Source organism: Gouania willdenowi, chromosome 1, assembly GCF_900634775.1.
Source record: "Gouania willdenowi chromosome 1, fGouWil2.1, whole genome shotgun sequence".
NCBI classification, from domain to species: Eukaryota; Metazoa; Chordata; class Actinopteri; order Blenniiformes; family Gobiesocidae; genus Gouania; species Gouania willdenowi.
The window spans coordinates 11,424,698-11,713,055 of record NC_041044.1 but is presented as its reverse complement, the minus strand read 5'-3'; the positions used below and the strand labels follow the sequence as shown (position 1 = coordinate 11,713,055).

The following is a 288,358-nucleotide window of genomic DNA, read 5'->3' as shown; positions in this document are numbered from 1 at the left end:
ACAAGCTCTTTCAAAATTTTGGGTCCCAAGAAACCCAAGAAATGCTTTAAGGTCCCTTAGAAATCTAAATCATTTTTAGATCAGCACTGCCAAGTATGTCAGAGGAGATGACATCTTTAATATTGTTTCTTTCTTTCTCCCCTGTAGGTCTTGGCCACGGACATGTCAAAGCACATGACTCTGTTGGCTGATCTGAAAACCATGGTTGAGACCAAGAAGGTGACAAGTTCTGGTGTTCTGCTTTTAGATCACTACACAGAACGAATACAGGTAGTTCCTCCTGATTGTATGTAGAATGAGAAGATGTCATATTAAGTGTGTGTGTGTGTGTGTGTGTGTGTATGCAGGTACTGAGGAACATGGTGCACTGTGCTGACCTTAGTAACCCCACCAAGCCTTTACCGCTATACAGACAGTGGACGGAGAGGATCATGGAGGAGTTCTTCAGACAGGGAGACAAAGAGAGGGAGAGAGGGATGGAAATCAGTGCCATGTGTGACAAACACACAGCCTCCGTGGAGAAGAGTCAGGTAACACAACTGAGACACAGTATGGTTGTGGGGACCAACACTAAAGAGATTGGACATGAAAGAGAAACATCTCAGTTTGTCTTTTCACAGGCGTGCAAATTCCGAGGGAAAATATTAAGTAGGATGCTGATGTCATCTTTATAACATTTGCACAGTCATTATACAATCATACCGTACAAGACACAGTAATGACAACAATTATTCTCTAATTCTACCCTTTGCCCATACATCACATCACAAATTTAACATATCCTATAGAGGCCCTCTGTTTTGGAATAGTTTGCCACCTAATAAGATCCATGTCCTCCTACTCACTCTTTAAAAGGCAGTTAAAGAAAACATCTTCTTCATTCGTGAATCCTCCTACATTACACATAATTACTTCATGCCCTCTCTCACTTTATTCAATGCCACCATGATTACAATCCACGTGTAATCTGTATGTTTGTATTCGCATGTGTATGTATATATATTTTAAGTTTGTATTTCTTTTTTGATCTTCAATTACTATTTTGTTCAATATTTCCATTTGTCTTTTGATATGCCTTTTTGTGAACTTTGTTTATACATTAATTTTCCTCATACATCAAATAGTAATTGTGCATTTTGTGTCAATTTTACAAGTGTTTGTCTATTAGTGTTTATTTTAAATTGTTTTGTGTTTATTGAAATGGGTGGAGCTCTTATACAAGCCTTTTTGGCTTCGTTCTTTTCTTGCACCTTAAATATTTTTGTTTTTTTAATGTTTGCTATATAAATAAAAAAATAAAAAAATAATACATTGTTTTAAGTTTAAGCAAGGGTTTTTTTTAATTATGTTTTTCTGCAAAACTAAATTAAAATAAAGAAAACTAAGCTGATCATCCAATTATTGATTGTTTGTGTTTTTATACTCGGTGAATCAGTGCAGCTCCTCAGGTGTGTTGTCATCAATACTGCATTGACTGTATTTTTAAATGACTGCAGGTGGGTTTCATTGACTACATTGTTCACCCTCTGTGGGAGACGTGGGCTGACCTGGTTCACCCGGATGCTCAGGAGCTGCTGGACACACTGGAGGAGAACAGGGAATGGTACCTGAATACCATGCCTCAGTCTCCTTCACCGCCTCCCGATCGACACCTCCAGCACGACCGCTTCCAGTTTGAACTCACCTTGGAGGAAATGGAGTACAGTAACCACAACCACATACAGCTGAGGAACAGCAGTGGGAGGACTGGGAGCAGCAGCCAAAGAAAACAAGAGGAGAAAGAGGACAGGCCCAATGAAAACAACAAGGTGGCTGAGAATGATGATGATGAGAATCACAATGGGAAACACAACGGAATTCAGGACCAGGAGGAAGAAGAGGAGGAGGAAGAAGAAGTGACTAATGCAGCAGAAGGTGAGGAAGAAGAAGGACAGCAAGACAACACTGGGGAAAAGGATGACAGAGAAGATGGTGAGGGTGGAGGAGAACATGCGGAGGAGGTAGAGCACGACATTAGTGAAGAACTAGAAAAAGTAGATAATATGGAGGAGGAAAAGGTAGAAGGAGAAACAGAGGATAATGAGACAGAAATGGAGGAGTTGGTAGAAAAGGAGGAAGATGACACTGATGAAAGAGTGGAAGAGCAGGTGGAGACGAAGGAGAATGTGGAGGAGAGAGAAGAGTTGGAGAAAGATAAGGAAGCAGTACAAGACGAGGAGGAGGAGGAGAGTTAGTCCAGTGACAAAAGTACAAGATCAGTAAGGGCAAACAGGATGTAACGATGAGGTAGGAAGAACAGCTGAATAACAGCTAAACATGCCCCCGTTTCCTGAGTGTGTTACATGAATCTCTCAGATCAAATGAAGGTCTCCAATTCAGGTGTCTTTAAAATTTACAAAAAGACACAAAAGAGAGAAACCCTCTGTGGATGAACGAGCCCATGGCTCTGTGGTGACAAATTAATTTCCTTGTCTGTACATCCATCACTGCCGTAAGGAACAAACTGAGGGATTAAAATGGAAAGGATGAGAATTTGTAGTAAAAACCCTTTGTAGCACCTAAAGAAGAAAAAACAACAACATGCAAATAATAATGTGTGCCTGTTCAGATCAAAACCCAATCATCTTCTCTCAGTTATCGTCAGTCTCGTCGATGAAGAAGGTGGCGTTAAAAACACAGAGACCATAAACTGCCTACAAACAACTTCTTCCATTTGTCAGAAAAGTGAGATAACTTTAAAGTCTGGAAAGTGTCGTCTGTTATCTTCTATTTCTGTCTAGACTTTACTCCTGGGAGAACAGTGTTATCCTTGTCTTGTACTAACCTTCAGGCAACAGTGCTGGATTTCTTAAACTTTCTTAAGTTTAGCTAAGAGGGCTGACCCTTCACCTGTGTCAAAGAAAAAAGAACATCTAGTATTCATCCAACAGTAATGGGTTCCTCTGAAATATGCCACTAGGTCCCACAACCAGCACTGAAGGTTAAGAGGAGGGAGACTCTTCATGAAGAAGCAATGACACTATGGGACCAGGCTAGGGATGAGATGGTCTTCCACAAACACCTTTTTGATTTTTGGTTTATTTCTAATAACAAATGCATTTTTTGGCACTTTATCTAACACCCCTGTTACATATATGTACATATCAAACATGTATTTTAATCTGCTGATGTCATAAATTAAAAATGATCAATGAAGTAAACACATTGCCTTTTATTCTTAAATCAAAATAATTTATTCTACTTTCTTTTCAGTTCAGAAATGGTTTCTCAAAAGCTCACTACTTAAAATGATTCATCGATCACAGCACAATGTTCCCATTAGAACCAGTGGCTCCAGTGCCAGATCTGGTTTATTATTACATCAGCTGTTGACTCAGCGCTTTAAAAAACATGACAAATATATTTCTTTTAATTTCATTTAGGAAACTACTTGTTACTGGGTCTCAAGGAAAGTAATGAATTATAGTTAGTGCCTGCATTTTAAGATTTTTCCAGATTTTGTACTTTCAAAATAAAAGAAATAAAGTTCCTAAACTTACATTGAAAAAAGCTGTCACTATTATATCACTATAACCTGTCCTGGAGTTATTTTATAGTTCAGGATAAGTTCATTTCTTAAAAGTAAAAATTATACAATAATACAATACAAAAATATTATTAAATTACACAGTTTAACACATTTTATTGTCATATGCCAACATATTTCTCTCTTTTTTAATATTTAAAAAGATATTAAGAAATGACTCACGTTTTATTTTCTCAGCATTGTATTAACTTAATAACTAGTACTTTCAGCAAGGGTTGCAGTGGAGCAGAGGTCATCGACATTAATCTAAATATGGCGTAGATGTATCAGATTGTTTTTATTTCCTTACTTTTCATGGTAATACTCCTCAAACTTTAATGTTTCTTGCATCTTCCACTTCTTTGACCCATGAATCAGAATCCTCTGATGATAAAAAAAAAAAATAACCCTACATGTCTTTTCCAACTTTTTAATGAACAGTTGTCACGAGTGAATCCTCACTTGTATCAACACTTTAAACTTCAAATATTTTCAGGGCCACACCACACTGCGTCAATATCCCTCACCCTGAAGTGTGACTCTAAGCAGGAATGATCCTCTCTGTGGCGCTTTAATACGTCATTACTTAATGACAGTGAATTTGGAAAAATGATAAGAAAAGAATGGGAGGACTTTCTATTAACAAACGATTCTCTGGAAATGTCACCGTCCTGACTTTGGGAAACCGGCAAGGCTGTCATCAGAGAGAAGATTATATCAAACGCTTCTTATAAGAAAAAACAGGAACAGATAGCAGAAAAAACGATTGAAGAAAAAAATTAAGAAACTTACAGAAGAATACGCAGCTAACCCACCTGAACTTTTATTCAAAAAACTCCAAAATACAAAAATTAATTTGGATATCATCTTATCTAAAAAAAATTGATTTTATTCTGCAACAATTGCGATCAGGAACTGACCCTGAAGATATTAAAACCTTCCTCAATAACTTAAACCTACCACAGCTCACCATAGATCAGAAAACCACCTTAGACTCACCATTTACCTTACAATAACTACAAAATGCTTTGGATAGCATGTCAACAGGCAAAGCACCAGGTCCAGATGGGTTCCCTGCTGAATTCCTAAAACACTTCTGGTCAATGCTGGCTCCGCTCTTTTTCAGAGTAGTAACAGAGATTAAAAATAAAGGTTATGTAGGAGGTCACATGAATACAGCAAACATTAAATTATTACTTAAACCAGACAAAAACCCCATGTTACCCTCAAGCTACCGTCCCATCTCACTTATTAACACAGACCTAAAAAATATTTTCAAAACACTCACTTCCAGGTTAGAGAAAGTAGTACAGTCAATTATATACCAAGACCAGACAGGATTTATTAAAGATAGACACTCCACAGACAATGTGAGAAGACTGTTTAATTTGATCAACATGGCACAGAACTCTAAAAAGAAAACAATAATCTTGTCACTAGACGCAGAAAAAGCATTCAATAGAGTCAACTGGTCATTCCTCCTTGCTGTCCTTGGCAAATTTGGCTTTGGAGATTCATTCATACAATGGATCTCCACCCTATACTCTAAACCTAAGGCCTCAGTAACCACAAACAAAATAACATCCCAAAGCTTCACACTACAGAGAGGAACCAGACAAGGCTGCCCACTCTCACCCTTGCTTTTTGCAATATTCGTTGAACCTCTCGCAGCAGCTGTACGTCAAAACTCTGTTATTAAAGGAATCCACTCATCCATCTCAGAACACAAAATAAATCTTTATGCGGATGATATATTACTCTACTTGTAAAAACCCCGATCCTTATTAGAAGAATTATTTAAACTAAAAAAAAGCTTCTCTAAACTATCAGACTATTCCATTAACTGGTCAAAATCATCAATCCTCCCTTTAACAAAAAATTCATGGAACCCAGTAGGCCAAAATCGACAATACCCCTCCCCCACAAATACAATTAAATATTTAGGCTTAAATATATCACCAAACTTAAATGAATCTAGGTGCTTTCTCGGGTGTGTATGTGGGGGGCGGTGGCTGCCTCACGGCTTGGTGGCTTGGGAGCGTCTGGGGGGCTGCTCGGCCGGGGGGGGTTGCGGGGGCTCCCTGGCCCCAGCTCTTTCTGCTATTCTGGCTGCGTCCTCGAGTCCGGGGCAGCGCTTGGGTTTACAGTGGCAGTTTCTTGGACATACATTGGTCTACGTTGCACGAGCATGCCTTGGACAGTGGGATAAAACTTGTAGTGGGCTTAACTTTAGACACGTTGATCCCAAATACCGGTTTCAGGTATTGCCATTCACTCCTTCCCTCTGCCCACAGCCACCACCATTATAGTTAAGCCTCACGCCTACAACTTCACATCTCACTCTCACTTTACACCCCACCCTTCCATTTCTCTACCTTGAATCGCTCCTCCCTGCTCTCTTCCCCCTCCACCTCCCCCCCACCCCCTCACCTGGGTGTAACACTGTCCTCTCTTTTTATATTCTCCCGTTAATAAAGTGTCTCTTACCCTTCCTTAGGGAGGGCTGGTGATGGTCACAATTATGCAATAAAATAATGCATTTTATTTAATTGCAATAACAAAAAAAAAAAACAAAAAAACTTCTTGTAGTGTTGACCTTTGACAGCATGTGCAGACAAAAAAAATGAAAAATAAAAATAAGAATCTTCTCACTCGCATCCAGGACAAAATCAATAACATCCCATCATTAAAAAAACTAACCAAGACAATATTCAATATTAGACACAGCACAGAACTCTTTCTCAGCTCCTCAATTCACATTGTGGTCCCCTTGGTGCCCTAGGTGGCTGGGGATGTGGTCGTCGTCCTTGGGCGGGCTGCTGCTGGTGCTGCTTCTATTCCGGGTCCTTATAGCCTGGGGTCCAGTTCCTGCTGGCTCTGGGCCCACCAGCGGGCACCCGCCAACTGTTGGTTTGGCGTGGCTCTGACCATCTGCTGGGCGTGGGCCTTGGCTCCCCAGCTGGGGTCTTGGGCAGGGGGCTCTCTGGGCTTTCTTCTTGGGGGGTTGGGTGCGGGAGTGTGGAGGGTGGTTGTTTGCGGGAGGCCTTGGCTGGGGATCTCGGGGCGTCTGGGGGGCTGCTTGGCCATGGGAAGGTAGCCTGGGGCTCCTTGGCCCTCGCTCTTTCTGCTATCCTGGCTGCATCTTCAGGCCCGAGGCGGCGCCTGGATTTACAGTTGCGGTTTTTGCACATACATTGGTCTAGGATGCACTGGCACGCCTTGGGATGTGGGATAAAACTTGTACTGGGCTTAGGGCTGGGCGATATGGCCTTTTATAAATACCGCGATATTTTTAGGCCATGTCACGATACACGATATATATCTCGATATTTTGCATTACCCTTGAATTAACACTTTGATGCACAAAATCACACCAGTATGATGATTCTATATGTCTACATTAAAACATTCTTGATCATACTGCATTAATATATGCCAATTTTCATGCAAAAAAGGGGATATCACAACTAAGTCAAAGTTGACATAACTGTATTTATTAAACAGTGAGTGGCTCAAACATAAAATTGTCAACAGAAAGTGCACGTTCTGTGCAAAATTGTCACAGAGACATTTCAAAACAAGACATTAGTGCAGGATGCAACTCACATGGCATTTCAAAACACAAAATTAAAGTGCACTTTTTGTACATAATGCCACCACAATATTTTAAAACAAATAGTGCCCTTTTGTGCATGTTGTCATTAAGATGACATTTCAAAAAAAAAAAAAAAAAAAAAAAAAAAAAGTCCGCGAGTTTAACGGTATGGTCATTTTCAACACCGCACAGACTACAAGCTGCGATATATCGAGTATATTCAATATATCGCCCAGCTCAGTCTGGGCTTAACTTTAGACACGCTGATCCCAAAAAGCTGTTTAGATATTACCACTCACTCCTTCCCTCTGTCCACAGCCACCGCCATTATACCAAAGCTTCACACTGGTCACCAGAATGGCTTGATTACACAACACAATAAGCACAATATACACAACTACAACTTCACATCTGACTCTCACTTTAAAATAATCAACTCTTCCCCACCCTTTCCAGCCTTGAGTCTCTCCTACCTGTTTCCATCCCCCTCACCTAGGTGTAACACTGCCCTCTCCTTTTATATCCTCCATATAATGAAAAGTTTCTTACCCTTCCTCAGGGAGAGCTGATGACGGTCACAGTTATGCAATAAAAGAAATTAATTTATTTAATTGCAATTACTAAACATGCATTGCTGTCTTAAAAAGATTGCAGTTCTTGTAGTGTTGATCTTTGAGAGCATGTGCAGAAAAGTAAAAAGAAAAAAAAAAGAAACTTTGGTAACCTTTAATTTTGAAACTACACATCAGAATGTTTTGAAACTTAAAGGGTCACACCATGAGGTTGTGTACTACATCCCTGAAGTGGAATGAGACTGTAATAACAGGGCGTTTTCTTTAAAAATTATTTTTTATTATTTTTTATTTTATTTATTTATTCAGTTTATTTCTGACATGGTTACATTCACTTTTTTTTTTTACATTTAAACTGTAACGAGACTGTAATAACAGGGTGTTTTCTTTAAAAATGAATTCAAAATCATATGTAATAAGTCTCATATTTGAAACTTTGGTGAGCTTTTATTTTGAAACTACACATCAGAATGTTTTGAAACTTATAGGGGTGCACCATGAGGTTTTGTACTACAACCCTGAAGTGGAATGAGACTGTAATAACAGGGCGTTTTCTTTAAAAATGAATTCAAAGTCATATGTAATAAGTCTCATATTTGAAACTTTGGTGAGCTTTTATTTTCAAACTACAGATCAGAATGTTTTGAAACTTATAGGGTCACAAGACAATATCCAATAATATCCAACCCTGAAGTGGAATGAGACCGTAATAACAGGGCGTTTTCTTTAAAAATGAATTCAAAGTCATATGTAATAAGTCTCATTTTTTGAAACTTTGGTGAGCTTTTATTTTGAAACTACAGATCAGAACTTGCTAGAATTATCTTAGCCATTGTGTTCATTTTTATGTTGGACTTTTTATTCACACAGATAAAATGTCATGGCCTCCATCTTCTAAGGCTTCAATGTGATCAGAATTAGGATGGTAAAATAATCAATTATTCAATAATCAATTATTTTACTCCTTAGATGGTAAATTTATAAGTAACTCAGCCATGTCCAAACATTTCCACAATGGGCCGATGTGATTGTAGGTTTTCTTCTCAACCAAGTAGCAGCACATCAGACTTGTTGTGTTCATAGGACGGTGCTTTTATTTTGAAGTCCGCCCTCAGACTGCATTACCGTACTGTCGTCAATAAACAGGCACCGCAAATTGGCTGGTGGCTAGAATGACCGAGGATTTCCGAGTGGAGGCTGGTTTAACCGCAGTCACAGACTGTGGGGGTAGATCCAAGGAGAACCCCTCCTGCGTTTTAGTTTGTGTGTGACGATCTGTCTAGTGTTCTGGTCATATATGCACATACGGAACAAACAGCGTTCCGTTTTGTCTCAGTACGAGACGCACCAAAATACTGCGGTCGATTCCGTATTTTAAGGGACGGGTGTCGACCCCTATCTACGGCATATTAACCATTAAAATGCCAGATGTGATCTTAAAACATAGTTAGTGAAACCTTTAACGGCCAATCAGCAAAACACTTCAAAATCACACATTTTCTGGTGGAAATACAGCGAGTAAATGCGTGATATTGTACCAACCCATGCAATGACATATTTAAGACCCACATTACTTATTTAAAGCAACTGCTCCAGTAACACATGACTGTGGGGACCCTGCTAATAAAAAAACGGTTTTTTTTTTTTTTTTTAGAAAATGTAAGTGAAATTGCTGCAGTTGTTAGCTGGCTCCTGATTGGCTGCTGAGCACAGAAACTGTACTTGAATCTGATTGGCTGAGAGCACATGAAAGGACTTAAAGAACACTGCAGCCACTTCTTTTGACTTTCATTGTTGTAGAACAGAAGCCAAGATGCAGGATCATGAAAATTATCACAAGGCTAGTAGGGTGGTCAATGAGGGAATGATGAATTCAACAATGCAAGACTCACAATGCCCTTCACAAAATCATTACGTTCAGTATCGACGAGTACAGACCCATGAGCAACTGAATGCTTTTAACAGGGAGGCCCCTGCTCATCTACCAAGAACCAATGATGGTTTAGTCTATTACAGCCAGCAACACCAACTGGTGAATGCACAGCCAACGGCACCACAGGAAGTAGGTCAGCAACCGTCAGTGCTTCAATTGTTCCGACGTCCTGACCGACCTGTAATCCTGGCACCAGAAGCTCAAGCTTCACTAGATAATGGAACCCCAAGAATTGTGTATCCAGGCTCTGTGGCCGCCCAACCAGTGGCCGCCCAGCCAGTGGCCGCCCCACCTGTAGCTGCTCTGCCTGTGACCGCCCCACCTGTGGCCGCTCCACCTGTGGCCGCCCAGCCAGTGGCCGCCCAGCCAGTGGCCGCCCCACCTGTAGCTGCTCTGCCTGTGACCGCCCCACCTGTGGCCGCTCCACCTGTGGCCGCCCAACCAGTGGCCGCCCAGCCAGTGGCCGCCCCACCTGTAGCTGCTCTGCCTGTGACCGCCCCACCTGTGGCCGCTCCACCTGTGACCACCCAACCAGTGGCCGCCCCACCTGTGGCCGCTCCGCCTGTGACCTCCCAACCAGTGGACACTCCACCTGAAGCTGGGCAGGCTGACATGATGCAGCATCTCCGTAAACGGAAACGAAAAGAGAAGTGCCACAACTCAACAGAGGATGAATTGGAGAAAAAGAAACGTCGCTTACAGAAAAACAAGGAAGCTTCCCATATGTATCGAAAAAATCAGAAAGTGTTCTTCAAAAACTTGACAGATCGTGTTGCTATACTGGAAAAGGAAAACAATACTATGATGGAGGAGATTCATGCCCTGAAAGCAGTCTTAATGAGCAGGGTTAGGAATCTTAGTGTAAACAATGCGGAGTAATGTAGTAATTAGAAGTGAATTACTTTGTTGGCCACAAATTGTTGGTTATTTTTGCAGCAAAAAGCCTTTGACTGCTGTGTTCGCACTTGAGTCACATTTGAATAAAGGCAAAAAAAAAACTAAAAAAAACTCACACTCTTTGTTTTAATTGTTCATTTTTATGAATTGTCTGATATGTGAGATTCCCTTTTTTTAACATGATTTGGTTATTCATTGTCTCACAAATATGATATCTAGTTTGCAAACAGTTTTTTTTAACAGATGTAGCTTTGTGGATGCCATTTAACCTAAAAAATATAGTATTCCAACACTTACAGCCAGGATCATAATAAAAGGTATTTCACTTCCAAGCCTCTGTCCAACTGTGCTATGAATTAATGGACAATGCCAATAATCCAAGCCAGGCCTTAATTAATGGTGAGTGCCAAAGAGTAATGTTGCATTAATGACAGTATTGGCCAGGGTGCAATCAAACATGATTTGAGAAGCTGTGTAATGTCAGTCTTTGATGAGATTCATAACAAATTTAACATATTTTTCTGTGAACATTTAAATAGTCTTTGAGTTCACATACTTAATCCATCAGTGAGAGACTACATGTCTAGAATTATTTCTTTTAAAAGACTTTGTCTTACCTATGACTTTAGTATTATTTCATATAGTGCGCTTCATGTTGCCGTTAATTCTATTGTTTATCGGTATTATTTAATGAATGTTTAGTCTCTGTCCGTCTTTGCTTGGGTCACTGTGCTTTTACTGAAACAGCTCATTTTTAAGATTGGATGTAAAATAAATCGTCATCAAATAAAACACTCTAAATAGGTCTAAATAGAGTTTGAATATTCGAGGATTCATGTTTTAACAATACTGTAGTAGTGCTGTATACAACCATGAAATGAAAAGATTGCTTTAGCAACTAATACATTTGTGCTCCGCTTTCTGGTTCATGCATGTGTGCTCATGCACAGATGGCTGCTAAAATGGCAAAAAACATTTTTTTTTTTTTTTTTAAACCAAACATGTATCATATCTTTCATGAGACCTACTACGACCCTTAACCACTGGCCCCACCCCTTAACTACACACACAAACCCCTCATAGTCACTATAACCCACTGTTTTGCAAACCTTTGGGGTCGTGATCTCATGTGGGGTCACCTGTAATGCCTAAAAACTGTACCGATTATAATTATATCTTTTTTTCAAATTAACACATCACATCACACAAACAAACAAAAATAATCTAACAATTTAAACTTTCTCAAATATAAATCTAGTAGATTAAAAAATGGAATATAGAAATATTTGAGATGGCACATGTTGTAACTTGGCGCACTAATCCTGGCTACTCTGCATTTGTAACACAGTATGACAAACATGATCAAAAACTAATTCTAGAAGAAAAAAGTCCCTGGAGTTACCAGAAATGTATGATAATGGGGTTACGACCCGAAAAAGGTTGGGAACCACTGCGTTAAACAAAAAAACAACAACATTCATGCAAGGGCATATACCGACATGTGTTCAGTAATGTATGTAGCAAAATACAAGGTAATATTAAAAAGTTTGAAATGTATGTATTTAAAAAGGGACATTGCTTATCAATAAACATTAAAAAAGAAATGTAAAAGTAAAAAGATTGAAGCCTGAGGCACTTCATCTTATGAAAGAGGCAGAAATGTTTTTCTATTGAGATACTTCAAACTATTTACAGGGAGAAACACACATATCAAGCACGTTTATTAAACACAAACTTCATCATAAATACATTAATATTACAGAGTTTAAAATACTCAAACAATACCCCTACGCAACCCATTGAAACTACCTTTGATTTTTTTCAACAATTGTATCATAAAAAACTAAACTAAAAACTAAACAAGAGCACTCAGAGTGCAAACCTCCACCAAGTGCCAAATATTTGATATTGGCAGTTATGTGGATCAGTGCTCCTAATCATGGTCCATGATCATTCACACTTTAAAGGCTTGGAAGAAGTTTGGATCCCAATTAATGACGAGACAGTAGGCCCAAATGTTTGGCATCTCTATTTTAAATGTTTATTTCGCGATGAAAAAGGCAATTCAGATCTGATCCAGATGAAACTCAGTGTGGTAATTGAAGAACCAACCCAACATAATTGAGTCAATTTTTATAAAGATCGATCACTTATGAACTGAGATTTTATTTTTTTCGTTTTTGAAAATGATCCAGAATCGTTATATTGATCCAGATCCTCCAAAATGTATTGGAATCTTCCATGGCACAAGGTCTATATTTAGTTAAAATTTTGAAACAACTTATTAATCACATTTCAGATGAAGCTAATCATTTTAGGTCACAGGATAACATGATCACTAGTCCAACTGCAACAAGTACAAACTTTAAATACACCTTCAATTACACGTTAATGCTTGGTATTGTACCAAAACATATTTAAGGCTCAAATGACTTATTTGCAGCCATGTTGCATTTAATGCACATTTTTCAGGTATTTCTAAAAGCTTGATACTGATGCTCCCAGGCTTGTCTCAGCAGCATGCAAACTATTTGTGAGATCTTGTGATTCCCGTTCAATGATGCTGTCGGTATGCAGCACTTTCAATTTGAGATAACGCTTAACATCTTTGGGGTCAATGTATTTTAAACATTAAAATAAAACATGCTATATTTACAAAATTTCTCCAAAACAGTAACATTTTTCCATTACTTTTCAAGACTGGAAAATCAGTTTTTCAAATTCCATAACTCTTCAAGGAATTTCATGACAGTGTAAACCCTGCACGGAGTAAGATTTTAGAGGCTCAGGAACCAATCAGAGAGGTCCAGTCTGGGAAGCTGTCAATCTGTTTGCTCTCACACAAGAGTTGATCTCCATGTGTCAATGTGAGTTTGTAGCGAAGACGAACTTCACGCTGAATCAAATAAAAAAACAATAATATCAGCAAATCAGTGAGGATCTACAGTACATATTTGGTGTGAAGTTGTGTGGATAGACTTCTAACTCACCCTCTGAGGATTAGCCAGCAGCAGCACCTGTGAGATGGAAGGTGGGGCCAGGAGAGGGTTGTACGCAGGGAGCTGGGATCCTGAGGCTGGCTGAAGTTTTACCAACATGCTCTGAAAGAAGAGGAACATTTTCAAGCATATGTGAATTAATCAGTCTGATACCAGTAGAGGGCAATAGAGATATTTGTAATGGAATTAACTTCAACAGTACTACTGTTACTTAACACACTCACTGCCATTGATGTAAATATATGTAATTTCAAATCCAAACACTCGCTGCCAATGACGTTTATATACGTCATTTGTGTTTTTCAACGGGGGTTACGAGGAGACACTGTGGAGCTCTCTCATGAATATCAGCCTTGTACTATGATGTAGTGACCAACTGGTGCCATGTAGGTGGCAGCAGTGCACCTTTGGATGAGAGATTAGCCATGAGAGCAGAGGTCAGAGGAAAAGAGCTGATCAGGGAGAAACTGAGGGGAGGGAGAGACAGAGGAAGGCCAACATACTGTAAGGGAACCATACAACTGTGACCCAGATAGCAAAATAATAATCGTTTTAGTTAGGCCCCGCCCACACCGAGCACAGATACAGATAATTCATATGATTAACAGATACAGATGCAGATAATGCTGTCCGTCCGTCTTCCATTTTAACAACAAAATACACCAAATTCAAATAATTTGACCAAAATGTCAAGAGTTGGACTAGAATCAATCAATAACACTACCTACTACAGAAATACATTTGTTTTTAGCAGAAAAAAAGTGTTTTTGGGGTGTCCTTACACTTTAACTCATTGGCTGCCAGCCATTTTCAGAACAGAACCCCCCCCTCACTGCTAGCCATTTTAGAGCATTCTTATTTTTAAAGAACCACAGAATATTTTGTACTATGACAATCTAACATCTGAAACCAGATTCTGAAAGAATAGACTCTACTTCACTTTTTTTGGCTCTCTTCGACCTGTAAGCCATTGTGCTTTACGCCGCATTGGGGACTTTTCCTGCTGAAATGCCTGCATTGCATCTTCAATACTGACAGCAATGAATGTGCATCAACTTTTGTCGAGCAGCCAATAGTAATGCTCATGGACCACTTGGTTGGTAAAAAAATCTTCATTGGTCTAAAGAGAGCGTCACGTTCCAGTATTTCTAATGATTCAATACAGAGCCAAGATAAGACAAAGAGATCAAGTGTCCTCTCATAACACTGAATTACAATATCCCGAAAAGTTATTATGAATTTTAAATGAAATTACACACCCAAAAAACTTAAATAATCCACCTTTAAAGTGTCTAAGCAACTTTAGGTAGTGGATGAGAGCATCTGATCTTGGGCTTATTTGAGAGTAATAATTGTGTGTGAATTCCATCGGTCTCTATCACCGTCTGTCCAGCTTTGTGCACCGGTGTCTTGTTAGTCGATGGGCGGTTGACTGGGTGTGTCTTAACTGTTCCAGGAGCAACGCCCAAAATTAAGCCGAGATGAACATCAGCAAAAAATCTACGGGTGTACTTATCCAAATACAAATAATCCAGATTTGTTACTAAATTAGTCGGCTCATATTTTCTAATTTTAAAATATGTTTTTAAACCCAGAAAAGCCATGATCAGTTGTAGTAGTAAGGAAACACAGCAAAGTCCTTTACAGTTTATTTGTAACCAATAGTATGCACAAATTTCCATGTATCCCTCCTAGTAGTGCACTTATGTATTGCTGTGTACACTACTGGGAGGGGTACATGGATATCCATATCAATTCATTGTTAAGACAATAAAATTGATTTCCCAGTCATTTTAGGAGCCTGTTTTAAACAAGGTTTGTGTGCATGATTAAATGTTTTAAACCCAGGCATCCATATTAAACTGTAGTAAAACTCGTCAAAAACCACGAGCACATGTGCGGTGCCCTCTTGCAAACACAATCCTTTTGCTGCACACACACAAACCCAGTAAAGGGACTGTAAACAGAGAATGAGGTAGAAAGGCCAGAGGCAGACAGACAACAAACAAACCTATGACACAAAGAACCCTAAACTGGCCAAATGACAGCCGCTCAACCAAGTACATTATGAGGGGTGAGACTTTAGTTTGTTTCAGTACTTTTAGAAAAAAAAGCTCAGTACCTTACTTTTGGACAATAAGAATATCAATGTGAATATTCAGCAGTACTATTCTATTTCTGTTTTTCACTGATAGAAGAGCCAACCCTGCAGTATGAAGTTATGAACCTAAGTTCCTCACAGTACGACACTTCTGTTCAGTGAACTAATATTTCAGATAAAATAATTGTACATGTGCTCATGTAAAGGTATTTCTGGGTGTTCCCTCTGTAAGTAATGCTTCCAAGGTGTAGCCCTGAATAGATTCCAGCACCCCACAAGCATAATTTGGATGAGATGAATCTGAACAGAGAAAAAGCTCTTTCAATTTCTTGCATCGTTGACATTATTTTCTAACTGAAATTCAGACAGATGGAGAGTTTGTTACCTTTGGGACAGCAACTTGAAACTGAAGGTCTTTGACATGAAAAGCCGACGTGTTGACTACAGACATGACGACCACGGCGATGTTTGGATGACCAGGTGGGCAGTCTCTGGCAAAATGCAGCGAGACGTGAATGCCAGCGTGATTAAATAATGTGATGGGCTCCAGCTGACCTGACAGATGCAGTAAAAGTCAGATGATAAATAACAAGTTCATCAACATGGATGAAATAATGAAGGTAAAATGGTGCTGAAATAAGGACACACTGGATCTGATGGCTTCCACTGGAACAATGACATGTTGAAGTAAATGTGGATGACATGAGCTCTGCTCCAGTTTTACTGAGGACTCGCGCTGGTTACTGCATGGTTTCTCTGACTTTGATGATGTCTCCACGCCGTGCTGGGTTTGAGGCAGAGACCTGACAGAATATCAGTCACAGTAAATTCAGCTTAAGTGCAAATGACAAAAACTAGAGATTGTGATAAGACAAACAAAAAACTCTTTACTATTTCTTTCTTAATCAGATTAAACCATGCCCCGACGATTACTTTGTTTTCAGGTTTGAACAATATACTTTTCTTTGAGCCACACAATTGTTCTTTCAAAAATCATTACTTTGTAGTCCATTTTAATTTCAATCTCTATTAAAAGATCATATACAGTATAATTCTAGAGGGTTAGTCTGCTTATTTTATTGGCAGTGGCTATCTATACTCCACACTTAGTGGTGGTAAACTACTATTGTAGCCACAGCTGCCCTGGGACAGACTGACGGAGGCGAGGCTGCCAAAATGCGCCATCGGCCCCTCCGACCACCACCAAAACTTACTCACGCACGACATTCATACTAGGCAATGTGGATGAAGTGACTTGACCAGGGTCACAATGACAGATACCGCTGAGGTGAACTGCCACCCCACTGTGGCACCTGGAATTCTCAGTGGTCTCCCATCCACCTACTAACCAGGCCCAGACCTGCTTAGCTTCTGAGATCTACATGTTATAAACATAGGTTTATAACCTAAACCTGGCCCTAAACCTAACCAGGGGTTTCCACTGGATACGTCTCCGCTGCGCCACGGCACCGATCCGGTTTTTCACCGCTGTCCGCTGTCTGGTAATTCACACCGGTTGCGTTTTGAGTGCACTGAGGTGCACTCCGGTTGAACGACTGTGACGTCACGAGACAGAGCAGTTCTCACGATATTTATATAATCGCGCGAGAACGCAGTTAAATTTTTTCATTTATTTATTTATTTATTTTATTTATTCAGTTCATTTCCGACATGGTTGCAATCACAGAAATTCACTTTGACATTCAGAGCAAAATCACATCATTTATTTATTTATTTATTTATTTTGTCCTTTTGCATGCCGGAAAGGGCGACGGAAAAAAGCATTTTGCTTATCCAGATCCGTCCCCTGATTTGAACACAGATAATTTTACATCAAACCTCGTTTCTTCCCTAGTCAAACATTCTCATCTTCTTCATACCATAATTTCATGTTTTCATTAACGTCTCTTTTTTTTTAATGTGATGTGTTCTCGTCTGCAGTCATTGTTCCTGTTGTTACTCCTCCTCACTGTCCTTTTTCTCCGCATCTCCTCGAGCTTTCTTTTCCAGTCGTTATTTACGTTCCTCCAACTCTCCAAACGAAAAGTTCTTCTTCTTTCAGAGTACCTTCATATCCTCGGAAAGTCGCCTCAGCATACGATGCATCAGAAAGGCACATGCACATACACATACCCCCATCATTAGCAGGCCAAAGATCATGACCCCTAGCAGATAGATGTCCTCCACATCTTCCACTGTCAGCGGGGAGAGACAGAGCATCTGGCTTCTCCCTCGTGCATCCATGACATATCCACTTGGGTATGTGTCCTGGTTCGTGCTGTAGTAATTGCCTCATCGTGAAGATTTTGTCGATGGTGCTCAATGACCAGTTGATGAGTTCCATGTCGTCGCTGTATAGTTCGATGAAGAGTTGACTTGAGACCTGTATGCGTGTAGAAATATCCTCCGTGTTTTCTCCTTAAATCCTTTCAGATTTACGGATTGTTGTGTCTCTGCGTCAAGGCTATTCCAGAGGTTCATGGCTCTATACACAGTACTATGTTTGCCAACGTTCGATTTGACCTATGTCTGAAGTCGTAGGAATTTTGATTGTATGTGAAACGTTTTTGTATTTGATGTGATAGTTTTTTAGATGAAGCCCTAAATGCGTGTATTTATGTGTTGTAGTGTATTATTTCTTGCAGTTTTAGGTATTTTGCCTTCTCGAATAATTCGTTTGTGTGTGCGTTGTGTGGTGCTTTATGTAAAATTCTTATAGCTTTTTTTTTGTAGTATAAATAGTGGTTCAAGATACGTTTTGTAGTTATTACAAGTTGTAGTTAAATGTATGTGTTATAAACGCAACAATAAACAAATAAACAGGTCAGTGATCCTAACGAAGGAGTACAAGAAGGTTGGACTCTGGATTTGTCATAGACACATTTTTTAGCAACAGCCAACAGAGAAGAGATAAAACTGCACCAGTAAAACATGAACATGAAGTTGCATGAAGAAATTGGGGATATGGTGCTTTCAAACCGTACGCGACTGAAGTGACTGAAGCATCGCAATTACATTAAAGTCAATGTAAATTACACAATCTCAAGTTATCTCCCCTAAAGCGACGTGACGTGTAATTTGAGCGACGCGGTCGCGCTCGATCTCATCACTCAAAGTTGAAAAATCTGAACTTTTGTGCAACAAATCCCTCGTCCTTCACTGTCTGGAGGGCGGAGGCTGCAGCCCCTTCCTGTTCCCTCCCGATTCAGTGCAAACGGCTGCTGCGGAGGCTGCACGGCTTCCTCAATTTATCGGGCAAAATTAAAGTAGTTAACTTCTTGAAAACCACAGTAACTACTGATCATAACACATTCTGAGTGAACTCATCCTTTAATATATCCGTAAGTAGATCAATTAAACACACGCGCACACACATGCAGACACAGACACACAGTTCCCTGATGATTGCGTCACCGGAGCGATGAAGTGATGGAGTGACCAAAAAGTGAATAAATACACTCCTCTACATCAAATGGTTTATTTGATGACAGAGATAAATGAGCCCTGCGAATACAAAAGTGCAGCTAAGCAGAAGCTTATAACTCTTATATAAAGCTAAAGTATATACAAGAACATAGAGAACAAATATAAATGAGCAAACTCACATGAAATAAGTGGAACAGCTCACAAACACATCTTAGCAGGAGGGAAGCAGGAGAAAACATTGATGCCTCCTGACTAACTCAGACACCAACAAAGCACAGGCCTACAGTGGCCTCTAGTGGTCAGTGGTAAACCCTGCAAAAAGCACTGCTACGTACAAACGACACATCGGGGGCGATGGAAGCTACTGCAGTGCTGCGGTCGCGTTCTGTGTGAAGGCACCTTAAGATGCTACATACTTATACTTTGGTAAACGTACCAATAGCACCGGGGTTGTCTGTACGGCAACCGTATGAATAGACACTTTCTATTTTATTTTAACTTCTTTAACTTCCAGCAGCTGAGCTGAGCAGCAGCAGCAAAGAGCAGAGCTGAGTACACAGAGGAAAATACTAAAGAGGAAGAAGTTATTCTGAAAAAGGGACATGTTACTGTCATTTAACACGTGATTCCTCCTCTGAGGTAATTATCTACTCCCTTTTTCTTTGCTTGCACTGTCTTAGCACAGCAGAATATAGCAACCTTCTCCAAAAGATTACTCAACTGGAAACTAAAATGCAAACATAAAGGTAAATGGACACTGTGGACATGGGAATGAAACGACTGTACCGTCGTTTCAAAGCAGCCGGTAGGATAAAGCTAACTCGCTAACAGCCAGAGCAGACAAAGTTATCAGAGGACCTTCCTCGGCAACACCAGCAGGAGTCCTGTGGCCCATTAATTAGATTAATCAGTACAAATGTCACAAGTCCCATCTGTGGGATTGATTTACAGATTGATTAAGAGTGCCTGACTTGTTTTGTTGTGCTTGGTTTACAGAAAAAAAGGGTATGAATATAGAAAATTTCATCTATCTTTTTCATCAGGTGTAAGCTAACCGGCTGTGTGTTAAAAGACTGTTTTTTGAGTGAAGTTTTATTTTAATTATTGTTAGTTAACAAATATCTTAAACAACCTCAAGTTAAATTTAAAATCTGACCAAAAAATACATTAATTGTACAATTTATTATCCAATTAGTCGATTAATGGTTCAATAATCAATGACTAGATTATCAAAATAGTTGTGGGGTTCCTCAGGGCTCTGTTCTTGGACTTCTTCAGTTCGGCCTTTATATGGTTCCTTTAGGTCAAATTCTACAGAGCTGTAAGGTTGATTATCAGAGCTATGCAGATGACACACAACTATATTTATCACTGAACCTAGATGACTATGGTCCCATAGAGGTGTTGTGTGACTGCTTAGAAAAGGTATACTGCTAAATGAGTGAAAACTTCCTCCCTTAAAGTTCTGCAGCTGGTGTATAAATCTGTGAATGGGTTTGATCCAAAATCCATCAGTGAGATCAGTGAGGTTTGAACCAAGCACATCTCTCAGATCTATGGACACAGGTTAGACAGTGGAGCCCAGAGTTCTCAGCAAACATGGTGATGCTGCTTTTAGTTGTTATGCTGCAAAATTTTTAAATCCAAGTTAACGGCTCTCTTTTCCTCTACTTGACTGAGAGGGAGGTTTTTGATAATTTTGTTACTGAATTAATGTTTTTACTGTTGATTTTAAACCCTGTTAAATGTCTTAATGTTCTAAGGACATCTCCATCAAGGATAGCAAAATATCTAAAAAGTTCAAAACAGATTTATTTAAAATTTCAAAAGGAATATCACTGTTTTACTATAATTACGTTCTTTTTTATTTAATTATTCTATGATTATTGTTATTGCTTGTATTATATTTTATTATTTTAACAACCAAACATTTATTTTGGTCTTATTTGATGTTTTCTAAATGTATTTTTTTTTTTCTTTGTGCAATATAAATTAAAGTTTGATTAGTTAGCTGCTTGTCATGTTTAATTAAACCAATGTAGTTGAGGCTGGTTTAATCAAACATGACAAGCAGCAAACCAATCAAACTTTAATTTACATTGCACTTTTCAAACAAATCAAATAAAATTCAAAGTAGAAGTGACAAAATATAGGATGTTAAAAAAAAAAATGGATTTAGAAAACCTCATATAGGACCAAAATAAATGTTGGGTAGTTAAAATAATCAAATATAATACAAGCAATATCAATAATCATAGAATAATTAAATATTAGTTAAAAAAAAAAAACGTATATATATAGTAAAACAGTGATATGATAATAAAAAATAGAATATACGCATGTAATGATTATCAACAGTAAAATGTTGATAAAACAAAATAGGAATAAAAAAGAATAATGTCTAAGTTATGTAACAGTAGATTACATGAAGGCCTGAATAAATACATGGGTTCAAAATATAGATTTTTTTTTTCAGCTCTTATTGAACTTTCCACTGTGATGACCTCTGTACCTCTGATTGGCTCTGACCGTTTTTCAAGTGACGTTTAAAGTGACCAATCAGAAAGGAGGGACCGGCTATGCAATGCCCGCCCCCAAAGTGCCAAAACTCAACATCATTGCGTGCGGAGAGATCACAGAAGTAACAGCGAAAGCACAGACTGAGACGGCGCACGCACGCGCAGAAAGGCACCGCACGCGCCCGCAGAAAGTGGTCTAACTGTGCGCAATGACAGTTTTTATGCACTTGGGCTTTTGGCGCTAAATTGACGCCATAAATGTTTTCCTTTGCACTTTTCAAACATGTAAAGCACATTATATTGGGTTATGTATGAAATGTGCCTTGCCTTGCCTTAAAAGTCATTGTCTAGCGTAGAGGTGGAATCTCTGGGTACCTCACGATACGCGATACAAAGCTCACGATAACGATGATCTCACGATATGACAATACTGCGATTATCGATATATTGGTCAAAAATCAATCTACGATAATCTATGACATAACAAGAAAAAAAAAGATTAAGTGAAAAAATACAATTTTTATTTTATATCTCTGAAAGACAATAAATTGAAAAAGTGTCCAATGAACAGTGACACTATTTTAGTGTAACATTTCTGTAAATAAGTGTAAATAAGTATCTCCAATAGTGCTTTCTGTAAACAAAAAATAGGGTCTTTCTTACCAGTGACACCATTATAGTGCAATATTCCAGTAAACAAAATATTGGTTCCTTCAACAAACAGTGACAAAAATTTCTGTGAAGACCTCCCTGCACATTTTAGTGAAAAAGCAGAAAAGGTTTTGAAAATCATAAAATAAATTTTAAATCACCCCCCCCAAAAAATAAATAATAATTTAAATAAATTAAAAAATTGATACTTAGCGGGAGCAAATCAATAATCGATCGTGCGAAAAAATATCGCCGTATCAATATATCGTCACAGTCCTAGCTAGGAGAAGAAAAAAATGGCTTGTTCATGAAAGACAGTGGCTGCCATTTATGCCCCAAGTCGTAGACAGGTGTGACAAAATCTGTGACCAGAGGAAATGGTGGCTTATTTACACGTTGACTATAACCACCGGCTTTGCCACAATTTTGTCAGATCACAGATTTGTTGGTGACCCCACAACACCAGTCTACAACTTTTAGCATTCAGGTGGTATTGACAATCCCGTTCCACCTCACCAAGTTATTCCTTAATCTATAGAGCTTATTTTTTTTACTGGTGGCTTAAATGTGACATTATGAGCTGTTTTCATTAGGAAGTCCAAGATCTCTAAGCAACATTTTTCAGCTAATCTGATATATTACCTAATCATTTTAAAGGTTTGCTGCTATTGATCCCTTTGCAGTTAGGTTGTTGTAGATGCTGTTTGCATGCCAACAAGCTTGATTCTATTCCCCTGTGACAATTGATGGGATTAAAGGGTTGTCACAATATTGTTAACAGCAAAGTGTAGGTGCCAAAAAAACAAGGTTGCACTACTACCCCTAAAACCGAGACACCACAAATGCTAAAACATTAAAAGGTGAATCAGGATTAAAATGGTTTTCTGTTATTTTCCCTTTTCTTCCAAATAACAATCTCACCCAAAGTTTGTTCCATTGCATGAGGTGCTGCTGTCCTTACATCCACGTGCTCTCAGCAAAGGGCCTTTCCCTCTGATCTGCTCAGTCATCGTAAACTGAAGGTCCTTGTTGAGCTTAAAGTAAAATACTATCTGTTAAACAATCTTCCATGTAAAATTGTTAGCCTCAATTTTTAAGTCTCACCTGCACCAGTTCCTCATAATAGGTCTTTGGAGTCTCTTGATTCTGTTTAGGAATGGACTCTGTAAGGACCACACATCCCATTTTTACATTATAAAAAAGTCATTTCTTTTACAAAAATAAACTAAAAAATTGTAGAGTTGCACCTGATCTGTCTGACCCCAGGTCAGTCTGAGGGAGAATGGGACTTTCCACATGAGAGAAGAACACAGGAGAAGAAGAATCAAAGACTGGCAAAGAATCAGCTTTCTTATGAGTCCCTGGAGAGTCCAGTGCAGACAGGTCGATGATGTGGTAGCTTTTAATCCCTCTGGAGCTTGTGGAAGCTGCACAGACAAAATAACTAGTCTAAACACATAGCAGGGTCGGACACGAGGTCAGACAATGAGCTCACAGAGGTCTGAACACAACCAGGTAAACAAAATGATCCCTACTGGTGTTTTTACTGGAGTTTTCCTGTGCGTTACTGACTCTTCCTCCATTATTCTGACCCCTCAACATTTGCTCTTTGTATGTGTTAACAACCAGAGTCAGCTCGTCGTTGGCTGCCAGGATCTGTGCCAGAGCAATGTCATCGTCCATTGTGTCGCTTGCTAGTCGGAACAAACTGGGCCGCAAACGGTCACAGCGTTCGTAGAGGGCCTGAGGGGAAACAGTAGGCTTGGATTTTAATCACAGACATAAACTTTAGTTAAACACAACTGTGAATCGTACAACGTATACATACATGTAGTAAAGACCAGTTGGATTCAATGCAATCACAAGGTCAATTGATTGATGTAATTCAAAAGTAGTAGAGAAGATACATATGTAACAAAAATGGCCTAAAATGACATCCAGCAGAAAGTATGACATTTTGGAAAAAGTGGTCTTTTTGCATGCTAAACTTTACTGATCAGCTGTCACTTACAATTTACACTTGAGTTCAATGACCCATGGCACTAAAATTACGTACACAAGGGTATTTTGAAATGCCGAGTTCTTAAATGTAATAAATACAAATGTCTGAAATGGTATAGTAAATTCTAATATGGTTGCCAAGATTAACATCAATGCTGTTTTTATTACTTAAACACATCAAGCCATCCATTTTCTGACCCCTTTTTTCAGGGTCATGGGGGGTCACTGGTGCCCATCTCCAGCTCTCATTGCGCATTAGGCGAGGTACACCCTGGATAGGGCACCAGTCCATCTCAGGATGCAACACATTGACAGACAAACACTCACAAATTCATTGCTAATGGCAATTTAGAGACTCCAATGAACCTAACAGTCATGTTTTTGGATGGTGGGATGTTAGTAGGGATGTAACGATTCACTCAACTCCCGATACGATTCGATTCACGATACTGGGCTCACGATACGATTCTCTCACGATTTATTTTACAAAATGGGACTGCAGAAAAATGATGACTGAAAAATATTCCTTTATTTTTTGGGGGAAAAAAACTATAAAAAACTATACTGTTTTCCTTTTATTTTTCATTGTCAAAAGAATCTGGTTAAAAAAACTACAGCGATTTCATTTTCACAGTATCGATGTACCTATGAATCGATTTTTAACTGCCTTACGATTAATCGTTACATCCCTAGATGTTAGTCTTGGAATCAGGAGGTCCCAAGTTCAAACCCTGTTTAAGTTGCTCTTTCAGTTATTCTGGTGCAGGGGTCTGCAACCTGTGGCTCAGGAGCCTCATGTGGCTCTTTGACTCTTTTGCAATGGCTCCCTATAGCTTTAAAGAAAATATTGAAAGAAAGAGTTATTTTTTACATAGGCTATTAATGATTAATGACAAATACAATAATGATATGACGATTTGTTAACCTAAAAATAAATAACTGTGCAATGACTTGGCCAGCTTTCTACTTCACCTCCTGCAACATCTACAGACCATGACCTTTCCTGCACCTGTGGCTAACCTTAAGTTTTAAATCCCTGGTAAGATAACTAAACCAACAAAAACACTATTCTGGAAGTAAATAGAGATTTTAATTGTGTGGGGACAGATTCATTTAACCGCCAATGTGCAGGTTAAATATGCATGTTTTATGTGTGGCAAGAAATTAGCAGATAGCATGTGTTGACCACATGATTATGCGTTATAAAACTTCAAGTTACTTTTTGTAGCCTTTCAAATACATTAACTAAAGAGATGCGTAAGAATTTGAAGATGCAAGATATTGTTTTATTGTTATTTCTTGGTTCCTTGTAGAGTAAAGGTTGCAGAACCCTGTTCTATTTGTTGTATTTGGTTTCTAGTCTAGGTTCTTGTGCTTGTATTCTTAGTCTGTTCAGATATTCCTTGTCTGTGATTCCAGGATTCTGCTTGTGTCAAAACACCCTTTCTTGTAAGTATGCATGTGCTATGCAGTGTTGGGCATTTTACTTTAAAAAAGTAATTAGCTACCATTACAAATTACTTCTCCAAAAAAGGAATTGAGTTAGTAACTCAGTTACTAAGCTGTAAAAGTAAATAGTTACTCTGTAATGTAATTATGAAGTTATTTCTACATTTTGTACTATTGTGTCAAACAGTGTGAATTTCGTTGACTAAATATTTTCGTCACGAATAAATTTTTGTGGACTGTGACAACAATCAAATCAGAAGACGGGAGAGATGTAGCCTGGAATCTATCCTAATCTCCGTATTATTCATACAGACGATTAGTCTGGAAGCGCTCAGGCCATTTGAATTCTGGTGGCTGAGCGGGGCGGGACAAACTTGTGCAGAGAAACCAATCAAACAATGAGCTAATCTGACAACAATAGCGCAAAAAGCGTAGTCGTTTTCCCCTAAACAAAACCAGCAGACGAAAACAGCATATAATACGATAAAGACTTAGGGTTTTAAAGCCTCTTCTTGTTACGGTTTCAACAATATATCCAAGTCTTTTAAAACAAAGTAGAGCACAGCTGCAAAGGTCTTCTCCGTGTCGGCCGCCATGTTTGTTTTGATACTACTTTGCGCAGGGGATGTGATATTTTTTCCTGTTTGGCTCTCATTGGCTCGACCAACACTGCGTGAGCAGAAACTCTGCCCACCCAACTTTTAAGCCAATCATCACCACCACTGTTCTCCCATGCACTCTCCACTGTCCTGCTGCTGCTGCCTGCAGGATGAAAACAGCTGAGATGGGCCTGACACCGTGGCACTTCATTAAACCGAGTAACGATAATGGCGTTGTAACGATGGGGAGAGTAATTAATTAAATTACTCCATTACCGAAAAGGTAGTGCCGTTAGTAGCACCGTTATACAATGTTATTCCCAACACTGGTGATATGGCTCCATCCTGTTTTCACTTAGATGTGTTTCATCTCCTGATTGTCCTCCCTAAAAATAGTGTTTTGATAGAGAGAAGCTGTTGCATCATTGTTTTTGTGATGTCTCCAACCCTTTTGGCGTGAGTCCTGTTCCTGTTGCTTGTAGTTTTGTAGTTTTGTGACAAAGTGGATGAAGGGATTCACACCATTGTCAGTTATTGTCATACAGTATATTATTTTGTATTTTTATTAATTTAGCTGTAACTTACTTTTGCTTTTATAACATTTGCAAACACTTACTATCCCTGGTTTGTTTGTGTCAGCATTTAGTTATAGTTTACATCAAAGCATAGTAATTCAAAGCAACACACAGTTTATTTAAACATCTTTATTTAGTCTTTGTTTATTAACTATTCGTTTGTTTTTTCATGTATAACCAAATGTGTTTGTGTTTATTGAGCAGGATCATCATTCCCTGCATGGTCTGAGTTGGTGATGTCACCAGAGACATCTCTGGGCCATACCAACTGGGGGGATTTTTCTTATTTGATTGTTATTTTCTTTGGTAACTTGTAAGGATTATTTATCAAGTATATTGACATCATTTCTTTATTTAAGTCATTTAGTTGTGTAAATGATTTAATGTAAATTTCAGAGTTTGGTTCCTTGTTTTGTAATTAAAGGAAGTGTGTGTTTGTCCCTTGAATTAAGTGATCCACCAACAAGTGCAGCTACTCATCTAATGAGTCATGCTTTAAAAGCCAGGAGAGTTTGGATGAGGGAGAAGGGGAGGCCATGCTGCTACAAACATGTGCCGGCCAAGGAGAGATGATTGTGCTTTGACATGTCAGTTTGGAGAACACGTGTTGCTTTTAAAGAAACACTGTAAATAAAAGCACTAAAAAGGCAAAGAGGACTTCTGATGTTGTTTCCCTATCACCGTCCTTGACACTTTGGCTGGACTATTCTACAAGTTTATTCTTTTTTATTCCTTGTTTTTTTGTCTGTTAATAAATTGACTCCAGCCTAACCTCCTCTCTCTGCAACTGGGTCCTACAGCACTTAACCTCCAAAGGACAAAGTTTATCCATTAAAAGTTATTCCAACAGCTCAGTTTGTCTCCATCAGTCCAGTGTATCTTTCTGGTATTCAAAAATTCAATACCAAAGTGAAAACCACATTCATGAACCTTGTTACCAACCTTGACGTCACTGGTGGCTTGGAATGAGGTTCCCATTTTAGTGTTCTGGTCCAGGAGCTGTTTGAGCTGTGTGGTGCTACTCTCCACCTCCTTCAGGGTGGACTCCCGCTTTGATATTTTCTCAGCCTTTTCTTCCTCCTAAGTAACACACACAGCAAGTTCTAGTGATGCCGTTATTTCTGTGGGGTCACATTTTGAGTATAATGATTCTAAAAGCATCAAGCTCACCTCTTTCATTGTGCTTTTAATGAGCCTGTTGGCCAATTCAAGGTCTTCAGGACGAGTGCTTTTTATTAATCTGCCTAAAAGCTGATGACAAACTTAGGTGAGTGGCAGCAGAAGCAATCAGATACAAGCAAGCCACCAGAATCCGTGTAACCTTCGTTTTTTGGTTATTACGTTTTAAAACCAAATCAAAATAACAAATAAACGGTGTGGTTATGTTTTACTGACTTAAAACCAAAACAGAAATATCAAAAACCAGACAAGCAGCTTTTTTTCTGTTTTAAAATTCAATCTTGTTCTGTTTGTGTAATATTTGGATATTTAAGAGAACCTATGGATGAGAGCTTCATGTTTTAATCTCACCACACAGCCGAAAAGACAAGGGGTGGGGACTTTTACTACTGGACAAAAAAGAGCAAAGCATAAGTCACATTACTAATGAACTGGTGAACTGAAATATTATTAATACATAAATAAATCAAAACAAAAAAATGGATGTTACAAAAAACACACGGTACGGTATGTGATTAAAGGAACCAGAGGTGGTGTAATGAATCTACTGGTGCTCCTTGTTTCTTATGATCAATTTCCATGTGTGTTGATGGCTGTCGTTAGTGGCTCACATTATTCTAACGTGCAAAATAAATATTTTTACTGCCCTCACAAAAGCTGTGTAATTGTTTTTGCAAAAGTGTCAAATCATTCTAACATCTATTGTTCCTCACACCAGCCTCAGAGTCGATAGTTAGTCACCAGGTTATCGAGATACTATTTGGACCATAACGCAAAACAAAACATTAACGTGACCTGCTTTTTACGAGCTAAAACATCCACAGACTGCATGAAAACATTAGCAGGACCAGAAAACTGCTGAAATAAATCCTAAAAACAAAAGTCCTAATGTAGGAGAAGACATGGTCCAGGACCTTTGGAGGAAAACGAGGTGCAGCGGACATCAATTCTCGTATAATTTCCCCTTAAATATCCAAATATCGCACAAACAGAACAAGATTTTTTATTTTTTTTTAAAAAAGAAAAAGGCTGCTCATCTGGTTTTTTATATTTCTGTTTTGGTTTTTAAGTCAGTAAAACTAAATAACCACACCATTTATTTGTTATTTTGATTTGGTTTTAAAACTGAATAACCAAAGAACGAAGGGTACACGGATTCACCACACAGACGAACCTTTGATTTCTCCTCCTGGTTGAAAACTGACTCAGCATTTTTCTGGGTTGGAGGTGCCATTACGAGAGTGTCTGATGGGGGAAGAGTTTTCTTCAAAATACCTCAAATGAAAAACAAAAAAAATGGAGTATGTTTACTTTAAAATGAAACTGAGATATTTATTGTTACCATAGTTGTTCATGAATCACAACTCAGTTGATGTTCTTTTCAAGACAAACAAATTACTTTAGCTACCTAAAGAAGTTCAAAGATAAAACATCTCAGCAGAAAAACTGGTTTAATTTATGACTCCTCTGGTCCAAACCTTGTTTCTTAAGCATGCTGTAGGCCTCATGTATCTTGGGCTCATCTTTGAGCCACAGTGTCCAGCCGTAGAGGACCTCAATCACTCGGTCTTTCACTGTCTGTGCAGTCACGGCACCAAAGTACTGCACAGAGACATATACAGTCAGAATTTATGCAAAAACATTTTGGGTTTTACAATTTGAATGGAATAAGAGTGAAAAGATGGTAAGAGAAAAACACAGCCATTGCCCTCTGGCTAACAGTGTAGCATTTCAACAGATTATCAACAAACTGTAAAAACAAAATAGTTTGTGGCATCAAAAAATGATGATTAAATGCTGTTTTTTAAAAAAAAATTATTTCTAAGATACTTAATTTACAAAAAATATTTTTCATGTATAAATAATGGTACATGAACATAAAGGTACCTACCAATACCCATAGACCGTAAATTCACTACTAGATTTATTTATCAGATCAGAATGAATCAGAATGAGTACAAAGAGAGGTTTGTCCAAACTTTCATAGAATAACTGATTAAAACTCTACAGTTATCAGAAGCTTTTACCAAAACCCGATCACTGATATTGTTTAGCGTCTAGATAAATAGCACAGCAGAGCGATCCATCCCGCTAAAAGAGTCTGAACCAGCAACCTACTCATTTCTTCCTCAGGCCAAAATGAATATCAAACTCAAATGAGTGTTGAAAACAATTCCAATTATTACACAAACCAAATAAATTCAATCACGTATTTTTATATTAACTGTTTTCAGTCATCTCATTTTACACTTTAATAGATAAAAAGTACTGTGTATTGCTTTGCAGATGACAAATGTATTTCATTTCTTTAAAGTTGTTTTAAAAAAATGAAAAACATTGTTGGTATTGTAATTGTTTTGCAGGTTTTTTAATATTATCTTTTTACCAACTTAAACTAACATACAAATGCATTGAATGATTGCATTGATCAGTAAATTAGTCCTTGATGATGGCAATAGACAAACCATGAATAATAAATAAACCGATTGATAATATTTCCATAAACAGTTCCTAAACAGCCAATATGTTTCAATCTACAAACATCTTGCATACATGCAGTACCTTTGGCGTGAGGAGTTTGATGAGCTCATTGAGAAATCGAAACTTAGCAACTTCGCAGTGGAACCTCTTTCCACAGTTATTCATACATGCCTCAAGAACCTAGAAAACACCAAGAAACAACAGACATAATGAAGAAACAATGAAGCTCTCCTGCAAGTGCAGGAAGGGATTGCCCCCACACATTTGTGGTTAAACACTGTGAGATGTCACATGACGTAAAGCACAGAGCCCCGTGACAAGCTTCTCCAGTTTACACCGCAGACCTAAACAGTTACTGACACTCTTCATGTGGCAATATTTAGTCACAGAGTTTTAACTTAAATGGCCTTTGATAAGCTGAGACAAAGCGTTTTGTTTTCCACAGAATTGATTGTATAAATAAATGCAGAGCATGAAGCATCAACCACACACTTAATCCAAAAGAAGCATTTAGAAAAAAAGCCTATTTCCTGCTACAGTCACAGTTTGGGTGCGTTCACACTGGCAAATTCTAGAGCATTTTAATTGCTCCAGGATTTGTTTGCCTGGAACACGCAAACCAAGTCTATAGCAGATCAGGCTAGAATTCTAGAGTAAAGTAAAAAACCAAACAAACCACAAAACGTTAGAAACGGCTCAAATGCAGATTGAAAGCAGCAAATAGTAGCTGGTACGTGTGGATGTTTAGGGAAACTCACCAGAATACCCAGGTTTTTATCATGTTTAGGACAGATGCTGCATACGTTTTCCCTGAGCGCTGCCTGTAGGGACAAGGGGCTGTGACGTGCTGAGGAAAAGCAAGTGAGGCAGTCACAGACTTTCAACCTGTTCTTTTTACTTCTGAATATCATATCTGCTGCCACACTATGGGCCCTATCCTCTATTCTAGACTTAAGCATTTTTTTACGTGCCTGCAGTTACGCGCCTCTCCGGTCCAGGTCCCATTTTTTTTTTCCCCACTTTGTCTGTACATGCTGTCAAAGGTCAACACTACACGACGTAGATCTTTTTAATATAGCAATGCATGTTTTGTACTGCAATTAAATAAATTAATTTATTTTATTGCATAATGTGACCATCACAGCCCTCCCTAAAGAAGGGTAAGAAACACTTTATTAAAGGGAGGATGTCAAAAGAGAGGGCAGTGTTACACCTTGTTGAGGGGGGAGGGAAAAGCGAAGTGGGAGTCAAGGTAGGAAAAATGGGAAGCGTTACATCTAGGTGAGAGGGACGTTAACAGGGAAGAGGGAGTCAGGGAAGGAAATGCAGGGGTTGCAGAAGAGTTGACTGTTTTAAAGTGAGAGTGAGATGTGACGTTATAGTTGTCTGGTGACAAGTGTGGAGAAAATGAAGCTGGTGACACAACACCCAGATTAATGATAATGATGGTGGCCGTGAACATGGGGAAGGAGTGAGTGGTTATACCTAAAATTGGTATTTGAGATCAACGTGTCTAAGATTAAGCCCAGTACGAGCTTATCCCACAGCCCAAGGCATGCCAATGCATCCATGACCAATGTTTGTGCAAGAACTTCTCCTGCAAACTCAAGCGCCCGGGCCCGAAGATGCAGCCAGGCTGACAGAAACAACGGGAGCCAAGGAGCCCCAGGCCACCCGCCCACGACCGAGTAGCCCCCCCAGACACCCCGGAGATCCCAGGGCGAGAGGCAGCCACCGCCCCCACACACATACTTGAGAAAGCCCCAAGGAGCCGAGGACCCAGCGCACACCGCCACCAACCCCAACCCTAAGGACCCCTGCCATAAATATAATTGAAATCTGTGAAAATGATAAAGCGCACCTTTAATTTGAAACGCCTTCTTTGATAAACAATATAACAGGTTGATTTAATCAGATTACTGCATAGTGAAGATCGGACACATTTTTCTATCAGAGCCACAGTTAAATTCTCTTTTTTCCCCTCATATTAAAGCCAGATTAACGTTTGTTTGTGTGGAAAACCTGATTGTATTAACTTCTTACATTCCTGCATTCAGAAATGATCAGCACGCATTAGTCGTCATCATCATTATCTGTTATCAATGTTTCACTTGTTACTCTTGTAGTGGATCAAACTGTAGCTTTACGTTGTAAACACTGATAAAATAGTTGGACATCAGTCTGACGTTTGTCAGAGTTTCATTGTAACAAGCAGCAGCTGACACGCACACTGCGGCACACAGCTGATCAGCTCCGCGGTGCTGCACCCACCATCCTCCCAGGACGGGGAGTGGACAACTCAGGTAAAATATAATTAAATGTAACACATTTTGTCCCGTCTAGAACTGGTAAATGTGAACATATTAGAAATGCAGATCATCAATCCTTTGGCGTACGCGTTACCCCACCCACCCCCGTGACAGTGTTACTTTGGATAGATTCTTTGTGGGAGTGTTTTCTGCAATATTATGAGTGCGTCCAGTTTAAATTGTAACTAAGTACAAATTTCTAGTGCAATATAATGTTTCACCTTATCTGCACTTATTCCAGGTTCAGAAGAAGAAGAGGAAAAGAACTTAAGCATGTGTAAGGCCAGATTTGAATGGGAACGCCCACATTTCAGGGCCGCTCCACCCAGAGTGTATAACTGGGATCAAGGCACGTAGTGACTGACTTAAGTACAGGGGGAGAAAAGCATGCAACCAAAAACAGTGCCGCTGTGCCGCTTTTCTGACTTACACACATGAGAAAATACAACCCTATATGATCGAAGTTGTAGTGTATTAAGCAGCTCTGTAGCTGATGTTTCCAAAGGATCAAAAGGAGCGCTGCGTCAAAACAAACTGAGTCAAATCAAAATGATAGAATTTTCAGCTGTTCTTTGCCCATTTGGCTGGAGTCATTCACAGAGCTAGTGAACCAATAAAGAATGAGTCGTTAATACATTTTTTAATCATCATTTATTCATTTGTCAGAGGCCAGCCTTTGAATAACCTACTCAGAATCCATTTCTGTATCTTTGTGGCTCTAATCAAAACACATCACCTGATTTACCAAGCAGCGCCCGAGCCTGTGCCAAATGACAGGAAGTAAGAGTGAACTTGACTCAAACACGATCTTTGCCAAGATCTTCAGCTCTAGTATAGCATAATCTGGTATACACGGTTTGCAAAATGAAACTAGTGCACATCTCCTCGTCCTCATTTATACATTTTTGGACAGTGGTAGACAGGAACAAAGTACATTTACTTAAGTACTGTAATAAATTAATGTAGACGAGTGATAATAATTCAGTTGCTGGTTATTGGTTTTCTTGGCGAAAAAACCTAAAACACTTCCCTTCTGCTTCTCGACAACATTTTCTTTGCTCCCTCTCTCCCACCTGAATATGTCCTTGCTGCTGCTTTATTTTGTCTGGTCTTGTGAATCTAGTAGGAACCTCTCTTTGCATCTCTATCCAAATCTGGAATAATGGAATTAATCAGTTGGTCTCTCAATGCAATCAACCAAATTTTTTCAACAAAAAGAACGGGTTGTGGTGAGCCCGTCTGTCCAAGCAGTATGTTTGCGGCTGGATATGCGCTCGACCCTTGGAACAAGTGGCGAGTGTGTGTCTGTCGATTCTTTCCATGGAAGACATCTACATGATTGAATTATGGTAGCAGGCATGCTGCTGATTGGAGCTGGCAGCATTCTGAGCTATCGCAAAGTCCGTATTACGTCGGCAGCTATTTTGGGAAGTTTGCCAATCATTTCTGAAGGATAGAGCAGGGCTCTCAACACTCAGACTTTTGAAATGAATGATCTCAAAAGCAAGCAGGAGGCTGCTTCAGAACGTTTACACAAAATTTAATCAACCTTGGAGAAGTCGAATGCTCGGCTCGCTAGTCAAAAGGCAACCTTATTGAATCACTACTGGGAAGCTGCAAAGCCAGCTGTCAACACAAGAGTCAGGTTGCAGACCTGCACTGTCATGACAGACCTGCACTGAGATGTCCCCTCCACTGTCGTGACCCGTTTCGCTGTGAGTAATGGAATGGTAGGTGGCGGTATACACCTAAAAGCTGTTTGCAACCCGCCATAAAACGAAAGAAAAAGAAGATAAACAAAAGGAGCGGAAGTGGGTTTTTTTGTGGTTTTTGCGTCAATGTAGAGAGTGGAGACGTACCTACTTTTCGTCATTATTGAAACAACAGAAACAGTCTTTATTCATTAGAATGTTGCATCTCTATATTGCCCTGTAATGTTATATTCATTGGAAAGACATAACTTTTGGAACTTTGGGTATTTCTTAGCATTGTTATCGTAGTTAGGCTTGGTGGCTAGCGCTAACTGGGCTAACTTTAGAATTAGCCATGGATGTTTATGTGTGTGAAAAGGTAAAAACAATAATTAGTCAATACTATTTATTATTGGTTTTTCTCATCTGAGTTTATGACTTCATTATATTCCACAGTGAAAGACCGTATTTGTGGCTGACTTTTATGTTGTTCCGAAATGGCGGTTTCCAACAACATGTGACCCGCTCTTAAGTTTACCTGTAAGAATGTCACACCTTACTGGCTTCAAAGTAAATCATGTCCTTGATAATATGAATCACTTTTCACTTTCAGTGTTTAAAAACAAAAAAAAAGTATGTTGTGTTGGTAATTTTCTTGTCTTCAGACACAGATAGTCTTCTGATGTTTGTGATCTCTTGTTACCACGTGCTTGACTTTGTCTCCAGTCTTCCTCAGAAGTTGTAGGTTTGAATACTGGAGACACAGCCACGCACAACGAAAATGAAGATAAATAAATGTACATATCCTAAAAACAATACCTAATCAACGTAAGACATGTTTTTACTTGGGTCATTTAGTTTGAAACTTTCCCTTCAGAATGATGTCCACATGAGAGATGCCATCGTTATTCCCACTTGGAAACCAGGACATTTCCTGTTATCTATAAGAAGAATCATGGCAAAAAACTCCATGCAAATTTATTTCTATGAAGTAGCATTTAACAAAATGAACATGCTACTTATCACATTTCACAGGACTCTATAATTAATCATTTCCAATTGTGTTGTCTTTAGCTCTTTCGCTGTCAAATTTCACAACTACTTATCACATTCAAAAAAGAAAATAGTGTTTTAAATTATATTGTGTTCTAAGCTTGTCATATTGTCAGGACGTCTCAAACAAGATGAAATTCAATTAAATTCAATTCAACTATTTGTATAGCGCAATTTACAACAAAGTCATCTCAATGCGCTTATCAAAATATAAAATTCGTTAGGTTATGTAATGATTCAGTCCTGTTTATGCGGACTGTAAATCATAACCAGCTACATCAGAATTTGAATCTCTTCCCGTTTATTGAACCAGAAAAAGCGACCGTTTACAGACGAGCCCATGTTCACTCTAGCGATCAGATTATATTATGATTCAGTCCAGATTTCTGCAATTGTAGGTTTTGATGCCGACACAGAGCGATATAATCTTTTTTGACTCACAATGTGCACATGCACGATGTGGAATTGGAGATCAGGAAATGAGAGAACTTTTAAGTTTTTTTTTTTAAAGCAAAACACATCTCTTTTGATTTTTAGACCTGCTCATGTTCCAAGACAGTTCTGACGTCTTGCTGAAAGGGTACAATTGATATACCAGATCATGTTCACATCTGTGTTGTAGCAATTTATGGTGCTGAAAAAAGGGTATCTGCACCCCGTCCACACAGGCGTGTGGTTGCAAGGTCCTGTTCAACGGTGCTTGCAGCTTTAATTTTGATTGAATTGATTTTCCTCCATCAACTGTAAAACACTGACCCTGCTGTTATTGTCTTTTGTTCCCTCAAAAATCAGGTAGTGGGCATGTCTATGTGTGAGCAGAACAAAGTTCTCTGTTCCCATGATGTTTGTAGCCAGCTTTACTTACAGTAAGAGCCTGCAGAGCCTCTCTCTCCTGTGAGGACTGGATTTTATTTGCAAGGAGACGAAGGGCAACCTGAGGCCTGGAACCAGAGAATAATGCTTGAAATCAAAATACAGGTGCTGGTCATATAATTAGAATATCATGAAAAATGCTATTTATTTCAGTAATTCTAAAATTATCTCAGAAAATTAGAATATTGTGGAGAGGTTCAATATTGAAGACACCTGGTCCCCACTCTAACTCAAAACACCTGCAAAGGCCTTTAAATGGTCTCTCAGTATACTTCTGTATGCTACACAATCATGGGGAAGACTGCTGACCTGAGAGTTGTCCAAAACACAACCATTGACACCTTGCACAAGGAGGGCAAGACACAAAAGGTCATCGCTAGAGCTCTGTGTCCAAGCACATCAATAGAGAGATAAAGGGAAGTAAAAAGTGTGATAGAAAAATGTGCACCAGCAACAGGGATAACCATGACCTGGAGAGGATTGTGAAACAAAACCCATTCAAAAATGTAAAGAAGATTCACAAAGAGTGGACAACAGCTGGTGTCAGTGCTCCACTCACGAACAAGAGACAGCGTCAGAAATGTCTCGTCTGGGCTAAAGACAAAAAGGACTGGACTGCTGCTGAGTGGTCCATAGTTATGTTCTCTGATGAAAGTACATTTTGCATGTCCTTTGGAAATCAAGGCCCCAGAGTCTGGAGGAAGAGAGGAGAAGCAGAGAATCCATGTTGCTTGAGGTCCAGTGTAAAGTTTCCACAGTCAGTGATGGTGTGGGGTGCCATGTCATGTGCTGGTGTTGGGCCACTGTATTTCCTTAGGTCCAAGGTCAACGCAGCCGTCTACCAGGAAGTTTTAGAGCACTTCATGCTTCCTGCTGCTGACCAACTTTATGGAGATGCAAATCTCATTTTCCAACAGGACTTGGCACCTGCACACAGTGCCAAAGCTACCAGTACCTGGTTTAAGGACCACGGTATCCCTGTTCTTGATTGGTCAGCAAACTCACCAGACCTTAACCCCATTGAAAACCCATGGGGTATTGTGAGGAGGAAGATATGAGACACCAGACCCAACAATGCAGAAGAGCTGAAGGCCACTATCAGAGCAATCTGGGCTCTCATAACACCTGAGCAGTGCCACAGACTGATGGACTCCATGCCACACCGCATTGCTGCAGTAATTCAGGCAAAAGGAGCCCCAACTAAGTATTGAGTGCTCATACTTTTCATGTTCATACTTTTCAGTTGTCCCACATTTCTAGAAATCATTTTCTTTCTATTGGTCTTCACTGTAATAATCTAATTTTCTGAGATACTGAATTTGGGAATTTCATTAGTTGTCAGTTATAATCATCAAAATTAAAATAAATAACCATTTGAAATACATAAGTCTGTGTGTAATGAATGAATATAATAGACAAGTTTCACTTTTTGAATGGAATTACTGAAATAAATCAACTTTTCCATTATATTCTAATTATATGACCAGCACCTGTACGTGTAGGAGCCTACCCAACTCTAAAAAACACCCTAAAATTGGCTTTAAAATAAAACTTTAACATTAGCTAAAGAGTTGGAACAGTCCTGAAATTACATGAACACTTTATTATGTAACTGACTAACTGATGGCAACAGAAGGTGGAGCAACTCTTTTTCAACACTGAGGTTGCACTAAAGTCTATTTCAATGGCACAAATCATTGCATTCATTGCAAAACATAACAACTCTGGAGGAGGAGAAGGAGACTGCGTACTGCTTTTTGTAAATCTAGATTGAATTGATGACAGGCCACATTCTGCTTCCTACCCATCACTTTCTTCATTGACAAGCTGATAGAAGCTCCTGATGTTGTCACATCTGTCCTCCTGATTGTCTGGATCTGTGGCCTGATCTGAAAAAATAAAATAAAAAAACAGACAAATAAGGAGCATCTTCAAAGACAGCTTTCTTGTCATTGTAGGAATAAAAATAATAAAAAATATATACATTTATAAGGTGCCTTTATTAGCATAGATTAAACATAATAAATCCAAAAAACACTGATGACTGAAATACATCAATGGACAGAAATGGTTCCTCTTCAATAGACAAACAAGATACATTTGGTAGAAATGTATGTGCTAACAATATTTTCAGTTTTCAGTTCATGTGATCTTTTCAGAGATATATAGTGTATGTAACAGCATTAGAAATTAGGAAAAATAAACTCAAAAATTCTAAATGTATCTTGAAAAGTGTCACTTTGAAAAGGAGCAAGCTGGTTGGAAAATGGGTTGGTGGAAGGATTACAATTAACATATAACAGATTTGTTTAAAAAAAAAAAAAAAAAAAACCTGTCTAAACTGAAATTGTAATTGAATAGTCCTCCTGTTTTCTTCCTACTGCAGAGGTAGATTTGATTTTTATACATGTACTTTCAAATAGTTAAGTGTTAATATGCTCATTCATTTGACTATATGTATGGGGCACCGATTGTAAAGTTGCACATTTAGCAACAATGCTAAAATAAATAGTACCTTTTTGCAACATTTAGTAACAAACAAACATTTTTTACATTACTTTTTACCAGATTTATGGCAATACTTGTGAAATTTGTGATATTTTTGTCTCGCAAAAATATGTCAATGTTAAATGTAAATCTTAAATCTAAATGTTAAATATTGAATGTAAATAAACATGTTAAATGTAAAGCTAAGTGTAAAATCTAAATGTCACATCTGAAACTAAATATTTACTGTAGTTAATATGCAAATTCACCAGAATGAGGTTTTATTTTAGTACTACTGGTGACTTTGAACATTAGCTAAATATTTAGTTTCACCTGTGACATTTAGATTTAACATTATATTTTTGTGAGAAATGAAATATCACAAATTTCAGAAATATTGTTGTAAATCTGGTTTAAAAAAAGGAAAGATGATTCATAGATTTAATCATGACATTTAGTAACAAACAAAAACATTTTTACGTTACTTTTGACCAGATTTACAGCAATACTTTGTGATTTTTTTCTCGCAAAAATGTCAATGTTAAATGTAAATTTTAAATCTAAATGTTAAATATTTAATCTAAATATACATGTTAAATGTAAAATCTAAATGTCACATCTGAAACTAAATATTTACTGTAGTTAATATGCAAATTCACCAGAATGAGTTTTTATTTTAGTACTACTGGTGAATTTGCACATTAGCTAAATATCTAATTTCACCTGTGACATTTAGATTTAGATTCAACATTGACATTATATTTTTACGAGAAATAAAATATCACAAATTTCAGAAATCTTGTTGTAAATCTGGTTTTTAAAAAAGGAAAGATGATTCATAGATTTAAAACATGACATTTAGTAACAAACAAAAACATTTTTATGTTACTTTTGACCAGATTTACAGCAATACATGTGAAATTTGTGATTTTTTTCCCCCGCAAAAATATGTCAATGTTAAATCTAAATGTTAAATGTAAATCTTAAATGTTAAATGTAAATCTTAAATCTTAACATTAAATCTAAATGTCACGGGTGAAACTAAATATTTACTGTAGCTAATATGCAAATTCACCAGAATTAGTTTTTATTTTAGTACTACTGGTGAATTTGCACATTAGCTAAATATTTAGTTTCACCTGTGATATTTAGATTTAACATTGACATTATATTTTTACGAGAAATGAAATATCACACATTTCAGAAATATTGTTGTAAATCTGGTTTTTGAAAAAAGGAAAAATGCTTCATAAATTTAAATCGATTTTGCCAGTTTCAATGGCCCGACATCGATTTACACAATCTTCTGAAATCATTCATTTAAAACTATTTTTACCGTGTGTAATGCAGTGGGATCCATTCTTAATGTAGACATTAATATTTTTAAAACCAAGTTGGAGTGACTTTGTAATGTTCAGCATTAGTCACAGTGACTGAAAAATAATGAACTGAATGTAAAATAAAACAGAATCACCAGCTCTATTACCTGAAGGATGAATTAGTCTATGAACTTGGTCCGCAAGTCACAAGTTTCCCACCCTGACCTAAAAACTAACTAAACTGAACAGATTATTTTACCTAGTTATAGAAAACTCAGATGAAACAACAAGCGAACCCGTCCGTGCTCAATAAAGTGTAGTCATGTGCTGACTAAAGATAGCGCTGAGCAGCAACACGTCTGTGTGTAAAGTTTACACTGTAAACTGCTCAAACTAACACGTTACTTACTGAGTAAAGACTCAAACGGAGGAGAGCTGTCAGCGCTGGCCATGGAGGCGCAGACGGTCTTCCACTGGGTTCTTTCTGCGTGTGAGAGCCAGTGAAGGAGAAGTCAAACCACTGCCTGGTGTTAAAGCTGACATGTGACACGAACACATTCCTGACACACTAACCAAGTTACGCTATACACCCCCGGAGCTTCGCACGTGCCTCTCCTGTTCAAAACTGTTTGAACAAAATCTAAATTGTTAACCATTAAGAATAATTCTATTTTAAATATCAAACTCAATACTCATTAAACAACTAATATGCATATATCTAATAAATCAAATAAGCAGACACAATAGACCCCTAAATGATAAATAATAAATCAATAATTGTTGAACATAATTTGTATTGCTTTAAATCAGCAGTAAATGTCATCTTTAACTAACTACAATAAATTGACCGTTTGATTTTTAAGTGTAAAATATCTTCTAATTACAAGAGATATTAACTTTTGAAATCTATGCTTTGACCTACATAAGTTGTGTGTCTTCATCTTTGATGAGCCAATGTTTGACCCTGACAATCACAAATGTCATACGTCATAACAAAAGAAGACATGTCCCAGCCAAGGGATGACACACATTAGATAACACAGAATAAAAATGCTGAAAGAACTACGTTCAGGGCCAAGGAGTGAGCGGACCCTGAGGGCCACAGCTGTGTATTAGATGAGTGCTTGTTATATCCTATTGACTTGATTTATTTCTGTTCATCAGTAATAAATTGACTGATTGGTTCAGCAAAACCTTTAACTACGTCTCTCTGTATACAATCTCAGATACTGAATATGAGAGTTACTGTATCTCAAAACTTTTAACATTGCAACCTTACTTGAGTAAAAGTAAAAAAGTATATGCTGTTAAATGTACTTAAGTAAAAAATATTTTATATTTTAAGAACTTGCAGAAGACTGGTACATGGAAATAAGTTAAATCTGTTAACTTTTAACACCTGGAGATTTTAGCACTCATAATAAATACAATTTCTAAATAAAATGTCAAGAAAAATTGCAAATGCTCAATTAAACCAAAGCAGCTTTGAGTTTAACTTTTTAAAAATTTGAAAATGTTGAACCATAAAACTAAGGGATTTGCCTAACAGAAAAAACTACCAAAATTTTGCATTTTTTTTTACATCATGATGTCATCTTCATAGGTCCTAAATGTAACAAGGTCATTTTTAAAATGTAATAAGTAAAAAGTAGATATTTGTTTAAAAAAGCAAGGAGTAAAAGTAAAAAGTCACCAAAAAAAAGCACAGTACAGATACTAGAAAAAAAACATTTAGTCACTTGTCACTTGTGCTTGTGTTACGTTACTTCACAATAATTATTGACAACTTTTAATATTGCCATTTTAAATAGTCAACAACTCAACCGCTGCACAAAATTACAAAGAACAATGTATTGCTATTGGTTTGTCTTACATTTAATGATTCTACTCATGATTAAATGGATCATGGGGCAAAATGCGTAGTGGATGACTTATCTTCATTTCTGGACCATTCACAATGAATACAATATGTTTTTTTACTATTCTGAAGATATGATTATGGACACAACTTTTGTGTGCTAGTAGATATAAGACAATGATAAAGTCATAGAAACAGCAAATGCTTTTAAAAAATATATGGTCTTGCATGTTGTTCATCCAAATATAAGTAATTATATGTCAATATAACATGTGATGAAGTTAATCTGTTAATTACAAATGTACAGCCTATATGCTTTGATTTGATTAATATTCATTCAAAACCATCAAGTTCTCAGGAATGTACAGGACATGAAATATTTTGTGCGTGTAAAATCATCACACCAAATCAAACATGTCTTCTAAAGTTGTACACAATTGTAATTTCTTAATCCGGTGCAATCACCTTTTAAATGAAACAGGATTTTTGCTCTAACATAGTTTGTCAACAGTTATGCTGCTATTACTACGTTGAAAAATCAGTTTCACTTGTGCAAAAAGTGACTGTTTCAGTTCTCCATCATTTATTGGTGTTTTTTTTAATACAACACAAATCATTAAAAAAGAGAACACACTCAAGTCGTCAGCTGACTTTAAACTGAGAAAAATGCACAATCAACACTTTAAACGTCTGAATGTGGCTTGTCCGTCACTACATGTAAGGTCCAACGTGTCCTTCTCAGTGCACAGGTCTGGAAGGAACCGCATTCATTAGGTTTTGATCAGCTGTTGATTCTGAAATCTGCAGAAGTTTCTGGAGCCGCCGGCTGGTCTCTGCACGTCCCAGAGAGACCATCATCTCAGCGACACTGGGACCTTGCTGCACGTCAGAAGGGAACAGAAGATTAGAGGTCATGAAGTAACACTGCAAACAAATACTGAGAAACGCAATCAGAAACAACTTCCACCTTAAGTATTCCTGTCCCTAGCTGTGAGCAGCTTTACTTTGTCACTGTGGGAACTTTAAAACCATTACACACTATCAGCAGTTTTAAAGAGTTTGAGTCATGCTATCGTCATTTTATGACAGTGTAATACATGTAACTCAAAGAGCGGTTAAAATAAAGCAGTTTTAGTAGTGATGAAATGAAAGTAAGCACTTGAGATGAAGTCAAGGTTGTTTTGAATCATTTGCTCAAAGCTGAGCAGTGATGAAAAGCTAACAGTGGTATTTGTTGACTGAGTCAACACTGGATATGTTGACGTTAGACATCAGTTAGTCTGGCTGTCGGATTTCTTCCACTGCTGTGATTGTTTTTGGTCACATGGGAAAACATTCCTGTGAGAACGATTGTAAATACATATTCTTACGGACATGTTAGGGGAGGAATCACTCAAGACTTATTAAAAGCAAGTCCTCTTGACTTTTTTTAAAGTTTCATTTTTGAGCCATTAAGTGGCTTTGAGTTTCTGCTATCAGGGATACTGTGAGTGAGTGATCGTCCTTTCACTTATAAATATTTGTGTAAATGTAGTATCACACACTGGTTCTGTGATTGTAGGTCTTTACCAACTTAAGTCCAACTGTCAAATACATAACAGCACACAACTTTTTAAAATCAAACTTGTTTGTTAAGGCCTCTGCATCACTAATAATGCACTGTATTTTTGAGCAATTTTTCCCATTTGCACCACACAGTGAACGCTATACTTTTGACTTTATTTGGGCATGAGAAAAATGTATTTCGCAAAAACTGATTTTTGAAAAACAAACAAATTCAGGAATCAACCCATTGAGTGCCATTCAAGACGTGAATTGTGACGTGAATATAGAAGTTAATTGTGTTTTTCTCCTGGGGTTGCTAGGAGACAGTGTAAGAAGCTCTCCGGTGAATATCTAACTTGTATTATGATGTAGTGACAAACTGTTGACATATAGGTGGCAGCAGCTCACCTTTGGATGAAAGATCACCCGTGATAGGCAGAGCTCAGAGGGAGAGGAAAATAGTTTACAAGACAGAAAATGGCGCTACGAGAGTTGATGCTGAAGTTCCCACCAGCTCACAGCAGCTCACACTCGACCAGAGCATGTGTGGAACCTAAGTGGACTATTGAGAGTGTCGTGATGGTGAGAGAAAAACGATCAAAAAAAATGGGGCAAGCGCTGACACTCGGCATGTCTGGAATGAGGAGGAAGTTGCGTGTGTGGTGAATGACGGGGGGAGAGACAGCCAAAATACAGTAAGAAAACCATTAAACTCTGACCCAGATAGCAAAATAATAATAATTTTGCCAATAAAAGCCCAGTCTCAGTGTTGTTTTTGTAGTTTTATAGAAGGAAACCAATGTTGAGGTGTCCCTAATACAAAAGAAAAAATTGCTTCAAAGTCACTAATAGGTTTTTTCAGAAAAAGCCGTTTTTCTCAGCTTTTTGTCACAAACTGGCGATTTGTGTGAAACTTGCCTCTATTCAACTGCCGATTACAGAAGAACAAAACAAGCTATAAACAAAACATTTTCTGATGAAATTATAGACTTTAATCCTCCTCTCAGAATTCAGATTGTCATAGTATTATAAATATTTTGTGGGTCTTTAAAAATTTGTCAAAACGCTCTAAAACAAAATTTTGAAAATGGCTTAAATGAGTTAAGGACTTTTTTTTAAACATAAAATATAACAAAAATGAAAGTTGAATTATGCCCAATCTACTTGCAATCCAAATGGATACTATTGCAGAAAGTTAAAGGAATGTGACAACATGACTGTATTAGTCTCAGTCTATAGAGTGACAACCCACATGTGTTAAGTTTGTAATTCACTCTTTCTGACCTTAACCCTTGACCACTAGGCAACAACTTGGGCCACTTTAAAACCGTGTTTTTGCTTTTACTGCTTTTCTAATGTTACATCTTCATTAGCATGGGTAAAAAAGTACTGGAATGAGGACTCCCTTTATGGAAGAAATTGTCTTGAAATAGATTACATCATAACAGCTGCCTTAACACGTGTGACATACATTTTTTGTATGATTAAAGGAACAAAAGCATTTTTTTTTTGGAAAGGATGTCAGTAATGTTTCACACGCTGGTTTCATAAAGGAAGCTTGTCTTCAGTCTGTGCATACTAATCATATGATGTCTGTTGGTTACCTGCAGACCGCTGAGAGCCAGACGCAGCAGCTTCATTACTTCTCTATATTTGGTGCTCTTTGCCTGCTTAGCCACAGTCTTCATATTCTTATTGAGTTGTTCTACAGACAGCTCCTCTCCTTGCTTCTCTATTAACCTAAAATCACAGACAGATATGGTCACAGTGTTGCCAAAAAGCTGTGAATGCAGAGAGGATTAAAATGCCAATTACTGACCAACCTCAGAACTAAAAGTGCAATGTGTGGCCCCTCTGTTGTTAGAGCTGCCACCTGCTGGCTGGAGAAGGAGGGACACACCCACAGGTAGGCATAAACAGGACTTATGAGCTCATTCAGAGAACAGATGTGACCCTGTAACAAGGAGAAGTGGACAGTTTCAGTATGACTAGCCAGACAGGAGAACGCTATCGGAAATAATAGAACGCTATCAGAAATAATCCCTCAAAAACCACAACAGGTTAATTGATGCAGACAGTGAGTAAAAGTATGAAACTAAAACCGTCAAATCTCCCCAAATTTCCGCGAATAACCCAAAGTCACATGATATAAATATTTGAGCGTACGTGCCAGCATTGTCGTCTGTCATTTTAACTGACAGGGTTATAAAAATCCCCTGATTATCTTTCTTCCTAGCCCGCACAGCCTTGAATTGTGTGCTGCTTGTGCTTACAAGTGTATCAAGTGTAGTGCTGTCAAGAGATTAAAAAAATGTGATTAGTTAATAATGCTCTGTAATTAATTAATTAATCTCTTTTTCAATCCTACCTAAAAAATTGCTGAAAAACAAAGTGGCTTTATGAAGTCATTTATTGTTTGTAACAGACTTGTAGACATTTCCATTCCTCTGTATGTGAGACTAGTCCCAAGGGCTGCTGACATCTTTAGTTTAGATCATCAAGGGGAAATATTGATGTCCTTTACTCAATCTCTAAATAATAGAAAATACAAATGAAATAAAACATCAGGTCCATATGTAGTGTTATGAAGTTAGCAAATCAAAAACGGTAAGAACACTTTTCTGAGCAACACAATTAATGAACACTAAACTTGTTTGTTTTTTTAGTGACTTAGTTCATTTGTCAGTCATGAACTTTGGCTCTGAACTTTGTCGTTGTCTTGTCCAGTTTTGGCAACACGGCATGCTCTCAGCATGTTGCAGTTAGCACTGTCCGAGTGTCCGCACTAGCTGTTCATGCTAGGCAGCTACATGTTTAGCATTGTGGTGGTATCGGAGGCTTTGGTATTCTACAAACCCATTCTTGCACCATTTGCATACAATTGGGCTTTTGTTTTTTACCCGGTGAGTTTCTAAGCCAAAATGAACGCAATCGAAGCTGAGAAGCTTGGCAGTTTCCCATCTCGTTATTGTAGTCTGTGCATCAGTATTATGAGTATACTGGGAACTCTTGAAATGAGAAAGGTTCTGCACTCTTTGTAGTGCTAAAAAAACAAAACAAAAAAAAACGATGAACTCATTGACTGCCAAAAACGTCAATTGTGTTTTTCGGCTGGGGTTGCTAGAAGACAGAGTGACAAAGCTCTCCAGTGAATATCTAACTTGTATCATGATGTAGTGACCAACTGGTGACATGAAGGTGGCAGCAGTGCACCTTTGGATGAGAGATCACCTGTGATGGGCAGAGCTCAGAGGGAGAGGAAAAGAGTTTACAAGACAGAAAATGGCGCTACGAGAGTTGATGCTGAAGTTCCCAGCAGCTCACACTCAACCAGAGCATGTGTGGAACCTAAGTGGACTATTGAGAGTGTGGCAATGGTGAGAGAAAACGATCAAAAAACAGAGCAAGCGATGACACTCGGCATGTCCGGGAGGAGGAGGAAGTTGTGTGTGGGGAGAAAGACGGGGGAGAGACTTGGAGGAATGCCAAAATACAGTAAAAAAACCATTCAACTCTGACAAAGATAGAAAATTAATAATAATTTTGCCATCAAAAGCCCAGCCTCAGTGTTGTTTTATAGATAGAAACCAATGTTGAGGTGTCCCTAAAGCAAAAAAAAAAAATGCTTCAAAGTCACTAATAGGTTTTTTCAGAAAAAGACGTTTTTCTCAGCTTTTTGTCACACAACAAAAAAAGTTAGAAAGAAAATAGTGTAATCTTTCAGAATCTGGTTTTAGATTTCAGATTGTCATAGTACAAAATATTCTGTCTTAAAAAAAAAAAATCTGTGAAAATCATCTAAAACGCCTGGCAATAAGGGGTTGGCTACTCTGAAAATGGCTGGCAGTGAATGAGTTAACAGCGTTAATTTTTTTAGTGCGTTACTTTTTCCTGTAGTCAATTAACGCGTTAAAGTGACAGCACTAATTAAGTGTGATTACTACAGGGACTATTGTCACGGACAGACTTTGACTGAATTTTCTGTCACTGTTTTTAAAAAAATGGTCAACGACTGAAAATAATCAGTTAACACAACCCCTGATATGATAAGAATGATACCAATAATGACAGAGTCATATCAGCTCGGGTGACGCCTGGGTTAACAAGGTCTGTGGTTTTAAGGAATCAGGGCAACCAAACACGACAGAGAAGCATGATGTTACTGTTTCAAAAGAATTAGGGTTTGATGATGAAAAAAAATCACAGCTGAAAATGGGAAAAATGGCTGTTAACAGCAAAGATTTGGTCAAATTGTCTTACCTTACGTAGATGTAAGATGCGTTTGATATAGTCTTCCTGGAGAACATCGCTGTCCTGCATCAGTTCTGTGTAGGTCTGCTGGATTTTAGCCTGAAGGTCTTCAATCAGCTGACGACACTGTTCTTTTTTGTCAATTCGCTGCTGCAGGTGGATTCTGACACAAGAAGAAGGTGGTCATGTAAAAATCAGTGATGTCAAAGATAACTTTGTGCAGCCAACACTGCCAGTTTTGACAAATATGTCAGAGATGTGCAGTCAGGGCAGGCAGAGCCTCACCTCTCACCCATTAAAGAAAAAACAAATAATGATCAAATAAATTAAATGGACCATTTCTCCACAGATCCATTTATTTTGATTTATCCACTGATACATTCATTGTTCATTATATTTGTTAAAAATGGCTACATTTTTGCATTTTCCATTCAAATATGGAACTGTACGTCACAGAAAGGTGCAGAGCCTCATTTTGGATTTCACAATCACTCACAACAGTGCTGCTCACTATGAAATCAGCCTGAATTGCTTAAAAAAGTTTTAATGTATTATACACCATGACTTTACATTTTTCTAGATGATACATATATTATGTGTGTGTAATGTGTTTAGTCTTGCTGATTGTTTATAAAACAGTAAAAACTGCTCTTCAGCCCAAAAATTATTTTGTTACTGTGATTTTTGTGGAAATTAAACCAATCCAACTGTGAATAAGGTAAACAGATGTGTTTATATATTTAAAAGAGAAACCAAAGCTTTCTGAACATGTGAATCATAATCAAACAATGTGGTTAAAAAGGTACAGAGTTAAGAGCAATTACTAAGAGATACAATGACATCTGCTGGCCAAACTGCAGCATAGCATTTAGCAAACAGAGAAGTGTCAAAAATCTGCGAAGGCAATACTATCATTAGCTATGTTTATCTATGAAGTGTTAGATGGTCAAATACTTAAAAAAATAAATAAAATAAGTTAATTTAGGCAGTGGTGGCTGGCCAAATGGTAGCTTGTAACTGGAGAGTCACCAATTCAAATCCACTGTGGGTTCAATACTTAAAGGGGCAGTAAAAATAACCTTTAAACCTAAAAGCTTCCAGGATTGTCTTGAAAATGAGGTTATTCTCAATGAAGCTCTCCAGGATAAAAATAAATTTGATTGTCCCGAGTAAATTACAATAATTAACAATATGGGCACTCTTTTGAAAGAGTGGTAGAATTACCAAGATCATTGATATTGTGCTAATGTGCACCAGGGAGACCTTGCAGCACATCCTCAGCTGCTGTTTGAAAGCCTTGAGCGAGGGACCCTAATGCCTGTGTCACAACCAAGTTCTGAGTGCAATAGCGAACACAATCAGCAGTGGGATTAGCCACTAGAAGTACCTCCGCCATGTGAAAAACAGCATCACTTCCATCTGGGCTGAGGAAGCTGCCAAGACCTCCTCCTCAGGCCTGTTAACAACAGCACACGACTGGGAGGCGAGAGTTGACCTGAAGAAGGCAACTGAAATTCCCAGAAGCTGTTTCCACTACAGCTTTGTGGCCAGACATGCTACTCATCTCAGAACTGATTGTTCTCCAGGAACTAACATCCCCAGAGAGGACCACATTGATGAGACCAAGGAGAACAAGAGGGGGAGTACCATAGCAACAGGTGAGCCCAAAGAGGTGGAATGCAGAGGGTTTGAAGGGCAACCTTTGTGCAAAGCTTACAACATGTTGGGCATCACAGGGACCAGTAAGCAAAGGGCCATCAAGGATGTCATTGAGGCAGCAGAATATGCATCATGGTAGCTGAGGATTAGGCGAAGGGGAACCGTGGCTAATATAGCGCAACATGGACACCAGTTTGGATCTGATCACACCCAAGCTGGGTCACCTGGGTGAGCGTGTCGCTCACTAGTTGATGTGATGCAGACAAAGATGAGACCCAAATTACAGCAAAGACTTAATTTAATCCGAGAGAGAGAAAACCTTGTGGCTCACCTGTTGAACTCGGCTAGTTTTTCCAGGTCCAACAGAGCAGAGTGAGTCGTGATCTTTGTAGGATTAAACTCAGAAATCAGTTCATCAATCCTCCGGCCTATTCGATTTGCTATTGGAAAACACAAACACAAAAAGTTAAAACAATCAAAAGCAGGGGTGGGTGAGCGCTGCGTGGGGTCCCGTGTTCAACATGCCACTGCAAGGTGCTCCTCAGGTGCTATTGGAACGTTGACAAAAAAGTCGTTCGAAGAAGGGAATCAGTGACATGCCTCTCCAGTATGTCAAAAGAACAATACAAAATTGCAGCAGCCAAAAATGAAGATCCGAGGCACTCTTGAGGTGTAAAATCATTATTTCAACTCACAGAGCCTTCGTCCTGATAGTTGGCCGCTGCTGCTACTTTGTATTGTTTCTTTAACACAGTGGAGAGGCAGGCCACTGATTCATTTCCTTAAACTAATGAAGTTTTACAAACCCTCTCTTCCTCCTATTTATTTTAATCCACCTCTGCCACTCACCGTTGAATCCTGAGCCACAGTTTGTTGTGATGTCCAATAGAGCCTCTGGCAGGACGCCATCCTTCTTGAACCTCTGAATGAAAAGGTCTCCCTGCCTTTTAGACAGTTTGCTGCCATCTTTGTTCATCAAGAGAGGGAGGTGTCCAAAGGTAGGAGGCTGCCATCCCAGAGCTCGGTACATGAGGAGATGTTTGGAGGTGGAGATAAGCCACTCTGACCCACGCAGCACATGGCTAATTCTCATGTAACGGTCATCCACGATGTTAGCGAGGTGGTATGTGGGAAAACCATCTGCTTTCATTACCACTGGGTCCCCCTCCACCTAAGACAAAAGACCAGAGGTACAAAAAACAAAGGAATGAAAAAAAAAGTTTTTTAAGTTTAAGTTGAACTAATTTAGAGATGTATAGTTATTGTATCTATTAAATTAAAAATGTACTTATACAGCCCTTACCTGAGCCACCTCATGCCAATTCCATCCAAAGACCAGATCCTGAAAAGGCTCTGCATCCTCCTCCAGACGAAACCTAATCACATGTGACACTCCCTGAGCCAACCTCTCCTGGACCTGATCCAATCGCAGGTGACGGCACCTGTTGTCGTACCTAGAAAACACAAACAAGCAGTCAGTGTCCAAATACAAAGAACAAATTGGATGTTCTCCGATTCCCAGAAACTGGGTGAAATCCGGTAGTGCATTCATGAGTTGTCACCTAGGAGTCTGCCCGGACCTCAAGGCCTCCTTTTTGAGCAGCTCAAGTCTCTGAGAGCTGCAGAAACAGTAATAAGCGTGACCACTGGAGACAAGCTGCTGAGCTGTCTGACTGTACAGGTCTAATCTCTGAGACTGCAGGTAAGGACCAAGTGGGCCTCCTCGACGAGGGCTCTCATCTGGAGGAATACCTGCAGGAGAAAGTTGTTTCAGCCTCAGCGCACAGAAAATGGTGATCAGTTACAATGGTTTGTAAAAGTTTACTCCTTTGGATTCATTCTTTTTCAGAAAACAAGCTTAGGTGTTTTCTAATTACCGAGCCAGTGGCAATTTTTATGTATTACAATTAGTTTTACACGTTCAGGATTTTTAGGCCGATCACCCATCCGTGAGTTTAAAAAAAATTATCACCAATCCGATCATATGATTTCAGGTTGTTTTTTTTTTAATTTTTTGAGTAATGACCAAATTCCTTTGGTACTAACTGAAACAGATTCACGGAAAATCAAACGGTACCATGTTACGGGACCTCCGCTTTTAAAAATACGATGCAGACCGAGCACTTGCAGGTGTAAATGTGAGCTAAACCATTTAATTTAGTCCCTGAACAGCAAACTGTGTAGACTACTAGAAAGTTGGAGATTAAAGAGTAACTAAACCCCAAACCCACTGTTTTCTACTGAATACATGTAATTGGGTATTAAGTGGTGTTGTTAATTGATCTTTGTCCCACTTTTTAGTAAAAGTATTTTAATTTTGCGTATTTAGTTGTAAAATGTCAGAGTTACTGGCCACTACGGGGTGAACGACTGAATGCCGGCTATTACAAATGAATTTTGCTATTGGCTGAAAGAGATGCTGTGGATTGCCCTGCGTCATCAACTTTCCCTGTTGGCCCAGCTCCTCCTATAAAAGCTGAAAGGAGGAAGGAGGGTTTCTGTAAGGCTGTGTGTGAGTGTCACGTCATGATTGAATGTGCCTGTGGTATTAGTTACACATCTCAGCTTATGAACTTCCTGTGTATGTTTACAGACACATCATTGTGTGGATTACCACCTGTCTTTGCTCACAGCGCTAAGGGCTTCCTGAGTGGGCGTGTCTTACTGCTACAACAGTAACGCCTATAATCAAGGCATTTTGCAAATTTCCCTCCTAGTGGCAGGTCAGCAGAAAGCAGGGTTTATTTACTCTTTAAGCTGCAGAGGCAGACACACTGAAACTATGTGAAGCCTCCATCAACATAAACGGAGCAAGGACATATTTCCTGACTGTTGCATCGCAAAACCTGCTGTTGCTTATAGTCCGTATTCACAGATACACAGCAGAGGTGAGGCGCACACACACGCATGCTTCTGTGTCCACCGCCCTGAAACAGAGAGAAGTGTCGGGTATGAAAGCTCCGCTCTAGGACTCTCACTTTTAAAGTTGTGGTATCATGTTTTTCAAACTATGACTTTACGTTATACACAGTGTTAAACATCAGTCTGTAACAAGCAGCCCACCTCGGGTGCACACAGCTGATCAGCTCCGCGATGCAGCACACACCGTCCTCCCAGGAAAAGGAGTGGACGGCACAGGTAAAATATTATTAAATGTAACACATTTTGTCCCGTCTACAACTGTTAAATGTCAACATATTAGAAATGCTGATGGTCAATCCTTTGGCCTGCTTGTGTGAAAGAAACAAGATAATATATATCATATCAAAAGCTTAGGTGTATGTGGTGGATGTGAGTGGGTGTAAGCCCATTACCCACCACTTTAGACTTATCTGGCTGCAAATATGTCCAGCTACAGACCTTTACATGAATACACTTTCACCTACAAATCCACTCTTGTGCCGTTTCCATCAAACCTGTCTTGCAGGCTGACATGTCAGCAACACGTCACACAGACTGTAACATCACAACTTGTGCTCCCAGGCTTTCATTTCCTTCAGTGCTCTGTACTCAAGCAAAGCAACTTCTTATATATGGCTCCTTCATATGGAAGAATTGATGTCTACCATGATTCAATTTAAAATGGATTAACAGAAATGCTTTTTCATTTTCAGAATATAGCTGCATTTTTTTTAATTAAAATAAAATGAATAAATAGTCCAAACTGCATTTTAATTTTCATCAAGGTTGCTTTCTTTAGTTGTGTCACAAAATGAGCAGTGTTGAAGAAAATTAAAATGCAATTCTGATTACTTTTTATCAATTTGATTTATGAGTCAAATAACGCAGCTACAACCTTTCTACTAATGCACTTAAATTTTCAAATTTTCCCATTTCAAATTGAATTTTGGTACCCATTTGCTGGGCCATCTTTTGAAAATTAAAACTTAAATGTAATTTCCTTTACAATTTTAATGAAGTTACAAAATGAGCAACCTTGAAGAAGAAAATGAAAAAGCAGTTTGGATTATTTATTATTAATTTTATTTAGGAGTTTCAAAATGCAGCTATATTCTGAAAATGAAAAATAATTTCTGTTAATCCATTTTAATTATGGTACACATATGCTTCCATACCTTCAGCTCAGAACACACTGGAGCAGCAATGTTGTTGATTAAACCTTTTATTATGTTTGCAGTACACATTAATAATTGTATAAATGACATGTCTTTCTTGAAAATGGCAATAAACTTTCAAAGGGTTAACCTGGCACTCATGATTTAATAAAGGTAAAACTAAAAGATTTTTTTTTTTTTTTTTAAAGTTACTGAGAAAACAAGGCAATATGTGTCCTACCAGCCCACTCCAGCATGTCCTCGATGGACTCTGCAGCTCCTGGCACCAGTCTGCTCTGATCCGTGTCTTCTATTCGAAGGACAAACACTCCTCCATACTTCTTTGCAAAAATATAATTGTACAGAGCCGTGCGGAGACCTCCAAGGTGTAAAAATCCTTAAAAACGAAGGCAAAACATTAGGCTGCAGATCGAGGCTTAAATTGGAAGAACTGTTAAAAAAAACAAAACACAAAATGAAACATTTTTCTTTGCATCCAAAACATACCCAAAAGTCTAGAATGCAAAGATCACTGAAAATTGAATTACTAAAAAGGTACATTTATGAATTATTTTAGCTAATTAACACTGGTTCAGGTGTTCTCACTAAGTATACACAACTGCTTTATATTTGTTTTTTTTACAGCACATGTGCTTGTTAAAAAAACATTTTAAAAAACATTGCTTTTATCTAGATTATAAAGTAAGGTTACAAACAGTCACATGTGCATTTCCCTTGACTGACACGTCCTACCAATATAATAAACAATCATAACAGAGAGAGAGGTCGCTTTCAAGTAACAGCATAACAAATAAAACTTACACCAAAATAAACACCCAAAAGTAGATTGGATAATCATGTGCATTTTATATGCCACACATGGCCTGTTGTATAAAACACAGAAAAAATACACCATTTTATATTAGTTCATTGGATTATGGCAGAAAAAGCCAAAGACTCAGGACATCATACTGAGAGCAAAACCAGCCCCTTAGGAAAACAGTTGGGAGACGCCTCTCAGTGAGGATATTGAAGACACAGTACGTTAGGTCATTGATTATAAGGACAATGTTGAACTCACCTAAATTATGTATGTAGACTAATGCAGTGGATTTTTGGTAACACTTTACTTGAAGTTTTATACATAAGGCTGATATTACGCTGTCATTAGCATGAATAAGGTGACATGAAGACTGTCGTTAAGCTGTCATTAAGTGTTGTTAGCTAAATTATGACACATTTGGAGCTATGTTGGCATTTTTTGGGTTAGGTGGAGGGATCTAGTGGGGTTAGGTAATGTTAGGGTTCGGAGTTCGGGATAAGGGTTAGGGTAACGAACGACACTTAATGACAGCCTTCATGACATCTTATAGTGGGTTTTCACCTATGTCACGTTCTGGACAGTAATCCAGATGTGCAGCCATATTGGAGGCACTCGGAAGTAAACACTGTGAAGGATAAATGTCCAAAACCACAGAAAATCTCCTCAAAATGCGTTATAGATGCAAAGGCATACAGGGAAGGACTTGGTCCACAGGAAAGGGCACGATATTTGGAAAAGTTAGGGTTTATTGGTGGTGCAGATCTATACAAGCAGGCTTCCACATCTTGGATCAATGACGACCCGGAGAGTCTTCCGTGTATTGCATATCCTGATATCGTGGACTAGCGATCAATCAATCAATCAATCAATCTTTATTTGTATAGCGCCAAATCATAACCAATGGTATCTCAAGGCACTTTACAGTAGAGCAGTCTTAAGGACGGACTCTTCATTTTATGGATACAGACATATGCATATATACGTATATACACATACATATGTATCCCACACCCAACATGAATTCATCATGGCGGCAAGGAAAACCTTCTGTTAAGCAGCAGGAACCTTGTGTGGATCCCATTCCTATGATGAACAGCCATCCACGTTATGCTGTGTTGGGTGTGTGCAGAGCGATGTAGCGATGTCTTTTTCATTTCCGATATGATATTGCTGCCTTGCGTATCGGCCGATAACGATATTGATCCGATATCAGCATGAATCACACTTTTTTTTCCCCTCTCTTTCATTTCTTTCATAAAAAAAATTATAATTACTTATTTTATAGTGTGGAATGTTAGAAAAGGCTTGATCAAGTGATGTTACTCAAACAGAGAACAAAAGTCAGTAGCTATGAGAAAAACTGACCCATATTAATCAATTGGTTACATACAGTTTAACCTTCAACATAATATCTATAGTATTCTACAATTAAATAAAATAAATAAAAAACGTACTGGAAAAATAAATTAAAAAAAAAAAAAAAAAAAAAAAAAAACGAAAAATCCGGAAACTTTAATCCAATATTAGTTTTCAGGCTAATACCGGGCTGATATCTGATATTGGATCAGGACACCCCTATCGTCAACTACCTGGTTTTAACCTTAACCCAATCTGGGTCATCCTTTTGATAATGGTCAGACCTTTTACATGGAATACAATGAGACATACAGCACATTTTAGCTCTACATTTGAACTGTGTTGCTATTGTAGCAGGCCATTAAACGTTATATTAAGTCAATAATGCCACATGCAGTAGCTTGATATGAATTATATTATTATCATCACACTAGAAAATGAGTTCAGAGCTGCTGCTATCAACAATTCACTTACCTGACAAAAAAAATGGGTCAAACAAATTTGGATGTTGTCCAGATTTTTCCTCATAGATCCTGGTTTAGCTTAGCTAGCCACAAGCACCTCCTTTCCTCTGATAACTTTTGACATTGTTTTCCATGATTTGTTATAACTTTTGGCCATCTATAAAACTCCAAATGTTTTTTACGGTCTGACCGATTGGTACAGCCAAAAACACAGCAATAATTCACCAGTCTATCCGTCCGCAGCGCCCCTCATTGGCCAGTTTTGGTGATGTGATAGGTGCACTACATGACTTAAAGTTCTGTCAATTTTATTTTAGCTCATATTTATTTTTAGCTACCCCATTAACCCTTTTATTTTAGCTCTAACCCGAACCCAGGAAATAGTAAAAAATCTTAATTTTTTAACGTATATGTATTTTTAAAGGTGGAATTTGCCGTGTTAAATACGTTAAAATGAAAAAATACATATGATAAAAGTGGGATTCAAACCCACAATAGCGGAAGGAAGGATCCTTGAGTGCGGCGCCTTACACCACATGGCCTCAGCGACGCTTATGTATTAAAAGTCCGGAAAACGTATGTTTCTGTATTAATAGGCCCGGGGCTATTGATACATTTCTGTATCAATAGACACTTCGTTCCCCATTTCCTTTCGTTCAACATTCGGGATCAGCTTTGTTTACCTGCTGAGTACCTCCAATATGGCGACTTCCGGTTTGATGATACGCTTCTATTCATGCTAATGACAGATGTCATGTCATAATAATGACAGCATAATGTCATCCTTTATGTATACAACTTTAACTTATTTTTAATGCAAACAAAAGTAATAACAGGAACAGATTTGTGTTTACTTCTTTGATCAAACTAATCCGATCAAAGCTAGTTAAATGACCCAAATATTAGTAAAATAAGTTGTTCACAAGAACTCAATCAGTGCCTCAGACTTTTTTCAAATTACTTCATAATATGTGTTTAACCTGACTGCTTTGTCTCCATGTAGCTTCTGGAACATATCAAAATAAAATACGTTTTCGGTGTGTAGGTGGCAGGAGATGCTGATGTAAACAGGTGTGTAAACAGATGTGGCCCTTACCTGTGGGACTGGGGGCAAACCTGACCCTCACCTCCACGTGCCCCGTAGAGCAGCTCCTATCAGCAACACTCCGTCTGAGACACGGAAACATCCTCCCAAACACTGGCCAGCGACTATAACAGAGCTCTGACCACAGCCACATGACGACCAGGTGTCTCAAACAAGATGGGGACCGAGTCAACAGGTGATAACACCGCGACTTTGCCACTTGCGTTAACAGTTGACAATGATTGTTTCTTTAATTGCATTTACACAATGTATCTACTGTCGTATTTCTAATAATAGTTTGTACGATGTATCCATGTCGAATCGCGAGCTAACATAAATCACGGGGGCTAACAACTTACTATTTCTGGGTATTGGTGCGCGTACACGGTCTCTAGTGCTGTTATGCACTGCTAGGTCACAAACTATTTTAAACACATTCAGGCAGTCAACACAAGTCACAGTTACTAGGCCAAAAAGACACAAGTAGAGCGTTAAGGTCTTTCCCAGCGATGCAGCCAGTCATGACTTAAAAGTATCACCATTTGAAGTATTACACCTACGATATTCAAACCACTGACTGCAGCGGCATTATGTTGAGCTCTGCCAAGGAGACTGAATATGTATATCCTTTAAAGATGGTTTATTTGATAGACACACGGCAGCGCAAAAAAAAAAATAATAAAAGTGAAAAGAAAGCTTCACCACAAGGGTGACATGCTAGTCTAGTTAACCCTGAGGTTTCTTCCTCGTTGAAAACAACTAATGTAGAAACAACACTACTGCCCCTTAGCGGTGCTTCTCTCATGGTTCTAATTCTTCTTCTCTTAAGTTTATTGGTGGTTAACACTCCCAAATCGGTGCATTACCGCCATCCACTGGAGGCAAAAGTTAGCCGGTGTCACGCGGTCTGAGTTTACCTTGTGCTGAGATCGATAATGAGCATGCGCACTACCGGAAAATGAATTTATGTTACTTCCGCTTAGCTTTTTTCTACTTCCGTCGTGCTGAGATTACTAATTTCAAAGCTAAGGTTCAAAGCTAATGGTATTTGAGGAGTGCTGAATGGCTTCTTTTCTTGGGGAAAAATGTACAACTGTTCAATACACGAGGCAGGAGAAAGGTGTTTTATAATGTATTCTATGCAGTTTTTATTATTATTACATGTATTGAGTTTGTATTAAAAAAATCGTTTTATAATTTACTCAATGCAGTTTTTTTTTTATTTATCATTATTACTTGTATTCTGTTTGGATAAAAAAATAAAGCACATGTTGGAAAAAAAAACATGTTTGTAAATAAAACTCCATACAAAAAGAAATAATGTATTTAAAAAAAAAACATGATTATAATATACATTGCAGTAAATAACAGTTAACCTAATGTAACTAAATTTTTTGAAATCATTATAATTCAGCATGGGTACATCGCAGTTCGTTGCAGTCACGTACTGAGCTTTTAAGGGAGAAACTCAGACCGTGACATCGGGAGTCAGGACCACCATAGACTTCTTTAATAATAATAATAATAATAATAATAATAATAATAATATTATATTAAATTGTATACATGAGGAACACAACCTCTGGGTCTGAGCTCAATTGGTTTAAAATTATTTAAAATGTACCATCTTTGTGTTATTATATATAACACATATTTATTTTAACTTATTTTATTTGCATTATTTCTTATACTTTCCTACAAATGAAAAATGTTTATATAATAATAATTTAATATTGATGTTTAAATTTTAATTATTTATTTGATAACATTTTAATTTGGTGGGGCGTTAATCTGGCTTTTAATTTCACGGGAAGCTGCAGGCCTTTACCTCTTTTATTGAGTCCTGGACCTGTTTTTTTGAAAAGTTTTTTTTTAGCTTTGTTCTGTTACTTACGTGCACGCGCGCGATAAAAAGCCATCATCAATGGATCAAAGAATACTCAAACTGCCATGACAACCAAACGGAAGATAGTGATTTATTCACCCTGATGGGTGAAATAAGCCGTTGTTTGAGGAATATGAGCCTGTTCTAAAGGTGCGTTCAGTCTTCAGTGACTATAGTGGCTTAAATCACCCGTAATTAGTCACACTTTTTGGTCACTTCATCACTTTATTGCTTCAGTGACGTGACAAGCGGTGAATAATATGAATAAAATGTGTCTGAGGAGACGTGTCAGCAGCATATGATGGCTACATAGAGAGTCCTCCTGTTACACTGGATATAAAGACAGTGGCTGCTGCTTCAAATCACATCATTTATATTGATTTTTATTGTAATATTGTCGCCAGAGTCATCTCAACGTCCTAAAAAATGTCATTAAAGAAAAACTGAAGCAGGACACGAACCCACGACCCATCGTTTTCAAGAGCAGCGTCACACTTCACTGTACCATCATACCTTCAAAGATGTAAGATCTACTGATTTAACTGTATAACAATATAAAACAACAATCAAGCCTTAAAAGTTGATTTAAATGATCATCTCCTCCTTTATATTATCCACAGGTTTTTATCCAGAGAACTTTACTACAGACGTCAGTAGATGTTTTAATGCAGATCAACCTCTCAGTGACTTTCACTTAATGATCTACATCTACAATGTTATAAAGAAAATTACCGTCATCACAAAAAAAAAACAAAAAAAAAAACAACGTAAAGCAACACAACATTAGTAATGATGTGAACACATCTGTGGTGTGTGATGTTACTAATGTGTTTCAGAGAAAAGTGTTAAAGTTTATTAAAGTGTTCAGAAACGGTGTTCAGGTGGGCGGAGCCAGGTAGAAACCCAGGGTTTCTTTGATAAAACCTGCCAGCGACCAGGTTCAGTTCACGGACAATGTTGCCATGGTAACATACTCAGAGAAGAACATACCTCGTTTTTTGGAATGGGATACTCAGAGTTTCCCTCATTTGAGCCTGAACATACTCAGAGTTTGAACATAACACGCTTTATGGAATACCCCTCAGATCCCTCCACCTAACCCAAAAAAAAAGCCAACATAGCTCCAAAGGCGTCATAATTTACCTAACGACACTTAATGACAGCCTTCATGACACCTTATTCATGCTAATGACCGATAATAATAGTGTCAGCCTTATTTATAAAACTTCAAATAAAGTTTGAACTCTTTATCTTATATTTATGATTTATTATTATTATTATTATTATTATTATTATTATTATTATTATTATTATTATTATTATTAATACATATGTAATACATTTATACAATTCTATTTAGTTCCTTATTGTTAAAGTAATAAAAAGCATGGTTATTTTCTAATTGCCCTAACATTAGGGCCCGAGCCCCACACTTTGGTAGTGACTACTTCAGGTCCTAATTACTGGTAAGCAGTTAATAGTCATAGCTGACAGTGAAAAATCCATTAATTGAATGATAATAATAAATAATACAGATTTATTGAACCAGCCGAGAGTACCAACTTATCCTTTTTAAAGTTGCTTGTCACATTCTTCTTAATTTTTCTTAACAAATCTTTTTAAATGTTTTTTTTTTTAACTGAGAAGGTACAAACTGTTCTATAATCCAAGATGCTTTTTGTGTTGTAATTTTCCCTTCAGTCAACAGTCATCATCTTTACTTCCTGATACACTCTGACACAGATGTGTTATTCAACAGGAATCCTCCTTTTGTCTTCTAGTGTTCCTCTATCTGTTCCACCTAGTTACCGTCCATACTTTGGTAGGTTAGTAACCAAACCCATTTCTTTATTAGTTTATTTATAATTTTTGTCCAGATAGCTCACAGCCTCTTGTGAGAGGAGAGCTGCTCCATCAAAAATTTTTAATAAACAAAGCTTTGAGGCAGAAAATAAAACAATCATTTTCTGTGATTGAGGTATTCCAGGAATCAATGCAACAGCGGCCTGCTGGTGTCTATCTCCAGCTCTCAACAGGCACTAGATTATGGGGTGCCAAGTGTAAAAATTTAGTATAAAAGTTGTAGCTAACACATTTTCATTATTTATCTCACTTTTCTCATATTTAGCACATTTTCCTACATTTAACAAAACATTTAACCACATATATAGAGGTAAAAAAGCATTCAATCTAAATATCTAAATCTAAATGGTATATGTTATATCTAAATGTTAAATCTATATTTAATCTAAATCTAAATGTTATACATCATATCTAAATATTAAATCTAAATCTAAATGTTAAATCTAAATCTAAATGTTTAAATCTAAATGTTAAATCTAAATCTAAATATTAAATCTAAATCTAAATGTTAATTGTTTAATCTAAATCTAAATGTTGAACCTAAATGTTTCGCACATACGCAAATTGACCCCGTCCCTTGTAACCGCAACCAATACACAAGCAGAGACACACACAGCCACTCCCACACACCTCTCCACTGATACCTGCCTGGGTGATATGTATGGCTGGTTCTCTCCCGGCGGTGGAGATCGAGCACGTGGTCATGGCAGGTGGACGAGCTGCCCTTCACAGTACACTCTCAACACAACAGTGCAACACAGTTATTAAAATGTACTATAATGCTGTATTTTGTCAGTGTTTGTTAATTTGGTAAACCTAATGAAATGTGATTGTTAAGTTTGTGAAGTGTTTTAGCTAGCCACTTTAACAAGTAGCAGATATTAGCATTAAAGGTATGGGTTAGTAATTATTTATTCAGCAATAGCAACTATTAAAACAATTGACTTGACTGAATGAATGTTAAATGTATAAAGTAAGAGCAACACTGAGCAACATTTTTTAAAGTTAAATAAAGAATAATAATAAAGATATAGATATAGATATACAAAAATAAATTTATTTAAATAAAAACAATTAAATTTAAAGAAATCCTATCTACAGGATGACAATAATATAAATTTGACATTGCTTACAAAATGGAAATGGAAAAATAGCATAAGGAATTCTTACCACTAGAGTTAAAAATAACTATATTTTTGGTTGTTGATTTTTTTTCAGAAGCTGAAGGTATTTGTCCTTTTCATGCTTGTTTCCTAAAGAAACAATCTAAAAAAAAGCAGACTGCACAATAACTTGACAAAAACAAAGCATTTAATTGATTGGGAAACCTGCTGACATAGCGAACTGTCGTCAGTGTTCCCCTTAAAGGGTCAGTTGAGGTGTATTCAGGTGATAACTGATACTGGGGTCATTATTAATGTAGTTTTTGTATCCATCTTATTTGTAAATGTTTACCTTTGTATTCATTCTTTGGATTTATAGTTAAAACTTTATCATTCCTTTTTTTTCAGTAAACATTTATTGTTCCAAACAGATTGAAACATATTTTTTGTTTAGACATTGAGCTTAGCAAGTTACAGGTAACCATTATTTAGCTTTGTTTAGCAAAGCAATTCATGAATATTATGTAAAATTAATATATGTTTAAAATTGTATAAGGTTTAAACAAATGTGAGTTAAAGGGCAATTATATTCACAAACAGAAATGAGATCTGAGCTTTCAGATTTCACTGTCATTGTTATGAGAATTTTCTAGATGTAATTTACTTTTTCATGGCTTCATATTCAGCCTGAGACGTCCAAACCAGTTTAACTTGATATGTTTTGTGCACACGTTCAAGATTTTGTGCGGGTGTGCACGAGCTTACGGAGAATACCAAAAGTCTTTCCAAGGTTAAAATCTGTTAGTAAGACACAAATGACGACTTTGTAACTTTTCCTAGAACTAGAAAGCAACTCGACAACACTCACTATTATAGTGATTTAAGGATTTACATTTGTATTATGTGCATGAACATGTACATAATGAAAAAAAGTCACCAAGTTTTCCGTTAAGCCCTTAAAGAATAGAGTCAAAGAATAATAGTATAAAAGAAGAATATTATATGAAAATATAAAATGAAAAACACAGAAATATAAATATATTATATACAAGAATAATACAAATTCAAAATAATATAATAATATCCAAAAAAATAGAACCTCAGCAGCAGCAGTATGAAAGAGAATTGCGTCCCACAATGTGCATGTGGGATGGGGATGGGGGGTTGTATGGCTAAAGACCTCCACCAGAGATAATTACATTGTGTAAGGTGACCATCCAAAAAAGTACTCATAAAGGCTAAAAAAACAAACAAACCTGAAATTAGAGGTGAATAAAGTTTATCACTTTCATTCTCAATAAAATGATCTGTCTTTGAAAAACATTTTTTTTTTTTTTTTTTTAATCAAATATGCCTTTGAATGTCTCAACCTTGGAAACGTTAATAATACTGCCTTCTAGGAATTTAATAATAAAAAATATAGATTACTATAGATTACAGAACAATAAATAATGTTCAACATATATACACATTAATGAATAACTGACAGTGAGCAGCACCTCCTTCATCCCATGCTGGCTCTTTGTGGTTTCTCCCTCTGTTACCAGAGACCTCGAGGATGGTGGAAAACTGTGGAGGGTCATCTCATAGTTTTCTAATAAACTGAATTTGTTCTAGTCATCTGGTGGGACGTGTCCAGTGTTCAAGTACTTGAAGAAGAATGAATAAAATAAACATTTTATAGTTTTCAGCACATCCCCAGGTGTGTGTAGCTTCACTGAACAACCTGGAAGCCCCTCCTTCAGGCATGGATAGTAAGCTAAAGCTACACCTCCTCCTTTTAGCTTGGCATAAAACAAAAAGCACTTCTTATTTTAACTCTGAACTGGCTCTTTGTTCCTCTCTTCCATATCATATAATGAACTCCCACACAAACTTATGAGTCAATTCTCTCTGGAGCTTTTGAAGCTCTGTCTGATTGAGTGACTTTATGGCTCTCAGATCTGTTACTCCTAAAAATACCTCTATCAGTCTAAACTAACTATGACCTTGGTGTGTTGGCAGATCGTAAGACAGTTCTTGGAGCTTCCCCTGTGGTGATCCACACTTTTTGTCCTGATAACAATTCTTTTCCTTTTCATGAGAAGGTCTCCTAGAAGGTACAGACCTGCTGCATGTATTGTGCAACATCAGGGCTCAGTTGGCGTTTCCATGGCCATGCAGTTAAACCGTAGTGTGCTACAACTCTGCAAGATTCATCTGTTTGCTGTGCATTTTTGATCTCCTCTAACCACTGTCTGTAATGAAAGTGAAGACACCCCAGCCTCCACAAACAGTGCTGTAATGAGATTCTTCCCCTGGACATGTACAATAGATGTACCTCAGCAGCCTCAGACGCAATTTTATTTATTTATTTTTTTATTTATTTATTCAGTTTATTTCCGACATGGTTACATTCCTTTTTTTTTTTTTCTTTTTTGTACATGCCGAAAAAGGAGACGAGAGAAGCAGTTTGCAATCAAGACTCTGGGTGGTAGATCATCTAAACCTCTGGTGCTCAGCAGTGGGACCAGTGGCTTATGGTTCGTCAGCATAAAGCATATGTAAAGTGCAGACCGAGCAGGTAAGAGGTTAGTTTTTTACATGCTCATGTCACTGCTAATGCTTCTTTCTCAATTTGAGCACTTCTCTGGTACTGTGAGACCTCTCGAGATGATATGAATACAATTAATCTTGATTCATATTATGTAGTGTGCATGTGCCCACTTGTAATCACAGAAAGCACACTAAAGGACTTGATACAATGTTCTAAAAACTTCACCATACAACAAGCATTAATTTATACATAAAACATACAAAGTAAACACTAGCTAGAGAAAATAAGAATGGAAATAATTCAACCAGAACTTAGCTCAACTTTCTTCCCTAAATGTTTCTCCTCCAATGGCTTCGTTGTTGTCAAATCTGTCTCTGAACCCCCATGGAGGTTTGATTATTTGGGAGGATCTTCCTGCTGATCTTTTTCATTGAAATCCATCATTATTTGGTCTCTTTTGTACCACTTGCTCTCTTCCTCTCAGCCCGTTGTACAAAGCTCTCGTCAAATAAAGCATTTATTTTATTGGATTCTAGCACATACGTGAATCAAATTTCACTGCATTCTGGCTGTAAAGTGCATCACCTGCACTTTTAGAAACTTCTGATAGGGAATTTACTGGCAGAGTTACAATAATAAAACCCACGTTCAGGTTTGTGCTCATGTTTTTTTTACCAGAAGGAATTGCTATCTCTATGTAGCAGAACCAATGAGGGTAACCCTTATTTTGGTGTCCTTGTGTGATTATTGTAGGATGACCATTGAAGAGGAAAAATATTTCCTTGACAGGCTTTTAAACACTGAGCATAAACTGTCCAAGCTTCATTTAGCATTAATTTGAACAATTGCTCATGAAGCAGATACTGTATATGTAACCATGCTACTTCAGGCAGACAAACACACATAGATGATGAACTGCAGTGTGAAACACACCAGAGAGAGAAAAGCTGGTAAGTTCTGCCCCTTGGTGCAGCACGTAGAAGTCAGCCATAATTGCTTGTGTCATCATGATAAGACAACACACCCCCTGCACCGGCACACCTGTGACTCTGGTGTCATGAGACAGAAGGTGTTGAGCAGCAGCACCTAAAGGAGCGCAAACATAAGCCGGTGAGTGATAAAGCTTTGATTTTATCATTAGCCTTAATTATTAATGATCAGTGATGAACTGTAAATAAACTCAGAGACATATTTGAACTTGTGATAGTTCACTGTTGAGAACAAATATCCGGTAGCTCTTTCTGAACAAGGAAATACTTACACAAGTTTCATGCTTTACTACGTAGTAGCAAAAGAGAATCAGGACAGGGAAAATAAACGTTTATATTTGAAAGATTCTAGAAACAAGTGTTTTTAAGGTGTTTCAAGGTTAATTCTCAGTCCCTGGTCATTCAAAATTGGACTTTCACCCTACAGTATAAGGCAAGAACCTTTCAGAAAAAATATTTGATTTGTGCAAACAATGCATGTCTGTAAATTAGTCAACAATGAAAACATCAGTAATTAGGATGTAGTTTTTAATTTACTTTAATGACTGAATAGGTATTGTACTTTTGAAACAAGGTATATGGTGTAATTTATTTCACTAATTAATAAATGAAATTATTCCTTCATTGAAATGAAATGTCCAACTTCACTGTTTATTTTACTATTTTACTTGTATGCATTTCTCACAAAAACATTTTTAAACTTAAGACATTTTTATAGACATTTTGAGCTGCTGTTTTTCTTGATTTTCAGGCTGAATTTGTGTGAGTAGTTTTGGTGCGACACATATAAAAAGAGAAAAACATGTGTTCAGATCTCACTGAACTCTGTCATTCTTTGCAAAGTTTAACTGTCAAATGAATAAAATAAGTGTTTTTGTTGTTTGCCGAAGAAAATATTTCTCAAGAGCTTCATAGCGTTTGATAGAATCAGTGACAAAGAGGTTTGACAGTGTTTGCGTTCTTTTCTGCCACAGTCAATGTGAGATTGATTGATCTTATTCCTAATCAAACACCTAAACTTTAACCAAGGCTCTGATCTAACACAAAGCCCACATGTTAAGTATAAGTATAAATGTAATGTGTGAAATTGCCAGGGTGTCTGGTGTTGTTTGGAAAAGTCATTTGGATAAATAAAATATAACATGTTAATATAAATAACATGTAAATACTGCATTCAATGTGTTGGTTCAAACATGTATGAGAAGTCATTTAAAAATAAATAAAATAGAATAGCTATATAGACAAATATTCCCATCTCCTCCATGGAGTGCATTTTAGGCTATTTTTATGGTGGTTTTCTTTGTGTCATTTGATACACTTTTCATCTGTGGCCCTATTCATCACAAACATAATAATGTGTTCTTTCTCTTTATGAAACATTGATATGGACCAGCACACTTGTTGTTTTTGCTCCTGGAGGGTTTGTATAGATTTATTAGATGGGTTTCTTCATGTGGTCGGCTCAATAAACATACTTTTATTTGCTTCTTGCAAATGGACGAATGAGGTAATTACACACACCTGTGAAAAAGCTGAGCAGTAAGTTGCCTATCGAATTTCTTATGGCAGTTTAAATTTCAGGTGATGCTTAGTGTGTACCGTACTTACCCAATCTCAAAAATTACAACTCATCAAGCATTAAAATAATAATGTGTGTTTAATTTAACGAATCACTTCAATAATAAACTAGTCCAGAGTCAATACACTAAAGGTTTCTAGCTTTTTAGCTTAAGCTTGGCTCAGTTTAAAATAATTACTTTAAACCTTATTTATTGTACATGTTTGGTACACGCTTGTATAAAATGTTTTCTCTGATGACATCTTACACCATCTTTGAGCCTACTTATAGGTGTTGTCTTTGTGTGTGATTGTTTGTAGATGAGTAGTATAGTATTTCAGCATTCTTTCTACCAATGCTTCTTTTGTCTTATTACCTTTGTCCTGGAAAGTTAGAGATCGGTATAGAAAAAAAAAGATTGCCGCACCCTGATTCCTGTCTACCACAAACCCTGAGGGACAAAGACAACAATAGCAAAAACGGTTCTTTCTTAAAGCTTTGTTGTGTAATATGTAAGCATCCAGGTAAACATGTTTCAAGGCACCTAAAAAACAACTTGTGATGTGGATAAGGTGAGTTAATAGATAAATGTGTTAAAAATGAATGTATGCTACATCATGGAGTGAGATGGTGAATAGAGACTATGTCACATGCTCTCTCTTATTGCCTCCTCAGTGAATTAAAAAAAAACCCTATACCATCTCATGAGACTGATCACATCATGAGATCCCGCTGCCTTTTCCTACTGATTTACCTTCTGGGAAACTCGTTTGGTAAGAGGAAGAAATGTGTTTAATGTATCCAGTACACAAGCAACATCTCTCATATGTATTTCTCTGTTTGAAAAGTACAGCGGTCATGTAGCCTATACAGTGTATTCATATGGTCTGCTGTAGATTTCACTTTTATTTAATTTAGGATACACTGATAAGTACAGCATTGCTCAGCAGCCAGTGGAGCCAAACATTATTTAACCTTTTTAATGATCATAAACAAAACCTCTTTGTTCAATAGTCAAACATCGACCTGTAAACACTCAAACTAGTTGTGTGAACCAAATAAAGAGATTTTTTTTTTTACTGGCTGTGAATCAAGTTATACACATACCATCACCAAAGGAACCTACAAACCTGATTTGATGTCCATCAGATAAAGCAAACATATTCATATAAGCAGTATAGGTTAGTCAGTGTTTGCACTAATACTAATACCATATCAACCAGACTAGAAGCCATTCAAATGTATGAATATACCAATAGCAGGCTTTAATACACTAAGACAGGGTTAAAAAAAAAAAAAAAACAACTTAACTTTTCTCATCTGAAACCTAATCTCTGACCAAAAAGTGCAGTGTTTGCTAAAAAACAAGCCATTCAAAATACTTCCACTACATGTGACCTGTAAATAAACCTGCCACTGAATGGTGCATCTTGCAATCACACTGATTAATTTAAATTCATCAATAGTTTTGCTGTATTAATAAAAGCTTGCAATTAATTCCAGCTAATTCTCACTAATCAGCATCTGTTATCATTATAAACAAATGCTTAGTCAAGTTGTTTCAACCACTTCTACTAAAACTGATGCAATTCTGTGATGTCATGACAGTGGCTCCTCAGTCATCCATATTGTGAACATCAGACCCCTCATTCACAAATGATGAGGGGTGTGTTTGTCATGTAAGACTAATGTCCTTTATAGTCAGCGTCCTGTGTCCTAGTGTGGAATGAAAGGTGTAAATATGATTAATCCACAATTAAATGTTTTTTAATATGTAAATAAATGCAATACATTATATATATAAAATGTGGTTAAAGTTTAAAGAGACAGGAGAATGAACTAGACAAAGTGTAGAAGAAGGTAAAGCTACATCTGTATAATGAAGTTTTTCAATTTTTTGGTAATTTTACCATAATTTGCTAAATTTGTCAAACCTTTAAATTTCTTACAAATGATGCCATTTTACTTTACAATAATGAAATGTTGCCATTGATACATACATAAGACTACAAGTGTTGAAAACAATCATAACAATAGTGTTCTTTATCAGAGAAAAGTTGGTTAAAAACTATTATAAAATGAATGGCTAGCGATATTTATCATTTGATAAAAGGTATTTCATTTTATTTTGCTGAGATCTCAGGCTTAACAGTCATTTTTGTTCTACTTTCAACAGGAGGATCAAGCGCTCAGAGGTAAGAATAATTTGTCTCAGAGAAAACCAACATTGCAGTTTGTAACTGAACAATAAAGCACAAAGTAATTCATTCGGAAAGACTACAGTACATACTGTTCTAAAAGAACTGAACATTTGTTGTTGTCTTTTATCTCTAATGTTTATCCGGGCGTCTGATGGAAACCTTTAGAAATACATCATGCACGACGAACGAAGCATGTGGTCAGGTATGTGAAGCTGTCACATGTCGCATCGCTCTTGTCTTTATTTTTATGTAATATATTACTATTGATTAGACAACATCATCTGATCCCCTTTGAAATGAAGGGTTTAAAGGTTACATTACATCCGCATTTTTCCTGTTTGCTTGAGGGCAGGTTCTCTGATTGTGTACTAAACAAATGATTGGCCAAACTGTGAAGGGAGCGGCTTTTTGTTGATTCAATGTGTTTGATCAAATTAATATCATATATCTGACTAACAGGCAAGCATATCAAGCTAAAAACACGCTGTTTAATATTACGGTAAACCGACTTATTGACAGTCACAGATAATTTTAGATAATAATTTGAGACTGGGCTGACACTTTAGCCATATTGAATAAATGTATTAGATTACATTCCAATTAGAAGACAACAAGGGAGTAAGCCGGGACACTACTCTGTTCAGTTTCTTATTCAATTGACAATAAGAATGTAGATCACTGATCAGATCACTGATGTGCTGTGTTGTTAGATTCCACCAAAATAAGTTTGTCATGCATTAATGCAGGTGTTCATCTTGGATTGTTTTTTTTGACAGGTCACAATTGTAATGTCATTTTTGTATTGTACAATAAAGTGAAATGTGCATTTCAAAAATCCCACACCTAACTTTTGGGTGAGCATTTACACCAGGGAGTTGGCAAGGAAGGAAGATTATTTCACAACTTGGTACTTTGAGTTACAGATGAAAAAGCTTTTCACACGTACTCTTTTTAATTAATATACAGAGGTATTCTGAAGTTACATTAAAAAATGTAGGTTTAGATTTTATATTAGTAGTTGTCATGGTTCAACCCTGAATAGGGAAAGCAGTGATAGAGAACACATTATTATTCAAAGGATCAAATTCTCTTAAAACTAGGGTTCCCTGGCAAATAATCTAACCACAATATGTTGTGTAAATTAATTTCTAATGTCCTTTTGTTTTTCATTCCAAGATGGCAGAGCCGACACACAGTTTCCTACAGTGTGTTGGACTGCCTTCGACAGACACAGGAACAGACCATTTGCGGAGGTTGAAAGAAATTCTTGAAGCAACAATGGACATCTACACCTTCATGGTACGGCTCCTCACCCACCACTGGGAATGTTGTCACACATTCACGCCCGACCAGTTTGTACTGTAAAAATATTTTATGTGTTATGTCATGGGTGCAAACCCTGTATTATTAAATTGCACGTCAACTCTTTTTTTTTCTTTTTTTTTACAGCGATCCAGCTTAAATGGTGTGCCACTAATGAGCCTCCAAGGAGAGCTGCTGTTAAACCCAACAGTGGACCCTCTCCGGAACGAGGCCCTCGTCCAAATGTGGATGGAGGTCAAAATGAAGCCACTATTGAAATCTGTAACAAAAAACTTTCTCTCCTGCCTCAGCACCAAAAATTTTAGCTGCTCCACCTACCAGACAATGTATGTACCCGTCAATGTTCAGGTTTTTTCTCATGCTGTCTTTGTTGCATACACTTTTCAGGCCATTTTGTCTTTTTTTACAGGGTGAAGGAACTCAGCCACCATTATTCAGAAATGAGTCCAGTCAGACAAAAGTGGATCTACACATTCTTTATGTACCCTTTCCTTTCTGGAGACAGGGTTTCCGGTAATGGAATCACAGTCATGTATCTTTCCTGTTATGCCTATAATCCAGAAATGGGCGATTTTGTGATAGATCCGAGGGCCACATTATGAACAATCATGTCAGAATTTTGAATAATGACCAATCTGAGAATGAATGCAAGAAACAAACAACAAAGGGTTTTCACTTTATTTTTAAGTGACAGAACTAGACTATGACTAGAAAAAAAAAAAACATGAAATACAATGTAAACTAATTCAAAATATGTTGGTATTTTTGTCAACTATAAAACATGAGGTGAAACTTTAAAAAATGAATATATTTATATCTTAGTCGACTATATCTGTAACATATTTAGTTGACTAAAATCATAATGTCATTTGGGTGACTAAAAAAGACTATAACTGAAATACTACAAATGACTAACTTTAGACTAAACATAAGTAGAATTTTAGAGAAAAGACTAAAACTAAATCAAAATTTGCTTTCAAAATAAACACTGGTATTTATGTTGTCATTATGTATATTTCTTATGGTTTTGTTTTTGTTTTGTAATTTGTGCCTTTTGGTTTGGGGCTGCAAAAAATTTGGCCAAGGGCCAGATGTAGCCAGCCCCCAGGAGGCCAGTTACCCATGGGCCTGTACTATGAAGCTGGATAAACATATCATAGCTATCGCTCTGTTAGCAGGCTAAACCTAACCAAACCTGTACCGAGCTGGTTATCATTCCTTTAAGCCCTGGGTTTTCAATGTGGATCAGTGCGCGCTCATATGAAAATGTAATTTGACAGTTTGATAAACATACCACTTGTTTTTTATATTTGTACTTGAATTACAATTAGATAGCATTTACTTGTTTCATACCTTTTTGTACTTGTAAAGGAAAAATGTGTAATTACTGATATTGCGATATATCCCAATGTATATTATATTGTTTAGTATCGGGATATATTGGGATATATCATGTCATGACATGCAAATCGTAATCATATCGTAACATCAGATTCATGGCAATGCTCACCCCTACTACAGTATATACAGTACATCAAGTCCAGAACTTTTATCGGTCTGCTTACTGGTGCATAACCTTGAGCTCACATACAATGGTCCACACGATCCACGCACATACCAGGATCTTCTAAATATGGGCAGGCCATTTTCCAAGAGAAGTGATTTGTCAGGAGGTGATTGTACGCCCTGATTTCTCATCCAGGTTAGAACCTCTACTGGAGCTTGTTAGGTGCTTACCAAAAGTTACCATGGAGATATATCCAGCTAAGAAATTATTCGCCGTCATAGTACAAGACACACAGGCTTAATCACTGAAATTAGGGCGATAAGAGGAAATCAAGCTTTGTAACATGGGGTTTATGTCTGATTTATTATTGATTTAGTTTTTTAATGGTGGCAGTATCTAGGAGCTTGAGTACAAACTAATATATTTCTAAACATTATATAGAATAATCATAAAAATATATATACATCAAATACAAATCGAAAATAAAAACAGCTAAAAACACCAAAAAAATGTAAAAGGTAAAATTTTAGTATACTGTATATGTTAGGATATGATAACAAATGGATTATCTCAAGTATCATGATTTGTAAGTACAGGTCTCACCCCCTCTTCAGTGTTTTGATAGTAATCTGTGCCACTTTCTCACCAGCTTTATTAGCCCCCCCTTATCGACAGCATGTTTGGTTTGTAAAGACTTGAGATGACTGTTATGGAAGCTTTTCATTGTGGCAACAGTCAACATGTGACATCAGGGTGTCACTTGGTTAGGTTTCGAAATAAAACACGTTGCTCAGGTTTGAGAAAATGGTCAGATAAAGCCTTTCAAAAATTACCATATCAAAGACAATATAAAAGTTTTTTTTTCACATTCACATTTACCGTTTGGTCCTTTTCTCAAGGACCTAACGGTAAAAATTACAAAAAGGTTTCAGTAACTTTATTTAAGCGTGTTTTAAGATTTTACATGTAAGGGCTGGTCTCTTGTATTACAGACATATTTCCATACCGCAATATTGTACAAACTGCACATAATCTCTCAGATCCACCAAAGGTTGAGCCCAGCTCAACATTATTTCAGCTAAAATAGTCATGCCATCCTTCATTAGCAAACACTAATATAACATTCACTGACTATCACCTTAAATGTGTGTTTGTTTTTAGGTTGTATGAACTCAAGTGAGAGCAGCGAGGAGTGGCTATTAAAGAATTTTGGTGCCTTTAGGGTCTTGGCACGAATGACAGATTTTTCAACCCTCAACATGGTCTTTAGCAGGGTAATTTCTGCAACCTAAACAGTAAATGCAAAAAAAAACCTCTATATTTGTGAAAGCTGACACGTCCATATCCATTCCTCCCTTACAGTTGGAGGTTCTTCACTTATTGTCTGCAGCGCAAAAGGCAGAGCTGCTAATAACGCCTGGGGTCCAACTTTTAGACAACACTACAATAGAAGTGCTCTTCCATAGCATAGTGACAGGAAGTCCTGGTCATCCTCCAACAAGCCCTACTTGGAGCAACAACTGGACGAGTCCTGGACACCCAACAAGTTTTCCCACCTTTTCTCCACATCCCACATATGACGCATACCGGCCGTCTCTTCAGAACAGCGTAAGAGATATTCCATTCACAGAGGAGCAGCAGCACAGTGTTACAGAGATTCAAATGGTTCTAAATAAAATTTTGTGTTTATTTCCAAGGTTGTAAATGGATTCATGACAGCGCTCAAACCCATCAGCAGCTTTGTTCATGATTTCATATCCCTGACAAAAGTCGTGAGTTTTCTTTCATTCTGTATCTTGTGATGTTGACATCTGTGACTTCCACTCCTAATCTATAATCTTTTATATCGTATATCAGAGAGGTGTTTCTGAAATGAAGAGCACCACTTTGACACAGTTCCTGCTCAACTGGACTCTGGCTGAACTGGCAGACTCATACAGACCCAGAAACACAGCTTTAGTCCCTGAGATGCCCGAGTTTGATGTGACGAACATGGAGGACTGGTACCAACACGTGGTGATGCCTGTATTGAAGAGGTTCTTGCCACATAAAGACCCAATGCATCCGAACATCACTTTTGCTTTCCAACAGCTTTTGTAAGTAACATTCAGATGTTAGCATCAATTGCAAAAAATAAAGGTATTTAGTAAAAAAATGATGATCAGCAAAAAAAGAAGAAAAAAAGCACTTAATAAAACAAAGGTTCATCTAATGGGGATCGATCATGGGCTTTATGGTTAGCATTAGAGCTGAATATCATTAACCGAACCCATCCCGCCGGGGTCAGTCTCTGCTCAATGATGTAGTGTACAGGACGTACCGCCCTTGCCAGCCAATTTACAGCTCATGTTTCAAAAGCAGTACCCTATCCCATATTATCATTGATAAATCAATTATAAGCCTTTTTAAAAAAAAAACTGGGGGATGGAAAATTATTGTTGTTTTTCACAAAAATCTTTGAAATATTTTGGTCTGTGTATAATCCCGTTCAGTATGAATGATGAAAATACAAACTATTATATCTTTTGTTCTGTCTTTAATAAAAGCTTGCTACATTTGCATTTATACCATATTTCTAGGGACTGAGTCATCGTTAGTAATATGTTTACCCTCTCCTCATTCAAGAAGCTCTTGAATTCGATTAAAAAAAATCTCAATCTCAGGATTCTTTTCTTTTGGCAGATTTGTTACCATTAGTCAATATAGTGACAAAGAAGGTCTGGCATTGGGGACACTCACCAAATCAAGGAAAACTCACAATTAGTTTTTAATGGAAATACGTTGTAGTTTTAAACTTGGATAGTATAACATTTGATGGTTTTAAACACTTCAAAAGATAATATTTTAATGGTAAACCAAAAAAATTATCAGGTGGTAATTTTGAAAAGACAATTGATTCCCTTTTAAAATCAATAAACTGCCTTTGATTAAAACCAAAGTGCATTACTGCGATGTATAGGCTACAACATAAGAAATTTGCTTTTTGCTGATCATCATACTCTAAATAAACAAAAAAAATAAGAAAATAATCAGTGTCCTGAGCAGCAGTTTTATCAGCAAAATCAAAAGAGAAAACATTTCAATGAAGAAACGTTCCTACCATTTACTGTTAGATGTGGTATTCTGGGCAGTATTCTTCTATTCTTCTACATAAATATATCCATTTAGAAGAAGAACTACTGATGTAAATCCCCATGTAACAATAGGTTGTTCTGTAGAAGGAATGGTGCTGCTTTGCCACTCCTGCTCAGGTATGTCATTCTTTTCCTCTTCTATATTGTGTGCAGCTTTTTGGATCAAGACAATGAAACCACTGTAATCCTGGATGTCTGCAGCCTCACTCTTGATGGAAACCCTTGTGGGGTGAGCCCCCCCCCCCCCCCCCCCCACATCACCACCACCACACTATTATTGAATGCCTCCTATGCTACACACTGTTCCTTTACATAATAAATCATCTTAATAATAGCTGTATGTGTATGTTTCACCAGCTGACTGATGTAGTGGAAAATGTAGCCCATGTTTTGCGCTGCGCTGCTCAAACCGACCTAAAGTTGACAGAACAGACGCTCATGAGGCTGGTTATAGAGCTGACCAAACGCCTGAACGTACTGATCAGAGAGTTGTCCAAAATGGTTGGTATTTAAAGAAAGCTGTCATGACCAACCATCATAGATTTACTCATCGTCATCCTTACCTACCGTAGGACCTCAAAGAGGTGGCTGACGAGCTGCAGCAGATCTTTACTCAGGCTGAACCTCCGTCTCTGACAACGGAACACCTGGAGGACCCTGACTTCATCCTCAAATGGTTTGAGGTCAAGCTGATGCCCCTCCTGCCTGCTGTGCCTCCACAACTCCTCTCCTGCCTTAGCACCAAGAACTTCTCCTGCCCTGTTTACCAAACTATGTAAGTGGACTGAGATTCAGGTCAATATTTTTACACAAATGTACAAAGTTAGTATCCTACTCCTCCTGTGTCTAGTGTGAGAGCACTCAGCACTCATATGGGCAAGGCAAAAGATAATCCAGTATACAGTCAAATAATCTTCGAGAACTTCATCTTCCCTTTCCTACTGCATCACAACACCTCAGGTAAGAAACTCCATTGATAAATAATACAATTTTTTTTTAATCTATTTATTTATTTGTTGGTTTCTTTGTTTATCTCAAACAAAAACACATCTGGCAACAAATGTAAAAGAACAGTGCAAGTTTTAAAAGAGACTGAAGGAACCAAAGCTTATCATGTTCTCACACCCCCACCCCCACTTGCTTCTTTACATCTTCATAAAGGGGGCTGGATCCTTATGCACAACATAATCCCTAAATGTTTAAACCTTTAAAATACTGCTTTTGAATCATATAAACTCAACAAAATCCTCTCCAAATTAAGTACAAATAAGGACTAATTTTTTTATAGCTATCCAGGAGTAATTGTTTGTACCAAATGAATGCACATTTCTGTGTCTCCATGTACATTATTTCAAAGTCTAACTTTACACAAAGAGATACATATACCTTTCAGAGTTGAATGGATGGCCAGTTGCTGAAATCTATTATTCCCTCTTAAATTGTATGTGTCCTCTCTGAACATGAACATCCTGTTGAAAGTTATTTAATAACACATTTTTAGTTGCCTCAACCAGAATTTAACCGAACTTGAAAGTACCAGATTTTAAGAACAAAGAATTAGTATGACGAAGGCAGTAGAGCTCACACAGCAGTGATGACAGACAATTGTTGCATATTCATATATTGATTATAGACAAAGCAGAGAGTGACAAAACAATGCGCTCATCTGTTGACATTTCCAATTGCGGATTTGTAGGAAGTTAATAGTTACTTAATAAAAGCAAACAAATGGGTCCGATCCACACTCTAATGCTCATATCTTATCAAGTAAACCTGGTTTAACTTTTTCACAGATTTAAATGTCATTTAGTGTTAGGAAAACATCATGGCAAAGTCTGTCTCATTTGTAAATGAATCACATTAACCCGCCTTCATTCACATTTTTTCTGTCTGTCGGAAATTCATGGAACAGGGAGTTTTCCTGAAACCTAAAAGATAAAACACACTTTTAGTTTGAAAGGCCTTATCCATTGAAGGAGAACGTTATAGGTGTTTTTAATAGACCACATTTTTCTGTCCGAGCCACAGTGAAAATCACTTTCTTTCTCTTTCCCATACTATCAACAACACATTTACATTTGTTTTTGTGGAAAGCCTGCTTTTATTAAAAACTAGGAACTTCCTACATTTCCGCATTAGGAAATGCCACATTTGGAAATTTTTTAGACGAGAGATGTTTACATAAAGTGAAATGGGTCCACTGGCTTAATAAGCTGTTTTAGATTTCAAACATTCAATGCTTTATGGCACTCAAGTGACTGAGCCCGACCTGAAGCAGAGCTATTGTGTTTTTTATGCCTTTACTTTTATAATCTGCAAACAGTCAAATGCTTTTGCTCCTGCTACTGTGTCTTCATTGGTTTCATTGTAATAAGTAAACTGTTCCTTTACAGAAGGCTTTAGCTATTTACTGTCTTACTGTTAATTTGAGCATGCCTAACTCAAGGGCTGCAGATCAAAAGTGGCCCGTTAATATAATTTCATGTAACTGGATTAACGTAGAAAAAATAGATATGGATCATCATACAAGTATTTTTATTTTCATAAGCCCTATTTGCACTGTATTAGGTTTACCTAGAGACCACATGTAAAAAATAAATGGCCCCCCAACGTCTGCTTTTTATGTGGCGCATTCGCACGAGATAACCGAAGTCTGAGATTTTTTTGAAATTTACGGACATCTGAAAACGTGAAACAGTGTGAGAGTTGATGTTAAAACAACTTTGCAGAGTTTTGACCACAGCTCGGTGCTGTGTTACTGCTAGTGCTAGCAAGCTGTATTAAACAGAAGGCTACAAACACAGTGCAAAACAGGACCATCTACCATTTGCTCCTTCTCTTTTTGTACGGGCCGATAAGGTTTTGTTGGCCCAGGACCCAAGGTTTTCTAAACACTCCAACGCAGCCTCCATTCTTCACCAAAAGTAAATAAACATGTGTTCCGGTGTCACTGTCTGTGTTTACTTCATACTGAGATCGATTATGAACATATATGCGCATGTGTACTACCGGAAAATTCATTTGCTAAAAAAAAAAACAATTATTCAGTTTTATTTATTTTTGTTTTTAAACACATGTTTTATTAGTTTATTGGATTAGGCTAGGGTTAGGGTTGAATGCGTGCATATATGCTCATAATCAATCTCAGTACGAGGTGAATTCAGACCGTGACACCTGAAACAAAACAATGCGTAATGACGAATCAGATCCCGCCCATTTCTGTCCAAATCACAGAGAGGCCTATTCGCATTAGATTAGTATTATCACAGAGACCTCGGAGTTCAGCATAATATAGTAGGTAATTTGTGGGGGAATTTTTACTTTACAAATTACTGACATGGCCGATTTGCATGGGATTAACGTCACAGACATTCTCCACAATTATTACAAATCGTACAGTATGTGGTCCCTAGGTAGAACTAATCCCGTGCGAATAGGGCTATAATAATAAATGACCTTCAAGAAAAGGAGTTTGGCACTGAATATTTGAGAGATAGTTTGAGACTGTGTTTTATATTCTTCAGGTTTTGTCCTTTTGCTGTACAAAAAGCGTGTTTTTTGTTTTAGGGTGATCATTTTTCTGCTTTTAGTTCACATATGCATTTTGGATTTGAATTATTACAGATCCCCAGTGTGTAGTAGGAAACAACAGTAGACAATGGCTGGAAGACAACTTTGCTTACTTTTCAAAGTTTGCTTTCATCACTGACTTTTACAAACTATATCCACAATTCTCTGGGGTGAGTAAGGATAGCACAGGAGACATTATCAATATCTACCTTCAATGCAGACTGCAGATAGTAAAACAATAAGGTTAATGGGTTTTTTTTTGTATTTTTTCATCTCCTGTACAGGTTGAGGTCATCCCAGTCTTGTCCCCAAAACAGCTAGCAGAGCTGATACTGCTGCCTCTTCCTACACCACCAAAGAAAGAGGAGGTCATTGATGCCGTGTTTCAGTATTTAGTTGGGACTATGGGACCCAACTATTTCACTGAGGTCCTCGAGATCATGGTGCAACTTGCTAAAGAGGTAATGGCTTTTGTTTGGGACACAAGTGTTTGTCAAATGTAACCAATTTTTATCATGTACTGTGTTTTATTCTCTCCCTCAGGTCCATCCCACCTGTAACGTCTTCAAACATATGTGAGTGCTGTTAGATAGTATTGTGTTTTTTACAACAAGGAAGCTATCCTTCACAGGAAGTGTTGATGCGAAGCAACCAACACCTGCCTTGAAACAGGGGAAATCTATGAACTTTCTTCCCATTTGTGTTCCCATAATGACATTAGTAATGTGAATTCTAAAAAGAAAAAGGCATGAGTGAATTATCAACACCTGTCATGACTTTTGCACTCTCATCCTGACCATACGATACATTTTTAGCTATTTTACCAACACCAAGCATCAGAAAATGGAAACCCATTAATGTGTGTTGCTGGAACATTTTAGTTTGAATGATCACACTGTGTTCTTGCCTTTTGAGGGCGTAAACATCCAACCTGTTGGAAGAAGCAGATATTTCCTTTACCTATTCATTGGTAGTCAGATTATAATATCTTATAGAACAAATAGCTTGTCATGGGGTGTGAGTATTTGGAGGGCTCTTACTAAGAATAAATTCATGACACCAAAAACCATCTAGCCAAGACAAATTGAAGAGAAAAATAAACAGTCCAAAATACGGAGCAAACCACCTTGAACAAACTAAATGTATGTATTATTAACACAGACTGAGTGGGGAATGGTAACAATGGACATCAAATCAACATCCACTGGTCACACTTTATTTGAAGTTTTATAAATAAGGCTGACAATACGCTGTCATTAGCATGAATAAGGTGTCATTAAGGCTGTCATTAAGGGTCATTTGCTAAATTATGACACCTTTCGCTAAATTATGACACACTTGGAACTATGTTGGCATTTTTTGGGTTTGCTGGAAGGATCGAATGGGGTTAGGGGTTAGGGAAACGGAGTGTTAGGGTTAGGGTAACAAACGACACTTAATGACAGCCTTCATGACACCTTATTCATATTAATAATAGGTGTCATGTCATATTAATGACAGCGTAATGTCAGCCTCATGTATAAAACTTCACACTAAAGTCTTACCTCCCACTCAGTGCTCACACACACCTTAAGTAGTGGGGAAGGAAATTAGTTGATGAAAAACACCTGAGTGGGAACATTATGTGAAGGAAGGACTACGAGAACTCTCACACAAACATACTGAGAAGAAAGGGAGTGAATACATAGACAGGAAACAATTACCAACAAAGACAATATTGAGAACTGAGAATTACCAGAACACGTGACTAACCATAAACTAAACAATTTCTCTAACAGGAATGACAGCAATAAAATTAAAAACTGGAGCCCCACTGCGTTTTGGGAAAAGGAAAGAAACTGCACCACAATTCAACTAAATGTGTTGATGGGGGAACACTTTAACCGAACAGATTGAGAAAAAAACAACCACCAACACCAGATCATTATCTGGTCAAGGGATTTATTTACATTTTAATAGTTTTTTATAGCGAGTTGTAAACTTGCACAATATACTACAATATAGTATAAAACAATTAAAATAAAATGGTAAATATATATGTAGAGAGCTTGATAGAGACAATTGGACTAGACTCAAATAAACTCACTAATATGTATTTTGAACAAGGACATCTAGAAAAAAATTGAGATTACAGATTGTGGAAAAAATATGTCCTGATATGTAAGTGTCCTATGGGGGTCACACCACTGTTTGATTGTGGCCTGGGTTTTCTATGAACACACAATGGATTTCTCTGGGTTCTATGGTACGTTTCTCAGCGCTTTCTGGAAAATTTGATGGATGGATTGAAGCAGATGGCTTTGAAATCTGCTTTTTAAATATTTTGCTGATGAAACAGCTTTCTGAATTCTTTGCACTTACTTTCTCTGCATTTTGTCTTCTTTGTGCGGCAGCTTTACGAGACTATATCATGCTGCACCAAAGGTGCCTCCAGACACAGAACCACTCATATGGACTACAATAGATGACCTGATGAGCATTGCACCTGAAGGTTAGTTCCTGTCTACAGCTACACTACTTTTTGCGTTTTGGTCTTGACCACTAATATGAATTCCTATTCTCTGAAATGAATTGTAACAGGCGTATGTCATCTATAAATGAAAGCTATTGATTTAAGTCTTTGTTTCTTTTAACAGACTGTCTGCCTGATAACTTAACGGTAAGTTGTCTTAAGCATACTCGATATACAGTGCTTAATTTGTATATCATCAGGTCTCGGTTTTTCCGGCAGTAAGAGAGACAAAAATGTTGTGGAATAAATTTTTTTAAAGCGCCTTTTGCTAACTAAATGCGCCAATAATATCATGTGAACACAAACAACTAATTGACCTAAATGTTTAATAAAAGAATCAGCGTTAAAGAAGCATGGACAATTGCCTATTACGGAGCATATCCGTCTCTCTCTGTGTGACAGCTGACAAATCTGCCATGCCAATTTGGCCATTTTCATTACAAAGGTCACCAAACTTTCAGAACACAAAAACCCACAAATACTAAATATTTATAAACTTTTAACACCCGGTGCGTTAACAACAAATGCGACTGAAGCGACTAGATTACTTTCAAAATCAATGTAAATGACGCGCTCTCAAGCAACGCAACTTGCGTGATTTGATAGTTGAAAAATGTGAACTTTTCAAGCTACTTAAGGCGACAACTCCACCGGCCTTCACTGTCTGAAGAGCCAAGGCAGCAGCCCCTCCCACCCGCTACAGTGAGACGGCTGCAGCAGGAGTGCTGTACACTTCCTCAACTTACTGGGGCAAAATTAGATTAGCCAGATAAGAAGTGATCAGCTCTCTCGATGCAACAGCTCTCTGAGTGCTCTTCTTCGCTCAGTTTTTACATTCAATTTTGAGTGTACAATGAAATTTTCAGTGATTTCAACTCAATAAAAGACGCAGCTGTTCAATTATAATACTTCAACATGTAATCAAAACACCTAAAAGCAAATGAGGTGCTGAAAAAAAAAGAAAAATGAGGTGCTGGATGCAATCAAATAAGTGCCGGTCAAATTCTGGGAGATCTCGCTCCGACAGTATTCAGCCCAAATTAAGCTCTGTCTATTTATAACGTGCAGTGGCAAGCCCTTTTTACTCAAGGCGGAAAAGCATGCAAAGAATAAAGGACCATTATTCCCGTACAGACTGCCTTACTATGACAAAACCTTCCTGGCCGAAGTTTACAGAAAAATGAACACAAGCTTCCCCTTTTTCTTTCAAGCTGACTCAGTAAGAATACTAATTAAAGGCTCATCTATATCCTATTCACCTACATGCTTTTTAGTCACGTGTCAAAACAAAACAGGCTGCTTTATGTAAAAGAGATGTGAGAGCATGAGTCAGTAAGTGATCATTGTTGCCATTGTGACTAACAAACACATATCATATGTAGTAGTATTATTTTAAGCAACTAAACTTTTTTTTTAATTTTTCCTTCAAGATGTTTCACATCTGGAGGCGAGGCTTGGTGTTTCCATTTTATTGGAATTTGTATTAATTGGTTTCTTGTATAGTTTTGGTTTTATGAAGTAACCTGTTTGATTTCCAATTCTGTCCCTCGCAGTGTCCAGTGATCCAAATCAATGGTAAGAACCTCTTATTGTTTGTTAGAGTAAGGCTCATTTTAATTGTTATTGATGTTTGTTTTTAGATTTACAGCTATCTTAAATGACTATTTGGTTATTTGCAGGCTCTAACATCTGCCAAAAAGACAAGCAGGTATCATATTTTTATTTAATACTATATTCAAAATTGTTCAAAATATAATGCTTATTATTTACATGTATTTATTTGTACCCAGCGTGGACCTAGAGTACCATGTAAACACATATTTGCAAAGCTCCTGCAATTACACTTTGGAAAAGTATGCATGTGCACAGGTGAGAGTGATCTTCAGAAAAATACATAAGAAGCTACTGTAGACATTTAAGTGACTCAATCTCAAACACCAACAGTTGGAGAAATTCACAGCCAGTCAGCTAGCATCTGCCCTGATGTGTGACCTACCTGGAAACAGCAGTCGTTCAAAAGTGCTTTGGAAGATGCTGCTCACCACACATTCTGACATTTTGAACCCGGCTCTGGACAACCTTGCTGACATGGTTTGTGACTTCAAAAATCACTAAAGAATGAGCATTTAATATTAATATTATTATTATTCATACAGATTGTTGACATTTGACACTAATTGGCATTTTGTTTTAATCTGAAGTCCATGACAGCAGTGGCACCATCAGCAACAGACATTTTGGACGTGATTGGTGAAATGAGAGTGTCGATGCTTACTGATGAGCAGCTGATGAACAGCAGTGTGATACAACTGTGGTTTTCCAGCAGACTGAGAAGCTTCCTGCCCTTTGCATCAGGAAGGTTTCTGCACTGTTTGAGCAACAGGAACATCAGCTGTCAGTCATACCAGCAAATGTAGGCCTATATCTACTCACCATGTCACACACTTTAACTACTTGGTTTAAATGTCTCTACTCAGCAGCTTGTCTTATCATTTACTATCATATACAGTTGAACATTAATGCTGTTGTTTTAAGTTCTCAGATGGTAATGTGGTAAAGCTAAATTGGCATTAAAAAATGTCCCCGTGTCAGACTTACGGTAATAATGGGATCATTAACAGGTGAATTGCATTGATGCATTGATGACAAGAGCCATTGGCTAGACAGTCATTAAGTCTATAGTAGTCAGTATCCATCAAAACTGCAATGGAAAATAATGAATCAGCAAAAGGTTTCTGGTTAGCCAAAACTTATTAGCATCATTGTCAAAGCTCTTTAAAATACTGCTTCTGCTTGCATGGTGTATACCTTACACCTTGAGATACATACACTAGACTAGTGTCACTGACATTGACATTGTTACTAAGAGGTATTGTATTTTATTTTTTTTCTAAATTAATGTTTTCCATTTTTATAAGGGGAAGTTTAAAATCATCCTCTGTAGCAGTCCTGAAATTTGTTTTGTCTACATTTGAATGTTTTGTCTAAATACTTAAGATAAATGTCATGGGATACGTGGGATTGGAAAAATGGTAAAATAACTGATCTGCTAACTGCACTTTACATGAAATGTTTTTGTCTTTTACCAATTTCAAAATTTGTGTTATGTCAAAGTTTAAGCTCCCATATTGGGTGACATTTATCTAATTTATCCAAACTACAAAGCTCAAAGGTGTTTAAATGAGAAGTAAATGAGAGTTTTGTTTACATGTACTATATTTCAGCTTTTGTTTCCTGTTTTTTGTCAGACTGCATGTATTTGTCCAGAATTTTGAAAACATAACATTACAACAGCAGCAATTGGTGTTAAAGAACTTCATCCTTCGCTTCCTGCTCCAGCAGCCTTCAGGTAAGAAACCGTCTTCGTATTTATGAATAGGACAAAAATATGAAAAATTATACTTTCTTGAAGATATCTTCTTACATCCCAATCCAGGCTGTGTGTTTGCCACTAACAGCAGTGCACTGTGGCTAAAGAACAACTTTGGTCCATTTTCAATGTTTTTGAGCATTGAACAGTTGCTTCATATCAACCCAAACTTTGACCCAGTGAGTTTTATTTGACAATGATGACAGTATTTAAAAGCACTAAGCTGTAAATTATCTCCGCATTCCAAACATTGCATTTGTTTGTTTCTCCTGTTTAGTTGGAAGTCCTACAAACCCTGACTCCCAAGCAGATTGCAGAGCTGCTGGTGTTAAACCTTCCACAAAAAGATCACGTCATCAACAGGCTTTTTAATCATTTATTTAAACCTGATCAACAGAAGAATTTACCAGAGTTTCTTTCCCACCTAATCATGCTCATCCCACAGGCAAGAAACTCTAAAAATTGTCCACTTTATAATGATTTATCTTTTTGTCTCTTTAATAAAGTAATATTTATTATTTTCTTTTTTCTCTCTCAAAGGCCAACCTTTCCTGCTCTTCATACAAAACTCTGTGAGTTTGGATTTTCTTAAGTTTCCAACGTTTTAAATACCTGCCAATGTTCTAAATGCTATAATATTTTACATACATTATATATTTATTGAAATGTGGTTCATTTGTCCAGGTTTACCAGACTGGACATGGCATTGGCTGCAGTTTCAGGGGACATAGCTTCAGCCATCACGCAGTACAAGATGGATTTATCCATGTATATACCATCAGGTGAGAGAACCAGTTAATGCAGTAACTGGTGGCATGCTGTAGATGTTTTGAAAAATACAACTAGCCTTTACAGCAAAAATGATTACATTGGTGAGCAAGTTAAAGAGTTAGAATTAAGTTCCTGCCTAATTTCACACCTTTTCATTGCAACTATCTAACAATGACAAGCAGTTAGACTTTGAGCCATTGACTTTTAGTGAGTTTAGGATAGGATTTACCAACAAATGTAGTCGATTTACCATTTGATTGATTTTATATTGAAAAAAAAAATTACAGTGAATGTTATTACCTTTATTAGGAGTCAGACAGCCAAAACTGCAAGGAAACTATTGTTATTCTGCATGTTGTTCTTCTTCGAAGGAAATCATTCTTCTCATGCACAATCACCATATTTTGTACAAAGATCCAGAAGTCTCTTCCCAAATTGCTTCAGCTGCAAAAACCTAAAATCTCTTGCCACATTTTTTGTTAAATTAAAAAAAAAATTGCCACAGTGCATGCTAACAATTAGTCAATGCAAAAATTGCTGGATCCATTAAAGCATTGTTAAAAACAAATATTCCCAACATCTCTCTTCTGTCTAGATGCAATATGTGTATTTCTTTGGATTTTTGTCTTAAAAACAAATTATTTTTTCTTTTCTTTTTTTTTTTTTTTTTTTTACAGCTGCTCGAAATCTGCCTTTATTTGTTAACAGCAGCTGTCTTGTTTTGCCTAAAATTTCCTGGCCATGACCATTGCTGCGCAGCAACTATAATTTATACTTGGATAGGATGACCAGACATCCCGATTTACGTCCCATGTCCCGGTCGATTTCCCCCAAACCATTTATTGGTCCCGTTTTTTCACATGTTCAGTCTCGGTTGTCCTGTTTATTAGCAAATGGACGTCTGTTGCCGTTGACAGAAAAGACCCTGAAAGCAGCAGCGCATTTCGCTTAAAAACGTGATCTCTGTGGACTGTGATCGGTCAATCACAACAGTTGCCATAGTAGTGCTTGCAATATAAACCAATTAAAGAGCTCAAAAGTCTTCCATGCGTTTAACAACTCGATGTTAATTGGTCGATGGCATTGACAATATTATTAATTTGCTTCCTCTCATGCTTTCTCATTCAACATGCCAAAAAAAACAAGTTTGTTTGATTATTTAAAACCATTTTATATTAACTTAAAATGTTGCTTTTTTTTTTTTTTTTTTACTATTTTTGTGACCTTTATTCATTACAAATAAAAGCACATGTAAATAGTTTCTTCTTTGGTTAGATTACTCGTTCCGGTTTGGATTTTAAAAATCTGGTCACCTTATACTTGCGCCAATTATTCTGGAAGAAAATGTTTGTTATCGTCTGGTTAAAGTCTTCTTCGGTTTCTTCTTAACGTCTCTCAGCCTGTGTTTCATCTTTGACATATAATCTTCCATTTTAAAGTCAGTTAATAAAAAACGAGTGATCGCTTCCCTTGACTTCCTCTGCACTGCTGCATACCGTAGAAAGCAGTATATTTGGGCTCACAAGCCCCGCCCATGAGGCTACAGCTGTATTTGCCTCAATGCATTTTTGCTGCAGTTTTATGATTGATCATTGATACTAGCCATACACATCACACATACTGTACATATACACATCATCTAATTCAGTTGATCTATATTATGTAAAAGCTGTATAACATTAAACATAACACTAGCAACACAATCTATTATCCCTGAAAGCAGCAATTTGAATGCGATTGCGCAATCACGAGACGAGGCTATATGATTATTATTTGCTTCACAGCCCATCTCGTCTCTGTATTTGAACTAGAATTGCAGAATTTCAGTACTTTTTTATCACAGGTATACAGAAGAACTCAAAAGCAACACAGGAAGGAGTAGACAGATACTGAAATATCTAAATAAGATTGAATAAACGGGCCCCGCACAAAACCAGGAAGACAACTGAAATATTCCCCACTCGGATTTGTTATTTAATAAAGAACTCAGATTCCACACTTAATAATCAAAAACAGGAACTCTCAATTCCCCACTTTAATAATCAAACTCAGGAACTCTCAAAAATATATTAATTTGATTTGACCATGAGTACCTTATGTTTTAAGTTGTAAAACTTTTTTCTTTTTTTTTTTTTTTTTTTTTTTTTTTTTTTTTTTTGAAGAAAAATAGAACATTTTACATACAATTATTTATTTTTTTTTATATACAAAATTCTTCTTTTTTTTTTTTTAAACGACATACAAGGACAAGACATACATATACAAACTTGAACCCCCACATCCTTACCCTAACATTCCCCGAGCACACCTCTTAAAGGGAAAAAAAAAAAAAAAAACTAGATTGAATATAATAATAAAAAAAAAAAAAATGACAGAATATTTAAAACAGGTTCTCAGTCAACATCAAGATGGCATTCTGTACTTTGATATATGAAAAGAAAGGATTCCAAGTTTTTCCAAAGGACTTCTCAGATCCAGAGAGGGTCAGCCTGATTTTTTCCAATTTAAGGAAGTAGAGCAACCTCTTTAATCCAATATACACTTGTAGGTGGAGCTGACGATTTCCACATCAGAAGAATCGCCCTCCTCGCCAAAAGGATGAGAATGCTACCAGGTCCTTTTGGTTAGAGGAAAGGCAAAGTGCAGGTGGCACACACCAAAAAGAGCAGTTAAAGCATTGGAACTATAATTTCCCAGTGACCCTGGATAACACATCAAAAATTTCAGACCAGTACGTACTCAGAGAGGGGCAGTGCCAGAATGTATGTATATAATCAGCTGGAGCATGTTTGCACCTTCACAAAGAAGAAGAAACTGTATTAGATATTTTGGGACAGCCTCACTTTTAAAACTTTTTTCTTAAACTTTTGTCTGTCATGGGACCATAACATCATCTAATTTCTATATTTCTTTTTTTCATTTTAGGTTGCATCATATACAGCGGAGAGGTAAATATTATGCATAACTGTGAATGTAGATTTCTTATTTCAAAATGATCAGATCTTGTAGTCTTGTAATCTAATTTCTTTCTTTGTGTTTTATCTCTTCAGTGTAACATCACCATGATCATGGTACGTTAACTCGGCCAATATTTAGAGCAATCAAAAATGTGTTGTTACGCTCTAATTTGTGTACATCTTTGTTGTGTTTTTCTACAGAAAACAGATATTTGTGTTGGAGTGAACAGGTGAGACACATGCACTAAATGACCACCTACTTCAACCTTTGTATTATATTAGAACGAAACAGACATTCTTTGTTTGTGAAACACAGTACGGAGTTTCAGCTCAACCTCGACAGCAACACAATGAGTGACGTTTCTGCGACTTCACAGTGGAGGAATATGCATGTGCTTCAGTTAGGTCGCGTAAACCTCTAAAAGAATGAGACTTTGTTTTTTTGTGGAATTGTCAACACTAACTTGCTTTCTCTTTTTCCACAGCTGACATATCTATCAGCAGAAGATCTGGCAGCTGTGCTTAAGTGTAATCGCTCGTCTGACCCCAGCAGCTCCAGACCGGTTTGGAAGCTTTTCCTCTTCTAAAGCTTCTCCTGTGCTGGACCAAGCTCTGGATCATCTGTCTAATATGGTATCAGTACAAAAACACTTTCTAGATTGTTAATGATGACAAGAAGGCAAAAATAGAATAAAGTAGTAGTTTTGTTAACACTTTACTTATATACATAAGTAAATACATAAGGCTGAGATTTTGCTGTCATTATTATGACATGTCACCTGTCATTAGCATGAATAAGGTGTAATGAAGGCAATCATTAAGTGTCATTTGTTACCCTAACCCCAACCCCTAACCTTAAAGGCATAGACGACGATTTTCCCAAAGTTTAGAAAAGAAATGCACATGCGCAGCACTCTACCTGCTCAGAGGAAACAGCTGTGTTTACAAGTTGGAGTCTGCATTGGTCATACTAGCTTACCTTCCAAAAGAAGATATGCACTTTTCCCACTATGTCAGACTCGCCACCAGTAAGTGAAAATCCTTTTTCAAAGGACCTGGTGCGTACAAATTTTGGTATAATTTGGTCAAAAATGCATAACCATCTTTAACCATTTGTAAATTCAAGTGTTCTGAGTGGACAGTGAATCTCTTCTCCTTCTACTGGCTCTGTAAATGAAGTTTAAAAATCCAGGATTGTGACGCTGAATGTCAGCCAATCAGAGATCTTTCTGCAAACACGTGTGCTCCATGAGCTGTTTGGGCATTACTATTGGCTGCTTGAGTGAAGTCAGGTACTTTCACATACAATCGGTAGTAAAGTGTAATCAGAATTAGAATCAGAAGTACTTTCTTTATCCCAGGGGGAAATTACTTGCATTACAGAGGCTCAAGAAATATTACAAATAAAAAGAGTAATCACCAAACAAAGAAGGAGAAAGAAAAAACTTACATGATTAAGTAAAAGACTGTTAATTAAATAAGGATTAATACAAGTGCACACATACAATGACGGACGTTCCAGCAGAAGTCTCCATCATTGTGTAGACACAACAGTTACACAGCAAAGCAAGAGGAAAAAGGCAGACCGATGTGAACTTAAGAGAAGCATATTTAGGGTGAAGTAATTTTACAGTCTGGATGCAGAGTGGTGGTTGTCAGTCTGCCCTGAGCGGCAGGCAGGTGAGATCACATCTGCCTGTGTGAGCTTGTGGCGGGGACGAGCTGACTACAGCAACCGCTGTTCTGGGCAGTAACTGCAGAGTGATACGTCCATTCATGTCAGAGTTTCCAAAACACCAGAAAAATCTCCAATAACACAAGATAAAGTCCATACATTAGTCACTAGCCTCCATTGAGAAAAAATTAGCTAACAGCGTTCACAAAAGATACCGGTAAGGGAGGCTAAGTTTCGGTTTTGGTTTCAAAACGGAGCGGAGAGAGGATTCTACATACTGCAGCTTTATTTACAGCCTTCATGACCGTATTCATGCTAATGATAGATAATGACAGTGTGATGTCAGCCTTATGTATAAAATTTCAAGTAAAGTGTTACTGTAGCTTTTAGAACAGCACAGAAAACAGACTTGTTTTTATTTATCTGTTTATTTGTATATATCTGTGTTGTAGACACTCAATCCCAGCAATCCTGCCCTTTCTGTGATTCTGGACTCTATACGAGAAATCCGTTTGGACAACCTTGGCCACGCCCACCTCAACAATCCTACGATTATTCAGTTGTGGTTCACCGCCTGAAACCACTCCTGCCGGCTGTTTCCACCACTTCCTTTCATGCCTCACCTCTAGGGGATTAAGCTGCAGTACCTTCCAGCACATGTAGGCACAGACAGGTTTTGTGTAAACAGCTGTTTTAGCTTAAGACCTAACTTTTCATTAATAAAGTAACCCTCTCAATTCATTTTTTTTCAGTGTCCAGTCTTTGAGTGGCGTTCAGCCTCATATGACTCTCACTCAGCAGATGTCTGTTTACACACACTTCATTAAGGCTTTCCTGACGAGGAATGACACAACAGGTAGGCCTTGTATGGGTGCAAATAACCTGTTTGAGGATAAACAATGCGGGATATTTAATGGAGTCAACAAACTGAGCTGTGGTCATTTTGTCAGTCACCAAGATATGGTTTCAAACGAGTTAGCTAGTGACTATGCTGGCATGCTTTATTTATGGAACATTAGCAAGTATACAATCTCCAATAACTATAAAGATGAAAAGAGTAAAGTAGGTTTCTGTTTGTATCTAATGGGTATAACTACCTTTATTATCTACTGATTTATTTAATACATTATTTGATACAATTTAAAGTTAACACCAATTGCATCTATGTAATGCTCCTATACCTCCCCGTTCTGATCATAGCATCTCTCATTATAACCACACAACGCACACACGCACACACACCACAGACACATGCGCACACGCACACACACACACACAGACACTTACTCATACCAGCAACTTTAGTGACTGTCCCTAAATACATTATTTAAGCTTTAGAGAAATTGTGAAACAAAGTACGAAACAAAACAGTGCACTCACAGATACATACATCTCAGGTTTCATTACTTAAATGTGATGAATAGTGTCATTAACACCATGCAAGATATATATCAGTGATAACATAATGAAATGCTGGCACACTCACTCAAAGCATTTGATAAACACTGAGCTATCATTGGTTCATCTTTAGAACTTTGCTTGGACTCCTGATATTGTTTGATAGCATCAATGTAATACATTTTACATTAAATGTTGGTGTGTTAGACCCTTCTTGCAGCTTACACAATAACCACAGTGGGCAATGGCTGCAGCTGAATCTCGGAAGGTTTCCGGCCTCCTGTCCTTCCACAACATTCAGATGCTCTACTCAAACTTCTCAGCTGTGCGTTTGATTTTTCATTGTCTCCATATTTTCACATCATTTATTAACTTGTTTTCTGTTTAGGTGTTTGCATCTGTACCTTAATTGATTCTGTAGTGATTCTCATGTTTGTGTGCAGTTGGAAGCCTTGCCACAGCTGACTGTCAGACAGCTCGCTGAGGTGTCAGCCACACCAGGCCTACTCATGTCTTCTGAACAGGCTACCATGGTGATGAATCATGTTCCCAGCAAACAGCTGCCACTTTCTTTGATGATTTCTCCTCCTGCAATCATGGTAAAGCAAAGAAAACACATCAAACTCAATCATACACATGCCAGAGCAGAAATGCCTAAAAATATAAACCAAATAAAATTTGCAAACACTCAATACTCAGCACCATTTATCAACTCAGGAAGCCAGTCACTTATTTCTGTATATTGCTTGACAATGATTAATTTTTAAAAACTGATTAATGAATTGCATTGTTACTTGCAACAGCAAAACCAAATGTAAAAATCTATATTGTCAAATTATATATAAAATGTGCTGCATTACAAGTAAAAAGTGCAATAACTTTTGTTTTGGTGCTGATGAAAATATACAATATATATTTTCCTTAACCACATTAAAAACTATGATTTAAAAAATTAGAATAAAGCCAGTTATTTAGTATTGTCGAATAAAAATACTTCAAAAGATGTTTATCTAAGTACCTTATAGTTAATTTCCCCAAAACTACAGATGATCGGTCTTGACAGAAAATCCCAAGTCCGGGCCAGCCCGAGTCCGGGACAAGACCGAGTCGAATGCCTCCGAGACGAGATTAAGACCTTTAAAATTTGGTCTCGAGACAAGACCGGTCTCGACTACTCCACTAGTAGACGCTGACTTCATGCCTCGCTCTGAGAGGGTGATCACCATACCAATTTCTTTTCTATCCACAACTCTTGTATTGTTTTCAGCAAAAACTGCACATTACAGTAAAACACATGGCTATTGTGTTAAGCGGCTATTGTGATTGTGAGTCTGACAAATGCTGCTGCACGGTATGTGTGTTTATCACATCAGCAGGCGGAGTCCGTCATCTGTTTCAAACACTCACCAGTGCTACGTCGCTTTTTTGTTCTTCTCACTTCACAAACACGTTAGATCATGTAAAGGTGATACGGGCAATATAACGGGAGCTAAAAGTGGAACTGATTGTGGAGCGCTCACACCTGCACTTTCGGATTATCTATTTACTGGATAATCTATATATATTATCTGTGGATAAGTGACCAGTGGTTAAGGAAGCAGGCTTGTAATCGTAGGCTCAATGGTTCTTACCTCTCTGGTCCATCACTGTGGGATGTTGATCAGTCCCTTATATTAACCCCAACTGCTCCCTTGGTGCTACAGCGTGGCTGCCCACTGCTCCTCAGGGAGGGGTTAAATGCAGAGAACACATTTCATGCATGTAGCTTTACATAATACATGACAATTAAGTATAATGGGTTTTTTTTGTTTTACCTGTGAGGTAGTTTGAGAGGGAGGAACTCACGATCTTATAGAGTAGGAGCAGCCAGGATTGTCAGGAGGAGGAGTTTCCCCTTATGACGTAATATTGGGGGAAAAATCAAACTTGCCTGTTTGGAGTTGAATTTTTACAAAATGTGGAATAGCAAGGGAGGGAGGAAAGATAACTTTTTAAACTTTGGCCCTTTGAATGAGGCTACAGGAATGTATATCACTGTAGCAAAAACCATTATAAAGTTATTTTTCATAATACTGCCCTTAAAGTTGTTTGCGATACATTTTTGGCCTTTGTTTTGGACCTAAAACCTAAAGCTATAGCATTGGTTTATCAAATCCACTTTAGTGTTTCTCTTGGATTTACAGCTTTGTGGAGGTGGGTGGTCACTTAATTGTATGTATGTTGGTGGCTGAGTGCTATCAGAATAGAATGGAAAACCTTCCACAATAATTAAGTGCACTTTTAATCTAGCACACACAAATAACTTTTTCCACTTCTTTTTTTATCCACAGGGTCAGAACAAATTGTTCCCGTCTGAGGTTGAGGTCAGCCATTTTACAGGTGGTGTTTGATCGGGAAACCTCTCCGATCCCTCGGTGAGCGATTCAATTGTGATGATTTGGCTCCACAACCGGCTGTACCGGCTTTGCTGGTCAAGCCTGTCACCACAACATGTGGCGCCATTTTTCAACATCCTGAGAACACGGAGCTGCGAAGTTGAGCAGATGGGGTAAGCACACATCTGATCCAATCTGATTTCACCAATACGATACACAAGTAAACCAGTGTTTGTAATTTATTTACTGAGCAAAGTGTTTGTTACAGTGTGGAGAGTCTGAATCAGACTTCATCAACACTCCATAAGGACACACAAAACAAATCCATGACCACATCATACAGAGTCTAAAGGGTAAGTATAACATAGCAACGTCTGCTTGTTCTCTTCTCATTCAGGTCAGTTAACATCTGTCCTTAAATTAGATCCAACACCTCTTCACTGCTACAATAGCACCACAGTTTCTACACCTTGTTCTGAACTCCTTCTTGGGGTTCCAAGTCCGAATCTGACCAGCTTCCTGTCGCTTATGCCTCATAACAGAACACATCTGGTGGGTTCAGCTGATGGTTTTAAGTAAGCAATGCAAGCTAAAAGAACAACCAGAATGACCATTTTTCTTTTTGTTTTTGAAGTTGGTGAACTCCATGCCTCCGTCACATCTTGGGGAATATCTAGTTTGCCTGATGTTGTGGACAGTAATAATGGGCTTTGTTGGCTCCTTCGCAACTACAACCCAGATCGCAACATTCTTAGGCACTGTATGTTGCAAACCAGGCACCCTTAAATAGTAACACACTGTGGTGATACAGTACCGTTATCTTCTATCACACTTTGTCCACAGGAGCAAGTCGTGCGATCATTGAGACAGCAAGTACTACTTTGCCTATGGGCCGATTCTCATCACAATAACCAGCAGGCCAGAGGTTGATGCTTTATTTAGTGGTTTAGAAAATTACATGCCCTACCCCTGACCATGGAACTGATCAGTCCGAACTTCACACACAATGCCTCTTGCATCGCCTTTCAAAAGCTGTACGTTTAGTTCTCAGCATTATCAAGAAAGGCTACTTTGAAGATCTGTAGTTTTATATCATGATGCATTCTTTATTAATGTTTTGCCTCAGCATATCAGTTCTTGGTGAGCATAACTACACTGCAACTGACTTTGGAAGGCAGGATGTCTTCATTAGTATCAAGGATTACCTCACTTCAGGTAAATCCTCACAGGAAGTCATCGGAAAAAACCTTTTTTGAACAATTTGTTTTGAAAGACGCGTTGACATAGGAAGTAAAAGATTAAGCCTTATATTGTTGTTTTTTGTAGAAACAATTCCAAGATGCTACAATGAAGCAACCCAGAGCTAAAACTCCACTGCATGGTTTGCAGAGTACATTGGCCCATTCATAGCCTGTCCTCACAATAGAGGATCTTCATTCATTTGGATCTGAAGAGGTACTGATTAAAACTACTGTCCAAGAATGCAGAAGACAAAATCCAGAACTGCTTTTCTCCTCCGTCCGCAGGTCATCCAAGCTGTTCACTGTGGATCCACTGAATATTGCTCTGCTCAATCACTCTGTCTTACCTATAAACCTCACCAACTACTATACCCAGCTCGTCTATCAACAGGATATAAACTTCAATCCCCTTCTGTGATTAGCAAATGGGCAGCACATGTGTCCCACTGCACACACTTAGTTGTATCAGTTAATGACTGACTCCACTCTGTCTGCAGTCTTCCTCTTTTGTGCCGATGTGTGGCTCCCGGCCGTGCATTTGTTCAGCTGACAGCAGAGGAAAGCAGGATCGTTCAGTTCAACCTAACAAATATCTGTACAAATCTGGACCCACAGGTAGGTAACAGGTTTAAACATACACAGGCACTGTGATTCAGGCACTGCATACTACATTTTCTCACCTTCACACATTACCCCTTTAAGTTCCTACAGTTTGTACATAGCCACACATAAGATTTATACTTTCAGGCTTTGACGTCACTGGAAGATCAATATCAACTCTTATAAACTTCAAATAAATCAGAGGAATATCGTTTCCATGTTCACTCATCATATTTGTTCTCTATTCTTAGGTGGCCATCATAATGCAGCTTCCACTAAACTTCGACTTTCTTTAATTCTTTGTATCTACTTGTTGTTTTTTGTAGTTTGGGAACCAGTGAATTGGTGAAATAGTGAGGTTGTCATCACTCCCAAAAAAATTCCTAATAACAGAAAAGGTTTCGGACAAAGTTTGAGGAAGATTATTTTGTAGATCTTTGAATTCTTAACACTCTGGCTTAAGTATTTGACACTAATCCTGTATATTAGATATTTTCCTTCTATTTTTCCTTCAACTTATGCAATGCATAGTTTAATAGTAATAACATGATCCTGTTTTTTGTTAATCAAAGTGGATTTAAAATCCAATGAACTAACCAGCCACGGCATGAAACATTTTAATCAGGTGTAAAACAACATACCAGACCCACTGACTCTGAAATAATCAGCCATAGATTATTTTGTTGGATTCTATTGAAAATTAAGGAAAATATGTTTTGTTATTGAAGAAGATGCTACAGGGTTGACATGTGTCAGAAACTCAAGAATGATTAAATATTCAGGCCGAAGGGTCATTTTCTTGTGTCTAATTTTAATAATGTTTGGGGGATCTCCTGAAACATTGGCACAGTACACTTGACTGGTCTTCACTACACTTTCCTTCCACTGGTAGGTGTCTGTTGCCTTGGCTGGTAACCTTGGGGATAACATTACCTCTACTGACATTAACGCTCTTGGCTCCAAAGTGACCAGCCTGTCCATCAACCAGCTTAAGTCTTTGAGTCCAATGCTGATCATGACTCACCTCAGTACTTTTAGTACCATATGCGATTGGAGACACAGTCAGGCCAGAATCATCATCCAGGCTATGTCTTCTTCAGGAGTGATGCAGGTTTGTCTTTTACACTGATGGTATTCTTGAAAATTTTTTTTGATAAAAATATGTTTTTTCCTTTTTCATGATTGTGTGAATACTTCTCTCTCTTACTGCCCAATTAGATGAATGCAACATCATTACTGAGGCTAAACTGTCTCCTCAAGGGCTTTCCCTCCCAACTCCTCCTTGACATAAATGGCTCCGAGCTCATAACTGCCTCCAAAGACTCTTCACTCCTGCAGAACTTGTTGACTGCTCCACATCTATTCAGGAAAGATTTGTTTCTCAGGTATGAATGCATAAGGTAAAAAAAAAATCCCCAAAATTTGAAGAGATTGTAAGGAAGGGTGCAATAGTCAATAACAATTTAAAATTGTAGTAAGCATACAAGCTTGTGATAGCTCAAAAGAGATATATATACTACCAAATGATTCTTCTTCTTCTTCTTCTTCTTCTTTCTTCTCTTCTTCTTCTTCTTCTTCTTCTCTTCTCTTCTTCTTCTTCTTCTTCTTCGTCTTCTTCTCTTCTCTCTTCTGCTTCTTCTTCTTCTTCTTCTCTTCTTCTTCTTCGTCTTCTTCTTCTTCTTTCTTCTTCTTCTTCTTTCTTCTCTTCTGCGTCTCTTCTTCTTCCATAATAAATCAATTTGTAAATCATATGTATATTATGAGGGATACTAGCAAATAGAAACAACATGACAACAAAACAAGCATTTTGAAAAATGTTCTCGATTCTTGATCGTAGTGGGCTTGCTGTAGGTAACACTGACACAAACCAGATGGTTAAACTGTGGTTGTAAAAAATGTTTTTCAATAGGTTTTTGGCCATTTGAGGTCTGTTTTAATCGAATAGATTTTTTGCTCCAGAGGTTGAATTATCCATTAACTTTCATGGCACATATGTTTGTTAAGAGTTATGGAAGAAGCCAGAAAGACCGACCAATCTAAATGAATGTGCTAATGCCACATCATGTTTTTCACAGATTATATCTCACAACACAACAATGAAGTCATCCTACAGAACGTTCCAGATGATCTGGCCCCTTTTATCCATCGACCTGCTGCTGGTGGGCTTCTCAAACAAAAAAAACAGTCATCAAAGTACTCAACAGAAAGAAATGGAAGCGGCAGCAGGTGGGAGAATAACAGTTGACAAACATACAAAGTATAAACACTTGTGTATATTTTAATCTCAATTTAGTTTATATTTTCTTACAGGCCATGATATTCTTTAGTGTATTGCTAATGAAAATTCGACCTCAGAGCTTGGAGGTGCAACAAGTATGTGTCAATAAAGATGAAAAAAGGTTACTTTGGTGCAGAACTTTGTAAGTGATACAGCCCATCTGTGTGCAGTTTGTCATCTTCTGTTCTACAAGGGTTTCACCTAGCATTGGAGTGAGGTCCATTCAAAAGATCAGATTAAGAGCCTGGTCAAAGCCTGTCGCAGAAAAGGCAATAACAGAGTCAAATTGGTAGAGACCCAGGTAAGAAGAAAGAAGGACTGAGTAATATTTATTAGGGGTGGGATAAATAGTCTATGGTAGGGCTGCTCGATTCTAGAAAAAAAAATTATCACGATTACTTTAGTCATAATTGAAATCCTGATTATTCAAACGATTATTTGTCAACTAAAAAGTTATTTATTTTTTGTACAAAAAAACACAAAATATATTCTTTAAACATAAATAAAATCCTTTAAACACTAAAATCAAGTATGTTCACTTTTGCATAAAACAAAATACTTCTTGTACGTGATGTGTCTTTGCGCTAGGTCTTCATCAACAAACCCAAAGTGTTCCCATAGAAGAGAATTTGACTTGCCACTTGTTTACCAAGAGTTTTTGCTGCATTTCTCCTGCCATGTTTCAAGACCACTAGCAACAACTTTCCTTGTGTTGGCCTGCAGGCTAGCTTTGGCTTTGAGAGGGGCGGGGCGGAGGGGAGGAGCTTGCATGTTGCATAGTATGTCCAAAATAGTGGATTTATTTTATTTAGCGAATAAAACATATGTTAATATGTAAATATATATATAATTTTTTTTAATATTAGTTTTATTTTTGATTAATTTAATTTCTGTAATCGCTGCGTGTAATAATCAAAATCGTAATCGAATTTCAATGAATTGAGAAGCCCTAGTCTATGGTGTAGACCAGGGTTGGGGCCAATTACATTTTTCAGTTACAATTGTTTTCAATTACCCATGTTCAATTATGATTACAGTGACCAGCATTTTTCCGATTACAATGAAATTACAATTATTTTTTATCCTCAGAAAGTAAATTACAATTACATTTTCAATTACTAAAGTAATTTACAATTAAATTATGATTATGACAGCAACACTTTTTTCCAATTGCAGTTACAATTATAATTACGCCATAAATGTAATTAGTAATCAATTATGCAATTACAATTATAATTGACCCCAACCCTGGTGTAGACTGTGTTTTTTTTTCTTTAAGGATGTCATTATGATGACCATATATTAGCTGTGTGGTTCTACAGTTAGACTGGCATGAGTTGTCAGTCTGGCGGTGGCACTTGAAAAGTTTCTGCACTTTAAAAAGGAAAAGAGTTATTATGTTATTGTTTTTTTTATTACTTCTGTTTGAAAATTGAAAAAGTCATACAAAGTCAAATGCATTTTAATTTTAATAAACATGATAATAATGAAGAATAAATAAACAAATTTATTTTTTTCCTCTCCAAAATATCACTTTGTATCAAATTTGTGATTTCAATTTCTAGTATTGTATCAAAAACTCAATATATTGCCCCACCCCTAATAATGGATGGTAATAATAGAGAATACTTTTTACTTTGCTGTTACAAATATGCCCAGGGAATAGTATAGTAAATTCAGAATGAAAAAAAACAATAATAATAGGGTTTGTGCATCATCACAGATATAAATTAAACCTTAAGCGTTACTGGACTGTAAGTGGTTAGTTTTTCTGTCATCGTAGTTGGTTACAGGAAGTTCCAAAGTGACATCATAGTAATTGGAATGTTGAAATAAAAACATTTGCTGAAATACAATGATTGTGTTCACACACAAAAAGTCAGGTGCAGAATTGCATGTTTAGAAATGTTGCTGCAAATACAGTATTAAAACACATTATCAACTGTTAATAAAGACAGTATTGTGTCTTCCATGATCATTGTTGACTTTTACTATTATCCATCCATCGACTATTGCCTTAAATGCATTTTCTGATCAGGTTTGGTGCTGGATCCTATTTCTGTTGACAAAACACATATAGGCCTTCCATGATAGGCCTGAGATTCCTGTTAAATCTAGAAATTTTAATCTATTGTCTTTAATATGCAATAGGTCTGGTGTCTTACATCTTCCTTAAAGGTCCCATGTCATGCTATTTTTCACACCATCTCCATTTGTTCTAAGAACCCCAAAAACTAGTCTTTGAAGTTTTTGTGTCCTAAACTCGCCTGTTTTCCAGAGTTTTAGCCTCTGAAAAGTCACTTTCTGAGCAACTCTACACAAACCGGCTGATTTTGCGGCCTACTTATGCATAGTCATGAGTGGGGCGTGTCTATAGACGGGACACTGACTTCCTCCTACATACATAGCACTGTGCAAAGGATGCTGAAATGCTCACCTTTATGGGCGTGTCTGTTTACATGTCAATCACGGAAGAGAGCTTCTTTGGAGGTGCGGCTTCTCCAGCTCAATGCCGCATCAAATTTGTCATCAAAGTGGGAACGCGTCATCAAATTGGAGCAAATAACCCTCTAACTACGATTGAGGGAATCAATGAAAAAACACTTTGGGCATGTGTAATGAAGCCCTAATAGCACTTTTATGATGTTAGAGCACAGAAAAGTTGATTTAGCATAACATGGGGCCCTTTAAGCTTTACAACGTAGCTTTAAATATTAGTTTTTCTCAATAATGAATTGTGAATCAAATTTTGCAAATATGAATTATGAGTGTAATTGGAATACACAGCTTTCTGTCTTCAATAAAGTCACTCAACATTTTAAGACTGAGTCTGACCTGATGAGCCCTTTGGATCCCCACTGAAGACAAAATGCAGTACTCTCTATCTATTTCTCCCAACAGCTGACCTGCATGTACAACCACATCAAAGGAGACTCTGATGTCATCAACTTTGAACTCTATCCGCCAGATTTGCTGCTGTATTATGAGTAAGTAGTGTCCCCTTGTTTTAAAAGTTGTCATTTATTTTGAGACCAACGTGTTATTGTTTCTGTATCTTCCTGCAGTTACTCACTGGTGCTACAGGCCAGCTGCAGGTCTTATTTTGAACAGTTGGGAGATGCAGACTTCTCTCTCTTCTCCCAAACCCTCAGCTACAAAAGGGCTGCTCTGATTCAAAACGCCATAGTTTGCCTGGTGAGTCCTTACACCATCAATGACCAGTTTCTGAAGGTCCATGCTTAAAGACATTGAACTAATCCAAATTGGCTTTTTCTGAAAACTAAACTTATGTGATCTAACCAGTTGTAATTTTGTTGACTAAAAGTTTTCATCATAGTTTCTGTTGACTAGTGACAATAACTAGACTTTGACTAATTAGAAGAAGAAAAAAATACAATACAAATATTAATATCATATTAGGTTGATGAAGGGTAAATTAATCTTTAAAAAGACATAAACTCATATGCTGTATATTTTATTCAAATATGTCTGTAACAGATTTTGTCTAGTAAAAACTTAATGTCATTTAGTTGACTAAAACTAGACTCTACTGAAACAGTCCTGATGACTACATTTGACTAAATCTAAGTTGCATTTTAGTCAAAACTATGACAATGACTATGACTAAAACTAACTCAAAATTTGATGTCAAAATTTACAGTGGATTTGTTAGATCATCTCATGTCAACAATCTATTGATTGTTTAAAACAATACTCACCTAACCACAACTTAGTCAATTACCCTTCCAACGTCAAGCCCTCTCCAAGGGCTTGACGTTGGAAGGGTTCAGTTCAGAATGGAAGAAGCCTCTTGGGTAAAACATGAGATGACACACACATTAAACCATTCCTTGCACCACACAGGAATGGGTTTTTGAAAAGTTACAGGAACGGCTGGAACTACATAATAGCACTTTAACATGTGCAACCCCAAGCTGTTGTCACAGCGATCACATTAACAGGGTTGAAAACACTTTGTTGGGAAGAACCGTTCTTTCAATCTCCAACATTACTAAAAAACTTTGAACTGTCTTCACTCCTATAACCAGTGCTTAATTTGTAAATCATCAGGTCCTGGAGCAAACACTGAGTGTTGTTCCAGTGTAGTGAAAAATAATCGTACGCATGAAAGGCTCCTACAGGCGCATGCACACTAATAGCGTAGTAAATATTTACACGTATACGTACAATATTTTGCTACCTTAAATTTTCCTACTATGATAAACAATAATTCTAACCCTAACCCGAACCCTAAAAATTAAAGGAAAGATTCTTACCTTTTTTCAACATGACGGACGCGCATGCGCAGTTTGCCAGGTGCGCATGCCCATTGTCTACCATAGGAAACTTTCACAGTATGGTTATTCTACACTAAACCGGCACTAAGAATTAGACAAAAATGTAACAGAATAAATTTTTTAAAGCACCTTTTGTTAACTAAATGGGCCAATAATATCACATGAACACAAACAACCAATCAGCATTAAAGAAGCACAAACAATCGCCCGTTACAGAGCTTCCGTCTTTCACTCTCTGAGTGACAGCTGTCAAAATCTGCCGTGTTTCAGCAACAAAGACATCGCAAGATCAGCGCTAATTTAGCCACAAAGGTCACTAAACTTTCAGAACACAAAAACCCACAAATACAAATATTTGCAAACTTTTACAAAGCAGTTGTTTTAACAAAAGGCCATAACTCATCTAATGAATTAGCAGCAGAGCAGAAAATGAAAATAAATGCGTGCTTACTTTTATTTGTCAAAATAATGGAGAACTTTGTATCCTCGCAACTTTTTAACATATTTAACAGACGAGGCCTGCCTTGTCTTTCATAAGCCTCCTCTTGTCCACTGGATAGGTGCATGACAGGTGCTATTAGTTGCTAAACTAACTGCTACTGTGCTGCTACTGCTGCTGCTTTCCTTCCTGATTTCCACAGAAACAACCTTTACCTCAGGCTTATCTTCACTTATTAGCCATTTTTAGCCATTTTCTACCGTCTTCAGCGCTCACAGAAAAACTATTTTTGCGCAAAATCACCCTCGTAGCATGTGGGTGTGGCTTGACCTCTACTCTAAGGGCCAAATTCACTAAAGGTTTAGGGGTATTAAAACGTGTGCAAACGTCACTCCATGCGCTAATAAGGGGTGCAAACTCCAGGATATCAGGACTGCGCGTGTTCAAAGCGTCACTCTGTGCCCACAATCCATTTAGCACGTTTCCCTCTGATTAATATGTAATATAGGCGGCTCTCACAAGTGGAGCAAAAAAATAGGAGGGGGAAATGCAAAAAAATTAATGCAGTGGGCGCAATGCAATTCATCAAATCAGCAACTGTTTGCAAAAATATTACGACTTACATGCAGGTGCAAACACACACAGAGATCAAAACTGCACTGAATGGTGATACAAAACACACCGGAGATGGAAAAAATGCTCCAGTTAACCTTTTTAGTATCAGAAAATATTTAAAATAAAACAAAAGTCAATATTTACGCCAGTGAAAGAAAATGCAGAGTAAAGTGTGTGTGTGAGGGAAAGAAACAGCTCAACATGAGGCTGCCTGTGTGGAGTCCGGTGTGTCATGCTGCAGTGCAGAGGATTCTTTGCGTAGAGCTTAATGGATATCGCTCCGGACACACCATTTCAATGAGCTCCTGTGTCTTCCTCTCCATGTTTTGACCGTCAAAATCTCGTGTCGCGTTGATGGCAGGAGCGTCAGGCCAGAATCAGCTCAGCTGCTGCATAATTTATGCAGCGATGGAACAATGTTTACATATGAGAGTGTGCGTGAGAAGGTTGCTGATCGACTGGTTGACAGACTGTGTCGCTGCATTAACACAGATCAATAGGACGGTTTTTGTCCGAATCTGCATGTTTTCCATGGACTGATAAGAACAATGTTACAATAACTGACAGAACAGCCACATTAAGTTAAGGGGAAAAATATATTTAGGTTTAAAAATTCTTGGTTTTTATTTGTTTATTTTGTTTTCTATATTATTACATGTTTGTGCAGCAGACAGAGAAGTCCACCCACCTCCAATTGAACTTCTTCAAATGTCATTTAGTGCTTCTGTGCATACACCTCTCCACAATGAACAAGCAAAATGTTCATTTAAATAGGGCGGTCTCAACCATGTCTACACCAATTTGCATCTCAATCTTAGTGAATTCCTCACAGCAGTTGAGGAAACAACGCCATCAAAGGATTTAGGGACACACCTGGTTTACCACCCTCTATTTCTGATCTTGGAGAAAATGCTTTTTGGTTTTTAGATCCTGCATTTTGCTAATAACTAATTTTTTTGGGTGTTTTGTCTGTCGCTCGAACGTTTGCATATCACGGCATAACTGAGTATGAGAACGAACAGAAGATCACACAAAAATGAACACACAACAAAGTCCAACTTTGAAAAAGAAAGTGCCTATTTCTACAGTTGCCGTACGGACAACCACCAGTGCTATTGGTACGGTTACCGAAGTACAAGTATGTAGGGGTTAGGTTTAGGATTATTGTTTATGGGACTCGTTGACTCCCCCTGAATAGTCCTCGGACCATTCAGTTTGGAATAGGGAATCAAAGGCAGGGCACGGGCCAACGCATGTCACTCAAGTTTCACCACACCGTGGTTAAGGTTAGGTTATAACCCAATATTGCAACAATTTTTAGGGTTAGGGTTAGATTTACAGTTAGATTTAATCTTAGTCACATGACCTAAACTGGTCAATGACTGACCAATCACGTGACCTAAACTGGCCAAATGGGGCGCTGCGTACGGATAGAATGTCGGTATATTGATACAGCAACCGTATGGATAGCCACTGCCTTAAAAAAACAGCCACTGGCCAGACCATGACAATATTCAAAGTTGGCCTAAAACCACTCTGAATTGAACACAACTTTTAAATTATTATTATTATTAGCTAAGGCAATTACTGTATGCCAAAGCCATGTCCAAAATGCATATGCTACACATCTTCTACCTTATTGGTGTTAACAAATGTACTACAATGTTTACAGTGTTCTTTATGTCTATAAACCAATCAATATATCTCTGTGTTTTTTAGGGAATTACAAACACAAGCTTGACAAAGGATAACATCTTAGTTTTGGGAAACATGTGCTGCTTCCTTGATGCTGAATACATCCAAACCTCAGATCCATTCATCCTGGAAGAGCTAAAAACCTGTGAAGATAGCACAAATGATCAGAGAACTGCTGTGGAAAACCTCCTGATGACCGGAGCCACACCATATGGGTGTGTATGCAACACACAAGATTTCACTGTTAAAATAAATAGATTTGTTGTAATAATCAAAGTTTTTGTTTTTTTATTTTGACCAGAATTGTCTCACAATGGATTTCTGGCACTTTGGAGAAGCTGGGGATGTTACCGTTGCATTTCACCTCTGATTTCTATGCTCACATTAACAAAGTGGGTAACAAATGACAGTTGTGTTGTGCTAGCGCCCAACCTTGGGTTAATCATGTTTATCTTTTCTATGAATATAGAGAGAAATGCGCAACTTTGTTAGGTACTTCAAGAAAGTCCTAAAGCGCAATGGAGTGGGCAGAGAAAAGAGAAGGAAATGGATAAAGGAAATAAGAAAGGCCCGAAGACGGAAGTCAAAGCGCTCTGTGGGTCAGTTTTCTGATGTGTTGTTCATGCTGGAAGTATTCTTTTATTCCATGATCCATCCATCCATCCCCTCACTCATTCACACATGCACGCACGCATACATTCATAGTAAAAAATTAAATACTGTATAATCTAACAAATATATTTTTTTAATCTGAATGAAATACAAAACACGTTATAGCTGTAAGTCTTGGTTTTCCCATTTAGGCCCTTGTATTTTCTGTGCCTCAGATGCTCGGTGCGAGGTGGGAGAGATCACATCAGTGACCGTCAGCGATGAAAGCTTTCCCTTTGACTACAGCGACATATCACAGTTTGAATACTGCCTGATGCCAACCTTTGTAAAAGAACACTTGAATTCCATTACTGACAAAGTGGATGAAGATGATTACCTCAAGATTGTTCTCAACAAGTTGAACGAAGTAAGTGAGTTTGGACAGTGCATGCATGTATAGTCTAATATACATCTACAACAAATAAACTTGAGGGGGGGTCATAGACATTTTTTTTAAAATAAGTATAAACAATGTAAAATATGCAACAACAAAACAAAACAGTTAAAACAAGCATTGCTTCTTCTTCTTCTTCCTTCTTGCTTAGTGGCGTGTTGCAACCAACTTGAATAAGTGCATATCGCCACCTACTGTATATGTTTTTCATTACTTTCAACGTCCATGATCAACAAAACTCTTCTTAAATAATTATGTTCTGTAAAGATCCAACAATCATTTCAGTCTAACCTGTTTTTTTACACTGTATGATTATACACAGCTATTTGTATGACATTCAAAGCACCAAAACGCTTAAAACTACATGCTTATCATCCTTTCATCTTTTACAGTACTTTTAAATGATCCATTCTGTTGTCTATCTACAGTTTTAATATAGTATAATACAATGCATTGCAGTCAGTTTCAAACTCTCCCTGTTGCCCATAATATTGCCTAACAAACTAAATGTGATTATCACTTGTTTGCAGGCCTATAGTAACAGCTCCAGCATCCCAGAGAATGAGGTTCAACAATTTGGTCCAATGTCTCGTGTTGCTACCGTTGAAGACATCCGTGCATGGACCATCACAGAGCTTGACACGCTTGAACTTTTGATGGTATCTTCAGATGGGCCATGGAACTTGACTGTGGTAAACAAAGAGTCTCAAACGTGTGATGTGTTTAAGGGAAAATATTATGCCATTGTTAACAAACAGTTTCCCTTGTCAAGGCTGAAGCTGTTGTATTAAAGTATCTGAGTGTGGAAGGAAACAAACTTGGCAGCCTTGAACTCAACATCATCCAGGGAGAGATCCTTTGCTCGCTGGGAACTGATGTTTTGATGAACATCTCATACCAGAGCCTCAGGTGAGAAAACAGGGCTGCACACAAGGTTGGATTGTTGTATTGTGTCATCGGAGATACTATCATCTCCATGTTACATGTAACATGATGATAATGAGATTGTCCCTCCTGCACATCAAATGTAATATTTTGGCCACTAAAAATGAAGTATGTAGCACAGTGATCATTAGCACCTGTAAGTCAGTTAAATTCATCAGCCAGTAAGTGAACTATTAATCCACTGCAGTGATGGTGATCACTTTTTTATCAAAGTGTCTCAAAGAAGGAAAGTTTGTACCATTCCAATCAATTCAAGCTTTTTCACGTAATATACATGACATTGTTTGGATTATTTAGCCTGTGTCTGTACCATCAGTATCATTAATGCATATAGAATATAGAAACATAGACTGACAGACATAACACATTAAATAACACATTAAAGAACTTTGCCTAATTTTATACCTTAAAATACAATGTATGGGGAGGTACCAAGTTCGGCCGGAATGTGATGTAAAGTCGAAGATTCCAATGTAAATTTCTTTGATTTAGCTCTTTCTTTATGTTTTTGTTGTGAATTTCTCATCATGTTCTTTGAAATTTTAGTTATTATGATGAACAACACAATGATATTTGTTGGAGTTACTTTTGATGTGTATGAAGCTGTTAATGTGAGCGTCTATGCACATCAGAGCAGCCACAGATGGCAGTCGGCTTTTATAAACACAAACTATGACGATGATGGTGTTGGTTTTTTTATACAGTTGAAAACTTTGTTTGCCTGTTTTCACATCTCCTTGGACTGTGTCTTCTTTCATCCTGAACCTTCTTAAGATTTTGGCTAAAAAAAGTGTGTTTGTTGTATCTGTTTCAGAGAGATGGATCCTCCAGATGTATCCAGCTGCTCCTTGGAGAAAAAGAAGTTACTCTTTCACATCATCAGACAGGAATCTACCAACACCCGGTCAGCAGCAGCAGTGTCTGCAGATGAGTACCAGCTCACTCAGCCTTATCTAGGTAAGTAACACACACACATAACACACACATATCCATATATATATACACATCGTGGTCCTCATTTAGCCACCTTGCATAAAAACAAGTGCAAATCTGAGTGCACATTGTGTCGAACGACAGGACCAATGTGGGAGTTATGAAAAATTTGTATTTGACCAATCTCACCATACCATTGATCACGTGTTGATAAATGCTGTGGCTGAATTTGATCGTCATTAACATGCTACGCCCTCAAATATTCCAGGTTCAGAGGCCCCGCCCACTGAGGTCTAACAAACATTGCCAAAGAAATAAACGTTTCCAAGATAAAAAAAATTCTATATTCTATAAAAGCATTCTTACAGTTGAGGTGAAGAAAAACAAAGATGTGCTTTTCGGTAGTGTGAAAACTGGAATTTAAGGAGCTCATTTTAAACGCTCTGTGGAAGAGAATAATGGAGGCAGTGAACAGACTTTACGTATTAGAAAGGACTCGGGCTGAGGTTTGAAATAAATTCTCAATAACTAACTTGACCAATGCCTACTGATGGTTTCAATGAAAATCTACTCACCCACAGCCTAAAAATGTATATCACTTCGATTTGATCAAGACAATTCTTTACGTTTTGGTCCAGAAAAAGTGGACAAGTCACACTGGCAAGCACAAGCCCGTGCATTCCCAATCCCACACATGCAAGAAGATGGGAATGATGGCAGGAAATTGCTGCTGTTATATATCTATTTTCTTATTTTTTCACCTTGTCTGCACATGCTGTCAAAGGTCAACACTATATGTTGTGCAATCTTTTCACGACCAGCAATGTTTTATTATTGCAATTAAATATATGAATTCATTTTATTGCATCACCAGAGTTCACTAAGGAAGGGTAAAAGAAACTTTATTAAAGGGGTGTTATAAAAAAAGAAGACAGTGTTACACCTAGGTGAGGGGGAAGGGAACAGGGAAGAGGAAGTCAGGGTAGCACAATGGAAGGGGTGGGGAAGAGTCGACTGTTTTAAGGTGAGAGTGCATTGTTAATGCTTAAATTTGTGAGATTGTGGCACATTAATTTCTCGGACAATGAACGGACATACTCTGATCAATCTGTTAAGGCACACACGTGTTTCTCCTTATCACGTATTCCGACTCCTTTTGGGTTTAGTCTATGGCTCTGACGACCCGGTGAAAAGAACATGCTGCATTCAGTATACATCTCAGTCAGCCTACATCATAAGGTGGACGTTATTTATATTTGATGTAGCCTATATTATCTTACAAGGCCTTTGCCACTTTGTTCTTGCTGAAACTCTCGGCGGCTATTAGTACCCTATGAGTGAATAAATGAATTCATAGCTCTGTGGTACGGAGGGCCTCCAATGCATAGGCTCCATCAGCTGATGGTCAGTCCATCAGATAAAAATCTATATCTTTTCTATAAGATGTCCTCAGGTAAATTGAAAGCAATGCATCTATCCATAAATATTCTTTCTCTGCTCTTCGCTGTCAGATTCTATCCACGCAGCAGCATGTACAGAGAATGACCCGATCATTCCTGGGCAGGTCATTTTGTAAGAGAACTGATTAGTCAGCTAATCATTTAGTCTGAACTTAACTTGCTCCAGACAAGGTTAGCCGTTTAGTCAGTGCTTCATTTGTAAATCATCAGGTCCTGGAAAAAATGCTACGTGTTGTTCCAGCAGTAAAAGAGAGACTAAAATTTAAAGTGCCTTTTGCTAACTAAATGGGTCAATAATGAACACATGAACACAACCAATTAATCTAAATGTTTAAAAGAATGATGAATCAGCGTTAAAGAAGCACAGACAGTCGTCCATTACTGAGTGCATCCGTCTCTCTCTCTGAGTGACAGCTGTCAAATCTGCCATGTTTCAACACCAAGGACAGCACAAAATCACTGCTACACAAAAGTCACTAAACATGACTCCTCTAATCAATCAGCAACACAGCAGAAAATGAAAATAAAACACGTGCTTAATTTTTTATTTGTTAAAACAGCCACACAAAAAAACAGCCAGGGATTTCTTTGTATCCTCGCAACTTTTTTAATATATTTCACAGCCGAGTTTTGTGTTTGATAAGGCAAGAGTAGAAGCTCATCTTGGCTTTGAACTGAGCCTCTTTCCATACTTCCCTGGTTTCAATGTCCAAAGCATCTCCTTCTCTTCTCTCTGTCCCTGACTCATTCTCCTGGATAGTTCTCCTCCTGTGTCCTGTTTGTTGGAGGCAGGTTCTCTAGCATTAGCATTGTTGCTACAGGTGCTGCTACTTGCTACGCTAACTGCTGCTGTGCTGCTGTTGCTCCGCGATTTCCACCGTCTTTACCTCAGGCTTAGCTTCACTTATTGGCTTAAAAAAGCTCTTTGAATCCAACTGCTTTTTTTTTTTTTTTTTTTTTTTTTTTAGCCATTTTCTACCGTCTTCCAAGATGACACACAAACTATTTTTGTGCAAAATCACACTTTATACGTCAGGAAGGGGCGTGGCCTGACTTTACCCTCTATTCCTCACTCGCGCTCAGATTTTACCTTCAATTTTGTGTATACAATGAAATGTCCAGTGATTTTAACTCAATATAAGACGCAGCTGTCCAAATATAATGCTTCAAAATTTAATCAAAACACCTAAAAGCAAATGAGGTGCTGGATCCAATCAAATAAGTGCCAGTCAAAATCTGGGAGGTGCCGGATCTTGTTCCGGCAGAATCCGGAACATATTAAGTTCTGAGTTGAGTATCAGTTACCATGGTGATTTACCCTGGTAAGATATTAACCAATGTCGTAGTACAAAACACAGAGGTTTATGCCTGGAAGAGCCTTCACTGACCAACATACCTTCTCTCCTCCAGGGGGAGCAGACTCTGAATTTGTTCAAAGTTTGGTCCAATCCAATATCAACATGGACATGCCTACTTTTACCAGCCTGGATCAGGAAGTTGTACTGGTAAGTCTTCTAAGTGTGCGTGCATGGATCTGTGCATAGTTTTTGTTATCAACAGTTATTTTAAATGTTACAGCCTGTCCTACTGCTTTGGACGGCTGTGATTTCAACACATTTTAGTTTTTACTTGCATTAGAAAGACAGGCTTTGATTTTGTCTGTTCAAAAGAGATGGACAGCACATCATGTTTAATGCGTCATTGGTTTTCCTCATTTATGTTTTTTTCCCTTTACAGAACCTTAGTGTTAGTAATGTGAAAGATCTGCTTGGTACTAACGTAGCAGAACTGAAGTCCTATGAGAACAACTCGCTGGTGCAGAACTGGACAAGCAGGCAACTACAGTCAGAGCTTAATAGACTGGGAGTGGGGCTGATGGGAGGGAGGGCAGACACCACGGCCTCCTCTAGCTCCCCCAACACAGCAGTCACCGTGACGCCTGGAGCTGCTACAAATGCAACAGGAGTGCCCTCCAACCCAACAAATGCAACAGGAGTGACCCTCAACCCAACAAACGCAACAGGAGTGACCTCCAACCCAACAAATGCAACAGGAGTGCCCTCCAACCCAACAAACGCAACAGGAGTGCCCTCCAACCCAACAAACGCAACAGGAGTGCCCTCCAACCCAACAAATGCAACAGGAGTGACCTCCAACCCAACAAATGCAACAGGAGTGCCCTCCAACCCAACAAACGCAACAGGAGTGCCCTCCAACCCAACAAACGCAACAGGAGTGCCCTCCAACCCAACAAATGCAACAGGAGTGACCTCCAACCCAACAAATGCAACAGGAGTGACCTCCAACCCAACAAACGCAACAGGAGTGACCTCCAAACCAACAAATGCAACAGGAGTGACCTCCAACCCAACAAACGCAACAAATCCATCAAACTCATCAACAGCTGTACCTGGTTCATCTTCTGGCGGCTCCACGGGTGGTTCCAATAATGTAACCACCACCACCACCGCCGCCACCACTATCAAAGGTGAGCACTTAGAGGCTTTGTTTCAATGTTGTCAAAAACCACAACTAAAAGTTAAACTAACAAAACTAACAAACGTTGTGTTGCCCAAGTAATGACAGCAGAAGATCAACATGCACAAAACACAAAGACAGGCTCTCAACCTTGCTTCACTCTCGGAATCTGCATATCAGAGGTTGGGATATATGTGAAATTATTTCAAATGCTTGGCTGACACACTACGATGGGTTAAACTGAACTTAACAAATTCAGTAAGGCTATGAGTACTTTAAATGTATCCATAGACTGCCACTCTATAGGTACGCAGCCCCCCTCATTGGCCAGTTTAGGTCACGTAATAGGTGCACCACGTGCCTTAAAGTTCCGTCATTTGTATTTTAGCTCATATTTATTATTAGCTACCCCGCTAACCCTTTTATTTTAGCCCTAACCCTAACCCTCAAATGTTTATTTTTGTTGGAAATTTATTTTTAAAGGTGGAATTTGCGGTTAAATATGTCAAAATGACAAAAAAAATTTGTCAAATATGGGTTTCGAACCCACGTTAGCGGTGAGTGCAGCGCCTTAGACCACGCGACTATCCTGGCACGGTGGTGACGCAGGCACTATGGTCCCGGGGGCTATGGCTAAGTTTAACGTACCTCCAGACACTTTCTATTATTATACAATAACCAACACCGGATAAGGGCTAACGCTAGAATTTGTGCCCTGTGTGGAATTAAGTAAAACTAAAATCAGCTCGATCTAACTGTTCTGGTATGTAGGATTTCTAAACGATTTGGTTGAAATTGTAAACATGGCCCAACTATGTAAGAAACCATCTTTGTCAAGAGAATAAAATCTTTGACACTGCATACATTAAATTTGTAGTTGAATGAAAGCTTTGTAATTAGATAGAATTGGTTCCAAACATAAATTTAAAGCCTAAATGTATTTACCATTATTTGCAAAACTGGTAGAAGATCATTTGGGTTGTAACTGTGCCATCAAATGTGTGTAGATGAATTAACAAAAGCTAAGTTGTTTTTAAGTTGTTCAAGCCAATTAACTCGATAAAAAACATCAGTCAGGTTAAACTGACCTTGTACATTTACATTTCCAAGCATTAATAATCACATTTTCACACGTGTGAATTAACGAGAAGCAAGTTTATGTATGTCTGCCGGATTTTTTTTTTTTTTTTACAGGATTTCTCTGCTTCTTCTTCACCTATTAGAGCAATGGTTTTCAAAGTGTGTGGCGCACCCCCCCTCATGGGTAATGGAGACATGACGGGTGGGGCGCGACAAACAGGAAGGAATTTTAAATTTCATTCTAATCTTCTAAAATGGCTTTCTTCATTTACAATAATCAGTAACACTAAACAAAACGCCTACACACAAACAAAGTAATAATGAGAAGCTTTAAAAAATGGAGCAGAAATTAAAAGAGCATTAAATTATTAGACTGCAACCAGGAACAAAATGTATCATGGAACTAAAGCGCAAAAATAATCATTTACGTCGGCATGTACTTCATATGGAGCAGAACACAAAACAAATTTCCAATAGCTGACTTTAAAAAACACATTTCCTTTTTTGTTTTCTTGAGCTTTTTGGCACAGATTGCAAACTTTTAATAATTTCCTCTAATTTTGAACTTTTACGTTTGCTTCTTATGCAGATATATTTTTTTAAATTTATTTATGAAATGTGTTACTTGCATTTTGAAACATGATGGTACTTTTTCTCTGTTAGTTCATTTCATGCATGCACAAAATTTCCTTTTTGTTCTGTTAAAGCTTTTTGGCACAGTTGTCAAACAATGTTTCATTATTACCTGCACTTTTAAATGTGTTTTTTAATCAGGTGATTAGTTTAATGTAGTTTTTTTTTTTTTTTTTTTTTTTTTTTTGTGAAACATGATGTTAACTGTTAGTTAAATACATTTGAAAATGTGTTATTTGCCGGGATAATTTGGGGGGCAAAGGGTGCAGGTGGGGCTTGAAAGTTCAAACTGGAGTCTATCCAACAAAGTTTGAGAACCACTGTATTATAGTGATCATAAGCTTGTTGGTTAGAGTCAGGCTGCATATGGTCTGTGGATTTTTCTGATACAAAACATCATTTAGAAAGTTATGACCTGTAAAAATGCTCTGTAGCATTAATTGATTATTGTTTTTTATTGTAGGTCACGCTTCCCGGATCAGATCTGATGCTGGCTTCTCTTTCCTCGTTATGTTGACACTCCTCTACTTCATGTGATATGTGTAAACTGTTCATATCTAACTGGTTTTAGACAGTTCATCCCAAAGAACAGAGAATGAAGAGAAAATGTCTTTATTTAACCCAAATCAAAGAAAATATGTATAACACTGTATAAGAAAATAGTTTATGTGCAATATAAAACACAATAGTTGTAAATATAGTTGGTTATAATATATAATAAATCTCAGGGGCATTATTATATAAGACACTGTATTAGGGATGTCAAACATTATATTACTCTTCTTGGTTTTAGTGATTTGTATTAAAATAAAGTCAAATTTGAAATAGTGAATTGTGTGTCTGATGATACAAAAGATATTCAAAACAATTTTTTTTTTTTAATTTTTCAAAAAAATCCCATTTTTACGTTAACCAAAACACCAGTAAAGATTATATTTCATCTTTACTGTTATTTGCCTTACCCTGAAAATATGGGGCAAAGGAGGAAAAAAAAAACACGTTTGTAATTAATCTCTATTAAATAAATAAAAATGAATATTCACTGTTTGTTTATTTTACTAGTTCAACATTTGATGGATTACTTAATGAAGGGACATGTCTTCAAAGGTTGGTTCATTGGCTACAAGTGAGTGAAGGTCAAAGAAATCACACCAAAACCTTTTGGACTCACAAAGGTAGAGCAAATGTTCCAAGTAGTGATGCACGATGTTACATTTTTGACAATTATCCGATATTTGTATGCTTTGGCTGGATAATTAAAGGTGCCGTCTGCAATTCTCAGATCCCTCTCTCCCCGCTGCTCTCTTGCCCTGCCTCCAAACTTTCCGAAGTCCCTCCCTCAGAGGAGCTAACAAGCTAACGTTAGCCCAACAGCAACATCACAGTAATATAACATGCTCTGTTAAAATCATATTACTGCCATTCTAGCAGCAGCAGCAGCAACACAGTGTCACTTACAGCAGCCACACGGAGAACAAACAAATGCACTACAGAGTTCTAGTGTAACAATTACAAATCAAACATAATGTAAATCAAGCAGCAGTAATGACCTTACAAGCAGAAAATTAACCAATTCCATCTTCTACTCCTCCAGACCATAACCGTAAAAAAGACGGCGCTCCAGCCCCGGGAAAGGGGCGGGGCCTGTGAGCAACAGCTGTCAGATAGCCCATCAACACAATCCTGGCTCTGATTGGTTCTTTTTGCTCGGTTGTGGTGCTTTCTGGCAATCTGCCAAAGGCTGCAGGAGCAGCAGGAGGGACTCAATTAGTCTGTTTTTTTTTCTCACAAACTACTAGTTTGAAATAAAGCTGTCCTTACATAGTGACAGCTTTAGCAATTATGATAAAAATTCACTTTTATGAGAGTTGCAGACTGCACCTTTAAGGGCAATTGGTGCCTTCCAAAACTTTTAAACCAGAGTGGATCAGCAACTTAATCAACAAATCTGCATGAAACAGGACTTTAAAATGTGAGATTAATAAGGATTCCTTTAAAATTTGTGTTTTGAGAGAACAGAGGGGTATTCCATAAAGGAGGGTTAACAAACTCTGAGTCTATCTGTAAACTCTAGGTCAACACACCCCGTGATGGCAAACTCTGGGTATCAGATTCCATTACAGCTGGAATGAAGTGGGTCAATCAACCCTGAGTATGTAAACCTTGGGTTACGTACGTGCACGCGCAATAAAAAGCCATCATCAATGGATCAGAGATTTACTCAAACTGCCACGACAACCACCCGAAAAATAGTGATTTATTCACTGTAATGGTTGAAATAAGCCGGTGTTTGAGGAATATGAGCCTGTTTGTAAAGGTGCGTTCAGTTGTTTTATATTGTTATACAGTTAAATCTGTAAATCACGTGTCTTTGACGGTATGATGGCGCAGTGAGTTGTGACGCTGCTTTTTAAAGCGACAAATCGCGAATTCGCGTCCCTCTTCAGTGTTTTTTTATGACATTTTTTAGGACGTTGAGATGACTCTGGCGACAATATTACATTAAATATCAATATAAATAATGGAATATCAAGCGGCATTTACTGTCTTAATATCCAGTGTAACAGGAGGGCTCTCTATGTAGACATCATATGCTGCTGACACGTCTCCTCAGATACATTTTATTCATATTATTCACCGCTCGTCATGTCACTGAAGCAATAAAGTGATGAAGCGACCAAAAAGTGTGACTAATTACAGGTGATTTAAGCCACTATAGTCACTGAAGACTGAACGCACCTTTAGAACAGGCTCATATTCCTCAAACACCGGCTTATTTCACCCATTACGGTGAATAAATCACTATTTTCCGGGTGGTTGTCATGGCAGCTCGACATCTTCGATCCATTGATGGTGGATTTCCCTTATTGGTTTCCATCTGTGATAAAATGCTGGTATGAGTGGTGAAATCAGTTTGGCTGGACACCATTGGAGGCCAAGGTGTAAAATGCACAGCCTGACGCTGGCGAATGACTAAATTAAAGTCCTTATACAGGTGCTGGTCATATAATTAGATTATCATGAAAAAGTTGATTCAGTTCAGTAATTTCATTCAAAAAGTGAAAATTGTCTATTATAATCATTCATTACACAAAGACTGATAAATTTCAAATGTTTATTTATTTTTATTTTGATGATTATAACTGACAACTGATGAAATTCCCAAATTCAGTATCTCAGAAAATTTGATTATTACAGTGAAGACCAATAGAAAAAATGATTTCTAGAAATGTGGGACAACTGAAAAGTATGAACATGAAAAGTATGAGCACTCAATACTTAGTTGCGGCTCCTTTTGCATGGAGTCCATCAGTCTGTGGCACTGCTCAGGTGTTATGAGAGCCCAGATTGCTCTGATAGTGGCCTTCAGCTCTTCTGCATTGTTGGGTCTGGTGTCTCATATCTTCCTCCTCACAATACCCCATGGGTTTTCAATGGGGTTAAGGTCTTGTGAGTTTGCTGACCAATCAAGAACAGGGATACCGTGGTCCTTAAACCAGGTACTGGTAGCTTTGGCACTGTGTGCAGGTGCCAAGTCCTGTTGGAAAATGAGATCTGCATCTCCATAAAGTTGGTCAGCAGCAGGAAGCATGAAGTGCTCTAAAACTTCCTGGTAGACGGCTGCGTTGACCTTGGACCTAAGGAAACACAGTGGACCAACACCAGAAGGGTATTCCATAAAGGAAGGTTAACAAACTCTGAGTTTATCCATAAACTCTGGGTCAACATACCCCGCGATGGGAAACTCTGGGTATTGGATTCCATTACAGCTGGTATGAAGTGGGTCAATCAACCCTGAGTATGTGAACCTTGGGTTACTTACGTGCACGCGTGCGATAAGAAGCCATCATCAATGGATCAAAGAATACTCAAACTGCCATGACAACCAAACAGAAGATAGTGATTTATTCACCCTGATGGATGAAATAAGCCGTTGTTTGAGGAATATGAGCCTGTTCTAAAGGTGCGTTCAGTCTTCAGTGACAATAGTGGCTTAAATCACCCGTAATTAGTCACACTTTTTGGTCACTTCATCACTTTATTGCTTCAGTGACGTGACAAGCGGTGAATAATATGAATAAAATGTGTCTGAGGAGACGTGTCAGCAGCATATGATGGCTACATAGAGAGTCCTCCTGTTACACTGGATATAAAGACAGTAGATGCTGCTTCATATCACATCATTTATATTGATTCTTAATGTAATATTGTCGCCAGAGTCATCTCAACGTCCTAAAAAATGTCATAAAAAAACACTGGGTTCGCGATGGGTCACGAACCCACAACCCATCGCTTTCAAGAGCAGTGTCACACTTCACTGTACCATCATACCTTCAAAGACATACGATTTACAGATTTAACTGTATAACAATATAAAACAACAATCAAGCCTTAAAAGTTGATTTAAATGATCATCTCCTCCTTTATATTATCCACAGGTTTTTATCCAGAGAACTTTACTACAGATGTCAGTAGATGTTTTAATGCAGATCAACCTCTCAGTGACTTTCACTTAATGATCTACATCTACAATGTTATAAAGAAAATTACCGTCATCACAAAAAAAAAAAAAAAAAGACGTAAAGCAACACAACATTAGTAATGATGTGAACACGTCTGTGGTGTGTGATGTTACTAATGTGTTTCAGAGAAAAGTGTTAAAGTTTATTAAAGTGTTAAGAAATGGCGTTCAGGTGGGCGGAGCCAGGTAGAAACCCAGGGTTTCTTTGATAAAACCTGCCAGCGACCAGGTTTAGTTCACGGACAATGTTGCCATGGAAACATACTCAGAGAAGAACATACCTCGCTTTTTGGAATGGGATACTCAGAGTTTCCCTCATTTGAGCCTGAACATACTCAGAGTTTGATCATAACCTGCTTTATGGAATACCCCTCAGCACATGACATGGCACCCCAAACCATCACTGACTGTAGAAACTTTACACTGGACCTCAAGCAACATGGATTCTCTGCTTCTCCTCTCTTCCTCCAGACTCTGGGGCCTTGATTTCCAAAGGACATGCAAAATGTACTTTCATCAGAGAACATAACTATGGACCACTCAGCAGCAGTCCAGTCCTTTTTGTCTTTATCCCAGACGAGACATTTCTGACGCTGTCTCTTGTTCAAGAGTGGCTTAACACAAGGAATGCGACGCTGAAACCCATGTCTTGCATACGTCTGTGCGTGGTGGTTCTTGAAGCACTAACACCAACTGTTGTCCACTCTTTGTGAATCTTCTCCACATTTTTGAATGGGTTTTGTTTCACAATCCTCTCCAGGTCGTGGTTATCCCTGTTGCTGGTACACTTTCTTCCCATCACCTCTTTAGCAATGGCCTTTTGTGTCTTGCCCTCCTTGTGCAAGGTGGCGATGGTCGTCTTTTGGTCAACTATCAAGTCAGCAGTCTTCCCCATGATTGTGCAGCCTACAGAACTAGACTGAGAGACCATTTAAAGGCCTTTGCAGGGCACCAGGTGTTTTCCATATTGAACCTCTCCACAATATTCTAATTTTCAGAGATACTCAATTTGGGATTATCATTAGTCAGTTCCATCAACATTAAAAGAAATCAACACCTGAAATATGTCAGTCTGTGTGTAATGAATTAATATAATATACAAGTTTCACTTTTTGAATGGAATTACTGAATAAATCAACTTTTTCATGATATTCTAAATATATGGCCAGTACCTGTAATGTCACATTGATCCAATGACAACTTTGAAGAATTAACAGTAGTTAAATTTGAGTAAAGTAATAAACGATGACAAAGATGCACTTAGGGCAGAGGTGGAGGAAGCAGTAAATAAATATCTACATAGGCCTATTTGTGTACTTGTAAAAATGCAGGATCAAAGAAAAAAAAATATTGCAACCAAACGAAAAGGTGTCTCATTCTAATCTAAACCACGAGTTGAAAACCTTTACTAGTCTAGACCAGCAGAGGTAGGAGCATACAGTTATATTTAAACAGCATGTAGAAAAACAATTGGTTCCCCAATAATACATTAATGAAACACAGATCAGCCGTGTGCATGTGTTGGGCTTCTTCGATGTATGCAACAGTGCAATATGTAAAATGCTGTAAAGTTTGTAATAACGTTAAATATTTGGAATGTGGACAAAATGCATTGTACTATGACACGTGCATTGGCTTTCATTGAGGTTCAGACATGTTCAAGCCCAATATACAGGAAACAAGATAAATCATTTTTAATCAGTAAATAAAAAACACCTGGTGCAACATTTCACATGTAAACAATTGCAACATGTCATCTTTAATACCTGAACAGTTACGATGAAAACCGTGACTCCTGTAAAAACAGCTTAGTGTAAATCAACAGTTGAAACACCCCTTCAAAATAAGACAGAACTCTATCTACGGTAAGCAATCGAAAGCTCACCTGGGGTGAATACATCACATCATTAGTTTATTAAAAACAATGAGGCCTCATCAGTGGCTGTTTCAATTCTTACCAAGTCAACTAAAATGGATGGCTTCACATTTTCAGAGTTCTCCTGGAAACTTAACCAAAGCCACCCAATATATCACCCTAAAAAAAAAGTACATAACTTCATTCTGAAAACATCAAATGAATAATAGCATTACTTGGATGAAATCAAAAGACGTGCGATGCCATATCTTATTCTATACATAACTTCAATACAGTTTGCACTATAATCAAATGACCAAGTATGACAGGAAGCATAAAACCAGCTTTACTGGATCATAAATATATATTCTAAATCAGCAGATTAATTAAATTAAATATTGTGTTAGATTTCCAGGAGGTTACTGAAAATATGAAACAGAAATGATTATTTTCCAATCACACACACATTTGTTAGTTCTGAGAGTTTTCATTTAGCTCAGCAGCACGGAGCAGCATACCTTTATTTGTTCTACAACACTTTCAGACTCACTCCATGGTTACGTCTTCAGTGAAAGTATCCTTCAATTAGAAACAGAACGTCAGTGAGGAGGGAAGTAGTGAATGCAACATGTGAGCCCTTTGTTTACTGCTAAAAACATCTTAATTTTTACCCATGTTAGTTTTAACCCACATTAGTTATTCACACTGTCTGCTTTTATTTTGAAGGACATGTCAAATATCTTCAGTGGTTTCAGTGACTGTTTTTCTTCTTTACACTCATCTGAGCACAGAAGTAATTTGTTCTTCAGATCCTGAACCCTTTTCTTTTTTATGCTCTTATTTGAATCAGGTACGCGCTTTTCCCTGATGTTCCTCCTCTTTTTTACTGCTGCATGTCATCCCCTCATTCATCTGTAGCTCAGGAGGTTGCATGGTTCCTTTTCTCCCCCCCTTCCCCCCTCCCAGTGTGCTCCTGCTCTCTGGACCCTGTCCTGTCAGTCAGTGTCCTCAGCAGTTCGTCCAAGGCAGTGTTGTCATTGAGCAGGTTGTGTGAGGCGTCTGCCAGCTCCTGCTGCTTCCTCACTGCTTCTCCAAGCTGCCGGCTCTTCTCCTGATACTGCTCCTCTACAAACTGCATCTCCTCCTGCAGCGCTGACTTTTCTGTCACCGAGCTGTCGCGCCACAGTTGTGCCAGCTGTTGGGAGAGACGCTCGTGTGCACGGTGCAGGGATTTGACTTCCTGTTGGAGGGATAGCACCTCAGTATGTAGGAGAGCACTGTGTGACACAGCAGCTAGTTTGTCTGCATAGCGCAGAGAGTCGGAGTGCTGCAGAATGAAGTGCACGAGGTTCGGTAAAGTGATGGGAAGGGCTTCAGGAAACTTCACACTTAGATGTTTCCTATGTTGAAAAAAATGGACATAAAAGTTAAAAATACTTTAAAGTATCTATCAAACAGAATCCTATATACCATTTACACAAGAACATTTTCTCATTATGGTGCTTAAAAACTGAACTTTTCAAAAACGGGCTCTAAAGATGAAGTTTTTGAAAATGCTTTCGTCTCTGTGTAAACAGGGAAACAACACTGTCACAGGCATGTTCACTGCACTGTTTGTGAGCCTCACTCTGGAATTTAACTATACTTCAGCTTCTAGAAGAGCGGGTTGCAGAGCTGTGTGTGTTGCAGCAGTAAACCGGTACATAGAGTCTGCAGCATCACATGAAGCTGCTCGTCATGTTTACAGTTGTATGCAGAACGAGGGGCTATTAAATAGTTACTAAAGAAACTCGCCTACATGTGTGCGCTGCGTACAGATTTAATTATAGTTGGGCAGTAATGGGTTCAGGCTTAAAGAGATATCGGCTTTATTCTGGTTCAGGCCATATTCTGTCTAACTTTGTAGGTCTGATTTAAACTCTACTCTTACATGTGTTCAGAGGAAATGTCTCTCTGCAGTCGCTTATTTTGGTTCATTGCAAAACTACACCATCTATTGGTCAGACATAAATACTACTGCTTCCAGTGGTCTCATGTAAACAGAGATTTGAAAACATAGGTATGGGAATGCCTAACTTTTTATAAACAAACAGGACCCTAATTTCTTATCCACTTTTCACAGCCAATCAGCTGTTACTGTCTGATACTATTTGTCAACTTTACTGGTGACAACTTAAGTATTGATCTATTCCATTATCCTGTTCAAGAATAAGTGAGTAAAAAATCCATCTTAAACCTATAAATCAGGGATTCCCATTATGGACACAGTGTGACCTTTTAATTTTTGTTTTTATAGCTGTGTATCTTTTTCTTTTTTTTTGCCACATACAACACAAAGACAATTACAAAAAAAATGCCACAGATCCTAGACAGTGTTTACAAATTGTCTACATTATTATAGAGTAAGTGTGTGTGATATTATAATAGACAAATATGTGGGGGAAAGGAAATATATATATATATATACACACACAAGGTTCCCACACTTTTTTCACAATGATTTTTCAAAACTTTTCAAAAATATTTTTACTAAATTCCATGACTTAGTTCTGAACTGCTAAGATCTATTCAAGAACATTAAAGTGCAAAAATAAGTTGGCTTTTCCAGTGTCCTAGTGTAACAGAGCCTGTGAGTGTGCCATGTTTAGTAGTAAAAATATAGCACAGGGAATGCAAGTTGTGTCTATCACTTATCTATCATATAGCATCGTACAATGGCAGAATTGCCTTTAACATCCATTTTGCAATATTGTTTAAATAACAATGTATCAGCTATTGAATGTAACATTAAGCAACAACTAACTTAGTGCTACCATGTTTAATTATAAGATTACAATTTCAATTAGCAGACACTTATATCCAAAGCGATGTACAACACAAGGTGTTACAGTTAAGGGACTTGCTTAATGTCCCATAGTAATAGCGATGGTTGGATTGAAACAACTCCTCCAAAACTCTGCAGCACGGATCATCACACGGACCCCTACCACTCACCATATCACCCCCGTTTTACAACAACTTCACTGGCTTCCCATAAAACTAAGAATCAACTTCAAAATACTCCTCTTTACATTCAAAGCCCTTCATAAACTGGCCCCCCGTACATATATGACCTCCTCCACTTTTCCACACCTGCCTGCAAACTCCGCTCCTTCTCCACCTCTCTGTCCCACCCGCCAAACTCATCACCACGGGGCACAGAGCGACCTCCGTACCATAGACTCCCTGCAACACTTCAGATCCAAACTCAAAACTCACCTGTTCAGACAGTCCTGTAGGGTTGGATATCAGTTAGGTTTTATCCGATACCGGTGCCTACTCGGTATTTTTTAAACGGTTCCGGTGCTTAAACCGGTACTTTTAAAAAAATTAAACCGCATACACGTTGTCAAAATACAATACCCTTTTATTTTCAGGGCCAAATTGAATACAATATTACCTTAAATGATATATATACACGTAACATATGGCAATAATAAACAAATAATATCCAATAAAAATGATATTGTATTAAACTATATAATACTGGAGATCAATATTGTTATCATGATTTTATTTGTCAATAATCATTAATATGCTTTGTAAAAAAAAAAAAAAAACTCTTTCAATATATTTTTTAAAGCTATAGGGAGTCATTGCAAAAGAGTCAAAGAACCACAGGTTGCAGTAAACTCCTTAGCCAATCTGTTGCATTCCTGTGTAAATGCAAAACTGTGCCTTTTAAACCTGGTGTTAAAGCTTAAGTTCAACATTTTGTCTACAAACATGACTTATGAGCTTAACATTAAACAGAAAGACAGCAGACACTGAGTTGAAGTATAGACATGTTGTTGTCACACGTTGAATGGCAACGGTGTTTGCTAGGAAAGGCTGCTGTCATCATCAGTGATGATGTGCACCACACTGGCTGCTGCTGACGTGCTTGGCTCCGGGTCATGCAAGTTATCAAACATGGTGCATTGTTCCAACTCATGTGGTCTTTTATCCTCTCATTATCAGTTACTAGTACAGTGCCCGTCGGAAGTATGTATTCATGTGGGAGCATAAGGGGTATATTTGCAGGTGCAATTTTCCTGGTTAAATTCTATGGGACATGTGCATGACTTCATCATCACTTTTATAATTTTTGGTATGGTGTATTTTTCTGTAACGTATGTTTTTTGGAGTCATGTGTATCATTCTGTTGTCTTTTTGTGCATAAATGTTTGCTGTTTTTTTTTATTTTTTTGTAATGTATGTTTTTTTAGAGTCATGTGTATTTTTGTATAATTATTGTTTTTGTTGCTATTGTAGTGTGATTCAGGAGTAATTTTGTGTATTTTTCTGTAAATGTATGTTTTTTTGAAGTCGAGTACAGTGCCTGTCGGAAGTATGTATTCATATAGTGGGAGCTTAAGAAGAGTTGTCAATTATGGGCATAATAATACAACATACTCTGGGGCATTATAAATGGGTAGATTTGCAGGTGCAAAGTAAAATAGCGTGTACAATTTCCCTGGTTTAATTCTATGAGACATGCGCATGATAAATGTGTTGAGTTTTTTTTAAACTCATTTTTAAATTTTTTTCGTTTGGTGTTTTTTTTCTGTAATGTAATACGATAGTGAAGCACACCTGATCTGTGTGTGTGTGTGTGTGTGTGTGTGTGTGTGTGTGTGTGTGTGTGTGAGAGAGAGAGACTCTTTACCTTGAACACAAATCTCCTCTGTTGGTTCTCTCTCACACACGCGCGCTGCTGAGAAATGTGCAGCTTTCAACACAGCAACCATTGCCGTCAATAACTTCCGGGTGAGGTCTGTCTGGTCTAAATAGCAAACGGTCAAACTAACATGAAAATAAACTTTCGAAATGTCATCACCAAATAAAGAACAGTAAAAAAGTATTTTTCCTCAAAAGAGAAAAGAAAAGTCCACGGGAGCTCGTGCACGCACCGGAAGTGAGCTGTACTGTGAAATAGATATAGATGGTGCGCTAGCGCCCCCTCACACCCCGCGGTCAAAAGTTGAATAGGTTTCATTTCGGGGCCGTCCAGAAGTGAAATAAAATTAAAATAAACATTTTGAAATGACCAAATTACTCCAAAATAACAGATGCACACACACGGGGTATTTGGAACCCGTTGACCGAGTTTCAGGTTGAAATCGCACAGCGTCGGGGAGACACACACACACACACACACACACACACACACACACACACACACACACACACACACACACACACACACACACACACACACACACACACACACACACACACACACACACACACACACACACACACACACACACACACACACACACACACACACACACACACACACACACACACACACTCTCTCTTATAGTATAGAAGATAGATGAGCAACGGGTGTGCTGAATCTGCTGAGTAGCAGCAATTATGTCATGATCAACAACTGGGGGGGTGGCGGGGCACCGAAATGTTTGTTATTATTTGATCCGATTACTACCATTTACTTCGGAACCGGTGCCATATTGGTACAGTGTTTTGGTACCCAACCTAGCAGTCCTACACCACCTGGTCACACACTCACCAACTCACTGTTGGACTCTGTTGTTGCTCCTGTTTTTATGACTCCCTTGCACAGAGTCCTTGGATGTTTTGAAAGGTAGTTTTAAATAAAAATAATAATAATAATAATAATAATAATTATTATTATTATTATTATTACGATTGTATTTAACTCATTCAGTGCCAGCTATTTTCAGATTTTCTACCCCCCTCAGTGCCAGCCATTTTTGAGCAATTTGACTGATTTTAAAGACCCACAGAATATTTTCTACTATGACTATCTGAAATCTGACACCAAAAAGACTGAAGCCTCTACTTTCATCAAAAAAAAAAAAAAAATTGTTTCTGGCTCATTTCATTCTTTTGTAATCAGCCGTTGAATAAAGCAAGTTTTACACAAATCTTCAGTTTCAGAGCAAAAACCTGAGAAAACAGCCTTTTTCTAAAAAACCCCTTAAGTGACTTTAAAGCTATTTTTTTTGCTTTAGTGACAACTAACATCTGAACATTGTTTCCTTATATATATATTAAAAAAAAAAAAAAAACACACAGAACGGACTTTTGATGGCAAAATTATTATTATTTATCTATCTGGGTCAGAGTTGAATGGATTTCTTACTGTATTTTGGCGTTCCTCCAAGTTTCTCTCCCGTCAGTCTGTACACACGCAACTTCCTCTTCCTCCTGAACATACAGAGTGTCACTGCTTTCCCTGTTTTTTTATTGTTTTATCTCACCATAGCCACGCTATCCATGAGCGTGGCTGAGCGACCACACATGCTCTGGTCGAGTGTGCTCTGCTGGGAACGTCAACTCTCGTACATAACGCCATTATCTGTCCTCTCCCTCTTGGCTCTGCTGAGCATGGATGATCTCTCATCCAAAGGTGCGCTGCTAACTCCTACGTGTCACCTATTATTTTGCTATCTGGCTCAAGGCTGGGGGTATTTTGTACCCCCTCCCCCCGACACGCAGCGATGACCCGTTTGGCCCGGTTAATTGAAGGTTTTATCTCAACATCGCAATATTATCAATAATCTACTCATGCCCACACATGTTCTGTGTTAGTATGTGGAGCTGTGAGCTGCTGGATACGTCACAATATCACTTCATAGCACCATAATCTCACTCGTTCCTGTTTCTTCCTCCTTTGCTGGGTAGCATCAGTGGCTAATCTCTCATCTAAAGGTGTACTGCTGCCATCTTCAGGGCACAGTTGGTCACTACATCACCCCACAGCTTAGATATTGATGAGGAACCTCCGCCAGGGTGTTTTCTAGTAATCGCCGTGAAAAAATACATGACGAGTTATCTCATCAATGGTACTGAGTGAGTTAAGCGCAAATCATGGTCCAGTACAAGGTCATGAAACTAATGGGGTACTCAATTAAAACAACAAATGGGAGTAGCCTATCTAAGATGAACTATTGATTTCTCAACATATAACCTACAGTAAAGACTGTTTGGCAGGGTTTCAGGAATAATGGAGTATACCTGAACTTATATATATATATATATATATACTGTGCGCTGTGGGTTGTAGTGTTTCAGATGTGACTTATAGCAAGTCAAAAAATGTCTTTATTAAAAAGTTAACCATTTTCATTCTCAGTTATGCAAAACTTTATTACATTCCTAATTTTGATTATGTATTGTACACTAAAAAATATTCATATGTAAATAAGAAATCTAATCAATGTTTAGAGGCAGATGAGTGTGAAATAAAGGTTACAGTGCTTGTAACAAAGTTACAATCAGAAAATGTAAAAAAAAAAAAAGTTGTTTGGCTGCAAGATCCAGGAGGCAGTGATATAGTGATGTCATTTCCAAAACACACACACAAGACAAAAACAAAACAGGAGATGGGACTGTGGAAAGATACCAGAGTTTCCAGAATAAAAGGTGTTCAGGGTTAGGGTTCATGCAATCCCATGAACGGCCACATGATCGGTTTCTTCACTATGAAAAAAAACCTAAACTAAAATTATTATTATTTTCTAATAAGTGACTTTATTTTTGTTTTGAAACCCAAAAAAGTATTCATTCATCATCAAAACGATGCATCAGCAGACTGTAAATAGATCAATGCTGAGTGTGAGTAATGTATTACCCAGGCTTTACCACCCATAAACAGATAGATGTAAAGGAATATCTGAGTATGTATGGTTGGAATGTTTAAAGGTTTTGTGTACTTTTGAATAAAACAATAAAGTTGTGAGTTTAAAAAACAAAGCTAAAAACATGGTTTACTCACCTGTATCTGGGAAAGAGAAGAATAGAAGGAACTCGATCCACCATGAACTCCCAGGGGAGGTCGTTCCTTGCAACGTTCACCCTGAAGAGATCAAAATATTTCAAATAGAATGACCGAAAAAGCACTAAAATCACAACTACAGCTTTTCCTCCATATAAATCCATCAAGTTAAAGCTGCAGTATGTAAGTTTTTTTTGGCGTCATTTGGTCAAAAATCCACAATTATCGTTGAACATATTGTAATCCAAAGTGTTCTGAGTGGACAGTGAATCTCTTCTCCTTCTGGCCCTGTAAATGTGCTTTTGAAATCCAGAAGCGGGACGCTGGACTTCAGATCTTTCTATCAACAGAGTGATCCATGAGCTGTTTTAGGCGTTACTATTGGCTGTTTTAGCTACTCGTCAAAAGTCGATGAGCATTCATGATCTGAGAGTAGGGAAAGTGCAATAGCAGATGTTCCAGCAGAAGTCTCCATCGCGGCTTTTGGCAAAGCAGCGACACGGCAAAGCAATTCATTTGCAGTGTAAATGTGCGTCTCTGAGCCTCTTACTGTCCTCACAGCAGCGAGTGATATGTGCTTTCATGTCTCTAAAACATCAGAAAACTCTCCAATAACACAAGATAAAGTCCCTACATTTGTTACTAGTCTCTATGGAGAAAAAGTCACAAAGAGTTCCACAGTGTGCGCGTTCACAAGAAGACCAGTAAGTTTCGTTCAGGAGGGGAGGGGGGAGCGTCTCACAATTCTACATACTGCAGCTTTAACACAGGTCTGCTGTAAAGAGGGATTAACACTGTACCTGGCCACAGTGATGCTGCTGTTGGCCTGTAACAATCTTGCCAGCAGGATGATGATGTGGTTAAGAGCAGAGCAGAATCCACACCAATGAGTGTAGTAGAACAGCAGCACATCCTGGAACACACACACCCAAACAAACACTAGATCTACATGTGTTCTTGTGCTCAATGCAAGGACAAGACGAGGCACTTCATTAAACTATCAGGTAAGTGCTGTGAAGAAGTGTGATGCTGTGTGTCTAAGCTCTGGTACGGACTGGTAAAATGTACAGGGTGAAAGATGCTTTGAACTCAGACTAATCTCCAGCATCGAACATCCCCTTCAGTGTTAAAAATACAGAAATGCATAGAACGAGGGAAAAAGTATCAACTTTAGTGTGTTTTTTCAAATTAACAATTGGATTTCACAATTAAAGTTGAGCTTTGTTTAATACACAGCACTGATGTAAATCTACAGTAAGTTCTGTGTGTTTTAAAGACAGTAACTATCGAGTAGCTCCAAACTTAACCAATAACTTAAGCTGTCTTAATGTGGAAGTCAAAGATTAAGAGTTAAGACTAATAGGGAATAGAGACACATTAACAAATGGATACATTTCGATTAATTGGTATAACAACATTTATATTTGTTGTTAGCTGTTGTGTTTTATTCAAATCTTTTGAATAATATAGAGGTGGGATTCAATTAAAAAAAATTAATCTAACTAATTAGAGACTTTGTGATTAATCAATCTCAATGAATCTAAATTAATTGTCTAACAATATTTGACATGAGAAGCAATGTTTTTCATTTTAAATGGATTTTGGTATATGACTGGATTAATGAAAACAATACATGAGCTTAAACAACTAAACTGTGTTTATTATTTTCATCACTGAGTGCTAACATAATGTGCAACATGAATGAAGAATATTATGATTGTATTGTTCACAAAGTACAAACTTAAATTTAAGTAAGCTATTTTCATGGTTTTTAGTAAACTTTCTAAAACAAATGTGTTTTTGTGTATCAAAATAAAAAAAACAGCATTTAGTACAGAACATTCCAGGGATGTGGAAACTGAACAGTGCAAAAATAATTAGAATATCTTAGGCATGAAATAAATAGATGAAGCTGATGAAATAAATTTTAAATTGTCTTTCTTTTTTATTTTAAGTTGTTGACATTTGGCATGCGAAAGCCAATGTTTTGAGTGTAAAATATGCTAATAAAATATATTTCATACATAATGTTCTCATGAAGGTGTACACATTTACAAATTAGTTGTTTTTTTAAGTCATATATATAAAATTACAATAATCGCCTTATACATTAAATATCAGGATATATCGTATCGTATCGTGACCTATGTATCGGGATACGAATTGTATCACCAGATGCCAGGCAATCCACACCCCTATTGACTATGTTTCACTAATGTTACAGTTAAAAACAATTAAAAGATATCTCTGGAATATTTCTGTACAAAAACAACATAAAAGAAACTAACTTAAATGAAAGGATAAGAGGAACTAAAAAGCCAATAAACTTGTCACTGCTCCATCAGACAGAGTGGAGGACCTTCCAGTACAGACAGGAGTGTTTGCCACCTTCTCAATGTCCATTACGCAGGGCCGGAAGGAGGAGGTGGTCAGTTCTGTGATGAGACGCTGAGGTGTGCGCTGATGTACATCTGGTCGCTCAGTCTGTGGTTGTCGTCCCTTCATCTCCTGCTCTCCAACCAGGTGTCTCTGCAAGAGGCTGTATGGAGCACTGAAGTTCCTGATGAAAGTCTCTTTAACGACAATCACAACCAAAGTCATCAGCTGATCCACAGCGCAGCATCACATGCAACGATGCCTGACGCTCAGGAATTAATCACACTTCAGTGCTTAATTACAAATCAAATAATCTGTGCCTTTAATGGATGATATTAAATAAATGAATTAGGTGACTACTCACCACTAGAGCAGAGGGAAAATTGCAAAAAACTACTGAAACTACTTTGCTATGATCGCTGTGCTGCATAAAGCACTGCTTTAAAAGTCGAGTATGGAGACGCAGCAGAATAATGGAATTATAAAGGTTTTGACATGTTGTTTTTTGCACATGTAATGTCACTGTGACATTCCGCCAAAAATGTCAAACTTTGAAAAATTTTATTTAATTTGTTCTCTGGAGAAAGTGATGACGACTTTAGTCACAAAAGAACACAGACGCTTCACTGAAATGATAAAGGGAGTTTTGTCTGCAAAAACTAGGCTGTGCTTTGACCTTTTGTCCTGACACTGTCAACAGAAACATTCTGTTTTAGACCAATTAGCAATTGAATGACTCCAGACTTTAAAAGCTTTAACATTTTGCTGTAGTGATGAACCCATTTCTTTAGACATGCTACTGTAGGTTTGGGCTGCAGGAATACCTGGTTTTCATTGTCCAATCACCCTCATATATATATATATATATATATTTTTTTTTTATTTTATTTTTTTTTTTCACTACCTGATCACATTAGATAATCTACCTGTGAGTCTGATTCCGTTGGTGCAAAACAAATCTTTCTTCATAAAAAAGATTTTCATTATCCATTGTAATGAAGGGTGTCCCAATCAAATATCGAAGGATATCAGCCTGAAAACAAATATCAGATATCGAATTCAAAGTTCCAGATTCTCTGATATTTTTTTTTTTCTTCCCCCAATTAATTTTTTTATTGATTTTATTTAATGGTAGATACTGTAAATATTATGTTGAAGGTTAAATGTATGTAACCAATTGGTTAATAATAAATGGGTCAGTTTTTCTCATACCTACTGTTGCTGACTATTGTTCTCTGTTTGAGGAACATCACTTGATCAAGCCTTTTCTAACATTCCACACTACAAAATAAGTAAATATATATATTTTTTTTTTATTAATGAAAAAAATAAATAAAAAAAAGTATGTATGATTCATGCTGATCGGCCGATACCCAAGGCTGCAATATCGGTTTCATATTGGAGATGAAAAAGTTGTATCGGGACATCCTTAATTGTAATAAATTAATATGTTGTATTTGTTGCTAAACAAATACATTAAGTGCATTTTTGAAAAAGCCTTACACCAAAAAGGAACTGTTTTCCTAAGGAAATAATAAAGGAAGTGAAACAGAGACGTTTTCTTACCGAGAGACTCTTTCAGTGTGTCTGCAGGACTGCGGTGCAGAACGTAATGAGTCTCATCCTTCAGGTTCACAATGGTAACAAAGGAACCGTCACTGCATTCTCCAGATGTGCTGCTGTTTCCCGGTGCTCCAAGCCCCATCGCCAAGGGCCAGTTCAGAGCGGCGTCTAGCACGTAAAACCTGAGAGTCCTGTTGGTGAGACATCTTAGCCCTGTGATGCCATCGTGTTCCTGCTGAGGGTCGGACAATAGAGGGATAAGTGATGAAGGAGGAGATGGAAAACGTTGCCCATCAGATTCCTCTTTGGCTTGGGAATGATTGTGTTGTGGTTCCTTTTCTCTGCAGCAGGCACTGTATTGACCAAACGGGCTGTAGCTGCTCAGAAAGTCGCTACAGCCTACGAAGGGGACCGTTTTTGTGGACAAGGGAGAAGGAAGCTGGTGGAGGCAACAGTGTCTGAGGTGGATGAAGAGCATGTCTCCTTCCTGAGTGCTGAAGGGGAAGGTGCAGTGGATCGGGTCGGCAATGAGGCTACGGCAGATCTCGCACACGTTTTTGTTTGAGTTGGGAAGAACAACTGAGTGGCAGCAGAGGGATGAGGTAACACTGCTGTCCAAGCTGGAATCCTCTTTGTGGCTGCAGGTGTGATAGCTGACAGCAATGTCCGCAACCTGAAATAAAGAAAAACAAAATATGCAGAACTTCAAGGAAGCCCAGTAAGTGGTTTCCTTTTCCCTTTCATGCAGGAATTATGAGAACCAAAAATATTTCCCGGGGTGTTATTATTCCTCTTAGCTGGACACCATGCATTTGAGTTTGTGATAAAGAAACCAAAAAATTATGCACTGCATGAAAACTCCCTTTTAATGCTGCTCATCTGATGAACACTTTTTAAAACAATACTGAAATGTTGAACTTAGCTCTAACCAATGAACTGCAGACTGAGGATATATGATGTGTCTGTAATAATATGGTTGTTTTTAAGCCTAGTCTCTGCCCTCTTTTAGTTATTAGAGGTGCCATGTGAGAACCAGAAACACATCAGCTAGGGGATGTTTTGAGTGATTTACAGATTCTGAAAGTGTGGATTCTAAGCTTTCTTATGGTATGACACAAGTATTCAAGAATATTTGGAGAAGTTATGGACGTTTGAATGTTAGCAATCACCAAACTACTTAACGGAGAAAACAGCCCTGACGCAGAATCAAACTGTGCGTTTGCATTACTTTGTATTAACCCAAATCCCCAGCAATGGTTGTCAATAGCCTTTTTAACCATTTTAATGTGACTCAGCCACAAAAACCTTTGATACGATTATTTAAAGTATGGAGTGCTTTCTTTATAACTTCAACTAGCATATGTAGCAAAAAACAAAAATCCTATTTTGTCAGAAAATGAAAGTTTTGGGCTTTTTCTCCATTTCTCTCATAGTGACTTGTTCCTTGTTTTCTCATGGTACATTTCTTTACAGTCACTCCTTTATTTTGTGTGTGTAGTTCAGCTTCCTAGGTAATGTTTTGTTCACTCTTGTGTTTCTCTGTGCTTCCAGGTATTCCTGTGCGTGTCTCAAATCCTCAGTTTTGTCAGTGAGTTTGGGTTTTGAGTGACAAGGGTTCTTCCTGTTCCACTCGGATGTTTTTCATTCCCAATCAAGCCTCCCTCAGTGACCTCGCTGTTAGGATGAGTTTGCTGCACTGCTTGCTCCTGCAGTTTCCCTCAGAGCACGGATGCGATGCATGTTAATGTGCCAGCACTCAAACTCGAACCACGCCTCCCTGACATGAAGTTTATATAGTGCAGGTGGCACAAAGTGTGGGCTCAGGTGTGTCCTGGCCTCCACCAGTAGCAAACATGCTCCGACTGTGCTATGAGACTCTCCTCTGCACATTTTCCTCATGCCACAAGAGCCGAGCTAACGCTAGCGCCAAGCTAATGTCACAAAATGCATTTTAATACAGTCTTTTCGGAGACAAAAACGGCAAAATGAAATGACTAATGAAAACTTTAGACTTAAATTAAATCACGTAGGCCATATCATCAAGGATCTAAAACGAGCACACAGCGCTAACATATGAAGACGGTGCAACTGCTAATGCTAAAAACAATGACAGGGATGTCTTATCATCACACTTTTTAGTGTTATTTACAGCTTACCGAAGTCTTTCGGCAAATCCTTCTTTATACTGGCGAAGCAGTCATCCTTGAAGTGCTTCACGCACACAAAAATGACCTTACCCACAGATGTGGGTACATTTCCGTAAAAAAACTCAACCAGGCACTTCGAAAAGGTTCTGATGCTGGGAGACGGTGTAATGAAGCGTGTGGGTTACTACATCCAACAACCGAACATTTTGACTAATCCTCTTGTAAGTTTGGCATCCTTGAGCTTGGACTACAAAATAAAAGCGAGAAATAAAAATGGCGGATTGCTCGAAGTGTTGAGCCTGGAGTCGATGTCCTAATTTGGCAGTTCCGCTGCAAATACTGAGACGTTATTGTTCAAAAAACATAATAGAGAATAGAAAAATCGAAACAGATTGAAAAATATGACCAAAACAGAATATAAAGATATCAATGGAGCACCTGAAGAGACTGAACTTTTCTGTACTTCTAAACACTCTAAATATAAAACAAAATGCATGTAAGGGCTAAAAAAGTGGATTTAGCATGATATGTCCCCTTTAATAGTGATGTCACTATTGTGACCACCAAATAAATGCACTTTTTTTGTTCTGACACTACTTTTCATTGTCTTTCCTCCACTGCCCGAGCATAAAATGCCATAGGTCAGCAGCTTGTTGCAAAACCATTCATGAGCTCCTTTGCTCCTTTATGGTACAATGTGGGTGTGTCAAGGGTGGGATATGAAGTGAATTCAACTACGCAACCTTCTAGTTGGGCTGTGATTTATAAAGAGAAAAGTGCGTGAGCCCAGCACGGTTTGATAAATCAGAATATTTTTATTTAGCGCAGCACATTTTCAGATTTTCGGCATATGCACACTTAGTGTAGATGCTGCACAATATCTCTAATAACTGGTTAAAGTACTGCTCGGTAAGCTGGGAATTTATGTACAGAATTCTTGAGAAATTCGGATTCCATAAAACATTTATTAAGGTAATAGGTTTCCTGTATAATAACCCCAATGCCAGGATTAAAATTAATGAACCTCTATCAAAAACCATCAAATTAGAACGGGATACAAGGTTGTGGACTGTCACCACTCCTTTTTGCGCTTTTTATTGAGCCTTTGGTCCAGTGGATCAGACAAAAGTCAGCATTAGGAAAAGGCATAAACAATGATGACCAAAAGGTGGCGCTGTATGCAGATGACGTTTTAGTTTATTTAACTGAACCCACTAAATCTCTTCCAGAACTACTTAAAATAATGCAACAGTTTGGTAATTACTAAAATAAATTTTACAACTTAACTATATCCCACCAAAGGAACTTAAAGATAATATCATTTAAAGTGGGATCAAGGATCAATAAAATATCTAGGGATATTATTGCCAAAAGAATTATCAAAAATTAAAAATATTAACTTTGATCCCCTCTTACATAATCTAAAAAATGACATATCGTGGTGGAACTCAAATCCTTTTATGAGTTTTACTCAAAGAATAGAATCGATCAAAATGAATATCCTCCCTACGATTCTGTTTTTGTTTCAGGCCCTTCCAGTTGAGATTAATGTAAAGCAGTTTGTTGAGTGGGATAGGATTCTCTCAAGGTTGGTTTGGCAAGGAAAGAAACCGAGAGTGTGATATAAGACACTGCAGCTCCTCAAAAAAGAAGGTGAAATGGAAATTCCAAAGCTGAAAGATTATTATTATTATTTGTCCCAAATCAGGTCCTTACTAAATTTGTGTAACCCGCAATATAACACAAGATGGAAGGACATAGAAAACCATTTAATGACTGATCCTCCAATACAGGCCTGTGAGGGAAATAAGGAGACAATCCAAATGACAAGCAAAGTGTCGAATCCATGGGTCAGGTTTCAATTAAAAATTTGGAATGCAATCAAAGTTGAGTATAAATATACATATATACAGTATATATATACATTTTGGATTGTCGAATGGGTAGCACACGATCCAAATTTCAAACCCAATCAGTTAGATGCTAGATTTAAAAATTGGGTAAATAAAGGGATCACAACATTCTACTCACTAACAACAAAATGACAATTAAAAGACTTTTAGAGCCTTAAAAAATGTATTTTACAGGTATCTACAGGTACACAATTACTTTGAAAAATGTAAAACTAAATATCCCTTTGACCTGGAGGATCCAATACTAAAAGAGGTTCTGAGGGCCCATACAGGTGACTTTAATCAAGGTATTGTTTCGCAGGTTTTCAATCAAATAAAACAAAGAGAACTGAGTACGTAAAGGTTAAACGGGAAAAAGAAGGAGCTGGTGAAATAACAACAGAAGAATGGCAGAGTTATTGTGAATCAACATGGAAAAGCACTAACTCGCATATGTGGCGGGAGTTTGCATGGAAATATTTGATGAGATTTTTTATCACACCCAAGTTAAAAACACACCATACAGGGAAAACTGTGAAATGCTGGCATTGTTCAGGGGATCAAGAAGCAAACCATTGCCACATGTTCTGGGAGTGTTCAGTGTTGAAGACATTTTGGGGTGATCTACATAAGATAATGGAAGAAATATTTAACACAAAGCTGCCCAATCACTTTAAAACTTTTTTCTTGGGAAGAGATGATCGCATCCTGGGAAACCAGAATAAACAATTATTTAGATTAATGGTAACAGCAGCAAAGAAAAATATCATGAGGAGATGGACAAACCCTGAACCCCCCACAATGAGTGAATGGATAGACACAGTGAACAAAATACATCAAATGGAAAAAATAACTTATTCAGTTGAAAATGAAAAATACTGAGAATAGGACTGACGGACAAAAAACATAGGTTGTCTCCGTCATTGGGATAGGAAACTGTGAGCCTGCCTGTAGCATCCGAAGGGCAACACCTTAAAAATATCAGAATGTTTCCCTAGAAAAGTGTAGAACTTTGTATATTTGTATTCTAATTTTGTTGTTACTATAGTTTTTTTTTTTTTTTTTTTAAACTTGTTTTGGTTTTATACATCCCTGTTTTGGGGGAAAAAAAAAAAAAAAAAAGGAGTATTGAGATCTTGTTGTATTTAAAATGGATCAATCCTCTTGTGATTGTTTTACAACTAAGATGTACAGCAATGAATATAAATGTGAAATGTATTGTATGTACTCTGAAAATAATAAAAAAATAAATAAAAAATAAAGTACTGCTTAAAAAAATAATACTGAGTAGTAACCGGTATCACAAAAAACTGATACCCAACCCTAAATGCAGCCCAGCCTCACCCACTGACTACAGTGGCACCGAGGTAAATTGAGTTTGAGACCCCTGCTTTACATGATAAACATTAAATGGAAACATCACTCAACATTCCATACACGGTGGTGTCACTGCAGCAGGACTGACTCACCTGTTGTAGTGCAGCACTAGGCTCAGAGTCCAGCGGGTTGTGAGGCAGGAACAGCAGCAGTGCCGGACCTTTGCTCAGCTCCTTCTCCAGAAGGTGGGACTTGGTTCTTGGGGGATGCAGCCATGTGAGGAAGGTCTCATGGTGCTCAAACACCCAGCTACAAATGGCCTCGGATGTGAAGTTACGCTCCCCTTGAGGGAAAATCTAGATGCCAGGAAAAATGACAATCAAAATTAAAAGCTCATTTCACTCCCGATTTGTATTTTTTGCTCCGATAGAATGAAACACCTTACCAAAGATGAGTTCAATCTTCTGTGGAGGTAAATGGTTTTGTCTTCTTTCAGAGGAATAGCGTCTGCTACCTGCCTGTTTGTCACAACACCAAAGCGTACAGCACCTCGAAAATCTGCACCCACAAAGACCAAGATGGGAAATCTAACATAATTCTCCTTGTTACACAAGATAGTCAAATCATCTTAAGGGTTAAACTCCTTCTTACCCCTTTTTAAGGCCTGAAGGGCTGATGACAAGTATGTGATGTATCCAGGTGGCTGAGGAGAAGCGTTAAATTGGAAAAACCCCACAACTCCAGGCTGAAAATATACGAAAAGATAACCAGGAATGCTTTAAGTGGAAAATCTGCTTCCAGAAAATAGTGGTAATACATTCAACATTGAGAAAGAGTGCATACATGAAGCTTACATGATCTAGAAAAGAGTTATACCTCATGATAAGATAGGAACGCTTCAAGGTGAGTTCTTGATGGAAGGTAAGTCAGAGGTGTGATGACTTTAAGGATGAAGCTTTCAACATATGGAGCTACAAAAGGACCGTTGTACTCTATTGGTCCGAACCTGTGGAGAGACCGACACACAAGATACGCTCTCAACAAAAGACCACTTTTAGTTTGAGAAAGAAACAAATCTATCTATTATGTTGCTCATTTCAAGATGGATGTGTCTTAATGAGATTCCCATTTAGGGACAGAGACATTTCATTGGCCTATTAGCAGATTATATGGTTATATATTTAGAGGAATTATTCGACTGCCTTACTTTATTCAGGCCATTATATATTACAAAAACAATAATTAAAGATTGGAATGTGATTAGCTTACCGCAACAAAAAAAACAACTGCATTATTTTCATATCTATGGAAAACTACCAGACAAAACTAGAGATAGATGATATAATGCCCACTGATATTTGCCATAAAATGTAATTAAGGTTGACATCGGGTGCCTCTTCCCTATGGCTTGGTCCTTGTCTCGTCTCCTGGTCGCCTTGGGGGCTGTCCTCGGTGTGTGCGGGCACGGGGCAGGCGCCTTAAATACCGCTTGACTGCGGCCGGTTCGTGGGCTGGGTTGGGTCGGGGTGCTCCCCGGGGGGCTTCGCTCAAGGTCTTGACCGCGGGGGTTCCTGGTCCCGCGGGGGTGCTCTTGGGGACCGGCGGGCTTGGCCGGTCCTGGCGGGGGTCTTCCGGGGAGGGTGGTGCGGGCCGCGCTCCTGCATACCAGTGGGTGCGGCGTGGGGTGGCCCCTGCTTGGGTGGTACCCAAAGTACTGCCTCTGGTGACCTGGGGCGCTCTGGGGGGCTGGGTCCGTGCGAATGGGGGCTGGCGGTGCGGCGTGCAGCGTCCCCTCGTTGCCCAGGGCGGCAGGGGGTGTGGTCGTTGTCCTCGGGCGTGCTGCTCCCGGTGCTGCTTCTATAACGGGTCCTTCTGGCCTGCGGTCCGGTCACTGCTGGCTCTGGGCCCACTGATGGGTGCCCGCCGGCTGCCCATTTGTCGCGGCTCTGGCTGTCTGCTGGGAGTGGGCCTTGGCCCCTCTGCTGGGCTCTTGGGCGGGGGGGCTCTCTGGGCCCTCCCCTCGGGGGTGGGGGTGGTGAGGTAGATGTCGGTGGGGGGCCTTGGGGTTGGGGGCGGTGGCGGAGTGCGCTGGCTCCTTGGCTTCTAGGTGCTTTCTCGGGTGTGTATGTGGGGGGCGGTGGCTGCCTCTCGGCTTGGTGTCTTGGGTGCATCTGGGGGGCTGCTCGGCCGGGGGGGGGGTTGCCTGGGCTCCCTGGTGGCCCCCGCTCTTTCTGCTATTCTGGCTGCGTCCTCGAGTCCGGGGAAGCGCTTGGGTTTACAGTGGCAGTATCTTGCATCGGTCTTCGTTGCACGAGCATGCCTTGGACAGTGGGATAAAACTTGTAGTGGGCTTAACTTTAGACACGTTGATCCCAAATACCGGTTTCAGGTATTACCACTCACTCCTTTCCTCTGCCCACAGCCACCACCATTATAGTTAAGCCTCACGCCTACAACTTCACATCTCACTTTACAGTAATCAACTCCTCTCCACCCTTCTATTTCTCTACCTTGAATCGCTCCTCCCTGCTCTCTTCCCCCTCCACCTCCCCCCATCCCCTCACCTCGGTGTAACACTGCCCTCTCTTTTTATATTCTCCCTTTATCCCTTTAATAAAGTGTTTCTTACCATTCCTGAGGGAGGGCTGGTGATGGTCACAATTATGCAATCAAATAATTAAATTTATTTAATTGCAATTACAAAAAAAAAAAAAAAAAAATGCATTGCTGTCTAAAAAAGATTGCACTTCTTGTAGTGTTGACCTTTGACAGCATGTGCAGACAAAAAAATAAAAAAATATAGCGAAATATCATACCACGAGGTACCTGGCAATAAACAGCCCAAGTTGACATTGATATTTGTTTTTCTGATGATTTTTTTGTATGTATTTATTTATTCTGGGATCCTAAAGTCAAATGAGAATCTAACAACTAGGCAAATTGGCTGCTTTCAGGCTTTGTGTTTGATGATAAATGTTGTAAAAGCCCTTTATTGGGCAAACTTCTATTGTATTGCTTTGCGTTGCAATGCTGTCCTCTGGTCTTCTTGCATGCATTCCAAAATAAATAAATACACTTATTAGCAATGTTGGCTATAATTAGCTTATTCTATGTACAGAAATTTACTTGTGATAGAAAGGCAAGCATGGCACAAGATGCCAAATACACACAAATAAACTGCCAAAAACACACTAGAATAGATTAATTGGTAAAGCAAGTGTAATTATACTAGACACCAAATAAAGCCAAGAGTAACACCTAATTAATAACAGCAAACATAAGACTTTTAGTGGTTCTGTCCAGAATCACTAACCACCGTTAGAAATAAAATCCTTTTGAGGCAGGGCTAAAAAACCACAATCAAACTCAAACATTCCAAACTTACCTGCGGTAAAACAGATGAATGACAGGATACTGGTAGAAGTGGTTCTGCCTCCTGCACTTCCCCTGAATCCACCAGCAGTTTATAGCCACAAACTGCACCTGTGTTGGTGTGTTGAATAGAGAGAGAAAAAAACATGGTCTGAGCAAATAAACCGATTTCCCAAATGTTATCAGGGTAAGGAGCGAGCGTCATGTCAGACTAAAGCCTCCTGTTTACTGAGCAAACAGGACTCAAACACTCGAGTTGGCAAAAATACCCAAACGCCCCTTTAATCCTGTGTGCCAACTAAGTAATGACAGAAACAAAGTGTCTTTTATGCAGTTATGTATAGTTAACTTTTAACTATTATAAACTGATATGAAACAGTAAGAATCACAATGTTCATCTTTTTGTGCTTCATTCTGCAATGTAGGCAACTTTAAAACTTTATAAATTCTTTAATCTGAGACAATTTTATTAAATAGTTTCATTTTTCGTCAGACTTTTTTTGACTGTATCCATTTTCTACATATATAAACCATATAACTATCATATTTACATTTATTCCAACTTGCCGATAAAGTTTTCAGCTTAAGATTTAATAAGCTATTTTAAAAGGAAAAAATATGGAAGTTGTAAAAAAAAAATACAGAACTTGGTGAGGATTCTTACCAATTTTTATTTATGGGCTGTCTCCATATGCAGTGTTGGCAGATGCCTCCAAGCTGCCCAAAAGCTCTGATCAGAATGTATTGTTTTAATGAAACTAATGCATCAATTTGTTCACCTGCACAAGTTGTTGACATTTTTTTTCAATTTCCTTAACAATTTGAAGAAGAGGTGTGACTTTAATACAGTTCACAGCGCAAACATTAACATGCAATAACAAGTCCTGCTTTGTGGTTGTCATATCATATTTACTAGAGAAACAACAGAGTGGGTCTCCACTCGGTGTCTTGTACCTGTTTGGCCAGCTTCATGGCTACCTGTTGCACTTCCTGGCGGGCAGCCAGAGAGTGAGCACACCACGGAGCATAGAAGAAAATTAAAGACACCTCAGCCATGCTCCTGAGACGCTCCACCTGGAGAGAAAATGTTGATGTTAGGAAACTAACTGCTGCACTGCAAATTAACCGTGAATCCAGTGTGATCCTCAAAGCATTGCTGACAAATTGTAATACTTGAAAAACTGGTTTGAGAAATGAAAAAGTTCACAAAATCATTAAATGTAAATTTGGTTGACACAAACAGAACTGTTATGTACTGAAGAGAGTGTAGTAGTGTACATTTATTTTCTACCTTGAAGTGATACTCAACCCATTACATGAATGCACTTTGAATGATAAGTCAACCTATTAGAAGTGGGCATCATGAAAATTTCAGCCAATCAGCATTTGCACATCATGTTCTTGTCACATCAGAATCAAGATGTCTACTCTTCACATTTCTACTTTTATAGAAGCATTCTATGGTGAAAATAGTCAATGATTAAATAGCATTTCAATCATTGCGTTTCAGTGCTTAGTTACATGTCATCCAGTTCCTTGGACGTTAAGACGTTATTCCTAAGAAAAGCAGAACCATTACGGTAGACTAATTTTGATTTTGCACTTACCAGGGGCCTCATTTCTAAAACATTGAGTAAAATCTACACTAAAAGTGAACGTACGTCAAAAAATCTGAAAATGTGCTACAACCTTGCGGAGCTCACCTGCACGCACTTTTCCCTTTATAAATCACAGCCCAGCTAAAAGTTGGCACATGTGAACTTCCTTCATGTGCCGAACTCAATCGTCCCCAAACTACCATAAAATGTCAATACAAAGGAGCTCATGAATGGTTTTTGGATGAAAACGAGCTGCTGACCAATGGGATTATACGATCGGTCGTGGCAGAAGTGACAAGGAAAAGGAATTTCAGAGGAAGAGCTGTGTGTGAGTGATGAAGGCCAGTAATGGTGTAAATTAAAAAAAACAAAATTATTTACAGCAGTGGCCAATGCAGTAAATGGTGTAAAATGTGACAGAGGTGAAAAGAAGCGCTCTGAGATGCCCCATCAGTGTTTCTGCTACAGGACAAACCTGAGCCAACACTGCGTCACACTAGGCATTCAATCATTCTCAATAATATATTGAACCGTTCTGTACGGCATCCACGGTTCAATACTGACTTGTAAACCTGTTTTTACTAGGGATGTAACGATTCACTCAACTCTTGATACGATTCGATTCACGATACAATTCTCTCATGATTTATTTTACAAAATTAGACTGTAGACAAATGACTGAAAAAAATAAATAAATACTGTACTATTTTCCTTTATCTTTCATTGTCAAAAGAATCCCTTAATAAACTACGCAAAACAATGCAATTTAATTAAAAATAAATCCTGAATGAAACAAATAAAGAAATAGTACAAATGAAGAAGAAGCCTATTCATTTAAATTCTGGCTCTACAGTAAACTATGCAAAACTGCATAATAGTTCCTTTTCTTTTTAAAAGTGCAACTGAAAATGTATTTTGTGCCTTAACAATTGGACTTTAAAACAAATTCCATATAAAAGAAATAATATAAATAAACAAACTACGGCTTTCATTCTCTCTCTCTTGTTTCTCCCTTTCCTCTCTGTGCCCCTCTTACCTTGGATTTCACATGTTTACAGTTTACTTACCAGTAAATGCATTCATTTTCACTCTGAGCCTTAATTTGAACATATTTATGTGACCTAATGGCTCACTGTTCACATCTATATCACAGCAGGATTAGATATGAATATGTGGATCTATAACTGATGTTTGAGCACATTAAATGTATGAGATTATTCTTGCTTTAATTCAGCACCTCACCATTGGCACCATTGTTTTCCCACGTTTCTAAAGTGTCTGTGCGCCAGGTTCAGAGTTAGCGCTAGCGATGTCCCGATACAACTTTTTCACTTCCGATACAATACCGATATTGCAGCCTTGATTATTGGCCGATATCGATTCAATGCGATATCAGCACAAATCATACACACTTTTATACTTATTTTGTAGTGTGGAATGTTAGAAAAAGCTCGATCAAGTGATGTTACTCAAACAGAGAACAATTGTCAGCATCAGTAAGTATGAGAAAAACTGACCCATTTATTATTAACCAATTGGTTACATACATTTTAACCTTCAACATATCTACAGTATCCTACAATTGAATAAAAGAAATAAATTAGAACGCTTTTATCGGAGATTTTAGATGCAGTCCAATAAAATCCGATATTCGTTTTCTGGCTGATATCGGACCGATATCCGATAACAATATCAGATCGGGACACCCCTAGTTAGCGCACCAATGCATACATTCTCACACTACATTTATTCTTATTAATCGCAACCTTTGCTTTCAAGCCCTGTTTTTTTATTGGGTAAGCAAGCTTTCTAAATGAGGCCCCAAGTAAAGAGAAATCACACTTTGAAAATGTTGGCCCGAGCAGAATTTGGATGCCACTCTCAGCCATTTTACTCCAGATCCACACATGCCTTCTAACTGAACAAGGAAGACACCTTAAAATGCAAACGTCTATGCAACGATTGGAAGGTTTGACCTCATAAAACTAGTTTAAAATCTGTGAATGGTGCAATGTCCCCACATGCTTGCATTTAAAGTGTTTTTCTTCACACATGCAGCTTCTAAATCACCTCTCATTCCTACTAGTAAAGTTTACATAAATGAGTCTTTCAGTTGAGCTATCTTTGTCATTTGTATGACATTTCTTAAAAACAAAACCTTTTTTTTTTTACATTGCAACCAGTTCAAGCCACATTTTAAAGACTAATGTCTGGGTTTTAGATCACACACCTGGTCCAGCTGACCAAAGTAGAGGTCCACTACCGGGGCCTCAGGGGAGAAGAAGCGCACTGGAGGCCGAGCTGCAGTCACCACATTCTTAGCACAGCTACAGAGAGAAATAACAGTATTCATTTGATCACAAGGCACAAAGTCATCTGTAAACATTTAATTTTTCTTTGATACATATTTGAGGAGTTGCCATGTTTACAATGTGGTAACTTTGTCATAAAAGCTTCCTATTAGTGCCTTAAAGCTGATATCCGGAGTTTCTGAGAAATCTGTTTAGGTATGATTCTTTCGAAATGCGAAAAAATACGTAACTAGTCTTTTACTATGGTCTACTGCTGGTGGTCATTCATATACATTAATGTACAGTATATAAGCCCCTCCTTTGTCCTATAGACCCCTATACAAGTGGAAATGATCGCCAAGTGCGCCCAGCCACTAGGCTTTGACTTGGACTTTGTGTTTTTGAGACTGTCAATCAAAGTGAATGCAGAACTGTGCACAGAAACAAGGCCGTGTGTCACAACAGCAAACAGGTAAATATGATGTTGGCTCTTACCTGACCCATAGACCTATATCAATGCGACCCGATGAGACCTTGTTATGTTCCGCGATGTGCGTGCAGAAAAGTAGAGGCGTGGCTTCTGATATATTGGCAGAGGCAGTGGGAGGAAATTAGGCTGTTTAGGGCGGGACATCGAAACGTTTCTCAGAAACTCCAGATAGCAGCTTTAAGATAATGTGATTGAAGTCTTTACCACTACTTACTAAATGAGGAGGATCTGAATTTATTGTGACTTAGATAGCAAAAGAACCAACTGTAGTAGTGTTGACAAAGTGAGAATAAAAGTATAAGAATGGCATTCAACTTTACCCTGTTATATGTTTGCCAGTTCAATAGCTTATAAGCAATAATGTCATACATCCAGACCATCTGAGAGTCTAGGTTAGCCCATATGTAAAATAGGGAAACGCCAACACACCCAGAGCAATTGAGGTTGGTAGTTTGATTGTTAAATGTGGACATGTGTGTGCTAATGCATGTTTATATTCTTTGTATCCTTGCTTGCTTAATGACTCAGTTATATTTTTTTAAAAGCATTTCATACAAGTATTAAGTACTTGTATGATGTGATGTTTACTGTTGCATAAATAAAAACAAGTATACATATATATATATATATATATATATATATATATATATAGATTTAGGCGATATTGTAATGTTCTATATCGCCAAAATAGAAAACTTGAAATATCTGTTATCACGATTTATTGCCCAGCTCTATCGTGTATGGCGTATTTCTCTGGTCTGAGCCACTATATCTTCTCAGAAATAACGATTTAGTTTGGGATTCCTCACACAACAGCTACACGTCCTATGAACAGATTATATCTTCAGTAGTAGACACCGAAAGAACTTATAAGCTAATTGAGCACATTGATTACATATTCAAACAAATCATCTTTGCGTTGACTAATTAGGTCATAATAATAAATGGGGCACTTAAGCACTGATGTGTTTACCTGCAGGTGAACTTGACAGCTAATACCAGCAGAACTCCAAGAACGATGGCCCCACAAAGTAGCTCCGGTCTCCGGGCCATCAGAAACAGCACCTGCCGGAGAAACTGCCGCGCCCGGCGTAGCATTACAACCCGTCAGCGGCTCCCCGTCCCATTTATACGCTCCGGCTGCTACTCAACGCGTCCATTTGGCTGACGGCGATAGGAGGGGACGGCATGGAAGGACTGGTTTAACTGGTGAGGAAGAGAGCCGAGCCGTTCAAACATTGTCCGACCAACCTTTCTTCCCCACGTAGACTTCTCCACTTCCGCATGCTGTACAACAGGGACCGCCTACAAATTATTATCTGTCTAAAGAGCGGACAATACGTTTATTATTTCGACAACGCCTTAAATACAAATACCATCCACTGTCAATTAATTTATAAAAAAATAATCCATAGGCAGTGATAATCATGGGGATTGTTTTGTTGCAAAAACTTTTTAAAACTGCTTTTGCATTATGTTTGCTTTTTTAACACGGTTCCTAGGTTGTCATAGCGACTGGCAGTTGTTGTAATAACTAAAGTTGGACACTAGAGTCTCGTCCTTCCATCCCAGATTGCTTCAAGCACTTCAGTTGCAAAAACACGCCAATAGTTATAGATAAGGCGCTACAGCAAGCCTCTGAAACTCCAGACTTTTGAAAATTGCTACATATCAACCATGAGTATGTGCTACAGATTTGCAACTTTCAACAAAACGTAGCCCCATAAACCGAAGAATATTTTGTACATATAAACCTATTGCAATATATGAAGTCATCACTTTTTCCTTCAAAAACTGTAAAACTTATTACACCTATCTCCTCCCAAAATTTTTGCTCAATTGACACCAAAGTTGGTGCAGCACACCAGACTGTCATACAAAAATAATCTAGATTTTTGATTTATCAAAAATTGAGCCTACAATGCATCAAAACTTTTCATTTTTAAGTGGTGTTAGAAACAAACGCAAATTCTTTCTAAATACATATTCAATTGTATTTATTTATTTTTTTAAATTACATCATTTTTAAGTCATGGTAGGTAATGTTTGGAAAATATCAGAATTTTATTTAGATAATTATTTTACTGCATTTTGAATTTCACTGTCTTGTGTAAAATTGGGTTTTCTCTGGGCGCTCCGGTTTCCTACCACTGTCCAAAAACATGACTGTTAGGTTGTTAGTCTCTAGATCAGGGGTTCTCAACTGGTCTCATCCTGGGACCCACATTTTGCCAAGGTCATTCAATCGCGACCCACTATTTTTTTTTTAATTTTAGAATTCAATTAACCAAATGTAGTTTTTCAAAAATAGCTGTTGAAAACGCACATAGATCATCTTTTTTTGAAACGTAAATATATATATTTTCCTGTGGAACATGCATTTCACACCATGTCTGTCAAAAGAAAAGTTTCTTTCAAAGTAAAAGACCAGTCAAACATGAGTGAATGGGAGTGAGAGATTGTCTGTCAAATTATCGATATCTCCATGCTGTCTTGATGCTATGTCTTCCAACCGTCTTGCTCCTTTTCAGGGTCTACTGGTGCCTATCTCCAGCTGTCATTGGGCAATAGGAAAGGACAGAACTTAAACAGGGTGCCAGTTAATCGCACGGCAACACACACAGACAGAGAACCACTCAAACCTATGGGCAATCTATTCAATTCAACTTTATTGTATAGCGCAATTTACAACAAAGTCATGTCAATGCGCTTATCAAAATATAAAATTCATAATAAGAAAGAAAAAACCCAACAAGATCCACGTGAACAAGCATTTAGTGTTGCATTCAATGGGAAGAAGCAACTCCCTTTTAACAGGAAGAAATCTCCGGCAGAACCAGGTTCAGAGGTGTCAGCCATCTGCTTCGACTGGTTGGGGTTAGTTGACAGAAGGACCAACAGAACAGGATAGAGAGATAGAACATCAGAGCGTTTCAGACTTGCTGAAATCAGCAAATGCCATCATTAGCTTCACGACACCTGAAACAAAGCAGAGAGAAAAGGGCGAGGAGAAGGCACTGATTGCAAAAAAACAGGATACAGTATTATCAAGTCAGCCTGCCTTGGCCTTGGGCCTCACTCTCAGTGGCTGAGTCAACACTTTCTGTAAAGGTGACAAATCTCTTCCCGTTTATTGGTAAGCTAACAACGACTCCAAGGTCTGGAGCACTAGAGACTCCAATCAACCTAATATTCATGTTTTTGGATGGTATATACATGTACTATATTTATTAGTTAAAATTAAAACTTAATAATAATAATACATAATTTATTTTATCGTTTTTCCTTTTTTTGAGGGGGAATCAAATATTTATAGCTACTTTTTTCATATTTTTGTAAATATTTATTTAGAAACTTCCAATTGTTTTGTAGTAGTGTTATGTTAATCAGAAAGACAGCACACGTTGAAGACATACTGGAAACGTAACAGAACAACAAGATTGGGGAGAAAACAAATCTCAGAGCTGACTTTTATTAGACCTGTCATTCTGAAGTCAGGCTTAACTCGTAACTGGAACTATATATATGTCCAGCTAATATGATGATAAAACGTGGAGAGGCAAAATGACAATGATGAATTTTTTTTTTTAATTTAATTTCATGAGACACCTATGCATTCTAACCTGATCCCATGTCTATGCTACAGTTCACAGAGAAAAGGCAAAGTCTGTAACATCATCAAGGAGGTGCGGATAATCGGTTCTAGTTACATCCAGTGGGGCCAGGAGGCTGCACTAGAGTATTTTGGCGATCATTTGGGACTGAATGCCAATGCGCGCTGGTTCAGAAAAGGGGGGATGAGGTGGGAAGGAGTTCTGCCTCGGTTTTATGATGAGCTTTTCACCAAGGGTTCCCCAGACATCCTCATGGTTCACGATGTAGGGAACAACTTGGGCATAAATGTTGCAAAGAGTCCAGCCTTTACTATAAAAGAGGACTTGACCAAACTGCACAAGAGATTCCCTGCAATGAAGATGATCTTCTCCTCCATTGATGAGCGCCAATGTTGGTAGTAATAATAATAATAATAATAATAATAATAATAATAATACATTTTATTTGTGGGCGCCTTTCAAAAAACCCAAGGACACCTTACAAGCAGAGTTAAAATAGCAACAATAAAAACATAGAATTACAAAGCAGTAAAACATAAAAATTAGAGATTTAAAAAAGAGGTAGGTAACATTTTTACTAAAAACCAATTATAAAAAAAGAAGTTTTGCAGTGTGGTGGATGGAATTCAGAGTGAGTAGGTTTGTTTGAACATGTGGGTTTTGAGACGTGATTTGAAGATGGTCAGAGTGTCAATGTTTCGGATGTCAGGTGGGAGGGAGTTCCAGAGGTGGGGGGCAGAGCAGCTGAAGGCTCTGGACCCCATGGTGATCATGCGGACAGGAGGGATAAGAAGGCTGACAGAGGAAAATGATCTGAGGGTCCGATTGGGTGTGTTTATGTGGAGGAGTTCAGTGAGATACAGAGAAGCGAGATTATGGAGGGCCTTGAAGGTGAGGAGGAGAGTTTTGTAAGCAATGCTGTGTGTGATTGGGAGCCTGTGGAGTTGTTGGAGAACAGGGGTGATGTGGTGGATGAAAGGTGTTCTGGTGATGATCCGGGCTTCAGCATTCTGAACCAGTTGTAGTTTATGTAAGGACTTTTGGGGGAGACCTGACAGAAGGGTTTCAGTAATCAAGATGTGAGGTGACCAGAGAGTGGACCAGGATGGCAGTACTGGATGAGGTCAGGGAGGGACGGAGGCGGTTGATGTTTCGAGATGGAAATATGCAGACCGAGTGATGTTATTGATGTGGGTTTGGAATGACAGAGTGGTACGAGAAGCTGTCCCAAATCATCAGGGACAGAAAGGCCGTTAGTGATTTTGTCAAGAAGACATTGGACTGTTTCAAAGGAGACGTTATTGAACATCCTCTCCTATGGTTCTACAAACACTCACTGTATATTGCAGATGGAGTTTGTTTCTCTGATGAGGGAAACAAAATATTTTTGTCAAGCATCCACTCCACCCTACAGAGCTTTCAAAAAGAATCAACAACACCAATGACCATCTCTGTGGCAAAAAATGCCAATAAGGACATTATCAGGAGCAAAAAGCAGTACAGCACCCGTCTCTGGAAAAAAAAAGCACTATTAGACCAATCAGCTGGCCCTAAGCATGAGGAGGAGGAGGAGGAGGAGGAGGAGGAGGAGGAGGAGAAGGAGTAGGGGTAGGTATAATCTATGGATGTGTACGCGTCAACGCTCGGAGCCCGATTTTTGATTTGGAGCCTCGGGGGGCCCTAAGGGGCCCCCAAAGAAAAAAAACAAAAACAAAAGTCAATTTCTCATTTTAAATATTACAACAGTGCCCAGTACGCCTGATGGTGATTTTGGGCTGGGCCTTTTTTTTTTTTTTTTCTTAAACTATTATATTATTAGTTATGGTATTCATCATACCTATTGGTCCACAAAACTGTTAGATCAGCCCATTAGTCATGATTGAGGGGCCAATGCCCCTCCTCTTGGGCCTTGGCTGTCAATCAATCAATCGTACAGAGAGAGAGAGGAGAAAATGGGGAATCAACCCGGAAGTCGCCATTTTGGAGATAAGCAGCCGGCTTACGTACAGCACACAAACGAGGAAATCACAAATTTTGAGAGGAAATCGTGAACTATTGTCGTGTTTTTGGCTGTACTAATCGGTCAGAGCACTACTTCGTAGACCGCTGAGCGGAGCCTTGTACCAGTAATGTCCACCAGATGAGGAGACATAAGCGGTGTGATTGGAAGCAGGAGCTAAAAGCTAATCCTCAGAGAACACCGCTTCCTTCAATCCTGAGTTCTAATGTCCGCTCCCTGGAGAACAAACTGGACTACCTGAAGCTGGATTTAAATACAAGACGGGAGATGAGGGCGATGGTGTTTGCATATACACCAATAACAACTGGTGCAACAACGGTGAGTTAATATCATGTCACTGCTCTCCTGATGTAGAACTACTGACTATAAAATGCAGACATTGTTCTTCCCTGATCTGTTATAACTTTTGGCAGTCTATAAAACTCCACATGCTTTTCACGATCTGACCGATTAGTACAGCCAAAAACACGGCAATAGTTCACTCCTCTCAAAATTCGGGATTTGCTTGTTTGTGTATTGTATTTATTTTATTTTTTTTCCCAACACACTTTTTCTGGCCTTTTTTTTTTCTTCCGTCCTTGTGGGTTACCGTAGTGTGATGTGAGCCAGCCCCCTTTTTGTTTACATTTGTTTACTCTTTGAGTAGGTTATATGTGCACCACAGGCATGTTTAATGTTTTATTGACAGGGTAGCTGAGAAGAGTGAGCTGTTGAGAAAGTTGCTTTTGTAGCCTGATGAGGTCAAATAAAATGAACAAAACACTCATTATAATATATCAGATAAGATTAGATTAAACTTTACTAAAAAGTACAGTCCAGAGAAAACATTTTGCATCTAACTTGAGTGCAAACAAGTGAAGTGCTCAGAAAATGCTTAAATTAGAATGTGTTAGAATTAGTGCATCTTAATGGATCTTAATGCATAAGACACTAGGTGGAATATATATAAGAATGAGATATTGTATATACAAACAGCTGTTTTCTTCCAGCCTTAACCACTCACTGTCTCTTATAGGTTTCTGTTTCTCATTTTTGGAAGCCTGCCATGGTTTCCATTAAGTAAGTACTGTATAGAATACATGATTCAACTATTTTTCTAGTGAAGATACCAGTACTTTGATTATCTGATCAAGTCCATCAGGTGTCATTCTTTCTCACCTTTCTCTGTCTCCTTTCACTTTTTAAAGGATGCCATGTTTGAGGAAATGTTCTGTGTTGCTGTGCTGAGTGTTGCTTCTGTGGAGGTCTAATGTGACTGCTTATTGATGTGGTGAGTACATAGTCTGTGAAAATATCGCTTAATCTGTTATTTATACGTTTTCTTATTCATCTCATCTTTGTTCCTCTCTGTCCTGTTTTCAGGATCCCATAATACGTGTTCATTGTTTGCTCAGGAGGTTCACTAGACCATGCAGCCTTTTGGGTTCCTCAAAGTAAGTACTGTATAAAACACGTTATTCAACTATTTTTCTAGAGTGAAGGTATCAGTACTGTGGTCATCTGATCAAGTTCATCAGGTGTCATTCTTTCTCACCTTTGTCTGTTTGTCTCCTTTCACTTTTAAAATTTTGTCATGTTTGAGGAAATGTTCTGGAGTGTTGCTGCTATGGAGGTCTAAGGTGACTTTATTGATATTGTGAGTACATAGTCTGTGAAAATATCAATTGATCACAATCTGTTATGTATATATTTTAATATTAATCTCATCTCTGTTCCTCTGTGTCCTATTTTTCAGGATTCCATCATACGTTGTTCATTGTTTGTTCAGGAGGTTCCTCTAAGTAAGTACTGTATAGAGTTGATGATGAAACTATTTTCCTACATTTTCCAGATACCAGTACTGTGATCAAGTGTTCTTCTTTCTCACCTTACTTTCTCTGTCTCCTTTCACTTTTTAAAGGTTGCCATGTTTGAGGAAATATTCTGTGTTGCTGTGCTGATGTGGTGAAAAACTAATCTATGAAAATATCACTAAATCTGTCATATTCATTTTAATATTCATCAATGATCATGTCTCACCTCTTTTCTTTGTCCTAATTTCAGGATCCCATGAAATGTTGTACATTGTTCAGGAGGTTAACTAGACCAAGCAGCTTTTAAATTTCCGCTAAGTATAATAATGGGACTAAGAGGATGGTGTAGGTTTCAGTTTATTTGACAAATACATATACATCAACAAGACAGTACACAAGCATTGTCGCATGAAAGTTTGTTTTACTTCATAGGCTTCATTGTCTGTCCATCAATACCTGGTGGGCCGGTCTCGGCTCAAAATGCCCGGGCCGATTTTTTGTCTCAGTCCAGTATGAATGAATATGATGAGACACTCTTAGCCCTTTTTTTGAAATGGGGTAGGGGGCCCGAGCCCCACTCCACCTGTTCAACGGATGGCATTCTCACAAACTGCTCTTCAGGGCCCGCAGTTCAGAACGCCGAGACCGTCCGCTCCTCGGCCTGCCCTGCCACCTCAACTCGGTCTGTCCGGCTGGCCCGGAAAGCCTTCGGCCTTGGCTGCAGCTGCGCCGGCACAGCCCGCTCAGTGTACCCGGGCTAAGAAGAAGAAGAGGACAGCTTGACCGCTCTCCTCTCCTCCAGTGAAGTAGCTGGATGTTCCCAGTTCCCCAACTCCACCTGTTCTGCTTTCATGCGTGCACCCGGGGTCCCTCCACATCAGTATTCCCGCTACCACAGCCCGGTCCGGTGACGGCCGGGAGAGACAGACATGTTCTACAACTAGTTTGGCTATGGACCTACAGAGGAGGAAAGACACAGCTCAGTAAAGCACACTGTAAGAGCCTTCAAAAGACCAAAATAATAACTCTTAAAAATATATTTATTTATTTTTTTAAATACTCAAGCTCAACTTACCCCACTATCTACTACTCCTAAATGTATTTTGGAGGTTTGACTCTTTCAAATTCATCCAGAAGAGCTTGCCTGTGAGTCTTATTATCAATACGGTAGAGACATTGAATCAGCTCTTCTTCCCCTAATAATAGCAGTACCCTGAAACAAATAACACAACACATTAAAGTCACAAGCAGAATGATTAAAAACCCAAGCATGTCCAGCCAGCTTTCAGGCACCAATATAGCTAATACATTTAAATTGCATTTATCTCTACATGTGAGCTTCAAATAAAATAACATGGCTACCTTCCATTTGCTTTTTTTTGTAGAAAAGTCTTTCTGTAGGGATGAGTCCAGGGCCCCATCTGCTCCAACCGGTAGAGAATCTCCTCTGCAGTCCAGAGAGGCACAGCTTTACAACTCAGCTTTTTCTGCTGGTTACGTTCACAACTGCTCCCATGACACATTAGCATCAGAACCTTGAAAAATGCAACAATTAACTATTAAGTTAAAACTTTTTTTTTTTTAATTATCACTACATCAACTTACAACCACAAACACGAGCACAGTCAGAATTCCAAAGCCGAAGGACCATCCAAATCGGTTCCCATCTGTTGTTTGACGCAAGTTATTACCAAATCTAAAAAAGGGGGGAAAATTCAGAAAGCTCATAAAATGTCCAGAATGCAGTTAGATTGTACTGTTATTTAGGTACCACATGAAAACGAATTGTACTGGAGAAGTACCTTTGAAAGGCGTGCAAGGTGTGGGAAATTTGGCAATTTGACTCAATTTCTGCTTTTCTTCGGTTAATTGCATCACTGAAAAGCTTATCAGTTGCATTTCTGAGTGGAAAAAAAAAATGTTATTATTAAGCAAGAAATGGGTCTAAAAGACTTTTATAAATGAAAGCTGAAAAAGAAAGTAAAACAGAAAGGTGGAAAATCACAACACTGAAAACCTCAGCAGTATGTTGGTCTTAGGAAAGTCCTGCCACTTCTCTCGGCACTCTGGGCATTCTTTCTTCTTTGAGGAATTCCACCATTGTGCCACACAGTGACGACAAAAGCTATGGCCGCAGGAAAGAGTGGTGGGGTCTAGCAGGATGTCGTAACAACAGTGACAAGAAAAATCTGATTCTCTGATGCTTGTTGATTGCTCTGACTGAGCAGGTTCCTGCTTTGGATTCCTCAATATTTGCTGTCTCCCTGAAAAGTGAGAAAAAAAAAAACTGTGAAACAAACAATAATGATATGTTTATTGTAACCTGTATTCATCACCGTAGTGAAATTCACCCATTTTTTGGCAGTGGGATTAGACATTTGAGAATATATTTGAACCACTTTGGTCCACAATATGGAAGCCGGAGGAACCGTCCGCCCTTTAAATGACCCTCACTAACACTAACCCTCATCATTACTGAACAATTTCTCATTCTAATAAAATCATCACTATGCTACAAAAGCCATCATTCTCTATCTACCCTAGCAATTTCTTTCTTAAAACTAATTATGTTTTTTTAAACATACTAAGGGTTTGTGTTTGATACCAATGCAACAGCATGACCATGATGGATAACAACTGTATACTTTATGTATACAATATTCGAGCATACATACCCTTTATTATCCTCAAAACAGAAATCTAACCAGATTTAGCCTTCAAAAGACTATCAAATATGACTGTTTTTGCTTTTTCCCAATGGATAAAAAATTAAAATGCACGTCCCACCATCCATGAAAAATCTACTTAACCTGTCACGTTTCTATAGCTGTACATACTTCCTACAGGCTCTACACTAGTTTTTAAAATGGTGAAATGTGGAAAAGCTTGTTATGAAACATATTTTAATAATTGTTAACTACATGTGTTGAACCGTGCATTGAACTGTAACATGGTTCCCCAGTTTCGCGTTAAATTGGCAATTTCTATAGAATTTTCATGGCAATTACTATTACAAAGTGAATCAGCTGAACTCAATTACAATTTAATTACGATTACGACAGCAACAGATTATTTAAATTACCATTACAATTATAATTACACCATAATTGTAATTAATTATCAATTACAATTATAATTAACCCCAACCCTGCTGTTGGATGCTGCCTCCTGGGCTGTTCTCATAGGTTCACAATAGCGGCTCTTGCACGCACATCGGTGTCGGATACACTGGCTTACAGTGGGCTTTAGGAAAGTTCACAATGGGGCTGGTACAGTAGACACACCCCACAGGACATTCAGCACAACCAAAATAGCTTAGAGCCAGGGATGATCACGATTAACCCATAACCGATAACAAAAAACATTTAAACCGATTAGGTACTTATGTCAATCAACTCATGGGGGCAAGTCAACAAAATCTGTGTATCATTCATTTTTCATTATGTAACAAAAACATAAGAAACGGGGGGAAAAAAAAACACTCATTATTTCATATTTGTTTCCAAAACCAAATATCAAATAATAATGACAAATAATGACACAGTCAGTTAGCTATCGCAACTGACTGTGTCCATTCACTGACGGGAGCATGCTCTGTTGATTCTGAAGGCCTTATGCTATGTTCATACCAGATGTGGCACAAATTTTGTGACGCGTCCTCCCCATATTCACTTCATATGCGCGTCTGAAGCGAATATAAAAGTGTCGCCCACCGGACTCCCTTTCTTTTCACCATCAACTATGGTGGACCCCAGTAAAATCAAGGCTCTTTACCATCTGTGGAAGGTGAAGAGCTGTCAAAACGCTTGAAGCCAGCGCTTGACCCACGGATATCCCGGCAGGATACCAACTATTACTGTCCATCTGGCTCTGGTAAGTTTCATAAGCAACCAAAATTTCATGATTCATCAGACACTTCTCTCAAATACAAAATGAAGATAGATAGATACATCATTAATCCCAAGCGAAATTAAAAACAGAATTAATTAAATTATTGTCCTCTGGAGACACCCATTCTTCGTAAATAGCACTGCAACCTGTTTTGAAAAAGATTTAGATGAGACCAATTTCTAAGAAGATATTCGGAATAATTTGAGATGATAAGAACTCTGTTTTGTATGAAGAATTGTTCCCTGTACCTCCAAGTAACATATTGTCAGTGTTGGGAAAAACACATTACAAAAGTAAAAAGTTACTGTAATACAGGGATGTCCAGAAGCGTGGGCGGTGGGCGTAATTGCCTTCTACTCTTAAACATGTTCATAAATGATTCCTTACTCCTTTAGCACCAAAATAATCTGTAATATTACGTTAATATCTGTAAAAGTCAGGTTTTTCTATTAGCTCTGTTTGCTCGTGCAGTGGTTCCCAAACTGGGGTACGTGTACCCCTAGGGGTAGATGAGCACATTGCAGGGGGTACTTCGACAGATTTAACAAATGATTAAAAACTGTTGGGAAATGTTCATAGTTCCTTTTTAGGCTTTTTTTGAGCAAATTCACCACAAACTACCAGTAATATTGCTCAATAAATTATTATGATTTTTGTAATTTATTTAAACGGAATTATTTTATGCTGTAGAGCAGTGTTTCACAACCTTTTCTGTTTCATTTACCCCCAGATGCCTCTCTTCTGATTAGGAGAACCCCTCCTTCACTCCAATTTAGTAACCTTTCTTGTTTTATTTACATGTTATTAACATGTTGGCCTCTGAAAGCTCCTACAGCTTGAAACCTGTAAGTTTAACGCACACTAATTATCAATTTTGTGCATTACAATTATTGTATATCAAAGAATATGGTTACCTATTTTTAGTAATGTGCATAACATGTTAGTTACAATTTAATAGGATATTAAGGCTGTTTATTGTCAACGGGTGGAAAAGATGTTGGATGAGCATGTACAGTGTCTGAAATAGGCTTAAAAAATGACTCAGCATGTTGGAGATAAATTCATCAATGTTTCCAAGTATCCCCTGCAATGTTTTCAAGTACCTCGAGGGGTACACGTACCCCTGGTTGGGAACCACTGCTGTAGAGGCCATTTTATCACACTTCTGGCGATAGGAGACAATAGTTAGCTACATTTTTACAAAGGAGACCCTATTTATTTACAATTGAAGTAATCACATATAAGTTGCATGATACATTCTTTTTAAATAATTTATACTTTGCACACATTGTTTTGAATTTGTAGATTAAGCCTTGGGAAACCAATGTTTGAGTCACATTTATAGGGGTTTGTGACAGCCCGCTGTTCCACATATAAAAAAGCATACGAAATTATGGAGACAGTACTTATGATATGAAGAGGGAGTACACATGATTTGACAAAAATGCAAAAGGGGTACATAGGACAAAAAAGATTGGGAACCACTGTGCTAGCGCATAGCATCTCTTCTTCACTGCGCAGAATAGCTGCATCCCAACTGAACACTGGGTTACCAGCGCCCTCTGCTGGTAGAAACAAATATCTGGCAGCTCCAACTGAAGGAAAACAATCATTCTCTCTAAACATTTCCCCAATAATACAATAAATCTCAACATTCGCAACATTACTGAATTCAACTAAATTAAATAAACATTATTTTTAAGAGACATTCAACAAAGAAAAGAGTCGCTGGTGAGAATAATTCACAGACCAAATTGGAAAAAAGTAGATTTTGAAGTTTTTTTTAAATTTTTCTTTATGAAATTGAAAAACATTTTTTTTTAAACATTCAATATCAATATCATCATAAATCATGGATTAAAAGTCCTGTGTCCAGGGTTCTGGGTTACGCAAATCACAAATGTAAGGGTATATGTAAGATATATTATGAATATTAATGTGCATTGATGCACTAAATATGTTACCAAAACCAACTACAAGCAAACCACACAAAAATTATGTTAATCATGCAGATATGTTACAGTGCCAGACAGCATTCTACAGAGGACTACTAAGAGACCAAGCACCTACACTACTGGAATACTATAAGTTGGTCCATTTTCAAGGGAAAAAGGTAAACTGATAATGATGCTCAATTCTTTGTCATTATTATCATGGATAACAGATTTCAACTTGTAAATGCATCATGTTTACAACAACTTGGTGTGAAAATACATCATACGAAGAAAAGTGCTACAAAATAGAAGAAAAGCCACATTTACATTAATAGAATGCACCAAAAGCCAACCATATAGCATCATTTTTGTAACATTTCCCAGGAGGTTGCATGACCCCCCTCCCCATAGGTGTTGCGCGTCGGCGGCAACTCACCGCAAGTTTTAGCCTTTTACTTGTTTTATTAAGCCTACAACTATTTTTTTCTTTTCTGGACATCTCGTCGAGACTTTGAGACTTTAATGAATTCCACTGATATTCCAATAAAAAAAGGGGGGAAAAAGTGTCTAGTCGTGCGGTTGTCGTACGAACAACCCCCGGGACTATTGGTACGTTTACCAGGTTAAGGGTTATAGTTAGGGTTAGGTTATAACCCAATATCGACAATATTTAGGGTTTAAGGTTATGTTTACGGTTAGGTTTAGTCTTAGTCGCATGACCTAAACTGGCCAATGACTGGCCTATCACGTGACCTAAACTGGCCAATGAAGGGCGCTGCCGACGGATAGAATTTCAGTATATTGATACGGCAACCGTACAGATAGCCACTGGAAAAAATAAATAAAAATAAACTAAAAAATAGTCAAACTAGTGTTGAAGACACCACCGTAAATTCTACCCCTTTCTGCGGCGTAGAAGAAGAACCTCCGCACCGACTTCCGACCTGCAGAGCGGACTGTTGCAAATCGTAGCGCATGGCCATAGAAACGGACTACACATTTGTAAAGTGGAATTACTCTCACGATTTCAAATTTATACATTCATATCTAATGATACCTGAACATTGAGGCTCTCTTTTGTGTTTTTATTTTAACAGATACATTTTTGTTTGTACATTTTTATTGAAAAGGAAAAGGAAAGTGTTTTTTAGACATTAATCTGTAATGGTATCAATGTAATAGGATTAGTATTTTAAAATGGCTTCACATAACATAAATGTGCGATTAGCTAAAAGTAACTTAAAGTAGTGTAACTCACTTACATTTTGGAGGTGGTAATATTGTAATACAAATATGTTACGTTTTTTTGCCTGTTACTAGTAATATAAAATATATTATAATTTTAGAGTAACTTGCTGAGCAGTGCATTGTGATGCCTGTATTTATTTTATTCTTTACTAGTTAGGTTTTCCCTGACTTTGTTGGTTTTGTTTTGTTTTTGTTTTTTTAATTTTTATCCTTGTTCAATTTATGTTGTTTTACTGATTTGTAAATGCAGGGTTTACCACCGGCCACTAGAGGCCACTGTAGAGGCCTACAGTGCTTCGTTGGTGTCAGGAGGCATCCATGTTTTCTGCTGCTTCCCTCCTGCTAGGACGTGTTAGTGAGCTGTTCCACTTATTTCATGTGAGTTTGCTCAATTATATTTGTTCTCTATGTTCTTGTATATGCTTTAGCTTTATATAAGAGTTATAAGCTCCTGCTTAGCTGCACATTTGTATTTGTAGGTCTCATTCATCTCTGTCATTAAAGAAAATCATTTGACATAGAGGAGTGTGTTTCTTCAGTAAACTATTTCAATTTGTCAATAAAATAGAAAAAAAACCCCACAGGATTATCATTGAATGTGTCAATAAAATTACAATATTATGAAACAAGCATTATTTACTAACTTGATTCGGGAATATCGCTCGAATTAGTCATTAAAGTTTAAAATATTACAAGAAACTCACCTTGGCCACAAACTTTGCTCCTTGAGGAGACCTGCTGGTCAAACTTTACGGGCTGTTGCAAGGATCCATACGTCCTGTTTCTGAGCCGCATGTCTGCTGAAGCTTATCTCCTGCTCCAATTTAGCTTTCAGTGTTTTACGGATATTAGACTTACTATTTTCTGACAGTGTTTCGTGCTGTCACTCGTGTAGATGCTACGTGGCTTTCATCTTTACCCTGAGTTACCATGACTACCTGTCAACAATGAAGTGTTCTACAAAGCTAAATTTCATTACTCAGGCAAATGCTAAGGGGCTAAGGGAAAAGAAAAAAAAGTTATTAAACTACCAAAGCGTTGATATTATTAGCATATTAAACTTGATAGTATTATTAATAATTATTTTAAATCACAATTTAAAAAAAAAAAAAAAAAAAAAGTTTTACTTAGTTTTAATACAGTTTTAATTTATTTCATTGTGGTTTAACGTCATTTTCAGATAACTGTGTATTTTTATTCAAATGTAGAGAGTGGCATCACAGTTTGTGTTTTATACAATTAGGATTACCTTAACAGAGATAGCCGAGGCCTAATTTATTGTATGTGTTATATAGATATACATTAAATAACTTAATCTATAGATAGATAAACATACTATAGACGGATAAATTATTAAGAACAGCAATCATTAATATTCCTAATTTAGTCTAGACCTAAACACCTGCTGTTAAATATATTTTAGAATATTAAAATGAACACGAGTCTAGAGGAAACCTAAGGAACAGCACGTCATTTATTCATGTGAGTTATTTCATACCTCTCATTTTACTTTTCATATAATTTTATTATATATGTATACTTTAGTTTTATTATTATTCTGTCAATCTATTTCATGAATAATAAAAAGCAAATAAAAGCAGATGAGAGTAGTGTGTGCTACATCTTAAATTTGTGCACAGTGCACAATTTTTATTCTATTTATAAATATATATCAATGTTTAATCACATCATTCATATCCTATGACTTGGTTGGTTGATAGAGAGTGGGTTCACGTTATTATTTTTTTCCCTCCAGATGCACTGAGGAAATTTGACGATGTCATTGATGACTTTGCTGGCAGGAAAACCAGCAGAATAAACTTGGAGGCTGGACTGAAGGATGGATTGGGCTTTTTTTTGGCTTATGTTGGTTAATGCTGCTTTATAATGCACCACCAGAAAAGCACAGTACTTTTGCTAAACAGTTTCTTTGTGCGATACCATTGCGAACTGCAATTGTTTAAGTTGATGTGTGTTAATTACTGCAATTTTAGTATTATTATAATGTAAAATCTGGACGTTTTGGATCTTTTCACAAAATGTGAATGTTAATAAAAAAAAAAAATAGGTCAAGTATCAAAATTAAAAAGAATACTTAATGAGCCAAACCATCACTACAACGCACTTTATCTGTCTTTTTTGTAGCAAAGTTACAGTTTGCACTAAAGTCTTCAACCTGCAGCTATTTAAGTTCAATTATTGTTTGTTAGTTTTTTTTTTGTTTTTTTTAATTTAGGCTAAGCTTTTTATATTTATCTTGTTTTTTTTTTTGTGCAATGTCTTACTGTAATAATATTAATAATTTGTATTTTTAACCTGTTAGTATAATGTATATTTAAATTAAATTTTATGTACTTGTTTGTGTTCTTTTATGTGTATGTGACACTGTTAACAACAACAACAAAAAAGTTATTTTGCTTATTGTAAATCATCTTTGTGGGTATAATGATGAATACCACTGTCTAAGTGTTAGAAATTATTCTGATAATAATATTATAACAGTAATGTAAATATCAATTACTTTTTATAAAAAAACACCACATAAGGGGGCGCCAAAAGAAAATCTCGCCTAGGGCACCAAAGAGGTTATTTCTAAATGTGTATCATAAATGTCACATGATGTATATGCCACATTATTATTAGACATACAAGTCTAAAACTTTTATCTGTGGAAGTCTTTGGGCAGTGTTGCTAAAGATGAATAAATTAAAGGCATAGAGGAGGATTTTCCCAAAGTTTAGAAAAGAAACGCCCTCCCCACTTTTTAAAAAAATGCACGTGCAACACTCTACCTGCTCCCAAGAGAGAACGCCTATTAAACGAGTGCGAGAGAGATTGCACGAGCCCAGTTTACCTTGTACACTGTTTACAAGTTGGTGTCAGCATCGCTCATGCAAGCTTACTTAACCCGATGAGAACGGCAAGCTTCAATAAATGGCTGAAACCGTAGCTCACGAGACACATAAACACTTGTAAAGGTGATTCACACCGAACGCGACTGTAGCGACTGCAGTCACTTCAATTGCGTGTGATGAGTCGCTTGAACATAGTGGACTTACTTAATCGCACAACTCTGCCCTCTTTACCAGCCGCCCTGTGTGTGTCTGGGCAAGGATGTTATCGGGTAAATAGAAAGGATTGCATCAATGCTTAAATTGTCTTTCTCTCCTGTCACCTGTCAGAAAATATCCACACAGCGTTGTATGAAGAGACCTGCCCATTCTTGTACCATCCTGTATCAGGTTCACAAATGGTACTTGAAAGGTATGCTTTAGATAAACTGATGGTTTATATTGTATCTCAATCTTAATGTCATTTAGTTTACAAAAACTAGACAATAACTGAAGGACTTCCAGCATGGCCCTCTGTGGCTGCTTCACCCATGCTGCATTTGAAGCCTTGCACCACCACCAGCTCTTCCACTTCTTCCCACCAGGATGCTCCACTGCCTTTCCAGCTCATATCTTCATTACAAACTGAAGCCAGCAAGACTTTCTCTGGTTTGCACATGCTTTGGTTTCCCCTCCTCAAAAAGCATGCAGTAGAGATGTTCATCAGTGTCACAAGCAGAGCTGTAATACTGATATATCGTAATCAAGTAGAAGTACTGTTACTTGTTCGAAATTGTACTCAAGTACAAGTAAGTCATACATTTTGTTAACACTTTACTTGAAGTTGTATTCATTACATAAGGCTGACATTATGCTGTCATTATCTGTCATTTGCTAAATTATGACATTTTTAGCTAAATTATGCACTTTTCGAGCTATCTAGTGGGGTTAGGTAGGGTTAGGGTTAGGTTTGGTTCGGGGTTGGGTAACAAACGACACTTAATGACAGTCTTCATGACACATTATTCCTGCTAATGACAGGTGTTATGTCATAATAATGACAGGTGTTATGTCATAATAATGTCAGCCTTTATGTACAAAATTTCAAGTAAAGTATTACCCACAAAATACTCAAGTACAACTAAATAGTACTTACAGTAAAAGTTACTTTCACACCCCACGTTTATTTTTGGTAATAAATCTTGCCATGGTTCCCTTGCATACAGTAAACATCTCATGTATAAACTTAAGAAGGAAGAGACCAAATCTTGCACAACTGGAACTTAATTTATTTTCCACAAAGGCATCTGTATAAAATAAAAAGGTTTGTCAAAATGTACAATTCTTTTAAAAAATAAACTTGAAAAAATAAATTCAATTCAAAATAAAAAAAATTCTCAGGTCTTAAGTATAGCTAAATTTATGAACTCTAAAGCTGAGAAAATAAACGGTATTCAATGCTGTTTTGGCACCGTGCATTACGTTTAATCTGGTTGGTTGGCTATGATGCGATGCATCTGATTGTTGTCGGTCATTTCATTATTTGTATTTTCACTAAGTCCGTTGATCATTTCAAAACAAAAAATAACAATTTAAATTTTTTTTTCTTTAAACATACTTAATTAAATGTAAATTTACTGATTTAGAAATATACTCAGTACAGGTACCCTCATAAGCAACTGGTCACACTTTATTTGAAGTTGTAAACATAAGGCTGAAATTACGCTGTCATTAGCATACATAAGGTGTAATGAAGGCTGTCGTTCACTAAATTATGACACCTTTGGAGCTATGTTGGCATTTTTGGGGTTAGGTGGAGGGATCTGATGGAATTAGGTGGGGTTAGGGTAAGGAGTTAGGGTTAGGGTAACGATGGGTTAGGGTTACAAACAGCACTTAATGACAGCCTTCATGACACCTTATTCATGTTAATGACAGGTGTCATATAATAATGACACCGTAACGTCAGCCTTATGTATAAAACTTCAAGTATGTATTACCAAGCAACTCAATTACAGTAACGCGAGTACTTGTAATTTGTTACATTGAGCCAAAAAGTAGTAGTTACAATATAAAGTGGTTGAGTGTAGAATTACAGCTCTGTATGTTAGACCTAATTCTAAACAACCTTGGAGAATGTCTTCCCATCAAGATAATTACAAGAATTTGTGGGACAATGAAAATATTAGTGTTATTACAATTTGTAATACCTTTGTCCTGCAAGTGACAATTGAAGAATGGCCTTGCTGAACATTGAGCATGAAAAATAGATACACATTTGTATTTTTGCACTCAAATTACTTTACTACTGCTTTAAAATGTGATCACAATTTCAACTTTTTTCAAAAAAGGTCAAACTTTTTTTTAAACAAATTTTAATGACATTTTGTTGGGATGAGGATCCTGATTGTTTTGTATTCTTCAATTTGAGCTTCAGGTTGTGCAGGAGTGTCAAACTACAGCTGGATATGATTAGAAACAACGGACATCATCTGTGTTGGGATGTCTGGGTCTTTTGAACAGGACAAAGCTATAGTTTACAACAATCACCTGATAACGGACGTTAAGTCTCTGATTTTGACCATCCTCTGTGTTTACCACATCTTGATCCTACTGAGAATATTTGGAAGAAGTTATTTACAAAGAAATATTGGTTCAACACTTGCAACCAATTTAAAAGTGCCCAGGAGGTAAATGCAGCTTGATCACAATTCTCAATAAATTGCCTTTAATTATTTTGTACCAAGGCAATGCATGAAAATGTGTATTACAGTTTTAGTGTGAGGTTTGGTAAACAGTGTGCTTTACCTAATTTGTGTACCAGTGTTTACTTAACTCATCTGTCTTCATTCCTTTTTAGCCTAATTAATGTTTAAAAAAATCAGTAACACTTTCTTATGTTAATATCCATATTGATGTAAAACAAACATTATTATTTTAAAGGCTATTCCCTTACCCTTTACATTCAACCATATAAGTTAATGGAACATTCTGCAAGTTATTGTGGAAGCATGGAGTTGTTGTCTTTGTTGTTAAAAGGTTTCTCGTTCTAACAATATCAACAGAGACAGCTGTATTATGAGATCACTGTTCACTGCTTCCTAGTTTTTATTTATTCATTTATTTTTTAGAAATGTGTACAGTAAGCATTATTTCAAATTATTATTTTTTAATTACACTGAGTGTCAGTATAAGCAGGAGGATAATTTTTTTGACTATAGATTATTGTGACTAGCTTTAAGATAAATTAACACTTTCTTTGGAATTCAAATCAAAGGGCATTCATAAGAATTGAGTAAATGTCATGCTCGTTCTTCAAAACAAAACTTACTCATCCAGGCCTGCACAAACATTGCTGTGTGCACTTTATTATTATATATTTTTTATTTTGTTAAAAAAATAGGTCAATTTAATTATTATTATTATTGTTGTTGTTGCTGTTGTTGTCGTTGTTGCGGTTGTTGTTATTATCAATATTATCAGGTATTATTGTTATTATTATCAATTTTATTTTGGTGGAGATGCCCACCGGAAGTTCACATAAGCTAGCAGCTCAAGTCACAAAGGTGGTCATCATATTGAACCATTTATAACTTAATTGTGAGTTGGTTGGACACGAATGGGAGACGTTATTTAAAACAAGTGGCCGTGAATATGAGGGATAAGTAAATATTTCGCCTGATGGTCGTTGTGAACTTAAGCGGAGCGGCTACTTTTCCTACCTGAGTGATATCGATGCTGAGGTTGGTCCTAATATCTTTTGTGTGTGTGTGGTTTAGCATTAGCTAGCTGGGGTAGCTGCTGTGATTTAGAGCAAAGCTAACACTAGCAGCGGACCAGCTTCATATTGCTCTTCATGAAGACGTAAAGGTGGACTGTTGAGCTAATGCTGCCTGTCATTGGCTGCAGCTTCAGGGGCTAATGGTGCAAGTGAAGGCCATGTCAGAGGCTAGCTAGCTCCGATGTCCAGGCAGAGGTGGAGGTGATGGCTGACAGCGGTGCTGTAGTCCACTGCCTCCACCTCACAGCCGAGCAGTCTCGCGAAGAGGGCGAACGTCTCCACCCTGCAGCAGTATTCTGGTAATCCAATCCAAGCAACGCTTTTTACTTTAGGATCCACTAACAGGTCTTTACCTGTGTCAGCAAGAGACTGGGCTGGATGAAGCTGAATTTGAAACTGGAGCTACATGAACCATGATGTGCATAAAATGAATACTCCTCAATCCACTGTAAGCAACACAGATATTTACTCTGATGTTGCACTGCGAGTTTTACAATCAGTACTGTATTATGCAGCGTGTCCTTCACCAGGTTTAACAGGCCCAGTTGGGTTCACCCTGCTCCCCCTCACAACAAAGCATCTGCTGAGGTGTCCTTGAGCAGGATAGGGGATGCCATCCCTACAGCTAGGTGCTGGTTGTAGGCTGATGTTCTGCCTGAGATCCTTCCAGAATTTTTTTTCTGTTTAAACTTAGAAAATAAACACTCACAATTATGTAAACTCATTCCTGTAGAGCAGTGATTCCCAAACTGGGGTACGTGTGTACACCTCTTAGGAGGTACACAGAAACATGTCAGTTTATTTTTTTTAACATTATGGATTTTTTTGAATTATTATTATTATTATTATTTTTACATGTTAACATACTTTTTTCCTCATCCAACAATAATAATGTGTGAGTCAACTCTTTAAAATACACCAAAAGGTGAAGTTCAAATTCTAAAGCGAGCAAAACATCAGAAATAAATGAATAAAAAAAGCCTAAATTTAAGAATAATGTTGGACGAGACGCAGGAAAGAGTTACACAAGCCTGCAGACACAAATAAATAATGTATAACATGAGCTAACCGGGTACTTTTGAGATAAGAAACAAAGGCTAAAGGGTACATACTTCTGTAGACATTCTGAGAAATGACTGCTGTGAGATGTCATTTTTACATGGGCTTTAGATTTTAAATAAAAGCCTTACTAAATTCAGTTCCAGGCAAAAGTTTCTTTAAAAAAAATAAATAAATAAAATGTATGTGTTTCCAGGTTTTTACCTTCTGATCATCACTTTGTCACAAAGATAATCCAATTAAAGTGCCTTTAATTGATGACATTTTCTCGTCATCAATTTTTAATTTCTATTCAGTATTACGTCTAATACAATGGTTTTTAACCTTGGTCCGATCGAACCCAGGGGTTTGTTGAGTCACTCTCGGGGTCAAGAAACACACACAAAATATTCCATTAAAAACCAGTTGTTTTGAAGATAAATTATGAAAATAATGTTAACTTTTATTTAAAATATTAATTTATAAAAACTAAAAACGTTTGGAACGAAGCAAAAAAAAATCATCCCATGCGTACGTGAGTGATAAGAACTAAGAACCACTGCTCTAAAAAAAAAAAAAACTACTGGAACTGTTTAATTAAGCTCTAGAACTAGGTTTAAATGTGCAAACTGTGCAGAAACTTAGGGCTTTAACAGTGGGGCTAAACTCATGGTGTTCTATGTGTAATGCAGCTATTCTACCCACTGCTCCACCATCCTGCCCCCTTACGAGCTTGGTGCACTGAGCATTTGGAAGATCCTGCTCATGTTCATGCTAAACTAGAGCAAATGCAGGAATTTCTATTCCCATTGTTGCTATGTTACTTTTTCTGTGAGTCAAACGTGCTCTCTGGCAGATTTGATTTCTCTTACTGTGAACCTTGATTGTAGTATGAAAATAATTGAAGTAAAAGTTTTTTTAAAACATACATTTTAATTTTTTTAAAAAACCTGAAAGGGTCACAGATTAGTCAGTTCTCGTAGTGAATGATCCTGAGAGCCCGAGTAAGAAACAAACCTTGTATTTCTAAGTTTTGCACTGACTTGTGATGCTGTGATACAGTTGTGTGCGAAAGTCAGGGCACCCCTTTAAAAACAGCATATTTTATATATTTAAAAAGTTATATTCATATTTACTGTCTCTCTGGTATATGGGAAAAAAAGACAATATTGTCAGGAAACATTAATGCATAGTTACATTTTATTTTATAAATTGAACAAAATTACAAAAATGAAAAACATAATTTTGGCATGTGCAAAAGTTGGGGCACCCTACAGCATCAGTACCTTCAGTACTTAGTAACACCCCCTCTGGCAGATATCACAGCTTGTAAACGCTTCTTATAGCCAATAACAAGTCTCTGGATTCTATTATTTGGGATTTTTCCCCATTCTTCCTTGCAAAAGGCTTCCAGTTCTGCAATATTCCTAGGATGTCTTGCATGCACAGCTCTTTTAAGATCTACCCACAGATTTTCGATAATGTTTAAGTCGGGAGACTGTGAAGGCCATTCCAAAACCTTCAGCTTGCGTTTCTTGAAGTAGTCCATGGTGGATTTGGAGGTATGTTTAGGATCATTATCCTGTTGTAGAAGCCATCCTCTTTTCAGCTTTAGCTTTTTTACAGATGCTGTGATATTTGCCTCCAGAATTTGCTGGTATTTAATTGAATCCATTCATCCCTCCACCCGAGCAATGTTTCCTGTCCCACTGGCTGCAACACAACCCCAAAGCATGATGGATCCACCCCCATATTTAACAGTTGGCAACGTGTTCTTTTCATGAAATGCTGCTCCTTTTTTTCTCCAAACATACCTTTGCTTATTGTGGCCAAAGAGTTCTATTTTAACTTCATCAGTCCACAGCACTTGTTTCCAAAAGTCATCAGGCTTCTGTAGATGTTCTGTTGCATATTTTTGACGTTGTATTTTATGATGAGGTCGTAGATAAGGTTTTTTTCCACAGACTCTTCCATGAAGGTCTTGTTTGTGCAAGTATCGGCGCACAGTGGAAGGGTTCACCACCACTCCTGAGTCTGCTAAATCTTCCTGGAGGTCTTTTGAAGTCAAATGTGGTTTTTGGTTTACCTTTCTGACCAGACTACGAGCTGTTCTCTCCGAGAGTTTCCTTGGTGGTCCAGATCTCTTCTTGACCTCCACAGTTCCCTTCACCTGCCATCTCTTAATTATGCCTCGCACTGTGGAAACTGCAAGCTGAAGGTTTTGGAATGGCCTTCACAGTCTCCCGACTTAAACATTATCGAAAATCTGTGGGTAGATCTTAAAAGAGCTGTGCATGCAAGACGTCTTAGGAATATTGCAGAACTGGAAGCCTTTTGCAAGGAAGAATGGGGAAAAATCCCAAATAATAGAATCCAGAGACTTGTTGTTGGCTATAAGAAGCGTTTACAAGCTGTGATATCTGCCAGAGGGGGTGTTACTAAGTACTGAAGGTACTGATGCTGAAGGGTGCCCCAACTTTTGCACATGCCAAAATTATGTTTTTCATTTTTGTAATTTTGTTCAATTTATAAAATAAAATGTAACTATGCATTAATGTTTCCTGACAATATTGTCTTTTTTTTCCCATATACCAGAGAGACAGTAAATATGAATATAACTTTTTAAATATATAAAATATGCTGTTTTTAAAGGGGTGCCCTGACTTTCGCACACAACTGTATATGCTCCTTTGTTTTCACCCTTTATATTGCATTATTTATTACATTTTATTTCACTACAGTACAATGAATTATGTGTTTGTTTCCTTGCTGTCTGCCATTTATAATCATATCTTTAGTGCTCTGCTCAGTATGGAGATCAGCGTGCACATGCCTCCCTCAGGCTAAACATATCTTTGATTAATTAGAAAATGAATATCTGATGTTCTGAAACCCAAAGTCCAAACTCTGACTTTGTCCACCACAGGATAAGCTTAAACTCTGGCTTATTTTCAGGATATGTTGATGAGCCCTTTCTGGGAAGATGGCCCAGATTGTTGTGGACATTAAAAGCTGCTTAAGTGTTAATTCTACATTTGTGTTTTCCCTTTGGTGATGCGTTGGGTAATACGTTTGATTCTGATAGTAATTTTTCCATATGTAGCTAATTGCTAAAGATTTTTACTTTCTTTTCATGCCTAATTCCTCTGCAGGGTTGGACATTTGAGAGATGGGCTCTGAAAACCCAGAAGACTTCGGACCGCCAGGGATTCTTGCTGAGGATGACCAGCAAGAAATAGGAGGTCTGATAAACTCTGATGGTGAAGAGGTGGATTTATCAGATCTCAGTGAGTAAATACAAATGATGGTTAATCATTGTGACAAAATGTTATCCATCTATTTATTTGTTCGTCCTCCTGGCAAGCTGCTTATCCTGATATAGTTACAGCCAATTCAAAGCACAATTTTGGTTACAACCGCAATAGGTAGTCAGTTCACAGTTGGGCTAATATATAGACATTCAAAGAAATATTCACTCTTAACTCATTCAGTGTCAGCCATTTTCAGAATTTCTACCTCCCTCAGTGCCAGACGTTTTAGAGCTTTTGACACCAGATTCTGAAAGATTAAAGTCTCTACTTTCATCATAAAAAACATGTTTGTAGCTTGTTTAGTTCTTCCGTAATCAGCAGTTGAATAGAGCAAGTTTTACACAAATCGCCAGTTTCAGAGCAAAAAGCTGAGAAAACAGACTTTTTCTAAAAAAAAAATTCTGTCAGCGACTTTGAAGTAATTTTTTTTTTTGCTTTATTGAAAACTATAACATCTGAACATTAGTTTCTTTCTAAAAAAAAATCGCCATGAAAAAACGTAATTGGCGAGTTTTTTTGTCAATGGCACTGAGCGTTTGGATTTAAAATTACGATTTATCTTGTCAATGGCACTGAGTGAGTTAAGTAAGGCTGCACTAATCAAATTTTAAATTGTGATTAAAAATTTTGGCCTCCACGATTAAATTAACCTAATCGTCTGCGATTTTTACGTTTAGAATGCGGCCTCTGATGAATATAAAACTGGAGATTTAGGGGGGGGTTAAGTGGGGTGCTTGTGTTTAACGTGTTGACACGCCCCCATGAGTTGATTGACATAAGTACCTAATTAATTAATAGAATTAATATTGATTAGGTACATTAATTAATTAATGTATTAATCCAGCGGACACTCAAGCCAGAAAATGTTAGCAGGCTGCTGTTTCTTGCTCACAACCTGTATGCTTAAGCCTAATGTTCTTAACTTGTCTTTATATGCTGTAGTTGTTTTCAAGGAGTTGCACTATGTAACAGTGTATTTATATATATTTTTATATTCTAATTTTTAGGGATGCACCGAAATGAAAATGTGTGGCCGACGCCTAATAAAATATAAACGCTTGGCTGTATACCGAATGTCGAATGCGGTTGTTAAATTTTTCACTTGTTTTATTAATAGTAAATAAATAGCCTAGAATCCATTTTTAGACATGTTTTTTTTAAAATAAAGTAAATGTTTATTGAATATTTTGACAGTTTTTTAAATATTCCAGTAGCCTTTGCTTTTCAAATAAAGTACAGCAAAGTTTTTCATTTATATTAGGCCTTCATACAAAACAAAACATGCATTCCAAAAATAACTAAAGTGCATTTAAGTCGATAAACCCACAACTAGAGTTGTCACAATCCCAAAACGAGTAACCACGATAATATACCAGACAAAGTATCACGGTTCCGGGTAATATCGTGATACTGAAGCCTTTCTTAATTATTATTATTTTTATGAACTGCAATATATTTATACAAGTTAGAAATACTTATTTATTAGTTATAATGTTGTTTAGTGCATGATTAGAGTACACAAACAATATAAACAAACAATATAGTATAACCAATAAAAAACAAATAAATTAAGTTAGAATTTATATGGTTGAAATTTTAAAATAATCTTTCAGTTTCCTTTGCACATCAATTTATGTTTAACTAATAGAAATAATCAACTTAGGATAACAAATTTACTGTCTTTTTAAAAAAAAAAAAAAAAAAATACAATATACAATAATGCTTCTTCTTCAACATAATAAACCATAGAGGACAAAATACAATAATAGGAACTGATTCCCTGAGAAAACTTTATTTGTATGCATTTTCTGGCTGACGTCACAGGTGTTTTATGAGATTGGATGTGATCCCTCCTTTGGCTCCTATTGCTTGGTGGCAGCGCCTGCACAGTGGTGTTCCTATTGCTTTACCATCTCTGCCGCCTTTAAAGGTCCCAAATCATGCCATTTTTCACCCATCTCCATTTGTTCTAAGAACCCCAAAAACGTAGTATTTGAGCTTTATTTTCCCAAACTCGCCTGTTTTCCAGAGTTTTAGCCTCTGAAAAGTCACTTTCTGAGCAACTCTACACAAACTGATTTGCGGCATACTTATGCATATTCATGAGTGGGCGTGTCTATAGACGGGACACTGACTTTCATCTCCCCGCACTGTGACGTAAGGCCAGAGGACGGGCCGGAGGCGCAGCATCTCCAGCTCAGTGCCGCGTCAAATTCATCATCAAATTGGAGCGAGGTGTTTGGGCTCGCCCTGCAGTAAGAAAGGAGCAAATCACCCTCTAACTAAAGATTGAGGGAATCAATGAAAAAAAAAAACACTATGGGCATGTGTATGAAGCCCAAATAGCACTTTGATGATGTTTAAACCACAGAAAAGTTGATTTAGCTTAACATGAGGCTTTTAAAGCCAAAATAATTCCAATTTAATGACGCCGCCACGGCAGACTCCCCACTCGGGCCCGGTGGTTCTGCCATGATTAGTGTGTTGTTTCGCGTTTGTGACTGTAAGCTGTGCACGCGTCCGGGCGAGACAGACCTTTAGCTTGTTGTTTGTTTTGAGGCGAATTTCTATCGAAGCGGAGCTGTCTTCATGGATTTAGTTCTTTCCGCCGGCAGAAACACATGAACAGTCAATCAGCTAACAGCGGCGCGCGGACCCAGCATGCAGAAACAGCCTATCATACCTCTGGACTTCACCAGTTGCAGGCAAACAGCCAATCATTCAGCAGCTGTGTAGTTCGGTTGCAGTAGTTGCCATGCTGGTTTGTTTTCAAGTGAGTAGCGGTGAGCAGTGAGCTTAGACAGTGCAGTGAGAAGCCAGGAGGAGAGTAGAGGCGGCGGCTATGTAGCGGAAACTGGCACCAGTAGTATAGTATAGTAATCCACGGTAGTACCGTCGTGTAGGATTGGCTTGCCTGGTCCGCTCTACTTTGTTTTCCTGTATACAATGACCCAAACGAGACCAAATTTCCAGGGAAACGAAAGCTAGAGCGGTTAAAACACTCCAGGATTCGCCAGTGTAAACGCTTATTTGTCTTTGACCCATGATAGTGTGAACACTGAACAAGTGCAAACCCTATTTAGTTCTAAGCAATTTAAGTGCAGTGTTTTTCTGATTAATGAATGATGCTTTCACATCCACAAGGACAAGTGGTAATATTTACATGAGCGTTTTGTAGTAAATAAAACGCTCGATATATGGACTTTTTTCAAGATTGGCCAAACAAAAACAAAAACATTTTCTTTTTTTTTGACCATCACCAGCTCTCCCTAAGGAAGGGTGAGAAACATTTTATTGGGAGAATATGAAAAAAAGGGCAGTGTTACACCTAAGTGAGGGGGAAGGGAACAGGGAGGAGAGACTCAAGGTAGGAAATGGAAAGGGTGGGAAAGAGTTCATTATTTTACAGTGAGAGTGAGATGTGATGTTGTAGTGGTACATGTGAAGCTTAGGTATAATGGTGGTGGCTGTGAACAGAGGGAAGGATTGAGTGGTTAAACCGTTTTAGGTATTTAGTTTAAACCGACTACTTGCACATTGTATATTGTTGTCATGCTTTACTGCTACTGACCCGTCCTGTACTTTTTGTTTTACTTGGTTGTGTACGGGTACATTTAATAATAAATTATGTTAATTCATGTTATTGATAAATTGTTATCAATAAATGTTAAGAGTTCTATTGGTGTATTTAATTGAATTTCTAATATATAAATGTATATGTTGTATATGTATGTATAGTGTTTCAATTGTCTTTCATAATCAATGTGCTTTAAAAACAAAGTATATCAACTTCCAAAATCGGCTTTAGATATCGGCTGAATTTTTTTTTTTTTAATTGGCATCGGCCTTTGAAAATTCTATATTGGTCGACCTCTACTAAAACAAACCTACATTTAGTTGATCATTTTTATTTCTGCTTTGTGTTTTCACAGGAGTGGATGCTGTTTCTGGCCCCTTACTAGCTGGAACTCCCTCAAAGGTGTCGGATAACAATGAGTTTGAAAAGCTAGCATCTTTCCACAGCTGCTCTGTTTGTGGCAAAGACTTTCCTTATGCTTCCAAGCTTCAACGACACCTACGCACACACTCAGGAGAAAGGCCTTTTCCCTGCTCCATGTGTGAGAAAAGGTTTCCAGAGAAGGGGCTTCTTATGATTCATGAGAGGGTTCACACTGGGGAAAAGCCCTTCCCGTGCACTTTTTGTGAGAAGAGGTTTGCCAGTCAGGGGGAGCTGCGGCTACATCGCAGGACGCACACCGGGGAGAGGCCGTATCATTGCTCTATCTGTCTCAAAAGTTTCTCTCGTCACTGGCATTTGAAAACACACTTGGATGCGATGCACTCTGAAGTGGTGGCGGGCTTCATCAGGAAAAAATTCCCTTGTTCGGACTGTGACAAGAGCTGTAATTCAGCAGCTGAACTGAGAGACCATCAGAGGACTCATACCGGTGAAAGACCCTTCCAGTGCTCCTTTTGTGACAAACGCTTTGCCTTGTCTGGTACACTGGTGAGGCACGAGCGTCTCCACACCGGCATCACGCCATACCACTGCTCCGATTGCGGAAAGACGTTCTCACAACAGTGGACCCTGACAACCCACATGCGCACACATACGGGCGAGAAACCGTACAGCTGCACACACTGTGATAAGTCATTTGTAGCTCCTGGAGAGCTTCGAAGGCACATGCGCATTCACACTGGAGAGAAGCCGTACACCTGTGCCAACTGTGGGAAGCACTTTTCATTAGCAGGAACACTGAGAAACCACAAACGATCGTGCACACAGAACGAAAATGATGCATCTACAAAGCTGATGGATGGGCAAAACCAAGCTGCAGGAGGAGAATCATCCCAGCAGAAGGTGTCAAACAACATCAGCTCTGAGGTATGGAATATATGCAAATAAGGCTCCCAACGCAAAACTGGTTTAGGCAGTGAAGTCGCCAACATTATGTTGACCCATCCCGTCATCATCAGGGTTCTCGCCAGCGCTGTCATTATGATCCCCTACGGTGCGGTGTTGCCCCCTACGGTGTGTTTGGATCAGCGTAGGGGGGCTTTTCTGTTGTTGTGTTTTTTTTTTTAAATGGTACCGTCGTAATAATTCTCTCTTTGACTTCCAGGCGTGGCCATGTTCTTTAAACTTTCTTTTTAATCTGCAAAACCGATAAACAAATGCATCAGCCAGGGTTGGAGTCAATTATAATTCTGAACGTGTAATTAATAATTAATTACAATTATGGTGTAATTACAATTGTAATTGTAAAAATCTGTTGCCTTTGTAATGATAATTAAATTGTAATTGAGTTCAGATAATTTACTTTGTAATTATAATTGCCATGAAAATACTACAAAAATTGTCAATTCTAATTTAACACAAAACTGTTACAGTTCTATGTACAATTCTACACATATGTAGTTAACATAGATATGATAGTTATTTGTGTTTAGTGTATTTGTTTTTAGCTGAGTCGGGACCCGTTTTCATTAGAGATGCTAACAGGAAGCTAACACAAGAGGAAGGTTAACTTTTATTAGATTATTTATTTCAGGCTCAGTAATTGTGATTAATTGTAATTGAACTTTAGTAATTGAGAACAAAATTGTAATTGAGTTTCTGAGGATAAAAAATGGTGTAATTTAATTGTAATTGGAAAAAATGCTGGTATCTGTAATCGTAATTGAATTGTATTTGAAAACTTAATTGTAACTGAAAAATGGAATTGACCCCAACCCTGATCTCAGCCGCACCATCTATTTAATCCAGGCAATTTGCTCAGATGCTCCTGTCTTTACCTGAGGACCCCGAGGACCCTTGCAGACACTTGGCTTCCACCGATGCTGCCTGTGTGATTCTTCGCTTGGTAACCATAATCACCGTCCAATATAAACAGTGCTTCAACCAGACATAGCGTGTACATGAAGCTGCTCATCATGTTTATAACTCGCAACGGATCATTCTACATGCTCACGCACGGCTGTGAATACTGTCGGGTTGAAACGGGTTCAGGCTTAAAGAAACATCAGCTTCATTTGGGTATATGCCAATGGGAATAATTCACAGGAAAATCTAAAATCCCAATCTTTTATCTAGGATTTGTCTGCTTGTGTTACTTATTTTTAAAATGCGCAATTTAAATTCAAAGAACTTTTTTATCTATCATAATTGATTAATAAATGACAACCTAGACTATTTTTTAAAAATTAACCCTGACTTGTTTCCAAAGTCATCCAATTTAGAATGGTCACATTGTTTCCGGCTAACCAGCTTCTTCCCCAGAGCTGTGGTCTCAACCCCTTTCCTGTCCCCCACCCCCACATTAATGTAGTACAGACACACCTTCCACTATTTCAGTAGTTATGATTCAGGCATCTCTTTTAGATGCTGTTCATTTGATATGCTTGAAGTTGATTCAAAGTCTGCCTTTAAATAAAACGAGTTAGTTTATTATTAGTTATTGTTAATAATTTTTATACTATTCTTATTTTATATATGTTTCTGTGTCTTTGCACCGCTGATTGGAGGAAATTATTATTTACAGTACATCATATTTCTATGCATAGCTCTGTACAATAAGAAATGCTTTTTGTCTTTCGGCAGTAGATCATTGATGTCATTTGCCATTCATTTATAATGTTCATGTACAGGTGTTGGTTGATATTGGAGGTTAAAAGATACCTCATTAGCTTTAAAGTCTTGTCAAAAAATGATTTTGATGATAAACAGTTCCTATTTTGCACTTGCAGGTGTCGGTCATCCAGAGTTTGCCAAAGGAAGCTGAGCCTTGCTCTCCATGGGTTCCAAACTGTATCACGGCTGCTATTTGTAAGAAAAATCTGAAAAAAGCAAGGAAACGTTCACGGAAAGCTGCATCCAAACTGCTAATGAATGTAAGAGTGAAGGAAGAGGATGAGGAAGAACCGTTTGGTAAAGTATACATTTTGAATTATACATTTAAAAAATTTTTGGAAAACACATACTTGGAGCTTTTACAGATTTACATCTGATCTGCAAAGGACAAGTTACTTCACATCCTCTTGTTACTCATTGTAAATCTTTAAATCTGTAAGTCTATTTTTCACCGAGTTGTGTGCTTTGTAGAGCAGGGGTCACCAACATGATGCCCGCGAGCACCAGGTAGCCCTCATGGACCATGTGAGGGGCCCTCAGGAGCTCTAGTTACCAATGAGCTTCATCTACAACAGGGGTGGCCAATCCTGGTCCTCAAGAGCCACTATCCAGCATATTTTAGATGTTTCCCTCTTCCAACACACCTGATTCAAATGATTAACTCATCAAGCTCTGCAGAAGCCTGATAACGATCCTGGTCATTTCAATCAGGTGTGTTGGAAGAGGGAAACATCTAAACATGCTGGATAGTGGCTCTTGAGGACCAGGATTGGCCACCTCTGATCTACAATCTGATTTAGTTTGCAGGATTCAAACTGACTAAAATAAATACAGATGACAGATGTAGTTAGTACTTAGTAAAGTAAAATACTGCTGCACCTGAGTTTTAGTATTAAACTAACCATCTTTAAATGTTTATTTTAACTGAAACATTGTGACAAATGTTTTTAAGTCCTGCAGATTTGGTGTATGGTCAGTGGTATATTCTGTATCAGTGGTTCCCAAACAGTGTGATGTGGCACACTGGTGTGCCGTGGGATTTGGTGACAACCATACTGTTAAGGTGATCTGTCCGAGTGCTCTGAGTGCATAATTCTGGGTGCATGTGCCGCTCTAAACGAATGCCGGCACAGGCTCATACTGCTCCGTGTGAGCACATGATTCTCCGTGGAGCACCGAAAGGTGAGCGCAATCACACTGATGAGAAAGTCACCCTATAAATGGCCTTTGGCTGCGCTCAACTGAGCTGAGAACCGCAGAAACGTGCACTGCACAATACACATGGGAAAAGGACTGAAACCAAAGGGTTACTGGTGAGCTCATAATGACTGGACCGTTATAATATGAAATCATTGTATAATTAATTTGCTCAATTAATTTGCTGGGTTAATTAAGTTGTTTATATGAGAAGAGGAAAATAGTAAAAAAAATTGCTTAAAACTTTATGTATTTAAGGGCTAAAATAAGTTAGTATTTAAAATATAGCAAATTTATCTTTAATAAATTTCAGCGTGAAAATATTTTATTTATGAATGGAAATAATATAATATAAAAGTATTTCTGTTGAGAAAATGTTAAATTAAAATTGAAATTATAATATCTATAATTGATATAAACATAAGGAAAATGGTTTCAGGTTATAAAAGTAGACCTAGTTTTATGTTTGGTTAATGCCTAATTTTACAGATTACTTACCTGCATTGATTTAGTAAAAAAAAAGTTTAAAATATACTTTTATCAAATTAAATGTACTTACCTGAAATTGTGTTTATTTGTACTTACCTTATATTGTTAGATGAAAAAGTATGAACTTATTTGCATTGTGTTTTATGTTTAAAGGTTTTTCACCAAGTGAAATCCTGAGTCTGGTTAAGTCCTTCCTTTTTCAGGTGTGAGAAGACATGACATTATAAAGACACGTGACACATACATTATTATTGCAATATACGACTACACAAAATAATTATATTTTTATTTACTACTTTGTATGCACTCATTTCATAATACAGAGGTCAACTCTATACCTAATAAAAATTAACAATTCTTTAAAAAGAAAAAAACAAGACTGTGACAAAGGTTGTAGGACAACGTTAAAACAGAGAAACAGCGAGAGGGAAATTGGAGCTTTTTCTTGTACGATCGCCTGTGAAATTGTACATGATTTGAGTGATAACACGTGTTATAAAGGCTATTTTGCACAATAAGTTTGCCTTCAGATTTTTACTTGTCCTTTGGTGTGTCTTGGACACACAAAGTTTGGGAACCACTGATCTATATAATATAAAATATATATCTATGAGATAGATTTTTAAAATTGATTTTTTTTTTTTTTTAAATGGCACAATTTTAACATTTTATAAATGTTACATGTTATACGATTAGTTAAACGTTGTTTGTTAGTAGCTAGAAAAATAGGAAGATGATAATGTTCAATGAAATGTATAATGAAAATGATGCAATTGCATAAATGAGGAGAAATAAAGTGTTTAATGTTAAAACGTAAACATTTCCTACCTTTTTCAGTTACTGCTAGCCTTCCTTAATACCCTCTGATTAAAGTGAAACCGTGAACATTTCGTGTTTAAAAAGTGCTTTTCAACTGGTACCCCTTTGGATTTGTCAGTACCTATGAAGTAGCTCACAGTTTCAGAAGCCTGACAGTACCCAACGTGTCGGGTGGGGTTCGGACAGATATGTGGGTTCGGTCCCATAGTGTCCTTGCCAGGAGCAGTGAACACAACTTCACTTGACCATCGAGCAGGAGGACAGTCATGAAGCCATACACCGTTGATGCAATTCTTTTTTCTGCACAAGAACATGGATTATCCTTCGCTTTGATACCTGGATTATATAAATAGATCCTCTGCGTCTCTTGCTTGCACTGCACACCCGTTTGTGTTTGACATTCTTTTGTTGCCCCATGCGCTGTTCTGTTCATTTGACAACGTTTTTTGGTTAAGACATTAAGTGTAGGAGTAGATGTTGCTCTTTACCTTTGCTTGACAGTTTCGGCGATGTCTCGCCTTCCTCAGAAGCGTCTCACTGACAGCGTGTGACATCTCCTCTTATACTTAATGTCTGGAAATAATAACCAAAACACATCTACAGTAGTAAAAAGACATGATGAACGATTTTGAGCTATTAAGAGTTGTTTGTTTATAAAATTGGGACTAGAATAGAAGCCTTTATTGTCATTGCATAAAAACAATGAAGTTGCACATGCCCCTTCTAACAGCATTCAACTACACTCTCAAAAACTTAAAACCAAACAGACAAAATCATCATAAAAAGCAACCTAAGTACGGTAAAAGTCTGTCAGAATAAAAAGTTAATCAGTGCATGATTATAAAATACTAAAAAATTGATTAATTTAAAAAGACACAATATTTCATTTCCCATATATTGGTGGTAATGCTGCCTAACGCCCAATGTGAGCCGGAGATGGGCACCGGCAGATCCATGCGGCCCTGAAATAGGACAAAACGGGTATGAAAAGGGTTGGATGGATGGTTGTAATGCTGGTGTCTATTGTGTGTGTGTGTTGATCATTTAGAGAGTGGATGACTTTTGTAGCCTGGCGATAACCACTAAAACAAACGTAAATGTGTAATTTTGTATGAGGAAAAAATTAGATTTTAACTGTCTGTTTTGGGTCGGGCTCGGATAAATTATCTTAAAGCCTGTCAGGTTCGGACAAAGAAATCTGCACCGTAGTGCTGTGCTGTGTGTTTCATACTGATTAAAATGTAGTTCAAGAGCTTTTTGTTGACCAGACTGTAATTATCAGGCATTTTTCTGAAAAGAATTTAAAATAAGTCTGTAATATATCATGAAATAATAAAATGTACATATTAAAAAAAAAAAAAAAAAAAACTGTATCAATATGTATTTTTCCTTTTGATATTGTGTTTTCCCCTGTAGAAGAGCCTATTGGATATAAATCAAATGCTAAGGATGATGTTCTAGCAGAGGAAGTAGCTGAGCAACATCAGAAGGGCAGAACTGATGGAAGGATCGAGGCCAAAGAAGAAGGAGTAGAGCCTGTCAATGGTAAGGAAGATTCAAATACAGCTTGAAACTTACTGCGTCAGCATTAATGTGTAGTATGGGTCGGGCGATGCACGACAATCACAATACGATAAATGATAATGGGCTCACAATAACGAAATTAAAAATGTTTTTGAAAAGGGAAAAAAGACATATCATGCTAAATCCACTTTTTTAGCCCTTAAATGCATTTTGTTGTATATTTAGAGTGTTTAGAAGTACAGACAAGTTCAAATTAGTCTCTTCAGGTGCTCCGTTGATATCTTTATATTCTGTTTTGGTCATATTTTTCAATCTGTTTCAATTTTTCGATTCTCTATTACATTTTCTGAATAATGTCACAGTATTTGCAGCGGAACTGCCAAATTAGGACATCGACTCCAGGCCCAACACTTCGAGCAATCCGCCATTTATATTTCACGTTTTTATTTTGTAGTCCAAGTCCAAGGATGCAGAGGACAAGTAAAAATGTTCGGTTGTTGGATGTAGTAACCCACACGCTTCATTACACCGTCTCCCAGCATCAGAACCTTTTTGAAGAGCCTGGTTGAGTTTTATTTTTCACGGAAATGTACCCACATCTGTGGGTAAGGTCATTTTTGTGTGCGCGAAGCACTTCAAGGATGACTGCTTCAGCAACCTCCGCCAGTATAAAGAAGGATTTGCCGAAAGACTTCATCTGATTGAGGGTTCAATTCCTTCTATCTTTGGAGACGACGGACAGAGCACTTTGGTAAGCTGTAAATAACGCTAAAAAGTGTGATAAGACGTCCCTGTCATTGTTTTGTTAGCATTGGCAGTTGCACTGTCTTCATATGTTAGCGCTGTGTGCTCGTTTTAGATCCTTGATGATATGGCCTACGTGATTTAATTTAAGTCTAAAGTTGTCATTAGTCATTTCATTTTGCCGTTTTTGTCTCCGAAAAGACTATTAAAATGCATTTCGTGACATTAGCTTGGCGCTAGCGTTAGCTCGGTGCTTGTGTTAGCTCACTTGTTAGGGTTCTGCAGGTTCATCATCTTCATTTTCATCTCGCTCCGCGGGTCCGACTCTGGCTCGAACATGTAAGGCTGGATGGACAAGTCTAACGTTGTTGACATTTTGTAAATAAAAAGTTTCTGCGCTGCTACATAATCGTATCTCTTCTATCAAACTACAAAAATGGCCGAACAGGGTGGAGTTGAACTGAGTGTCACCTCTGCAACCTGAAGAGGGGGCGGGGTATGAAGTGTCTCATTTGCATTTAAAGAGACCGCACCAAAACGAGTTGCTCTCAGAAGCACATCAGAAAAGGGGTAGAAAATGGGCCTGTGGAGCTATAATAATGAGGAATTCAGACCCAAGCATTGCAGTTCCGCTTTATATAGACCACAACCGTATGATTTATATTTTAAAAAGGAAGGACTTAAATGCATGATATGTCTCCTTTAAAGGTATTGTGGACGATGTTTAGAAAAGAAACGCCCTCTCATGTTTTTGAAAAAAATGCGCATGCGCAACACGCCTACGTGTGTGGGAGAGAACGTGCATGAGCCCAGTCTTCCTCGTGCGCAGCTGTTTACAAGTTGGTGTGGACATCGGTCATACAACCTTACTAACCAAAAGATTTACACTTTTCCCACTATATCAGACTCACCACCGGTAAGTGAAAATCCATTTTCAAAGGACCCAGTGCGTACTCGGCACGAGCACGTACGACGGCCTTACGTAGACATGATTGACAATTAGGAGGACCAATTGTCTTGATGATCCACCCGAGTTAAACATCGTCCACAATTCCTTTAAGCCTACAGGTGAACGTTTTAAAATCTGATATGGTCTTGAATTCCGTTGGTAATGGATTCCACAGCTTGGCACCTTTGTAGATAAAGGCAGACTGACCATATTAAGTCTTGTCGTGTGGGATCTGACAGTTATGATTGATGGAAGCTCTGGTGACTCTGTTATGGCTGTTTTGTCTTTGGATAAAATAACTGAGTGGTAAAGGTGCTAGGTTATTTATACATTTGAAGGTTAGTTTGAGAAAGCACAGGTTGCTAAAGCTTTCAAACCTTAGCAACTTGTGCTGCTCCAGATTAATGCAGTAATGGCAGCGGATTGGTTTTTTGGCCATAATTATTATTGCTTGATTGTAAAGTGAGCCTCACGCTGTATTGCAGTATGATATGTGTGAGAATATCATAGCATGCATGTACAGGAAGGCGGCCTGGGTTGGAATGTAATGTTTGATTAATTTGAAACAATTTAGGATGTTTTGTATTGTTTGATATTTTCTTAATATGTTTGCCAAATTTTAGCTGTGGGTCAAGAACCAATTCAATATATTTGAATTCTGTTACAGATTGAATGCTTTTATTTTGCAAATGTATTTGGAATGTCTTCCCTACATTTAGTTTTCTAATTGAAAAACACATTGATACTGTTTTGGCTAAATTCAGCCCCAACTGGTTATGGGTGAGCCACTCACTCACCTCAGCCATACATGCAGACAAGACATCTGCTGCCTGCTCAGGTGACTTAGCGGGTGCATAAAATACTGGATCGTCTGCATAGAGTTAGCAGTTGACACCTGGGCAGGTTAGGGGCAAGTCATTTATAGAGAGACGAAACAGCAATGGTCCCAGTATAGAGCCCTGAGGAATGTCCATTTGGATGTTTAAAAATGAAGAGTTGTCCTGGGCCACTTTAACACCCTGTTCTGAAGGTATGATGCAAACCAGCCCACTGCCTCAATGGAGATGTTAAAGGATGACATTTTAAGATATATAAACCATAACAATCTGTTGTGTAGTAGATTGTGTGGATTTTTTTTTTTTTCATATGACCAAAACTAATCTTGAATTGATTTATTTTTTAACACAAAGGGTTTCACTATTTTAATGAAGCTTACATTTTAATTAGGTTCATATATCTTTAAACTTTTAATTTCTGATCAGATTGTGCACTGAATGTTTAGAATATCAAACAAAAGCATAATTGTAGTTAATTATTTATTAAATATTCAGTGTAAAATACTGAATTTGGCTATATTTTCATGGAAAACATTACATTGCATTTTTGTTTTGCTTGTATGGTTTGCCTCAGTTTGCCATTGCTTAATTATCTAAAACTACCTAACTAACTTCAGGTTATTGGACAAATTAATGTTGCACAGTGTGAAATTTTAATAGTTTGAGTTTTGGAAAAAATGAACTGTTGGAGGAGAATATAAAACCATGCCATCTTAAAATTGCTTGAAATTGCATGAGAAAACAAAACAAAATGAGGAAAAAGTCAGCATTTCCTTCTATTACAAACTGGCTGAATTTTACTGTATCCAGGCTGTTCTGATCTCCGCTACATTTATGTCTGTCAGTTCAGCTCACGCAAGATTTTCCATCAGCCTCAGAGTCAAGGGTGTGTATGACAAAATTACTGATCAGAATGATTGAGTTGGAACTCGCTCGATTTAATGTAAACAGTTTCAGTGGTCCACCTTAACGGAAACTTCTATGGTTTAGTGTGACGGAGCTCAATTTTTTGGCAGCAAGAAGTTTGTAAAATCGTAAAATGGGAGATACTAAAACCTGGAAACATCCAGAAACATTTTGGAGCCATAGGCTACCGGAGACTGAGTAGTCTGCCCCGTACTACATGCACATGCTGTAATATCAAGTTTATAATTGTACCGGTTATTAGAGGTACTATCTTTACCAGGGAGCAAATATTTATTCCTGATTATTGTTTTTTGGTGTTTTATTAGGCTTTATTTACCGGCGAGTAGTTCCTACTGCTTATTTGCAAGCTTATAAATATTATTTTATTATTGTGCATAGTTCCTGTGATGAACATATACGTAGGCTACATCTGAATGAGGTAACCTTTTAAATAATAATAATTAAAAAATAAATAAATAATAAAAATACAACTGGTTTCCATGGCCATCCGAGCAGTAGCTAGAAGTAGCGCCTTATAGTCCAGATATTACAGTAATAACCATTTTGACATGTTTTCTATATAAAAAAAAATGCCTCTCATTGCCATTGCCATTTTTTTTTTTACTTTTCTTATGTGTGTATATATGTAATTGTTTTTGAAGGTGAAGAGGCAGATGGTGTTTCTGACTGTGAGGACAGCCCTCCAGCCTTCCCAGTGAAGAAAACATTGAACAACATATTGAGTAAGAGCTCTTACTGCTGTGGGCTCTGTGGAAGAGACTGTCACAAGATGTCTGCACTCCAGATACACCTGCGCATTCACTCTGGAGAAAAACCATACCAGTGCAACCTTTGTGGCAAGCAGTTCACTCAAAAAGGTCAGCTTAAAGGTCACCTCAAAGTACATACAGGCGAAAAACCCTTTTCCTGCCCAGACTGTGGAAAAAGCTTTGCCCATTCAGGGGCCATGAACCGACACCGACTCACACACACAGGGGAGAAACCATACCATTGTTCTGTGTGCGACAGAAGCTTCAACCAGTCCGGACGTCTCCGAGAACATGAGAAAATCCACCTAGGAGAGAAGTTTGAATGTCCTGTGTGTGGTAAGAGTTTTACACGAGCTTCAAGCCTTAAGAACCACATCAGACTTCACACAGGGGAGAGGCCGTACGGCTGTGAGATATGTGGGAGGGGCTTCAGCCGTTCACAAAGCTTGAGGCTCCATAAACGAAAGCACCAGCTAATTCAAACTGAGGAAGATTCTCCATTCGACGAGAGGAACGACTACTTTCAGAGTGACAGTAACTCCCCAATAAACATGTGCATAACGAACAAAAACGACTGATTATATATTTATTTATGTCCTAGTAGTAGTTATTTAAATGTCATGCAGTAAAATAAACAAATTAAGGGCAAAGAAAGACTTTTGTGTGTAGTGTTGAATTAAAATTTGGAGCCTTCCACATTAGTTTAGCTAAAGCACTATTAAATGTAAGGAAATACTTGGACACAAACAACGTAGGGTTATGAAAAAGGACTTGAGCAGTATTTGGAGCAAACAATTTGTGAAAACTGTTAATTATGTCTTCACTTTGAACGAGTGTTGGAAGCATTGAAATCTCGCCGTCACATTTAGTGTGTTAGAGTAAAACAAATAACTTCAATGAATGAGAAAGTTTGTGATTTCACTTTTTCCATGCAGTATTTTTCACTAAACAAGGTTTATGTTTTGTTTGTCTTTAAAAGTAGTAACTGACTTACTAATATGCTTGTTGACTTTTGAGCAATGTTGGAGTCAAGTGAAACCAAATTGTAGCCAGGCGACACACAATAACCTTAAGATCAATTTACTTGGGGGTCCATGTCTGTGTTGTGTTGTACTGAGAATAAATGTTTTTTCGAGTGCACAAACTGCTTCCTGAGGCTACTTCTTCACTTAAAAACTTGTCAGTTGGTGTTCTATTAGATGAAACTAACAGAAATGTCAAAACTGTGTTCTAATTGGAGCCGTCTTACCATGTCTGTCTACCTGGTGTCTTGTGATCTTGCTGTAAAACACATTTGATTTTGCAAATGGGCTGAACAACGAATGTTGATGCTGCTTTTAATTTATTACTATCTCAACTTGCTATTTATGTGGATATTTACTGTATAAGTAGTTTTTATTTAATTTTATTTTTTAATGAAATTTTTTTTCTGTGCCTTTCTAAAGGAAATATAAATCACTTGCTTACTTAAACTTTTTAATCCTCGGGCCTCTTTTTTACACTAGTGTTTTGGTGTGTAACTAAACATTTGGCACCAGCTGTATTGTGTTCTCAGGTATCTGCATTGCTGCTGTTAACAACAGTCTATATCAGTGGTTCGGTTTCCACACTTTTCCGAGTCCCGTACCCCTTCACACATTTAACCTGAAGCCATGTACCCCCTACTCTTAAAAAAAAACATAAAGATGGAATGTCATATATATTGTAGCCCTACAGTGGAATTTGTCTCTGAATTTTACCAGTTTCGGTTGAGGAATAATATCTAACAAAAAAGAAGAAGAATCTGTAAGCACACAATAAAACATCTTATTCAGAATATTATTTAATTAATTAGCCTACTGGCATTTTCTGTGAGGGGCACCTTTTTTGAAATAAGAAATGCATCAAACATTATTTGATTGAACATATGACAGTAATACAACATTCATCACCCTGAAACTGTGAAATAGAGAAGAGAAGGGTGAGGTTAGAACTGAGTTTGAGAGAGTCTGAGCCTTAAATCGTTCTCCATGCAAAGTCTTGTTCTGTGTTTTGTTTTCATGCTTGTCAAAGCTGAATAGTCCACTTACGCACAAGCACGTTTGGCTAGCGCAAAGCAATGTAGCTCTCGTCAGATTTGCGCTTTTTTTGATGGGATTGTTTTTCTGTCACTACTATAGGGCAGTCTTACAGAGGCCAATGTGTAATTTGTGGCAATGCATTGAACTGCTGCTCTATATTTTAGTTATTAATGTCACGCTGTTTTTCATTTTTGTTTACGTTCCCCCAATTAAATTTTGCATACCCCTAGAGGCACCTGTACCCCACTTTGTGAACCTCGGATCTATATGAAACACACTCACTTTACTATTTACATTTATTTGACAAGTCTGCAATAGTTTTGCTATTTACAACTTTAAGCTTGGCATCAGTCTGTTTGTTTTTAGGTACTTCTTTGACTTTGTTTGAAACACATCTTTTGTTTGATTGACAAGCTTCTTTTAAACATGACATAGGCCTGCTTGTCATTTCATATTTCAGACCTCTTTCTTTCCCCTAAATGATTTATCATTCCTTGACCAAGTTCCAAAAAGATCCTACTTTACATGACTTATGTTAGCAAGTGGAAATCAGTGCTTAGAATTTGATGCTAGTTTAGTTATTTAGTCTGACTAGAGCCGATCACTAGACAAGAGTCTTTCGTGACCCTAAAGTAATGACCTATTACAGAATAATTATTTATTTAATTTATATGTTTTCCAACAAATAATCTAATGGATGGATCATGTGCAGTACATTATCACTTTATCCACTGTAATCCCTATGGACCCAACCTGTGCAATAAATCATAATTTAAACAACAGGAACACACAGAACACCAGCTTCTAGCATTTTTCATGCAATGGATGATTTAAAAATAATATCCATACAGGTTATTTTAAAACTCTAAATGTGGATCAATTCACTTAGTTTTCAACTCTTGCAAATATGTCTGGTGGAAAGTGTTAAAAAGTCTCTTTTAAGATGCTCAGTAATACCTCTCTTACTGTATGGAACGTGATACATTAAATAATAAAAGTGCTGACAAATGTTTCAGAAGCTTGGTAAGAAGTCCTTAAAACATAAATATTTGAAGTTGGATCTAATAAAATCAATTATTTCCTTCCCAATAGTTACTGAAATGCCTTGAGAAATTGATTGCTTGTATCCTGTTTTGTGTTTCTTGAGATGAGTCGCTCAAAGTTAGTCTTTTTCTGACTGTTTTAGGCATATCATACCACAGAGTGAGAAATTATGATCAATCAGTTGGAACTACATTCTGGTAAAGGTCTCTCTATAGTTCAGACCGTGGAGAATTTCTGGTGATGCATATCCTTAAATGCTAACATGTAAAGATGGTATATTTGTCTTCATTTACATACAAAATGCATTAAAACAGACGTCCAGATTGTTCTCAGTTGTATTGGAATAAACATGCTAATAGTGGAAAACCTTCTGTTTGTCAGTCCAAACTATGAAAAAGGTCATGGTATAGAGTATAGTGAAAAAGTGTATTTGAGTTAATATCAAACACTTTAGTCAGGAAGTTGGTATTTGAACCACCCTTCATTTTTAGGAATCAGGTGTGGTAATTGCTTCTTCTCTTGCCCACTTTTCCTCAAAGTGCTCTAGTCATGTAATAAAGCTAAATAAGTTAATGCTAAGGCACAAATGTTGGTTCTGAAGGGCTGCTAACCTGCTTGTTTTATGTCAGTGTTGGGAGTATAAAAAAAGTTTTTCCTACTATTTTTTCCCTTAGGTTTTGCCAGAGCCGTTTAGAGAGAGTTGTGACACAGAAGTTTGAAATGCTTGACCATCACATAATTCATGTTGACTCAAATAGTTCCTGCAAGTTATTGGCGGGCAATTCGAATTCATTGATTCCGAGAGAAATAATGGGATTTTTGGCAAGTTATCGTCAATAACTGCATTGATTTACAATAATTATACAGTACACCGTCATATGTATGTGTATATACAATATATGGTAATAATAATCCACTAACATGCTTTAATGCACACGTTAATGGGTTTAGATACGCTGATATTAATAATAATATCCAATATGATTATTTAAACGTTTTCCCATTCAAAAGTGAATCACAAATTGTCTATTCCGCTCTAGCTCCATTGCGCTGCAATAGTCAACTGTTCAGTTCTGAGAACTATTGTGAAGCTCCATGAGCCGCCATTGCTACAACAGAAAAAAAGGTCCCATTGGCATGAACAGTGATTAATCAACTCTCTCTAAACGGCTCTGGGTTTTCGTTACATTAGAACATCTTCCCCAATCCCCTCTGTCCCCTCTGTCTACCATCCTCAAACCAATGGCTTGCATGTCCTTAACTGCATTTATCCAATGATTTTTCTTTTACGGTCTCTAGTAAATACAAAACCAAAGCATGTGAGTCTCGTCTTTCCCACTTACTCACCAGACTGTCCGCCCTGAGTCACTTCTGTTATGTTATGCCTGTTATATGATTGTAAATGGTGTGATGTTTCGGATCTGCACTATTTCTGAATATTTTGCATTTGGTGCATGATTATTAAAGCAAATCAAAGTTTGCTGTTCTGAATACCGACATATGTCTGTCCTTTGCTCACTCACACAATACATTACTTAGTACAAATACTTATTTGTGGCAAAGACACACTTTACGACTAATTCAGATTTTAAGGTTTCCTTCAAAATGTCTGAGCATTCATCCCAGTCTCATAGAGTTCATGACAATGACACAAAATGTAATTTGATTCTGTCGTTCCTGGCAACACGATTTCTACACATTTTACGTGCCGTGAGTCACGTAATTATTACGTGTCAAGCAGCACATAGTGTTTATGTGCTGTGTGAGTTTAGTTTATGTTCCCTGCCATGACTGTGAAATGATGCATTTAATGTGTCATCACCTTAACCATAACCCTTCTTACTCTAACCATAACTCAAGTGTAATAAGACGCAATCGCAGGAAATAACTTTTAAGTCCGCCTTATTCCTAACCATTTGAGTTGGCACCAAAATATACTATATGTATAAACCAAAATAAATAACTATATATGGTGCAGAGTAAATGTTGCAGCTGTGGGGAGAAACAGCCAGTCACATATGGAGGGTGTGAGGCAGGGTTGGGCTCAATTATAATTGTAATCACGTAATTGATAATTAATTATAATTATGGAGTAATTGTAGTTAAAATAATCTGTTGCTGGCATAATTGTAAATAAATTGTAATTGAGTTCAGATAATTGGCTTTGTAATTGTAATTACCATGAAAATTCAATAAAAAATTGTCAATTATATTTTAGCACGAAACTGGGGAACCGTGTTACAGCTCTACACATATGTAGATAACAATTATTAAAATGTGTTTCATATCAAGCTTTCCCACATTTTATCATTTAAAAAAATAAATAAATAAATTGAGGGCTTTGATGCTCACGCCAAAAATATTAAAACCTTTATTTTCATTGATTAGGAAGCCTACCAAGGTAATAGATTGGAAAGAAACTAGATGATTGATATTTGTTTTCAGTGTATTTTACAGCTGATTTAGGACCCTTTATCATAAGAGATGCTAACAGAAGAAGAGGATGGTTATGTTTTATGGGCTTATTTATTTCAAACTCAGTAATTGTCATTTATTGTAAATTAATTATAATTGGTAAAAATGCTGGTAACTGTAATTGTAATGAGGTTTGGAAAAGGGTGTTGGAAGTATAGAAAGTTAAAATGTCAAACTAAGCTATGTGGAAACAGGTGTTAAAGTGCAATAACTGAAATGGAGAAAAAAAATGTAAAGAAAGTTATCATTAACCAGAGAGAGGAAAAGGCAACGTGGGAATAAACTTGGATAATCTGATACAGTTCTCAGTGTACAGTAAACTGTATGGATCAGGTAAGGAAAACAACAGAAGAGATGAAGATAATTGTGAAAGGGGGCTGAAACGTTTTTGACCATTAGATATGTCATGAGAACAGGTGTGGAAAAGTTTGAAAAGGGACAGCAAGACTGGAGTTTGGTAGCAAACGAACAGGAATTCTAACTGCTGCGCAGCAATGGTCGAGGCCAAGCAATTTTAGGTAAAATTGGGCAATTCTGAGTACCGTAAGGTAAAATGGACCTGATTTATTATGACTTACAATATCCGCTCATTCACTCATCAGTGGACAGAGCTGCCATGCAAAGCGATAGTCGAGCATTTGGAGCAACTTAAGAGTTCAGTCTTGCCCAAGGATAATTTGACACAGAGACAGGTAATGCTTTGGGATTGAATCCACAACCTCTCGATCAGAAGATGACCCCTCCACCACCCGGGCCACTGGCCCTTTACTCAGCTGGACTAGTGGGATGGAAAAAAAGTTGAATTGTAGTCAAAAACTATTATTAAAGGTCCAGTATCATGCTATGGGGAGTGGTGGTGTAATCGGAGGGTTGCCGGTTCAAGCCTCACCGGGGCCGTCACTGTGGGATGTTGAGCAAGTCCCTTAACCCCGAACTGCTCCCCAGGCGCCGCAAAATGGCTGCCGACTGCTCCTCAGGGATGGGTTAAGTGCAGAAGACAAATTCCAATAATGTACTAACATTACATGGCCAATTAAAGGCGAAAGCCCGATTTAATCTTTAATCTTAATCTTTAATCTTAATCTATTTCTCACCCATCTCCTTTTCTTCTAGGAACCCCAACAACATGGTATTTGAGGTTTATTTTCTCAAACTCTCCTGTTTTCCCAGAGTCTTTGCCCACTGAAAACTCACTTCCATGATGCATTTAAAAACAGGCGGTTTTGGGGCCTTCATTCATATGCATGAGTGGGCGTGTCTGTAGACGCTGACTTCATGCCTCACTCTTTGAATGGGTGATCACCATTGCAATTTTTTTTTGCTCTTCACACACTCTTGTTATTGTTTTCAGCCAAAAAACTGCACATTACAGTAAAACACATGGCTATTTAAGCAGCTATTGTGATTGTGAGTCTGACAAACACTGCTTTAGTGTGTGTGTGTGTGTGTGTGTGCGCGCGTGTGCGCGGCAGCATGCAAAGTAAACTGTTATCTGAGTTTTAAGCTGCTAAGTCACTTTCTTGTCCTTCTTACCTATTGTGACCACTAGAATAGTCCATTTAAGGTGATAATCATTTGTTTTGTCTGACTGCTTTGTCACAGAGGGAGTGGTGGCCTAGTGGTAGAGGGAGTGGTGGCTAAGGACGCTGGGCTTGTAATCGGAGGGTTGCCGGTTCAAGCCTCACCGGGGCCGTCACTGTGGGATGTTGAGCAAGTCCCTTAACCCCGAACTGCTCCCCAGGCGCCGCAAAATGGCTGCCGACTGCTCCTCAGGGATGGGTTAAGTGCAGAAGACAAATTCCAATAATGTACTAACATTACATGGCCAATTAAAGGCGAAAGCCCGATTTAATCTTTAATCTTAATTTAATCTTTAATTGGGTCACAAACATGTCAGATCATGTCAGAGGTAATACGAGGTGATATAACGGATACTAAAAATGAAACTGGTTGTGAGTGCTCATGCTGCACATCAGATAATCTATATACTGAACGTAAATATATTATCTGTGGATAAAGGGACCAGTGGATAAGGGAGCAGGCTTGTAATAGGCTCAATGGTTTTAATCTCACCTGGTCTGTCTCTGTGGGATGTTGATCAGTCCCTTATATTAACCCTAACTGCACCCTGGGCGCTACATCATGGCTGCCCACTACTACTCAGGGAGGGGTTAAATGCAGAGAATACATTTCATGCATGTCACTCTACATATATGCAGTGATGTGCAGTCAGGGTAGGCAAGGTAGGCAGTTCCTAAGGGTCAATTGCTCTTTATGTTGCCTTTAGACGTAACCGTGCTATGCTAAATGCTGTACGTACCTTCAGAGCGCATTAGTGAATTGATACAGTGTGGCCGCTGCTGCTACGTTCTCTAGCTCGTGGGCAGGATAACACTACAAGAAGGATGACAGCGATAGAGACAATAAAGAAACTTTCTTTTGAGGAAAAATTACAGCTTTTAAAAGATGGGAGACCAACACCTGAGTTACCAGACCTTCAGCAAAGGAAAGGTCAGAAAATTGTTTGTATTTTCCACAGTGAAAGGAAGGATTGGCTTTATGGATACTCCTCACTGAGTTGTTGTTGTTGTTGTCATTTTCTCCATGTTTCTGTGTTTCCAACGCAAACAACAGATGCGCTGCCGTGTCATGAGATATATCTTGTTGGGAAAGTATGGAGGCTATATTAAATAATTGTTTATGTTTCTTTAATGGTGTTTTATGATGTTGATTTTGTTAGATGGCTAAATGCTTGTTCAGGTGGATCTTTTGGGTTTTTTCTATCTTATTATGAACTTTATATTTTGATAAGCGTATTGAGATGACTTTGTTGTAAATTGCACTATACAAATAAAGTTGAATTTAATTAACACTTGCCAGCAGAAACATATGGAATTGTCATTGGTGGTCTCGATTTGCAACGCCCTGCCTACCCAACCCTAGTGCTCACGGCACGTCACTGCATATATGACAATAAAGTGTAATGTATTTTCTATATTAAACCAAAGTGTTTGTTTTACCTGTGAGGTAGTTTGAGAGGGAGGAGATCATGTTCTCACATTCTTATAGGAGAGGAGGAGTTTCCACCTTATGACATCATATTGGGGGGAAAATCCAACCTGCCCATTTGAAGCTGACTTTTTATAAAATATGAAATAGCAAGGGAGGGAGGAAACAGGACATTTTAAACTTTGGCCGTCTGAATGAGCTTGGCTAATGGATTGTATGTCACTATAGCAAAACCATTATAAAGTGAATTTTTCATAATACTGCCTCTTTAAGACAACATTTTTAAAACACACAATTCTGCACACTCACAGAGATTTTGGTATATTGTTTTTATCAATGATTTATTGCTTCCATAAGGCTAAAATTTATTTTTAAAAAGGTATTATTTTAAATTTCGAAACCAAATTATTTCCAATGATTACATTTTTATTAATCTGTGCTAACAATATAAAGTGTGATTGTATTTTTTTTTACATTTTTTTAATTGATTACTTTGTGTTTCTGTCAATATGAATTATTATTTTAATTTTTTTATGGGTCACTATGAATCGTATTAACATCCTTAACTTTTTCGTTCTTTTTTATCAGCATAGTTAAAACTTAAAAAACACAAAATATGATGACCATACATGTATAAGAAAAAAGTTCTTTTTGGAGAGTTTCACAAGTCGTTCCTGAACACACCATCTTTCTCAACAAGCCATTACCGTAAACTGGGTATAGAAGTGCAATATATTTTGAAGCTCGAATAGCGCGACCAAGATGTCGTAGAGCTCGGATGGCAGGAAGAGTGTTAAACATCACGTACACAGTAAATCAGATTAAAAATAAGATTAATGAGACATGGAAAAAACAATGGGAGCAGGAAAAGTCAGTAAGGTGTATGTATAAGAACCAGAACAACAAGTTAAAAACAAGAGGGTGTGAGAAACAGAAAAGAGGAATAACTCATATCGCCGTTATGTTTTGGCTACACGTACTGTTCAAAAAAGGGAAATACTTTAGCGACAAACACATTTATTGAAAATGACACTGGATATTCATTACTTCTTACAAATTAATTCCTGTGACAAATGCTTCAAGTATTTGTTCCAGTACTTAAGAGCAATCAAAGTGATATAAATAGAATAATAATAATAATAATAATAATAATAATAATAATAATAATAATAATAATAATAATAATAATATCCTTATTATTATTGTATAGCGGTATTAACCATAGAAGAAGACGAATACCTATGTATTAAAAGTTATTAAAAGTATAATGTTAACAATGGTAAAGTGTTCATCCTTAAGCGGAAGTTGTTAAAATTCCGGTGTATCGTGAAGGCGCCTCAGAGATAAACAGGCGTGAGGACGGAGGGTCTCAGAGGTTCTCAGAGGTTCTCATTCAGCTACTGTCCGTGTTTTTTAGTAGCTAAAATCGCCCACGGCGTTTACAAGGCTGAAAGGAGCTACAGGTAAGGGACACAGATGTCATTATAGCTGTTAGTGAGCTTTAGCTTCAGTTAATACTGCTGCTACCTCCTCATATAATGCAGTTAATTGTCGCATAATGATTTAATGTCTCTTCAGCTGTTTAGGCAGCTTTATGTTTTCTTACACTATCATTACCAGAATGTGACCAGACACAGGTCTAAAATAAATTAATGTGCGTCTCAGTTGAACTTTGACATTTCTGTTTGTTCAATGCTGACTAGCTGATGTTAGCTTTAGCAGTAGACCGTTTCAGTGCACGGATACGTTCACGGACGAACCAGACTGCACCAAGAAAAATGAAAAACCTGAAAAATATGTCAAATAATTTAAGAATAGCTACATTGTTGTTTCCTTTGTGTGTCTGTGTGTGTGTGTGTGTGTGTGTGTTTGTGTGTGTGTGTGTGTGTGTGTGTGCCCATTTTTTATTCTGTCGGATAACATACACACATACACACTGATAAATGCTTCATATGTTATATCTTTAAAATAAGCATCCTCAGTTTAGTAGGGGTGTCCCGATACAACTTTTTTTTAAACTTCCGATTTGATACCGATATTGCAGCCTTGCATATCGGCCGATACCGATATTGATCTGATTTGACATCAGCACGAATCATACATACTTTTATTACTCATTTTGTAGTGTGAAAAGGCTTGATCAAGTGATGTTACTCAAACAGAGAACAATAGTCAGTAGGTTACTTTGTTGGAGTGTGAACCACAGACACCTATGGATAGAAGTGCTGGAGCGTTAAATTTTATCGGAGAACTTATATCGGTGATTTTAGATGCAGTCCGATAAAATCCGATATTTGTTTCCTGGCTGATATCGGACCGATATAAATATCAGATCGGGACACCTCTACAGTTTAGTATTGAGACTCGTCCTGTAATTCCTAAACTTGGAGATAGAACTTCCCCTTAAAGGGGAAGTGAAACACTCCCAGTGCCCTTGAATAACTTCTTTTGGTTTCATGTTCAAAGTTATGCGCAATTTAACAAATATATACAGTATTTTCATCCATCCATTTTCCAACCCACTTGCTCCTTTTCAGGGTTGCAGAGGTCTGCTGGTGCCCATCTCCAGCTGTCCTCAGGCACTAGGTGGGGGTACACCATGGATAGGACGCACACACACAAACAACCTCTCACACTCCCATTCACTCTTATGGGAAATTTAGAGAAGGCTGGAGTACCTGGGGACAAAAAACCCATGCAAGCACAGGGAGAACATGCAAACTCCACACAGAAAGGAGGACCCTCTTGTTGTGAGGCAGATGTGCTAAACACGACTCCACCGATATGCAGACGGCTCATATATTTAAGGCTGCTACTATTGGTCCGGGCTCGGACCTCAGACAAACCTGACTATAGTTCTGGCACTTCCTGTGCACATGTGCAGTAAGCCGAATGCTGGTAGTTTCGTCACTGCCGGACCCGTCTCTATCACTGCCTGACCTGTGTTTTTCTAGCTATAGTTCCGTCAGTTTTTTTTAGCCCTAACCCAATCCCTTCCCTAACCCTAACCCAGGAAATACCCTAAAATGTTCCTTTTTTTGCCTATATGTTTTTTTAAAGGTGGAATTAGCCATGTTAAATATGTTAATCGTAACATGTACGTCCATCGTAACATGGTGGTAACACAGGCCCATTACACTTATGTAGAAAACTGCGCATGCGCACAGGGAGTGCCAGAACTGTAGTCAGGTTAGTCTGAGATCCGGGTTCAGAACTATAGACACTTTGTATATTTAATTGAAATGAAAATGTCCATTATGTATTTTCTCTATATTGTTCTGCCATCTTGGCTTTCAATGGATACCCTTTTTACCCAACATCATTCAACTACTTTGTTAACGGTGTGTGTGGGTCTGCGGACCAGCTCTGTTGCCCCTGTTGTGGTGCAGACCCCATGGTGGTGGTGAGACTGAGAAAGCCAAATGGACTGAGCTGCCCCCACCACTCTGTCCCCACCTTCTGACTCACCACCACATGAAGCTAGTTTGTTTACAGATGTTCAATCAGCTGAGGGGTATTCCATAAAGCGTGTTATGTTCAAACTCTGAGTATGTTTGGGCTCAAAATAGGGAAACTCTGAGTATCCCATTCCTAAACACGAGGTATGTTCTTCTCTGAGTATGTTACCATGGCAACATTGTCCGTGAACTGAACCTGGTCGCTGGCAGGTTTTATCGAAGAAACCCTGGGTTTCTACCTGGCTCCGCCCACCTGAACACCGTTTCTTAACACTTTAATGAACCTTAATACGCTTCTCTGAAACACATTAGTAACATCACACACCACAGACGTGTTCACATCATTACTAATGTGTTGCTTTACATTTTTTTTTTTTTTTTTTTTTTTGTGCAAACGGTAGTTTTCTTTATAACATTGTGGATACAGATCATTAAGTGAAAGACACTGAGAGGTTGATCTGCATTAAAACATCTAAACATCTACTGACGTCTGTAGTAAAGTTCCCTGAATACAAACCTATGGAGAATGTAAAGGAGGAGATGATAGTTTAAATGAATCCACTCTTAAGGCTCGATTGTTGTTTTATATTTTTATACAGTTAAATCTGTAGATTATGCATCTTTGAAGGTATGATGGCGCAGTGAATTATGACGCTGCGCTTAGAAGTGATGGGTCGCGGGTTCGAGTCCTGCTTCAGTGTTTCTTTATGACATTTTTTAGGACATTGAGATGACTCTGGCGACAATATTACATTAAAAATCAATATAAATGATGCAATGTCAAGCGGCATTTACTGTCTTAATATCCAGTGTAACGGGAGGGCTCTCTATGTAGCCATCATATGCTGCTGACACGTCTCCTCAGACACATTTTATTCATATTATTCACCGCTCGTCACGTCACTGAAGCAAGAAAGTGATGAAGTGACCAAAAAGTGTGACTAATTACGGGTGATTTAAAGGGGACACATCATGCTAAATCCACTTTTTTAGCCCTTAAATGCATTTTGTTGTATATTTAGAGCTTAGAAGTACAGAAAAAATCAAATTAGTCTCTTCAGGTGCTCCGTAGATATCTTTATATTCTGTTTTGCTCATATTTTTCAATCTGTTTCGATTTTTCTATTCTCTATTACGTTTTTTGAACTATTACATCACAGTATTTGCAGCGGAACTGCCAAATTAGTACATCAACTCCAGGTCCAACACTTCGAGCAATCCCCCATTTTTATTTCTCGCTTTTATTTTGTAGTCCAAGCTCAAGGATGCCGAAGTTACGAGAGGATAAGTCAAAATGTTCGGTTGTTGGATGTAGTAACCCACACGCTTCATTACACCATCTCCCAGCATCAGAACCTTTTCGAAGTGCCTGGTTGAGTTTTATTTTTCACGGAAATGTACCCACATCTGTGGGTAAGGTCATTTTTGTGTGCGTGAAGCACTTCAAGGATGATTGCTTCTGCAACCTCCGCCAGTATAAAGAAGGATTTGCCGAAAGACTTTGTCTGATTGAGGGGTAAATTCCTTCTATCTTTGGAGACGACGAACAGAGCACTTCGGTAAGCTGTAAATAACGCTAAAAAGTGTGATGATAAGACCTCCCTGTCATTGTTTTGTTTTGTTAGTTGCACCGTCTTCAGACTTCATATGTTAGTGCTGTGTGTTCGTTTTAGATCCTTGATGATATGGCCTACGTGATTTAATTTAAGTCTAAAGTTTTCATTAGTCATTTCATTTTGCCGTTTTTGCCTCCGAAAAGACTGTATTAAAATGCATTTCATGACGTTAGCTTGGCGCTAGCGTTAGCTCGGTGCTTGTGTTAGCTCACTTGTTAGGGTTCTGCAGGTTCATCATCTTCATTTTCATCTCGCTCCGCCGGGTCCGACTCTGGCTCGAACATGTAAAGCTGGATGGACAAGTCTAACGTTGTTGACATTTTGTAAATAACGTGTGAATAAAAAGTTTATGCGCCGCTACATAGCCGTATCTCTTCTATCAAACTACAAAAATGGCCGAAGTGTCACCTGAAGAGGGGGCGGGGTATGGAGTGTCTCATTTGCATTTAAAGAGACTGCACCAAAACGAGTTGCTCTCATAAGCACATCAGAAAAGGGGTATAAAAGGGGCCTGTGGAGCTATAATAATGAGGAATTCAGACCCAAGCATTGCAGTTCCGCTTTATATAGACCACAACTGTATGATTTATATGTAAAAAGGAAGGATTTAAAACCATGATATGTCCCCTTTAAGCCACTATCGTCACTGAAGACTGAACGCACCTTTAGAACAGGCTCATATTCCTCAAACACCGGCTTATTTTACCCATTACGGTGAATAAATCACTATTTTCCGGGTGGTTGCCATGGCAGTTTGAGTCATCTCTGATCCATTGATGATGGCTTTTTATTGCGCGGTGGAGGTAAGTAACCCAAGGTTTACATACTCAGGGTTGATTGACCCACTTCATACCAGCTGTAATGGAATCCGATACTCAGAGTTTCCCATCGCGGGGTATGTTGACCCAGAGTTTATAGATAGACTCAGAGTTTGTTAACCCTCCTTTATGGAATACCCTTCTGTTCTCCCCACTAGCTTAGTTTGGCTTAGCCGCTTGTTTCAAAGATTAATCTATTGAAGTCTGTACACACGTGGTCGGGAAAGTGAAACTGCAAATGACACATCAAATTACTCGGTCCAAGTTTATCTTTGCACTTGTTGAAGTGTGCATGTTGCTGGCCATGTTGCTATGGTTATTTACAAACACACAGAATGATGTCAGCAGTGTTGCACACAAAATGGTAGGTCGCAGGCTCAAAAAATTGTGACAGGCTCTCATTGCTCTAATTAACAACATTAATGCTTATTACCAATTAATCAAAAAAATATATCAATTTTTGAAATTGTTTAACTTCCTCTCCAATCTTTACTGAATGCACAACCTGCACTAATGCCTCAACCCAAACACTTTACATAAACTGCAACATCGGCAAAAATGAAGCCTGTGGAAAAGCTCTAAGTTCTGTGCATGTTTACTGCCAACATTTTGGAAATGACTGATCTTGTCAATGAAAGTATGATAACATTGACATTTTGAAAGCCTTATTGTGGAATTGATAAACATTCCAATTAAAAATTCACAAACTAGGAGTATGTACCCTTTTCAGTTTACACATGTCACAACAGCAAAAACCACAATGTCTAGTAACTTGTCCTGTGTCTTGGTCTTGTGATGGGAACATGTGATTAACCAGATAAAGAGAAGTGTTTGGACACAATTCATCAATAGATTGCAACGTTCAGAATTAATAAGTCACATTTTAGCTCTATTTCTTTAATGGTTAATTACATCATCGACTTCAGCAATTTCTAAAAGAATAGTCTAATAAACATGTGAAATAATAAAGTACATCCAAAAGGTTGAAGTAGGTCAACTTGTTTACTTGTAAAAGTAAAGATTTGGGGATTTGTCTGTAGTTACAGTTTATTTTTGCATTGCATAGTCTCTGTCTTCCTATCATAAAAGTTTTCAGTCCTCAAAATCAAAGCTGAATTCATGATTGCCAAATTAAGAAGTTGCTGAAATGCAGGTTTTCCATTGTGAGTGCTTATGATTGACACCTGAGTTAAAAATTGATGACATTGGCTCTACAAAAGCACAAAACGCTTTTCTCTTGGTTATAGGGAGGTGCACACATTACTAGGATATGTCTTTAGCACATTCGTGGTGCTAAAGACATAGGGCGACTGTGGCTCAGGTGGTAGAGGGTCGTCTTCTGATCGAGTGGTGTTGGGTGTTCGATTCCAGTACCTGACTATGTGTCGAAATGTCCTTGGGCAAGACACTGAACCCTAAGTTGCTCCCAGTGGTCGACTAGCACCTTGCATGGCAGTCCTGTCCCACTGGTGTGTGAATGTGAGAGTGATTGGGTGAATGAGCTGATATGTAAAGCGCTTTGGGACTGCTTCAGTGTGGTTATAAGGCGCTATATAAATCAAGTCCATTTACCATTCCTTTTTTTTTTTTTTTTTTTTTTTTTCACCTTGTCTGCACATGCTGTTGAAGGTTAACACTACAAGAAGTGCAATCTTTTAACAGCAATGCATATTTTATTATTGCAATTAAATAAATGAATTTATTTCATTGCATAATTGTGACCATCACCAGCCCTCCCTAGGGAAGGGTAAATACTTTATTAAAGGGAGGATGTAAAAAAGAGAGGGCAGTGTTACACCAGGGTGAGGGGGGTGGGGGGGGGAGTTAACAGGGAGGAGGGATACAAGATAGGAAAACGAATGGGTGGGGAATAGTCAATAAGTTTCAAGTGATGTGATGTGAAATTGTGGTTGTGTATATTGTGCTTATTGTTGTGTTATCAAGCCAGTCTGGTGACCAGTGTGCGGCTTAGGAATAATGGTGGTGGCTGTGAGCAGAGGAGGAAGTGAGTGGAAGTTACATAAAACAGGTATTTGGGAACAACGTGTCTATGGTTGAGCCCAGTATGAGTGTTATCCCACAGCCCGAGGCCAGTGCGTCCATGACAAATGTGATTCCAAGAGCCGCTACTGCAAAACCCATGAGCCGCCCCCGGGCCCGATGAAGCAGTCGGGCCAGCAGAAAGAGCGAGAGATCTAGGGGCCCCCGGCGACCACCCCACGGCCAAGCAGCCCCCCGAACGCCCCCAAGGTCCCAAGCCGAGAGGCTGCCATTGCCCCCCCCATACACACCCGAAAAGCCCCCAAGGAGCCAAGGACCCAGCGCACCACGCCACCGACCCCAACCCCCAACCCCCAGGCCCCCCAGCCCCCCACCCCCCCACCACCACCCACACCCCCGCGCCCAGCCCCCCGAGGGGAGGGCCCAGAGAGCCCCCCGCCCGAGACCCCAGCGGAGGAGCCAAAGCCCACGCCCAGCAGACGACCAGAGCCACGCCGAACGGGCAGCCGGCGGGCACCCGCCGGTGAGCCCAGAGCCAGCAGGGACCCGACCCCAGGCCAGGAGGACCCGGAATGGATGCAGCACCAGGAGCAGCCCGCCCAGGGCGAACGACCACACCCCAAGCTGCATAAGGCACCAGGGGGCCGCTGGGGGTCCCCCCGCCGGTCCCCAGGCACCCCAACCTAGCCCCCCCGGGCGCCCCAGATGCTGATGCCGCCCGCGCCACGAGCTTCAGTTCTTTAAAGCCAGGGCCCCCTCCAGAGGCCAAGCCAGACCGCCCCGCCGGGATGTGGCCCCCTAATCTGGCCCCGACACCCTGCCTCACGGGGGATTGCCCAAGCAGGGGCCGCAACAGAAGGTATGCAAGGGCGCGGCACGCGCCACCCGCCCCAGAAGACCCCCGCCAGGACCGGCCCGGCCAGCCGGTAAAGCACCCCGGGCCCCAGGAGCAACCCCAGGACCCCCCAAGGGCAAGCACCCGGGCCAAGCCCCCCGGGACGCGCCCCCCACCCCAGCCCAGGTCCCGGCCACAACCCAGCAGGACCGCACAGCCCCAGACGGCACAAGGCCAGGACACCAGCACCCCCCCAGCACACCCACCCCCCAAACCGGCGAGGCAGGCCGCCCCGGGCCCGCACACCACGGGGCCCGCCCCCAAGGCCACCAGGAGACAAAGCAAGCACCAAGCCACACCCAAGGGGGAGAGGCACCCCCGCGCCCCACCCGGCCGACACAGCCCGGAAAGACCCCGTAAGGAGAGACCCCGGCAAAGCCCCCCCGAGACCCACCGCCACGCCCGACCGCACCATCTTGATGTACTTTTACTCTATGCAGTGGCCCAGCCACCAACAGAGGGGCCAGGCCCCCACCGGAGAGGCCCAAATATGTGTACCAACCCACCACCCTGTTATGGTGCCTCTCCATTCCCCAATGGAGAGGCACTTCCCGATCCCCTGTGTGAATGTGTGTGTTTGGTGAATGTATGGGGTGTAATTAAAAGAAGGGGGATGGAGGGGAGCGGTGCTCCCCCTCCAGCCTCTGTGGATTTATGTGTATGTGGTGTAATAGGCCGGAGGGTGTAAATGATAATACACCCTCCGGGGGGTGGCATGTTGAGATGCGATTAAAATTGGAGGGATTAGTAGGGCAACTAGAGGTGGGAGGGCCGCCCCCACGCCACTACATAGTAACACAGGTGGCGGCCCCCTCCACCCCCAGCCCCACCATCCAGCCCCCCAAGGGTTGGGTATCGGTGTGTGGTGCATTTACCATTCCAAAGCCACCCTGTGGGCCACATGAAGGCTGTTAGATACCAAAAACTCCCATGTCATCATGGATTGTATTGGGTCGTATGCAAGAACTTTTTACCATACATATAGTCATGGAGCCTAACTCCTAAACTTCAGTGGATGTGGTTTTGTCGGATAAAGTTTTTTTCCTCACTTTTCTCTGGAAGTTATCATGAATCGGGGGGTGACAATTGATATCTGTTGAGCAACTCATGATATTAACCCCTTTCTATTGGATACAGCTAAATTCTGAAATACTTCAGATTAGGGCTGCCAACTTTTGTGGTTTAGTTGACTAATTGGTCGACCAAGGTTGTCATCAAGATGACAGATGACACTGTACAGTCCCTATTGTTTTAAGCAGATGTTTACCATGCCTTTCTTTATGATAATTTGCTTTGTAACAATGGCCAGAAAAGGGTTAATTATTTTCTATTTAGATTCATATGTCATTCATCATTAAACACTGTATAAATAATTATTACGTTTCACAAATTTGATGTGATTAATGCGAATTAATACCATGTAATCATAGGAAATTCCCATGTTCTGATGATTTGAGCATGTCTGACATGAAGGGGTTAATATCTAAAATTGCTCAAAGGGCATCGACTGGCACCCCCCTGATTCATGATAAGCATGCCCAAAACTATCTGAAAGAAGAGAGAAAAAGACTATCCAACAAAACCAGGTTCACCCTTGTGGCTCCCGGACGAATTGGGATCAGAGGAATAATGTAATGAGTGTTGAGCAGGGCTTGGGTAAATTTTTTATGTTTGTGCAGGTAAGAGTCTGAACACTTTTTAGAATTTAGTAAGGCCTTCTGTAATGTCTTCCCTTTTTTTGCAACATAAAAGTAAACTTCAATGATTAAGAACAACCCACAAACCTAATTTGCCACAGCCAAGGTTTGGAAATGGTCCAATTTCAAGAAATACCTAATAAGGGTGGAGCTTGTGGTTCTAAACACAGTATACCAGTAGTTTGAGGTTGTTTTTTTGAGCTTTTCTAAAGCAACGAGAATCCCCAGTTAATCGTGTATTATGACAATGTAATTTTCCTATTGTCACCGCTCAACTCTTAACGTGACCGCTTTTTCTACCACAGGTCTTTGGGCCTCCACTCTATCCCAGTGACAAACACATGGTGTCAGGATGGTGTCGTACAAGCGACTGAACCCTGAAGATGTTCAGTTCTCCAACTTAGATTTGTCACAGGAGCGCCGTCCTGTTGGAGAGGAACTTCCAGTAAGTGCATGTCTTTTTGAGTTTTCTGATCTTTTTGAGTGGGAGTTCCTCACTTAGATACTGTATACAACGCATCTCTTAGTTGTTTACTGTGACATGAGCTGTCCATGTGCTTTTGAGGCAGAGATAGAAGTGCTAGCACAAATCTAGCATAATAAAAAAAAAGGCAATGGCTGAGATCGAAATTGCATACTAACGTAGTATTCATACTAAGTCTGACGTCAAAATTAGTATGTGGTGCGTTCACATTAGATAGTATGGAAAGATTGCACAAGAAATACCTGGATATATTGGGATATTTTTGAACTATGCTCTGTGGGCACACTAGTCATACTCAACCTCCCCATGATGCATTGTGAACGGAATGTAAAATTGTCGTGGGACTGGCTTCAAGCTAAAAGTCAACATTCTCATTTCAAAACAAAAGCATCTCTTCTTGTCTTCCATTAGTTTTTAACACTTTTGTAAATAGGGCTCTTGTTTTGAAGTTAACAAGAAGTATCACTAGTAGCAAAATGGCGGGTCTCCGAAAATCTTAAATGTCGGCATGAAATGTGTTTCCTTGAGTTTCATGGCTCAAATGTCCAGATGTTACTATTTTACTTGGTCTTTTTCCCACTTAAAATGTTTTACGAACTCCCAGTCAACGGAGATATTTAGCCTCAGTGTGCTTCCGGATTTTGCCGTTGTAGGTTTGAAATGCATCTTGGGAAACTTCAAAGTATACTTTAGTGGGAACGGTCAGCATCCTAATCCTCCTAACCATACATAGAGTATATAGTAGACAGACTCTTTGAGTTTGTAGTGCATAGTACGGAGTATGGCATTTCAAACACAGCCAAAGCTTCTCAGCTTGTGGTATTATTTAGCCCGTCATGCGCTCTCCTTAGCACCGTCCTTGCATTAGGCATTAGAGATATAGATATAATGCTGTCATCACAGGAACTTAACCTGTACCTCTCCTGAAGTATTTGTGTTGTGGCAGCCTGACTACGTGCTGAATAATTGATCTTCCAAATATGGTAGTGATATTCTCTCAAATAAGCTGTCAGTGGTAGGGATGTAACGATTCATTCAACTCCCGATACGATTCGTTTCACGATACTGTGTTCACGATACGATTCACTCAGGATTTATTTTACAAAATGGGACTGTACACAAATTACTGAAAAATATTCCTTTATTTTTTGGGGGGGAAAAAAATCAGAACATACTGTACTATTTTCCTTTTATTTTTCATTATCAAAAGAATCCCTTGATAAACTATTCAAAACAATGCAATTTAACTAAAAATAAATCTTGAATGAAATAAAATAAAGCAATAATACAAATGAAGAAGAAGCCTATTAATTTAAATTCTGGTTCTATAATAAACAATGCAAAACTGCATAATAGTTCTTTTTCTTTTTAAAAGTGCAATTGAAAATGTATTTTGTGCCTTAACAATTGGACTTAAAAAAGAAAAAAAATGTAATTGAACTGATTTAGGTCAGATATTTGTTTGGACCAGCAGAGGGGGCTGGTAACTCAGTGGTCGGTTGGTATGAAGATTCTTGCAGTGAAGAAGAGATGCTATGCGCCAGCAGACAGAGCTAATAGAAAAACGTGACTTTTACAGATATGCAGGCAATATTACAGATATTCTTTCGGTGCTAAAGGGGTCAGGAATCATTTCTGAACATGTTTAAGAGTAGATGGCGGCCAAAAAGAAAGTAGTAGCAGATTCTGCCCGCCACGTACACTGCTGGACAAGAGAAGGGACAAATAGACAGCGCCCTCTGCTGTTTAAAAAAACTACTGCGATTCATTTTTCAAAGTATCGATGTCAACCGTGATACCTTTGAATCGATTTTTAACTGCCTTGCGATTAATCCCAAGTCAGTGGATTAAATATTCAAAGATATGTTTAAGATGCATGTTGTTTTTGGATACATGGTACAAACATGATTATTATGACTTGATCATAGGTCAAAAGTATTTTTCTATCAACACCTAAGCTCACTAACATAATTTCTTTTTCCAGGTGTTGGAACCAGAGGATGTCTCTTTGATACCTTGTAGGCCCTCGTGTTACATCACCACAGTGTTTTTGGGAATCGGCGCGCTGCTGCTGCTTCTCTTTGGAGGCTGGCTGCTGGGGACCATGTTCTGGCTTCACGGGCCCTCTAACCAGCTTCCACACAGACCTCCTCCGCCAGTTCCAAAGCAAACACAGAACTCCACGCCTCCAACAGGACTAGTTAATGACAGTTCCATGGCTTCGTCCAGTGAGACTTGCACTAAAATCCCAGAAGTATGGAGGTTTGACTGCTACCCAGAGAGAGGGATGGTGGTGACCAGAGAGCTTTGTGAGGCAAGAAACTGCTGTTTCATCCCAGCGTTTAGCCGCTCATCAGGGAAAAATGGTTTTCCCTGGTGTTTTTACCCTCAAGACTTTCCTTCTTATTCTCTCAAATCGATAAATGACACACAGCTAGGAAAGAAAGGGACTCTTGTGAAGAAGGTGAAGACATACTATCCAGGGGACATTTTCACTTTGGAGGTGGAGATACGTTACGAGACAGACACACGGCTGCGCGTTAGGGTAAGTTCTATACCTTATAAAGTCAGTCTACACAGTGTTCCCCAGCACTTTATCCTGCAAGGCACAAAGTGATCCACAGTTGCTATTACATTATGGGCCAATGATTTTAGACTCATTGTTTAGACTAGTACACTTTTAAATATTTCATGTGGCATGCATGCAATTAAATTTCTTTTAAAATGTAAGTACAGCCCCAGGTTTTTGCTGACCTGCCACTAGGGTAAAATTTAAAAAAATGCCTTGATTATGGGCATTGCTCTTAGAGTAGTTAAGACACGCCCAGTCACAGCAGCCCTGCCCCCACAGCGTTGCGGATTTCCGCATGGAGCTGTCAATCAATGCTTACTGAGGGCTGTGAGAGGAGGAAACCTTGTCCTTCCTGCTATCTTTTATAGGAGGGACGGTTAGTGACATCACTGATCCAAATAGTCGTCACTGATTTAATCACAGCCAACAGCAAAATTAAATTGCAATAGCCAGCATTCAATCTATGGAGGGCAGTCATTCTGACATTTTACAACTAAAAATGCTAAATTCTAAAATATGAAGAGTGGGACTAGAATCAATAAACAACATTACTTCATACCTAATCATATATGTATGTTTTAGGATGTACTTACACTTTAAGTGTGATTAAAGTGACACCATTATCCACATACTTTTATGTGTTGGCATGAATGTGATGCAAAATGTAAGAAGAAAATATATGGAGACTGTTGAAGAGCGAGTAACTTCTTAACTTTTTCAGAAAGACACAAATATTGATACTACTTTATTGAAAAGGTTTTGCCTAAACCTTTAGTCCTCATATGTTATAAGTTTTTACAAATCAGACAGTGGGACTCGAACTGCCCCACGGATACTGATAAGGGTGTGTGTGCATGCGTGCGCACACATGCGCGAAGGTTTTAAAGCCCTTGTTTGTGTATGCACATGATAATCTTTTAAGCTTGACTAACTGTTCCTTAACAATTAAGCCGGTTCTAATGCGGTCACTGTGGTTATTACTTCATCTCTAGTTAACAGATCCATCAAGTTCCCGCTTTGAGGTTCCTATCTCAGTCCCGACAGCCACCAAGAAAGCAGAAAACCCCGACTACACTGTAGAAATTTCAAAGCAGCCATTTGGACTTGTTGTGACCAGACGCTCTACAGGCACAGTGCTGTAAGTCAGACTTATCATATTACGCTGTACTCCGCTAAACTGTGATGCTGTAATAAGCTAGATGTGATCAAATTAACTCAGAATTTGTCTAAATCCTGAGGTCCACAGCTGGACAGTGTAGATGTAAAGTGACAAGAGAAAAGCTGTATTAAAAGAAATACTGTGTTCCAATGGCTAATTGATTACTGTCTTTGTAGGATAAATAATCCAGACTACATTTAGTGGTAAACTTCACCTGCCGTGACATTGTTGCAAATCCATCTCTTCTGTCGTTAGGTTGAACACCACTGTGGCTCCTCTCTTCTACTCGGACCAGTTCCTCCAACTCTCTACATCCTTACCCAGTAAATTCATTTATGGCCTGGGTGAGCACCGCTCCACCTTCCTTCATGACATCCAGTGGAACACTCTCACCATGTGGGCTCGAGATGTGCCTCCAATGGTATTAACACTGTTTACAAAAATGTTGATGTGGATACAGTAGTTTAAGTCCATGTGTTTCTTGATAAAAAAAAAATATAGGAACAGACCAACCTGTATGGGGCTCATCCATTTTATCTGGCAATGGAAGAAGGAGGGAATGCCCATGGCTTCTTCCTGCTGAACAGCAATGCAATGGGTCAGTCTATTGCACACGTTCCACCTTTTCTTCTGGGATTTCACAAATGGAAATTTAAGCCCGATCATCAACAATATCATTGTAATAGCCAAATCCACTGCTTGGCAAGTAAATCACATACAACTTCTTGATGTATACTTATTTTCTCTTTATTTTATGCTTGATCGATTCCTAACCAATGTGTCCATCAAACCATCAGTTCACCTGTAAACCTTTGCTCTTCACATTCCTGTGTTGCGGTGTTGCGGTCAGAAACCGTTTGAGCTCCACCCCGTCAAGCAACAAACCCTTGTCCCAGAAGTGGCATTACATACAGTATATAGTCTGTGACATGCCCACACTTGTGTACACTCATGAAATAGCCATTACAATCATATTTTCAAGGGTTTCTCTACAGTTCATGAACCCCTAAGTCATGGCATTTATCATCACTAAAAATGATCAAACATCAACCTAGTTTTTGCAATTGTACACTCGTTTTTTACAAAAAAAACAAACACTTTTTTTAATCAGTATGTATGATTTTTGTCTTTTTTTTTTCTTTTTTCAGTATGATAGCAGCTGCTTTTGATCCTTGTTGCATGTATGATGTCTTTGCACTTTTTTACCAGGCTTAAAAGCCCATGTGATGTTTTGTTCAGCAGAGTGTTTTGTTTTCTCAGATGTGGCCCTCCAGCCAGCTCCAGCTCTTACCTGGCGCACAATTGGAGGAATTCTTGACTTTTATTTTTTCCTTGGGCCTGATCCTGGTTCAGTGATTGAACAATATTTGGATGTCATAGGTTAGTAGATGTCTTCTTCCATTTTGTACTCTGATGTATCTTTGAAGTATTCCCATGTAGTGCTGGGTGGTGTGAACAAATATGTATATCACAGTAGTTTTCACATTTGGTTTGGTTAAATCTTCTTGTTTACTTAAAGGAGACATATCATGCCTGTAAATTCTTCCTTTTTACATATAAATCATACAGTTGTGGTCTATATAAAGCGGAACTGCAATGCTTGGGTCTGAATTCCTCATTATTATAGCTTCACAGGCCCCTTTCTACCCCTTTTCTGATGTGCTTCTAAGAGCAACTCGTTTTGGTGCGGTCTCTTTAAATGCAAATGAGACACTTCATAGTCCACCCCCTCTCCAGGTTGCACAGGTGAGACTCCGTTCAACTCCACCCTGTTCGGCCATTTTTGTAGTTTGATAGAAGAGATACGATTATGTAGCAGCGCAGAAGCTTTTTATTTACAAAATGACAACAGCGGAAGACTTGTCCATCCAGCTTTACATGTTCGAGCCAGAGTCGGACCCGGCGGAGTGAGAGGAAAATGAAGCAAGCACACAGTGCTAACATATGAAGACGGTGCAACTGCTAATGCTAACAAAACAATGACAGGGACGTCTTATCATCACACTTTTTGCTCTCTTCGTCGTCTCCAAAGATAGAAGGAATTGACCCCTCAATCAGACGAAGTCTTTCGGCAAATCCTTCTTTATACTGGCGGAGGTTGCAGAAGCAGTCATCCTTGAAGTGCTTCGCGCACACAATAATGACCTTACCCACAGATGTGGGTACATTTCCGTGAAAAATAAAACTCAACCAGGCACTTCGAAAAGGTTCTGATGCTGGGAGACGGTGTAATGAAGCGTGTGGGTTACTACATCCAACAACTGAACATTTTAACTTATCCTCTCGTAACTTCGGCATCCTTGAGCTTGGACTACAAAATAAAAGCGAGAAATAAAAATGGCTCGAAGTGTTGGGCCTGGAGTTGATGTACTAATTTGTCAGTTCCGCTGCAAATACTGTGACGTAATAGTTCAAAAAACGTAATAGAGAATAGAAAAATTGAAACAGATTGAAAAATATGACCAAAACAGAATATAAAGATATCAACGGAGCAGCTGAAGAGACTAATTTGAACTTTTCTGTACTTCTAAACACTCTAAAAATACAACAAAATGCATTTAAGGGCTAAAAAAGTGGATTTAGTATGATATGTCCCCTTTAAACACTGCTGCCATTCAAAAATATGACATTTTAAGTGGGGAATGGGCTGTCTGTGGAGAGGCTCAGTCACCGCAATACACGCTGCAGATTGAAAAGTGCAACACGTCACTATATGATGGGCACGTTGCATGCCCAGCCTTTCCACCCACTCCCATCATGTGCACAATACACACGCTATACTTGCATTGTTAGTCGCTCGATCCGATCCATGTGGAAGCAAAGTACGTGATCCCGGTTAAATCATGCCTTAACACAGTTGTGCTCTCACATGCGTGCTTGCTTATTGCAACTGAGAAACAGTCCCTTCTTATACAATGTCCCCAATGTATAATTTACTGCCACTCTACGCTACATGTTGGTGTTGCGGTATATAAAAAATCATATCATAGAGAAGAAAAAAAACACCGATATGTGGAATGATTGATCAGGAACGTGAGCTGGGTTTAGTCCGTCCTGAGACAGGTTAGTTAGACCCGAATGAAGCAGATACAGATTCTGTACTTTATTGTGTAAGGTATCAATAATGGTCATTTACAGAAGTAGTTACTTTACCCGGATCTCTTACTTCAGTAATATTGTCAGATCAATGACCACAGGGCGTTCTGTACGCTATGGGGAAGATTCCCTAAAGGTTTATGGGTATTAAAATGTGTGCAAAAATCACTCCACACACCACTAAGGGGTCCCTCTGATGAATATGTAATGGAGGCGGATTTTACAAGGGGTGCAAAAAAATGGGAGGGGGGAATACAAATAAATGAATGCAGTGGACGCAATGCAGTTCATCAAAGCTGGAACTGTTTGCGGTGACTGTTTCTGCGTCAAAAAATGTTCAACCCACAGGCAGCCATAGATCATGGCTGCAGTAAATGTTGACCCAATACATAGCGGAGATGGGGAAAAAAATGCTCCAGTTAACCTTTCTAGCGTAAGAAAATAATTTAAATAAAACTATAATGAGTATTAACAGCCATTTAATGAGAAAATGCAGAGTAAACTGTATGTGTGTGAGAGAGTAACATCTGAGAGTATGCCTGACACTGTGCTACTCAGGAGCTCAGACCTGCTGGATGATGTTTTCCATGAACTGATAAGAGCAAAGTTACAGTAACTGACGGAGCAGATCCATTATATCAGGGGGGGAAATAACATTAGGTTTTAAAGTTTATTAAACAACATTTTTATTTGTTTGTTTTGTTTTCTACATTATTAAATGTTTGTGCAGCAGACAAAGTCCACCTGCCTCCAATTTAACTTCCTCAAATGTCATTTTATGCTTCTGTGCCCTCACTTCTCCACGTTGAATGAACAAAACGTTCATTTAAATAGGGCGATCTCAACTACGTCTACACGCGCACCAATTTACGCTGCTGTTAGTGAATTCCCCACAGCAGGTGAGGAAACAGCACCACCAATGGCTTCAGGGACGCACCTGGTTTACTCCCCTTTATTTCACATCTTAGTGAGTCCACCCCTATATGTCACTGATACAGAAAATACGGTTTTCACCATTTCATTTCTCTTGTAACAGGACACCCAGCCATGCCCATTTACTGGGCTTTAGGATACCATCTCTGTCGCTGGGGTTACAAAAGTAGTAACTCGACCTGGGAGATTGTCAAGAGCCTGAGGAATTCTGGGATACCGCAGGTAGTCTTTCAAACAGTGTTTGGGGACATTGCTAGTTAATTATTATTTTTTTTAAACTTTTAATGATTTTATATGCACATTTATTTTTTTTATTTGCAGGATGCTCAGTGGAATGACATTGACTACATGGACAACTTCATGGACTTTACTTTTGATTCTACATTGTTTGGCACTCTGCCCAACATGGTCAAGGATCTGCATGCTCATGACCAGCGCTACATCATAATCCTGGTACACAGGGGTTTCTTTTTCATTTAACATGTGTATGTGTGATTTGGCTTCAGTGTTGGTGGCTGTGGTTTTCTGTACCTGCAGGATCCAGGCATCAGTAGCACACAGCCTGAGGGCTCATACTGGGCATTTGATGAAGGGCTGAAAAGAGGAGTTTTTATTAAAGATGCTGAAGGAAAAACACTTATTGGAAAGGTGAGATAAATAAAACATAACTGGGAAGGTTTAAATGTTAGACACCCTTAACTATTAGTATGCAGGTGGGTAAATACTTTTCAAGTTGAGTTTTGATATGCTAATAGGTGTGCTTACATATGATTTAGTTGGAGAGCATTTGTAATGTGACTAGAGCATACAGTGTATCATGTGTAATTGTATCTGTTTGTACAAAGAAAATCACTAAAAATGTATTGTGGAAACCATGCAGACTTCTAAGGTGTTGGCTTTGTTAAATTCCAGTTTATTATAACCAAAAAAAAAAAATGGAAATTTCTATTGTCAATTTGAGAGAACTGCTGAACAAATTTTAATCTTTAACGTTCAATTCTATTAAAATTTCCACATTACCGGGGAACTGTCTTGCACAGTGATGCTTTGTAGATTCACTCAAAGTCAAAGCAAAGAGCCACAGACTCCAGCCCTAAGAGATAAAGTGAGCTGTAACAGTGTAACACACAGACAGTTGTCATTGCTTAGAGGTGCAGTGTTCACCTGCTAAAGCTACATTCTGTGCTTTCTCCACCGGGAGTGTGCGTTTGTCTTCCTTGTACATAATTTTCATTTATTTCCGTTTTATTTTGGAGGGAAGGCTTACATTCATGATTCATACTCACATTACAGTAATGTAAACACTCCGGATTTAACAAAGAATGCTCGTTTATATTGGTAGTCCCTTACATTTAACATCATAAAAACGACATTATATACATACATACATACATATATTGTACAAAGATCCATACAGAACTAAGACACGGTGCAGGCTCCCCATTCAATACTGCATTCAATACAAGCTGCTCCTCCTCAACTACAAGTCCCTCCATAACCTGGCCCCGCCCTACCTCACCGAGCTAATGCAACAACACCAACCCACCCGCCACCTCCGCTCAGCCGACACCAACCGCCTCTCTCCCATCACTCGCATTAACCGCCGGACCTTGGGGGACCGAGCCTTTGCCATCGTTGTCCCCACCCTTTGGAACTCACTCCCACCGCCCATTAGAAACTCGGACTCACTACCAAACTTCAAATCATTACTCAAAACCCACCTCTTCAAACTGGCTTTTCCATAAACCCGTTTTGTTTCATTTTTTGTTTTGTTTTGTCCTGTTCCCCATGTAAAGCGTCTTTGAGTGTCCAAAAAAGCGCTATACAAATTTGATCTATTATTATTATTATTATTATTATTATTATTATTATTATTATTGTAAGCTGATTTCCTCTAAAGCCGCTCCGCTCACCTCTCTTAGTCCCTGGTTCTCCATCACAGCAGTTTATAAATTCCATTTTTGAGTGAAAGCCTGTGACTGTAACTTTGTTGTGTTTTGTTCTGGACATTGTCCAAATGCTCATTAACCGCAGTAAAGACTCCCACTGGATGTCCAAAAAACTAATTGTGATAAAAACAATGCTAAATATTGACACAATATTCTCAGCCTAGTTAAAACACATTTGCATAACCTCTTGTCTTGTGATGTCATTGTCCAGGTGTGGCCTGGTCTCACAGCATATCCTGATTTCTCTGATGAAGTGACACATGAATGGTGGTTTGAAAATCTTCAAAGGTTCCACAAGAAGGTGCCATTCGATGGACTGTGGATTGTAAGTAACTGATTTTTAAACTAGATCAAATTGATAAACACACTAAAACTCTGATTTTGTCACATTTTCCGTAAGGACATGAATGAGCCTTCAAACTTTCTGGATGGATCGACCAATGGCTGTCCATCGAACAGTCTGGAAAACCCTCCCTATACTCCAGGTGGAAGAAATATACCTTTACTCGAAGCATAGAAAAATGTTTACAACTGTGTGCTTCTTTCAGGTGTTTTGGGAGGTTTGTTGAGAGCAAAAACAGTGTGTGCCACTGCACAGCAAAAGCAGTCAATTCATTATAATATGCATAGTCTGTATGGACTTATGGAAGCCAAAGCATCTGCAAGGTACGTTCTAATAATAATGGTGTAACATAAGCGCAAATTGACCTTTTTCTTCCTTGTTTTTTTTTCTTTGTTTCTTTTATTATCTCTGTGATCTTATCCAGTGCTCTGATGCGAATCGTGGCAAAGAGGCCTTTTGTGATCTCCCGCTCCACCTTCCCTAGTCAAGGTTTGTACTCTGGTCACTGGCTGGGAGACAACAGAAGCCAGTGGAAAGACCTTTACACCTCTATAGCAGGTAGGAGTTTCAACACTGCAAACTGACTTTTAATGTAATACTCATGAAAATATCACAATACATTTGCCCTCTCTCAAACTTTGAATGCAGTTTTGTAAGAAAAATGATTACTTATAATAATCATATCATGTTCTCACAAAGAGCCAAAAGCACATCTGAGTGATGTACATTTTTCACTAAGCTGTCAATGAAGGCATTGAGTTTCTTACAAGACTGAAATTGCACAATCATTTGTTTAAAGACTGAGAGATTATCAGGGACTGCCTTTAGGTCAAAGGTCTTTAATGGAGCTAAGTACACTGGAATTGAGGTTTCAATCTAGACATGATAACTATGAATGAAGCTGTCAATTTACCAATATTGTTAAACTGAATTTGATCTTTTTTTACTATCACAGGCATCTTGACCTTTAACCTTCTGGGCATCCCACTGGTGGGAGCAGATATCTGTGGCTTCAGTGAGGAGCCGCAGGAGGAGATGTGTGTCCGCTGGACTCAGCTCGGAGCCTTTTATCCCTTCACACGGAATCACAATGCCATTGACATGCAGGTAAAACCTTTACTGGGACAGTTTACAAGCTGCAGCACACAGATCTGCCTTGCATGTATGTGATAAAAGTTGTTTTGGTTTTTCAATTACTTTTCGATCAGTTTTACAGAATAATATATGCCTTAACTTGACAAAGTTGTTGGACATAAAATAAGCCAGGGAAATGGGGATTTCTGCACATTATACATGGTACACTCAATAGAACAGATTGTGTCTAGGGTGTGAGGGGTCTGCAGTGATGTTACCTGCCTGTGTCCTGACCCTCTTGGATGGGGGGCAGTTCGACACTGATGATCTTTTTTACGGACCTGATTATCCGTTGTAGTCTCTGTCTGTCTAGTTTGGTTGCAGATCCAAATCAGACAGTGATGGAGGTGCACAGAACAGACTGAATGATGGAGGTGTAGAACATTATCAGCAGTTCCTGGGGCAGGTTTAACTTCCTCAGCTGTGCCTTTTTTCTGATTGTGTCTATGTGGGAGGTCCACTTCAGGTCCTGTGAGATTGTGGATCCCAGAAACCTGAGAGTCCATGGTAGCCACTGTGCTGTTCAGAATGGTAGGGGATGTGGGGGGATTTCTACTGAAGTCCAATGTCATCTACACAATCTTTAGCGGGTTCAGCTCCAGATGATTCTGACTGCACCAGAGAGCCAGCTGTTCCACCTCCCGTCTGAAGGCAGACTCGTCCCCGTCCTGGATGAGACGGATGACGGTGGTGTCGTCTGCGAACTTCAGGAGTTTCACAGAGGGGTCCCCTGAGGTGCAGTCATTGGGGTTAAGGGAGAATACCAGTGGGGAGAGAACACACCCCTGGGGGGCGCCAGTACTGAGTGACCGGGTGCTGGATGTGATGCTTCCCAGCCTTACTTGCTGCTTCCTGTCAGTCAGGAATTTGGTGATCCACTGACAAGTGGAGGCCGTTTTTTTTCTTTAATATTTTGGTTTATTTGACATTACTTTGTTGGACCCTGTTTTGACATTAAACAGTTATTTCCAAGACATTTTTGTGTGAAAAAAGTAAATTTTCTTTTACTTTGATTTATTTATTAAAGCAGTAAAAGGGTAAATCATCCAAGGGGGTTAATGCTTATGATAGGCACTGTATATCAGTGATCTTATACTCTTACTCTCTTACTCTTATCCTAATAAAACATGGGAAATTAAATAAAAGAAAAGATTATTTTCAATTACTCTGCCATAAACACAGTAAATGTCAGGATGGACCACGTCTAAAATAAAACACCTCTTCTTTAAGCCTACAACTGAATTCTAAAGTATATATTCTGCAAACAATAAGAAAGGAAGTATTGCAGCTACATCTAGCATTCTTTGAGTCCACTAACAGCAAACAGAATAATGCAGAAGCCAATCCAGGAGCAAACAAGTCCAAACACAACAATGGTAGTCAAAGACAGCCTAAGGTGAGCAGCAAGCAAAGGGGAAAGCTTGACATGGCCTTCAGAGTATATCTACCGAATGTCCGTACGTGGCTGGCTTGGAAGCCCTGGCCAATCACATGCTTGCTTCCCTTCTGAACTGGTCCATTCCGTGTGGAGCCTGGAAACATGTTGGCAGGGCACAAAGACCAAAAACAAGAGCTCTCATATCTTACCCAACGCACCCAGATATAGAAAAATAAGAGAAGTGGGAAAAAATAGGGCTTGTTATTACACACTTCAGTTATAAAGCCACAATAAAGCTCGGTTGCACCATGTAAGTTTCCCTCTTGATTTAAAACGCGGTAGGCACCTGCTGGATTAAGAAGAGAACTTTGACATTTTCCCCCCTTCCACTCTTCACATAAAAATGGATTTCTTGATGTGATTTGAAATTGTTTTGCTTTCTGAAACAATCTTTTCCTATGATGTGTTTCCAGCCTCAGGACCCAACAGCTTTCAGCCCACTGGCTCGTACTGCCATGAAAGAGGCCCTGCTGCTGCGTTATTCTCTGTTCCCAGTCCTCTACACTCTCTTTTATCACGCCCACGTGCATGGACACACTGTGGCCCGACCAATGATGTTTGAGTAAGTAAAACTGAAAAATCCATTTGTTGCTGATTTGGCTTTGTTATAAAAGTAAAGAGGCAATCTGAAGATTCTCATAGAATCTGAGAAACACTCAAATCATCTGTTTTTTTATTTGTTTAGGTTCCCAAAAGATAAAAACACCTATGGCATCGATAAACAGTTCCTGTGGGGGAAGAGTTTACTGGTGACACCAGTTTTGGATCCTGGAGCCCGACATGTGGTGGGATACTTCCCAGAGGGTGTGTGGTATGATTTTTACACGGTAAGACTTTCATGCCCAGCAGAAGGATGAGTCTTTTATGTTTCATTTCAGAAAGATTTAATCTCACACTTTGTTCCAGGGAGACTCTGTGAGCAGCAAAGGGGAAGAACTCCAACTGGATGCTCCTTTAGATAAGATTAACCTTCATTTGCGTGAAGGCTCAATCACACCAACACAGGTATTAAAATTATTGGGGTGGGACACTTGAAGAAATGTCTCACACTACAGCTCATCACACAATCCAACATGGACCTTCTAGTCCCTATTTTGGTGATCTAAAGTGCAGCTTTGCGCTGTATTTTGATCACAGCGCTCTGCCCCCCACATTTAGGTTAGGCGCAGTGGTGTATGAAGTACCTGAAAAAAATAACAAAGTACAAATGCATTAACTAAAAATGACAAAGCAGTATCTTTAATAATTTGTGGTTATATTGGCTGTAAAGCACAACTTCTTAGCTTTCAGAAACAGCTTTCTCCAATAGAACAAATATTAGCAGCGTTACAGTCTTTTCAATGAACTTGTTTCCTGAGATGCGTTCAGGGTCCTTAGGAAACCCAGACAAACAAAGACATTTTGATAGGTTTGTAAAATCCCGCCAGACGGTTAGGACAAGATGTGAAAAGAGGATATGTACGTAAAAGCTGACATATGGTCACCCTAATCAACAATAATTGCTGATGTATTATGTTGATCTCCACCACCCCGGACATCTCATTCCTGCCGTTACCTCCAATTGTATTGTATTGTAACAAAGTATATTTACTTTGTTCCTGTACCTTTGCCCCATGGAAGAAGGTGTTTTAGATTGCAGGCAAGATCCGTTGCAGATCACAGACGCAATGCTAAATGTTCACCTGCATTAACAGGTTTTTAAACATTTGTGGTTTAAGCAGACAGGGGGCTCGTAATAGTGATTAGTGCAGTAAGCATGCATTGATCAGCCTGTAGTGTCAAAGCAAAACTTCCCCTCTCAGCTGACGTTCACAGATTTAAAATGACGTTCTTTACGCACCACAGCTTCATCAGGCTGTGCATAAAAGCTCACCATGCTTCGGGCAGGCACCGTACCCAAGGTTACACGACTCCCACAGCTCTACAGCGTGCACCCCATGCTACACACCACAGAGAACAGAGTTAAGCACAGAGTCTGTCCATATCGGCATACAGCTGAGTTGTGCACACAATGACATTGGACACAAACAGTGCCACAGGGTGCACAGCCTGTGTTTTTCTTAGTGAGATTGCTGAATGAGCTGTGTGGCTGTGTGTGGAACACCACTTTTCCCACTGTCCTTTCGGGGCACGTTTATCTCAATAAACTACAACCCGGAATAATGACGGTGTTTCATCCAGCTGAATGAGGTGGGCGCAATCCTGAGGGCATAGGTACCCAGGGACCCTCAGGGTTATAAAAATTAGCCTGGCTAAATCCACTATTTAGGTTTAATAAAATACCCCCCAGATCTCCTCTAATGTTGTTTTTAGTCATAGATTGAAACTCAAACATTATGTTCTGTAATTAAAAAAAGTTTTGCAGCTTTGTCCGTTCGTTGAAAGTGTTTTTTTCTGTCATTAATTTATGGTCAGGCACCAAACCTCACCCTGTGGGTAAGCAGCGGTCAGCCACTCCATCTGATCACCGCTCTGTCTAATGAAGGCTCAGCCACTGGAGATTTGTTCTGGGATGATGGAGAAAGCATCGACACGTACGGCACCGACCAGTACTCCTACATCACTTTTAGCGTTGCTGAGGTGCGCACACCAACATTTTTCATCTTATTTTTTCTTAATTGTAGATATTGATAGAACTAAGCAAAATCATTTTCCCGTGTGTGCAACACCACAGCTTGTTATCTTGTGACTACACTGTTTAAGGTAGAGTAAAGGCCCCCCAGGAGAGCTCTTCTTCTGCGTCATTGTCGACTACAAAACCGCAGAGTTGGAACTGTCGTCCCCTACAGTCACTGTAAACAAATAAGAATTACATCTGCATCTTTAACTTTTCCTGGTTTTATAGAGCAACCAAAAGCAGCACATCATCAATCTCATGATTTCAAGATGGCAGAACACAACCTCCTAAACTGTAAAGTAGTACCATTTTTAAAAGGGAATTAAATGTATATGGGGCATAATAATGTGTTTTGTCAGACATATATCTATAATTTTTTTGGCCAAATTAGGAAAAACCCTAATGGATCTAATTAGGATGAAAAAAAGAATTATTTAATATATTTAAAGATGTCCTCATGGCTTGATTTTAGTTTTAAACAAGCACATTCACCTTCTATGGAACTCTGCATGGTAGCCAAGTGAAAGTTGAGAAATCTGTTTGACGTGTGTGCTCAAAACACAACAAAAAAATAAGGTTACTTTGACAGGGACTGAAATGATGAGATTACATTAAAATCAATGTAAATGACGTGACCTCAAGTTTTCTCCCCTGAATTTGATTTGGACTACAAGGTCAAGCGATTAAAATCGCTCTAAGTTGAAAAATTTGAACTTTTCAAGCGACTTGAAGCGACAACTCCCTTGTACTTCACCGTCTGTACAGCTGAGGGAGGAGCTGCTGCTTCCTAAACGTACCGGGGCAAAATTAAAGCGGTTACATTCTTAAACCTACATTCTGAATGAACTCATCCTTTAGTAACTCCTTAAGTTGACCATTTATGCCGTAAAAGCAGCTCTGTTTATGAAAAGTGAAGTGAAGTGATCAGCCAGTTGTCTCCCCTGTCACCCTGCTGCGCAGACACACACACACACACACACACACACACACACACTTGTTCCCTGTTCATGACGTCACTGGAGCGATGAAGTGACCAAAATCCACCACTGTGTTCAAGCGACTCATCATGGGCGATTGAAGTTACTGCAGTCGCTAGTCGCGTTCGGTGTGAACGCACCTTAATAATAAATGTTATAAAACGATCGCTATGAAACAAAAATATAAGGAAGCTACATACGGCATACGTCAGCATAACTACTGCCGTCCTAACTGGGCATAAACCACAACAGGTTTATATAACTTTGTAAGCTTTTTTATGTGAAAAATAGGCTTACATTTATGCGAGTCCTTTGGCGCCATGTTGCTGAGTTGCGTGAAAGCCTGAAACTCCTCCTTCCCCTTGTTTTAAGTTAGCATCGGTGAAATCTTCATTGAGAGGGGTGAATAGCCCTCCGCCTCTACACAATAGTGAAATTGGACACCCCTCCAACTCTCGTGAATGCGCATTTCAGAGGGGTAGGGCTAAGGCAGGGAGAAATGAGACACAGCCTTAGTCCTCTTCTCTGACTAGGTGGGAGCCAAGTGTATGTGGATTCCACAGAATGGTAGAAAATCATGTGCCGAGATAATCCACACACAGATTTATTCTGTGGTTGTAGCCAGGTTGTGATAGCAGTTTTTTTTGCAGGGCAGTATTATGAAAAAATCACTTTATAATGGTTTTGCTACAGTGATGTACGTTCTTTTAGCCTCTTTCAGAGGGCCAAAGTTCAAAAAGTCCTGTTTCCTCCCTCCCTTGTTATTCCACATTTTATAAAAAGTCAGTTCAAAATGGGCGACTTGGATTTTCCTCACGTCATGACGTCACAATGCGGAAACTCCTCCTCCTGACAATCCTGGCTCCTCCTACCCTGTAAGAATGTGAGCTCCACCCTCTCAAACTACCTCACGGGAAAAACAAACATAGCGACGGCAGGTTAATATCACAGTTAATATATTTACGTTCAGTTTATTGATAATCCAGTGTATAGATAAACCGGAGAGCGCTCACAATGAGTTTCACTTTTAGTAGCTGTTATACCGCCTTGCATTGCCTTTATGCGATGATCTGACGTGTTTGTGACCAAATACAACGCAGTGGTTGCAAAAAAAAATGGACTACTGTCTTGAATTGACTATTTCTGTGACCAGAAGAGGTGCGGATGAAAAGAAAGTAGCATAGCAGCTCATGTGAGTGTTTGAAACAGCTGTTTCAGCTGATAGTTTACCTCACTGCGGCGCATGTGAGCGGTCACAATCGGTTTCATTTTTAGTAGCAGTAGTTATACTGCCTTGTATCGCCTTTATCGCCACCTGTCGAAAACTGCCTCGTTTGTTGTCAACAACTTATTCTCTGGAGAGGAACGTTGTTTACGGATGCTCTGCACGGTGTGCACCGCCACCACCCCCCGCACATACCGCCGTCTGTGTGTGTGAGGTTTTTGTCACGGCTACCAGAAGCTACTATGCTGAGATACAACATGGACCGCTATTTGGTTAAGACCAGATAACCATCCAATAAAGTGAACCAGTCCATGTTCCTCCGTCAGATCCACCCAAAGTTCCACAAACACGGGGACAGAGATGAACCCGCTGCAACGATTATGAACTGGAAACCAATTTGTTTATGGTCAGATTTAACACTTGTATGGATGAATAAAAGCTAAACATGTCACATGAAATAAATATTAACATAATAACTAATGTCACTATTCATTCATCCCAATTTGTGAAATGCAATATTTTTTATTATATTTCATCAGCAGTAAAAACACTATTGAACTAAGCTAACTTAATGTGCTTTTTTTTTTTAATAGTTTTATTTCAAGTGAGGAAATAAATGAATTACATACAATAACACTAATAGTAATCCACATGCACAAATATATTCCATAAAATTTCAGCTCATGAGCTATTTGAGTCAGCAGTTATTGTAGCCTTTTAAAATGTGTCTAGTGTTGATGTATTCAGATTTATTTGTATTTGTAAGGAACCTGTTTACACTAAGTTGTGAATTTTTTAATTTATTTTTTTATTTATGGTTTTTATTTATCGTGATTTTTTTATCGTTATCGTGATAAATACTAGAAATTATCGGGATACTTTTTTTTGTCAATATCGCCCATCTCTATAGTGAAGTAGCGATTACTGTATTCACTCGAATTCATGTTGGGTGTGGGATACATATGTATGTGTATATACGTATATATGCATATGTGTGTATCCATAAAATGAAGAGTCCGTCCTTAAGACTGCTCTACTGTAAAGTGCCTTGAGATACCATTGGTTATGATTTGGCACTATACAAATAAAGATTGATTGATTGATTGATTGATTGAGATTGACTCATTCTTGTATAATATTGTTGTAGAACGTGATGACCTCGCAGGTTATTCGAAGCAACGTAGAAGCCACCTACATCACAGTGGAGTCAGCCACCTTCTATGGTGTGAAGGAGAAGCCGACCCAAGTGCTGGTCAACTCCCATGATGCATCATTCACCTACAGGACCAATCAGGTTAGGATATTACACTATCTTGGAAACATTATTTGGTTTGTTGTAATTTCTTGAATAATCTTTTTAAATGACAATGTCAAGTAAAACTGTAAAAATAAAATGTACAAAAAAATGTATGTTTTTGAAAAGGTTGTAAAAATCTGAAAAAAAGTTTGATGGAATAAAAATAGTTTGGCTGGAAGAAGAGGTTATGAATCGCTATGTAATAAATAAAGATCAGACAACCAAGTTTTGTGGTCTGAATACAATCTAATTAATTGCTTGAATTTTGACAATTAATGAGGAGGTTGTGTGATATGATAAAAAAAAAAAAAAAGCCAAAGCTATGTTTAATATGTCAAACAGCAGTTGTAATGGTTAATAAATGCAGACAAATGCATAAATGAACATTTGCTCTATCTTCTCCTTCCAGGTGTTGACTGTTGCAGATCTGGGTCTGAACCTTAGTCAGAATTTCACCATCAGCTGGAGTTAACACATTGTATCTGTTTTGTTTACCTTTGAAGTGATGCCGCTGGACGTCCTGTTTTGATATTTTTGACTGTAAATCCACAGCCCAGTTTAATCATCTGAAACTTAAGTATGGCCTTTGCTTTGAACACACACAGGTTCAGATGTAAAGTCTGTCTTGAGCAGGCTTCATTTCATACTTGATGTTTTCATGGTTCAGACGTAACACTCATCCATCAGTAAGGGTGATGGGAGTGCAGTTTTTTAAACCTCATCTTAAAATGGGCTTTGCACTAATCCGAAAACACAAACGCTGACCTCCAGTAGTTCAGAAGCAGCATGGACTTGTAGGCAATTTCACCCCTTTTTATATTTTTAACTTGAAGTAATCCACCCTCAAAGATGATGTGCAATAAGGATACTAATGATGCGGGAGTAAAACACTGGTTTGAATAGACTTCATGCTGTGTTTTAGTACTTGTTTCCAGCATGTTCTGCTATGCTTAGACACAGGTGCCTAAGGTTTATTTTTGTTTTAAATGATGTGTTTCTGTGAGTTTGTGTGGCTTCCTGCAGACTCTCCATTGTGCAAATTGAGTTTTCCTGTGATTCACAGTGCTGTTATGCGATCAACAATGTGAAAACGCTGAAGATATTCTACAGCTTCATGATCTGCATTTACGTCACTGTGCCCAAACCCTGAGCTGTATCTCTATTCTTGCAATGCTAACTGTGAAAATCTGCACCTTTTCATTCGTTTTGAAGAGCAGTTTAGAGTGATGCCACACACCTGTCAACATAATCGTATTGCTATGTGAAAGTTTTTAAGACAATGATTGCTGAGACAATGAATGTATTAAATCCAGTGACGCCAAAAATGTGCATTTTTCTGCTGTGATACTTTGTTTTTAACATTATCAATTAAAAAAGGATTCTCTCCAACTGTTTTGTCTGTGTGATTTATGTGTTTTTGCTAAATATGCAAAATATGTGCTTGTGGTCCCGCTGTCGGCTGATCAAAGAGAAGTCCTGACGGTCATGTTGTCCTCTTCCTCCATGAGTTCTCTGTGGTGTTGTTCATATATATCAGGTAACGCCAACTCTGAACTTTTCATCGGCTAACGAGCACTTCTGACACCGCTATCATTGCGGAATGCGGATGTTTATGTGCCGTAAAGCATCGCGCGGTACCAACGTCATCACATTTTGCGCGCGGGTCGAGTTGTGCGTGCGCATGCGCAGCCAACCGTGCCAGTCTGGCACGCTGTTTGGACCACCTCTTCCAGCAGGACCATCGGGCCGTTAACCCCCTGCGGTGCAGATCACACCTACGCAGGCCAGACAATGGCCCCCCATGGTTTCACACATGTACAGAGCTGGTTAGGAACGGCCCTGGTTGCCAGTGTGAGTACACCCGTGACCAGTCAGTCACCTGAGGTGTCTAATCATGGTTTTGGGGTGGACTTACGATATCCCATCTACTGTTCTAACTTTACTAAGATCCATCTCTACAACCATTATTATATTCGGTAGTAAATTCACAAGTTTACCAGGATTGCAGCAGATTTATGATCAATTCTCTGAAAAAATGTAAGGTATTTTACTACTTCTTCTTTATCAATACATTAGCTGAAAACAACCAGTAGTAAGAAAGCTGTCTTATCCCTTATCAGTGAAAATTCATATCAGCTGGTTCAGACCCAACTGATGGCCTATAAGATGGTTTCTCATTACTAAGGTGTCATGCAGACCTTGGGAACCTTATTGTTGCAAAACTTACTAAAGGCAATGGTTACAGAATGTTCCACTGTAGGGCCATGATCTGGAAGTCATTTCACCATAAACCGGCCACGTCAAGGTGCTCCTCGCAAGATTTCTGTAAGAGGACAAAAAATAATGACCAGAAAAGTTGCCCAAGAGCCAAATATCATTTGTGGAGAGGTCCAGAATGACTGGGAATTAGCAAGTACAATTGTTTCAAAGAAAATAAGTAGTGATGCACTCAACCGCCATGGCCTGTATGCACACTCACCACGTAAGACTCTGTTGCTGAAGAATAAGCAAGTTGAAGCTTGTTTAAGTTTGCTGCAAATTTAGACAAGTCTGTGAAATACTTGGTGAGAATACTGTACTGTCGTATGGTCAGATAAGAACAAAAATGAACTCTTTAATGCCATAAAACACACTATGTTTCAAGGACAAATGGTACTGCCCATCACCCAAAAAACATACCAACATTGAAGTTTGTAGGTGGTAACATCATGGTGTAGGGCTAGTTTTTAGAATACAGTACAGTACTGGCAAACTTCTTATAATTGAAGGAAGGATGAATGCAAAAATGTACAGAGATATTATTAAATCAATTTCAGTAAGCGTGTTCAATACTTTTTCCCAGTGTCATTTCACATTGTTACACGTAACTTAATTTATGGACATTTGTGGTTTGATTTCTTTGCATGTGTGGAATACATAAACTATACCAATGGGTGAAAATGTCATGCCAATAGTACTTTTGAAAATATATTTATTGAGAAAAATGGTGTCTGACATATTCAATACTAATGTTACCTGCTATATTATGTTAGTAAGTGGGTGTCTAATAGTTGATGTCTTAGAAGTTGGAAATATGGAAAAGAGTAAAGTTATAAAAGTTTGAGATGTCCAACTGCGGTGATAGACAGACGATTTCTTTTTTTTTTTTTTAAAAATTTGTCTGCACATGCTGTCAAAGGTCAACACTACAAGAAGTGCAATCATTATGAGACAGCAATGCATGTTTTGTTATTTCAACAAAATAAATTGATTTATTTTATTGCTTAATTGTGGCCATCACCAGCCCTCCCTAAGGAAGGGTAGGAAACCTTTTATTATAGGGAGGATACTGTATAAAAAGGGAGAGTTACACCTAAGTGGAGGGGGAGGGGTAGGGGTAAGGGGGCAGGGAGGAGAGACTCAAGGTAGGTAATAGAAAGGGTGGGGAAGAATAGATTATTTTACAGTGAGAGTGAGATGTGAAGTTGTAGAACATATTGTGCTTATTATGTTGTGTAATCAACCCAGTATGGTGACAAGTGTGAAGTTTAGCTATAATGGTGGTGGCTGTGGACAGGGGGAAGGAGTGAGTGGTAGTACCTAAAACAGGTATTTGGGATTAACATGTCCAAAGTTAAGCCCAGTATGAGTTTTATCCCACAGGCCACCCCCCACGGCCGAGCAGCCCCCCAGACGCCACCTCAAAAGACCACCCACCCTCCGGCCCTCCCAACGAGAGAGGACGCCACCAACCGCCCAAGCAGGGCCACCCCGCTAGCCACGGACCAATAGGCAGGCGGACCCAAGCACCCTCAGCCAGGCACCGCCAACAGAGCCCCCCCCAAACAGAGGCCACCCCCAATCACCCACGCGCCTACACGAGACACCCCCCGACGCCAGCACAGTCCGGAGGAGAGCAGGCCCCAAGGCGGCGCGGTGCCACACTGAACCGCAGCCAGTCCCCGGGCAGACGGCGGGGGAGCGCCCCTCAAGACGCCGAACCCAAAGACCCACTCCCGGGACACCCCTGCCCAGACACGGCACCCATGGGCCCCGGCGCCCCCAGCCAGCAGACCAACCACCCTGATGCGGATCTGCCAGGACAGAATCCACAGGCCGCGCCCCCACACACACCCACCCAGCACAACCCAGGGGAGGCCCCAGCACGGGTGCGGCACCACAGCTCACCCTTCCCTTTCCCCCAAAGCTACACAAGCTGGCCTCTGCGGCCCCCCAAGCCCCCCCACCCAGCGCAGCAATGCCTGGCCCGCAAGCGAAGGCCGCAGCCACCCCACCAGCATCCCGGGCTGACAGGAGCCCCCCACGCCCAACCCAACGGGAGAGCAGGCGCAGAGCGAAGGCAGAGGAGGGGGGGAGGACGAGACAGGGGGACAGAGAGCAAGAGGAAAGAGTGGCAGAGGAACACGCAAGACAGACGATTTCTTAAACCCTAGCTCTTATGGAGTCTTCCCTGTTTGCAGTGATCAGATGATCAAAAGTGATACAGTAAAACAAAATGCATTTAAATCTGTGACTGGGTCAGATCTACTTCCTCTCTTTTTTCAAAAAAAAAAACAACAGGCAGCTTAACACAGAATAGATCCACCTGTACGCTCACGGATGTCTTACTATCATCACATCGAGGAACTGGCTTGTTCTATGTTTAGCCAAAATATTCATTGGTAAATGAATGCGTTTTGACAACTAAGAAGCAAGTGTATAGATGTACATGATGATGTACCAATACAGAAGGTTCAATGGACTTAGTCAGATTGGTCAAAATAGAAAAAATGTTGCAATGAATTGACAGAATTTGCAAAGATTGGCTGAATTTGCATTAATAGTTGCGATCCCAACATGGCAAATTTCTGCAATGTGTCCTCTACCTCCAGCCTGTTTCCCCAGTAAACAACAGCATTGATTTTGCATCATATGGCTAGAAACAGCCTTGAGCAAAGTCACAACACTGGTCAATGAGTTTTTTGTTGCAATAATATCAACAATGGTATTGCCTAATGTGTTGATATCAGATCTAAAGTTAGTTTTTCCCTGAACGCTGGAATTGTTTTGCAATCAATCATATTTTAAAATCTCAAAATTTGATCCACAGCCCATGACGTCAGGAGAAACTTATTCAAGAACACCATTTGAAACATTTTCCCTAAAAACAAATATTATATTTTATGTAAAACTGATGTCTTAGGACAGATTTAATTTAAAAGGCTAAAAACAGTAAGAACTAGAAAAGGACTTGGTCACACGCTCCGGTCACAGTAACATGGTAAACTCAGGATTATATATATATATATATATATATATATATATATATATATATATATATATATTTTTTTTTTTTTCTTGTCCCATTCATCAATTTTCCTAAAAAATGTCATCCAAATCCGTTCTTAATTTTTCAAGTTATCTTGCGAACAGACTGAGAGATAAACGGAGGGTACAGTAAAACATAACCTTCCGCCACTTCTGCGCTTGTCGGAGGTAATAAGGAAGAAAATGAATGCAACTTATATTTTCAAATAAATTTGTCCTGTAATTCATCTCTTTCAGACATTGAACAAAATGAAAGCTCTAGTCTACTAAGTGTACAATGATTGCTGTTAATTATTGGGTCTCATGGTTACTTCATAAGGGTAACAGCAACACTTCAGCAAAGTGAGTTGACTCCATAAGTTTTCCTAAAGATGGACATTTATAAAACATGTGAGGTTGGCAAGACTGTTCAATTCCCCAGATCTTTGTTTTAGTAAACAATTTAGCAAGCCTAATTCTTATTCAATATTTCATTGCATTGTCTTAACACAGCAACAAACTAGTAAAAAAGTTATAATCATCTTATAATCATGTAAAACAAAGCCTCCTCTGGAATCCCTTCCTCATTGTTATCATTACTTCATGAACAAAATGGGTGTGCAGGTGTCAGGTAACTGAAGCTCCCTCTCAAACACACCCAAAAGGTGCAAGATAGAACAGGCTATAACTCACATGTACCAACCACACCTGGTTAACTGGTTTTTAAGCTTTATAGCTATCAGGTTAAATGGTTACATGTTAACCACAGTGACTGAGTAATTAACTATGTGGATAGGTTAACTGTGGTCACCTATTATGTTGAGGGAGAGTTTTTGCTTTTTCCATTAGTCTGCAAGGCCAGGACATACAATAAATTGTAATTGTAGTTACATGATAAGGGAGTTTGGTACATATTTACAAATTAATGGTTTTAATTTACCCAGGAATGTTAAACTCAAAAATGCAACATAATGTCAAATTTATGGCCCCCGGGCCATATCAGCCTCATCAGAGAATCAAATCATGCAGAATAATTTTTTGCAATTAATTAAAATGTCAACAGTCAGTTATTATTTGTGGATCTACTGTTCTTCCAACTCTTTGGCACTGTCTCCAGATTTAACTGGAAACACATGAACCCATTTTTCGTCCGTCGAAATATTAAACTGTCTCTGAACTAAGCGTTTTTGGGAAAGTGAGAGGCAGGTTCTTAAGGATAGTGTCCACTGTCCAGTTATCTTCATAGTTGCCTAATTTTGTTTGCACTCTACACGTGCTTGTTTGCTATTGTAGGCCTAATGTTAGATGTCCCCGTCGTGGGATGAATAAAGATATTTTTTTTAACGGAATAAATAGGCTTCAGTGCATCTAAAAAATTAACAGATTGTGAAGATTGCCATCAACCTGGATGTATTGATATATTCTGGGGCAGTCAGAACAGGGGGTGGGTGACGTATGTCTTCCTCTCTCAGTTTCTGTAGCTCGGAGCTTTGTTCCGCATGATTTTTCATAGACTTGTTACATTTGCAGTAATAACACTGTTATGAGCCTTTTACACAACTCACATTAGAGCTGCAACACTCACAGATACAGATGGACAGCTTGGCTCTTTGTTGAAATCGCAGCAGTCAGTGCATGGGAGGGAAAACAAAAATAAACGGTCGATCTTTTTACACTGGTATCATTCAATACCAACGTTGGTGTCAATATTTTAGGATTAATCCGAACACCATCATGAGAACCCACCAGCAAAAACATAAATCGGCACCCCAGCTGTAAAGGGATCAATAAAGGATAACATTATTATTAACAATAAAGTAAAAGAGTAGATGGGCTCTGGAGCCCAAAAAAAAACAAGATTGCAGGTATTAGCGACTGAAATGAGCTTCCTCTGTGAGGTGGATCACTGCTCCTCTGAGATAAGAAGAGCCAAGTGAGATGGCTCGGGCTCCTGAATAGGATTCCTCCCAGACGCCTCCCTGGTGATGTGTTCAGGGCATGTCCCACAGGTAGGAGACCCCAAGAAAGACCCAGGGACACTGAAGAGACTATGTCTCCGGCTGGCCTAGGAATTCCTCGGAATCCCCGGGAAGAGCAGGACAAAGTAGCCGGGGAGAAAGAAGTCTGGGCTTTCCTTCTGAGGATGCTTATGAAAATATCCCAGTTTCCCAGGAACCCTGAACTCTGAATTTTAAAAAGCCTCACCTCCGTTAAAATTTGCTCTATCTGAGAAATTCCAGCAGTTTCTTAAAGCTAAGGAGTTGCTCCTCATGTCATTACACTATACGTCAATGTTATGGACTACATGAAGATGTCGATTTGTTTTGACGAAAAGTTTAATTTATGGATGAATAAATGTTGTTCTGCTTTTTTGTAGCTAGTCTTTACTTGTGTACAGGAATCTTTATGATTTTTAAATCTTATGGACAACTTATCTATTTACTATATTGTATTTTTCTGTTACAAGGTAGGTAGAGTGAATAAAACGCTGAGTACTTTTTATGTATGCTGAGGTCGGCTGAAGTGTCCTTTTTTTGGGTCACCCGGAACCAGGGTAGGGGTCAGTTAGAATCGTAATCGCCTAATTGATAATCAATTACAATTATGGCACAATTGTATTTGTAATTGTAAGTTTAAAAATATGTTGCTGTTGTAATCTTAATTGAATTGTAATTGGGTTCAGATAATTGACTTTGTAATGTCATGAAAATTCTATAAAATCTGTCAATTACAAGTTAATTTAATGCAAAACTTGGCATGAAAAACAAATTTGATGACAGATAATATTTAAAAGTGTTTTATTTTATTTTATTTTGATTTAAGACATGGATCAAACTGAGCTAATCAGAAAGCTAACACACGGGAAGGTTATATGGGGTTATTTATTTCAGACTCAGTAATTGTGATTCATTGTAATTGAACTTGAGTAATTGAGAACATAATTGTAATTTACTTACAAGGGGATACAAAATTTATCTCAATTTAATTGCAATTGGGAAAAGTGCTGGTCACTGTAATTGTAACTGAACATGAATAATTGAAAATGTAATTGTAAATGAAAAATGTCAAGTAGCCCTAAAATAAAGTGATTCCCCAACGCACGCGCACGCGCACGCACGCACACACACACACACACACACACACACACACACACACAGACACACACACACACACACACACACACACACAAAGGTGTGTCACAGGGTTTTTCCAACCAGGATGAGGAGATTCCGACCGCATACGCACTCTCTCTCTCTCTGACACACACACACACACACACCGTGCCCCACGTCAGTGTGTGTGTGTGTGTGTGTGTGTGTGTGTGTGTGGATCCTCTGCTGCTGAGGAGAGGAGGGACTCCGGCTGGGGCAGGACGTTCAGTCCGGGCTCAGGGTTCCGGGATGGCGGCTGTGAAGGCTCTACAGCAGTGGTGTAAGAACCAGTGTCATGGATACCAGGACGTCTCCATTACCAACATGACCACGTCGTTTCGGGACGGCTTGGCTTTCTGCGCCCTGATCCACAAACACAGACCCGACCTCATGTAAGTTCTGCCCACAGAGCAACTCCGATCAGCAGGAGCTTCAGTCGGTTTACCGTGTTTACATAGTCTGAGCACAAGGATTTAGTTACGCTGTACTTTTATTACCATTCTCAAACAGGAGAGAACAGCCTCTGCAGCTATATGGAAACTTCATACTTCAAGTTTAGTTAAGCCCCTTCAAAATAAAAGAAGGTAAAAACATCCTGACACGTATTGTATTTTGAATAGATTTAATAGTTTTTAAAAACCGAACAGTTAATTTTCAAACAGTGGCGGTCTACCGAAAAATTGAAAGTATATACTAAAATGTTTATTTAAATTATTTTGTGTGTGTAATTTTATATCTTACGGAAGCGTTGCTGCCACATAAATATATTTTGGATCACTATAGTGTGAACAATATCAGTGATGTCCCGATACAACTTTTTCCACTTCCGATACGATACCTACATTGCAGCCTTGAATATTGGCCGAATATTAATATAATATAATTCCATACGATATCAGCACAAATCATACATACCTTTATTTTATTTTTTAATTGATTTGATAGGGACAAGTGTGAACAATCAACATGTACCACACTACAACATTTATAGCCAAGGCCAATGGCGGACTGACTCCGGGGACACCAGGGATTTCCGCCGTGGTCCGTGGTCGGGCCATGAGAAAGAAAGAAAGGGGGAATAAACATACCTGTCAAGTATTTTACCCCTCTTTCCCACCATCGTCCCGTATTAGTATTTTCCCGTAAATATCCCGTATTTTAATATTATAATAATTAAAAGATAAATAAATAAAAACATTCCTCTGCCTCATTAAACTGAATGTTGTCACTAATCTTGCAAGAACTTCCACCTGAAACGACCTCAGTGGAAGTTCTCGTGAGATTAGTGTTGACAACAGCAACAAACCCTGCAGAAACTACTCAGAGAGAAAACAAACAAACAAAGAACTCGTATAAATACCTTGGAAAATGTTTATGTTCCTAAAGAGCAGCAGAATGGGACACATTTAGACATTCTGTTAGATTATAAACCGAGATTTTAGCGTCTCCCACAGCGAAAGGAATGATGTTAGTCACCATGAAAAATCAGCCAATCACAAGCGCCACAAATATACACTGTTTTCAAAAAGTGTTAAAGAATGTAAAGTCTGCAACAAATGTGTCTAATAAGTCATTAGTGAACACCAGAGAACCACATGAATGAGCCTGATAAATTAAAAGAAAATAGGTAATAAAATAAAATGTTAATGTCTAACTTAAAGACAAGCAACGTGAAATGAACAGTAAATATGCAACATGTTGACTTGTATGTAAACTGTAAGTATATTAAATAAACACATGTGCTTCATATACACATTTATGTTTTCATTTAGACTGTTTTATAATTTAGGAATTAGGGCTGGGCGATATATCGAGATTCAAGATGTATTGAGTTTTTTATTCTGGCGATACAGAAAACTACAATATCGCATACAGTAGTCCCTCGTTTATCGCAGGGGTTACGTTCTAAAAATAACCCGCAATAGACGAAATCCGCGAAGAAGTCAGCTTTATTTTTTACTATTATTATACATATTTTAAAGCTGTAAAACCCCTCACCACACACTCAATACACTTTTTACAAACAGGAATTAACATTTCTCTCTTGTTTAAACACTCTCAAGGTTCAAACCTTTGTAGATTTTAAAAGATAAACCTGTTTTCAAACATAAAGCACTTCAGAGTCACACTGCTGGTGATCAGACATTGATGCCGAACGCATTCAGTCTTCCGTCAACACGGACACTGGTCTGTTCACCCATTCAACCATGGAGTAGAAGCTGTGTGTGACCACCTGGAGCTGTATGACACGGCCTTTATAACCGAGACTGGACTAGAAAGGATTTGGCGTGGAGGAGAATCAGCGAGGAGGTGGTAGTAGCAGGTAAAAGTTCTCTCTGTAGCACTGAGCTAGGATAGCATTAGCCGCTAATCACGCCGGCTTTTTTCACTGGTGGTTTACGTTTATGAGAGGAGAAAAAGGAGCACAGCTCCTCACTTCAGCAGGCAGTGAAACTCACCGAGTTGGATGTGTTGCTGGTGGATGAACGCAGCATTAGCCAATCAGGACGCAGAACACAATGAGCTATCATACGCTGTAAAAAAATGCATTCAAAACTGCACTGTAAAAAAAATCCGCAAAACACCGAAGCCTCCGAAGGTGAACTGCGATACAGGGAGGGACTACTGTATATCGATAGATATCGTATTCTGTATGAAAAGAATTGTTTTTAGGACTCGCTGCTTTTACATCTCAGAGCAGCATGTAACGCTCAGTTAGATGGATTTCTGAGTGCTTCCTAACCCAGACCTTCCCCATAGCAAGCTGCACTACGGTACTCACTCACACATGCACATGTGCCGCTGTTTGTTAATAAATGAGCCTGTGTGGCATTTTGCATCAGCAAATTTAAACCAGAATTGAAGCAATGCAGATGCTAAGTTGGTTATGCTACTGTTAAGTTAATTCAAGTACAGCATTTCTGCAAAAAAAAAAAAAAAAAACAGAACACGTGTAACCTGTTGTTATGCCTTGTTGTTATTTAAAACATTTTTGTCACGTATTTTAAAATTATAAAAAAGAAATCACCTGTTATTTCAGCCACTGCTTAAAACATCTTGCAAATATATCTCGAGTCACTGTCAATCTTTACTTCAACAACGGTTCCCCAGTTAAGTCAACTATTCATCAGCATGCATGGCTTGCAACCAACTGAGAAGGTTAGTCACACCACTGCCACCACTAGAAAAGTTAGTGTAGAGCCCTGAGTGGATATTATTAATCGTATGAGCACACTGAGGAGAAAGCTTAAAAGTATGGGGCTATTAGGGTGTAACCCCACCCAGCCTAGAACCCGATGACAGCTGGAAATAGGCACCAGCAAGCCCCTGCAACACATACAGTAAATGAACAATTTATTAAAAAAATGGATTGATAAAAAGTACAATACAACGCACACTCGCACTTTACGAGGTCCAAATGCAAGAAACCCCACCCCTTCCCTCGCTGCTTTAAAACACCTGCTGCCCTGACCCCTAGAAAATGAAGATGTTCTTCCTCCATGTGGGAAAGGCACTCTTCAGGCACACCTCGATCACGCAGAAACCGCAATTGTGGAGAATTCATGTTTTGACACTCATTAACGCATGTGCAAGTGTACGCCAGCTTTCTTACCCCTTTTACTCTTACTCCTGGCTTAAATCCACTAACTCCACCATCTGGACATTATAATATCACGTTTGTACAATATAAGTACATTGTTTGTACAATATAAGTACATTGTTTGTACAATATATCATTTTTGTACAATATATTATATATTTCGTACAATATAAGTATATTGTTTGTATTCACATTCATTGCTGAATCATTAGACTCTGACACGTGCTGTTTGTGCTAGAAGACAACCCTAGAGCTGCTGTTGTCCTCTGTATTTTTACGTCCTCTTCCTGTTTTATTGGAATTTTGCTAATTCTTTCTCATCTTTAATTCCCTTTGGCTTCAGCTTGCTGGAGCCATAAAGTCCTGTTATCTTTCCACCATACAGTTTTTTTCTGCTCCTCCTCTGCTACGATGACGTAAAAGTCATCAGCATTCTTTGAGACAAAAATGAGTGGTTGACTAGAATGTCACAATCCTCCATTCACAGCGAGCTAATCGGAGGAATGATAACATCTATTTTTTTCATGAAATTCTAGAAATCTAAGTGCTTTATGTTTGCTCAGTGTTGTCTGTATGATTAATGGAGATACAAAGCAAACAGGAAACCTGGTTGCTCAGAACTTCCTGGATACCACTGTCGGAAAAAATACCCAGAATTGACAAAATGTGGGAAAAATGCTCTTGCTAATATTCAAATGCTTGTAATATGAAAGTAATGGAATCAAATCTCAGAGGACCATCTTTGTTGATTCACTGTCACAAATAAATAAGACAGAGATTCATTCTTTCCCGTGACCTTTTGGATAACTAAGTTCCACACAGCTATCATTCCAAAGAAGTCATAGGCAGACAGTAGCTTCGTTTTAAGAGTCCAGCAGTGTCATGATGCACATACTAGTATGTGAGATAGGCATTTATACTAAATTAACTAAAAGGCATGGGTTTAATCCATATTGCGTATAAACAGATAATGCTTGTAGGGATGTTTGACCACATGTATTATACTACTTATGGTGTTTTGTTTTGTTTCAGCAATTTTGATTCTCTGAAGAAGGACAATGTTTATGAGAACAACAAGCTGGTAAGACATGCCTACAACCCGTAGTTCTTCAAATGGACATTTAAAACAAGTAATTGGAAGTATTAATCTTAATATTTATTGATCACATCTATATTTAAAGGGTGTCTGTAGTTGAAGTGCAAGCATTCTCAAAAGATCATATATATTATGTTCTTTAAAAGTCTTCTAGAGCAGCTAGGAGAAGAAACACTGTCCTGTCCTTGAGACACGGTTGCTGCCAATATGCTTACCTCAGACACTGGTAGTGACATTGTCCGTTACATTCAGCTGTGCTGGTTGCTCCACTAACGGGTACTTGTCTAGTGACTTTCCTCCTCTAACTCACTGCACCGTCCTCCCAGAATCATATCCTGGTGAGTCCACGCTCTGTCCTACTCACTCATGTCGCCCAGCTTGATCATGTCATGTTTCATCTATAAATGCAGCTGACTGCCAGCTGTGGTCGCTCCAGTGTGCAGCAAAAGCTCACAATAACAGCTTTGGTTACATCAGAATAGCTCCAACAGAACACACACCCCTTTGTTGTTTGCAGTAATAAATAATACGATATTAAAGAAAATGTTGAGAAAAACACTATAAAAACCTCAACAAATAAGAAAATCAGTGAAATGAGGTGGATGCTAATGTCAACACTTCACCAGAATCAACGCCTTGGATGCTGCTATGTGTAGTTAATGGTGCTTGCCTGGAGGCTGCTATCCCGGCATGACACTATTCTTCCCTTGGAGGGAGAGGGGCCTCAGCTTCCCTGGTCCTACTCCATGAGCGGTGTGTGTGTGTGTGTGTGTGTGTGGGGGGAGGCTTTCGGGTGTCTTTGTATCCTGGTGTCTGTGGGGCTCATATACGCTCATCTGTTGTAGACACACAGGCATGCCTGGGCTTCAGGACAACTTTCATTTGTGGCACAACTTAAAAAATATTTGCTAGCGACATATAGCTCAGTAATACTTGGAGACACACATACAGTATACTCCCTCTGTTCACTCTTATCTTATAGTATCTGAGCATCGTAATGTTTCCCCTATAGACGCCTTAATGGCCCACGTCACGAGTGACGTGGCTGGAGGCCAAAACAGGAAACCCCGCTGGCTAAAGACTGTGGAGGCTAGTAATGTTACAGCTTTGTTGTGTGTTTTATAGGATTCCAGCGGACACTCGTGCTCAGAAAAAATGAAGACAATTGACAAAGCCCCACCCAACAACATACCTCACAATGTTTACAAACAATCAAAGGGTCTATACATTTGTTACTGTACACTGGCACAGCAGATTCTACTCCATTGTATTCCACTGGTAGCAAAACATTACACCAACAGCTCATCCAAAAGCCTCTCTCATAGTTCTGCATCATGCCCTCTCTAACCCCTATACCCATTTCTCCCCTCCCTCGCTTAGGTGTAAAAGTAATTTGTCTTTTTACATTTTCTCCCACTATAGTGTAGATTACGCTTCTTTAGAGAGGGCTGGTGATGGACACAATTATTCACAGATTAATTTATTTCTTGCAAGAAAAAGAAGTTGTCACAAAAGAGTGTAGTACAAGTACTGTAGTATTAATCTATAACAACAAATGCAGACATGGTAAAACACGATCTAAACACAAGTGGAGGCAATAATGAAAGCTTTACTGTATTAGCTTTTAACAAGTATGGTGTTTAGCTTGGCATCTGGTTTATTGTTAGGAAGTGGGACCAAAGCGGCTAGGAATGTGGTAAGAGGCAGAAAAAGATGCAAAAAAAGGTGTTTATTTACAAAAAAATAGGTGACTCCAAGTTTTACATGCAATGTACGTATATCTAGCATTTAGACTAGTGTAATCATTGTCTTAGCATCAAGTGTATCCAGCTACACTGACGTCCAACCTCTACAACAGTCTCAGACCCACTGCTTAAATAGACTCCTGTTATCAGAAGTCAATCAAGGTTGCTCTATCAACACAGGTAGCTCCAAGTACTCCCCCCTAAAATCAGGTAAATAACACAGTCTTTCCCATCATCCACTTTGTACTGAAATGCTTCATGAAGTGCCAAATAATGTTTCTCTATAACCATGCTTACTTAAATAACATTTATCAGTTAATCAAATACACATAATTTTACCTCCCACCCCTCCTACTTGGTCTCAGCCGGTCATTGGAGATCTCACCCAGGGCAGAGCCGTATAGAGAGAGAGTTGCGATAACGGAGTCCAAAATGCTTGACCGTCACATGATTCATGCATTTGTTCCCGGAAGTTAGTGGTGGGCCATTCGAATCCACTGATTCCTAGTGACATAACTGGGATTTTCGGTAATTTGTCATCAATAACTGCATTGATTGACAATGTTTATACAGTACACTGTCATATGTATGTGTGGATACAATATATGTTTATGTAGTTACATTTTTTTTTTCCTAACGTAAATTCGTATTAATATTTATTGTGAACAGCTTTCCTGCTTTTATGACGTAATTATGGCCAACATTAATTTGGTTAAAAATGTGTTGATATGTATTGTATACAGGATGTATTACTTTGATTTTTCTTTAATTTTCTTAAAAAAAGGGGTCTTTAAAAAACACCACATCCAGACAGGACACATTGAAAATGTGTTTATGGTCATACATATATAAAAATAGACATTAGATTTTTTTACTATGCACTTATGTACCAAGATAAATTCATTAAATAAATGTTTAACAAAGTCAGAAACATGAATAACTTGTCATGCAGTTTGCTGTGCTGTATGGGGATGCTCCACTCGTTCCGAAAAAGGAGTGAAAATATATGGCTTCCCAACTGAAGCAGAGAGGAGAAAGAAATGGTTAACCAAAGTCAGCAGGAGCAATCTAAAAAAAAAAAAAAAAATTAAAAAAAACAAAAAAAAACAATAAAACAATCTGTGAGGCGATCACATTCAAACACTTCATTTGCACTTTTTCCACAAATAACACAATTGAAAAAGAGAATTTTTTTCTTTTTGTTTTGAACATGAACACAGCAGCAGTGTATCACACAATGAAAAAAAAAAAAAAAAAAGCGATAATGATAATAGTAATAAAAAATGAAAAAACAAAATTTTTAAATAAAATAAAAATGTACTAGTTTAGCGGGGGATAATCCACCAACATGCCTTAATGCACATGTTAATGGCTTTAGATACGCTGATAATAATAATAATAATAATAATAATAATAATAATAATAATAATAATAATAATAATAATAATAATAACATCTTAATGTTCAAAAGGCATCACAAACCATCTAAACCGCTCTAGCTTCATTGGCTACAATAGTAAACTGATCACTTCCGGGAACAATTGTGAGGCTTCATGAGCCGCCATTGCTGTAAAAAAAACAAACCATTGGAGTGAACCGAGTTGTCACAACTCTCTCTCTCTTTATACGGCTCTGACCCAGTATAAATGCAGGAAATGATGGGTTCCACCCTCCCGTTGTCCCTGGAAAACATGGTGGGGCAGGTAAGTAACAATGAACACTAAGCAATTAAATAGCAATGCTAAACAAATACACAATATGAAATTGACGTGACAAATGGTGTGTTCTTACCCACTTTGTCACATTGATATTTACCACAATTAGAAATTCTATGATATTTTTTGGCAGCAGCTTCTGAGACTCCAAGTCCATCCACCTTCTGACTGTGACAGTTACCAAGGAGATGACCTAAATGGTATCTAATAACTTTTAGATGCATTAGCATGTTTAGCATGGTAAACTTTATCATTATAAAACATACCTTGTCATGTTTTGGATGTTTTAATGCACCAATACACCTGAAACTAATAAATGTGTGAAATGTTTTCATTAGGTTTCTTTTCTATACTACAAGCTCTTATCTCTGAAGACCTGTTGCATTTTAGCTACATGTCATAATGACGCAACACCCACATAAAAGCTCAGAATCACTGTTGTAGGGGTTGGCCTGTGGTGTGACTGATAACTGGCCCAAACTTCTTGCACCAACCAAACTATTGAACAAGGCACGCCTACCAGGCTGAGAAGATCAAATGTACACATCCACTGTGATCAGAGCTCATTCTGCTGAGACCAATGACGTGAAAATAAACAAGCGTAGCTGAGAAGTAGATCCTTGACGGACTTTCATTCGGAGCTGTTCAAGTAAAAGTTCCTGGAGGTGTGAGCTAAGATAGCATTGTACTATAGAAATAATAGCTTACAATTGCAATAGTTTATCTCTGCTGAAGGCCTGATAACGAGCTATAAAATACATTCAAGTGTGTTGAAGTAGAAAGTTATCAAAACAGGCACACACCTAGAACCAGCTAGCAACAGTGATATCATGTTTAGTCACTCCTTCCTTTCTCAAGTCTCTCTTCCTGTAGGAGCTATTAACTGCGGGAGTGGTAAATTACAGTGTGAGTGATCAAATGCTAAAGTTAAGTGACGTTGCTTTGAATTTCAGCTGACACATCAGAACAGGCAATGAAGCAATGATGTGATAAGTGAGTTACCATAGGTCAGTACCAAAGGCACAGCAGAGAAAACACTGGTTTTATGACTGACTTGATCACCTGATTACTGTTATGACTTTTCTTCTGGTTCCCCTTGGCAAGCCCCCTTTTTTTCATTTTCTTTAACTATGAGTATACTTAGGGATTTCCTGAGCTACTCCTCTTAAAATGAAGAGAATTGACCTTTGAGAATTTTTTTCTTTAAGAGCTATTATAAAGCAGTTCCTGATCGATGGCTCACGGCTCAACTAGTCTGGGACACTCGGATGGACTATCCTTCTAATCTATTCTGTTTGCCCTTTTGTCCACTAACCCCAACCAGTCGAAGCGGATGGCTGCCACCTCTGAACCTGGTTCTGCTTGAGATTTCTTCCTATAAAAATAATAGGGAGTTTTTTCTTCCCACTGTTCATGTGGCTCTTGTTGAGTTGTTTCTTTCTTTCTTACTACAGACTTTGTATTTTGTTAAGTGCACTGAGATGACTTTGTTGTAATTTGGGCTACATAAATAAAGTTGAGTTGAGTTAAAAAAAAAACTGAACAGGGGCTTTTTTCACATTGTATGTACAAAATTTGTACTTTAGGAGAAGTATTTTTGAAAGACTACCTGTACTAATCATGTATGTAACAGAAATGTGTTTAATGTATTACCATTAAACAAAATATTGCACATTTTATATTTTACTAGGGACAACACAAGGCTGTGTACTTTGGAAGCATATGAAGCTTTTATTGGGAGCTCTTGTTGTGCATCGGAGCAGATACAGACAGCAATTCTCTGCACTTTCTACATACAAGACGCAACGGAGATTGCGCAGAGTGACACGAGTGAGTAGGACAGAGAGTGGACTTATCGGGGGATGGGTCTGAGAGGACATTGAAAGTAATTTAGAGAAGGGAAATCCGCTAGAGAAATACCCATCCACTGAGCCACCGGCACAGCTAGGCTACGTCAACACATTACTACAAATGTCTGAGGTGAGCATAATGGGGCCACTGTGTTTACCAGACAACAAGGTTTTCCATTTCCTGACTGCTCTACACAGACTTTTAAATAAAGTGACCCGACTAAACCTTCTGTTTTTCTTTTGATAGAGCTTGCAATTACAATTCACTACAGGTACCCTTAAACAGTGGCCATACATAAAAGATAACTACTACTATTGCTGTTAGACCTGTGATTTTAATAATTTTTATTCGACCAAAGATGCCAGAAGTGTTGCACAACTTTTTCTTATGATGGATAAACTTTGGATATTGTTTCAGGCGTTTAAAATGGCAGAGGAGGAACTTGGGATTCCTGCTCTGTTGGATGCAGAGGACATGGTGGCCCTAAAGGTTCCTGACCGTCTCAGCATCCTAACATACGTCTCACAATACTACAACTACTTCCATGGACGGTCACCAAGTAGGTCTTCCAGTAATTCACTCTGCTTCTTACCATATTTGGCCATCTCCTCTCCTCTCATCTGTGAATTTGCTCTCAGTTGGAGGTATGGGAGGAATTAAGCGTCCAGCCGTTGCCTCTGTTGATGAGCCGTCTGGGAAGAAGAACCAGCCAGTGACGCCCAAGATGTTTCCTTCTTCCAAGCCTGCCAGAGAAAACAGCCGTCCTCCATCCACCAATATCACTAGACCCATATCCTCCCGAATTGAAAGCCAAAATTCAACACAGGTAAAAACTAATGCACATAAGTCTGTAAAAACTTTTAAAAAGTTAAAAATGTATGTCAAATGTCTTTTCTGGTGCTCTTTAGTGTGTGCGTCCAACTTAAAGGGCACATGATGCTAAAATTCATGTTTATGCTAAATGCAAGAACACATCCTAAAAAGTCCATCCACAAAATATTTTACAATATTATGTCCATCTTAACATGAATTTTACTGTTGCTTTTCACGCATTTCCGATCTGCTTTTTGGAGCATGACCATATATGGTCTCCTCTTGAAGATGCCTTCATACTGTGTAGCAGTTCATGTAAGAAGACTTCTGCCAATAGAGTTTCCTTATTTATGTAGAGCCTGATGGCTTCTACAGCCCGAGAGAGACCGCCGGCAGCCAGGCAGAGCCGTTTAGAGAGAGAGTTGTGACAACGGAAGTTTGAAATGCTTGATCCTCATGTGGTTCATATTGACTCAAATAGTTCCCGGAAGTTATTGGCGGGCAATTCAAATCCATTGATTCCAAGAGACATAACTGGGATATTCAGTAATTTATCGTCAATAACTGCATTGATTTACAATATTTATACAGTACACCATCATATGTATGCTGATATACAATATATGGTATGTTAATGTTGATTATAATAATAATAATAATAATAATAATAACAATATCCAAAATCAGAATCAGAATCAGAAATGTTTTTAATGGCCATGTACAGTTTTAAGGAGAGTACAAGGAATTTGTCTTGGTAATAATAATACCAAGACAAAAAATAATAATAATAATAATAATAATAATAATAATAATAATAATAATAATAATAATAATGATAAATATAAAGGATGAGGGATAAATAAAGGATAAATAGGATAAATATATATATATATATACAGTGCAGCAGATAATGTCATCATGGAGGTGGTGATCGGGTGGGGGTGGGGGGGGGTTGAGTGGGTGACTTGGGGTGTGTTCATGTGGATGGTGGCAGAGGGAAAGAAGCTGTTTTTGTGTCTGGAGGTTCTGGTCCTGATGGACCGAAACCTCCTTCCAGCAGGGAGAGATTGAAACAGTTTACGACCGGGGTGGGAGGGGTCGGCCACAATCTTTCCTGCACGCCTCAAAATCCTGGAGGCGTACAGGTCCTGGAGGGAGGGCAGATTGCAGCCGATGACCTCCTCTGCAGAGTGGATGATGCGCTGCAGTCTGGCCTTGTTCTTGGCCGTAGCTGCAGCGTACCAGATGGTGATGGAGGAGCAGAGGATGGACTGGATGATGGAGCTGTAGAAGTTCACCATCATCTTTGTTGGCAGACTGAACTTCTTCAGCTGCCGCAGGAAGTACATCCTCTGCTGAGCTTTTTTGATAAGAGGTCCTGAGTGATGATCGTCCCCAGGAAGCAGAAGTACTCCACAGAGCTCACTGTAGAGTCTCCCTGGGTGAGGGGGGCTGGGTTCTTCCTGAAGTCTGCTATCATCTCCACTGTCTTTAAAGCGTTGAGCTCCAGGTTGTTCTGGCTGCACCAGGACACCAGCCGGTCTGTCTCCCACCTGTAGTCAGACTCGACAGATGATGGTCGTGTCGTCTGCAAACTTCAGGAGTTTGACCGACTGGTGAGAGGAGGTGCAGCTGTTGGTGTACAGGGAGAAGAGCAGAGGAGAAAGAACACAGCCTTGAGGAGATCCAGTGCTGATGGTCCGGGGAGCAGAGATGGTTTTTCCCAGCTTCACGTGCTGCTTCCTGTCAGACAGGAAGTCTGTGATCCACTTGCAGGTGGAGTCTGGCACGTTCAGCTGGGAAAGCTTGTCCTGAAGGAGAGCTGGGATTATAGTAAAACTTATTATATATCAAACTTAGTCCTCAGTTCTGATAAAATACTGATAGTAGGAAATTTTAATATCCATGTTGACAAAGATAGTGATCGCCTGAGCTCAGCCTTTATGTCCCTAATAGACTCAGTTGGCTTTTTTCAAACTATTAATGAAGCTACTCATCGTTTAAATCATACTCTTGATCTTGTTCTAACATATGGCCTTGATATTAATGAACTAAAAGTCTACCCTGAAAATCCTCTGCTATCAGATCACTTTTTAATATCTTTTAACATTATCCTAGAGGATCTCGCACTGTGCAATAAAATAGTTACGAGTAGAAATCTGTCCAATAGTGCTGTGGCTAAATTTAAAGAGGCCCTTCCTGCTGCCTTAAACTCAGTGCACCATCCAATAAATAAATATTATTTTAATTATAACCCCTCTCAACTGGATCTGCTTGTCGATAGCTCTGCTAGTCTACTAAAATCCACCTTGGACTCAATTGCCCCATTGAGGGAAAAAACTATTAAACGTCAGAGGAAAGCTCCGTGGTTTAGCTCTGAAACTCACACACTCAAACAAACAACCCGTAAATTAGAGAGAATGTGGCGCTCCAATAAAACAGAGGAGTCACGAATACTCTGGCAAGAAAGCCATAGTAAATACATGACAGCCTTACGACATAGTCGATCTACATACTACTCCTCACTAATTGAAGAAAATAAAAATAATCCGAGGTACCTTTTCAGCAACACAGAGTCAGAGCTCTATTGAGCCCATGATTCCTCAGCTGTGAGGACTTTATGACATTTTTTAACAATAAAATTCATAAGATTAGAGATAAAATTAGCTACTCCCTGCCTTCACCTGGGCCTGCTGTACCATTAAATGTAAATAGGCCTAACCTAAACTGTTTCACACATATAGGACTTCAGGAACTTAACTCTATTATTTCATCCTCCAAACCATCGACCTGCCTTTCAGATCCGATCCCAACTAAGCTGTTTAAAGAATTTGTTCCCCTAGTCTGCCCATCTTTGTTGGAGACAATAAATATATCCCTATCAATAGGCTACGTGCCACAGTCCTTTAAAGTAGCTGTAATCAAACCCCTTCTCAAAAAACCTACTCTTGATTCCAGCACTTTAGCAAACTACAGGCCTATATCTAATCTTCCTTTTATTTCAAAGATTCTTGAGAAAGTTGTGGCGGCTCAGCTCTGTGACTTCCTTCAAAACAACAGCCTGTTCGAGGACTTCCAGTCAGGTTTTAGAGCTCAACACAGCACAGAGACTGCTTTAGTTAAAGTAACTAATGATCTACTCTGGGCTTCAGATGAAGGACGACTCTCAGTGCTGGTTTTATTAGATCTTAGTGCAGCTTTTGACACTATAGATCACTATATTCTACTAGAGAGATTAGAGAAATTACTTGGAATCACAGGGACTGCCCTAAACTGGTTTAAGTCCTACCTATCTGATAGGTACCAGTTTGTACACGTGAATAATAGGTCTTCTGTGTACACTAAAGTAAGCTACGGGGTTCCTCAGGGCTCTGTGCTAGGTCCTCTTCTGTATCTATATGATCCCCCTTGATAATGTTATGAGAAAATACTCTGTTAACTTTCACTGCTATGCTGATGATACCCAACTGTATGTATCAATGAAGCCAGGTGAGACAAATCAGCTATCTAAACTTGAGGCCTGTCTAAAGGACATTAGGGCCTGGATGGACCAAAATTTTCTTCTTCTTAACTCAGACAAGACTGAGGTCATTGTACTGGGCCCACGACACCTTAGCGAAACCTATGCTAGCCTAACTGCCCTAGATGGCATTACTCTGGCTCGAAGCACAACTGTTAGAAACCTTGGGGTTCTATTTGATCAGGATTTATCCTTCAACTCTCACATAAAACAAACTTCAAGAACTGCCTTCTTTCATCTCCGTAACATTGCTAAAATCAGATCTATCCTGTCTCAGGGCGACGCCGAAAAGCTAGTCCATGGATTATTGTAATTCTCTTTTAGCAGGCTGCCAGAACAAGTTGCTTAAGACACTTCAGCTGGTTCAAAATGCTGCAGCACGTGTACTGACTAAAACTAGGAGAAGAGATCACATTACTCCTGTATTAGCCTCTCTGCATTGGCTTCCCATAAAATATAGAATAGAATTCAAGATTCTTCTTCTCACTTATAAAGCCCTAAATGGACAGGCACCAGTCTATCTCAAGGAGCTTGTAGTGCCATACAATCCCCCCAGAACACTACGCTCTCAAAATGCTGGACTACTCGTTGTTCCATTTGTCTCTAAAAGTAGTATAGGAGGAAGAGCTTTCAGTTATCAGGCCCCACTTCTCTGGAACCATCTACCAACCACGGTTCGGCGGGCAGACAGTTAGGAACCAGCTCATAGCTCATAGTTAAGATGCAATAGGCATAGACTGCCGGTGGGGGGGGGGGTCTGGCATGCTCGGTTGGAGAGAGGTTGGAGAGGGCGTTAAGAGAGAGGTCATTTAGGTTAGAGAGGGACCGGAGAGGGTCCCATTCCTCTCTCAAACACTCCCTCTATGTCTGCTTCTTCCCTTGTGTGTTTGCTCCTGTACTCCTTCTGGCTTTTGTCTTGCAGGTCCGTGGGATCCTCAGTGTGGAGTTACAGAGTCTCAACAACTCTGTCTCCACCCTTTCCTCTTGACACACCCAACACAGCATAACGTGGATGGCTGTTCATCATAGGAATGGGATCCACACAAGGTTCCTGCTGCTTAACAGAAGGTTTTCCTTGCCACCATGATGAATTCATGTTGGGTGTGGGATACATATGTATGTGCATATACGTATATATGCATATGTGTGTATCCATAAAATGAAGAGTCCGTCCTTAAGACTGCTCTACTGTAAAGTGTCTTGAGATACCATTGGTTATGATTTGGCACTATACAAATAAAAGATTGATTGATTGATTGATAGTGTTGAAAGCAGAGCTGAAGTCCACAAACAGGATCCTGGCGTAGGAGCCTGGGGAGTCCAGGTGCTGGTGGATGAAGTGGAGAGCCAGGTTTACAGCATCGTCTACAGACCTGTTGGATCTATAGGCAAACTGCAGGGGGTCCAGGTGGGGGTCGGAGATGTCCTTGATGTGGGAGAGCATGAGGCGTTCAAAGGACTTCATGACCACAGATGTCAGAGCGACGGGTCTGTAGTCATTAAGTCCTGTGATCCTCAGCTTTTTAGGGACAGGAACGATGGTGGAGGCCTTAAAACAGGCTGGTACGGTGCATGTATCCAGTGAGGTGTTAAAAATGTCTGTGAACACTGGAGACAGCTGATCAGCACAGTGCTTTAAGGTGGAAGGAGAGACAGAGTCCGGTCCACAAGCCTTACGGGGGTTTTGTCTCCTGAAAAGTCTATTTACATCTCTAACTTTGATGGAGAAAGGTGTCTCTGTGGGAGGGGGGGAGGAAGATAGGGGAGAGAGCCTCTGTAAGCAGCTGTGGTGAGACTGTAGCTTTGATGTGGGGGGTGAAGGTGTTGGAGTGAGGCTGGTCAGAGGTGTGAGGGGGGATGGAGTCAGGTCTGTCCCATTGTCTGTCAAATCTACAATAGAAGTTATTCAGACTGTTGGCCAGGCAGAGGTCATTAGCAGCAGCAGGGGCTCTGGGCTTGTAGTTTGTAATTTGCCTGAGCCCTCTCCAGACAGAAGCCGAGTCATTCGCAGAGAACTGATGTTGTAGCTTCTCTGAGTTCAAACGTTTGGCTTTTCTCACCTCCTTTCCAAATATGATTATTTAAACGTTTTATTGTTAAAATATGCATCACAAACTGTCTATTCCGCTCTAGTTCCATTCTGCTGCAATAGTCAACTGTTCACTTCCGGGAACTATTGTGAGGCTCCATGAACTGCCATTGCTGTAACAAAGACTGTCTCATTGGCGTGAACGAAGATGATGCAACTCTTTCTCTAAACGGCTCTGCTGCCAGGTTGTTTACTTCTTCATCATATTGGGTTCATATTAGAGTGCTGGTCCGACCCAACCCTGGCACAGTTACAATTTAATTTTTTCCTCATACTAATGACACATTTATGTTTGTGTGGAATTCCCGTTTTTGAGCACATAAGCATGTATAGGGAAAAAGCTTGAGAGGTGTGCAGTAACTCAAATCAACCATGTGACCTCTTTGTACTGTGTCTCCCTTTAGGATATTCCAGCTGAAAGGTTACATCAGATGGGAACACTGAGTAACAAATGCGTTTCTTGTAATAAACACGTCCACCTGGTGCAGCGGCATCTCATTGATGGAAAACTGTATCACAGGAGCTGTGCAAAGTAAGGACAAATACACACAATTAAACTTTGAACTTTTATTTCTACTGAGAATACTACTAATTAAAGATTTATTTTCAGGTCACTCCTCTCTACCGCTCCAACTGCACCTCTTCGGGATTTACCCACCAACACCCAAGTCTCCAGATTTAGTCCTCTACCCACATCCAGTAATACAAACACGCCAACTCCTGCTCAGTCACCCTCTAGATTGGGAGCAACATGGCTGCCAGACAAACCCAACACTTCCAATGTCTCTACTACCTTTTCTTCTTTGTCATCTTCCAGGACTACATCTGGATTGTCTACCACTCCCAAACAAAGTCCTATAGACAGATCTCAAAAATCTACCAGTGCTTCCAGTTTTAATGTTACTGTAACCGAGCCCGCATCAGCATTCATTTCTACATCTAAAGAAGGTTGCACTGATAAATCTCACAACCCTCTCAGTGTCTCTCGTGTTGCATCTTTTCAGTCTCCCTCAAAATCCACAACAAATAATTCTTCCACTGTCAAAGAAACTTTAACAGGCAAATCTCACAACCTTTCTAGTGACTTCAGCCCTTTTACTTCATCTACAACTACATCAGGTCTCCTCCCTTCTTCTACAAAAACTTTAACGCACAAACCTCAAAGCACACCCAGTCTCTCCACCCTTGTATCATCTTTGTCTTCCTCACAGCCTGCATCGGGCCTGTCTTCCTCTGCTACAGAAAGGTTATCAGAGAAAATTGGCGATCCTCCCAGTGCTTCAAACACTTCTTACTTGTCTCCTTACCAACCATCATCAAGGTTTTACTCCACTCCTAAAGAAGGTTCTGGAGATGAATCTCATTCCTCTGCCTCATCATCTTCCAAGCCTGTCTCAGGTATCTCATCGGCTGCTAAAGAAAGCTCAAGTAATAAATCTGGGAACTCTCCCAGAACCTCCATAATTTTTTCTAGTTCAGCTCCTTCCAAACCGCCATCAAGTTTTTCCTTGACTGAAAAAAAAAGTCCAACAGATGTGGTGCATAACTATTCAAGCACCTCTACTGTTGTTTCCCCTTTGCCACCTTCTCCACCTGTATCACGTCTTTTTTCTACTCCGAAAGAAAGGTTATTAGAAAAACCTGTCTACCCTCCCCATGTATCTAGCAACTTGTCACTTTCCCAACCTTCATCAAAGTTTTCATCCACTACCAAAGAACATTCACCAGACAAATCTGCTCATAAAGTCTCCAGTGTTCTTTCCTCTTTGACTTCTACTCGGCCAACACCCTCAACTAAAGAATCTCTTACAGACAAACCCAGCCACACATCAAGCATCTCTACTGCCAAAAAACATTCAACAGACAAATCTAGCGCTCTTCTCAAAGTCTCAAGCAATTTGTCAAATTTGTCTTCTCCCAAATCTGACACGAGTTTGGCCTCACCTGCTAAGGAAAATCTGAACGAAAAATCTGTTAACCCTTCTAAAGTCTTTACTGTTTCACGCTCTTTGTCTCCTTCCCGCCCTTCCACAGCTCTCTCATCTGATTCCAAAGAAAGTGTCACAGATAAACACAGCGTCACACTGAACATCCCTGGAACTTTTAGCACTTCTTCCTCCACCCCACTTATATCAGGCCTCTCTTCTGCAGTTAAAGAAAGTCCATCTTCTCTTGTCTCCAAACCCACACCTTTGACTGATACAACAACTGTAAGCACCACGCCTGTTGCTGCTCCACGTAGCAAGACTGCAGAAAAGACTGTCCAGTCTAAGCTCAAGTTCTTTCAATCTGATAACTCTCAAGAAAAGAAGACCTCAACTGTTAACATTGACTTATTTAAAAGCTCAAACGTAAATAAAAACATACAGGGGGCATCGGTTGGCCAAGCTGTAAGTGTGTTTGTAAATATTGGCGACATTGAGAAAACCGAAGTAAATGATAGCTGGAATAAGACTCAGGACCAATCTGTTGCACCAGGAAGAAGTGAAAAGTCAAGTCTAAAACAAGAAGATGATGAGACTAAAAAGGCAAAATCATCAGCAGCAGCTTTTATCTCCAAGAAACTGGCGGAGGAGAGAAATAGTAACAAAAGCAAAACAACTGGAACACCTGCTTCCCTAAAGAAAACGGACAAGTAAGTGATTCAGCCATAAACACATGAACTACACATCCAATTGCTACTGTAAATGTACAGTATTTAGTAACTGATCATTACTTATCTTCAGTGCTCAACCTCAAACTGAAAAACCAAAGGAGACTTTAGGTGTCAGAGGTAGGGTGAGGCTAAAAGCAGACCCTTCAATCCTTTCCGACTTGCATCTTCCCAACTTGCCCTCAAGTACTTCTCCAAGCAGGGGAGGGCATAGAGTCAAGACACCTGACAGAGGAGGTCCAAAGCCAGGCAGTGAGTCACTCAGCACCTCAGGTAAACTAACACTTACATAATTATGTAATACTATGGTTTAGCTCAGTATGTGTGGCTGTATTAGCATGCACATGCTCCCACAAGAATCTTGGCACATTCCCCCACGCAATCATTTAGTCAAACGATGACAGCTTAATCAACAGTCTTTCACAATGTTAGCTTATGGTCTTACTAATAATAATTAGTTTGCATTTGTGTGCATACCCTTGGAAATGTTTGCCTCACCTGTATACACATATGGATCAACAATGTTACTGATATTTTTGGCAGATGTTTTACAAGAGAGAACCAAAATAGCCAGATCAAAGTAAACCAGGTGGTATGCAACATTGTAGGGACAGCAACCCTAGGGCATACTGACAGAAATATTGATGTAAAATTAGCTTCTTACAAAAGTTTATCTTAATGTTAACCTGTTGCTGGCTTTGTTAAGTAAGGGCTTAGTAACACTAAATTGGACTAAGATCATTCTTTCAAACTTGATATTTACACTCTGCAAGTCTTTTGATTTTAATTATCTTTAATTGTAATCTTTATTGGTGTGCCTAACAGCTAATACAAATTCAGATTATTGAGGTTACAGTATTACAAGTACTTTTAATAAAGCCTGTGTTGTTTTAATGCATCAATAAGGGCCATGGCAAAATATGAATGAAAGAAGCTTTTTGAATATACACTTATGTGAGGTGTAACCATAGGTGGACAACATGAACTTCAGGTTTTGGTTCTTTCCTTTCTTGATAATCACATGCTTTTGTTTTGGCTTAGCTTTGTACGAAATGTGCTTGTCTCCACCCTTCACCTGAGTCAGCTAACTAGTTTATTCTTTGTCTGCTATGTGTCCACTTGTTTGTTTCTGGTAGCTGGCCATGCGTCACATTATGTGTGCTTGGTTTAGGGCTGCTTGTGACTTCAGTTTAGTTCAGTGCCAGTTTATTGCCAATTGCAGTAGAAAACCACATTGGAAAAGAGATGCAGTAAGCTCAGTGTAGAGTCAATATTTAAATACACAGATCTAAAAGACACAGATGAAACATAAGCAATGCCATGATAAAAACCATAAAAGTACAACAAACTGAAATCATCATTCAAAGTTGATGCAGCCAGTGGGAAAAAGGTCTTGGCATGGTGAAATGTTGTACTCTTAATAGAGCAGTAGCATTTATTGTAAGGACAAATTTCAAACATGTCGCTGGCAGGCTGGTGGGATGGGTCGTTAAAGATATATATTGCCAGAGAAAGAAGTCTCTGTTTGTAAATGTCATCCAGAAGGAAGCTTGCATTCAGTTGTCCTGCCAGCAGAACATACATACCACCCTGTTTAGGGTATTACACAAGGTTTTTTTTTTCTTTTCTTTTTAAACAGTTCAATTTAATCACAAAATATTCTACAAGGGAAAAACATGGTCTTTGACAATATTGAGTCCATTTAAATCTAAAAACATCCTCTGCATACTAGTTGTTAGTTTAAATACCACTGATAGATGAGCAGCTGAACACTGCTGAACATCAAGGGGTGTCCAATTCATGAAACAAATCCCACTGAAAACAAACCAATGACTACTGGACTCAAGGTGGGACATTTCACAGCATTTCTTTAGTTTAAAGCTCTGAACAATAAACATTTGGACAATAGGCAGGAGCAACATAGAAATTCAACAGTAAACTATAAACACTTTAAAAGGATAAAAGAAACCAGAAATGGTTTGTGTTCCACCATTCATTCCACCATTTGACCAGTTTATCTTTCAGGTTGCTCTACTTTACAGCTCTAAAGCTCACATGCCAATTGTGTGTGCCTTTTGTCCCTCAACAGAGTCAGGAAACAATTCACCTGCGGATTGGAGGCAAAAGCTCAAACCTGTCTCCAAAGACACCAAGTAAGACTTATTCTTATTTCTTCATGTACAGTACCATGACCTTAATTCTTCACTCTCAGGATTCAAACATAAAGAACTGTCATTTCGAGGAGCCTTTAATTTGGCTTTTTGTTTCTGTTTGTGTGCTTGTCTCTTTGTTTACAGACCTGTTGCTCATCCACAGTCGTCCCCTAGACTGCCACCTCGTGCAGTTGGAAGGAGTTCAGAACTCCCTTCGTCCTCTCCCATCCCGAGTGTTTCTGTCACTCCACCCATGCAAAAAGGTAAGGTGACGATCTAGCCTTTATCATTACTACTTTGCAACCCCCTTTTCAATTACAACAAATTATATCTAAAAAATATTGCTTGCATGAAGTTTCTTGCACCTGATTTTCTTTATTCCATATTTATTTAAAAAAAAAAAAAAAACATGTTGCATCTCTCATTTCCAGATTCTCTACATGTCCAAAAGACTCAAACTGCAAAAGACACCAAGGCACAGTCGAAGGTTTCTAAGGTAATGAAACACAAATAGACAAAGTGACATAGTACATAAATCATAGCCTTTAGTCTGAATATCTAAGCAACGCAGAAAAAACAGCAATGTGCCACCGGACTGATAATGACTTTGAAAGGTGAAATAGGCAGCCATAAATTCATTGTTTTAAGCTTCTTTAGTTTCTTGTTTCTCACCTCAGTTTATATACTGTAATCACCTGCTGTCAGCTGAAGGTAAATCTTTTAATCCATAGAAAAAGTTTGCTAATGGGCACTGACAACATTTACACCAGAGTTAACTGGACAGGGTTGTTGTTATATTGTCAGAGGTTACCAGGGTTAATGTATGTCCCATTTTGTAAAAGAAAAACTAACCTATTAAAATGATATTAAAAACATTGAACATATCTTAAATTAGTACATTTAGGTTTCCTTCACAGATGACTGTGTTTGCAGTGAGTTAATTATGTTACTGTTTTCATAGCGATTTGGTTTTCATATTGGTTTTTACTCACTGCTTTTACTGATATTATGTCATTTGTATGAATTACTTTGTCAATTTTCAGTTTTGGTAAATTTTCAACAGCAGTTTACAAGCATGTGTTTACATCTGTGTTTGTCTGTGGTAGATGAAGCCAGATTACATCCCCAAAGAGGACATCATAAAGGAGCTTCAGGAGATCGAAGATAATCTGAATGACCTGGAGAAGAGAGGAGTGGAGCTGGAGGTGAAGCTGCGCAGCTGTGAGGAAGGTGACAGAGACACACACGGAATTAACCAGGATGTGGAATACAGGAAAACTTTAGACAGTGTGGAATTAACCTGTGTGCATGTCTTCTTGTGTGTACATATATGTGTGTGTCAGATGGTGAAGATGACTCTCTCATGGATGAACTCATGGTGGAGTGGTTCCTCTTGATCAGGAACAAGCAGGTGGCCATGCGTCGGGAGTCTGAACTAGTCTACATGTGAGTACCAGCGGTGGACAGTAAGAAAGTACATTTACTTAAGTAGTATTTTTAAAGTATCTGCACTTTACTTGAGTAATATTTTTTGGGGATACTTCTTTCTTTTACTCCACTACATTTATTACTGTAATGTTGAGCCTATTGAACAGCTCTTAGTTCATTCTGGGCCCTATTCTCCTAAATGCTTTTTCATGCGCCTGCAGTTACTTGTCTCTCTCCTGCGCGTATTCTCCGGTCCAGGCTCCTGACATGCCCACCGCGCGTAAATCGACCAAAAGCGGGTAGTCTGTGAATGAAGGCGGTCTGAAGGCAAAGGGGCGGACTGGGCCATGATGTCATTATTTTGGGGCTGTCTTGAAATCACGGAACATGGAGTTTTCCCAATGCCTGTAAATGTCCTTGAAATCCTTCGTTAGAGTACAGTATCTTTATTGATCCCACAGTGGGGAAATGTACTGTCATGACAGCTCAAAGTGCAATAAAAAGACAACAGAAGGCAACACACAGAAAACCCCAAAAACACTACATTGTTGACAAACAATGTAACAGGTTGATTTGATCAGATTATTGATCAGATTATTGCAGTGTGAGGATTGGTTGCATTCTTCTGTACGATCCACAGTTAAAGTTTATTAACTTCTTCCATTCCTGCATTCAGAAATAATCAGTATATTAGTCATCAGCATCATCAGTCATCAATACGGTACCTGTAGCTCTAAAGCGTGACCGAGTGTGATGTGCTTGATGTTTGATGAAATAATACTGAGCGTCCTGCTTTAATACAGAGGAGGCAGCGATGTTTGCAATGAAACAAAACCATTGACTTCCTACATGATATGCAGTTTTAAATATAAATTGTTCAATGCCTTATGGAGCTAATATGAGCGAGTCTGAACTGCAGCTGAGCCTCATTTGGTCCATCCTCTCATGCACATTTCACCAACCTCCGTTTATGGCAGCTGGTTTCACTTATTATTTACTCTAGTGGATCAAACTGTGGCTTTACGTTGGACATAATATGAAAATAGTTAGACATCACTTTGACCAGCATGTACTGAGGTGTGAGGCCTGTCAGAGTTTCATTTACAGAGCTCCAGCAGCTGAGGCACAACTCGGGTACGCACAACTGGTCACCTTCACAACGCAGCACCTACCGTCTTTGCAGGATAAGTAGTGGACGGCACAGATAAAATATAATAAAATATAACACATTTTGTCCTGTCTAGAACTCCTTGACAGTAGTAACAATGTGACGGTGTCAGTTTGAATAGATTTCGTCAGTGTTGCGTAATTTGTAACTGAGTCTATACTTCTAGTGCCTCATAATGTTTCACTTTCCCGGGGTGCTGCACTTCTTCCAGGTTCAGAAGCACGTAAGAGGAAAATAACTTAAGTCACCCGGAGAATGTGCGTAAAGCCAGATTTGCAGATTACACCCTGCACACAACCTGTTTAAACTCCTCCCCTCCGGCAGACGCTACAGATCACTGTACGCCAAAACTACCCGCCATAAATACAGTTTCTTCCCCCAGGCTGTCACTCTGATCAACTCTAAACAGTCATAGAGTGTCAGACCTGTTTCTGTTACTGTGAAATAACCTGGAACTAAACATAACAACCCTGGATCAACCTGTCACTGAGAATGTTCATGGACATAATATTTTCATTTAAATGTTCACCTGCACTACTCATCAATGCACTACTGCACTGTTATCTTATTATTATTATTGTATGTTTTATTTCATTTCATTATTATTATTATTATTATTATTATTATTATTATTATTATTATTATTATTATTATTATTATTATTACTATTATTATTATTATCTTGTTATTTTATTTAGTTTGCACATATTAGTCTAACTACTCTTTATATTTATATTTAAACTTCTTTTTTTTATTTATTTTTCTTTTTTCTAGTTGATTGTTATTATTAGTCTAACTACTCTTTATATTTATGTTATACTTCTTTTTTTATTTATTCTAGTTGATTGTTATTATTTAATGTTTACACTATCAGAGAGAGCACAGTTCACCAAGACAAATTCCTTGTGTGTATTCAGTACATTACTTGGTCAATAAAGTTGATTCTGATTCTGATTGAATGGGAACGCCCACATTTCAGGGCTGCTCCAGTCAGAGTGCGTAACTGGGATGGAAGCGCGCAGTGACTGACAAGTACAGGGGGAGAATAGTGTGCAGCTAAAAACAGTGCCGCTGTACTGCTATTCTGACTTACGCACATGGGAGAATTGAGCCCTCTGTGAATCATGGTGATTTGGTTGGTTTGAAGTGGTTTTATTAAACACAAACCTAAATGTTATGGTAGTTCACAAAACACCACAATACTCAAGTATGTTTTATGCAATTTTCACCGAAGTAATTGTTTTACATAGTTTTTGACAAGGAGTACCTGTACTTTTACTCAAGTAATGAAGTTGAGTACTTTGTCTACCTCTGGTGAGTACTCATTATAAACCTTATTTAGAATGTAGAAATGTAGACTTGCCACAAAGCATAATACACACTGGACAGATCACCAGTTCATCACAGGAGGAACGCACATTGAAATTTGATCAAATGCTTTAGTTTTATCTTAAAATAATCTGCCTGAATGAAATGGTAATGTAGTCCAGCAAAATAAGAGAAATCCAACTTAATCCTTAAAATCTGTGCATCACTATAGATGGATATTTGTATCAAATTTAAATGATGTGTCATGCTCTTGCACTAAGCTCAATCAAACCTGATATTTACCTGCTGCCAGAGGTTAATTTGTGATATTGACTGGCACTTATTTGATTGGATCCTATACTTCATTTATTTTATTTTTTCCAGCACCTCATTTGCTTTTAGGTGTTTTGATTACGTTTTGAAGTATTATATTTGGACAGCTGCATCTTTTATTGAGTTGAAATCACTGTAAATTTCATTGTACACACAAAATTAAAGGTAAAAACTGAGCACGAGTGAGAGAGAACAAAGTCAAGCCTAAAGTGTGATTTTAGGAAAAAATATTGGATTTAAAGAGCTTTTTAAAGTCAATAAGTGAAGCTAAGCCTGAGGTTCAAAAGTCGAAGCTTAATTGTTTCTATGGAAATCGTGGAGGAGAGCAGCAGTTAGCAGTAGCAGCACCTATAGCAAAGATGCTAATGCAGGAGCAACAAACAGGACACAGGAGGAGAACTATCCAGAGGACATGAGGAGGACTCAGGGACAGAGAGAAGAGAAGGAGATGACGGTTAAAGTTCTAATATGGACATTGAGGCAGATGCTCAGTTCAAAGCCAAGATGAGCTGTTACTTGGCTTATGAAAAACAAAGCAGGCCTCGGCTGTGAAATACTGTATGTAAAAAAGGTGCGAGGATACAAAGTTCTCCATTGCCGTTTTTTGGCTGTTTTGATAAATAAAAGGTTTTTTATTTTCTGCTATGCTGCTGATTTATTAGAGGAGTTATGGTGTAAAAGTTTGTAAATATTTTGTATTTGTGGGTTTCTGTGTTCTGAAAGTATAGTGACCTTTGTGATGAGTGACTAAATTAGCAGTATCATCCAACCAGCAGCTGTGATGGACTGGCGCCCTGTCCAGGGTGTACCCCCGCCCAGCTCCCTATGAGAGTCGGAGATTGGCACCGGCAGACCCCCGCGACCCTGTTAAATGGGAATAAGCGGGTATGAAGATGGATGATGGATCCAACCAGCAGCAAAAATGGGTGTTTTAGTTTGTAAGCGGGTACACCCCCTTCAAAGGCAGAAACACCCCCTTCTTCTTATTTGCTTCTGAATTGTAAACGTTCAATCTTGATTAGTATTTCAAAATAAGATATTCTAATCCGGTGTCACGTACTGAGTTTACCTCCTTACTGAGATCATAACCCTAACCTAACCCTTACATAATCCAATAAACAATTAAAACACGTGTCCGTTCACTTTGAAAACAAAAATAAACAAGAATGAATTATTCATTTTTTTAGCAAAAATGTATTTGCCTGTAGTGCGCAGTGCACGCATACGCATATATGTGCTCATATAATCTCAATACGATGCACACTCAATACATGACACTGGAATAGTATTGTTACATTTAATTTAGGGTCCTCGGACCATTCAGTTTGGAATAGGGAATCAAAGGCAGGGCACGGGCCAGCGCATGTCACCGTGCATAATCAATTAATCAAAAGAGTTTGTGAAGGTCTATCTGTACGGAGTGTGTGCACTGTGTGTAGTATATCCTGAGCTGAGTAGTGGGTCGACTGATTACAGTCGGCCACCACTGTCTGCTTGACAAGCCCTGGACAAAGACTATGTGAAGGTAAAATGGGAATAAGTATGGGGTGTGAGTGTGTAGTTTAGAGTTGGTGTTATGGGAAATTACGTTTTTTCAAACCCTTTCTGATTGGTTGGTGAAAAGGTACTGCAACCCCCACTAAGGTGGTTTTGTAGTCCATCTGAAACACCCCCACAGCCTGCCAAACCCTCCTCTAAATTAGCGCTGTCCTTGTTGCTGAAACATGGCAGATTTGACAGCTGTAGTTCAGAGAGTGAGAGACAGATGCACTCCGTTACCGGCGATTGTCTGTGCTTCTTTAATGCCGATTCGTCATTCTTTTATTAAATATTTAGGTTAATTGGTTGTTTGTGTTCAGGTGATATTATTGACCCATTTAGTTAGCAAAACGCGGTTTGAAAAATGTATTCTTTGACATATTTGTCTCTCTCTTACTGCCGGAACAGCACCCGGCGTTTGTTGTGGGACCTGATGATTTACAAATGAATCACTCCTAATTAGCCAAGTCTTATGAATACAGTTTCTACTGCACTGCAGTCATGTAGATCACAATAAATTATTGATTCCTTTGAGGAACTTCCAAGTTATTTTTACTCATGGATGTGCCTATTTTCTCTTTTATTTGTTTATTGACTTTAATCCCACTTACCATTAATATTTTTAGCCTGGTGTTTTGTTGTTACCTATGAAAGTTTCATATGATGCAGCCTTAACACTTCTTTTACTGTTAAAGGGTTTGTAATGTAGTTTCTTTCAGTTTTTCTTCAGTATTTAAACTCCACAGAGATACCTATGTTTGCTGCAGATGCTTATAAGACTTCTTTTTTATTTTAGTCTCTAATAATCTCATTAAGGTTTTTATACAGCAAACAGAAATACCAAAATACTTAATGTTTTTTTCCCCTGTAATTCATGACAAATTTATCTCAATTTAACACCCATGACTTTATCTTTATGTAAACTGCAAACACAAAACATTCCTGTGATGGTGCGCTTTTTATTGTGTGCAGTGGGAGAACCCAGGACCTGGAAGAGGAGCAGCCAACTGTTGAGCAAGAGCTCAGGAAGCTGATGGAAAAGCCAGGTGACGCCTGCTTGGGAAAAAAAAATTAGCACAGTTGGCAACACAAACACAAAGCTAAAGTTGATCTATGTTTATTTGTGCAGAGCGATTAAAAACAACCCGGGACAAAAAGAGGGAGGAGCAGCTGATGGCCAAGCTGGTGAAGATAGTCAATGACCGGAATGCCATTGTGGATGGTTTGGATGACGACAGAATCAGGTGTGTAACTCTGCAAGTGTTTATATTTGTGTGTTGAACTGTGTTTGCAACCTATTTAGAGCTCTGATAAGAATTAGGGCTGGGCGATATATCGAGATTCAAGATATATCAAGTTTTCTATATTGGCAATATGGAAAATCATAATATTGCCTATATCGATATATGAGATATATATATATATATATATATATATATATATATATATATATATATATATATATATATATATATATATATATATATAATAGCTTATTTTTTTTATCAAAATACTTGTTTGTTTTTTTTGTTAATAAATATGCCTGTGTGGCATTTTGCATCATCAAATTTTTTAACCCAGATTGTTTTTCTGGTCAGACCTAATTTGATTTAAAATTATTGGGATTTACTGTATATCGCCATTTTGAGAAAAAAATATTGATATGAGTTTTGGTCAACATCACACAGCCCTAATAAGAATGTAAAGGAGATGTCTTTAATGTGAATTAATGTTTTTTAATCTGTATTTTCTTTTTGTGCAATTCTTTTTTATATTCCCAGGGAGGAAGAGGAAGACGTGGAGCTCAATAAGATGATGACGACATTTAGTGAGTTTGTGCAAACTCTACAGGCTCTGTTTCATAAGCTCATTTACATCACAACCATGGCATCTCTATAAAATATTAAGACTTTAAAAGATTCAGGATAGGCCCCATGAAAACCTGTCAATACTCATTGTGGATCAGATCTGTGAGTTAGTTTTACCCGACTGATGATGTGTTGTTGCAATAGTAATCCTGCTCGGTTTTTGAAGGTTTCACTGTTTTGATGATCTAATCTTGTATATATAACAGTGCAGGGGGGGGGGGCAGCTTCTATTAGGCAAATGGATGTAAGTAGTTATATGCACTGATTTGGTAGAGATTTAATGAACTTCATAGCTAAAATTATCAAAATTTACCAAAACAGATCAAATTTATCTGGATTTTGAAATCCTTTTTTGCTATCCAGGATCACGCTTTTAGTAGTAGTCCTTTGACTAAAATACAGTGTATTCTTAGTCAAAATTTAGTCATCAGTATAAAACTCATTTATAAAACTGTGCGTAGGTAAGATCACTTTAGCTGGCCTACACTAGAAACCAGGAAGTGCATACGCAAAAAAACATTCACATGTATAACAGAATGTGTACGCACGTCCTACACCTGTTTCTTTTTATAAATGACAACCTACTCTCAGGTTGTCACACGTGAGGAAACATTACTCTGCCATACGGTGCCTTTAAAAGATCAGGTGAACGCCCTTAGGGGTCTATTCTCCTGTCTGGACTTAAGTGCTATTTTGTGCGCCTGCAGTTACGCGCTTCTCTCCTATGCATATTCTCCGGTCCAGGCTCCTGACACGCCCACCGCGCGTAAGTAGAGCAAAACGGAGTGGTCTGTGAATGAAGGCAGGTTGAAGGAAAGGAGGCGGTGATGTCATTTTTTGGGCTGTCTAGAAATCACGCAACATGGAGTTTTCTCAACGCTTGTAAATGTCATTGAAATCCGTGAAAATGATAAAGTTCACTTTTAATTTGAAACACTTTAATTGATAAACAATATAACAGGTTGATTTGATCAGATAATTAATCAGATTATTGCAGTGAGACTGAGGATTGGCCGCATTCTTCTGTCCAAGTCAGTTAAAATAACCCAGCCGCAGAGCGTCCTGCTTTAATACAGAGGGATGTTTGCAGTGAAACAGAACTATTGGCTTCAACATTGGCTGGTTGTAAATATAAATTGTTTGAAGCGACCTGAGCTGATCCATCCTTATCTGCATATGGCAGCTTGTTTCACACTTTACGTTGGACACAGTATGAAAATAGTTGAATCACTGTGACCAACATGGACAGAAGTCTGCATCTGTCAGAGTTTTATTGATCACAGCTGCTGCTGCGCAACGCGTGAGTCCTTGTGGCTTCAAATGTAACTAAGTCCATATTTCTAGTGCAATATAATGTTTCACCTTATTGGGGCGGTGCACTTATTCCAGGGTTAGAAGCTCGTAAGAGGAAAAGGACTTACGCACACCGGAGAATGCGCGTAAAGCCAGATTTGAATGGCAACACCCACATTTCAGGGCTGCTCCACCCACAGTGCGTAACTGGGATGGAGGTGCGCAGTGACTGACTTTAGTACAGGGGGAGAATAGGACAGAGCCAAAAACAGCACCGCTGCGTGGCTTTTTGGACTTACGCACATGGGAGAATAGAGCCCTTAATGAATATTCACTACTACTAATTTCATGGTGGACCGAGGGGGAAAACGAGCAAATGAAACAAATTTCACTCAATGCGAGCTGGAGGTATTAATTGTTGAGGTGAACACATGCAGGAGAGCGTAATTTGGTGACAGTGCGTATTACAAATGATAGAAAGGCAGATCGCGTTGCCTCAGAGCGTTACTGTGACTGAGGTGAAAAAGAAATGATCAGACATAAAAGCGAAGGAGAAAATGTGGATTACTGACTCCATAGGAAGAACATCTGTTCAACGGGTGGAGGAAAGAGCGCACCGGAGCTCAGCCTCACAGACCAAAAGCTGGGGAATCCCTCTGTGCTGTAACGGAGGTGGGGGGGACATAGGTGCACTATATGCGCCAGAAGCATGGGATTAAATTGTATTTCCTTGTTTAAAAGTAAAATGTGGTTAAATTGTGTTGGTTTGTAGGAATGAGTGTTTGTATGAGGATGTATCGTGGTCATGTGAATCAGTTCTGCTGGTCCAATACCTTGAGATGAGGTCCGGGTTGGACCTGGAGTTCTGGGTTTGCGAGGCTGAACGAACAAGTTGTGTGCCCCACCATACGCTCAGAGAGTGACCCCTTTCAGCGGCTAGAGTTTTGACCTCAGCCGCCGATTTGACAAATGGCTCTGTAGTGCACCGCGTCTGGCTCGGAGCGCGGGCAGGGTTCTCTGGACGGCTGTTGCGTGCGTCGCAACCACCTGCGGCTCAGGTTGAAGGCTGGATTCGTCCGAATCGAGCAAGCTGTTGTTTCAACAAATAACTGATGCAACTACAAATAAAACAAAAATGAAATGAAAGAAGGGGAGACATGAGGGAACGCGTTTGAGCAAGAACGCCCACATTCAAGGGTTTCTTTTTAAACAAAACCCGAGAGATGCCTTTTGGTTGATCATGTTGGTGATTTAGTAGTGTCTCTGCTTTCAGCCTGTGGTTGTGTCTCGTGTGTGTGTGATGTTCAGTGACAGACGACAGAGGGAATTCCTAAACATATAAAAATGCCTAATAATTAATTCCACATATTTCAAAATGACTTTTCAATATCATATCTTCAAATATCATGTATTATGAGACACTTTGAGACCAAACACGGCTGGAAAATAGCACAGCATTACGTCAGAACCTGGTTAATGAATTTTACTGATAACAGGAATGTCAAAATTCATGTTATGCCTTTTCTTTACTATATGGTAAACAGTAAATACCTTAAACTAACTTTCGTGATGTTTTCTGGTATTTTAAGCACTTTTTAAATGATGAAACATTTAAAATAGCATTCTGTTGGATATAGAATTACCTGAAAAAAGTGGCATATGACAGACAATATTTGCTATTTCAATTCTGTAACACATTACATCATAATATGGTCCTTTGGTGAGTCCTAAGCACAGTTAAGTTCCTTTTGATTGTAATGTAAAAGAGAGGCGCAAACTATTCTTGGATCCTCCTGTTTCTTTGTTCAGAGAGGAAATGGGAGAAGGTCCCCCTGGGGGCCACGTTTGCATTTCACAGTGGGAGACAGACCTCCCGACTTTGTCGATGGTGAGGCTAGTGTCTCTAGGTCAGAGTTCCACTTGGGGGTTTGGCTCCCTACAGTACGTACACAGCGTTTATAAATGAGGCCCAGGACTGTTTCAGTGTACTCATACTGCCAGCTCGGGCCATTCCAAGCTCACAGCAGGAATCCCCCCCCTCTGTCCCTTTTCTGGCACAGTAGAACGGACATGATCACCAGCTCAACTGGGTTCCCACAGACACGTCATCACGTTCATTTACGACACACGTGGCATTACGTCATCATTAAGCGACTCTGGGTTTGTTGTTGACAGTACATGCTCATTGCTGTTGATTTCATATCTTCTGTTGTGTAGGGTGACTATACGTCAAGATTTACCCAGCCACGTGATCTTTTCACGGCTGGATTATGCGAACGGACTGGGTTTCCCAGGGTCCCTGAACGCAACACGTTAATTTAAATGACCATAACTCTGCTCATATTTGCTCCATTGTAGAAATTTTACTCACACGTGATTGAAACATTAAAGGTTTGTTTTGTCGAAATCGACACGAGGAAAAGAGAGAGAACCAAGTGAGTGAGAAAGAAAGAGAGAGATTAAAACAGACCAAATAGCAGTGGATTTATTGAAAATGAAGAATCTTGGATGATAAAAACCACCATGGATGGAGGTTCAAAGGGTTCATATATATATATATATATATATATATATTTTTATAGACTCTATACAACTTAACAGTCATGTTTTTGGATTGTGGGAGGAAGCCGGAGTACCCGGAGGAAACCCACGCAGCACGGGGAGAACATGCTAACTCCAGACAGAAGGGACCCAAGTGTCCACCCCAGGGCTTGAACCCCAGACCTTCTTGCTGTGAGGCGGACATGCTAACCACTAATATCATAAATTCATTTAGGGCCCTATTTTTACACACCTGTAGTTACGCGCCTCTCTGGTCCAAGCTCCTGACACCACCCACCACGCATAAATTAACCAAAATCACATAGTCTCATTGAAATCCGTGAAAATGATAAAGCGCACTTTTAATTTTGAAACGCCTTTGTTGGTAAGCAATGTAACAGGTTAATTTGGACGGATTTTTTTTTTTTTTTTAACTTTTATTGACAACAGTCAATGTACATACAAACAACAACAATAGTCCTGAGAATGGGCCCTAGCTCTCAATAATATATATATATATATATATATGGTTGCAATAAACAACAGGGAAAAAAGGAATAGACATACTTCAAGGGAAAAAAAAAAAGACATAAGTAGCCTATCCAACAAGACTCAAAACTGGTCCCATCTTCTTTCAAAGATGTGAGTCTTGAGCTGAACTTGCACTGTCAACTGTTCCACTGAGTAAACGAGTCTGATTTTTAGTATCCATTGTGAGACTGTAGGTGGTTCAGGTTTCAACCAGCAGATTTTTATCATTTTTCTTGCCGTCATTAGCAGGAGATGCAATAAAAACCTGTGATCTTGGGACAGATCATCAGGGAATATGTCAGGTTTGCTTTAAGTAGCTTATCTATTAGTCCTTTAACTTCAGTCAAAAAGTGATGCAAAATGGGGCAGTCCCAAGATATGTGCGTTTGATCACCCACAAGTCCACAGTTTCTCCAGCACATACCACTACCCCAGCTCCCACAACAAAAAGACTCCAGTGGAGTCCTGAAAAATCGGATTTTAGTCTTCCAGTCAAACTCCTTCCACATTTGACTTCCCACCCCCTTATGACAATCAGGGCAAACATTTCCCCATGTATCATCATCCAATATCACATTCAGCTCCATTTCCCATTGTTGTTTTATATTTTGTGTATTATCAGACACATCCATCAACAGTTTGTGATAAATTAAAGACACTTGTTTTTTCATTACACCACTGTTTTCACTTAGATGTATAAAATGATTTTCTATGTTTGTTGGTTCTCTTCTGAGCTGATCCCAGTCCTTATGTTTTGTTAAATAATTCCTTATTTGTAAACATCTATAGTGGTCTTTTGAGGGTAGGTTAAAGTTATTTCTTAGTTGGGCAAAAGTTTTCACTACATTTCCCTCAAACAGCTGGTTCACAGTGATAAGTTTACTCTCAGGCCACCTATCAAAGCCACTATCTGCTAGAGATGGAAGAAACTCAATATTCCTTCTTATGGACATGGCTCTTGAGAGGGCCACCACTCCTCTCGACTGTTTTTGTACCTGATTCCAAACTTTTAAAGTATGTTTAATCCATACATTCTCGATCTTCATTTTTTTCTGTGTCTCTAGACCAATAAATGGGAGGCTGAATAATGATATTCCCGGCACTGACTCCTCCTCCACAGATACCCACATTGTTTCTGGATCACCAATGATCCAGGCCACTATTGCTCTTATTTGGGCAGCCCAATAATACATTTTTATGTTAGGCAGCCTCAGGCCTCCATTCTCTTTATCTGACATCAGAATTTTAAGATGCACTCTTGGCCTTTTGTTTTGCCAAATACATTTTGAAAGTAATTTTTCTAATAGTTTAAACGCAGACTGTGGTACGAAGACAGGGAGGCTTTGAAATAAAAACAGTAATCTAAGTAGAAGATTCATTCAAACACATTCAATTCTTTCAAGGAGAGAAAGTGGAAGTATATTCCATCTATTCAGATCAGTTTTAATTTCCCTAAATAACTTGTCATGATTAGATGAAAACAGCTGTGTGTCTTAGGAGTAAGTGTTACTCCCAGATATTTAAAGCCCTGTGTGGAATGCCTGAATGACACTAGGTTATCCAAGTGTGACGGCCAGTTCCCAACAATCATTAAAGCTTCAGATTTATTTGTATTAACCTTATATCCTGATACAATACTATACTCATTAAAGATATGTAGCAGAGCAGGGACAGTGGTAATAGGATTCTCCAAAAATAATAAAAAATCATCCGCAAAACGAAACAGCTTATGAGGTACATTCCCTGTATCAGAGGATTAGATCTAATCAGTTCCGCCAGTGGCTCTATGCTCAGTGCAAATAAAGAGGGAGAAAGGACTTCACCCTGTCTAGTGCCACGTCCCAGTGAGAAAAAAATTCAGAGCAGTGGCCATTAACCCTTACTCATGACCTGGAGTCTTTCTAAAAAAATTGGATCCATTTAATAAAAGTATTATTAAATCCCATATGTTTGAGAGTCTGTTGTAGAAAGGCCCAATCCACCCGATCAAATGCTTTCTCAGTAGGGATGTAACAATTCCTTCAACTCTCGATACGATACGATTCACGATACTGGGTTCACGATACGATTCTCTCACAATTTATTTTACAAAATGGGACTGTAGACAAATGATGACTGAAAAATATTCCTTTATAGAAAAAACTAGAAAATACCGTACTTTTATTTTTCATTGTCAAATCAATCCCTTGATAAACTATTTAAAACAATGCAATTTAACTAAAAATAACTCTTGAATGAAATAAATAAAGGAATAATACAAATGAAGAAGAAGCCTATTCATTTAAATTTTGGTTCTATAGTAAACAATGCAAAAATGCATAATAGTTCTTTTTCTTTTTAAAAGTGTGACTGAAAATGTATTTTGTGCCTTAACAATTGGACTTAAAAAAAAACAAAAAAAAAAAAGGTCTGCATTGTATTTAGGTCAGATATTTGTTTGGACCAGCAGAGGGCGCTGGTAACTCAGTGGTCGGTTGGCATGCAGTTATTCTAACAGTGAAGAAGAGATGCTATGCTACCAGACAGAGCTAATAGAAAAATGTGACTTTTACAAATGTTCATGTAATATTACAGATATTCTTTTGGTGCTAAAGGGATAAGGAATCATTTATGAACATGTTTAAGAGTAGAAGGCGGCCAGAAACAAATTAGTAGCAGATTCCACCCGCAGCCTACACTGTTAAACAAGAGAGGGATAAATATATAGCATATATAAAAGTATTGCGATCCAATTTTCAGAGAATCGATGTGAACCATGATACCAATGAATCAATTTTTAACTGCCTTACAATTAATCGTTACATCCCTATTTCCCAGCATCCAAACTGAGGAGTATTGGTGGAGTGTTCCTCTTTTGTGCTATTATTTAGAGATTTAAGGCGATTTGGTCAAATTATTCATCAGAATATTGCAGGGTGAAGATCGGCCGCATTCTTCTGTCCGTACCACAGGGGTTCAAAAACGCATAAGAGGAGAAGAACTTAAGCCACTGGGATAATTTGAATGGGAACGCCCACATTTCAGTCCCGCTCCACTCAGAGTGCCTAACTGGGATCAAGGCGCGCAGTGACTGACTTACAGGGGGAGAATAACGCGCAGCCAAAAACAGCGCTGCTTCATGGTTTTTCTCACAGCGCAGGGGAGAATAGAGCCCAGGGTGAGTCTACAGTACAACAAGGATGGACAAAAAATGACACATTCACTCATTCCTACTAAGAATATAGATATATTAACCTAATAAACTTAAATTACATACCGTAGAACTTAGAGAAAACCCACACAAGCCTTAGGACAAACATGCAAACTCCTGAGAGAAGGGTCTCAGGAAGGCTTTGTGAGGCAGAAACCCACAAATTAGTTCACCGCAGTGCTGCCTGGGGTTTAAACAGTCATTAAAGAATGACAGCTGTAAGTGGATGAACATCATTTGTGTAACATAAATTGTTTCTCTTATTCTCATACAGGCATTAAAAAGGATAAGCCAAAGAAGTCTCCGATGTCCAAGCTCTTCAGCTGGGGAGGGAGAAAGGACTACTAGATGTCAGCCAGTGTGTGTGTGTGTGTGCGTGTGTGTGCGTGCTGAAATGACAAATGGAAGCTTTTTCAAGCCAAAGTAATCTGTTGTGTGATCATTTCCATACTAGTATTGCTGTTAAATTCTAACTTCCTTATTGTGGGTTTATCTCATTTAGCAGCAGATGCTACAACAGAATGAAGGCTTTATTCTCTCCAATGAGTCATGTGATTACAAACGCTAAGGTCACTTTTATGATAAAATTAATGATCTTGATGCTTTTTTTAGATGGGTTGTTTGAGATTGTGTTTCTTCTAATAAATGTCAAAACTGAGCTATGTCAATAATCAGGTTTTATGTCACAGGGAGTTAAGCCATGCAATTTTTTGAGTCTTGGGAATATAATCAATGGTTCATATTGGACCTGGTTTAGTAGATTTCACAGCTATTTTAACTGTACATTAGGTATATTTGACATTATTTGATGTTGAGGGAAAACGTAAACATTTTTAATTTTTGTATTGTATAGAAATGTTAAATAAATGAAAATATTTAAGGTTGAAATAAAAGTTAATAGATTATTTGGTTGTGTAAGGTTAAATTGTATTGTTGTTTTTTGATTACTTGAATGATAAACTGAACTTAATGCAGTTCCATCCTGAGAGGAAGTGTTGGCGATATTTGAACTTGTTGCTTTTTTTGGAAATGGATCTGTGAGTTATAAAAAAAACAACAACTCTTAAATGCATTTCCTACAAACAATATAAACTGCATACAAGTGTCACCAAACACATAACCGGTTATGGATGTGTCGGATGGTTCTAGGTTTACATTAGATGCTAATGGGTTGGGCTGTGTTTTTTTATTTTTAATATTTTAAATTGATATATTAAAGCCAAACAGTGAAAAAAATACAATAATTTGTTTCTTTATGAAGAAAGTGTTAATTTTTTGTTTTTAATTTATTATCGTCCAAGCATTGATTTTCTTCCTCTTAAAGCGCTTTGATGCACTGTTCACCTGTTACCACTAGAGGGCAGCAGTACCCTATGTGTGTCAGCCTGTATTTAACAGCACATCGCTGTTCATTGTCCTTTTTTGTGGTTTGTGCTTTGATTAAAATGCGCGCTTTTTTTTTTTTTTTAAAGACAATACTCGTTGTTTAGGAGACTTAGTAGAAAAAGCAAATCTTATTTCAAAATCACCTTTAAACTAATGCTTTGGAAACATTTGGAGGAAATATTCTGATATTTGGTAGAATTGTTTGGAATGTCCGAGATTGAGATAAATCTTTTGTTAAATATTAAATAATCAATCAGCTTTCATAATATTATTAATATAGAAAATGTATGCATAAAAAATTCCATTAGAGAAAATATCTTAAGGCCTTGTATTTGTTTACGTGATTTATACACTTACACAATACAATAAAGTCAGCATTATGAAAAGGCTACCATGACCATTAAGTAATAAATAAAAAATAAATACAATAAGAGAAACAAACATATATAAAACAGAGTTTCTTTAAAGAGATTTTATCATTTGTTTTATTATTTTTCATACAAATATAGTATGAAAATAATATAATTAATTATAAATTAATTCGATATTTATACTAATTCATTGTTTTACTTCTAGTAATGTATTCCTTCAGCACAGGTTCCCAAATAGGGGTACGTGTACCCCTAGGGGAGCACATTGCAGGGGGTACCCGGAAAGATTTAACAATTAATTTAAAAATAATCTGGAAATGTTCCTCGTTTCTTTTTAGGCTTTTTTCCTTTTTTTTTTGTTGACAAATTCCCCACAAGCTAACAGTACTTTTACTCAATAAATTACAAGCCAGGACACACTTGTTAAAGAGATTATTAATCTCATTGTGGTTCTCCTGACAAAATTAAGGCTAATGAACTATATTGTCAGATTAATTTCATGCTGTAGAGGACATTTTATCACACTTCCGTCAATAGGAGACAATAATTAGCTACATTTAACAAAGGAGACTGTATTTATTTACTATTGAAGTAATCACAAAAAATACCACGATATTATATATATATTATAATTTTCACTCATTGTTTGTAAATTAAGCTTTAGGAAACCAATGTTCATGACACATTTAGGCGTTTAGGAGATCCCGTTGTTCCACAAATGAAAAAGCATATAATTATTGAGGAGGATACTAATGATATGAAAAGGGGCACACATTATTTGACAAAAATGCAAAGGGGTACATGGGACAAAAAAGATTGGGTTTTAGCAGCTGCTTTGTCTACAGAAACAAAGCTTCCACACAACAACAAGCTGTTTAATACAGTTTAAACATATGAGCAAAGGAGTGAAAATAAAAAAGCAAAACAGTAGCAATAGAAAAGGGCATAAATTGACTTTTAGATTGTTGCATTTCAAAGTCTTAAGTGTGAAAGTACAACAGTCTGGTCTCTTCTCTGAAGGTGACATCTGTTCCTGTTGTTATGTGTGAACGTGTCTGCTCATTTTCCCATCAAACCATGATAAAACACTCCATCAGTGTGTCTGAATCTATCACATCTCTTCTGTAACTTGGGAACATGTTTATCTTTCAGTGTGTAAAAATGTGTTCTCACTGTGGAGCAGTTCTAATGCAGGAGAGCCAACAGTAAATATACCTTTGAGGTGGTTTATTTCCATAACACAGTGGGCCGTCACATTATCGACACAGGCTTTTAAACTGGTTAGCAGCTTTGGCTTTCTGTGCTCACATAATGTGGTTGTAGCTGTTAAATCTATGTTCGAGTCTTCAAACTCCACATTAGCAACCCCTTAGCATCTCACATTGTAATTCATATAACCTTTTTGTTATTTTCCTGAATTTGCTAATGTTTAAACTAAGAAATCACTGTTTATGCTTTTGATAAAACACGGTGAGTTTCTTTTTGGCTCATGGTTGCAGTTAACTCATGTTTGAAATGCAAAATTGACACTGATTGACTATCTCTCGCATCACATTGATAAAATTAGTTTATTTTATTTTAGTTTGCATTTCACTATAGTTTTTTTTAAAAAACAAATCTAAACAGAAGAGAAACACACAAATCCCAATAAGCAGAACATACAGTAAACAGTAGGGTTGTAACGTCGTACAACACATGCAGTTTGTGCGTACCGTATGTCAGGTCACAGATTGTCTCAACACTTGTTCACGACTGGGGGTAAAATAGGCAGTCACCGTCTCTTACAAACAAGACGTTTTTTTTCCTCCTCTGGATTGCTCTATAAGAGTTAAAAAAAAAAGAAAGAACATAGCCTGACTAAACCTCTAGTATTATACTGTATATGATCTTTTGATAGAGCTTAGAATTATAATATACTACATGTACCCTTTTAGTTTCGTGACGCTATCCTAGATTTTACGAATGATAGATTTCATTTTGTTTGGTTTTTCTGGGTGTTCCTTCCAGGGTTGAGGTCAATTATAATTGTAATTGTGTAATGTAGTGAGCGATCAGACATTCAGTCTTTGTTGTCAATGACGCCTGTTCACCCATTCAACCATGGAGTAGAAGCTGTGTGTGACCACCTGGAGCTGTATGACACGGCCTTTATAACTGGGACTGAACTAGAAAGGATTGACCTTTTTCACACTTCCGCCTTTTAAACAGGAAGTGGTGTGCAACAACTTCCTGTGGCTATAGCTTTAGCATTAGACGGTGATAAAAAGTCAGCCTTCGAGAGGGCTCATAAACGGCAGCTCGTCCTCTCACAGCAAGCTAGCTATGCTAAAGCTGCTACAGCACATCCACCCATAGGTAAATAATACAAACACATATCATAATGCTAAAATATTATTTGAAAGTCTATAACATGCCTCTCTTTAAACATTCCAAATATTTTAACCGATTAAATCAGGTTTCTTTATTATAATGTTTATACTTCATATGTTGTAGATAGCAGTTCGTTCACGAAGCTACTTGTTTTCTTATCTTGATAGCTGTGGATATATTCTTCATGGAAGAACTTATACCCCTTAACAAGTTTATTTGTTCGGGTATTTGCCGCTGCGACTGCCTCCACATCAGCAAATGAAAAAGATGGCAAGTTGAAAAACAAGAGTCATTTTCCCTTAGACCCACAATAACAGAAACTTACTTGGCACCAGGAGGCACTACTTCCGGTTGTCGTGAAAAAAGGACTATTTGGCGTGGAGGAGAATCAGTGAGGAGTGTGTGTGTGTTATGTGAACTTTCAAGTCCCACATGTGCACATTGGCCCCCAAATAATCCTGACAAATAACACATGTTAAAATGTGTTGAACCAACAGGGAACAAGTAATATACTGTAATATTTCATAATAAATCAAAAACTAAATTAAACTCAAAAAAACAAATGTAAAAAGTGCAGTAGAAATTAAAAAAAAAAAGAAAAGTATGAAATGAATTAACAGGGAACAAGTATCATCATGTTTCATAATGCCAGTATATTTCATAAATAAATCAAAACTGAAAAACTAAATAAAATTATTTACCTGCATAAAAAAACAAATGTAAAAGTACAGCAGTCCAAATATTCAAGAAACAACAACACTGTGTTTGCAATATGTGCCAAAAAGCTTAAGAAAACAAAAAAAGTAAATGAATGTTTTAAATCAGCTAATAAAAGTTTGTTTCTGGTTCCACTCAACTTCACATGCCGACATAAATCATTATGTTTGCATTTTAGTTCCACATTACATTTTGATCCCAGTCACATATCTAATGCTGTCTTAATTGAATGTCTTTTCATTTCTGATACATTTTAGGATTCTAAATTTGCCTAGTGATGATCTTTATTGTCAATGAAGAAAGGGTTTTTAAGACGATTGGCATGAAATTGAAAATTTCATCCTGTCATGTCTCCATTCTCTACCACACACTTTGAGAAGCACTGCTCTACTAACAGGCCTGTCTCTCCTTAAATGTACAAACGTTTTTTTTAGAATTGGGGCTAAATTTGGGTGAAAGTTGCAAATCTGTAATGCATATGGTTGATTTGTTATGAAGTTTTATAAATTTGACCTTTAAACAAGAAGAAGAAGAATGTATGGCCCGGCTCGTCTGTCAATTTTTAAAAGTCCATGTGGCCCCTGAGCCAAAAAGTTTGCCCACCCTGTGATAGATATTTGTTTTTAGTGTATTTTACAGCTGATTTAGGACACATTATCAATATCATAAGAGATGCTAAAGGTTGACTTTAGTAATTGTGATTATTTGCATTTGAGCTTTAGTAATTGAGAATGTATTTGTAATTTACTTTCTGAGTATGAAAAATAATTGTAATTGGAAAAAATGCTGGTCACTGTTGTAAATTAGTTGTAATTGAACATGGGCAATAACTGACCCCAACCCTGCTTTCTTCTTCTTCTTCTTCTTCTTCTTCTTCTTAAATACCAAGAGCTGTGGTAAAACTTAATTATACTCAACATTATCTTAAAACTTATGTAGTTTTTTTCATAAATTGTCTATTTGTATGTCAATTACTAATCATATTTATTAGTGAAAAGTCTTTTTTGGATCAAGGGTTATATTATATGACAGTTTCTTCTTTATCTGCCGTTTGCATTTTCTGTTGTTTCATACTCTGTGTAATGTTCTTATAAACAAGCGAGTGGACTGAGTGAACTCCTTTAAGGAAGTTTATGTGATTTTTATAGCTTCTGCTTCTTTGCATGAATCATCTTCAAGATGCAGCAGGATGATATTTTCCAAAATACCTTGTATGTTGTTGTGATCCTGATCAGTTTTGTAGTTTTGGTACCAAAAGCTGAGCTTTTCCAAACAATGAGTGTGTGTTTGTGCAGGCGACAGAGCTGGAAAAGCTATCACAACCTGTGGTACCTCTTCATGACCCTTTGGATGTCGCCCGTGAAAAACCTAAACACACACACACACAATCACACCGTGGTGCTAATGCCAGGAGGGAAAATCATTTTAGGATTTTGGTTCAGGTCTCAGTCATTGTGTTTCTCTAAGTGTCTGTGACATGTCAGTGGGCAAAGATTTGTGTGTGTGTGTCTGTTTAGGTTTTCCGCGTGTGTGTGTGCATTAACCCCTGCACAGATGGATGCATGTACTCCTGTGAGTAATGTAAAAGACAGAGTGAATGTGTGCATGAATCACCAAAACATTATTTTGTTTTTGCAAACTGACGATTAGAGTTTAAATTGAAGTTAGAATCCTGTCCATTAAGCACTTTTGCATGATTCACTTCCAGTAATGGAAAAAAAGTAAAATGAATTGTAAACTTGTTTAATACATATATATTTCCAAATAGTTGTCATAGTCACAAAGTAATTCCATCGGTCCATCCATTTTTTGAAACCCTTGCTCCTTTTTGTTGGGTCATAGGGGAAATAATATACAGTAAATAAACAGTTAAAAAATGTTTACTTCACAGAATATAAATTGACTTCACATAAACTTTATTCAATAAAAACTGAAAGTATACGTCTTCTGTTGACTATTCAGCAGCTCCCTGCATCCACAATACTACTTTTGTGGCTCAAGTACACCCTTTCACTTATTTCTGACTCCAAGTCTTTTGTCTGACTACAACATTTTCCTCAGAATACCAGTAATAGTGACAATCTTTATAAATAACATCATTTTGTAAATAAGTGAAATGAAACAGTAATTAGCATAGTGGTTCCCAACCTTTTTTGGATCGTGACCCCATTTTGATATGAAAATGTTCAGTCGGCCTATGATTTTTGTTTGTTTTAATGTGCTACAGAGCAGCCAGGATTAATGACAAGTTGCTCCAGCTCTGATATATTTGTAGTGCATTTGATTGAAAATAATATAGAATACAGTTAAGATTGTGTCTTGTTACTGGAAGGTTTACCCAGCTTAGGTCAAGTTATCTATATCAATTTGTAAATATCATTTGTTGCTGAATTGTCTCTGTATCTATTTGTATATTACATGTGTTCACATTTCTCAGTTAAATTAAATAATTATGAAAGTAAAAGACTCAATAATTGAAAAACAAGGGAAAAGGGTATATTGAGAGAAAAGTGTTGTAAGTAAGTCATGTCAGAGACATCCTATTTTACTGTTGTTGTTTTGTGATGTATGTGAACATGACTGTCAATGTGTAAATAAAGAATAATAATAGAAAAAGATTGCGTCTTGTTTTAAATTTAAAGAATATATTTTTCATCTGTAATCTTTTTACATTTTTATCAATTACTAGACATTTCAGGCAATCCCATTTAACTTTCAGACAACCCCACATGGGGTCACGACCCCAAGGTTGAAAAACACTGATTTGGTGCCTCTAGAATAGATTAATTTCTATAGTTTTTATAATTTCCGGTCGGTCATCTCCCAGACTAGTGTGTGACCAGGACTGAACTTTGTATTTTCATTTCATGTTCTAATCAACATCATCGTCATCATCATTTTTAAATAAGCATAAACATTATGGACCCCATCTCTCTCTCTCTCTCGTGCCATACCCCTAGAGGTACATGTACCCCCATTTGAAAAACACTGCTCTAACCAGGTAAGCCATCACAGGGGACAAATGTGAGAACTCAGCAGTTTTACCCAAATCAGCAAATACCTTTAAATCCTCAGCTACTGATTTCCCAAAAGCCATGTTTATTAAAGGGAGTGAGTGAATAAAGATATTAAACATGTTTAATGAATGAAAAGCATACACATGTACAGTTTTAATTGCTGCCAACATGTACTAACCAGCACATCATTGTGTTGCAGTGGAATTGTGAATGTAGGCAGATTACATGAAGAACTGACTTATGAATAATTCAACGCTATCACTAAAAATCCCCCCCAAGCTACAGTACTCATTATGAAAATGTGAACCATTTCCTGTTACAACATTTGTATTTAGTGATTTTAGGTGGACTGACGGCTTCAGGGCCGTTGTTCACTAAACCATGCACGTGCATGTGTACTTTCAATTTTACGGAAAGGATGAAGCAGTTTGCTCTGTCAGTTGACAAATAAAATGGATAAGAATGTTCTTCCTGGGCTTCACTCAATTTGTTTTTTGTTTTGCTTATAATTCAACATAATGCTGCAAATGATTTGATCAAATCTGACCCAAAAATAGTTTGTTGAAAACAGGTTCCTTCATGTCTGCTGATTGTTTCACCGCTGTATGAAGACCTGTGATGCACACACATAGAATGAAACCAATCACATTAGCCCACATTTGTGTTAATTGAGCAGAATTTGAGATCAGTGCCAGCAGCAAAAGCTCAAAGCAGAAAATGAGAGAGGCACTCAAGTGGCTATCAGTATCATAAAGGAACAAAAGTAGAGGAGGAGATGGGGGCATGGGCGAGGGAGGGAGGGAGGGAGGGAGGGAGGGAGGAAAAGATGATTTGCAGTGTTAATCCAAATTGAATTACGCCGATAACATCTCTCTGTCTTGGTTTTATTTTTATACATTATTTTCTAGCACCATTTTAAACATCAATGTTACTTATGTGCATGTGACAGTCCTGTGAGCGCCACTGTCTTTGGTAGGAAATAAAACTGCATTCTGTGGTTGCTCGACAAATTGCTCTGAAATGACTGAGCTGCTGATGAGCAAACAGCAGTCAGAATGTATTTGTTAGACTCTCATCCTCTCTTTTAATAGTGTAAATTAGCATATAAATGAGAGGTGGCACGTGACAGAATCCACCAGCTTCAACCGCTCCATTGGGACTTCTGATGATCTCTCCCTCCACTCCACATCTTTCCTTCTCTCCTTATTACTTTACCTCTCTGTCCCCACACTCTATTCACGTTTCTATTGGAGGAAATCTTTGGATTTCATTCACCCTAACAGTTAAAGTGACTCACTCGCTTGGTTTATAATTATTTGTTTACCTGGCCTTCTACTGTGTGCTGTTAGTTTAAGTGCACCTAATTGCTCCTGACTAATTAGCAGATGGGCCGAGGCATCTGGGACACACACACACACACACACACACACACACACACACACACACACACACACACACACACACACACACACACACACACACACACACACACACACACACAGCACAGCACAGATGAGAACAAACCATCAAGACTTCAGTGCATTGGTGTTCAGAGTGTTGGTCTCCTGCTCCTTGGCTCTTTCTCTCCTGGCTTTGTGTCTCCTGATAGTTGCAGCGCGGTGATACACAGCAGGAGGTGTTAATGATGTGAGGGCTCTGTGTTTTCTGCTGGGAGCCATGTGTTGTGTGTTAGCTGCTGTCTGTCACCACACCAATGGAAGAAAAAAAAAACCATCTTCTTAGTTCAAATATGTACTTATATTTGTTTTCCACTCTCTAGTTGTGCCTCATATTAAAAATAATGAATCTTCCTCACAGCTTCACAGTTAAACATTTATGGCAACTGTTCATTTCTAAGTTATGAGACTTTGGCTTATTTCACTGTTTTCCTCTAGGCTGCTCTCACACACGTGTTTGTGTTTGTGTTTATTGGATTGGAAGAAGCTAAATCTAGTATGAGCAAAGATGAAGTCACTCTGCGAGTGTTCAAACCTGAGATTAATCACGGAGTCAGAGGTTTGCTTCCCTTTGAATCAATCAAACTTGATGCCAGGCAAACCCCCCCCCCCATTTGCTTTACTTTTTTAAAATAAAAAATAATTGAAAAAGTATATATATATATAAAAAAATGAAACTCATCCTTTACAATTACTGTACATGTTTCCTCTTATTTAAAATTAATAATAATGCTTGATGAAACCATAGAGGCCTTTGCTGCAATAGGAAGTCCAGATGTGTGAAGTTTCAAACAACATTGGAGATGTTAGTAACCATTTAAGATTGCCTGCTCTTTATTTTGTGCTTACAAGCCCATATTTAAGCCATTTCATTGAATTTTCTTTGATTTATTTTACCTCCCTCATTGCATTATCTTTTTACATATAATAATAATGCATCAATTTTATATAGCGCTTTATCATGGACACTCAGAGTCGCTTTACAGAATTAAGGGATTATTCTTTCACTCCACACTTAGTGGTGGTAAACTACTATTGTAGCCACAGCTGCCCTGGGGCAGACTGACGGACTGACAGACTGCCATAGTGTGCAATCGGCCCCTCTGACCACCAACAACACTCACTGACACACTACATTCATATGTAGTAATTCTTGTTCTATTCTATATAATTCTATTGTGTTGTGAGCACATTGTGTTCTTTGGTTTTAAGATTTTTGTTACTGACTAGTAAAACCAAACAGGAAAGTAGAAATTTTACTGCACTGTTTTGCATTGCTTTTGGATTTTGCACCATTGCTGTTGTTGTTGTCCTCCCAGGCCACGATAGCCGTAGGTGTTATATTGTATTATAGTGTACTATTATATAAAGGCAAACACACATTTGCAAAGCACTTCTGACCCTGAAAACAAGAGGACAATGTGGTAAGTTAATATTTAACTTACCAACTGTTTATACGAGGCTATATCGTAAGGAGTTGAGGGTGTGTGTGACTGTGATGTCATGACAGAAATTTTAACAGAACATTTAGCAGTGTGTGTTGTGTACAAGTAAAGTAAATGGATTTACAACGAACCTGTGTTTTGCCCTTTTAATTACATCATCCCTACAATCATTTTTAAAATTAAAAATTAAAAACAACGATATATATATATATATATTTTCACAAAATAATAAATAAGACAAAAAATGGCATGATTAGATGCCCGGTTAGTTGCTGTACTTGCTTGGCATTCCAGTCCAGCGTAAAATCAAATGAAATAAAGCATAGTATACTTTCAGTGTTTCTCTTTCTTTCTTCCAATATCCACAAAGTAGAGACACCAAACTCTGTTAAGTTGAACCTGCAGAAAAGTCTCAGAGGCTCCTAGACCTGTATAGAATAATTCATAAATAAGCATTCCAATAGTTAATAAATCTAATGTTATTTATTCATTACCTTAATTTAAATAGCTTCTAACAAATCATATCTGAAAACAAGACAACAATGACTACTAACAACTAGTAAAGAAAGCCAACGATATATAGTGAGTTGTGAATTTTGAAAAAGCACTTCAAACACTCTTTTAGACGTTGCAGAGCCTGACTTCAGTCCATCTATTGCTAGCTCTTGTGTGTTCCAAAGACGTGATATGTCTATCATTGAGATCATTAGTCTTCTGAATAATGCTTTGTAATGCAATTCAGCATTTTCCATGAATAACCTGTGGCTGACACAAATGGAGTACACAGAGAAAACATTAGAGTGGTCCTAATTATTGGCCAGTGGAACACTTTATCCTCTGACTGGGAGTGAATGTGGGGCCAAATCAAACACACACTTTGGCACAGAGGCACCACTCTGATTTATTGTGCAAAGAAAAACTGAAACCTCTCATTTAACCAAAACTAGACTGGCATCTGTTTTTTGAATGCTTTGCACTTCGGCTATTATGTCATGGATGCCTGGTAACAGTTAGTCGATACGAGAGACATGCAGTCAGGGTAGGCAGTGCCTACCCAAAGGTGAATAGATATTTTGATTATTTGTTTTAATTATAATATAATATTAATAATTAATTTTTCAATTTCTGATAGCCTACAGTAGCTATAAGTTTGAAAGTGTCAGCATATTGTGCTTTTCATAGCCCAAATGACTCAACACTGCGATTTTCTAGTACGGCACAAGTTTCAATCCTGCGCTGAATAAGACAGTAGGAGGCCACACCCTCTCCCAAAGACACATTGCTGCTCTGCCTTTGACCTCATAACCTATGTTCAGGGGTGGAGCTATGGGGGGGCTGGGAGGGCGGCACGCCCCCGGCCCAGGCCCCGGCCACACTCTCACAGAGTATGAGCAGTCACTCATCATGCAAATTTATACAGGGGTTATAGAGGCCCATTTTGTGTGATGTCTGCATACTAAATTAGGTGCATGCGCGCGCAGGCTTGGTGCAAAACAACCGGAGAACTGCTGAGGCAATGGTGCACGGGAGCGGACGGAGCGCTATCTCAGTCTGGATCCAGTGAAAAGTGACCATAAAAAGCTGTAAATACAGTATCTGGCCAGCAAACATTGGACCAGGAACATTGGATAACCACTCGTTTTCAGGAATGCTGCATGGGTCCCGCAATTGTTCACCTGTACTTAAAGTGAGTTTCCTTAAATTTTCACTTGAGGCCGCGTCCTCAAGTGAAAAGCTTTCTATATACTACAAACGCGTCCTCAAGTGAAAAGCTTTCTATATACTACAAACGCGTCCTCAAGTGAAAAGCTTTCTATATACTACAAACGCGTCCTCAAGTGAAAAGCTTTCTATATACTACAAACGCGTCCTCAAGTGAAAAGCTTTCTATATACTACAAACGCGTCCTCAAGTGAAAAGCTTTCTATATACTACATGAAAAGCTTTCTACATACTACAAACTATTTATGAGCCTTAACAGAGGTTCATTCATTGCCATTTTTCAGTTTTTCAAACGTCAAATATGTAAACAACATGGTTTCTGCACAGAGTATGCGTGCGCACGTCACGTGTCCCGCTCATTCTCCAAGTTAAAACTTATTAAAAACCAGTTGAGGAGCACAATGGGACAGGAGAGACTGAGTGGACTTGCCATGTTGTCCATACAGAATGAGAAAGCAAAGAAAATGGACATATGGAGCATCGTGGACAAGTTCGCGGAGCGCAAGTCTCGTCGTATGCCCTTCAAATAGTGGTGAGTAGAGCTATAGTACTTGAAATAGTGTTTGTGAACATGTGGGCCGCTGTGCCAGTTTTACTAAACTTTATAGTTACTGATACAGGCTCTGAGTTGAAATTGTTAAAGTGGATGACAAAATAAAGCGGTCGCTATCAGTGATGCTGAGATGCTTTGAATTTGTGTTAGTGACCATTAGCCTAATGTTTCTGTTGTTCTCTTGTTTTGTTATACTTCATGTCCGTTTGATGGACTTCAAAATGACATAGTCGCTCTCCGTGGTGTCAAAACGTGTAAGCCCCGTTGTTGCGGGCACGTGTTGTAAAATGATGTTATTATGAGCTTTATTATTTAAGTTTAAAGGGCCCGGTCATTTGCCCCGCCCCAGCCCCGGTTCTGATTTGTTCCTCTACTGCCTGTGTTTATATGTGTTTGCTCATGCGCAGTCAGTTAACCAATATGAAAACCATTTACATAAAATAGCCGATCGTTACCGTGCCTTTGGATGTACCCGGACTATGCTAAATGCTATAGAAATGTTCACCAGTGCATTAGTGAATTGATAAAGCATGGCCTGCTGCATTCTCTAGCTAGTGGGCAGAATTATAACACTGCAGGAAGGATGACAGCGCTAGAGACAATAAAGACATGTTCACAACTTTCTTTTGAAAAGCTCAGGTGTTGGGATACCAACACCTGAACTACCAGACCTTCAGCAAAGGTAAGGTCAGAAAATTGTTCATACTTTCCCCAGTGAATGGAACAAAAGGAAGGATTGGCTTTGTGGATGCGCCTCAGTGAGGTTGTTCTGAATTGTTATTGTTGTCATTTTCTCTGTGTTTCCAACACAAACAACGAATGCGCTGCCGTGTCATGAGGTATATCTTGTTGGGAGAGTATGGAGGCTGCTATTGAGTAATTGTTTATGTTTCTTTAATGGTGTTTTACGATCTCAATTTTGTTAGATTAACACTTGCCAACCGAAACATGAAATTGGTGTCGACATTGGTGGTCTCGATTTGCAACACCCTGCCTACCCAACCCTAGTGCTCACAGCACGTCACTGGTCAATACATACTTCCATATGGAAGTTAATAAAACTGGGTGATGCAGGAATAAGGGGAATGAAGTGGGAGAGTCTGTAAGACAGTTGTCATCCTTTTTTGCAGTGGCAAGATTTAATCAAACTCACACAAAATCGCACGCACGCACACACACGCACCAAATCCCCAAGATTTTACACCCTTTCAGATATCCGCATTAGGCTCAGTAATCTAATTCCTGGCTATCGCCTTCCAAATCAAATCATGACACACCACTCATATTCAATATCACCAAACCTCCAGCCTTTTAGTTTGGCCTCTCAAACCACCGTGTAAAAGCTTCATCATGGTCCACACTGATGAAATTACCCTCTATTATCTCCCTCTCTCTTTCTCTTTTTCTCGACAACTCTCACTCCCTCCATGCTGTCTTACTTGAAGGAGTGTACAGATTTAATTTTACAGTAGGACTCATGAGCCACTTAGAGCAATCTCTCTGTGTGTGCCAAGATTGATTGATTAGGCCTTATCTTGTTATCTGGGTCTGTGGTTGTTTGATAGGCCTGTTTGTTCACTCACTAGTCTCTGAGCTTGTCTATCTGTATCCTTTTTCCTATATGTAATTTCATGCAACTGTCTTCTGTTTTGTGTGTCTGTGTGTGTAGTGACAGGATGCTTGGCTGCCAGCTTTCTCCGTTTATTTTTCCTCCAAAGCAGGATTCAAACACTGATAAGGACAGATTGTCTTGCAAGATCAGAATTAGGAAATTACACATGTCACCCATTGTAAACTCACAGCCCCACTCCCACCATTTTTCACTCTGTTGGCAGACTATTAGCTGCTATTTTTTCTCAGGAATTTGCTCACATCATTTTGCAGCCATGATTGGATTATAAAATACATGAAGGGTAAAATCTGACAAGCACACAACACCACAGTAGACAGAGAAGGGGTGGAAAAAGGAAAATTGACACCAGGATAAAATGAAAGGGAGTCATTGTCATTGCATGTTGGCTAATGGTGTGTAATCAATGATTAACAAATATGTTTTTTTATTTTTGTTTCTTTTAAATGTAGGCTAGTGAAATGTAAAATAACACCAGACACAAAACTAAATATTGGGGACTTTTATTCCTTGACTGCCCAAAAAAAGAGGAGCAGTGTTAAAATAAATTTGGAGTAATGTCTTTTTAGCTTATTATCACAAATGCATGAAATACACTTAACCAATAAACTTCAGTGCATCAACAGTATAATGTAACAGTCATGTGCATAAACAACTGTAGTGATTGTCCCTAATGAAATAAAACAAAACAACATACATACAACCACAAAGTTAAAACATCACATGTTATCACTAACAGCAGATATTATAATACATCAGTATATAACCTTTATATACTCACAGTAGTAGTTTTTTTGAGCTAGCTGGACTAGTTCCACATAAACTTCTCTCTGCAGGGCATGAACACCATTTTCTCTGTAGACTAACAAATATTTCAGTCTTGAGCATAATCATAAACAGAAAACTGTCATAACATATTCACGTAACACAAACTTAAAGATTTTAGCAGTCTTTCAGTATCAGTTTACTAGGCTAAATGCTCGGTCGGCATCGTGTGACATGCATCGATAAACATCGACATAATTACAACACCATCGGTCACAAACGGCACAATTTACACTCATACAAAGTAAAATAAGGATACACAAATAACTCGTTTTGTAAGTAAAGTCGTTTTAGAGTGAGAATTTACCATTCTTTCTCAGCAAAGAACCCACACGCAGATGCTGCAGTAAGCTCTTCTTCTTCTGCTTCCTGTGAATTCCTGCATTGCTTCACTACACTGGGCACAGCGCCCCCAGTGGCACCACCGTGAAATGTTAGTTTTTCACATGGCTACATACTCCCCTGCTAAACAGTCGCCGTCCTCAGTGACTTAACCAGCAGTTTTAAACTCCTTCACTGCTTCTCAGAAGAATACAGCACCCATGTTTGTTAGTAGCTGAGACAACACATCAGGAGTGAGTGAAACAGCATTACACGCTGACCTTGGGACATGGTGGGGGTTCGAATGCACTCCTGCATTTGATCTGAGAGTCTTACGAGGTGCAGGAACTGGTGCAGCAACTTTTAGAGCAAGTTCTGGTAATGGGAACAGGTTTCTGTACCTCAGGTTCACTATCAGAAGAGTTCACAGTCTCTGTCTCAAAACTGTGCATTGACTCTGTGTCTTTACTGTCGCTCTTCCTTTAAACCCCGACCCACATTAGGACAGGTAACTTCTTCAACCACAACAAAATCAGAATCTGCGCAGTCTGAAGCAAACTCTGGAGAAGTAGGGACAGATGCTAGTGGAAGAGTAGTGACTTTCCTCCTGCGGGGAGGAGAAACAGGAGCAACACAAAGTCTAAGATCAGCCCTATGGACCCGTTTAGCTGGACCACCCTCAACAGGCTCAACAGTATGAGTGGTGCCCTGGATTTCTACCACCTTATGAACAACAGGACTCCAGGCATATTGGATTTCATTTCTGCCCTGAGGCCTGTGTCGGAGATAGACAAGCTGACAGACATCAACTGGTGGACAGTATACTTTGTGCAAACTCAAAACGGGCTGCAGCCTTCTGTTCAGCATATTCCCTGGCTCTGACATGGGCTTCCTGAAGACACTCCTGATGGACTACAAGCCAGTCATGTGTTTTGTCCTTTACTGGCTCCTGTCCTAACAACGCATCCACTGGGAGGTGAGTTTGGACCCCGAACAGTAGATAGTATGGTGCGTAACCAGTGGTTGCATGAGGTGTCACATTGTAAGCGTAGACTAACTCTGTTAAGTGTTCAGGCCATCGCCGTTTTTTCTCTGGAGGCAAAGTACGTAAGAGGTTGTGGAGTGTGCGGTTAAATTCTTCACATTGAGCATTTTCCTGGGGGTGATGGGGAGTTGTGCGTGTTTTCTTTACAACGTACATCTTACATAGCTCTGCAATAACCTCACTCTCAAAATTTCGACCCTGATCTGAATGAATCCGCTCCGGCACGCCATATTTCATGAACCACTCCCGAACAATCTTAGCAGTCGTGTATGCTTTCTGGTCATGAGTGGGGAAGGCTTGAGTAGACTTTGTGAACACATCTGTCACAACTAACATGTTTTTTCTTCCGTCTGAGGCAGGCTCTAAGATAGTGAAATCCACAGCAACTACCTCCCATGGCCGTGTGGCCAAAAATGACTTAATAGGTGCATGGATCTTGGGCTGAGGCATTTTGGTAAGAACACATCTTTGACATTTTTTAATCCACTGTTCTACATCATCAAACATTCCCACCCAGAAACACCTCTGTCTCAGACGATTTTGAGTCCTTTCTATACCCTGGTGCCCCATGCTGTCATGCACGCTCCTAAGAACTGGTTCTTTTTGACAAGTAGGCACGAAGAGTTGCTGACATTCACCCACATGAACATCACTCATCACCCAGTAGAGTAGGCCATCTGACTCCCTGACTCGGTGCCACTGCCTGAGTAGGGACAACACTGGCTTGGATAATCCTGCTCTCTATCTACCGGTGGGTTTCTGTTTCCTGTCCCAGAAGTGTCTGAATGTGCTGAGTGTGGGATATGTGCTCTGAAACTGACACAGCTCTTCTTTAGAGTACCCAGGCAAAGTGTCGTTCCCTGTTGCTGGCTTCCTGCTCGGCCTGTGAAGCACGAACCTGCCTCACACTGCAGCACTTTACTGCTGCAGTCCCTAGCTTGGGCCCTAGCGCTGTACCTTTCCTGACATTACAAATTGCTACACACTCATCAAAATCAAGATCAAATCAAGATCATCTGGGTGTGGTGGGGGCTCCCCTGCCAATGGCTGCCTAGAGAGGGTGTCTCTGTATTGCAGTGACCTGGCGGTACTTGACCTCAAAGTCAAAAACTGCTAACTGAGCTACCCAGCACTGTTCAACTGCACCTAGTTTGGCTGTGTTGAGGTGACACAGGGGATTGTTGTCAGTTATGACAGTGAATTTGGAACCTAGCAGATACCCCCTGAATTTTTCTGAAACTGCCCATTTGAGGGCAAGCAGTTCAAGTTTCATACTGCTATAATTCCGGTAGTTTTTCTCCGCATTACGCAGTCACCTGCTGGCAAACGCTATCACCCTTTTCTTGTCTCCCTGCTGTTGATATAGGATTGCACCTAATCCTGTACCACTGGCATCTGTCTCCACCAAGAATGGAAGGGAGAAATCAGCGTATCCTAATAAAGGAGCACTGGTCAGTTTGTCTTTCAGTAGCTCAAAAGATTCCTGACACTCTTTGGTCCACACATTTTCAATCTGCTGCTTGGACCCTGATGTACTAGTGGCATTCAGGCAGGTGTTGACTAGGTCATGTAAAGGGCCTGCCAGTTGAGAAAACCCTTTTATGAACCGGCGGTAATAACTACAGAAACCTAGGAATGATCTTAATTCCTTCACTGTACTGGGAACTTTCCACTGCTGTACTGCAGCTATTTTCCCAGGATCAGTCCCTATGCCCTCAGCCGAAATCTGATGACCAAGGAAGCACACCCCAGACTGCAAAAAGTGACACTTTTCCACTTTAACCTTCAGTCCGGTTTCATTCAGTCTCTGTAACACTTTCTCAAGCCTCACTAGATGACCCTCAAATGACTCTGAAAACACCAAGTCACACATTGTAACCTGCATGAGTCGCTGAAAAGTGGCTGGCCCGTTGCATACTCCAAAAGGCAACCGAGAATACTCGTACAACACAAAAGGTGTTGTGAAAGCGGTCTTATGCCTATCATCTTCATTTACAGCAACCTGGCGATACCAACTAGCGAGATCAATAGTCGAAAAGAACTGTGCACCATGCAGAGCATCAAAACACTCATCAATCCGTGGTAATGGGAAAGCATCACATCGAGTCTTAGCGTTTAGCTTTCTGTAGTCCACGCACAGTCGCAGACTGCCATCAGCCTAGGACCACTGGAGAAGCGTAAGCGCTCGTGCTTTCCTGGATAACACCCTTCCTAAGAAGCTTTTTGATGTGCTCTCTAACCTCGTCATAATGTGTTGGTGGAATGCGACGGTAGGGTTGGGCCACAGGTGCATCATTTACCAGATGGATCTCATGCTTGACTCGGTCTGTGTAACCTAAGTCCTCATCCTGGAGAGCAAACACATTAGCATACTGAGCTAAAAGCGCAGCTAACTTAGCCTGCTCCTCTCCGGTGCCTCCTAGGTGCAGTTTGTTTAGCACTTCCTGAAAGTCAAAGTCTGATGTCTGCCTTCCTTGCTGGCCAACCGTGACTTCTTGCTGGTCAGCTGATATACGCTGGAAGCGTACCTCGGTCTGATCATTGTCAACACACTCCACCTGAGATAAAATGCCTAACCTGGTCCGGGGACGCAACCACACATCCTCCTGAGAGAAGTTCACTACCTGTACAGGGAACAAAGGTTTAGTGGCCTTTACTAATGTTGGAAGAACCGCAAGACCACCTGGCAATGGGGTCTTAGCTGGCTCCACCAACAGACAGGTGCTATCATCAGATGTGGGTTGAAGTCCCTTTGTATAAACTGTGGCTACAGAACTAGCAGGTACTCGGACTACATGTCTGCTTGCAAGCCTCGCTGTGGTTGTCTTTTCTAGCACCTCACATGTCTGTACTCGTTGAAACACTTACCCCCAATCTGGATAAAAGTTGTGTCAAACTCTGCTGTAACCAACTGCTTGCATCTCTTGATTATGTTCATCCCAATGAGACCCTGCACCG

At 38.6% G+C, this 288,358-nt stretch overlaps 10 protein-coding genes across 17 annotated transcripts in view; 6 read left to right on the top strand and 4 right to left on the bottom strand.

Annotated features, from left to right (window-relative positions):
- LOC114465583 (cAMP-specific 3',5'-cyclic phosphodiesterase 4C-like) overlaps window positions 1-3,200 on the top strand; it is a 17,144-nt gene extending 13,944 nt beyond the window's left edge. Inside the window, exons 16-18 of the mRNA XM_028450687.1 lie at window positions 148-270; window positions 348-530; window positions 1,497-3,200. Of these exons, the coding sequence (XP_028306488.1) occupies window positions 148-270; window positions 348-530; window positions 1,497-2,234 (1,044 nt within the window). The 3' untranslated portion in view covers window positions 2,235-3,200. The remainder of the gene's footprint in view (window positions 1-147; window positions 271-347; window positions 531-1,496) is intronic.
- A 9,066-nt stretch (window positions 3,201-12,266) lies between these two features.
- Window positions 12,267-40,829, bottom strand: LOC114470393 (ADP-ribosylation factor-binding protein GGA3-like). 4 transcript variants are annotated; one of them, XM_028458581.1, is made up of 17 exons: window positions 40,684-40,829; window positions 38,273-38,357; window positions 36,461-36,536; window positions 31,301-31,363; window positions 30,624-30,722; window positions 29,540-29,663; window positions 29,236-29,336; window positions 28,053-28,133; window positions 27,825-27,962; window positions 23,794-24,001; window positions 23,506-23,685; window positions 23,363-23,421; window positions 23,180-23,292; window positions 16,311-16,465; window positions 16,048-16,217; window positions 13,553-13,663; window positions 12,267-13,458 (listed from the first exon to the last, which is right to left on the bottom strand). In XM_028458581.1, exons 1-17 carry the CDS (start codon window positions 40,724-40,726, stop codon window positions 13,348-13,350), a joined length of 1,917 nt encoding a protein of 638 aa, XP_028314382.1. In that variant the 5' UTR covers window positions 40,727-40,829; the 3' UTR covers window positions 12,267-13,347. The 4 variants fall into 4 exon arrangements, with proteins under 4 accessions (XP_028314382.1, XP_028314389.1, XP_028314396.1 ...); XM_028458588.1 differs by having other exon boundaries at window positions 23,806-24,001; XM_028458595.1 differs by lacking the exon at window positions 31,301-31,363.
- A 1,880-nt stretch (window positions 40,830-42,709) lies between these two features.
- On the bottom strand, window positions 42,710-58,109 carry ears2 (glutamyl-tRNA synthetase 2, mitochondrial). Of its 2 annotated transcripts, none has more exons than XM_028447958.1 (10): window positions 57,382-58,109; window positions 53,884-54,039; window positions 51,150-51,339; window positions 50,891-51,041; window positions 50,437-50,758; window positions 49,919-50,027; window positions 47,938-48,091; window positions 45,501-45,631; window positions 45,282-45,417; window positions 42,710-43,011 (listed from the first exon to the last, which is right to left on the bottom strand). In XM_028447958.1, exons 1-10 carry the CDS (start codon window positions 57,521-57,523, stop codon window positions 42,871-42,873), a joined length of 1,632 nt encoding a protein of 543 aa, XP_028303759.1. In that variant the 5' UTR covers window positions 57,524-58,109; the 3' UTR covers window positions 42,710-42,870. The 2 variants fall into 2 exon arrangements, with proteins under 2 accessions (XP_028303759.1, XP_028303769.1); XM_028447968.1 differs by having other exon boundaries at window positions 53,884-54,093; window positions 57,382-57,501.
- Window positions 58,110-65,720: 7,611 nt separating this feature from the next.
- Window positions 65,721-83,564, top strand: mslnb (mesothelin b). Its single transcript, XM_028434465.1, has 24 exons — window positions 65,721-65,866; window positions 67,979-68,076; window positions 69,480-69,498; window positions 69,670-69,706; window positions 70,681-70,803; window positions 70,954-71,153; window positions 71,237-71,340; window positions 73,496-73,608; window positions 73,697-73,942; window positions 74,032-74,106; window positions 74,192-74,430; window positions 75,622-75,697; window positions 75,826-75,969; window positions 76,041-76,243; window positions 76,319-76,428; window positions 79,093-79,208; window positions 79,323-79,499; window positions 79,582-79,613; window positions 81,432-81,529; window positions 81,675-81,697; window positions 83,104-83,125; window positions 83,230-83,258; window positions 83,341-83,419; window positions 83,495-83,564. Exons 2-24 carry the CDS (start codon window positions 68,025-68,027, stop codon window positions 83,539-83,541), a joined length of 2,364 nt encoding a protein of 787 aa, XP_028290266.1. The 5' UTR covers window positions 65,721-65,866; window positions 67,979-68,024; the 3' UTR covers window positions 83,542-83,564.
- Window positions 83,565-89,139: 5,575 nt separating this feature from the next.
- On the top strand, window positions 89,140-114,878 carry LOC114454238 (mesothelin-like protein). Of its 3 annotated transcripts, none has more exons than XM_028434760.1 (32): window positions 89,140-89,281; window positions 90,776-90,982; window positions 91,076-91,179; window positions 91,929-92,046; window positions 92,165-92,320; window positions 94,052-94,269; window positions 94,365-94,449; window positions 94,521-94,648; window positions 94,731-94,856; window positions 94,940-95,130; window positions 95,223-95,311; window positions 95,423-95,551; window positions 95,623-95,751; window positions 95,835-95,952; window positions 96,830-97,048; window positions 97,156-97,322; window positions 98,013-98,163; window positions 98,248-98,310; window positions 98,386-98,516; window positions 101,117-101,202; window positions 101,281-101,410; window positions 105,287-105,477; window positions 105,564-105,654; window positions 105,732-105,861; window positions 106,090-106,280; window positions 106,838-106,999; window positions 107,080-107,216; window positions 108,067-108,209; window positions 111,056-111,150; window positions 111,383-111,689; window positions 111,870-112,133; window positions 114,300-114,878. In XM_028434760.1, the coding sequence occupies exons 20-32, from the start codon at window positions 101,126-101,128 to the stop codon at window positions 114,371-114,373; spliced, it is 1,992 nt and encodes a 663-aa protein (XP_028290561.1). In that variant the 5' UTR covers window positions 89,140-89,281; window positions 90,776-90,982; window positions 91,076-91,179; window positions 91,929-92,046; window positions 92,165-92,320; window positions 94,052-94,269; window positions 94,365-94,449; window positions 94,521-94,648; window positions 94,731-94,856; window positions 94,940-95,130; window positions 95,223-95,311; window positions 95,423-95,551; window positions 95,623-95,751; window positions 95,835-95,952; window positions 96,830-97,048; window positions 97,156-97,322; window positions 98,013-98,163; window positions 98,248-98,310; window positions 98,386-98,516; window positions 101,117-101,125; the 3' UTR covers window positions 114,374-114,878. The 3 variants fall into 3 exon arrangements, with proteins under 3 accessions (XP_028290561.1, XP_028290477.1, XP_028290392.1); XM_028434676.1 differs by having other exon boundaries at window positions 111,780-112,133; XM_028434591.1 differs by having other exon boundaries at window positions 111,383-112,133.
- A 5,150-nt stretch (window positions 114,879-120,028) lies between these two features.
- Window positions 120,029-146,318, bottom strand: txndc11 (thioredoxin domain containing 11). Its single transcript, XM_028447846.1, has 13 exons — window positions 146,019-146,318; window positions 144,495-144,591; window positions 141,621-141,740; window positions 140,680-140,777; window positions 138,171-138,300; window positions 137,946-138,039; window positions 137,740-137,852; window positions 137,447-137,650; window positions 131,942-132,611; window positions 130,388-130,572; window positions 128,800-128,912; window positions 128,000-128,080; window positions 120,029-121,613 (listed from the first exon to the last, which is right to left on the bottom strand). The coding sequence occupies exons 1-13, from the start codon at window positions 146,141-146,143 to the stop codon at window positions 121,133-121,135; spliced, it is 2,511 nt and encodes an 836-aa protein (XP_028303647.1). The 5' UTR covers window positions 146,144-146,318; the 3' UTR covers window positions 120,029-121,132.
- Window positions 146,319-152,996: 6,678 nt separating this feature from the next.
- Window positions 152,997-160,439, bottom strand: LOC114469499 (bifunctional apoptosis regulator-like). The gene is made up of 7 exons (XM_028457048.1): window positions 160,250-160,439; window positions 154,490-154,736; window positions 154,275-154,373; window positions 154,078-154,168; window positions 153,835-154,007; window positions 153,548-153,685; window positions 152,997-153,429 (listed from the first exon to the last, which is right to left on the bottom strand). Exons 1-6 carry the CDS (start codon window positions 160,338-160,340, stop codon window positions 153,565-153,567), a joined length of 822 nt encoding a protein of 273 aa, XP_028312849.1. The 5' UTR covers window positions 160,341-160,439; the 3' UTR covers window positions 152,997-153,429; window positions 153,548-153,564.
- Window positions 160,440-165,915: 5,476 nt separating this feature from the next.
- LOC114468935 (zinc finger protein 709-like) lies at window positions 165,916-189,830 on the top strand. Its single transcript, XM_028456119.1, has 6 exons — window positions 165,916-166,119; window positions 170,348-170,482; window positions 174,439-175,391; window positions 177,254-177,434; window positions 181,059-181,187; window positions 185,264-189,830. The coding sequence occupies exons 2-6, from the start codon at window positions 170,365-170,367 to the stop codon at window positions 185,947-185,949; spliced, it is 2,067 nt and encodes a 688-aa protein (XP_028311920.1). The 5' UTR covers window positions 165,916-166,119; window positions 170,348-170,364; the 3' UTR covers window positions 185,950-189,830.
- Window positions 189,831-195,290: 5,460 nt separating this feature from the next.
- On the top strand, window positions 195,291-225,057 carry gaa2 (alpha glucosidase 2). The gene is made up of 21 exons (XM_028448708.1): window positions 195,291-195,422; window positions 204,750-204,889; window positions 206,913-207,473; window positions 208,493-208,638; window positions 208,915-209,080; window positions 209,161-209,257; window positions 209,920-210,039; window positions 212,792-212,910; window positions 213,010-213,141; window positions 213,226-213,336; window positions 214,849-214,962; window positions 215,038-215,122; window positions 215,186-215,303; window positions 215,405-215,538; window positions 215,936-216,087; window positions 217,966-218,114; window positions 218,238-218,379; window positions 218,459-218,557; window positions 219,968-220,132; window positions 223,519-223,665; window positions 224,078-225,057. The coding sequence occupies exons 2-21, from the start codon at window positions 204,797-204,799 to the stop codon at window positions 224,138-224,140; spliced, it is 2,913 nt and encodes a 970-aa protein (XP_028304509.1). The 5' UTR covers window positions 195,291-195,422; window positions 204,750-204,796; the 3' UTR covers window positions 224,141-225,057.
- Window positions 225,058-232,176: 7,119 nt separating this feature from the next.
- LOC114464890 (MICAL-like protein 2) lies at window positions 232,177-269,446 on the top strand. 2 transcript variants are annotated; one of them, XM_028449546.1, is made up of 16 exons: window positions 232,177-232,498; window positions 236,740-236,788; window positions 242,532-242,673; window positions 242,753-242,940; window positions 248,941-249,068; window positions 249,147-251,171; window positions 251,263-251,462; window positions 253,279-253,342; window positions 253,487-253,605; window positions 253,774-253,838; window positions 254,449-254,572; window positions 254,686-254,788; window positions 260,091-260,164; window positions 260,248-260,362; window positions 260,900-260,946; window positions 268,816-269,446. In XM_028449546.1, exons 1-16 carry the CDS (start codon window positions 232,356-232,358, stop codon window positions 268,887-268,889), a joined length of 3,660 nt encoding a protein of 1,219 aa, XP_028305347.1. In that variant the 5' UTR covers window positions 232,177-232,355; the 3' UTR covers window positions 268,890-269,446. The 2 variants fall into 2 exon arrangements, with proteins under 2 accessions (XP_028305347.1, XP_028305355.1); XM_028449554.1 differs by lacking the exon at window positions 236,740-236,788 and having other exon boundaries at window positions 232,372-232,498.
- The last annotated feature ends 18,912 nt before the right edge of the window (window positions 269,447-288,358 follow it).

Coding starts and splice junctions, on each gene's coding strand:
- LOC114468935 (XM_028456119.1), top strand. CDS start 170,365: ATGGGCTCTGAAAACCCAGAAGACTTCGGACCGCCAGGGATTCTTGCT. Junction 177,435..181,058: donor GGATGAGGAAGAACCGTTTG/GTAAAGTATACA, acceptor TTTCCCCTGTAG/AAGAGCCTATTGGATATAAA. Junction 181,188..185,263: donor AGGAGTAGAGCCTGTCAATG/GTAAGGAAGATT, acceptor TTGTTTTTGAAG/GTGAAGAGGCAGATGGTGTT.
- ears2 (XM_028447958.1), bottom strand. CDS start 57,523: ATGTGGCTGTGGTCAGAGCTCTGTTATAGTCGCTGGCCAGTGTTTGGG. Junction 50,759..50,890: donor ATTGGCATGAGGTGGCTCAG/GTAAGGGCTGTA, acceptor CTTTTGTCTTAG/GTGGAGGGGGACCCAGTGGT. Junction 43,012..45,281: donor TGGCTCTCAGCGGTCTGCAG/GTAACCAACAGA, acceptor TCTGACGTGCAG/CAAGGTCCCAGTGTCGCTGA.
- LOC114464890 (XM_028449546.1), top strand. CDS start 232,356: ATGGCGGCTGTGAAGGCTCTACAGCAGTGGTGTAAGAACCAGTGTCAT. Junction 236,789..242,531: donor TTTATGAGAACAACAAGCTG/GTAAGACATGCC, acceptor ATATTGTTTCAG/GCGTTTAAAATGGCAGAGGA. Junction 260,363..260,899: donor TTGGATGACGACAGAATCAG/GTGTGTAACTCT, acceptor TTATATTCCCAG/GGAGGAAGAGGAAGACGTGG.
- LOC114454238 (XM_028434591.1), top strand. CDS start 101,126: ATGTACAACCACATCAAAGGAGACTCTGATGTCATCAACTTTGAACTC. Junction 105,655..105,731: donor TCTATGCTCACATTAACAAA/GTGGGTAACAAA, acceptor CTATGAATATAG/AGAGAAATGCGCAACTTTGT. Junction 105,862..106,089: donor GAAGTCAAAGCGCTCTGTGG/GTCAGTTTTCTG, acceptor TCTGTGCCTCAG/ATGCTCGGTGCGAGGTGGGA.
- LOC114469499 (XM_028457048.1), bottom strand. CDS start 160,340: ATGCGGCTCAGAAACAGGACGTATGGATCCTTGCAACAGCCCGTAAAG. Junction 154,374..154,489: donor AAGACCAACATACTGCTGAG/GTTTTCAGTGTT, acceptor TTTTCCACTCAG/AAATGCAACTGATAAGCTTT. Junction 153,686..153,834: donor CAAAAAAAAGCAAATGGAAG/GTAGCCATGTTA, acceptor TATTTGTTTCAG/GGTACTGCTATTATTAGGGG.
- mslnb (XM_028434465.1), top strand. CDS start 68,025: ATGAGATCCCGCTGCCTTTTCCTACTGATTTACCTTCTGGGAAACTCG. Junction 79,500..79,581: donor TGGTGCAACTTGCTAAAGAG/GTAATGGCTTTT, acceptor TCTCTCCCTCAG/GTCCATCCCACCTGTAACGT. Junction 81,530..81,674: donor GATGAGCATTGCACCTGAAG/GTTAGTTCCTGT, acceptor TTCTTTTAACAG/ACTGTCTGCCTGATAACTTA.
- LOC114470393 (XM_028458581.1), bottom strand. CDS start 40,726: ATGGCCAGCGCTGACAGCTCTCCTCCGTTTGAGTCTTTACTCA. Junction 38,358..40,683: donor TCCGTTTGAGTCTTTACTCA/GTAAGTAACGTG, acceptor TTATTTTTTCAG/ATCAGGCCACAGATCCAGAC. Junction 13,664..16,047: donor TTCAAGTTGCTGTCCCAAAG/GTAACAAACTCT, acceptor CTCTTCTTTCAG/AGCATGTTGGTAAAACTTCA.
- gaa2 (XM_028448708.1), top strand. CDS start 204,797: ATGGTGTCGTACAAGCGACTGAACCCTGAAGATGTTCAGTTCTCCAAC. Junction 209,258..209,919: donor GCTGAACAGCAATGCAATGG/GTCAGTCTATTG, acceptor TTGTTTTCTCAG/ATGTGGCCCTCCAGCCAGCT. Junction 213,142..213,225: donor AGCGCTACATCATAATCCTG/GTACACAGGGGT, acceptor CTGTACCTGCAG/GATCCAGGCATCAGTAGCAC.
- txndc11 (XM_028447846.1), bottom strand. CDS start 146,143: ATGCTACGCCGGGCGCGGCAGTTTCTCCGGCAGGTGCTGTTTCTGATG. Junction 141,741..144,494: donor ACTTTGGTCAGCTGGACCAG/GTGTGTGATCTA, acceptor TTTTCTCTCCAG/GTGGAGCGTCTCAGGAGCAT. Junction 138,301..140,679: donor ATTCATCTGTTTTACCGCAG/GTAAGTTTGGAA, acceptor GTCTCTCCACAG/GTTCGGACCAATAGAGTACA.